The 288,358-nt window shown below is 46.0% G+C and overlaps 7 protein-coding genes and 1 pseudogene across 9 annotated transcripts; 5 read left to right on the forward strand and 3 right to left on the reverse strand.

The window, feature by feature from the left end:
- Window positions 1-11,607: 11,607 nt before the first annotated feature.
- LOC142570532 (uncharacterized) lies at window positions 11,608-13,414 on the forward strand. The gene is made up of 2 exons (XM_075678906.1): window positions 11,608-11,619; window positions 13,064-13,414. Exons 1-2 carry the CDS (start codon window positions 11,608-11,610, stop codon window positions 13,412-13,414), a joined length of 363 nt encoding a protein of 120 aa, XP_075535021.1.
- A 21,214-nt stretch (window positions 13,415-34,628) lies between these two features.
- On the reverse strand, window positions 34,629-36,832 carry LOC142571055 (uncharacterized). Its single transcript, XM_075679352.1, has 2 exons — window positions 36,757-36,832; window positions 34,629-35,813 (listed from the first exon to the last, which is right to left on the reverse strand). The coding sequence occupies exons 1-2, from the start codon at window positions 36,766-36,768 to the stop codon at window positions 34,887-34,889; spliced, it is 939 nt and encodes a 312-aa protein (XP_075535467.1). The 5' UTR covers window positions 36,769-36,832; the 3' UTR covers window positions 34,629-34,886.
- Window positions 36,833-61,750: 24,918 nt separating this feature from the next.
- Window positions 61,751-200,505, forward strand: LOC142572918 (uncharacterized). 3 transcript variants are annotated; one of them, XM_075682373.1, is made up of 6 exons: window positions 61,751-61,954; window positions 67,953-68,012; window positions 196,745-196,873; window positions 197,290-197,695; window positions 197,835-197,935; window positions 198,668-200,505. In XM_075682373.1, the coding sequence occupies exons 4-6, from the start codon at window positions 197,439-197,441 to the stop codon at window positions 198,727-198,729; spliced, it is 420 nt and encodes a 139-aa protein (XP_075538488.1). In that variant the 5' UTR covers window positions 61,751-61,954; window positions 67,953-68,012; window positions 196,745-196,873; window positions 197,290-197,438; the 3' UTR covers window positions 198,730-200,505. The 3 variants fall into 3 exon arrangements, 2 of the variants coding, with proteins under 2 accessions (XP_075538488.1, XP_075538489.1); XR_012826163.1 differs by lacking the exons at window positions 196,745-196,873; window positions 197,290-197,695; window positions 197,835-197,935; window positions 198,668-200,505 and adding exons at window positions 170,257-170,342; window positions 172,270-172,607 and having other exon boundaries at window positions 61,755-61,954; XM_075682374.1 differs by lacking the exons at window positions 196,745-196,873; window positions 197,290-197,695; window positions 197,835-197,935; window positions 198,668-200,505 and adding an exon at window positions 181,944-182,421 and having other exon boundaries at window positions 61,757-61,954.
- Window positions 117,187-119,315, reverse strand: LOC142571056 (uncharacterized; annotated as a pseudogene).
- A 14,960-nt stretch (window positions 200,506-215,465) lies between the features above and the next one.
- LOC142570534 (uncharacterized) lies at window positions 215,466-217,819 on the forward strand. The gene is made up of 3 exons (XM_075678907.1): window positions 215,466-215,939; window positions 216,011-216,218; window positions 217,431-217,819. The coding sequence occupies exons 1-3, from the start codon at window positions 215,466-215,468 to the stop codon at window positions 217,817-217,819; spliced, it is 1,071 nt and encodes a 356-aa protein (XP_075535022.1).
- A 19,080-nt stretch (window positions 217,820-236,899) lies between these two features.
- Window positions 236,900-237,931, reverse strand: LOC142570535 (uncharacterized). Its single transcript, XM_075678908.1, has 2 exons — window positions 237,705-237,931; window positions 236,900-237,385 (listed from the first exon to the last, which is right to left on the reverse strand). Exons 1-2 carry the CDS (start codon window positions 237,879-237,881, stop codon window positions 237,065-237,067), a joined length of 498 nt encoding a protein of 165 aa, XP_075535023.1. The 5' UTR covers window positions 237,882-237,931; the 3' UTR covers window positions 236,900-237,064.
- A 6,312-nt stretch (window positions 237,932-244,243) lies between these two features.
- On the forward strand, window positions 244,244-247,095 carry LOC142570536 (uncharacterized). The gene is made up of 3 exons (XM_075678909.1): window positions 244,244-244,249; window positions 245,291-245,749; window positions 245,811-247,095. Exons 1-3 carry the CDS (start codon window positions 244,244-244,246, stop codon window positions 246,090-246,092), a joined length of 747 nt encoding a protein of 248 aa, XP_075535024.1. The 3' UTR covers window positions 246,093-247,095.
- A 9,181-nt stretch (window positions 247,096-256,276) lies between these two features.
- On the forward strand, window positions 256,277-260,753 carry LOC142571057 (uncharacterized). The gene is made up of 3 exons (XM_075679353.1): window positions 256,277-256,935; window positions 259,466-259,673; window positions 260,273-260,753. Exons 1-3 carry the CDS (start codon window positions 256,477-256,479, stop codon window positions 260,662-260,664), a joined length of 1,059 nt encoding a protein of 352 aa, XP_075535468.1. The 5' UTR covers window positions 256,277-256,476; the 3' UTR covers window positions 260,665-260,753.
- Window positions 260,754-288,358: the final 27,605 nt, after the last annotated feature.

Raw genomic sequence — 288,358 nt, forward strand, 5'->3', positions numbered from 1 at the left:
GCGTCACAGGATGACGCATATGTGTGCTGTAAAAGAAGTCCGGAAACTACTCGTCACTCGTAATGGATTGCCAAGGCATAGTGACTCAGCGAAACCCGCAGGGAGTGTCCAGCTTCCAGAAGCGTTAGGATTCACAGATGGAAGGATTAACGGGTCAGCAGTCGATACAAAATGCAAGTAGAGTGCTGGTGGAAGAAAAAAAAAAGAGATTGATAGAACCGGAATCATTGCAAGTGCAGGTAACAGTACCATATAGTGATAGAAGTTTCATATGGAAATTTCAGATTGATATCAGATGGGAGAAGGGCTAGATAACGATAGATGTACCAAAAGCCGATTAAATCAAGCAGACTAGGGGACCATGTGTCCCAGCCCCGTTTCAAAGGGCATGCCAGTCATCATCATCATCATCATCATCATCATCATCATCATCATCATCATCATCATCGCGAAGGTGTTTGCAGCGTGTACTGAAAACTTTAAATAAATGTTGCGAGCTGCACAGAACAGAAAAAAATTAACCTTAGGTTAGCTCTACGCGTGTCAGTGTGTCTGTTTTTTGCCTTTTTTCTCGTTTGCTATCTACTTACTCGGAAACGTTCAAAGCGGACTACCGCTGACGCTTCCCGCTATAGGTCGTGATAATTAGCTTACCCCATGTTATTGATATGAGATGATTATGCCGGATCACATTTAAGTAGCGAGACGGTGAAAACGTAAACAGGCCGACCACATAGCGTAGCGCAGGAAAGATGCCGAAAGGAAACGTGGCACTCCAGCCACCAACGACAGCGCATTTCAGACGTCTAGTCTAAAAAGACCCCAAACGCTGTCCGAAAGGTATGGTCTTAAAACGAGGTCTCTAAAGACCGCCAAGCCTTCGCCGCATTATCTTTTTTTTTTTTTACACGCAAGCGAACGCGAGCGCGGAGATTGACCGTGATCCGTCTAAAGCGGTGCGGCGCGGCTTTCCCGAACGTTCGTCACGGGCCAGCGCCGCAGCGACAGCGGCTCAACGGACAGCGCAGCTGAAGGCCAGTCAGCGCAGCCAATGTGGCTAGGGGGGGGGGGGGGTGCAGCTGCGTTGGGCTTTTCAGGGCGGCGCTGCGCGAGAGTCCGTTCTCGTCAAAAGCGTGACGATTGATGCGACAAGAGTGAGAAGGCGAAAGACGCTTGTCGTGATACTCTTCTTCTATAAGCGTCCATTCTTGGGGGCGGGGGGGGGGGGGGGGGACGCGCAAGCAAAGCGCGAAAACCGTCTTCTATCTCAGTATTCTCGTGACGGCGCCGCGTCTCCTTTTAGGAAGTGTTCTCTTTCTGCGGGCCGCCCACAGAATATAAGCTGGCCGGCCAACACCGGAGCGGCAAATATGTTTCCCGGTATATTTCTTGGAGGGAGAGCGGCGTGCTGAGCATGGGAACCGGTATATAGGCGCGGCTTAGCTCAACCGCCATCGCCTTTGAAGACGCCACCTGATTCGCTCTCGCACCGCACCCTGCGCCCTCTCGGATAACACACGTCGGCCCCACTCCTCAGGCGGGAACATGAAGACCGTGGTAAGGCTTAACGATAAAGGGGTTCTGTTACGAAACTCTAAGCGAGTGGTTCGAAGGGTATTGTTAGTTCCAAGCGTATAGGATGACCTTTGTGACGTCATCGAAAACAGCATTTTCCTCAACATTAGGTCTGGCTTGTGAAATTTACTTTCTTTTTTCTTTTATGCTTACAAAAACGTAAAATGCTAACAATGTCGCTCCAGTCAGGTTTGGGAGAGGCTCTCATCAAAGCGCGGTGACGTCTACGAAATTTTCGGGGAGCACCGCGGTGCCTTCTCGGTCGCACAGACCTTTCAAAATATGCCTGGTTTCGCAGAGCCCTGTCGATCATTGTGGTCTTGCGAAATCTCGCTTGACGCTAGACACTCCAGCGAAGTTACTGTTAACGTTTGGTCATTAATCTTCGCTGACAATTACACATCCACGAACGCCCAAGGCAATCTTGGACGTCCAGACTGTACGGAATATAAAGAGATACTTCCACGTGCTACGGTTGCCATAAAACAACGTGGCAGTGTTCACCATTATCCCTGGGGGGGGGGGGGGGGCGCTAGTTTGAATGCAAAAGCTGTTCTTGTTGGTCTAAGACAAAATACTTTGTAGCTAAAGGAAACGCGAAATGTAACACTAAAATTAACCAGTTTTGTTGCTTTTGCAGCTTTCTCTGAAAACTTTAAATAAATGTTGAAAGCTATAAATATTTGCGGATACACCTACAGTAGAACAATACTGAGGACGTCACTGCATGCCTGTGCTGGGGCATGACAGAAGAAATTAAACCAACGTAGCGACAGTGGTAGCTCATAGTGCTCTAATGGGGTCAGAGCACCGCGGTGTGCAAGCGTGACAAATTAACGATTGAAATTCGCAGAGCCATTTCTGGGCGTTCGCAGTGGCGTCATCCAGTAAAGCTAATTGCTTTTGGGTCTTTCGGTTGAACGACCAAGTTCTATGTCTGCTATATTTCTATAATAATAAACACCATCGCGTTAAACCGACGTTACAGGCGATGCTAAATCGGGATTGACAGGTATACGCTAGTGTTCTCGCATTTGTTTGTCAGACAAAAAGAAAGCTTGCTCAACTTTTAGCCATGGAAGTAGCACCTCAATATTATTTCGTTTTGTACAGCAACCCATTTCACTATTATAACTTACGCCATAATTTTGGCGTCAAATGTCTTTAATATCAGTCTATGAGGTCACTTGCTATAAGCGCATGTAACGAAGACATGTTATACTAATGTCGCTTATATCATTGCAGCCGAGCTACTAACGCGTCTTACTTTGATATCGTTGTGTAAAGTAAAGAAACCATTACTCAACTGTGCATTTGAGAGAGCTCACTAGCAGGTATAATCCCTCAAACTCAAGCCTTTGCTCATCAGGAGGTATAAGGCCTGCAATTGTGCAATTTTGGTGAACATTCACGCTTGCTCGGTTATGGCCACCCTGCGTTCGACACATAGGGTCCACAAATGGCGGCATGAAGAGAGACAGCTACACAGAGGGGTGCCAATTTGATCCCGTCCCCTTTGACCACGGCGGGCCTACTAAGAACAGGGAGTGAGCACCGTCACAAGCTGTATCATAAGTCAAACATGCAAGCTTTGTAATACGTGAATAAATGCCCTGCGCTTTAATTTGGTGTCGTTGTGTAGAGGAAAGAAACCACTACGCGGTCTCTCACGTGCGTCACGCCACGCCTGACGCAGTCGGAGCTAAATCTAGGCTGGCGGACGGCGTTCAGAGAGGCACGGCTTGGCAGTACGTTTGTCGATCCAAACTGAAGTACCCGTGTTTGAGAGAGCTCACTATGCCGTAGTGGGTATACAAGATGTTTCACGTGCACTGCGGCTGCATCCCTGATACAGCCGGCCCTATTTTATTTCTACGTCACTCGCTGGACAGCCATTACATACCTTCTTCTCAAGCTCCTTAATCTCCGAGTTTCAATCCTGTATGTTAGTATTGGTAGCATGCACTCATTGGTATGCTTTCTTTTTAAAGGTATCGGTACTCTGCCAGTCATTGTTTGCGAATGCCATGTGCTCTTCAACACACTTCCATTCTTTCATGTGGACATTCTCCTGTTTATTTTCGTACAGTCACGCGCCACGGAGCGAAGTGCAGTTGCTGCTTCTGTTCACGAGAGTAGAACTGGCACACATCTACGACTGTTGTGCTCAGAATGGGACCGATTCGTCGGCGCAATCATTTTCGCTGACACCGCAGTGCGCCCTGGTGCACACTGGTGCACCAGTGGGGTGATTCCGGATCCTGGTGGGGTGATTTCCGGATCGTTACTCATTTTTATGCATTCCAATCTGTTTTAACGCGCTAGCGTTAAGAGCCCCATGTTGCAAAATATCCTATGTCGGTGTCGTACGTCGTTCGGCGAAAAATAATTCCGAACCACAACCGCGCAGGCCCTCCGCGTGGCGCAGAGGCGCTACTGAATTAATTGAATTCCTCAAAGTAAAATTCGTAGAAAAAATCGTAAGGTACGACCTGAACACAACCTACAGATATGATAGCACCAAAGTTTAGTTTGAATATTCCAGAAAACATAATTCTGTTACGCAGAAACTCAAACAAAACCCCTTTAGCGAGCGGCGCGGCCCGCTCGATTCCTTGTAACAACACCATCGTGCTTGCCACCACGCATCCGCAAGAAAGTTGCGGTTGCCGGGAAGTGTGACAAGCAGTCAGGGATCATTGAAATTTATCGCGTTTCACTCTTAAAGGCAAAGCTTAAACGTCCTTCAAGTTTTTTCTTTCCTATACTGATGGGTAGCAAACCGGTCTTTTCTTCTGGCTAACATGACTGCATTTCCTCTCTCTCTCTCTCTCTCTCTCTCTCTCTCTCTCTCGCTTGCGCTCTCGGCCAAAAGTGGTCCTTTTGCCGCTTCAACAACTTAACATTATGTAGTATTTTTGTTGCTCGTCATTTTAAGGGATGACGTGTGGTCATCTTGGCGTTTATTCTATTTGTTTATTTTCAGCTGTCCCTGGTCACTTTCTGCTTTGCGGCTGCTGTCCTGCTGGCTGGCTACGGTTACGGATACGGCTTAGGGGCATATAATGGCTATGGAGGATACGGCGGCTACGGAGGTTACGGCGCAAATGGCCTCTACGGCGCATACGGTTTGGCGGGGGGCTTTGGCGGCTACGGGATTGGCGGCTTAGGAGCCCTCGACTACTACTGACGGATCTTCTGCGCTGCATTAAACGGACTGGAAATGTGCTGAAGCCACTTTTCGTGAATTTTTTCTGTCTCTATTCTTCCATTTTTTTTTCCTTTTCGATAAAGCGAATACTAGGACAAGTGTTCCTGACGTTTACTTCTCATCGCTGAGATAGCAGAACGTTGTAAAACGCCCGACGACACTCATGTGAATGATGGAAGCAACTTGCGGCGGTATAGCGCACGGTAGCACTTCAAGATTGCAGGGCTACCGTGTAATTTCTCTTTGGAGAGACACTCAGGAATACAGAAGCTTGTTCATACAGGCTTATACCGGAATACTGTGAGACATATGCATATGTCTCTTCCACCAGCGATTTCATTCGCATACCCTCGAAGCGGTCACCAACTCCGTAAGCTAAGCTATAGTCGCGTTTCCCTCCACAGCCTCACGTCACTTGCAGTTGTTTCTACACCCACATCGTTCTTTCTGCACACAGCTACAGACTGATAGAACGTTCCCAACCACGCTGTTCTGATGCTGATCAATTTCGAAGCCTCTACTACCTTAAACTCGAATACATCGTAAGGTTCCTCACCGTCGAGCTACTAATACGTAATACGGAAATAAATAGCTCAGTCGACATTATGCGACAGTTTATTAAGCAGACTTCCCTCACATCACTTATCTTAACCAAGATGCCCGCGTTCCAGCACTGTTCGAGCTTCGACAAGCGTTTTGACTGCTCGGACGGCGGAGGGGAAAAAACGTCTGCAGGAATTGCGTCACCAGCCAACTTGTTGATACCTTACTTACCATTACAGACAGAGGTCCAAAATCTGGTTAGGTCAACAAAGTTGGGTGGAGAAGCACACGTGCAGGTTTTCCACATATTGACTAAGACGTAAGCGTAAGTTTCGACGTTTCTTTATAAGCTGAAAGATTGGCGTCATTATATTCCAACATTGGGTTGACCGTGCGCATTTGTTTTCAGTTATCTCACTACCACCAAGACATTTCAGAAATGGCAGCATAGCCCGCTGAGTCACGCACCCTATAGCGTTGGCAGAGCAGAGCCTCCGACTTCGTATTTCTGGTTGCAATGGCCACGGCGGCGATGAGGAGACGTCGTAGTCACGGAGGGCGACCAGACATTGATGAAGTCATGACAGGGCTTGAAGCTACTTACGTAAACCGTCTCGTGTTAGCAAGAGCGGGTGCAGGAAGCAGGTGTCAGCGACTCTACGATGTAATTAACAAGCGTCGTGGATTGGAAGACCCGGTAAGGGTCGTATTATCTTGAAACAAGCTTAGAAAACAGGTCTGGAGACTGAGGCAGAATTCAGAGGCGCACTGTGTGAGCCAACTGAGAAGGCCTTAACAGTCTTATCGAAGAGTCTAGTAGATCTTTATGAAGGCCTTGTGTCGCAGAAGCGGATGATCGTGCGAGCGGACTTTCTTCAACGCCCTGAGCGAGTTCCGAGACAGATTGTATTTGGAGATATCCGGACGGAACGGAGACTAGTGTCGAGAGTGCAAGGAGGTCTCGCGTTTCTATAGCAGAAGATAGAATGAAGGAGCCTGTATTAGCTTGTATGGCGTTAACATGAGCATAGGCGACGAATGGTCGAACCAAGTACTGATATGAATGATCGAAGAGAGAGTGCGTGTAGAGCATTCCGCAGAGTGTGCGGTTAAATCATGTCAGGTCTTTAACTCAAGCATGATAGCTATTGATGGCACGGCGAACAGTGCGGCATTCGGTTAGCGGTTCTTGACCTGAGACAGAAAGTCGCTCTCGATCACCAAGTACCTTTCTTTCAGTTACCAGCCAAGTACCCAGCGTGTCACTGCAGATGGCGTGAGATGGCGCCACTACAAGCGAGGAAATTGAAATCTGTGATCAAATTGGGAGAAGTATCGTCATGACTAACATGTGGACGAAACAAAGAATTGCAATCATTTTGAGAAAGCGGAGGGAGGCAACATTAACGTCCTCTTTCATTTATTTGAGAGCAATGTCTCAAAATATTCAGAAGAAGCAAAGAAAAAAAAAGAACAGGGCGCGTCATCATGAGCACTTTCACAATGTCAGTTTATTATTTCCATATCCCGTACTCTTCCGCGAAATGCCGTAATATACTTATGCCTACTGCCTGAATGAAGGTTACGAACCCCTCCCTCATTTGCCTTCACGTGGGCAACTCGAGGCATCCCTCCGTTTGCGTATTGGCACGGCCGTCATGCCGGCGTTCAGAACCCAATACCTTGTTATATTATTGCAGCGAACCTGTGAAACTTACCACGCAGACAGCTCATCATCTACTACGGACGGGTCCTAGCCTATCCGCACTGAGGAATAAATGCCTTACTGAACTACAGAGCTCAGCTGTTACGATAAACGAATGCATCCTGCAAAAGAGAAAACCACCTAAGGCAGTTTGCTGTTATGCCTGCTGAGGGAGTAAAACAATCGACCTATAATCCAGGAACCTCACTTGAAGCACCACAGCGGTTGCCGTTTATATATCAAAAATCCTGTACTTATGTACTTATGCTATTTCTTTTCCCGCTTTTCGCGCTTCGGCAGTGGTCAGAGCGACGATCCACCCACATTATGAACATGATCAGCCGCCCTTGAACGGCCCAATTTTCATACTGGCAAGAGTGACATAAGATCGAGTGGAAGGCATCGCTACGGAAATCGCGGCCATGGTATGCTGCAAAGGAAAGTAGACAGATTTAGCTGACCGTTTATGGTCTGCCCCACTGAAACTCGAATCTTGTAACAACCTGAATATAGCAGTTCGGCGAAAACACTAGTGCGCGTGCGCATAACAGTCATGTCGACAGCGGAATTGGCGCCACTGTGCCGCTTCTTATAATAGTGGGCAAAGCTGAGCCAGGCCAGGCAGACTGCGCGTAGCAATCAAGGGTAGCAGGAAGACACGCTTATCGACAATGTGAAATCAACGCATTTGTCTGCACTGTCTCAGCGCGTGAAATTCAGCGAAGCGTACCTTAAGCGATGCTCGGCTAAGACTAGCTGACAGCTTACATTAATTAGCCAGGTCAGGCAGGCCGCAGAGGCCAGTGGAGCCCTGAAGGGAGGGGCTCCGATCACACCTCTTTAATCTCTTTTTCAGTCTAATAAAGTCTCTCTCTCTCTCTCTCTCTCTCTCTCTCTCTCTATATATATATATATATATATATATATATATATATATATATATATATCATAAGAAGCCAACAAAGATGCCAAGGATAATATAGGGGAATTTACTTGTGATTACTAATTGAATTGAAGAAATTATACTTTAATGAAAACGAAATTGAGTGAAAAGGATAACTGGCCGCAGGTGGGATACGAACCTACCTCTTCGCATTACTTGTGGGTTTATTGACCAGTTGCCGTCACCCAAGTAGATCACGTACTCGTGTAGCCAGCCTGCCGCAGAGAGGATGCTTCATGGCCGCCGCCTAGGTTTGCGAGGGGTGGCGCTGGCTAACACTCCCAGGGTTATTTCTAGCAGTAAAACATAAATACGCCAGGAAGTGAATGGGAAAACGGGGCCGCGGTAGCTCAATTGTTAAGAGCATCGCACGCGTAATGCGAAGACGTGGGGCTCGTATACCATCTGCCGCCGGTTGTTTTTTCATCCACTTTGATTTTCATTAATCTATAATTTATGGCACTTCAATCCAATTAATAAGTACAAGAAAATTTTCTTATGTTGTCCTTGGTAGCATTGTTTATTTGCTTCTGATAACATGATAAATAAAAATTGGGCCCCTCGGTCCCCTTTCTCCTCGTTTTCTCTGTCTCTCTCGATATATATATATATATATATATATATATATATATATATATATATATATATATATATATATATATATATATAGAGAGAGAGAGAGAGAGAGAGAGAGAGAGAGAGAGAGAGATGCGCCTTCTTAACAATGTTCATGCGCCCCATGAAAGAACTAGCGCGCGCTCTGCATCTTTTCCAGGCAGCACAAACTACCTTATGGAACTTATTCGCAATGTATAAGGTTTTGTGCGCTATATTTACATGCATCAGTGTGCATGTGCACACGCGTATGTTTGCTTGTCACTTCGTGCGTCTGTTTGTCTGTCGCGTGCGTGCATGCGTGTGTGTATACGTGCAAGTATCTTCCAACTAAATAGCGCTACAAGCGGGACAACGCGGGCAGCAAACACGCATAGCGCATGCATAAGCATGCGTACTTGTATGGTTGTATTTGTGTGAGTGTATATGTATTTATGCACGTGTGTATGCGTGCGTCTGTGCGACAGTGTGCTCGTATGTTCGTGCATGTATGTGCGCGTGTACATATGTCTGGGCCCGTGTGTGGGAGTACGTGCGTATGTCTATAGAGTTTATGCGTGTGTGTGGTCTTGTGAAAGTGGGTGTGCGTGTATGCATGCGTGTGTGTGTGTGTGTGTGTGTGTGTGTGTGTGTGTGTGTGTGTGTGTGTGTGTGTGTGTGTGTGTGTGTGTGTGTGTGTGTGTGTGTGTGTGTGTGTGTGTGTGTGCGTACTGAAATGCGTGCTTGTGCATGTTTGTCATGTGCTTGTGCGGGTGTCTGTGAGTCCATGCGCGTGAATGTGCAAGTGCATGTTTCTGCGCGTGCATGTTTGTGCATCTATGTGCATGTTCGTGAGTGTCTGTATCTGTGTATGTGTAATGTCTGCGCCTGTGTACATGTGGGCTCCTGTGAGTGCGTATACGCATGTCTTTTCCTGTGCGTGTGCGTACACGTGTCAGCTTGTGCGTGCTTGTGCGTGCTTGTGTGTGCAAGTGTTCAATTATTTGCGCGTGTGCACGTGCGTGTGCGTATGTTTATAGAGTTTATGCGTGTGTGTGGTCTTGTGAAAGTGGGTGTGCGTGTATGCATGCGTGTGTGTGTGTGTGTGTGTGTGTGTGTGTGTGTGTGTGTGTGTGTGTGTGTGTGTGTGTGTGTGTGTGTGTGTGCGTAGGCATATGTGTGCGTACTGAAATGCGTGCTTGTGCATGTTTGTCATGTGCTTGTGCGGGTGTCTGTGAGTCCATGCGCGTGAATGTGCAAGTGCATGTTTCTGCGCGTGCATGTGTGTGCATCTATGTGCATGTTCGTGAGTGTCTGTATGTGTGTATGTGTAATGTCTGCGCCTGTGTACATGTGGGCTCCTGTGAGTGCGTATACGCATGTCTTTTCCTGTGCGTGTGCGTACACGTGTGAGCTTGTGCGTGTTTGTGTGTGCAAGTGTTCAATTATTTGCGCGTGTGCACGTGCGTGTGCGTTAGTGGTAGTGTGTGTGTGTGCACGTCTGTGTCCGTGTATATGTGCGAGTGTGTGCGCATGTCTGTGCGTGGGTGTCGGTTTGTGCAAGGCTCTCTGTTTCGCGGCTTTTAGCTGCAGACCTGTGTTAGTGCATGTGTATGTGTGTGTTTCTTTGAATGTCTGCATATGCCTGTTAACCGATTTCTGTCTATGTGTGTGCTTGTGTAAGCATGTGTGTTTCTGCATGCACGTGTGTGCTGCGCGTGTAAGTCTCCGTATGTGTGTACCCGTGTATGTGTGTGTCTATGTAAGTGCGCTCGTGTGTACGTGTTTGTGTAATTGTGCTGGTAGGTTTGTTCATGCTTGTTCGTCTGCATTTGTGTGTGTGAGTATGCGTATGTCTTTCATACACCCTCGTCCCACTGCCTCCAGCTCTCCTAAGATCTTTCCATATATGAGAGCAACGAGCGCGCGTATACTGTATGCCGTTCACGCACATTGTCACGATAGGTTGATTATCTACTGCACAGAGGAACCTGATTTAGTAAACTGGAGCAAGCATCAGCTGGTCCTCTGGGGAACCCTGCAGGCGGCACCCCGGGCACAATTTCAACAGTCGCCATATCGCAATATCTCGACAGAACTTCACTGAACCGATCAACGTATTTCTGGGAAAACAAGCAGCACATACGTCCTCCGCACATTTATTTGGCAGCTTTGTGCGAAGCGCTTACCAACATCGCCCACCAACAAACTGCGTAGCACCGTGAACGCACGCTACTCACCTTGAAAAAAAAAAAACGGCTGCGTTTTATTCTTTTAATTCCAGTTTCACAGTCCCGGGCGATATATAGGCGATTGAAAATCGGTGGCGGGCGAGCGCGCAAGGCGCGCGCCGAGCAGCCAACGGTGTCCATGATTTGAGAACAATGAGGGCGCGGCCATAGCGGGGCTGCGAATTCTGTAACGGGCCATCGGCCACGGCGCTCAGCTGTGCGGCGCGCCCGACACCGATATCCTGAGAGGCCCCAACAGAACCGGAGAAGGGGCGGACAAGGTTAACGCAACTCGTTCGGTTCCCGGTGTTCGCTTCGAAATGTGAGGGGGCCGCCGTTGTAACAAATGTCATTCTTTATGCTTCTAAGCTACTGCGCAATTACGACTGTCAGTTTTGTGCTGGCTGGGATATGGATACCTTACCACTACTTTTCCTTTTGATATCGTTGGTTTCAGCTTGTCGGCGTGCGAACACCGTGCACTAGGTAGAGAAATAGGACGGACGAGCGAAATGGAAAAGAAAAGAAATCTATTGACGTGGTAGCAAAATGCTTCCGCGCGCATTTTTCCAGTCTAGCCGCAAAAGTGCGGTTATGCCCCTCTCTTTCTCAGGTTCTATGGGAGGTTGTGACGTAAGCTGCCTCGTTTCGACAGGAAAGGGGTGCGCGAGACAGTAGAGCTGGGGACTGGCATATATATATGGGCGCTGCAGGTCCATGTGAACACACCGGCTGATCTTTGCCTGCAGTGCAAAGGACGCTATCGGATAACACGCGCCATCCGCCAGCTATACACGGGAGAAACATGAAGGCCCTGGTAAGATAAAACTCATATAATCGCTCGGGGAGAGTATATATATATAGCGTACTCTACAGACGAGTGCCGAAATCGATGTTTATCAGAATATGGCCTCTAGCACAGCAAACTTGGTTTTCTTTGAGATCAAGGGTTTCGAAATTGAAACCCATCTCTGCATTTCTAACCTCGGATGCATATATTTATGATTTTTAGATCGACATTTACGACTATAGCAAACCAGAAATTAGGTGTTTATTGTTCAGTCATGCATCTGGTGCCGCCAAAGTCACCGACTTCTCGGACAACAGGGGTGAGGCAGAACATGCGGTTGTATACGTATTGAACAGGACCGGAACGAAGCAGTCACTCTTTATTATAATCCACTTGCAGCCTTAACGCGTTCATATGTATCGCAAGTAAAAATTAAAAAAAAGGAAATGAAGTACAGTCCCGGCGCCACGAAGTAAGTCACACATCACCCCTGATTGCGTGAATGACATGGCACGGGAGACATCAATACGCCAACACTTCACTCAGGTGTTGTAGTTAAAGTAGTTTGTAACGAAACCCGAAGCGCGTCAATCAGTACTCTGATTGCTCAGAAACCACGTCTTAATGTTAGTGATTGTGCTCCATTTCGAACGCGTTTCGCGGTGGCTAATGATACCTGCACACATCGCCGCCGTTGTAGTGAATGAAGTGGCTTTTGGATCGTGACTCGACGCTGTGAGAACGTAGAGAACGTCGCTATAAAACGTGGCAATTCTGTTACGACTGGCATGTTTAGCTGAACACCAAGTGGATCAGTGACTTTAGTCATTTGCGTCCCGCTGGCGTTCAGTTCGTATTTCCGTACTGAAATGATTTTACCAACATTGATTAGCTCAGTAAACAAAGCGCTCGCTTCTTTACTTGTATTTATCAAGGACGCTACAAACCTCATAAAACAGCGACGTACATGAGTGGATTAAAAACCGCACGAAGTTATTTTTATTTTTTGACAAAGCAGCAGTTTGAAGAAAGTGTTCCACGGCAGTTTGGGTACTGCCTCCACCTTCATTGCATGGGACTTAGGTCCATCTCCCGATTCTTATTTCTGCTTTTCTTTTTGATATAGCATGTGTTCGATTCCCGCACTTGCATCACTCTGGTGAGCTACATTCTTGGTGAATTTTATCTGTTGCTCTCGCTTGTTCGAGCCCCTGCTTAGTTTACCTCCGAACTGATCATAAATGTTTCTTTGTCTATTTTCTCTCGTCCTCTTGTGTTTTACTGCCGACATTTGCTGTTGTTTTATTTTCGGCGCTACTGTATTACACACAGGCGTAAAACCTGATTTCCGTGCTTTTTATTGTGCGGCAAATTGTGATTGAGGAACTGGCGACGCTAGGCGCCGACACTTCCAGTGCAACCAAATACATGAGTAGATTCAAAATTAAGTGAACATACGGCACCTTTCCAGCTGTCTCTGCTGACCCTCTGCGTTGCATTCGCTGTCGCGATGGCTGGCTACCATGGAGGGTATGGAGGTTACGGCGGCTACGGCGGCTATGGAGGCTATGGCGGTGGTTACGGAGGATACGGCGGCTACGGAGGATACGGTGGCTACGGAGGATACGGCGGATACGGCCATGGTGGTTATGGAGGATACGGAGGTTACGGTGGATACGGCGGATATGGTGGCTACGGTGGCTACGGTGGCTACGGTGGCTACGGCCACGGCGGCTATGGAGGATACGGCCACGGGGGCTACGGTCATGGGTACGGATACAAAGTCATCAGCTACGGCCACGGCCACGGCTACCATGGCTAAGATGTGCCTTCTTGTAGAAATAAATTGTACAGTAGAAAACTTTACATGTGCAAATCATCACTTCTTGAAACGTCCCTCTACGCATTGCGAGAGCACTGTGCGAGCAAACGACTTCCTCTCCCCGCAACACTTTAGCCAAACAGCGCAGAGTTAGTGCGTCTATAAAGAAGCAAACTATGCACGGACATCTAATAGAAGACTGGAAAGAGTTATGTGCTATTACAAGTCCCAGCCAAGGCGTTTGTTAGCTGCCGAAGTTTCTCGCAGCCCTGCTAACTGCTAAGCGTTCGATAAAAGACACTTTGCTTATAACTTACAACTACATTAAGCCAACAGACAACGGCAACAAGGAAATCACAGGCGGAATTACTTGCTTATTCAAATGAAATGTAGAAATTATAAATAAATGAAAACGAAATTGGACAAAAAACCACTGGTCGCAGGTGGGTTACGAACCCACGTCTCCGAATCACGCGTGCGATGCTCTTACCAATTTGCCTATCCATCCATCCATCCTTTCCAAGGAAAGTGGATGGAAAGGCTATCCAGCCTTTCCATCCAGTTTTCGGGGTATTTATTTATGTGTACTGGAGTTAACCTCGGGAGCGTTAGCCAGCTTCACATATACTCACTGTCCTGGCGGCGGATGTAGAACGTCCCTTCTTCCGCATAACTGAAGGCGTCAAAGCTACCGGAGACAAGACCCTCGCTATCTGATGAACGAGAAGAAAAGGGAACAGAACGGCTCCGGTTTCGTAAGTCACAACCGCATAAAGCCAACAGACAATGACTACCGACACGAAACGAATTCATGATAAAACAACTGACCAAAACCCCCGTGCTCAAATGAGAAACGCCATTCCGCACCTCACAAAGATATTGTCATTGTCTGTTGGCTTTATGCGGTTGTGACTCGTGAAAACCGGGCCTCTCTGTTCCCTCTCTTCTCGTTCAATGCTTAGAAGACCATGTCGACATAATCACTCGCGAGTGCACTTATTCATTTCAAAGGCGTGAAGCCTGACCGTGAGTAACGAAGGGTGTAAGTTGATGTGAGTATGACCGCGAGTGAGTACTTGTGAATGAGATTAGGCATGAGTGTGAATAAGTGCATGTTGGTGCGAGTGAGTACGAACATGAGTGACTGCCTGTCAGTGTGTGAGTAGACGCGAGTATGAAAGTGAGTGCGAAGCCTGAAAGAAAATGATGAATGAGTTTCAGTGAGTATTCACATATACTGCCGACTCATGCTTAGAAATATTACAGAATGTTTTATATATTTCGAACCTTGCTTAATTGTGGTTTTTCAATGCTTTCACAAGGTCTTCATCTATCTGTTTGTTTGTTTCAAAGCCCAGCGGGCTGGCGTAACGCAAGCAGGTGTGGAAATATTGAAATATGCTACTTGAACATGTCAAACGTACAGCTCGAATGGACACTGCAGTGGGAAATAAGTTAATATTTAGGCACAACGGCGAGCAATATCAGTATCAAGCACAAGAAAGGAACACATTCTCAATGTTCTGATACCAAGAAAAGTTTGAACATAACCAACTTTTCCAAGATGTCTACAGCAAGATCAACTCATGCAATAATCTACCTCCTAATGCACGGTCAAAATCAGTGGCCTCAAGAATGGTTATCAGAAAATTATTCAGCTTCAAACAGTTTCTGCAGGATGAGTATGTTTAACTGCGTTACATTTTGCAAAACATTGTTTTGCAAGTGTTCTGGCGTCTGTTTAGTGTTTCTTGTAGGTTAGATGAAAGGTGCTGTACAGTTGTATAATTGTCCTGTCAAGATTACACATACTGACTATGCAGCTGTATTTCCTGCACATCTTAAATCTTGTAATTTCACTGAAGCCATAGCTCAGTAGGGTAGCCACGCCTTCCAAATTTTCCAAAATATTTCCAAATATAGCTTCCTTTGTCAGTTTGTATCTACAATATAACGTTCACACTGAAAATCACCGTAGCGTATTTTAAAGAATTCACACATGTACTGTGTTTCAGTACCCTGAGATTATTTAGTCTTGTCATAATTTCCATTTCCATTATTTCAATAAAACTGCATCGCTTTTGAACAGTTTAAAATTTACCACTTTTCATCCATTCAAGCATAAATACTTGGATCAGTCATGTGTGCTGCTTGTATAATTCATGGCGAATAAAAGTGAACTAGCTTCTGAAACCACTCTGATATGTTCACATCTCGTTGGTCCCTGCCACATTTCTTCCCATTTTTAATTAAGAAACATACAGAAGCATGGTAAGCGCTTTGTTTGGCTTTCGCCTTTCTTCCATGCCCGATAGGTTGCATATGCATGTCTTCGCGGCTTTGACGGTGTAAAAAATAAGCAGATTTAAAGACGCGCTCGCGTGTAAACTGGGGCGAGATGTTAGTTCAAATTTAAAAAAATGACAGCCCAAGCACTCCGTACAGATTGTTAACCAGCGAAGCTGAAACGTGCGGCCCCGGTGTTTATCACTGGGTTAATCGCGATGGCTCATTAAACGATGGCTTGGTAGGCTGCCGGATCCTCGGTAAACAGTTTCTGCGTAGACGAGCTCGTTCCCGGTTCTGCTCGCGGAATTGCTGGTCGAAAGCTGCCTGCTCCTGAGACGTACGTATTACGCGTGGCCTACCCATATCGAAGCCGGCGAGAAACTGCTGAGCGCGCTCGGCTGCGACGCAGAGCAACGACGTCACTACTGGCGTAGCTAATCCAACACCACCTAGATTGCACAAAGCTTTTTCACTCCGATCCATGACGCCATGCTACTTGGCCCGACTGCCATATAATCTAATGGGGATGCTCCCAAGTAGGCAACAGTGATTTTGACGTCACCGCTTTGATCATGGCCGCCTTGTCAATGGAAACGTCGTGACAGGTAGCGTGCCGTCATGGATCGGAGTAAACGGGCATTGTACCATCTCGGTAGTGTTGGCTAATAGCGCGCCTTTCTTTCTCTCTTTTTTTTTCCGCGCATGCGCATGGGGTTGCACCGGAGGAGTTTTCGGCGTATAGGCGACCGACGTACAGACGGACGGACGAATCGGCTAGCCATATGAAGCTTCGCTGTAATATAACGCTTTGCATAGCGGTTCAGATGCCGCACCTTGAAATAAGTTTAAACATTCGCGCCAAGGAGCACCAAACATGGGCGTTCTTTCCACTGCCGGACGTGACGTCATGCTTTATTAACATTTTTAATTTACAGAAATTTTTCATCCGACACACCGATGGCGCCGGTTGCAACAGGCCGCCATCTTCTTGATATGCAGACTTTTATGGAAACTTCCCTAGGAGTTTACGTATACCTTAGGATAACTTCAAAAGGCTGAGTGAAGAACAAACATCAATCACATATGCTGGTAGTGAAAAATTTCTAGTGGCAGTAACGCCAACTATTTATGTTTATAATATCATACGATATGTATTCATCCGGATGTGGATGCAGTCTTGTCATCATCATCATCATCATTATTTCTCTCTTCAAAACTCGACATTTAGAAAATACCACTATGTACTGCACAAAATAAATTATTGGCAGACATGCTTCTAACGCCAGGAATATAAAACGACATATTCAATTGTTAAATCATTATGCGGAGTTTTTTTCTCGTTATAACAGCATTACAACCACCTAGCTCAACTTAATAATGTGTGAAATTTCCACTCTAAATATTATATGGTATATATTGGACTTATAACATTCGACGTATCAGTATGCTTTTTGTATACGGTACAAATTAAGTGCATTGTAGCACAAACGGTACTGGAACTGCATTATATTGACAATACGGATTCAGCCTAAATTCACTGAAACGAATAACATATTAGAATGAGCAGCACCTGTTGCAGCCCAGCACATTTCGAGCACAAGTCACGTGTTTTCTGTCTTGGAAAAAGCATATATTTTGCTGTTGCTGCTTATTGTCCTACATGAAATTATTAAAACATACACTTGTATATATATAACATAAATTCAACCTGCGTTATTATGAACTGTATCCTTCATCCTGATGCCACTTTCGGCATTTTATATACAAGATAGTTCGCACAAAGCTGGAAGCTTCAAGTGATGAACAAATGTAGAAAAACGAATGTAAGTGGAGCCAAGGTTTCGAAGAAGAGGCTTAACTTCGTCAGTGTAGCAACCTTTTTGACGAAGACCAGACATGTCATAGTGGTTGCTGTCCAGCCGAAGACCAGTCCCTTTGTCAAAACCTTGGACCCAGGAACATTCCTTGTTCTACCATTGTCCATCACTTCGGAATTTCATGCATTTTTGGTCAATAAGATCTCAAAACCTCTCAAGCTAACGTTGCAATACGAGCACTGCCTCCGATGACGGCTAAAGCGGGTTCTCACCGCAATTTGTGCCGACCTAGGTTATGCACGTAACAGTTTATACGATGTCCTCGCGTAGAACGAAGCGCATACTGCACTTTGCAGTTGTTTGGAGACTGTTTTCGACGTCCTCAGAAGTGTCTTGTCTTCAATGGGGTGACAACAGCGTCGAAGGTAGAAAAGGTACTTTAAAATGTACGATACATACGCGAATGTGTTTCACTTTAGCAACCCACTGACTCAACTCTTTCTATGGAGGTTGTATTCGGGGCGCATAGCGTCAGAGGAGATGTGCTAGCTCTCTTTGATAATTTTGAAGTGGCCGTTAAGAAAAGTGGTTTTATATTTTTCTCATACCGAGATCCGCGATGCTCTTATCGGGTCATTAGAGCGGCGGTGGGTTCTTCCCTTAATAAACGGCTATAGGCCGTGCTCGACGGCTTTTAGCTGAGCGCTCGCATAGCATAGCGGGATCCCATCGAACTTATAGTTTCGACACATTGTTAGTCTTAAAGAGTGGACGCTCGGTAAAATTTTCGTCTACATTATACTGCTTAAGGCGAGAGTAAAATCAATCTATACTCCAAACAAATTTAACGGAATAAATGGACGAAAGGTAACTGAAATTTGTGCAACTGCTAGTTAGGAATATTATCAATGATATGCCATACCTTTACCGGTGAGGGGGGGGGGGGGAAGCGGTGGAGAGGAGTGGTTAAGACAGGGACCCTTTATTGAACGCTTTTCCGTTGAATCTTGCCACGCGCGGTATTTTAGCATGTGACTAAATCAGCCAGTTTTGCACTTGGTCTCCATAGCGTACGTTGCAAGACCTGTAGCCGATAACCGGACCCGCAACTCTCGCAATGCGAAAGGACTCGAACCTGACAACCCTGGATCTCCAGACTTTCACTCAGTAGCGAAATAATCTACCTGCAGTCCTTCAGCGTCACTATGCGCTCCAAGAGGCGTTCATGCTCAAAATAGGCGCACATGGTTTGGCCGTGCCCCGTCAAACGTAGTCACGTCAACAGAAAGATCACTCTTCTTTAGAAATCAAGTCTGTGGAGCAGTGGGAGACTGCGCTGCTCAGCCCCGATCCGGAAGTGCAAGTCGGACTCGTCCGGATGGCTGAGGACGCCGCCGGGGCCCAAGGGCTCCTGGCTGCCGCCTAAAGGGGGAAGAAGACAGAAGAGGATCTCTCACCTCTTCCCCTTCCCTTGACCCCCCATGCCGGGCAAAAAATAAAGTTGTTCTCTGTCTCTCTCTCTCTCTGTCTCTGAAAATAGGCGCAGCTCTTGTCAGTTATCGAAAATCAAGGAAGATAATGGTAATAAACAAAACATTAGATGGATGTAATTTATTTATTTGTTTATTTATTTACTTATTTATTTATTTATTTATTTACGCATTACTGCAGTCAGCAGTGCTGCCCAGGCAGGAGAGGATTACATGAGATGGGTTCGCAACATTTTTTCAAAAGAATCATGTGATTTGCATTGAACAACACTTTCAGGTAGACGATTCCACTCTTCGCTCGCAAGTGGAAGGAATGATTTCTCAAAGGGTTCTGTGCGGGTAAACAATGATTGTACTACTTTGGGATGAAAAATACACAATGACATGTGTGGGGGGGGGGGGGGGGAGCATCTGAAATATATGTGGCATTAGCCAAAGCTGTATGGCTAGGGAACATCAAGTGAAAAAAATTTGAGCCTTACAATTTTACGGACGCGCGTAAAGCGGACCCAATCCGAGTTTTCTTAACGTACCAGAAACACATAATAATCTTGCATAACCTGAGAAGCTAAACTGAGCAGCCAGGAGCTGAATACGCTCCACTTCGGCAATTTTTTTTTTAAACTGTGGGTCTCATACAATGCAAGCGTAGTCTAGGACTGGGAGCGCGATGGACCAATGAGCTTGCAGCCACACAGCTGAAGGCGACGTCATTTTTTTTTTCTAAGTAGAAGGCAAATCTTTTTAGTGCTTTGTTGCATGTGTTATCAATATCGCATAAGCATTTCATACTTACCTTTTCTTTCGTGACCGGCATAGACGTTTTACTTTTGTTTATTTTAGTAACATAACACCAGGCTCGACTGCAACTGTATAACGAAAGTTTGCCAGCGCTCTTGCGAACGCAATCAGCGAGTTTCCGTCTTCTTGGTATCCTTATGGCCGCTTATCTTCTTACCTTACCTGTTAGGTCACAGCTGGGTAGTCAGCCAACAAGTGGCCCTAAACGTCCGTATCACCTGTACGTAATCGCTTGTTTTTAAGGAACAATTCCTCCAAGCTCCAATTATTTACAGTTTATTACGTTCACCTAATTGAAAATCCTACCCGTGGTAGCCGAGCACGGGACCGTGGCCCATGTATCCTGGCATATGTCCCATGAAACCGGGTGCTTGGCCCATGTACCTCATACCGGAGGCGCCGTAGCACGGGTGGTATCCGCAGTTTCCTCCGTAGTCTCCGTAATGGTCGTAGTAATAGTCTGCGTAGTCTCCGTACGCTCCGTAACCCCCGTGTAGGCCATGCATGAGTCCATGGTAGATGTATCCGTCCGTCGCCGGGCTAGTGAACAGGTATAGAACGGCCAGAAAGAGCTGGAACGACACCGCCAAGCCAGGACTGTTTGAAATTTCTAGGTTACAGTAGCGGCTGTTGTACTGCGAACGCCCGGTATATTGCTGTTGTCGTGTAACTAAGTCAGCGTAAACACACATAGAGAATGTGGATAAGGTTTGCTTCAAAGTATAAGAAGCTTGGCAAAAATTCTACACACATACGTCCAGGACGAAAACCATACATTTGGCAACAACACAGGAACTACAGGGTGAGGTTTATGTGTTGTGCATTTTTGTAGCTTGATAAGCAAAGATACGAAAATATTTCGTTTTCTATTAACTATTGACAATGAAACTAATGCTATATTACGTCATTCAAAATTTTTGTTCTTACACTATGCAAAAGAAAACAAGACCAGTGCTGCAATGAAATGAAAGTTCGCTCGACATCTTGAAATGGAAATGAAAAGAGAATGAAATTTCGCATTACAGAGTGCTTCATGCAAAGTGCTATAAACATTAACTGCTAGGAACCGTGAGTGCATAGAGTGAAGAAGAAGCGAACTGCAAAAAAAGTGCTTCTCAGGTGCAACGTTACACATATTTTGAAATTTGGGGCCCGTCATTAGGGCGAAACGACAGATATTACGAAATTTGATGCAGTAGGTTTTGTGGTAAACATGACTTATTTTTCGATAAACGATAGCTCTGTCTGCCACACTTATATATAAACGAAAAGAAAGGGGGTTAACCAAGGGGCTCGATTTTTATTAGTCATATCATAAGAAGCCAACAAACACTGACACCAAGGACAACAAGGGGAAATTACTTATGCTGTATAAATTAAATAAAGAAACGATAAGTTAAAGGTAATTAAAGTGGATGAAAAAGAACTTGCCGCAAGTGGGAACCGAACCCGCAACCTTCGCATGTCGCGTGCGATGCTCTACCAATTGAGCTACCGCGGCGCCGTTTTCCCATCCACTTTCTTGGGTATTTATGTGTCCTAGTAGAACCCTGGGAGTGTTAGCCAGCGCCACCACTCACAGACCTTGGCGGCGGACGTGGAACGTCCTTCTCGCCGCAGGCGTTACGAGAACGTGATCTTTTTGGGTGAAGGCAACTGGTCAATAAATCCACATATGCTACCTGAAGGCGTCAATGTTGCCGGAGTCGAGACCCTCGTTATGTAATAAACGAGAAGAAAGGGGGTTAACCGAGGGGCCCGATTTTTATTAGTCATATCATAAGAAGCCAACAAACACTGACACCAAGGACAACATAGGGGAAATTACTTATGCTTCATAAATGAAATAAAGAAACGATAAGTTAAAGGTAATTAATATATATATATATATATTGGTGTGTGTGTGTGTGCGCGCGGTGTTTTTAGCTGCACCATACTTTAAAAAATGCCTGTGGAAAATAGCGCACTTCTGATTCTTGAGTTAAATTACTCAATGAGGCGGCCCATTACTTCTACGATAAATCAAAATGCTTAATTGAATAGTTCACATAATTAGTCTAATTCCCTCTTTGAGTGATTATTTGATGGTACATATTTCAATCTACGAATTGTAGCTAGTGAGCCTGCAAATCATAACGACTTGGAACGAATTCTGGGGATGGCATCGGTTTCGAGATATGCTCTGTCAAACTGGCGTTAAAAATGCAATGTTGTTCCACTGACTTTTTGAAAGGAAACGCTGTTTTATTCATTGAAGCCGAAAAGTAACTGCAATGCATTTCGTGGGACACTTTGAATGTTGATATCTCAAAACTAGTGTGGCCCTGAGAATTCGTTCCAGATGGATGTGCCTTGCGAACTGACCGGCTACAATTGGTAGATTGAAGCATTTGCCGTAAAGTAACGATTTTAAAAAAAGTTGGGGCAAATGTGGTATGCACAGTCAGGACTCGGAAATGCTTTAGGAAGCTCGCGCTAATTCATACCCAACTCGCACCCAATGGAATATTCTGCCTCCCCTCTTTTGACTGAGTGGCGTAAGTGTCTCCCTAGCGCCCTCCCCCCACCTTTCCCTTCTCGGTAAATGTGCCTATGGCTGTCTCTCATCCAATCGTCTTGGTCCAGCACGACGGGAAATCTATTTCGCCTTCCAAACGAAGGCATTGAGAAAGTGTGGGTTCCGTAATGTCGCCACAACCGCAAAAGTTGCCAGTCAGCTTCCGTCGCAAGGGCCTGGTCATGTTGGAGCCGCGGCTGTGTAGACCGTAAGAGGGCAAGCGATGGTTTGTACGATTACACCTTTGAAGGCATCGGTTTTTTGAAGCCGTATGAGCTTCCAATGCCCAGCGTGACGTATCTTCGCGGCCCATTAAGACGTAGCTTCAACTTTTGACCACTCCAACTTCCCTACTCAAATGCACGTGAAATGCAGAGGTATCTGATGCGTTTAAAACGGAAAGTCCATAGCAACGTACTGTCCCCAGGACTTTTTGCTTTCAAATAGCTTTCTTTTATTAGGTTGACGAAAATTGTGACACATGGAGCACAAAGGCTAACGCTAAGGTAATCAATCCGAGAACAGGGACATAATTCACTAAGCTTCTCATTCGTAAGTGATTTTTGTCATTGACAAGCGGCTTCCGTAATGACCAGCATCAGCATTGACTCGCGTAAAAGATTTTTTGGGATATGGGCCCAGAATTTCTTTACTCACTCTGGGGAAGCTCTGCGTATATTTTTGGGGATGCAGCATTAAAGGCGACAAATTTGATGCATCCCAGGGATGCTAAGATACACTGGTATTTTGTGAGGTTAGCTTTCACAAAAGTTACTTAGCTGAAGCATCACATGGATTTGGGGTGTTGTGTAAGACTACAATATTACGCGGTCTTCAGAAACTCTCCTATATAGGTAGCACGTCACTGCACTGCCATTTCAAAAATCAAATCACGAGATTTTACGCACAATAGCAACACACTGGCTATGCGAGACACCACGGGTGGGTAAGGAGGGCTCCCGGCGGGGCTTCTTTAATGCGTACCTAGTGCAAGTACACGAATGTTCTTGCACTTCGCTCACATAGTAATGTGGCCAGTGCGGTTGGGGATCGAACTCACGACTTCATGCTTCCGCAGTGAGAGATCTATGGAGTTAGAGTTCTTTTCTGGAAGATCTTACGTTTTTGGTTATCCTCTGTATATTTTTCCAGGCCTAACGGAGTATTTTCTGACCGCTAGTCAATGAAAATTCGCGTAACTTTTTGAATGCCACATAACGGAGCGATTGAAATAGATACACCTTGCAATGTCCTTGTTTTCGTAGAGCGTAGTGAGACAAAGGGAACCCAAGTACCTGATGTTATTTTCTCGCACTCCGTCTATTGTATCATGTAGTTCTGCAGACTTTTGGAAGGCCATGCATTGCAGTGCAAAAAGTGCTAATTTTACCTCGGACGTCGCCAAACAGAAACTACTTGCGCAAACGTATTGTGCAAGTGTGAAAAATGAGTTATTTTAAAGAAATTCTACAAGGTTTTTTGAATAGAACAATAGCATCGTTTTCGTGTTCCAACAGTTTACATCATGCGTTAGTAAGCGAAATTGAGAGATAGTTAGTTGCTAAATCTTTTTAACGAGCTTTGTGGAGGGAACCATCTTCCAAACCTTCCATTGATCGGATAAAATGCTTGTATAGAGTGACTGTTGAAAACGTTTGGTTAGCTTGACGGAACTGTAGGCGGAACTGCTGTTCAAGAACTTGGAGCTAATTGTGGTACAGCCAAATTACGAATGGCAATGCAGATTGTCAATACGTTCACTGACAGCAGATGTATCAACTATTACTGAGAAAATAAATAGATAAACATGGTTGCATAACTTTGGAAGTGGCTTATTAAGAACTCCCGAAAACATTTTGACAAAGTCTTCGGTAAGGTAAGTTGCAGAATCACTTTTAGGAACAGTTGGCTCGATGAGTCGTCTAATAATATTAACCTATCACAAACAGGCGTAAATACTTGGGAAAAAATGTAATGCTATATTTAAGAATGAATGGGAAAGTAGCAGTAAAAAAAAACTTTGTTTTGCACATTTAACGCACAAACATAGTCATTTTAAGCCGCCTAGCTGGTATGCCGTGAAATACTTGAAACAATCGCCTCTAAAATGTTGACAAGAATCCCCGAGTGGCTGCTGTGTATACATAAAAACAAATTAATGGGATGCGCACTTGTCAGGCAGGACTGTCGCTGACGGGAAACGCGCAACGTACGTTCAAGTGTTATCAGGTGGCAGGCAAGCACCTGTCCTGTGCACCTTGGCTACAAACTCTGACCTTACTGAAGAGTACGGGTGGCAAGATCTTGAGAAGGCGCACGCGTACAGCGCTGCTGCCTGCGCCTTGCTTCAGCCCAATGTTCCTCAGTTTCGCTTATTGAGTTAACTAGCTGCGAAGGGCCTGTTTTCCTACACTCACCCCCAGAATTTGAACTGCCTCAGACCCCGTCGAGGTGCACCTTTCACAGGTGCAACGCCGCTCCGAAGCCCCCCTCGAAACACCTGCAGGAGTGACAGGCATTCACTGCCGTCTTTCACCTTCATTCTGCGTATATTTTTGGTTAACTTGGTTCTCTCACTTATTATGAATGAAAGAATCAAGCGCAGGTTTTCTCTGTTGCATACATACAGTACAGCCACCACGTTTACCACTAGGATGTGCCTTATATAATTATGATTTCAAGCTTACTTAGTGCCGACTGTAAAGAATTTGTTGAACGGCGTCGAACAATTTTGGCAAGATACATGCCAGTGGAGCACTACAGATCTATATAAGCTCAGTCCAAGCTTACTGACCGTCATATTTTGTTCAAATCAGCTCAGTTGTTGTTTGTGATCTCATTTCGGTGTTTTACAATTGTTTGAGTAAGAAGGACGGCCCGAGCTAAAGCTTCCTTTTATTATTGAAGTCTGAAGCAAATTTCTCAGAACGAACAAAACGTAACTTTTATTTTTTCGCTATTCTTTGAGCGAAAGCGGCTAAGTTAACTATGTTACAGCTATTTGCAACCATTTGCGGGTGCACATTTCAAGTGAATAAGAATGTCAGTGGCCAAGTGCAGGCGGATCTCACCGTTGTCCTCATGCTGCTCTTCCGCTGGCTAGAACGTGAAGGCTGTTATCCGACAGTGCTCGCTCGGCGATGCAGGAAGCGATCAGCAGGGACGTCCATGGCGGTGGGGACAGCGTGACCGGCGAATATATGGCGGTTTTCTGTCGTGAGCCACGGCTGCCCCCTGCCGATTCCTTTGACACGGTTACAACACTCTTCCCGGAAAACGGGACACGGAGACGCAAGTTTTACGGCAAAAGAAGCCTTTCGCGAGAATAGCATTTAAGCACATTAGGCGCTGTCTAACTGCTCACAGCGCCTTTCACACCGTAAGACCCTTTTATGTGGCTCAAAGACCATAAAGGCAGATGAGATGTTACGTAGACAAAGTAGCAACGGGTGAAGGCGGAGAAAGGAGCCTTGCCTGGCGACGTCCGCCGTCTTCGCTTCAATGATATATAAGAAAAGCGCTCGCCCAAAGTGTCGAAACTTTACTCACGTAAGCAGAAGTTGATTCCACCGCGCTGTCTCATACGGGATGTTTTCTAGTTGCTGCGCACGGCACGAAAAGTGTAAACGTTCTTGCGGATCGGTTAACAACATCGGTGTTGATACGTTGAGCCATATTTCCCACTCTGTAATAACTTTCTGTGCCAGATATATGCCAATCTGAGCAACTCACACATAAAAAAACAGCGAAGCTGTATTCAGTGAGTTCTCACGCTCCTCGGAAGTGCTAAGCGCCTTCTGGCTAACGGTTCTTATAAAGATACATTGCCGACGCCTTGGGCATACGGCCGCTCTGGGGTTCCCACGCAGGCTGCGTTGCTGGTCAACGTCACTGGACAACGTCACTTACCTTTCCCCGCCACAGCCGTACAAACTACTAGCTGGCCTCCAACGTGGAGACAGCAAAATGTGCCTTGAGAAATTACAATTACGCATTACTCGCTATAAAAAACCGTGCAACGAAGTTGTATATTTCAGTGAGGTATACGAAACGTAACTGTTACTTTAAAATCAATAATGATTCTGTTTTAAAGGAAGTCCTTAGTGGCAGCCCCCATGTAGGCTGCGTTGCAGAACCCAACTTTTACCTCACTAACTCAAACAAAGCTTCGACTCATTTAGCTCCCAACCCGCGCGGGATCTGCACTATTGTTTCTTATATAGCGACATGCTTGAACGCAGAGCAAGTTCAGTTTGTGCTCGCTATAGGCCACGGACTCACTCTGTCAGTTTTCCAACAAGACGCTAACACATGTGTGTGTGCCTCTATTTATTTGAGATGATGTTCCATTTTCGTAGAAGTCCTAAAGGCGGGCGTCGTGCACAACTACGCACGGACGCTGTCCGATGCGACCTAAGAATGTAATTACCGCAGCTCGTCAACTTTCGCCTATGAAAGCCGATATGACGGCCGATATGATATGAAAGCCGATATGAAAGCCGATATGATATGAATGCCGATATGGCTTTTATATCAATGTATTCACCTGTGCAGATAACGAATGTGCAGGTTCGCCGAGATTTCGCATACTGCTTGAGCACCGTTGGTACTTAAGTTCCTTTCCTTGAGTTAGCATGGTTACTGCAACAAGAAAACCGCACCGTTTACGCTGCGGTTCTTGGAAAACATCGAACCAAGAACAAGCGATGGTAATTATTGCTTGGGCCTGCGTTGAGATGATTCCATGTGCTTGAAGAAGCACGTAAACGCAATTTTGAAGCGAAATCGCCAGCGAAACTTGAGCGATATCAGGACTTTGACGTGCGTAGGAGGCGGCATAAGTCGAGCAGGCAGGCGACAGTCGCCGAATAGCGCCGATGGAAAATGGAATACGTTTACTGCGCTTTCCCAGGCAGTGGTCTCTCGCCGTTCTTTGCACAGCAAATTAGCGTACAGGGGCACATTTCAAGCGATTAAGAACGTCAGCAGCCCACTAGAGGGCCACGGTATAAAATATAAAGCTTACATACTACATTGCTTACGATAAGCTGTCGTGCTTAAAAAATATTTTCGTGGCGTAATCAGAAATGCGGGAAATAATGGGAAAGAGATAGAAATATCAAGAGAAAAACCAAAGAATGGCAAGGACGTCAACTGGGTTTACCAGACGCACATCCGGTTGGCTACCCTGCAATAGGGAGAGGGGATAAAGGATTGAAAGAAGGAAAAAGATCAAAAGTGAGAGGTAGCTCACGTGCACAGTAATTGAGACAGGGTGTCTATATGCGTCTTCTCAGGTCCGTTGATTTTGGCAAAGTCATTAAAGCACGCCTAGCTTTCTAGGCCGATGATAGGTGAGGCCGCGCATCCAAGATCTTTGCCTCTCTAAAGGCTCGGCCGTCCATTTGGCTAAGCGCATTCCGAAGCAACTGACGTTGGACGCCGAAGCGGATGCAGTGGCAGAATGGATGCTTGATGTTCTCATCGCGGTAGCATTGGTCGAATATCGCGTAGCCAGCCATTGCAATGAGAAAGGAGTGTGCGTTTAATTATGAAGGCTACGTGCAGTCGTAGCAACGCCTGATAGATAGCACAAGGCCGGTACACTTCAATCCGTGACGTCATGCTTCTTTGCCCGATTGCCGTGTAATATAATGGGGACGCTCGCGAGTAAGCCGCGGTGGTTTCGACGTCACCGCTTTCGTCACGCCGGGCTCAATTGGCAATGGAAATTTCGGTGCAAGTAACATGACGTCATAAAGCACAGGGCACAGGCCTGCTATCTATAGGTATTGGTCGTAGGCGGCACAACGCTGTAGCATCACACCGGGAGACCGTTGATGGCAATCGCAGCCGCAGCGCCGGACAAACTACGTGAGCAAACGAAGGTAGCAATTCTCCAGAGTCTTCCGAGGAGCCAGCGCGAAGTCACGAGTAATTTGATGATCGTGGAGTGCCCCCTATTGATTTGTACGAGAGAAGCTAAGAGTCGGAAAGTATTTGACTGAGTTGAGGGATAACTATAGTTATCCCTCCACTCAAGTTATCCCTCAACTCAAGTTGAGGGATCATTATAATTTCGTTGTGCACTTCCCGGTGCGTGCAAGTATTTGGCTCCGGATTCACGATAGCATTCTCACGTGTTTAGTATATGCGCTGTTCACAATACTCAAAAAATCGTTGTAGGGCTTCGCTCTTTGAGACTTGGGTAGTTCACGTTTGCGCGTGTTTAAACCTGGAAGATGCAGGAGCATTAGGGGCTATGGTGCGCCGACCAGTAGACGATGTCAGCGAAGAGGACAAGTTCACAGATCGACGCTTCAGAACCGAAGGTGCCCGGCTTGCTTTCGCCTAATGTGACCCGGCGGTGGCCACCTTCCAGTTGCTGGGCGAAAAGTTCCTCCTTATATGAGCACCCCGTGTCATTGAATGAGGCCGCGAAGAGGCAAGCATTAAAACACTTTCATAACACAACAGGACACTTTTACTTGCTCTCTCTCTCTCTCTTTGTCTTGAAATGGCTTCATTCACGCCTGCTCGAGCAGCCGTCCTGCAGTAGAAGGACGTTCCATAGCTTTGAAAACATGTAGTCCACATGCGAAGAACGTGACCGCGCGAACATGAGGCACCCCTCCCATAAAGCAGGCGCAGTATTCGCTCCATTTTGCTATTTGGTGTAATTTGTCTAGTCACCGCGTGCGCGCAAATCTCTTCCTCGAAATTCATCCTTCAGTTTGTCCACCACACGCGTCTTCGCGCAAGCTTTCCTTTGATTCTTTCCCACTTTCTTTCTCTCTCTCTTTTCTTCTTTTACTGGCGACTCAAGTGCGCGTCTGGCTTCTCTGAGCCAAGCCGCGGGCCTTTTATATACCGCGCCTCATGAAGGAAGGCAGGCAGAATGAAGTGAATAAAGAGGCTGCTGAGACAGCTGTGAGCTCGTGATGCACACGGCGCTTCTTTTCAGCTGCAAAGCACAGAAGCGCATGTGCAGGGGGCGGGCTTTCACAAACGAAACGCTCGGCCAACTCGTCTGCATTTAGCCTTGGCTGATATTTTCTGCCTGCCTCAGCCCCTCCCCGTCGTTTACGACACACCTTTTCTGCCAGCGACACCAAGTTTACTGTCTTATGCACTCAACATTGCCTCCGGAAGTTATTTCTTTTCAATGTTAAATTTTAGCTATGCCGATGAAGTGAGCACCCATTCCCAGAAGTATCCCGACACCTCAAAAGTTGGTAATTCTTTGAGTCCAGCGTAGAGATGAAGTTGGCGTGCGTAGCCCGCCGCGTGGCAGGTGAACGTGGTTGAATTGCTTCTTTTCATCTTTATTTTTTCTTTCTTATCGTTAAAAAATACAGGCTCGTTGTAAGCACGCACACTTGTGAACTTTTGAGCTGTGTGGTGTCACCTGTCTCTTTCTTTATTTATTTACTTCAACGGAGTTTTTAAAGAAATTGCCTTTTACGGAAAGCACTGTACCACGTTTTTTGGTTGCTATTTAGGAAGAGATGGATATTACATGAGCGAGAAATTACGAAGGCCAGATCAATAATTAAAAAAAGTAAGCAATTGCTTTTTAGATTATTCTGTTTAGTGAACATGCGTCAGTTTTGAGATTGAAGCTAGCAATTGTGAAGTCATATCGTGCCTGAAAATGCGCTGAAAAATTCCTAATAGTTTCATTTAACAGCTTCTCAAAAAAAAAAAGGTCCCTCTAGCATTGCAGGAAGATCACAGCTGGAACGGCGATGCACTTGTTTTGCAGATTTTAGGGACGGAAAACTCTAAAGTGGTGATAGTCTTAGGATTTCCATTAAGCATGCACAACTTCACTATCCTCGGTTTCAACTTGCCGACTGGAGCATGCGTCCCACAGGCAAAAATTAAATTTAATTCTTGAGCATTTTTATTTAAATTTGTACCTGGCACAGCCCGCGTTTTTCAGGCAACCCATCTAAAATATGCCCAATTACGGTACGTACCACGTATTCTTTTCAATTTGTTCAATAAAGAATATCCACCTGGTATAGAACGTAATCTGAACTTTTAGAGGAATGCATCTCTATTACATTAAGTTTATTAGATGCAAGTGCTCTCAAGGAATAATCCTTAATTATGCAGTTACAGTTCTTGTGAATTGTAATTGTGATCGTGTAACGATTTACTACAGCTTTTATACGCCTATGTGCTGTGCGTGAAATACACTGAATTGCGAGCATAATAGCCAACAATATGCCTTCCGGTATGTATGTTGTGTATTGCATGTTTCGATTCGCTTTATCAAATTCCAACTGCAACGATATCTCGTTCGAGCTCAACATAAAAGTAGATAGCATATGCTGTGTTAGGAAAACTTTATATTTTTTTCTTTTTCTGTGATTGATCGCTGAATCGCTTTGTACGTGCTCAGAGTAGACCCAGCCTCGCAAGAGCCTTCTTGTAAACTCATCAGGCGGCACAGCTGCGTTTAACGATGCACTGTACGGGTTAATTGTTGGAGCATTTAGTTCCAAGTTGCGCGAGAGAGGTGACGGGCGCAAATTTCGAGCAGAGAGCTAAGATTACGTTCAGCGTTAGGCATGGGTGAGTATTTAGCGATACATGGAACGTGATCACGCAATTAAAGGATGACGGAGTGTTATCGAGAAGCAGTGTCTTCAAATGGCACGAAATGTTACGGGACTACAAATATTCGGCGCAAGACGATCGCACGTTCAGACACGCTTCAACATTTCCTATACCGCTGCAAATGTGGAACGTGTGAAGCAGTTACATGCATGACTGTGGGCCTGTTACGGTGCGCATTATATCAGTATACCTGAAATTGAATACAACTATGTGTCGTCAGATCTTAAGCAATGATTTAGCGAAACGGAAACTGAATGCAAGAAATCATCCCTCACACACCGAAACAAACCGGACAAACTATTAGTTCTGAACTTTTGGAAAGGATCAGAAGTGATATTACATTCGTGTTAATTGTCACTGCCGGATCTAAAATAGTTGGTGGTGCCAATAGAATCTTCAAACGACGCGGCAAAGCGCCGAAGGACGAGGTTACGGTTCACCTCCCTCTAAAAAATGTGAAGGAACACCTGCCGAAAACAAAGGCAATGTCAATCCCTTTTCTTTTTTTTTTTCTCGTATCGTGTATAAGTCTGGAAGTGAAGCACAGTCTTTAAGATAAACTGAAATGTGGGGTTCAACGTCCTCAAGCTGCAGACCATATGCAAAAAAGCTGCAAGCGCGCTTCTCCACACACCTAATTTCACGCAATCACGATGGCGGACGTAGTGCTAGAACCGTGATTGAAGTATCAGCATGCTGGTCAATGACGTCATTCGTGCCATCGTTTTTTGTCCGCACCGCCCAGAGTATGAAAAACGCACCCCTCAGCTTTAACAACTTGCCGGAATGCGGTCATCTTGGTTAGGGGAAGTTAGCTCTGTGGGAAAGCCTGCTTACGAACTTTTGCACACTGGAGGTCTCGTGATACACGAGGATACACAAGGAGCTAGATTGAAAGATCAGACTTGTGTAATATCGAATTCATCATTCGTCGCGAGAATCGGTCTACTTTGTAAGCGTGAAAGTGATGAAAAATGAAAAAAAAAAAAGTCGGAGTGGCGCGCCACCTATTTTCGGACTACGTGAAGTCCGGACTGGCTGATTCGTGACGTGAATGCAGTGCAAGGCACCGAAGTGCGGGTAGAGGTACAAACACAAAGTGCTTTTTCCGCTGAACTGAGACCAACTGGACCAAATATCTATCCCGGCTGATTCACAGAAAGCATCAGAGAAGAAGGTAGCGGGAAGCTAGTACATTCATTCATCCGTTCTGGCGCTTGCGAATCAAATTGAGCCCGCCAGCAGTGGCGCTTAATTTTGATTCCGGTGGCAGTTTTTTCTAAGAAAGCACCGTATAGTGGCAGACAGAAAACAACTATACAGTGCTAAAATAATCAGTTGATTTAGCTAGGCTTAACTCTTTTTTTTTTCCTTTAGTGTCCATTTAAGGGGCAGACAGCGACAAGGATGTGTGAGCTAATGTGACAGGTCGCCCGGATCAACTGTTTCATCACTTCCTTATGTTCATCTATGTTTAACGATAACTAACAAAATATAAGTATTACGAGCATAAACAGGTGGCTGGCTGTTAAATGTAAGAGTGCGATTAACGTTAAGGACGTTACGAAGCCATCTCGTAACATACACACTGTTCGGCCGCCCGTTGATGCATCATTGCGAGTGCGTTAGTGGTAGATCACTTGGCCCAATTACTCGCATAATGCTGGCATTCTCGTAACCCTCGCAACCGCGCATTATCAATTATGGGGTTTTACGTGCCAAAACCACTTTCTGATTATGAGGCACGCCGTAGTGGGGGACTCCGGAAATTTCGACCACCTGGGGTTCTTTAACGTGCACCTAAATCTAAGTACACGGGTATTTTCGCATTTCGCCCCCATCGAAATGCGGCCGCCGTGGCCGGGATTCGATCCCGCGACCTCGTGCTCAGCAGCCGAACACCATAGCCACTGAGCAACCACGGCGGGCACCACACATTAACCATCTCAAAAATAAATTTTCTTACATCCAGCAATAATCGCACCCTCTCACGCCTGCATGCCGGCGCGTGTGATTATGCCCACTTCATTTCTTTTGTTTTTCCATTAAGCGGCGAGAAAGTTCTATCGGAAAATTTTCCCTGCGTAATTATCGCAACCGTCGACTTTTCGTCCATTTCCCGCAATAAAATGTGCCAGCGTTACGCGAGTAAATACAGTAGATAGGTTTTGACGCGGTCGAGAGGCTATTCTCGGTTTATCAGTGTAACAGAGAGTAGATGGGCCAATATTAGTACACGCACAATAAACTTGGCGCTCAGCTCACATATTAATCCGAAATTCCAATTTAAAATCGCTGCCTCTAAGACCCCCCTACCGACAGCGACCACCATTTTGACATAGCTTGTGGGAGGTCAGGCAGTCACCGCTGTGTCGTCTGCTCCAAACGATTCTAAAACACGTGCCGTGGCAGAATCTCGCAAGGACGCCGCCATTGCATTGCGCTCACAATTTTTTCGCTCGGGCGAGAAAAAGCAGCACTAACCAGCTAACGCGCACCGAAACCATCTCGGACTGACCGCCGCCTAGACGCGCATTCTAGAACGAAACAATACGTATAACGCGTGCATTAAGCTAGTAACTGCGCAGAACGTACTCCATTACTGTTGGACGCGCACGACCTAATGGGCAATGCATAATTCGAGGTTGAAAATTTGTTGTCACGGCCCCTTAAAAGGGGAAATTATTAATTCATTCCGTAGGATGCCGCCATATGGAAGACGTAATCACTCCTACTGCGACCACTTTCTGACGCCTTCAATGATGGATGTTAGCGGTTTCTAATCGTTCGGTGGTTCAATATATCCGCATCACTGTTTTGCTGTTTGCGGATTGGCGGTGAGAACGCGGTTTAGCGCTGCAGTTTCATAGCCTTCCCACTGAACGCCCACGGTGGCAGCATCTCACAGTTGTCCGCAACTTAGGTACTTTTCTGGGAAAGCTGGAATTGTGGATCCACAGTATCAATGCGAATCCATGCGTTAAAATTTAGCATGAGTTACTATTGCTGTTACGATGCTATCGCCCGACACAAGACGCGCATTCATCGGAATTCTCTCGAATGTTGTCGCCGAACCTTGTGTGATCACGTTTCATGCACGGTGTGAATAGTGTTGCACGTATGCAAACGGGCACCAGCGATTAGGCTGGCATCACGCCGAGTCATCTATATATAGCCGACGCGTCTGAACCGTAAGATTTTTCGACAACTTACTGCGGTCGCCGCTATCGTTGTGCTCTTAGAGCAACTTTTTTTCCTGGGCACAAGTCCGGCAAAGATGAGTTATGACATATCCGAGTGTTCGTTTCAGAGAGCGCTAGCCAGTGTCATAAAGATCTTGTGAAAGAGCAGCTAAGCGTTACTGCTAGTATAAGCGGGCTTCATTGGTGATAAGGAAACGAGACCATCGCTTCCATACCCGGTCGTTCCCCTAATACAGCTTGAACGCTGTCTTTCATCCGCTTCGTAGCACGGCCGGAGCGCTCTCAAACAACCACCCGAATTTATCATTATGGTTTCGTGACTCACTGTTTGCCTAGTGTCTGGTTCTTCACCGTCACTTTCTACGGGACAGTATGAAAGGCCGTGACAATGTACAAATCCACTTCGCTCAATTTTATTCCATTATTTTGAACAAGGATTCAATCTACCAACTAATATATATAGGTGATAACGTGAGCGGAGCGCCGGACGGACCACTGAATAAGTGCGAAAATGCAGGAATAGGTTCGTTGCATTACTCCGGCACGGGATATGCAACGACACATTTACCAAGGTAACTTACTTACATTTTAATAAGCAATGGCTGCCGCTTCGCGCACTTTCTTGTAACTGCATCGCAACCCCCAGCGAAGCAGCCATGTACGTGCTGGGAGTGGCGTACACACGTTTCACAATGCTTGCAGAGGGACACCAGTGTATCCACCTCCACCGTACAAGCCTGGATAGCCGGATCCACCATACATGCCGTAGTTGCCTAGACCACCGTATCCACCGTACATGCCGTAGTTGCCTAGGGCACCGGATCCACCGTACAAGCCGTAGTTGCCCAGACCACCGGATCCGCCGTACAAGCCTGGATAGCCGGATCCACCATAAATGCCGTAGTTGCCTAGGCCACCGGATCCGCCGTACAAGCCTTGATAGCCGGACCCGCCATATATGCCGTAGTTGCCTAGACCACCGGATCCACCATGCATTCCGTAGTTGCCTAGGCCACCGGATCCACCGTACATGCCGTAGTTGCCTAGGCCACCGGATCCGCCGTACAAGCCTGGATAGCCGGACCCGCCATACATTCCGTAGTTGCCTAGGCCGCCGGATCCACCGTACAAGCCTGGATAGCCGGACCCGCCGTACATGCCGTAGTTGCCTAGGCCACTGGATCCGCCGTACAAGCCTGGATAGCCGGATCCGCCATACATGCCGTAGTTACCTAGGCCACCTGATACACCATACATGCCGTAGTTGCCTAGGCCACCGGATCCGCCGTACAAGCCTGGATATCCGGATCCACCATACATGCCGTAGTTACCTAGGCCACCATATCCGCCGAACCAGCCTGGGTTGCCGGAACCACCGTACCAGCCTGGCATGCCGGAACCACCGTACCAACCGTTGTTTCCGTAGCCGCTGAGGTCACCATTCATGCCTGGATTGGCCGAGCCACCATAGAAACCGATGTTTCCGTAGCCGCTGAGGCCACCATGCAAGCCTGGGCTGCCGAAGCTGAAGCTGCCAATGCCATTGTAAATGTTTCCGTATCCATAGTTAGCCTTGCAAACAGCGATTGCCAGGTACGTCGTGAAGAGAGAGAGCTGAAAAGATGCGGTGTGCGTTTTCCGTAAGTGGTTTCAATTGATGGCTGCTCGTCCAACAACTTAGCGTTGTGACACTACTAAAGAAATAAGCCCTGAAGGCAACTCCATGTATGTTTTACGTCTAAAGGAGTGAAATCTTTTAACCAATTGGTCGTTGTCTGAGACACCGTAATAAGAATTGTAAAACAGGTTGTTTAACGGCATAAGGTATAAGAAAAAGCGTTGGCAGAAACCTTGAGGTATTTGTGGCAAAATGTAGGCAACAGAACGCATCCTTAATGAGCGTGGACTGGTAGACTAGTTGCCCTGGTATTCTGTGCAGTACATCGCAACCAGAACACGCAGATGCCATGGCCCCGTCTTTTCGGTCGTCTTCCGCGTTCTGGTTTCGTTTCATTGAACAACATATTGTCTTAACATCAGTTATGCGCCCTCACTTGTAAGACTCTGATTTTTTTTCCTTTTGTTCGCTCATTGTATGCAGCGTGCAATGTCGTCATGTTCCGAACTCTGCGGAATTAATCCACGAGGTGTGCACCGCAAAAAAAAACACACTTACAGCTTGCAATACAAGCGTGTCATAAACCTGGTCGCCACGAAAATTCCAGCTCCTTATTCCCTGCCTAAGCGCGCATGCAGAAACCTAGGCGCGATCTGTGCATACGCAGTAGCGCAAGGAACGCCCATGTTCGAGAAAATGTAGCTGCGAACCGCCGTTGCAACTGGATTTATTTCGCGACTTCCGCACCCCGAAAAAAAAAAAAAGCTTAAATCGCAAAGCATGCGGTGTTAGTATCAGAGAAAAGGAAGTTTCAGAAGCCATGCTATATCATAGAAGAGTTGCTTTAACGCGCGTCTAGAGCGCGGTACATTAGGCCCGCGTCGGTATATAGGTCACCGTGGCAGGCAATCGAACGCGCGACCGTAAGATGGATCTTACCAGAGCCTTCATGTTTCTCTCTTTTTTTTCTGAATGACGCACCGACGTGTCCGCGCCAGAACGAACTCCTTACAGGCGGCGAGGATCGGCTAATTCCGCGAGCACTGATATATATACCCGTGCGCAACGTGGACCTTGTGCACTCCTCCTACACACTCTCTCGCCAAGCACCGTGATTTGCGCGCACCGCAAGACACAGCAGCGGGGTGGGGGTTGGGGGAGGGGGGGGGAGCTGTTCAATACGATGAACGCGCAATTACTGGGGGCTTTTCTTCCCGCCTACTAGGCTCGAGCTTGCTTCCGTCAACAACAACAAAAAGTGTTTGCTGCTTCTACTGGAGACGGGCACCCGAAAGTTCAAAAACACGCCGAGGAACACGTGCAAAGAAAACCTCGAGTGTGCTGAGCAAGAAAACGCACGACAGCGACCCGCGTAAATGGAAAACGTATACCAGGAACTTCGCTCTTCCCTCGCGCCATCTGAAAGCTTCTGTCACTGCGTTGAGCAACGCGTTCCTCCCCGTGCCTCGAGACGCTTCCAGGTAAATTTGAAGCCCCGAATTTAAAAAAAGAAACGCAGTTTCTGGAGGCCTCTGTGTAGTTATAATGGTCCAGTGTAGATGTAATTACTCGACGTCTCATGCCAAAGCCAGAGATTCAGGAAGGAACTTGCGCCTGTCTTTCCAGCCACGAAACCGATTCCCAGCGTCGTCTCCACGTGACGTCAACATAACGGTGTCGTGACTTCTGCAGCTTAAACACCTCGCCATTGTCTCGGAGAAACCTTGCCGGAGCTTCTGGTCCCGCCAGGAACGTGCAACTGTAGTGTTACCAACAGCTGAGGCGAATTGTATGCAGAATAGCTCCGAACACACGGGCATTTTATTGAAGACTTGTCGATGGAAAAAATTGCCCCCTTTCAAAACTTGCATCTAGACTAGACTAGACCAGCTGCTATGAACTTGCCTGGTAACGACTATATTTATAGTCACCAGACAGCTTGGTCAGCGCTCAAGATTAAAACGGATGAAAGGGCTATAAGCCGCAACTAATTTTCGGGAAATGTACTTCCCGAAAATTGAACCTTTTCAAAATCTATGCTCGAGAAGGTGTTCCTCAGACAACGTACCGAAGCTGCGGCAGTTTCGACTGAACGCAACCTGCAGCCAAAATAACCTTCAAGAATCCCGGAAATGGCGGCGACTGTTGTGTGCGTGCACCGAATTTTCTCCAACAAAATTCATCCACCTGTAGATGACTGCATACCAACAAAACGAACTGCAGTGATTCATTTAAAAGAAATGACGCACACTTTACCACCGCAATCACAGCAGATTAGGATTGAACAAATGATTTCGCAATTTGACAGCTACTGAGGTTGTGCTGAAGCGTAACCATCCATCTTTTAACGTTAATAGAATTTTTTAAAATCGCCCGTAGCACATATAGCAAAAATCTACTCATTGATCTAGTTACTCGAAGATGCGGACATTACTTGCGAACGAAATTATTATACTTATTGGACTGATTAGCTAAGTTTACTGAATCTACGTTCATCTGATTACATTACAGCGCAAGTTGTAATGTAGGAATTCAAGCCAGAATTCAAAAAGGTACATCCATTTGCAATAAATTTTTAAAGTAGCTGGAGAAAGCGAGATACTAAATGCTGAAAACTTACGATAAGTACGCACTGGCGTTCCATTTCCTTTTTTTTAACGAAATGTCTTTTTATGCACTGCATCTCAATATCGGCTGATGATTCCGAATGCCCGAGGGGAAATGAAACCTGAGGTGTAGTTACGAATTGCTGTTTTCGATTGGGATATGATAATCTTGTTGCCCGGGATGGAGGTGCCCATGGTGATGGCAGCCTCTTCCGCCTCCACAATGGAAGATGTGCTTACCGTCGCACAGCTGATGGTGTGTCCGTCACCAGCAGTGACGGCTACGGTGTGTCGACCATCACTGGTGCTAGCAGGTTCCACGTATATGGTGGGTTGGTTTTTGTAGCAACAGAACTGCTTGTTGGCCTAGTTGGTGCTTGCTAAAAGACACGTTTTTTCCCGCAATTTAACATACATACTGGAGATTGTATGTTAAATTGCGGCAAAAAGCATGTTTTCTGGTTTTTGTAGCATTGCCAAAGTGCCGTCGCCCTAGCTTTGCGTCTACCGCTGTTTTCAGTGCCCATGTTTTTCGGAAGCGAAGGGATAATGATCTTAGTCCGGATAGTGTTAGGTATCCAGTGTCGTTGCGGGGTGTCTAAGGCTGGGCGATACCCCAAGGTGTCCAGGATCCGCTGTCCCGCGTGTGTGCCGGATAATCGAACTATTTAAGCCCATTTGTGGGCCTCTATGTTTTCCTCATTGTTGTTATGCACCCCTAGACTCAAGAGTGCCTTCGTATCAGTCCATTTTGGTAGCCCAAGAGCCTGTTTGAATAACGTTCGAATGAGACCGTTAATCCATTCCAAGTCCCTCTTCCTGAGATGCAAGTAAGGGCAGACATATGCCACTCGGCTCAGAAAAAAAAGCCTGGATTAGTCTGCAGGCATCTTTCTCCTTAACTCCGTGCCGTCAGTTGGAGACCCTCCTGAGAAGGTTCTGTAATTGCCCAGCTGTAGTTTGGAGTCGTGCTACGGCTTCTTGGTTGTGCGTGTTTTGCTGGATCCACAATCCTAACACTCTGATTTTAGGAACGGGTGGGACCGGTTGACCAGTTACCTGCACCTGAATGTGTGCGGGCATATTGGCAGCCGGATTTGCGGGATTTTTGTTCCGGACTGTAAGCAGTTCTGATTTTTTCGGCGAACAGCTGCGGCCATTGTTGCGAGCGTGTTTCTGCACTGCGTCAGCCGCTGCCTGCAGTGATTCTGAAATTTGTCCATCCGACCCAGTGCACGTCCAGATCATTACGTCATCGGCGTAGATGGCATGCCTGATATGAGGAATCTCTTTGAGCTGCCGGGATAAGCCACTCATGGTGGTATTAAAGAGGAAAGGAGGAAGTAGTGCCCCCTGTGGTACACCTCTAGTGCCGAGCTCTATGGTTTTGCTTTCAATATCTCCTATGTTTACGGTGGCAGTATGCCCCTTGAGGAATGTGGTAATATAGGTATATGTTCTCTTACCTGCGTTCATGTTGAATACGTTTTCTAGAATGGCTCGATGTGAGACATTGTAAAACGCTTTGTGTATGTCTAATACTAACACTGCTCGAGTTGCGCGGATAGGCGCTGGGTTAAGGATATCATTTTGTACCTGCCACAGTATGTCTTGGGTGCACAGTTTGGGTCGAAAGCCTATCATTGTCTCTGGGAAGAGGTGGTTGGTTTCGGCATGGTCAACCAGCCTATTGATAACCACATGCTCCATAGCCTTACCAAGACAAGAGTTAAGGGATATGGGCCTGAGGCTCTCTAGACTGAGTGACTTGCCCAGTTTAGGAATGAAGACCACGCTAGCGTGCTTCCACTCTTCCGGTAGTGTACGGTTTTGCCAGTACTGATTAAAAAGCTTGGTGATCATTGTTATGGTAGGGTCATCTAAATTCCTGAGCGTCTTGTTGGTGAGCTTATCTTTACCGGCTGATGATGTCGTGCGTAGGCAGCTGAGAGCGGCGCGTACTTCGGCCTCGGTGAAGTTTTCGTCTAAGGCTGCGTTTTCGTCTCCTCTGTACTCTATATATGCACCCGGCTCCCGTTCTGTATTAAGGTATTGCTCGGCCAACAGATTGACGAGATTAGAGTCTGTTCTCGGGATACTGTGTACGACTTTCTTAATCCTTTTATGAGCAGCACTTTTATTAGAGTGTTGTGGGTCTAGCATGTGTTTAAGCAGAGTCCAGGGGTTCTTTTTGCTCAACTGGCCATTCATGCTGTCACATAATTGGTTCCATTGCATAATGCTGAGCACCCTAGAGTAGTCCTGAATCTCTTTCTCTAGGGCGGCGAGTTCGTGGCATAGCGTATGGTTGATCGTATTCTTTAGCCATCTCTGCTGAAGGTCTTGATGCTTTTCCCATAGACCTAGGAGTTTTGAGCCCGGCACGGGGCCTCCCTCTTCTATCGGTGCCATGGTTGCTGCATTTTCCACATCCTGGATAAGCTCATTCGTCCACGCAGTGAGGCCTGCTATATCGGTGAGCTGTTTGCGGTTTCTGATGTATTGGAATACATCCCATTTGGTGTGTGGAGTTAGCTTCACTTTCCTTTTATGCCCTTTGGAAGGGGAACTGATAACAACGAGATAGTGATCGCTCCCAAGACTAGTTTCGGTGTTACCCAAAGAGCCCCATTGGCATTTTTCACGAAGCATAAGTCCGGTGTGGTAAACCTGCTTACACTGTTGCCGATACGGGTGGGGCTATCTGGGTCGGTGATGCGTGTAATTTCTAAGTCACTTGTCACTGAATATAGCGCATTGCCTTTCCTAGTGCAGTTTTGGCATGCCCAGACTGTGTGCGGAGTGTTAAAATCTCCTACAACAACGAGTCGTTCCTTCTCCGCGGATTTACATGCTTTCTTCAAGAGTGCAATAACTCTGTTGCTTTTATCTTTCGGGGAGCTGTACAAGTTAAGGATGAATACACATCTGTGTTCCTTTTTTCTAGGCAGCAGCTGTACAAACGTGTAAGGAATTTTGTCTTCCTCCAGATCAATTTGCATTGCCTTAAGGTTGCGTTGTATCGCAACTGCCATAGAAGGTCTGTTGTAATGTAGATTAGACAGCGCTGTATACAGATAACAGGGTCTTGAGAGATACACACATCATCATCATCATCATCAGCCTGGTTACGCCAACTGCAGAGCAAAGGCATCTCCCATACTTCTCCAACAACCCCAGTCATGTACTAATTGTGGCCCTGTCGTCCCTGCAAACTTCTTAATCTCATGCGCCCACCTAACTTTCTGCCGCCCCCTGCTACGCTTCCCTTCCCTTGGGATCCAGTCCGTAACCCTTAATGAGCATCGGTTATCTTCCCTCCTCATTACATGTCCTGCCCACGCCCATTTCTTTTTCTTGATTTCAACTAAGATGTCATTAACTCGCGTTTGTTCCCTCACCCAATCTGCTCTTTTCTTATCCCTTAACGTTACACCTATCATTCAGAATTCTTTCCATAGCTCGTTGCGTCGTCCTCAATTTGAGTAGAACTCTTTTCGTAAGCCTCTAAGTTTCGGCCCCGTAGGTGAGTACTGGTAAGACACAGCTATTATATACTTTTCTCTTGAGGGATAATGGCAACCTGCTGTTCATGATCTGAGAATGCCTGCCAAACGCACCCCATCCCATCCTTATTCTTCTGATTATTTCCGTCTCATGATCCGGATCCGCCGTCACTACCTGTCCTAAGTAGATGTATTCCCTTACGACTTCCAGTGCCTCGCTGCCTATCTTAAATTGCTGTTCTCTTCCGAGACTGCTAAGCATTACTTTAGTTTTCTGCAGATTAATTTTTAGACCCACTCTTCTGCTTTGCCTCTCCAGGTCAGTGAGCATGCATTGCAATTGGTCCCCTGAGTTAAGCAAGGCAATATCATCAGCGAATCGCAAGTTACTAAGGTATTCTCCATTAACTTTTATCCCCAATTCTTCCCTATCCAGGTCTCTGAATACCTCCTGTAAACACGCTGTGAATAGCATTGGAAATATCGTATCTCCCTGCCTGACGCCTTTCTTTATTGGGATTTTGTTGCTTGCTTTATGGAGGACTAAGGTGGCTGTGGAGCCGCTATAGATATCTTTCATTTTACACCTTACTAACACCTTATTAGTTGAAGAATCGAACACGGCGGTACAGCGAACTAGAACATTTTCTTACCTTTTAGAACACTGTAACGACGGAATCATGACGTAGGAAGCTAGATATCTACATACATACACTCAAAACCAGTGTTGCGGAATGGGCCTTCCCATACCATTGCAGTTTCATTCCGGGGAATCAGAACTTGCCGCCACTCCATTCCTTTCATTTCCGCGGGATGAAAAAACAGCCGATTCCCACTTCGGGAATGGCCGGTCAGTTCAAGTCCAGTCCTGTAATTCCTCATCGTAGGAAAGGCATCTTGGTAGTTTTATCGAGTTACCTATGAACGCACCATAAAGCTGATGTTATCAGACGCGTTAAGAACTGCAAAAATACGCAAAGCACGTTACCAAGGTCGGGGGATAGTAGCTCGGTGACAAATGTCGTGCAGTACAACCATCCCACATATTCTCATAGGGGCAGTTCTCCCGCTACCTATAGTATTTGCATGGCGAGCATGCTTCAACGGCTTGTGATGTTTTAATATTGTTTAAGCTTAAATGTATTCATGCTAAAATCACGACATAGATTATTTTTGTTTAGGTGTCCGCGTGATATTTAAATGCTGCAATAAAGGTCGCAAACAGTGCAAAGTGCAAAAAGAAGCTTTATTTTCGTTTTATTCCTCGAGATTTTGCAACAAAATGTCATGAGATAAATGGGCGCTTCGCCGTTTAGTTTTGAAAACACGAAATGTAAAGTACGGTTGCTTCAGCGGTTGGTTCTAAAAACAAAAAAGTGAGATAAAATAATTGCCTTCTACCTTTGTGTTGCGCTTCACAAACATGACCTGCTCGAAAAAGGTACTTTACAACCGATTTCGCTTCGCTGTCATTATCAGGGATGCCGTAGAAAACACGTGTTCCATGTCACCTGATGTCGCATGCACAGTGAAAACTGCCCTTGCGAGGTGGGAAAGCACGGGGAAAGCGACTAGCGTTCGCTTTCCAATAGATCAGGGACTTAACTGTGCCTGCATAAGTTCCCTCTGTAAAGTAAAGAGAAATTTCCCCTGCAATAAATCCGGGCATATCCTCTTGGTGGGCATTTTCATTTTGACAGATGTTTCTAAACATCATATTACTTGGCCCTGCTTCAGAGTCTGCATTCGTGACGGTGCCGGCGCTGTCCTGCTCCAACAAAGGACCCCTCCCCAGCCCAACAGAGCGCATCTGCTCAGTTGTTGCAGCTGAACACCAACAAGTCTTAAACCGTGGGTATAGGAGGGCACCCATAAAAAAAAACCAAAAAAAACACCCAGTCCACCTGCTTGCGAACCGCTTCCCCAGACTAAACTGTAGGCCTTTAGCCGCCTCTTCGCAAAGAAGTGTGCCTTTGCTTAAGATTTCCGCAAGAAAAGCTTATATTTCGCATCATCATCATCATCATCATCATCATCATCATCATCATCATCAGCCTGGTTACGCCCACTGCAGGGCAAAGGCCTTTCCCATACTTCTCCAACAACCCCGGTCATCTACTAATTGTGGCCATGCCATGCCTGCAAACTTCTTAATCTCATCCGCCCACCTAACTTTCTGCCGCCCCCTGCTACGCTTCCCTTCCCTTGGGATCCAGTCCGTAACCCTTAATGACCATCGGTTATCTTCCCTCCTCATTACGTGTCCTGCCCATGCCCATTTCTTTTTCTTGATTTCAACTAACATGTCATTAACTCGCGTTTGTTCCCTCACCCAATCTGCTCTTTTCTTATCCCTTAACGTTACACCTATCATTCTTCTTTCCATAGCTCGTTGCGTCGTCCTCAATTTGAGTAGAACCCTTTTCGTAAGCCTCCAGGTTTCTGCCCCGTAGGTGAGTACTGGTAAGACACAGCTATTATATACTTTTCTCTTGAGGGATAATGGCAACCTGCTGTTCATGATCTGAGAATGCCTGCCAAACGCACCCCAGCCCATTCTTATTCTTCTTATTATTTCCGTCTCATGATCCGGATCCGCCGTCACTACCTGCCCTAAGTAGATGTATTCCCTTACGACTTCCAGTGCCTCGCTGCCTATTGTAAATTGCTGTTCTCTTCCGAGACTGTTAAGCATTACTTTAGTTTTCTGCAGATTAATTTTTAGACCCACCCTCCGGCATTGCCTCTCCAGGTCAGTGAGCATGCATTGCAATTGGTCCCCTGAGTTACTAAGCAAGGCAATATCATCAGCGAATCGCAAGTTACTAAGGTATTCTCCATTAACTTTTATCCCCAATTCTTCCCAAGCCTGAATACCTCCTGTAAACACGCTGTGAATAGCATTGGAGATATCGTATCTCCCTGCCTGACGCCTTTCTTTATTGGGATTTTCTTGCTTGCTTTATGGAGGACTACGGTGGCTGTGGAGCCGCTATAGATATCTTTCAGTATTTTTACATACGGCTCGTCTACACCCTGATTCCGTAATGCCTCTATGACTGCTGAGGTTTCGACAGAATCAAACGCTTTCTCGTAATGAATGAAAGCTATATATAAGGGTTGGTTATATTCCGCACATTTCTCTATCACCTGATTGATAGTGTGAATATGATCTATTGTTGAGTAGCCTTTACGGAATCCTGCCTGGTCCTTTGCTTGACAGAAGTCTAAGGTGTTCCTGATTCTAGTTGTGATTACCTTAGTAAATAGTTTGTAGGCAACGGACAGTAAGCTGATCGGTCTATAATTTTTCAAGTCTTCAAGCCAAAGACTTGAAAAAAAAAGATATTTCGCAACGCGGGAAGCAAAAGCCCGGCTGTCTCGTGCCTTTTCTGCAGCAACTCCGTGTCTTCCTCTACAGAGGAGAGAAGCTCAATCAAGTCTGTCGCCAGCTTCAGTTCACATTTAGACAGTTTAGCCTCCTTGCACGCGTGAAGAGTTTCTGTCAGGCCTGGATGACTCGAAAAGTGGCAACGAGCTTTCTCATCGTTCGCAGCTGCAAGTTCCACCTCGTCGCGTTGTGAGATTCCAAATGCTGACCGGCCACATTCAACATTTCTTCCATGTCGGCGGTGCTTTTGCGTATAGATGAAACGATGGCGCCGCATTTTTGTACGACTTCTTCGGCATTTGGGTCCTAAAATAAAGCGACGACGACAATTAGTCGGTATTGCCACTTCAAGTACAGGTAGCGCAACGGGCAAACATGCAATGCAATAAAATTTCGGAAAGAGAATGATGACATATGTGATCGTATGCTACTGCACTCGACGACACAATGACACTTCAAGGCTGCATGAGACAAAATAAAGTGGGGACATACACAGCCGTGTTCTCCAGCCCTACAACAAATTGAATGCACATTAATGCATAGGCTGCATTTTCCTGTTCTTTAGGCATAAATGTCGTGCGCGTAGTGCCTTGGCTACGGCACTACGGCTGGTATCATCTGAATGAAATGGACTTGGTAATTCAAATAAACATGGTAGCAGCACACTGCCGTCTAACTGACTGGTCTTGTATGCCAGGCAACTGTGTTTACGGGCAGAGCGGAAGGAGTAGGGTACGGAAGAAGTGGCGTACGGAGGATTTCATTTTCCGGCGCGGAGGGGGAGGGGGGTATAATAAAAAAAAAGAAAGGAAAGGAAGATCACGAAAGGAGAAAAATAGCAAGGAGCACAAAATACGATGACACAAAAATGGCTTGAACAAGGGACCAACCAATTCAAATTTTTTAAAAATGTAACTTCGGGACACCATGGCGCGTTCTTTGCATGATGTGCCAGTTTTGTTTTTGTTTGTCTTCAAAGGTATTTCAGAACGGTTGATTGACGTGGCGAGAGCAGACCTCGAAGTCGCGTGAGCTTGGTGCCGGGCCTGCGGCAGAAAAAGGATCCGCAGCCACTATTTGATGGCAAGTAGAGTTCGTAACCTCGGCCATGGCAGCAAATGCACCACGAATCGCCAAGATGAAAAAGCGAAGCACACTGGAAAATTTGGCTAAACATGAGCTGGGGGTATTTGCATAATAAAGATTTAAGGCACCGAAACTGTAAGAAGCACAGTTCGCCCTTACTTTTAAAACTGCAATCATTATTCTCATGCAGTCTTTGTCCATTCATTCATGGCAAATTATTTAAGAAAGCTTGGCCCAAACAGTTGTCCATGAAAACAGTAATAAATGAACGACGTATCAATGAACATAAGATGAAACCAATATGTTAATAGCGCGTACCTGGCGAATGGCGTCTTTTACGGCAAGCTGCAGGCTGTGAGCGGCGCAGCCAAATCGAAATTGTTCCAAGTGACTGAACTTGCTTAAGCCTTCCGGGCAGTCGTCTAAACTGTCATCATCATCGTCCTCTTCAGGCAAATGCAAATGTCTTTATCGTCGATGAAGCGTTATCTGCCATCACGCGAAGGACCTGGAACATGACATACAAACAGTCAACGGAGGCGAAATTGTACGTAAATACACATTTCCTTGTCAGCGATGTTCCACTGCAGCAACGCTCCGTGATCCTCGGACCAGATTCGAGCAGCTGTGTTGCTCCGCGTCAGGCGAGCGAAACTGAGGAGGTACGTACATACGTGTGAGCCGTGAAGTCGCTATGCACGAATGTTGCTTCGACAGCCAGGAAGCCCTCCGCAGACCGCGACGTCCAAGCGGTCTACAGGCGTACTCCGCTCCTGCCAAAGACGATGATATTTTGGTTTGCAGCGCTGATACTTTCCCGGGCAGGAACTTCTCTCTCAGGTCATCCCGCGATGACAACTTATAGCCCGGGACGGCGACCTGAATTTGAAAGAATACAAAGCAGTTACATTGGTGAAAGGTGGCTTATAATATTGTCAAACTTACCGTTACGAATTGGTTGAATCCCTCCCTCTAGACAACACGAATGTGCCCCATGTCAGTGCAAATGATGTTGATTGTCGCGTCGTCAAGGATCAGCCTTTCGATGAACAGGCACAGAGCTGCACCCAGCGGTGAAGACCGACGTTGTCCACGGCTGGCTTGCCAGCCCTTTTCCTTGTTGCCTGTGCTCACGTTCGTGCTTTCTTCTTAGGGGCCGAATGAAATTGTTGCCAATCAGATTAACGAATTTCTAGATAAACATTCAATATGCTGTCTAAATTTCAACACGGATTTAAAAAAGGCTATTCAACAGTCACACAGCTTGTCACCGTAGTTCATTCATTCGCCTCATGCCTTGATAAAAATGGTCAAATTGGTGCTGTATTTCTTGATTTTAGCAAAGCCTTCGATACAGTCCCACATGACAAATTAATACTAAAACTTGGACATATTGAGCTCCCAGGAATATTCATCGCTTGAATAACAACCAGGGGCGTAGCCAGGGGGTGGGGGGCTTATAGGGCTTCAGCCCCCCCCCCCCCCGAAATTTTTTCGCGCTGCCCATGCACCGCCGACCAAAGCAACCCCCGGCGCAGAAAATCATTCTGGATTCTGTCTAGAACGTCTTTTTCACACTCGAAAAGCCATTTCACCGCGAAAATTGCGAACTGGGGCTGGATTTCGCGGCAACGCCCATGCACCGGGAGTCACATAACGCAAGCAGCCCCATCCGAGCACAAAGTTTCAAGGACGTTTTGATGGCGAACGGGCTCGCCGCGGTATCTCGCGGAGGCCGCGGAATCTACACTCTATCATGGAATCTACGGAGCGCGTAGATGTCAATTCCGAAACTTTATGGGTATAAAGTTCTCATAAACTTTTGATGTGAAAGGTGCATTGACATTTCCAAACGTGTGCTTTAGATTTTCAGTTGCGGAACTTTGTAAGTTTAATGTTCCCATAAATATTTGACGCCAAAGGTGCATTAACTTGCAGACAAGCCAAATCAACACACTATCAGACAAGTTGGCAAAGCCCGCAGCGAGGCTCGATGAGACGAAGCGTTGTGGTTCATTCGTGCCGTCATGTCACATAAAAAATATCCATTTTTTTTTTCACCTGCGCCAAAGCATCCAGTAACGACACTAAAGCCAGCCAAGGTAACTACGTTCTTATTTATTTTTTCTACTATGACTTTTAATTGCGAGGACACATTGAGCCTCTTCAATTTTTTGTTCTCGCTCCCCTACCCGGGAGCGGCCAGAGCCAGCCAGAGCGCATGCGTTTTTCTCCTGTTGCCCCGACCACCGCGCGGCGCACTACGGTGCGCGTTCGGTTTTCTCTGACCGAGTGCATTTTCGCCTGGCAGAGTTTTGGACGCTTTCTCGCTAGCAGAAGAGAAAAAGAAACAATGGTCGCTCGCCGCCACTAATGTGGGGACTCGACGGATTGCACCGCGTTCGCTTGAGCGCAACCTCTCCAGAAAGTCTTGTCTCGTCGGCGTAGGATACCGAGCAGTATTCGCATGGTTCTTGGTGGGCCAAGCGTCTCGTGTTTTCTTCGATATTCCTTTAATAGCCACAATAGTTGCCCAAAGTAGGCATTCGATTGTGACCAACATACTTTCCTTTGCGTATTTCTTTTTCATTACGGTTCCCCCGCCCCAGAAAAGGAAAAAAAAAATGTTGCGGCGCAGCGAATTGTCGCATGGTGAAAGTTCTATTTTGTTACTTCTTTTGCAGAAAGTAATGGGCCATGGGACGCTTCAGCTGCCGGATACTCATTATATTATTGCGATAGCAATTATATGGAGACTCTAGGCGCATTCCTGCCGTCGCCGTCGCCCTCATGTTCCGCATAAAGTCCAAGGGCGATAACATCGTGACCGCGTGCCGCATGCTGTATGTGCGAGTGAAAGCGTGTGTGTGTTGGGGGGGGGGGGGGAGAGGGGAATGGGTGAGCCGACGATGGTGGCTCAGTCTTGTGTGCGCAAAGGAGAAAAGCGGGGAGCAAGCGCGCCGCGCCTTCCGTCGCGCGCGATTCATCGGTGGGAGTGGATGGAATTGGGGCGGGATCTAGGATTCTGTGAACCTGTGATTGCGCAACATGTTTATTTGCCTTGTTTGACCCATTATATACCATGACTTTTTCTTAGATACGTATATTTATTGGAGACTTATACGTATGTTTAGATATATTGTTGCGAGGTTTTGCGTATACGTGCAGTGAACTTTGTTTCCAGTGGCAATTTTTTGCCCTTTATCAAGCTGCATCTTAGCATTTGTATATTCCATTGTATCTTCGCATTTCTAATGTACGAGGGCGAGTCAAATGAATAGTGAGCCTACCCACCCCGCGCAATTATGGTTCTGTTCATTATCTGCATAGCCTGCGCGTAGCACGCGGGCATCTCTCATTTACAAAAGTGGCACGCAGGTGTGAGGATAAATGTTCTTTAATGCCCTCATACACTTGGTTGAACATGGTTGCGTTACGTAATGGATGCTCCAGAAGTTGAGCAGGCGTGGTGCCGTGAGCTATTTGACAGCTGAAGGTGTCTTCCGAAAAGAAATTAGTGATCGTATGGCTGCCGCGTAGATTGAACGTTGCATTTCATTGGCCACTGTGAGGCGTTAGAACAAACGGTTCAAAGGACATGAAAGTTGCAAAGACGATCCCAGACTGGGCCAACGCCATCGTGCAATCGCCCCTAACAAAATTGCAAAGGTTGATGAGCTGATGACACAAGAACGGAGGATAAGCGGCAGAGCGTGTGAACATCAGTCACGGTTCGGTTCACCGTCACCGTTCACGCCATAATTCATGAACATCTCGGTTATCGGCTGTTATGTGCGCAATGGATACCCAAGATTTTGAATCACCGCCAGAATACGGAGAAGTTCGGCGCTGCCTTTACACATCTGATCCGGTATTACAATAAGGGTGACGATTTCTTGTCTGCAAGTGTGACTGAAGACGAATCATGGTGCCACTACTACGAGCCTGAAACACAACGGCAAAGCTTACAATGGAAACACTTGAATTCACCACCCCCAAAGAAAGCAAAGGCCACCATTTCCGCCGGAAAGGTGTTGTTGACTTTTATTTTTCGATCGTCAGGGGCCATTACTGATAGAATTTGCTGAATCTTGAGAGACTATCAATTGTTTCCGATATTGTGAAACGCCGGATCCGCTGGGTGTCGCAATCAAGAACAAACTACGTGGAAAATTGACGAATGGGTTCATCTTGTTCCACGACAATGCCCGTCCCCACGTCGCTGATGTGTTTAATATGAAACTGGCGAAGTTCAAGTGGGAAACGCTGCAATATCCGCCATACAACTCAGATATGTCGCCTTGCGACTTCCACATTTTGGGGCAACCGAAAAAACAGCTCATGGGAACCATATTCGTCTCGGACGATGACGTGAAAGTCAGTTGCAGACGTTTTGAAACAGCAACCCAAGGAGCTTTATGAGACGGGAATTACGCGACACGGTAGTCAATGAGACAAATGTCTAAATGCTCATGCAGGCTACTTTTAAATAAAGTACCGCGTTTGTCAGATATTTGCATTGGCTCACTTTCAATTGACTCGCCCTGGTATACTCTGCAGAACTCCTGCTTCTGATACGTGCTCTCTGCTGCCACTATAATTTCTGTGCAATTACTCACGATACACGACCGGTGACAGATGCTCCTGCTTAATACATTGGAACAAATGACAGCGTCGTTGAGATTTAATGACAGTGTCGTTGAGATTTTTCACTGGCAGTTGCATATGTACGAGAATGTAAACAAGGATCTTGAATGACAAAGTTTCATTAACATATTTGTCCTCAACTTGTTCATTTCATGGCCTTTACATTTTTCATATCAGCGACATGCACTGCTTTGCTGGTTTCGAACTGATGTAGTTCTAAAGTACGTGTGATATTTTCTTTATTATTAAATAGGCAAAAAACATGGAAGCATTGACATCAGTTACGTTGGGCACAATTTTTGGCACACACGATCATAATATTTTATCAAAAAAATACATATTTTACTTGTACTGACAGTGCGTAGCGTTCAAGAATTCGTTTGCAGCATCTTTGGCAATGGCAATGAAGTTATTATTCATGTATTTGAACTCTCGACAAATTGCTTAAGAGTAAGCTTAGCTTGGGCGCAACTCCGACGTGGCCTATTCAGATACATGTAAAACGCAGAAACGCTTTTCTGAGATAACTCCTGAATCGCGTTTAATGAAATTTGTTGCATTTGAGAGCGTAAGTTATATTCTAGTGTCTGTTGGAAGCGGTGCCGAGTGGCTGGCTAGAGGAATATACCTCAGGCCGACCTCTCAGCATTTCATATCATTAAACTTCTCTCTCTCTCTGTTGGAAGCGGAATTTCGATTTAGGGCCGGAACTTTGTTTAAAATATTTTGAAAAATTCGAAACTTCGAAAAAATAGGACGAAGTTTACAAATTAATTGCTCTGCATCAAGTACAGATATCGCGGTTCTGTAAACTGCATCCATTGCACCATTCAAAGCGGACAAATTGGTTATGTTATGTACAAGGGTTCTGCAAGAGCCGTATTTCCATAATACTTAATTTTTTGAAACTCATGTGTAACATATCAATTTTGTCCGCTGTAGACGTACTATTATGTGCAATTCACAGAATTGTGATATCAATTTTCATTGCTGATTTACAGATTTTAAACTTCATTGTTTCATTTTCTGAAACTTTTCGATTTGTACCACTTTTCCATAAAATATTGACGACTTAAGTCGAAATTTGAAACAAACAGTCACTAGAATTTAAGTTTTCTTTTATATGCAACAAACCTAAATTGGTTTTTTCGGCAACCACTGCACCAAATTTGGTGCAGTGGTTGCCGAGAAAAAACCAATTTTCCTTCTACATGTATTTAGATAGGAGCATCCGACCTAATTTTTCCTCTTAGGAGGAGGCCGAGCTGCAATGTGAGCCCCCCGCCCCCCCAAGCGAAATTTCTGGCTACGCCACTGATAACAACCTATCTAACAAATCGCCGCCAGTTCGTGGAAATTAATAAGCAACAGTCTGGCTGTCTTCCGGTCAACTCGACAATTCCTCAAGGGAGTGTGCTAGGACCATTGCTCTTTTTACTTTACATAAATGATATTACTACTTCAATCCATTCCAGTGTGCAAATTAGGTTGTTTGCGGACGACTGTGTGCTTTTTAGAGAAATCACTTCAACAAATGATCAAACTGATTTAAATACTTCTCTAGCTGGTATTGATTGTTGCAAAATGTGGGGAAGGCGGCTTAACGCTGAAAAGACGGTCTTTCTTCTCTTCACTCGTCAGAAAGCTCCACTAACCTTTAGTTACACGTTAGGTTCGTTGCCTTTGCAGGAAGAAACAAAATATAAGTATTTGGGTGTTACAAATACTAACAATTTATCATGGAATTTACACATTGGTAATATCTGTTCTTCGTCCTTGCGGAAATTATATCTTTTGCGACGTAAACTTAAAAATTCCCCACCTAACTTAATGCTTGCTTATTATTCATTAATGAGACCGAAACTTGAATATGCATGTGTTGTTTCGGACCCGTTTACTAAACAAAATAATAAATGTCTCTAAAGGGTACAGAAAAAATCCGTGCGATTCATATATTCAAAATTCTCTCGATATGATTCCCCCTCACAAATAAGGCGTGATAATGGCATTGAAGTCCTTGAGCAGCGAAGGCAACACTTAAGAATTTGATTTCTTTCCATGCTTTCTAATGGAGACTTATCAATTAATCCTGCATCCTATCTGTCTAGTACAACGTCTAGGCTTACTCGACACCACCATCCGTATTCACTAACACCTTATTATATAAAATTGCACGGACGGATGTATTCAAGTGTTCTTTTTTCCCCGAACTGTAACAGGCTGGAATAACTCGTTGTTGCTTGTTTCAATTGATTGATTCATTGTACTGCTGTTGTGTTTTACCACCCTGCTTGATTGAATAATGCATTGTATTGTTGTTGGGTTTAACCACCCTGTTTGGACCTGAACTAGGTCTGCAGTATGAAATAAAAAAGAAAAATTGGTGGAACTCCGACTACAGCACGTATAGTTTCGGATATAAGCTTGCCGCTTGTTTGTTTACTTCGCGGGTAAATTTAAAAAAAAATTGGTTCCAATGTGCCATCTCATGCGGGCATCCCATGTGAGACGGCGCGCAAGCTGGTATGCGAAAGCTTGCAGTGAACACCAGCATCGCGCCGGCGTCAATTCGCATCACAACTTAGAGAAGCGCTTTTTCGAATATGCGTCAGCATCGCCGACAGCGACAGAAACAAAGACAGAGAAGTGAAGGACGGGAGACAGCAGGCGGCCGGGGCGAAGACGCCGCCGAGGTAATATATATATATATATATAGATATATATATATATATATATATATATATATATATATATATATATATATATATATATATATATATATATATATATATATCATTTCATTTCATTTTTATTTCCTTAAAGACCCCCTGTAGGGGGTTTTACATAAGGGGTGGGGTTAACGTGAGAAAGTAAAACATTTTTTTTTTCATGATGACAGGTGGGATGTAACTTTTTCTAGGAAGGTTGATGGACAGGTGATAGCTGCAATTTGATGGGGACGGTCGTTCCAGTCGCTTGCTGTTCGGAGGAAGAATGACTTGGAAAATGTAGTCGTACGGGCACGTTGGCGTGAGACTTTCAGCGGATGACCAATTCGGCGAGACGTGCGTGATGGCGGTGCGCAGATGTATGGCTGCTGTTTGAGCTGGGAATAATAAAATTTGTGAAATAGGCACAGGCTAGAAATACGGCGACGGAGGGAAAGACTGCATAATTGGGACTGTAGCTTGAGAGATGAAACACTAATATAGGATGAGTATGAACGGTGAATGAAACGGGCGGCTCTGTTTTGCACAGCTTCTAAGGAGTCGATGAGGTAAGCTTGCTGTGGATTCCAGATGGCGGATGCATACTCAAGTTTTGGCCTGATTAATTATTTATAAGGAAGTAGCTTTACATTTTGAGGGGCGTCGTGAAGATGACGTTTAAGAAAGCCTAGTTTTTTATTCGCAGATGATATTACCTTTGTTACGTGCTCGCGCCATGATAAGTCATTGCTGATAGTGATACCGAGGTAAGTATAGGACGGAACGAGTTCGACAGGAGAATCGGAAATCTTGTAAGTAAATAAATGCGGGTTGTGACGACGATGGAAAGACATGAGTTTGCACTTATTGGGATTAAGCGTCATCAACCAGTGATTGCACCATGATTGAATGCGGTTAAGATTGTCCAGAAGGGATTCTTGATCAGCTGCATTAGTAATTGGGGCATAAATAACGCACTCGTCGGCGAACAGACGGACATGGCATGATAAATTTTGTGGCAGATCATTAATATAAATTAAGAATAACAGGGGGCCAAGGACAGTTCCCTGAGGAACGCCCGATGTTACTGGTAGACGGTTAGAAGAGTAGTTGTTAATAGTAACAGACTGTGAACGATGTGTGAGGAATTCTTTTAACCATGCAATAATTTCTCGATGCAAGTTTAGTCTGGAAAGTTTTAAGAGTAGACGTTGATGAGGTACCTTATCGAATGCTTTGGCAAAGTCTAAAAAGATGGCGTCAGTTTGTAAGTTAGCATCAAGGTTGGAATGAAGATCGTGAAGAAAGATGGCAAGCTGTGTCTCACATGATAAGCCTTTTCTAAATCCATGTTGGGATGGAGTGAAAAAATTTATAGAGTCTAGATGCTGCATTATCTGGGAGTAGATGACGTGTTCCATTAGTTTACAAGGGATGCTAGTTAGGGAAATGGGGCGATAGTTGAGTGGAGAGTCTCTGTTACCTGATTTGAAAACAGGAACGACCTTCCCCATCTTCCAGTCTTCTGGGATGATACCTGTGGCGAGTGACTGAGAAAACAATAAGCATAAAAACTTGGATGAAATGTCCTTAGTGTTTTTGAGAAACTTAGTGTTAATTTCGTCCGTTCCGGCTGACGATGAAATCTTCAATTTGTCGATTGCGCACGAAATGCCATTTGGATGAAAAATTATGGCTGGCATTGCTAGTTCAGTAATGGATGGTAGTGAAAGGAATGTATCTTCAGGTTCTATCGTGAATACTGATGAAAAGGCAGTATTAAATATATCGGCACACTGAACATCACTAACAGAGTCGCCGTTATCATTAGTAAGGGTGATGTCGTGCGATTCCTGGGGATTTATCACGTTCCAAAATTTTCTCGGGTTAGTTGTTATCATTTTGGGTAAGTCGTTGTGAAGAAAGAAACGTTTCGCGCTTTTCACTTCTGCTAAGTACGCGTCTTCAGCGCTGTAGTACTTTTCCCATGCAGAAGAGCTGGGTCTAAGTTTAGCTGCACGGTACAGCCGCTGCTTTTTATTTTTGAGTCTTTTGAGCGTTTTATTGAACCAAGGATTTTGGGAATCAGAGTTTATAGTGCACTTTGGAATGTATCTGCTCGTTAGATCACTAATTTTGCGTTTAAATATTGACCAGTTTTCGTCGACTGTATGCTGATGGAAGTGAAGTTCAAAAGTGCATAAGAGGGAGTTTAGTTCATTATTTATTGCTGCGTAGTCGGCCTTATCGTAAAGCTTTATTGTTTTTTTGGACACTTTCCTTTGAACGGGAGTTATGTTAAATGAGGCGTGAATAACTTTATGGTCACTGATTTCCCTCAGGTAAGTAATAGAAGCTAAGGTTATATATATAAGGATATATATATATATATATATATATATATATATATATATATATATATATATATATATATATATATATATATATATATATAAATGAAATCACAAGGCGTAGGGAGGGGTATGGGGGGGGCATACAAGAGACATTCACGCATTCATGTGAGGGATCGCCAGTCGTTTGTGCGCAGGTGCGAGTAAAAGCGGGCGCGAGAGAGAAGATCTGGGAGCTTTTGCTCCTCGAATATATGACGCTGCCTAGGCACTTACGGAGGAGGTTTCTTAGCGCGTGTTGTATGCGTTTGTCCCCTAGTCATGCTTGCATTGCGGAGTGCGGTCGAGTTTGATGAGGAAGAGGAAGACGACGCTGTTCGATCTGTTGTCACCTCACCTCTGTAATTTTTGCATAGGTTTTGCTATTCATTAAGTAAGTTATTTATATCCTTGGAAGACGGCCGCATCTTTAAGGCGGTACTGTCCCTATGGGAAGGGTACGGCTGCTCCGGAGCCGGCATCTTTAAAGGGTCAGCGCCATCCGAAGGAAGCCTGCGTGGCGGAGGCGGCCATGGCCTCGCAAGGCGTGGAGCTGCCAGACATCAGGGACGATCAGCAGTCCAGTGCGTCATCATCGCTCAGTGGGGACGACTCAACTATCGTCGACCCTGACGAGGAAGTGGCTGATATGGCGGAAGTGGACAGCGATGGCTTCAAGGTGGTGAGTCCCATCGGAAGCAAAGAACCGTTGGAATCCCAGTGGTAGTTTTGCCAACATAGAAAGGTGTTGATTTGAAAGAGCGGAATCCTATCAGGCTCTTCGAAGCCATTAAAGTACTGCTGGGATCTGCTCCGATTCGCAGTCGCGTCACAACGCAAGGTGCTCTTTATCTAGATATCGTAACGGAAGAGCTAGTTGACATTCTTCTCCGGTGCTCTCATTGTTGAAGCCCGGTTGCCCCACTCTTACATGACTAACACATGTGTTATTAGGGGAATACCAGTGTGGTATTTGGAAAGCGACCATCTTGACTACTTGAAACCGCAAGGGGTTCTGCACGTGAAACGTCTGATGCGCCGGGTGGAGACTCAAGAAAAAGAATGGGCAGCGAAACTACTAACTCTCTCGTGCTAACGTTTGCTCCCAACACCGAGCGCCCCGAAAAAAATTGACCTTGGTTCTACCAAGCATGCAGTCAAAGAATTCGTTGAACCTCCTCCCTGATGCTTTAGGCGCCAACGGTTTGGGCATGTAGCCAAAGTTCGCATCAAAGATCAACGTTGTAAACGATGCGGTGGCGCCCACGATTACAAAGCCTGCAAGGCAGATTTTGATTGCGCTAATTGTGGGGGTGACCATCCAGCGAGTCTCGGTGGCTGCCCCTTCCGTGTAAGCGCCTTACACCGTCGAGTGTCCTTCAATAGTGGTCCCAAACCACAACCTGCCGAGAAGCCGATACCTGGAAGTGACGAGCTCCCTGCGTCAGAATCGGAAGTTGAGTTCCCTGCGTTAGAGTCGAAAGTTCGTGGTGTGTTAACAAGCAACGTCAGTGAGCGACCTGACACTAGCAAGACGGCAAAGTCCTCTGTGGGTGAGTCGGTTGTTCGATCTGCTTCAGCAAAAAGTGTCCAAGTTCCTCAGCGACCAGATCATAGCCAGACTCGACGACATGGAGGACATTCCCTTGCCTCAAAAGAGATGAAGAAACCAGCTGCAGTGGCCAAGAGTGGGTCCCAGTCCGCATCTTTTGTTAAAGTTGTCAAGCAGTGCGTACAGCAAAATAAGGAGCTCAAAAATCGGGATCTGTCCGACCTTCTGCGAGTTTTGTTTGAAGTCCTGCGTTCATATGTTCAAGCGATGCAGACTGGCGCCCTGAAGAACTTTCTACAGCTCGTTCTTTCATTTGAGTCCATGATTACCGCCTTCGCAGCGAACTTTACCTTATAATATGGCTAGTTTTCTTCAACCTCGTGCAACTAAAAATCACCGAAATTATAAGTCGATTAGCAGAACTGAAATTATTTTTGAAAGAAACTTGTATTCCAGTATTGACCCTGTCGGAGGCTGGCTTACCAAGCGGGAGATTTTTGACTGGATATGTCGCCTACAAGTGTTGCAGCATAAAGTCACTTCCCGCAGGAAGTGCTGGCCTTTACATACGAAGAGAGATTCCTCATGTGGCTTTGAACGTCATCGATCTTTGCACCGATAGTATTGAGGTAGTGGCTGTGAGGATACGGCTCGGCTTCTGAACTCTTTCTCTTGCATCCGTATACGTGTCTCCGCGGAAGAAGTAGCAATGGATTTGTTTCTCCAGAAGCTTTGTGACCGTTGCCCAGCGCCGCGAATCATCTGCGGTGACTTGAACGCCCATCACTCTGTCTGGGGTGACAGGAACACAGATTCCCGCGGACGCAAACTTGTAGAAGTTATTGACAGTTTGGACCTGTGCGTGGCCAATGACGGAAGTCCCACTGTCTTCCGGCCTCCAGCCTCAGCCACATCTATAGACCTAACCTTGCATTCACCTGACATCCGTGTGAAGTGGTCAACTGCATCTGACCGCATGGGAAGTGATCACTATCCAATTTTAGTGTTTACTGCCGCCTGCCTTACTATAACCTCAGGTGCTCTCCTGAGGACTCCGTTTGCCGGTTGCATGTGCCCTCCTGGAGCAGTGCTTGTAAAAAATCGAATATATCGTCGCGACGAAAAAAGCGACCCGCGGCTTATACAACACCCGTCAGAAACTTGCCCCTTAAGACACAGCGATCACCAAATGGGGTGTCCGTGCCCACTGCCTCACCGCGCGGGCAGCCAGCGGCGGAGCGTAAACAAACTCGACCGCAGTCCGCCATAACGCATGCAACGCGCGCTTAGAAACCTGCACACCGATGGACGCGCCACTGGTGGCGGCCTTGCGCAGAACACGCGGGAGAGGAGCCTGGCGCGCGCCGTAGTTTGTTGTGTCGTTGATCGTACTTCTCTGTGTTATTCATGTTTTCAGAGCAAGATAGACAACACCATTCGCACGTGTGGGGTGGCCAAAGCTTCAGGGAATGTCGAAGAAGAATTGTTGCAGGGTGGGGGGCTCAAATACCGGTGAAAACGTGCCGGCGATGCGGTTCTAATCATTCCGGCAAAGCCTCATCAGCGGGAGCAACGTTAGCAAGAATGGATCGTCGCTTCGAAAGGAAATTTCTTGTTCTCATCCTTTCCTTTGTCTCGTCGGTGTTTTTTTCCACTCGATCATAGTTAGACGCGTAAGCAACGAAGTTCGTCTGCAGTGCAGCATGAGGTTTAAAGGCATTTCGCTAAAGTTCGGAATACTGTTTGCCGCTTATATTGTTTTCCGCTTCTTTACCGCGTTGCGCTAGCTAGGCAGCACGACTGCACGAGCGCATTGTTTTGTATGTTAAAGCTACTGAAGTTTGCAAGAACTGAAATTGTTGGTTTCATGTGGCGCGGTAAATCCGCGCACCAGCTGTCGGGCGCTTCATGTTTTTACATCTATTTTATGCGTGGTTTCGCACATGTTTAACTGTTGCTAGTTGCTCCATGCATAACTCTTGTCGATTCTTTTGAGCTGCGAAGTTTTCACCCTGCCTTGTTTGTAAAGGGTATAAATCACGCTGTGTCTTATCGGAATGATACCAAGGAAGTGCTTCTTTAACAGCTTTATTCTTTTCGCCCGAGGGCATCTTAGATATTGTTTGCGTTTTTGGAAATGTGTTTAGAAAATAGGTAGTTCATGGCGAGAATTGCTAATAGCTGCTGCATATGGTATTTTTGTTCCATTTCCCTCTGAAAAGTTCGCGTCCCGTTTGGGAAGTCATCACACCTCGATGCTGCCTGAGCAAACTGAACACGCCGAGTGATTTGTTTGTTTCACAACGTAGTCCCAAGCTTCTTGCATGTAAGTTTTGTACTCAACTGAATTCTTTCTTATACTTACGCTGCAGACGACTAACCCGGGCCTTGCCGCCAGCGCTCATGTACTTTGACTGGCGCTGCTCTGCCTTTAAATATATCATGTGGCACCTCTCTCTAGTAATATAAAAAAGTACTGAAAAGTTAGTCAGTCTTTAGCATTGTACGTTTCCAAGCAGCTCCCTTGGGGAATTTAAAATTGCACAAACTGCAGCGGGAACGGTAGTTCATCGGCGTATGCAGCAGAATTGCATCGGTGGTACAGCACTAAGACGCGCTTTTATTAACCCGTCTGTTTGGTGACTTCGTTGGCTAGTGTACGCATTTCCATCAATAAATTGGCAATTACTCTTCTTGAGGCGACTTCGACTGCACTTATTCGGCGATGTCACGTGTATTCATCGGCAGAAAAATCACAACGGCATATGCAGAGATTGCACCGTGCGGATTTGTTTGATATAAGTCTGCACTAACCACGGGTGCTTATTATTCAGGTACAGAAGCAGCATTGCGGCACGGGTAGAATAAAAAAAAAACCATCGAGAGATCGCATTACTCAACAAAATTTATCGGCTAGTGAACATGAGCTCTACGTACGTAATATAAATGAGGTTCATGGCGTTTGTCTGCGGGACACACCTTGCACGTATGTGGACCATGTTGTCCCAAACACTGGTAACATCGTGTTCATACCCGCTCGCACAGAGGTCCGCATCTTCCCTACAGCTGTCACCGCAGAAGAAGCAGCCTGGCACCCGAACAAAGGAGAAATCGCAGCCGCGAACTTCAGCCATCCTTGCTGCAAAGGGTTGTCGTCTGCTACTGCTCCCGCGTGTACTATTGGAAGCGTCCGCTAGGTGGCTTTCAGTGGCTCATAGGCGGTGCACGAGGCGTATTGTCTAGGCAGAGTCATATCATGTCATATATTCAAGGAGCAAAAGCCCCCAGATTTTCTCTCTTGCGCCCGCTCTTACTCGCACTTGCGCACAAACGACTGGCGATTACTCAAATGAACTTGGTCTTGCGTTCGACCGCGGTTGCGCTCTGCTCTGCCTTCTAGATTTTCAATATATATCCGGCGCAGGCTCTACTACAGTCGCTACTTCTCCCACAGGAACATCTGTAATGTTATTTACAAGGTACATCGCCGTAAGGCGCGAGAAAGCTACTATCTGCAACGACTGACTTAGCCCGTTGTACTAACGAACTCAAACCCGCTCGAGCAAAAGCTCCCACATTTTCTTTCTCGCACCCTCTCTTACTTGCGCCTGCGCACAAACGACTGGTGATCCCTCAAATGAACGTCTCGTCCCCACCTGCTGCCAGTTATTTTTTCATCCACTTTCATATCAATTAATTATTTCATAATTTCTTTAATTCATTTAGTAAGTAAAAGTAACTTCCCCTATGTTATCCTTGGTGTCATGTTGGTTGGCTTCTTATGATATGCATAATAAAAAGCGGGCCCCTCGGTTAACAAGTTGGTTCTTTATTCTATGGGTTAAAACTATAGATTTCATTTATGGCTGTAGTCACGCTTCAATCGGTGCTCCCACAATATGCAGAAAGGAAGGGGGTTTTTTTTTTTTTGCTTCCTCCGTGTCCCACAACCACCCTTGCCGATGTCTTATCGCCGAAGCGTCGCTACAGTAATTCTAGTGCACTAATAATTCTAGTCATTTTCGCATCAACGGCTGCGAACGCTTCCTCATCGCCACGTGCATCACCTATTCGCGCCGTGACTTGTTGTTGCTGCGTTCCGGTGCGTGGTGCAGGGTGCAGGCATGGTGCCATGTGGGCCGAAACTTTTTTGGTTGTAGTACATATTGGACTAGCGGTTGTACTAAAACAGCAGCTGATAGAAGTATGCTCTATCACCGAGTGACAAGTGACTGCGCAGCCTGTGACAACGTGAGTATAAAAAGCGTAGAAGGGTTTTCAGATGGGCTTGTTGGTGCATCTTACTTTTGGGTGAACTGCGCGTGGACGGGACAAGAAAGGAAATGAACACGAGCGCTCGTGTTTGTTTCCTTGTCCAGTCCTCGTGTAGTAGTTCACCCTAAATTAGGAAGCGTACTACGTGGTACGTAATCTCGGTCGTTCTGTCGCGTTTTTGAATTAAGGGCACATCCAATGCTTTGCAGTGTTTGTTTATATTTGCTTGAAGCTGCAGTGAATGATGAGAACTTCTAGAATTTAGGTTTGCTTTCCGGCCATGGAAGCCAGATTCAAATGGGTAACTTACTGGTACTGTCCGGTTACTGTTCATTTGCTAAACAACGTATCACAAGTTATCAAGACGTGAAATGACAATAAAGCTTTCCAACCAATGCATAAACAAAATGTGTAATAGTAGCTTTGTTCTTGATTTCGTGGTGGAAGCCTGCATGACAACTTGCGATCCTTGCTTGTAGTCTGCAATTCGTTTCTTGCAGATTAGTCATAGCAGTTTTATCTGTTACGCTACAACTAGTGATGTTTTCCTTGCAACGGGCCGTTTTACATGTTCCTACACCACGCAAGTCTTTAAGCAGCTTTTTCAGATTTCTTGTTTTTTACAGCTTCTGATCTTTTTTCTAATAACCATTTATTTTGTGTTTTTGGAAAGATAGTGATACAGGAGCCGTTCATTCTTTGAAAGTTTGCAACCAGGCTCTGAAGAGGTTGAGAGGCTATTCCGACAGTTTTTGTATTGACAGGCAGCGATATTTCATTTAAAACTGATCTTAATTGTCCATTTTAGTTGGCTGTCTTTTTTTTCCACTAGTCAGTACAAGCGTCTTACTTGATTACGCCGAAATAAATATTGCTGCTGTAATATATGCGTCTGCTTTTGAATGTTCATTATTCTATGTTTACTATTTGTATTCGATTCGTATTCGAACATTTTGATATTTGCTCACCTCTAATTTTATTGTAAGTAACGAAGCTCATTGCAACTTTATTAACAGATCATTTATTGCAATGTGAGTCAAGACAAAATTGTGTCCGTGGTGGGCAAATGGTAGTTTCTGTTTAAAGTGGTATGAGAGAGGCTTATGACATTTGCAATCGCAGGGAAACTGATTTTAGAGTTACTGTGAATGTTTCATTGAGTGCTATTTTCATGATTCTTGAAGCGTTGCTAATTAAGCTGGGCAGTGAGATGCATGTGAAGAGAGTTCAGCAAGTTCACTCGCTGGAGAGTGGACATTACAACAAGTGCCACCATAGAGTTTCTAAATAAATACCTTAGAGGGAAATGTGGTGCTAGTGTCTACGGGGGTTCTCCTAAGCGTTGCCTCAACCTGCATGGGAATGATGGGAAGTACAGGCTTCGGATTCACTTTGATCTAAAGACTGGCGGCGTTTGCTTGCGGCGCAGTAAACGAAGCTATACTCAAATATTATCACATAAAGTCTAATTTTATTTCTGCACTGTCTTATATAATGCACAACACGTTACGTAAACTTTGTATGACTGAGAATGAAGGATGGTTTACTATGGTTTACACCAGGACACACCAGGGTATGCATTCTTGTGCAATTCTGTTCCCAATTGAATGCCAGAGAATAATTATTTATTTATTTTTACAACAGCAGTAACAACCATGCATGTACTTAAAAAAAATGCTCATCAAGTATTTATGGAAATAAAGATTTTGTATTGTGAGAAAGTGTTGCGCCCCTGAGAGGTATGCTACAAGTGTCGTCTGCTATGATGCCTGCTCGCTGCGAATGCGAGACTTTTCTCGCAGGCGACAGGCACTTGGGAAATCTCTCACTCTTTCAAAAGGCTGCGTCAGCTGTCACGATTGCTGAACTTCTTCAAGTACTTTTAAGCACATCTGCTGCACTGCTAGCAGGGATGCTTGAGGCCTCGTATGAGTATGCTTTGTTTTATTTTATGTTGACGTACCGCTTCCGAAGCATTATGGCGTGGCTTTGCACTTACCCATTTTGCGACACTAGTCTGCAGCCAGGAAACAGCAACCTTTCCTACCACAAGTAAGTTTGTGTTCTCAAAGTCCTAAAACACTCATTTCAATGAGCACATAAACAAGCAATGCGTAATGAAGCCCTCAGAAAAATTTTATTGTCAAAGCACTAGAAGTACAACTGTCTCTGTCCTGTATCAGTAGTGCCTTCTTTTTCCTATTCTGAGGTTTCATAAAGCACGTAATGCTACAGTGCCAACCTAACACACTTATCAAACCAAGGTCCAAACGGTCAAAACATGTTCTTTCAACGTTTACGTTGCCGTTGCTTTGTCAGGGCTTCGACACCACACCGCAACACAGACGTAATCCCAGCCGCTGGCCCAGCGTGCTATCGCCACTTTGAGCAATAGAGCAAAATCAGGGCGCTTTGCGTTTCACTGTCCCACTGCAGGTTATAGCAATTGCACTGGGAGCGAAACCAAAACTGCCAAAAAGTACTTGTAGACTAGTTTGCCAGTCAACAGAATGCCAATCTGTAGCTTGTACTTCTTATCATTCCCATGATGGTTGAACGATCACAGCGCCAGAATTCCCTCTAGTTATACTAATATGAAACTCTACGAGTGCCACTAACCCTTTGCTTTTGACAGTGTGTGAAGGACACTATACTCCATCTCACAAGTCATCTACAGTAGTGCGGAAGCTGCATAACTGCTTAGTCAATAGGGAGGCTGAATGCCCCTCGAGGTGCTTTCAAGTGCACTGCTTTGTCGGCTGAGCGGCTGCTGAATGAGCTGTATATGACATGCATTGCAAAGGTCCTAACATGTCACGTATTGCTATAACATATGTACCAAGCAAAAACAAAACTCTAATCCTGCCATTATTCAGATAATTACACCCTTAACTGTTTTACACTGCTCAAGGATATTGCCTGCATATGCCTCATACCTCCAGCAGTGCTGCAAATGACTTGCAATTTTTGCATCTGATGGGCAACAGTTTCTGATACTTGCCAGTTATCTCTGCAAATGAGGCATGCCTGCTGTCGCGACTGAACAGCTTTGGTGCTTGGTTGCGAAGCATGAGGTCATGGGTACAGCCTTTGGCTGTTGTAGCCACATTCACATGCGGAAGGAATTGAGACGACTGTGGACCTAAGTTTTGGCATGAGCCCAAGAACACTGGGCATATGCTCAAAACTAATCTACAGCCTCCCCCCTCAATACTCGATGAGCTATGCTCTGTTTCATACTTAACAGGCAATGCTGTGGTAGCTACGCAAGCAGTACTATCATTGAAGCCTTCCTTCATGCATTTCGCAAGGCAGTTCTTAATCTGCAACACTTTCTACAAAGTAACTGCTTCATAAACTACAACTGCAACTTATGGACCTTAGGCTACACCAACTCAAGTGTTGTTTATGCGCATTTGTGCTTTCAGTATGTGACATACTTTACTTTTGTTGTCAGTGCAAGTGATGTACTGTGGCTGCTAGTTGCAGGAAAGTGTCGCTCTGCTGGTTCGGTGGTAAATGGGTTCAGATCTGTGATGTATATTTGGCATTAATTACGTCATATTTTACTACATTAAATGACGAGACCTAATGTTGTATTGAATTGCATGACTCGTACCTATATGTTCCTTTCATGTGGCATTTTTTTTCTTTTTTAATGCAGGCACGGAGGTATCTTTAGCCATTGTAGTATGCACTTCTATGTATGAAACAGAGTTTAGATGTAAAGCTCTGCTGGCTGCCTCACATATGCAATACCTCTTGATAGGAAAAGAATACACATTATCAAGCCTCTTCACAACCATCTCCAACGATTTGTACGCCTCTGCAGAAAGTTGACTTTCATTTTTTTTTTCTTTTTTTATTTTGGGGGGGTTTGTTGTGAGGCATATGGGGGATAAAAGAAAGTCAAGATAAGCTTGTAACCCTGCCTCATGCAGAAACTGTGGCAATGTCTCTGCAAACCTGTCTGTCACCCAACAAGTGTAGTTTTCAGGTACATCAGGCTTCAGTTCAGCCATTCTTAAAGGAGCTGTGAAACAGCTCTCAAACATACCAAGAAAATGTTGCCGAATTTTAGACGAGACCCCAGTGAACATGTGAAGCAAATATTCTTGCACTGCATGCAGCAGGGAATTAACAATCTATTGTCAAGAGAGAGAGAGAAAGAAACGTTTATTATTTGAAACAGTGTCCCAAGCGAGGCCCGGTATCACCCTAAGGTGGGAAGGCTCCTTAGTCCAGGAACCTTCTGGCTTCGACTGCCCTCTTCGCCCTGGCAATGAGTTGTCGTTGGGCTTCCAGGTCCCTGAGGTCGGCGAGCTTGGCCTCCCACGTTTCGAATAGGTGGTCTTCGTTTGCTTCTTGTGCTCGTTTCGCATCCGTTACCGGTTTCATTTCGCTGCCTTCCTGCCACGGACATTCCAGGAGCAAGTGTGCCAGGATGTCGGGTACATTGAAGAGTGGGCAGAGGTAGCTGTGGAGCGTCGAGTAGAGGTGGTGCATTATCGTTTTGTGAGTGTACGTGTTTGTAGGCGTCTAAGGATCATGCTTTCTTCTCTGCCGAGTTTAGGGTGCGATCGAGGGTACACTCAACACTTGAGCCTGTAGTGTATTAATATGGCTGAATAGTTGATGGGTATGGTCTCCGCCTCTTTTGTTGTGGGTCGGAGAGCGTGTGGGGCGAGGGTAGCTCTGCTGACGTGCTCGTAGGCAGCGGCGTGGGCCGCTTCGTTCCCCTCTAGTCCCTCGTATCCGGGCACCCATGTTAAACAGGTGTAAGGGAGCAGAGTGCTTCGTCTTATTAGCATCTTGAGTGCATTGGCCGACATGTGGACCCTCGTGAAGTTTCTACAGGTGGCCTGAGAGTCGATGAATATATATAATGTCAAAAAATGGTCAAAATATATCTTGCTTTCGCTTTCACAATGTCGTCTGCAACTACCTCGTGAGCAGGCAAGGGGACCCAGCAGGTATTGGTGGATTTCGTGGTCGGAGGAACATTCTCCATAATGATATTTTTTGTAATATTGAGTTAAATAAGTGAAAGATATATATTCCCACAATCTAGAAAAGACCAATAAAGTATTTTATATTTGCATTTGCGGTCTACACACAACAGTTGCACATAGCTGTGTCTGCCGTGCGTTGCCTCAGCGATTCCACCGTCGTGCTCCGTAATGTAGATACTGTGGCTGCCACGGGTTGCCGTGATGAGCCCTCTGGCCAGTAAGACACCCTGACAACTGCATGCTCTGATTTGTGTCTGTGCAGGACGTATGTCTAGGGGTGAAGCTATGCAAAGCAGCATGAGCACCCATCTCTCGTTGAGGGAATGGTACGCACACCTAAACCAGAGGTAGTGTCATCAAGAAAAAAAATGCCCAACTTTAGAACGGAAGTGGCCTTGCCCACTTGCCATAGCTTCCGGTGCACAATTGAAGATAAAAGGAGACAGAAAGCTGCAAATTGGTGCAATAACTATCTCTAACTTCACTTGTACTTGAAGGATTAGAAAAACGTTTGCGGCAAGAGATTTGTCAGGTGATGTCCTGTAATTGTGAGGTCATTCTGTGATTAGTTAAAAAAAGTATTTCGGTGTCCTTTATGATCATAGCTTGATTGCCTGCATTCCAAGGAACAGCCATAGCAGTTGTTGAGCATCTGATGTTGCACAGAGGGTGAGCACTTGGTGCATGTTCCTTAGTCAACTTTTGTCTATCCAGTAGCCCAGGTAGCTGCTTAGCACTTCTGTTATGTCTGCTGTACGTATATGTATCACATAAAAATGTGTGTGTGTGTGTGTGTGTGTGTGTGTGTGTGCGTGTGCGTGTGCGTGTGCGTGTGCGTGTGTGTGTGTGTGTGTGTGTGTGTGTGTGTGTGTGTGATGTAGCCCTCCAACTGCTCTTAGCATGGTGATTTCTGGTGACCTCGGGGGACGTTGATGACATTCTTTGTTCCACCGCACATTCAGGTTCCTGGTTGCTTCACCATTCATCGAGGAGCGAGCACCCAACTGTCATGTGCTCGCAAGGTGAGAACGTCTGGGCCAGCACCCCCTTCACATTTTATAGGCCTGCATGTCACTTCACAGGTTCCTATAGTATGCTCTCAAATTTCTCCTCCGATGTACAGCCTTGACTTAAAAACGTGGTAAAGCACAGCCTCTCAACTGGAGTTCTCACTAAGCTTTGTTTAGCTTTAGAGAACCATAACATCAACAAAAATATTGTGTTATATGGGAGCAACGTCATGCATTTCAGTCAAAGTAGGTGTGTGCGCCTGTCAATGATGATGACTGGACGGCGTGCACTGTACCTTTAGTTATGCTTTGACCATGCGCTATGCTGTTCACGTTTCATTTGACGCTAGTAGCACGTCCCCAGCCCATACATAGTGCAGGGCTGCTATCTTGTACACGTTCGAAAAGCCGACGTTCGATTTCGCCTCACGCGATTGGACTAGATTGGCCTAGGCCGCGATATCGGCGTAGCCTGGACAATCGCGCAAGGCGAAATCGAACGTCTGCTTTTCGAACGTCTACAAGATAGTGGCCCATGTAATTAATTACAGCTACATTGGGCTCATGTGAGCAAGGCAACCAGTGGCGTCAGCTATGACAACATTTATTGATGCAAGTAATAAGCAATGAACACCTGCAGATGGGACGTTCATTCTGTAAAAGGCACTAATTAGGCTCGCCTCGTTGCACGTGATTGTGAGGCAAAGAGGTCGCTTGCCGGTTGTGGGCACTTGTCCTTAAATCTAGTAAAAAGTCTCAAGAGCCAGAGAGGGCACGCTTCCTCTGACAACCCTATTTTATATCTTTCTGACTCTGGGAGGGGGCACTCCTCTTCAAGGAGAGACGGAAGCCTTTCTTTTTTATGCAAGTCTGGGGAAAGATAATGCGTGTCATGAGAGCGCCGGGCAAATCTGGGGTACGATTGCACAAGCAGCTCGCTTTCCCATTCGTTCGGTTTCGTCAGTGCCCGCACGTTCCGTCATGGTTGCCATCGTGCTGGGGCGGGACCACAAGGTGCACATATGTCACGCTCTTGTCAATCATTCGAAAACCGAGTGGAGTTGTCTGTTAGCGTGGAATGGTTGATGAGTTCATTCGCTTCGAAGAATAAATAATCGTTGCCATAGTAGTGCTAGTAGCAGACAGGTGCATCTGTTTGCTCGTAATGCCGTCGCTCCCCAAACATGGGTGGCTGGGGCGGGGGTTCCGTTTGTCGAGATTAAAACGCGACCCGCCGTCACAGAATGTTAGCGATGTTAATTATTGAAAGCAACTGTAATCAGGGAAAGTAAATGTGCCTGCTCTGTGATATAAATATAAATATATATGGTGTTCTTTTTTTTTAATTGTTGAATGATACGAGCGCATTTGTCGAGAATGCTCGCCGTTTCACATTGTACTCACGGAACCACGTTCAGTGCTTGGCATTCACAAGCCACGATGGCCGCTCCTATTGTTGCGCTTTTGGCATCTCTTGGGCTGCCTCGGTGACCCATGTTTCGGGATGCATTTGACGTGTTGACAGAGGAAGAGTTCTGCGAGCACTTCAGGCTCTCAAAAAACACTTTGTGGTGGCTCTGCGAACAGTTGGAGGACGCCATCGGTGGCCTTCGGACCGGTGGCATCACGACGCAAGACAAGGTGCTTTGTGCTCTCCGTTTCTTTGCGACGGGGAGCTTCCAAAGATCCATTGGCAGCGAAGAATTCATATCTATAGGGCAGGCTCAATTTACCCTTGTTGCCTTGGGAGAAATGTTTTCGACTTTATTTTTTATGCAGATGCGGAGTACTATCACAATCACCATGTGCAATCAAATGTGTGTGGTGCAATTACAGCATATGTGGCAAATTTGTTTAGTTGATAGTTGAAAGTGTGAGGCCAAGGTTTTAGAGTAAGTTATATGCAGCAGCATATTAAAGTGTGGGATTTAATTACCAACTTGCCATATTTGTGCAACTGCTCGAAAGAAACAGGCTTAGTGGAAACTGAAATGTCTTAAGCTGTTACTGGGTCACTGATGACATGTGCCCTTGTTCTCTAGTCCATTCAGTCATTGCCTGTTCGCAGAACTGCTACTGGCAGTGATGACTGTGTATGAAGGTGTTAGACTGTATGAGTGATGGCGAGTGTCCTTACCTAGTTATCCATGTATGTAATGTACAGCCACGTTCTTGGCTGCATCCTTTACTCATCTACTTTCTTTTTTTCAGTTCAGCTGTTCAAACTTCTGTTAGCCATGTGCGTGTGTTTGTGTCCCTCTGCACAGCCCATAAAATTTCTAAAATATCATTACAGCTGTCTACTGTAGGTCTATTATGCACCACCATATAAGCAGACGAAGACCTATGCACTTCGTTTGTTTCTTCATTTTGTGCCACGCTCCAAGCATAATCGTTGACCAGACATTCTACCAGGACCTCCTGGTGCGAGACCCACCGGGGTCTGTGAGGCCGACATTGTACTCTACGTGGCCAGCCTGGAAAAAAATTAACAATTCATAATGAACTGAGCACTACGTTAACTATATTATGAACTATGTTACATCCAGAGCATTAAAGTCGTGATGTTTCAGGATTTTTCTTCTCACTTACTGGTTCTCATAGGGCTGGGGCCAGCTGTTGGTTGTGCAGCTGGAGGGTGGTGGGGCAATGGCTCTGCTGGAGGGCAGTCTGGCTGCGACAGTGCTCCTACATTGTTTGTAAAGAGTACATTTACGCAATGGTTAGAGTAGTAGTAGTTTGTGCTCCATATAGATGAAACAGTTTCCACAAAAGGAGAGAGGCAACAGGGAAGAAGCTTACTTTCACGTGAAAGGCCGCTCATGCCAGCTGTGATGCCCACCGACTTCGTTGTCAAGGTCACCTCCACGGTGGGCTGCTTTATGTATGAGACACCAAGAAGCAGTTTTCAAAAGTTCGTCTAATGCGCTCCTCCCGATGTACAACTCACAGTGTTATGAATACACAAAAGAAATTCATAAAATTCTAGCAGTAAATTGCCTTGTGCATGCCACCAACGCATGCACATAAAGGGAGAAAAACTTTATCTGTCATACCATTGTCACATGAGCACTTTCGATCAAGATAAAATTTCTCACTTGCAATTGAAAGCACCCTGCATGACTATGGTATAACACTGCTCACGCGAAGCAGTATACACGATGTGATTGCCAAAAAATTTTTGGCACGTTTATGAACAGCTTACCTCGCCGAGTGGCTGAAAGAAGGGTGCACACACGCCCATTACTGTGGACGTGCCGACCAATTGCTGGATATGTCCACGAAGGTCGGGCAGGTGGCCTCCATCTTTGCTGCTGCAATTACGAACAGCATTGTAAAGACCGCGAGCAACAGATCCACTGCTCGCACTCTCACCTTTGGCTTGTTGAAGGTGTGGCGGCATCTCGACGGGAGAGAAAAATCTCCTGCCAAAACACCTGCCACTGCTTGGCAGTCATTGTGGCCGGGCGTTCCGTGTTCAATAGGGTGGAAAGCTTGTTGCATAGATGCCGCTTTCGCTCCACTGTACATTCCGGGCTGAGCTTGCACGATGCTCGCACAAGGTATGGGTGACCCTTTATGAAGGTGACCAATTCGCGTTGGTGCGTCGAAGCATGTGGGTCCAGTCTCGCATTTTTGTGCGAAGACATTATGGTGGAGTGCAAGCGAACAGAACAAAGCTACAATTGCCAACTAAACTGCACACTCCCGCGAATTTGTTTCGGACTGTGCAATATCACCTAGCGAACCAAATCAAAATACAGTGGAACACCGATTATACGACTTTCTTGGGACCACGGAAATGCGTTGTAAAATCCAAACATAAATTATGCCTATAGATATACTGCTTATTTCGCATGATGGGTTTGCGAGATACTTCAATGTAAACTACTAACATGCTCTGCAGGGCTTGGAAACCCAAATTACCAAAAAAGTGAAAAGCTTGTTGGTGTATGGTATAATCACAAAAAGAAAATGATTTAAGGAAAACAAAGAAAGGATTTGAAGCAACAGCTTTATGCATGAAAGTCTTTTAAGAGTTAATTTTTCACAGATTTGTAGTTTGTCCCCTCCAAACTTTTTTTCTTGTCCTCTACTTGTGTGCACCTTTTCTTTTTCTACCTTGTGCAGCACTAGTGCAGTCAGAGAAGGACTTTGGCAAATGCTTTGCGAGATAATTCTTAATTGTGCGAAGGCCACGTTCCAATCCAACTTGTTTCATCATATCTAGTGTGCCTGTACTGCCATTGTTGAAGTGACTGAGTGTCACTAGAGCAAACTTGAGAGTCAGCACGTCTAAGCAAATAATAAAAAATGATACTTTTGTAAGAAATCCGGTATCAAACTTGGCGCCATGCCTTAAAGAGTCCCTAAAAACCCTTGTTACCTAAACAATGTGTTGTTCAACAACAGTGGATCAGCCTCTGCATTGAACACCCAGCCGCAAATATATCCTATTTGTAGCAACCGCCGCGACGTGTAGTGCTGCTGTGCTCATGAAAAATTGTTGTCACAGTATCCTGTGTACAATGCGTGTTTGAAATGTTAAGAGTTGTCTATGGGCCTTTTAAGAAACATTACAGTTTGAGTAGTGCACTGTGTGACATAATGAATGTGGGCCGGGTTGCTGTGTAGAAGTCGCCGCACTTTGTTCACGAGGAAGCAAAAATAAAAGTGAATTACATGGCCCAAAGGTCGCAGCACATGGACTCTGTGTAGTTTATATTGTAAAAGAGTTTATTATGCTCGAAGCTAAACAAAATTTTATTACAGGCTTGGGCGGTACTCTTTATCCACACGTCTTTCGATTTTTTCCAGACGTTCAAAAAGCTGCTCCCTTTCTTCTGCTCGACACTGCACTTCATACCTGTGAAGGCCTGAATTTTTGAAGAATGAATAGATTGCATTTTTTAAACAGGCTGATGGCGCTCATGCATAGACGCCTTGCCAGACAGTGTTGCTAATTGAGCTATTAGGTCCATTCGATTCGCCTGCACTACTCCGAACTAGTTCGCGGCAGTTTACGAACAACGCACCACTTGAAATGATCGCTGAGGCACAGACATGGTGCAGGCCTTATGTTTTGGCTAACTAATGTGCATAGGTTTGACGGTCTCAAACTGCAGTTATGATTGGCTTTTCAGGGTGAATACACTCGGACACTTGCATAGTTACATCAGATGCAATAAGCAGGGCTCTAATATCATTTGCGCCTCTATCCTGCACTGCTGTGTCCCACTTGTACACCTGCACCAAGTTGGCACCAATATTAGAAGGTGCAGGAAAATCTTGAACCAGTCCACCACCATTGCTGTACCGCTCAAGCGAATGTTAGGGCGCAGCACCTCGTGAACTAGTTCAGGTGGTGCAGGCGAATCAAACAGACCTATTGATAGTTTAATGAGAGCAGCATTCCGGGCAAGTTGGTAATCCATTACTTAAATGATATTGCGCGACAAAAAAAAAACGACACGGACATGAGAGAAGACGACACACCAAGTGCTTGGTGTGTCGTCTCCTCTTACATTCGTGCCGTTTTTTGTCGGGCAATATCATTTAAGTATCAACCCTTAAAAGCCCATAGTGCTTCTACTATGAAAAAATTGGCTAAACGTTTCAGAAGCAATCTTTATTAGTCTCTCAAGCCATCTTCAAGCAAAAGAACGCATCAGCTTGTATGCGGTGGGAAACACAGCTATGGGAATATTCTTCCCTGTGGGCTATGAGGGCTGTCCTAGTTATGGTGAAACTTCATGAAGCAGGGAACAACGCAGAGGTGAACCTTGCACGTTGAACAGATGATCTTTGACCTTTTGTCGTTCTTGGCAGTGGAGCAATACCTGCAGCGCTTGTACGATGTTGCCCCTTCTGGGAAGTGGGGTGTGCCGGCAAAGCGAGTTTCATCTGGCACGCCAAGATTTTTTTCAGGCTTTTTGATGGAAGGTCGTCGTGGCGCAAGGGCAGCTGATCTTTTCCTGCTTGTGTAGCCGTTGACAAGCTGCCTTGACAGCCTTATTAGGAAGTGTACGTGGTCATCGCAACCAACATTTGACAGACGGTACAGCACATAGCTGTTTACAAGAGCGCAGTCAAGAATGAAATAAAAGAGACGCATCCACCACTTTCGAGACTTTCTGCTGACCGTGTAGTACTCCCTCAGTTGGTCAAAGCGGTCTACTCCACGCATGTATTTCGTGTACTCGACTATAGCAAGAGGACACTGCAGGTCAATTTTAGTGCCATCCTTTGCTTTCTTAGAGACATTCACTGTGTGCGAGGGATTGTGGGCAGTCATGAGTATGTTCACAAGCCTCTTGTCTTGCCACTGTAGGGCCGCCACATTCCCTTTTACACGGAAGGTGTGATCTCCTTCTTTCATCTTCTTCTTGTTCTTGAGAATCTCGGGAAGCCCTTTCCTTTGCTGTCGTACTGTGGCAACTGAATAGATACCTTCTTCGAAGAGGTTCTGGAGCAGTTCTGGCGACGAAAAGAAGTTGTCGAACACCACAAGGCACTCGGTTTGTGCCAGTTCCTCAGTGAACTTCTTTACCACACGAGTGCCTAAGCCGCTTCCATCACTTTCTTTTCCGGTATAAACGTCAAACTGGATCACAAAACCAGTTGTGGCATCTGCGCGCACCCAGGCTTTGAAGCCGCGCTTGATGGGTTTTAGAGGCATATACTGCTTGAAGGACTTCCTCCCCTTGAAATGAACCATGCTCTCGTCAATTGAGTAGCAGGAAGATGGTTGGTAGCACTCTCCAAATTTGCTCATTACTGACGTCATAAGCAGCCGTATCTTGTGCAATGGGTCATGACCTGGCTCACCTTTTGGCACTGACGTTGTGTTGTCATTAGCATGGAGAACCCGTAAAAGCATAAGAAATCGGGATCTTGGCATGATGCAATTGATCGCAGGTACGGTGAGGTCGCTGTCGGTACACCAGTAATCCCTTCGGTTCTCGAGCTTGTGAAAACCCATCTTTATTATCATACCTAGAAATGCACGCATCTCTTCGATTGTTGTGTCTTTCCACCCTTTTAACTTTTCTTGTTTTGCAAACAAGTTGGTTTCACGCACAAGAATTTCCTCAGCTTCACCAAACAGTGCGTCGAAAATCTGCAGAGGTGTGCGCGTCTCGGGGAGCTTTGACGACGCTGGCGGAAGTGACGAAAATTTCGGAATGCTTTTTTCATGCGGAAGAGAGCGCATGCCCCAATCTTCATCATCACTTTCATGTTCTGCAACGCTATCGCTGCTCGAGTTGGCATCTGAGGAGTTGATGCAAGCTGCAATGCTGTCGTCTAGATCTTTCGATCGGGTAACAACTGCTGCTGGCTCATCAACATCGTCATCTTCTTCACTATCCGTCGAGTGGTCTACATCGTCAGGAAGTGAAAAAAATAGATCTAAAGCCTCTTCTGCAGTCAGACGTCCGGCCATCTAGAGGCAGAGAAAAGATAGGGAAACTGGCCTGAGTTTCCGTGCAAAGCCCGTAGGGAAATATGTTCCCACATGACAGGCCTGATTCACACCACATTTTTCTCACATGACAACTTGAACAAGGCTCTAAAACACTATAATACATTAAAGGAGACTTCAAAATATCGATTGTATATAATTTACTTACTTCACTGGCAGCAGGGGACACAGCATCCGTAATTTGATCTCCTCGTGGCGATCGACGCGTGCCAGAGCACTCGGAACGAAAAAAAGGCGCCAAGTTCCAGAAAACGTGCAGTGGCACTTAGCGGGTCGCAAAAGAAACCATTCTTTATTTAGCTATGTTTCCAAGACCTTACACTAGAGGGCGCCACAATATTGTAAGCGAAGTCACATGCCTTTGGCAAGCATAAGCATTTGAATGAAATGGGAAATATATTCCCTGCGGGCGCTTAAGGGTTAACAGTGCTTCGAAATGCTTGAATATCTGTAAGCATAATTGTTTTAGTTTTCGAGTTGTTAATGAGCACAAAAAAGAAATAAAAATCAGTTTCTCGCTCTACATAAATCAGCCTCACTGAGAATTGACTGCTCCACACCGTAGCTGCGCAGCGACGCGAGGCAGCCCTTGTGCCAATACTTGTGCGGAAGAGATATCAACGCTTCAACGTGCACAAGCTGTCCTGCGCTGTCTGCACATGTGTGGCCTGGTCTTCATGGCTGAGTTCCAATGCTCTAGATTGCGTGCGAATATTTCTACACGTCTTAAGATTAGGATGTCTGGCCAACATGCTCCCTGCTGTCAAATTCCACGTATCCTAATATATACATTCCTGTGTGTCAGGATATCCAAAATTGACTTGTGCAAGACTATACCCGCTCTAGAACATGACACAGTGCACCACTCGAAGGTTGCATTCCCATGCTTAGCAAAGGAAGTTACTGCAGTTGTACATACCATACACAATGAGAAGAATGTGGGTATCCAAAGGGATTGATATTCTTTTCGGCCACATCTGTACACAGAAACATGCAATGAATGAAGCCAGGGAAATCATGGTGTCATCACTATCATCGGCCTATTTCATGTCCACTGCAGGACGAAGACCTCTCCCTGCGATCTCCAATTACCTCTTTCCTGCGCCAACCGATTCCAACTAGCCCCCGCAAATTTCCTAATTTTGTCGCACCACCTAGTCTTCTGCTGCCTCTACTGAATTTCCCTTCTCTTGGTACCCATTCTCTCACCCTAACGGTCCAACAGTTATCTAATCTGTGCATTACATGACCTGCCCAGTGCCATTTTTTTCTCTGAATGTCGATTAAAATGTCGTCTAAACCTGTTTGCTCTCTGATCCAAACCGCTCTCTTTCTGTCTTAAAATTACGCCTAGCATTCTTCGTTCCATCGCTCTCTGCGCAGTCCTTAACTTGTTCTCAAGCTTCTTTGTCAGTCTCCAAGTCTCTGCTCCATATGTCAGTACCAGTAAAATGCACTGATTGTATACCTTCCTTTTCAATGATCACAGTAAGCTTCCAGTCAGGAGCTCATGATGTCTGCCGTACGCGATCCAGCCCATTTTAACGCGATAGCGTTTTTGTTCTTCTGTGAACTTCCTTCTCATGGTCAGGGTACCTGTGATTAGTTGACCTAGATAAACGTACGCCTTCACAGACTCTAGAGGCTGACTGGCAATCCTGAACTCTTGTTCTCTTGTTCGGTTATTCATCATTATCTTTGTCTTCTTCATATTAATCTTCGGCCCCACTCTTACGCTCTCCCTGTAAAGGTCCTCAATCATTTGTTGTAACTCGACTGCAGTGGTGCTAAATAGAACAATTTCATCGGTAAACCGAAGGTTGTTGAGGTATTCACCATCGATCCTTAAGCGTAAACCTTCCCAGTTCAATAGCTCAAATATTTCTTCCAAGCACGCAGTGAATAGCATTAGAGAGATTGTGTCTTCTTGTCTGACTCCTTTCTTTATGATGAATGGGGCTGACTGATGAAATAGCACAGTGTGGTATAAAGGTTATGAACAGGGATAAGTGCCTCAGAAAGGCTGGCCAATGTTTCGATAGGTGGACCTATCTTCGTCAAAGGCGGCCTCGTCATCCTCGGCGTGTTAGTCTTAAAGGGTTAATAGAGTGATGTCACGTGCGGTTGTTGTCGGTGGTGGCTGGTTGTAAAGGGAGAGCCTTCAAAGAGAATGAACGTTGTCGCTTGACATCTGTAAGCATGGTTTTAAGATGATGGGACAAAAGTGGGAGAGTCTGAAGGCAGGGAGAAAAAAAGGAAAAGGAAGGAAAAGAAAAAAATTCCATGAGGGAAGGAAAGGAGCAAAAAAAGAAAAAAGAAAGGCACGCGAAGGTGTTGGGGAAGTGAGAGGTTAGGGAGATTGGGGAGTGTCGTTGGCAGCATGCTCTTGTGGCATTAGAAGAGCCAGGCGGTCAGTGCGCAAGTAACAAAAAAGACAAAAAAATACATCAGTTGAAAGAACGACTGGAGTAGCGTAGCAGTAATGCTCGGGTAATATTGAAGGAGTTAAGGTGGTGGCAAGGAGTCTGGGGGGCAATATATGGGGTAGCTGGAAGGAAGCGATATGCTCTTTCTAGGGATGTTAGCCCCAGTAGCTCAATGTAGGTGTCACGGCAGTATACAGAAGTGGCAACAGTCTGCGTGGCTGAGGCGCCGAGAAAGGCATCCTGGTGTCTGGGACTTTCGAACGTGTTGGTGAGGGTGTTTCAAGAAAATATAACAAAAACAGAAAAAAAGGGGGGAGGACCAAAACCGGAATAACAAATAGGAGGATGAAATGTGTGAAAGCGGGCGGAGGCAGGTGGGCATTGCGAAAAGGGGTCGTACGGTTGATATAAACGTAAAAACATGAAAGAGTATATTAAATTGAGTAATGGGTAGGGAAAAATTGGAAATGGAGGAATAGGTAAGGTTAAGAATTAAGCTTAGCTGGTGCCGCAATGTTTTGTGCCTTTGTTGATATGAGAATTTCAGATTTCAGTTACAGCTTTTAAAGATTCTAAGTTGCCACGTGCCAAATTAATTCCCGTCCGCTGTAGGCATTTAAATTTGTGTATGAGGTATGATTCCGTATATTTCTTCTCGCGAGGTGAACACAAATTTTTTTGTAGTATATAGAGCTTTGCTTTGTCGAGTATATGACCATGTTCATTGAAGTGGCTGGCTACTGGCACGGCCGCTTGATGAAAACACACAGGTGTGGCCTGCCGTATGCGGTGGAGACGGCGTAGCTCACCTAGTGTTCCGGGCCACCGCAGCGGCGCCACCGGTAGGGGAGAGCAGACGGAGATATTTGCAGCAAATCACGGCGTGACAGCGCCGCTCGCGTACTCTCGCCGCTATTTAAAGGGCGGTAATAAATCTTTTGGCGGCCTGTCCGGAACCAGGGATTCTTAGCACCGTCTGCTGTGTTGCAGGTCTGACCGCCGCCGTGGTCAGTTGCTTCACAGCTGCTGGGGACTGAGGGCTGGGGTTTGATTGTTGCATTCATATAGGAGGTTGTGGCCAATTACTGCACCAGGGTGGCCAATGCTGCTCTGGTGAGGGGGTGCATTACCGGTTCTGGTAATGCCCGAATGGCGAGACTTGAAATGAAATAGACTTCATACTCTGCGCTAACCCTGGCATCATACAAGATGTGGACGTGCTCAGCAAGGTGCGCTGCAGTGACCATAGGATGGTAAGAACTTGAATTAGCCTAGACTTGAGGAGGGAACGAAGAAGCCGATCAATGAGTTAATGGTAAGAGGGAAACTAGAGGAATTCCAGATCAAGCTACAGAACAGGTATTCGGCTTTAACTCAGGAAGAGGACCTTAGTGTTGAAGATATGAACGATAATCTTATGGACATCATTAAGGAGTGTGCAATAGAAGTCGGTGGTAACTCCGTTAGACAGGATGCCAGTAAGCTATCGCAGGAGACGAAAGATCTGATCAAGAAACTCCAATGTATGAAAGCCTCTAACCCTACAGCTAGAATAGAACTGGCAGAACTTTCGAAGTTAATAAACAAGCGTAAGACAGCTGAGATAAAGAGGTATAATATGGATAGAATTGAACATGCTCTCAGGAACGGAGGAAGCCTAAAAGCAGTGAAGAAGAAACTAAGAATAGGCAAGAATCATATGTATGCATTAAGAGACTAAGCTGGCAATATCATTACTAATATGGATGAGATAGTTCAAGTGGCTGAGGAGTTCTGCAGAGATTTATACAGTACCAGTGGCACCCACGATGATAATGGAAAAAAGAATAGTCTAGAGGAATTTGAAATCCCACAAGTAGCACCGGGAGAAGTAAAGAAAGCCTTGGGAGCTATGGAAAGAGGGAAGGCAGCTAGGGAGGATTGGGTAACAGCAGATTTGTTGAAGGATGGTGGGCAGATTGTTCCAGAAAAACTGGCCACCCTGTATATGCAATGCCTCATGACTTCAAGCGTACCGGAATCCTGGAAGAACGCTAACGTAATCCTAATCCATAAGAAAGAGGACTCCAAAGACTTGAAAAATTATAGACCGATCAGCTTACTGTCCGTTGCCTACAAAGTATTTACTAAGGTAATCGCAAATAGAATCAGGAACACCTTAGACTTCTGGCAACCAAAGGACTAGGCAGGATTCCGTAAAGGCTACTCAACAATAGACCATATTCACACTATAAATCAGGTAGAGAAATGTGCGGAATATAACCAACCCTTATATATAGCTTTCATTGATTACGAGAAAGCGTTTGATTCATTCGAAACCTCAGCACTCATGGAGGCATTACGGAATCAGGGTGTAGATGAGCCGTCTGTAAAAATACTGAAAGATATCTATAGTGGCTCCACAGCCACCGTAGTCCTCCATAAAGCAAGCAACAAAATCCCAATAAAGAAAGCCGTCAGCAGGGAGATACGATATCTCCAATGCTATTCACAGCGTGTTTACAGGAGGTGTTCAGAGACCAGGATTGGGAAGATTTGGGGATAACAGTTAATGGAGAATACTTTAGTAACTTGCCATTCGCTGATCATATTGCCTTGCTTAGTAACTCAGGGGACCAATTGCAATGCATGCTCACTGACCTGGAGAGGCAAAGCCAAAGGGTGTGTCTAAAAATTAATGTGCAGAAAACTAAAGTAATGTTTAACAGTCTCAGAAGAGAACAGCAGTTTACGGTAGGTAGCGAGGCACTGGAAGTGGTAAGGGAATACATCTACTTAGGACAGGTAGTGACTGCGGATCCGGATCATGAGGCTGAAATAATCAGAAGAATAAGAATGGGCTGGGTGCGTTTGGCAGGCATTCTCAGATCATGAACAGCAGGTTGCCATTATCCCTCAAGAGAAAAGTGTATAACAGCTGTGTCTTACAAGTACTCACGTACGGGGCAGAAACCTGCAGGCTTAGGAAAAGGGTACTACTCAAATAGAGGACGACGCACGAGCTATGGAAAGAAGAATGATATGTGTAACGTTAAGGGATAACAAAAGAGCAGATTGGGTGAGGGAACAAACGCGAGTTAATGGCATCTTAGTTGAAATCAAGAAAGAGAAATGGGGGGGGGGCATGGGCAGGACACGTAATGAGGAGGGAAGATAACCGATGGTCATTAAGGGTTACGGACTGGATTCCAAGGAAAGGGAAGCGTAGCAGGGGGCGGCAGAAAGTTAGGTGGGCAGATGAGATTAAGAAGTTTACAGGGACTACATGGCCACAATTAGTACAGATCGGGGTAGTCCTCCTTTAAAAGTTATGGTAATCTTGGCAACCTGTAGCTTTTTTGGAAAAGTTCCTGAGGAAAATGCCAAGTTTATTATGTATTCTAATATCGGTGCAAGTATGTGGGATGTGTACTTCGCTGGCAATATTTGGAGGTCGTTAGTGTCCTTACTTTTACTATTTTTCAGCGACTGTAGGACCAACAGAACTTCGTTAGTTGTAACAGGTGTTAAAAACGCGGTTTCGCAAACCTTTTGACTCATGCTGTTGAGGTATTGGTTGGGCTGCGTGCCGTCTGCAATGGACACGAAGAAATTATTGAAAGCATCTGCTAGTTGAGAAACGGACAAGTGAGTGCCATGTGTGACTATTTCATCTACTACAGTGTTCTCTCTTAAGTTTGGCAAATTATTGAGCCTCCCCCAAATAATATCGGAGTGCTTTATTACTTCGTCGTTAAATAGGTTACTCATATAGTTTCTTTTGGCTTGCCGATTAATAGTGTTAGCTTTATTTCTCGCAGCCTTAAATTTCTTCAAATCATCAATATCTTTTGTTTTTAGAAAGTGCTTAAAAAGTATGTTTTTAATTCGTATAGCCTTTAGGCATTCCTTAGTTATCCATGGCTTACACGCCTTCGAAGCTCGCACTCTTGTTTTATATGGAAAAGACTCATAATACAGCTGCTTGTAGGTGGAAATAAAAGTACCATAAGCTTCATCAACACTGTTTTCCTCATAGACGCTGCTCCAGTTTACTCGCGACAGTTTATCATAAAGCGTTTGTAAAGTAGTCTGGTGTATGTTTTGAACACGCATAGCAAACCTTTTTCCAGGTTTGTTAGGGGGAACTGTGAGATTTGTAATTAAATAAATTGGTAGGTGAGCGCTAAGATCAGCTGCCAGTGCACCAGACATTGACAATTCATCACATGCATAAGTAATGAAAGTGTCTAGTAACGCTGATATTTTGGGTGTAATGCTTGTTGGTTGATTTATGATATTGAAAAATGCGTTGGGTCTCTAGTATAATGCAGAACTCTTGTTGAAGTGTTGACTTTTCAAGCAAGTTTATGTTCAAGTCCCCGCCTAATATGAGTGTGTATTTATGATCATTTACCCAGCTGAAGTACTTGTCCATAAAATGGAAAAATTTGTTACTGCTTCCCCTGGGTGGGCGGTATGTGACAGTAAAAAGCAAGGAATTAGATCTTAACGTAAGCACCTCGTAGTCATCGGTTACAACACAGAAATTGTCAAGTAATTCACATTTTAAAAACGTTTTCGACAGCATCACAACCCACCCACCTGTCTTAGAGCTCCGGTTAAGGAAAAATGTGGAGTATTCAGGTAGATTAAGAACAGCAGAGTGGCTTTTGTACCATGTCTCAGAGATCATGACAACGTCAAACGTAAAGCTAAAGCTGGAAAGAAAGGCACATATATCATCACTTTTGTTTCGCGCTGATCGAGCATTCAAATGCAGAAACGAAATGTTACCGCTTTTTGTCTGATAACGCGTGCTCAGCTCGTAAGGTGTCAAGAAATCATAACTTGAAGCGTTCACTGATGCCATGATCTTGGGGACACGGTATGTTGCAATCTATTAACGATAGCCATATAAGGAAGCCAAAAGAGTTTAAAAAACGAAGCTTTGAAAAAAAAAAATGCCAATGTAAACTGCAATAGGCATACTTATAGCATGGCACAGAAACAATTTTTTTTTACCACGTCTGTGCACAAGTTGTACATATTACCGGGCACCACATAAAAGTCGGTAAATTTTAAATCTAAATCAAGGAAGAAGGCACTACAGACTCTTAGTACAGCCATCACACAGGTATTTACAAACCTCATTATTGGTTAGTCTTGCATCGCTGGCAGGAAGAAGGGATGAGATGACGAAGCAGTAAATAGCTGTTTTAAATGTCAAAGTGTCAAAATATTTATACCGAAGAACACAAGCAACAGAAGTCATATTCATATGTTTCCAGTTGTTATACTTGTCAAGTAACATTCTATTTTGGTGGTCCATGTGCTGATAAGAAAAACGCTAAAGCATAACAGAAAACGCTTAAGGTAACATGCAGTATTGAAGAGTTCTCACTTTTGCGCATTAAAATCTTTCCTTGTGATACCCACATGTATTTCCAATTTTTCTCCTTTGAGCTTTCGAGCTTTACCCAGCAGCATCTTGTTCTCGACACACAAATGCTCATTTATGTAGACGAGGTTGCTTGTGTCAAATCCATCTATCTGCTTTCAGAGTTTTCTTCCGAGCAGCTGACAGCAACTATTCACAAGCAGTTCTTGAGACGAACTTTACCGCAACATTAGGTTTCTCCTTATTTTTCGAAGGCACACGATGAACTACATCAATGTCGCCGTCAGTAACACTTGTGCCCAGACATTTTCCAATGTCTGCAACAGCCTTGTCTAGGTCCTCATTAGCTGCAACTGGAAGTCCTTGAATTTCAAGGTTCATGCTTCTACTACTTCTACTTCCTTCCCTGTTTAAGCTCCTCCTTCAACTCTTCGATCGGCGCGCGACATTCCGCAGCTTCGGTCTTCATTTCAGCAAGTTCCACACTGTAATGTTTAATATCCCTCTTAAATTCTTCAAAACCATCATTCATAAACCCAATGGAACTACGAATGCCACCAAGTTCAGTGTGGATTTCAGTACTTGAAGCATCAACCTTGGCTACATCTTTTTATTTCTGTGGCGAATGCATCTAGCTTGACTACGAGCTCAGTGAGTACCATCACAACTTCTTTGATAGTGCTAGGTTGCTTTTCCAGAGCCTTTGCAACATCCCCTAGGGCACTCTGCTCAGTTGCCGACATTGCCGAATGGCGAAAACCAACAGCTAAAACAGCACACCGAAGAAAATTCTACGACATCAAAGTGGACACCCGTGGCAGCAGCAGCGACGAGACTGTCAGTGTTGTATCTAGGAAGCTTTATTAGAAAGATTTCAACCAACCTGAAAAATTGCAGGAAGCTAGTTAGGTCCAGTCCGTACGCCGTCGCCACTGCTGCCAAAATGACCAAAATGTTCTGACGAATACACCGCCCCCAGAGGAAGCGGTAACAGTCTGCTGATTGCTTTAAACTTGCGTAGATGGCAGGCATCTCGATTCAGTCATGTTGAAGTCATCGTGCAGAAGGCAAGTCTGCGATGCGTTGATGATAAACGCCCAATCCTCGAGCAGGCAGCAACACGGTCTTGGTAGCTTGCAGCTCACTTGAGAAGCACGATCCTCAAACCTGAAAAATTGCAGGAATCTAGTTAGGTCCAGTCCATACGCCGTCGCCGCTGCTGCCAGAGATGTCTTTCAGAAGTCAAAACTGAAGAAGGTATTATCAAGCAAGTTGTTTGATGTGGAAAAAAAAAGTGATCCATGGAGTGACAGTTGGCCCTGTACTTCTCGCCGATCAAGCTTTCCCACTTCAAAAGGGGCTGCGGGTTCTGCTTCGCAGGTATTTAATTACCATCTGTCTAGTGCAAGAAGGGTTGTGGAAAATGGGTTTGGTCGCCTGATACAAGACTCAGAATTTCGCACAAAGGCCTGGACAATAACATTAGTAACGTGAGACGCATCATCCGTGCATGCTGTGTGCTGCACAACATTTGCAAAGAACTGAGTGATTGATGCGGCCCAAGCTGATTTGAATGTCTGAACTCTGTTGATGCCAGTAGGCCTCAACAACAAAGCAAAACGAACCGGTCAGAACCAGTTGGTGAAGAAGTACGAAATGCTTTAGCAGCGTTCCTTGCTGGCAGCTAAATGAGCACAAGGATTAGCTCTGCAAGTCCACTTCAGTGTGCGTAACTGTGCGGGTGCTTTGGCACCCAGTGTTTTTTATGCTGTGCTTTCTGGTTGCAAATCTGTGACACTCAGAATGGGTGAAGCAGTCAGATGTTCAGTGTACTTTACCATAAAAACTAACAACTGTTAGTCATCTTTTGTGCTACAGCAGTCACCCAAGTTGTAAATGAAAAACAGATCAGCAGCTGTGAGTTGCTTGCGTGGCTGTCATATGCAGCCCCTCAGTGTGATTGAGCGCTGCCTGTATTAATGTTTACATGTGCTTGTTTAGAAAGCCTGGAAGATTAAGCACAGCTTTGCTGTCGTAATCAAAATCAATACTCTGGTATAAAAGCAGTTTTCACTTATGCTTTCCAACTTTTCCTTCACTGATTTCTCACTCAACTTGGCACAACTTGGACGAGTTTACATTTCTCTGAACTGAATCATTGCACCATGACCGACATGAACAACTGGATGTCTGGCACTTATTTACGCTAAATAGTAATAATGGGTCTTCTAAGTTCCTTTTGCCGTCCTTAATGTGGCGCAGGGCAAAGCTGAGAATAAAAACAGCTTTAGTGAAAATCATCGGCATGCGCATGCAATACTAATATGTATTGCACTACTAATATGCATGCCATTATACTTATATTACTATAAATGGTTTGTGCGCCATTCGGGCTTTCGCCGGCAGGTATGGTCCATGTACATCCGCAGTTCCACTGAAGCCAGATGTTAAGGTTGTCATGTGCTCTACACGCGTAATTAAGGATAGTCAGCCAAGCAAGCCAAACCATAAATCGAGAAGACAAAGTTCCATAATGAACGTCAGCTGCCAAAGTGTCCCAAAATGAGAGCCTTCACACAGAATAGGGTCAGCAAAAAGATGCTCCACAATGCCGAATTCGTTGCTAAGGAAAGGAAACAAAGTACAAAGGAGTGCAAAGGAAACATGTCATTACTAACCATGCCTTGAAGAACGTTCCATTTGTTTTCCTTTTTCTTTTACCTTTATGTGCAATAAATTTTACTGCTACAAATGAACTACTGCTAGGCATTAAATGTTAGGTTGTATACCAACTTGCATCAGCACCTGCCCTGAATACCTTTGTAGCTGTTCCAAATTGGCACTTTGCATGCGTCAAGCCTTGCTCTCCAAGTTTAAATGCTGCTCCCATCACTTACAATTACATGCCTCTCCGTGGCTGCTAAGAAATGCTGCAATTAAGTTTCTACTCTTTTATTCTTTAGCAAAATGTTGCTGCATCAGTTGCAGCATGGCTGCTTGCATGTCATTAGACTCTTTTTGCAGTTTTAGCCCTTCCTTCATATGTTATCTTGATTTACTGGCTGCTTTTTTAGCAGTGCTCGATTCTTCTTTGTGTAAATCCAGCAGCTGCTGCATGACTGAAGCTCCTGGCCGTTTCCTCTTTCGGCTGGAGGAGGCGGTGTCATCAACTGCAACAGAGTTGCCTTGTTCATTTGCACTGTTGGGTCTGGTGCTGCTGCTACTTGCAAGAGCAGGGCTGCTGCAGCTGTTTCCGTTTGCAACATTTTCTATATCTGTGCTGGACTCAGTGGGGATGGTGTCATCCCAAGAGGCCAGCAGCTCTGCGTCTTCGGTCATATCTGCGACTACGTCAGCCTGCACAGTTGCGACCTTGGATTATTGTACCACACAATCATGACATCTCAGGTGCATAAACAAGCAAGCACACTTTCAACAGGACAAATGTGAATCGCCTAGCAATGTAGTGCATCGAAGATGGCTGTTACTTGGTGCTCATCATTAGTCTTCATTTGTCACTTGCTAACCAGTGCTACTTTCACAATGAGTAGCATTGTCCAATACTATGCACTAACTATTTGGTGAACAACATTCTTGTGAAAAGTCATGCAATACAAATAATCTTGTACGGCATGATGAATATTCCAACACTAAGGGTGGTAAAACATTCCAAGTTAGTTTATAAACACATTATACCTGGAAACTTTGTTGAACCAGCTGGTCAAAAATTTATGGAGGCTCCAATAATATTCCCATTTGACACCTTTCGAGCCAGTTGTCGTTCCTTCCCTTCTCAGCTTCCTAAAGAAAAAAACATAAACTTGTCACTGTAGAAACAATCTGCTCAAGGTCCTATCGGTGCAATGCTATCAAAAGAAATGTGAAAGCATGCTTGCTGAGCACCAGGCATGAAAGTATGCAGAAATTGAAGCAAAAATTGACGCTGTATGATCACAAAACTGTCCGTATCGGCAATGGCAGAGCGTTACCTTTAATGCCATGGCTCAGTGGTTACGGCAGTCGACTGTCGACCGGAGTACTCGTGTTTGATCCCGGCCGCAGCGGCCGCATTTCGAGCAAAACAAAACACAGAATGCGCCCGTGTGCTGTGCGATGCAAGTGCACATCAGGAAACTCATGATGGTCTCAATTATTTTGGAGCCATTCACTGCGGCGTCCCTCATAGTCCACACATTGTTAAAAGGCGTTAAACTGCTCACGCGTTGCCACTTTGATTGCATGCAATGCAGCAGTAATGAGTTCGCAGCGAGAGGGTTCTGCAAGCGCAATCGGCAGGGTTCCATTTGACGTACAGACTACTTGTATCGTGTCTGGCTCTAACCCGACGAAAGACGAGACGTTCGAGGTAAATATCTAGCCTCGTGCAAAAAAGACCCAACACAACCATCAGGTAGAAGCTTGAACACTTGACAAAGCTGCTCCTGGCACAGCTCCGCGTATACTGAACAGCAACCAGCAAAACATGTAATATGTGCCTCAAAATATACTCTTGTACTTACCAGTACTTTTTGTTGAGGTTATCGATCTTCAGCCGCACTTGCTTTACAGCACGGTGAAGACATAGCTTAGGGGAGTGAACGCCGCCGCCAGCCCTCGGACTATACTATTGTGCTTCCTTCTCGCTCGACAGATGGCGCTTCCAACTTGTGCCCATAGCGGCGCCGTTCATGGCTTTAGCACAGCGTCTCCGTATGCAGCTCCAGGAAAACTTGCGGTCATCAGCTGCTTTTTTTAGGCGTTTGTTATACTGTGAATCATCGCTAACTCTGAAAAAGTTGTCCGCTGATAAGGCCGAGCGTAAAGTCCCTTTATCGACGCCCGTGCAAGACGACAGATAACACTGCAAAGAAGCTTTGGTGAAGCGGGAACCAAGCAAGCCAATATTACATAGTTTGCCACTTTTCTTGGTTATAACATGAACCGAGTTTGCTTCTAACTCAAGAAAGAGATGAAGGGCCCATCAAGTTGCCAGTTGCGTTTGAGAACCCAGCAGCTGCGGCCCACTGATAGGGAAATGAATGTGTGTGTGTGAAAGCGGCTGAACGCATGCCTTAGTTCAGTTACGCGAGAACTGCATGTAATTTCTGTGAGGATGATAGTGGGTGTTTTCCGTAGTCCAGAAAAATTTATAACCCAGGTAGAACCTTATGTGTTTATTTCATTCCTGAAGCAAAAAGTAGTCACTGCAAAACTGGATTACGCACGAAACACCTAAATTCCATTGTTGTGTATACAATCAAAATAACAAACAGTGCACTGAGCTCGGCTCCTTGTGGTCATGCAAGTTTGGACATTTTGCGCAAGTCCTGGCCTTTTTCAACGTGCTTGCATTTCATCTGACGGCAGTACTGACGCATATGAAGGCTTATATAATAATGGAGTAGCTTGGCGAGCATTTCCTCCCTGTGGATAGTACAAGGGAAAGTGAAAGTGAACTTCTGTAGTACAGCATCAATTGCTTTATCGCAGGTATCTCTCAGATTTGCGTATTTAGAGAAATGTTCTTCAGCTTCCATAAAAAACTGATAGAGGTGCATGCTAGGGTGCGTAAGTCTGCCCCTTGTTTTTCAATTAACGAGCTCAGCTTCGGGCGCCTTTGACAAGCCTTTTGACCCTTCAGTGCTTTCTTGCACGTAGTGCAGGAGGTCTGATTAAAAATTTTTTTGGATACAAACCCTGTAACATAATAAATTATACACTCAACAACACTTGCATCGTTATTATCATACTCAAACACTTCATCACACTCCCAGCTCCCTTCTTCGATTTGGCCGTCAAGCTGCTGTTTCAGCTGGTCCAGCTTGTTCAGTTTCTTCAATGCTGAGCTGTTATATGCGTTCTTAAAGTCAGCCAAAATCGCAATGCTGTACTGTTCTTTCTCGGAAGCTGAACAGTTACCAAACCGCGGTGGCTTCAGGAGAGAGTAAAGCGACAGTATACGGTACAGTTGCAAGAACGTTGGGAAAGTTGGATATTTGTTTTGGCCACCTGCTTGTCGAATAACACCGAAAAAACATTCCAACGGGCCCCGATTAATTTTTCGGTCAGGACATACCTGAAATCACACTTTGTCAACAGGTAGATTAACAGCTCGGGTAGAGTAGATTTGTGCGTCACCCTTAATCCTTCCTCAGTTGACCGGCTTAGGAAGAGATCTTGAGGAATTTCTCCTTTTGCAACTTCTTCCACCCATTCGTCAAGCCAATCAGAGGCACTCTCAAGAACTTTAAGATCATTGCGGTCTATAGTCAGGCCTTCAAAAAAAGCGCCTGTTCAGGGCATCAAATAAGTTGTTCATAAAGATTGTGAACTCATCGGTCGGCTCGACATTAAGCAGTCGAGGTGCTCCTCTACGTGCGTAAAACTAAATTCCTTTTGCTACGGAATTACTGAAAATTTGGGTTGCCAATTTCACTCTCATTTTAAGCATGATAGAAGGATTAGCATGGTTGTAAGTCAATTTTGGGCATACTCTCAGCTCAGTTGCGTCCTTGGTGTCTGCTACAAACAGGGCGTTGTAACAAGACGATTTGATGAATTTTCCGCCTTTCTCCAATGCTTCTTTGTCATACAGATGATTGCGTATGCACTTGAAGAGATGAGGTGTATCTGCGAAGACATGCACCTTACGCGACGAATCCAGTGGAAGCTCAAAGGCATTTACAACTTGCCCCAGAGCACCGCTGATTCCAAGCTGTCTCCACATTGCTCTATTGCTCTGTGATGGCGCCTCTATTAGTAGAGGCGCCATCACAAACAACTCCATCATCAAAAAAGCCCGCTTCTTCTAAATGTACATGGCATTGAAGCAGTAGCTGTGCTAGGAGTGTCCCTTTCGTAGGTCCCTTGGAGGCAAACACAGCCACTGGCTGCAAGTATTTTTCCCCGAATGGTGCGAAGGCGAAAACGAGCTCGTGATCAGCCGGCTCATTGCTTTGGCTGTTCTTCTCACCAAAGTCAACAAGCTCGGCATATGTCATTGTTCGTGAGTTCACCTTGATCTCCTTTCTAACTTGAATCTCTTCAAGAATGAGGATCCCTCGTCGTTGAAATGCTTGTTTCGGGGCAACTTTCATTTTAAGGGCCTTAAAATGAAAGTTGCCCCGAAACCAGCATTTCAACAACGAGGGATCCTGGGCCTTAAAAAACACTTCATCAAAACCACACTTCAGCCTGACTAAGCTGGTGTACTTCCTGATAGCGGAAACGCACGGCAGAGGTAATATGGCATTGCTGCGCAGGAAAGAATATGCTGCAGGGCTTCGGATGTTTAACAAAAGGCACAGCAGCAGCCAGTCGTCAGTGTATTTTCTGTTCTGCTTCGTCGTGCATTTAGCTGCAGGAATGCACTCTTTTACAAAAAGCAACTGTGCTGCAGGTAAATCAACACTTCCTAGCTTCTCTGGGAGCCCTTCCTCTTTCACTTTTGCTAATTCTTGCTGACAGTTGTTCAGCTGATTCATGAGCAATTTGTTTTGTGCTAAAAGTCGTGCTCGAGACTGCAGTACAGTGGCTTTTGCATGGCGCAATGCGTTGATTCTTTCAAGTTCGGCAGACGGTACATGTTTCCTCAACGCAGAAAACCTGATCTGTTGAAGTGGTACCTTCTGCTTTGTCCTTGCCATTTGGCGATCAGCATGCAAATGCAATGTTTTGTGGAGGCCACAGCATGGCCGACATATGCCACCTGCAGGCGATAATAGCGGGCATTTGTTATGTGTCCACTTTTTTTTCGTTGTCCGCATAAGCACATTCTGGCAGCACAGACGGAAAGCTTTTTAAACTTAGTCCGCTGCATCAAACGTCCGCATTGTCAAAAGTTCTTACCATTGTTGCAAATGGGTCGCAAGCCCCAAGGGTAGCGTTGGCCTGGCGGCCTGGGGCACAACTGGAAGCATCCGAAGGTCCCGGCAAAGCATGAGTCGACTGCTAACAGAACAACTTGTTTATTCTAGCATCGCAAAAGAGCGGGCGGTCAGGTCGACCGAAGTGGAGAGACGGGAGAGCACGTTACTCGACAGAAGAAATCGGAGCCTCTCTCTTGGCGTCCGGGGGCAGATGCTTTTATACTCTCGGAGTCGAGGGCAAGAAGGAACGCCTCGTCAGAGGCGCACGTGACGGCGGGGCACGGACACGCTGAGAGACACGTTGAGACGAGCGTAGTGACGCATCGCCGGGCCAGCGCTGGTCAGACCTCCTCGCTTCACACTTGGGGAGCTCCTCTCCCCGGCTGCCGCGCTTTGACAAGCGTGGGCACCAACATGCACACACACACGCACACACGAATACACGTGGCATTGAAACATGCCTGGACGCGCTTGGCGGGGAGGCGTTGCGGCAGCGCTGAACGGGCCAAAATGTCCGCCGCTTTGAATGAAGCCCCGGCGTCCGTTGCATCCGCGCCGGCTATACCGCGCGTCGTAGGCGAAACGTAACAGACCGCCCCGCCGGGGGAAGGAGATCCTGATGGTCAGGGGACTGCATCCGCTGTCCGGAGGGATGTCGCTCGATGATGCTCATAACTGAAGTCGGTCGTCCCTCGGCGTTTCTTGAGCGCAGCGCACAGAGAAGGCCTCGTTCTCACGTTCAGGTTCACACAGGACACTGCAAAGTGACTTCGGGAGAGTTGCCATTTTTCTCTCGTTCCCAGCAAGCGTTAGAACTACGCCGAAACTCAACCACTCAGTCAGCAAGCACGACACAATCCTCACTAAGCCATGCCAGGCTCTTTCCCCTTTTATACTACTGCCTAGTTCCTTACAGTAGTCTAGCAGCACAAAGAACGCGTCCACAAATTGGAAAATTGCACTAGAAAGCACGTCATCACTTTGAAACACTAAACAAAAGCAATATGTCAAAAATCCTGCCTCAGGAAGAAAACATCAGTAACAAACAACTTTGAGGCTGATTCCTACGTTAGGGGCCTCGACTTAAGCCATCGGCGTTACCGTTGAGACTCCCCTTTTTGTAACGCACCTCAAAGGAATATTGTTGCAAAGCGAGGCTCCAGCGCAGGAGGCGGCCATTTGTGGAAGAGATGGTCTGCAGCCATTGGAGAGGGCAGTGATCCGTCTCGAAGCATGCAAAGCGGAGATCGCAGCGAGCGACCGTACACCAGCTCAGCTGGCGAAAACCCCGTAGCCGCATGCGGCGCGGTCCTCAATGCAAACATCACGCCAGGCAGACACAGCTCCCAGCCAGTTTGTCGTTCAAACCACAATGCTCTCAACACGCGCTTCATGAAGGAGTGGGGCTTCTCAACGGAATTCGACTGTGGGTGGTACACTGAGCTGTGTAACAGCTTTATCCCGCACCTTTCGAAAAAGGCTGTCGTCAAAGTGCTAGTAAACACTGTGCCCTGATCTGACTGGATTTAAACAGGAAAACCAACTCGCGCAAATACGGACAGTAGTGCATTGACTATCTCAACTGAGCTGAGTTCTTTAAGCGGCACTGCTTCAGGGAACTTTGTCGCTGGGCAGATCACAGTCAAAATGTGTCTGTACCCCGTGGTTGTTACCGGCAGAGGTCTCACTGTATCAATAACGAGCCGTCTAAAAGGCTCCGTAATGATCCCCTGGTTGTCCCCTGGTTTGCCCACCCGCTGACAGGTGTCACATGTCCTCACAAAGTGTTCTGCGTCACGGAAACACCCTGGCCAATAGTATTCTTGCAAGAGACGGTCCTTAGTCTTCTTAACTCCTAGGTGTCCGGACCACGAACCTCCATGCGACAAGCGCAACAGATCCTGACGGTAGCACTGAGACTTGATCAGCTGATCGAACTCCACTCCCCTGCGGTCTAGATACTTCCGGTACAGTACCCCACCTCTTTCCACAAAGCGAGCATTTTTCTTGGCGATACCTTCCTTGACATTGCAGCGTATGTTTTCTAGGCTGCCATCCTTTTTTGCTCGGCTATCAAAGCCGACCGGCTGACTTTTAGCAACCTATTAAGTCCGTCTGACGTAGGCGCGATGAGCAAATCTGCAGATAGCTCTTCTAACTTTCCTGTGTCGGGCATTTCCTTTCCAGTATCTGGTGCCTTCAACGCCACAGGCTCAATTTTATTCAGTTAGGACGAGCTCTGAATATCAGCTTTTTGCGCCTCCGACCCTTTCTCATTGTTCGACGTCGGCCCCGCAACTACCGCCTTTGCAGCGAGCTCCCGAACTTTCGATCTGGTTAAGGCCTGAACGCTAGCCTCACCAAACAAAAGCCCCTTCTCGCGCAGGAGGTGATCGGACCTGTTCGAAAATAGGTACGGGTACTGGGGGGGCAGCATAGATGACACTGCGGCCTCCATCTCAAGCGCTCCGAAAGGTCCTTCAATAAGCACTTTTGCTACGGGTAGACACACGCTATGAGCTTCCACGGCTTGCTTGATCCATGCGCACTCGCCCGTGAACATATCGGGTTCTACGTAAGAGGGGTGAACTACATCCATCGTAGCTGCCGAATCGCGAAGCACTCGGCACTCTTTCCCGTTCACGAGGAGGTCTCGCATGTAAGGCTCGAGAAGCTTCATGTTCTCGTCAGTGCTGCATAATGACAAAAACACAACTTTTGTTTTTGTTTCCGGACACTGCGCCGAAAAGTGACCCGGCTTCTGGCACGTATAACACACGCGCGCTTGCCTCGTCTCGAACCGCTTTCTGTGTTCGGCTTCGGCTGCCGCCGTCTCCTTACGTTCGGTCGGACACTGCACCGAAAAGTGACCTGGCTTCTGGCACGTATAACAAACGCGCTCTTGCCTCGTCTCGAACCGCTTTCTGCGTTCGGCTTCGGCTGCCGCCGTCTCCTTACGTTCGGTCGGACTGCTTTCACTCGCATCCGCACTACGTGTGTCCCCCCTTGCTCTCATGGGTGTGAACTTCGGCCTCTCAAACTTGGAGCCAAATTCACCCTTTTGACCGTTCCTAGCTCCGCGAGCCCGACGCATCACAAACTCCTCGGCTAGCTTGGCGGCTTTAGCCACCGAACCAATGTCTGGCCTATCCAAGACCCAGTACCGCACGTTCTCAGGTAACCGACTATAAAACTGTTCCAGCCTGAAACACTGCAGAACTTTCTCGTGGTCACCAAACGCTTTCTCTTCTTTGAGCCACTCCTGCATGTTTGACATTAGCCTGTAGGCAAACTCTGTATATGACTCACTTCTGCCTTTCTCATTTTCCCGAAACTTCCAACGGAGCGCCTCCGCTGACAGCCTGTACTTTTTTAGCAGACTCGATTTCACTTTGTCGAAATCCTCTGCCTCCTCTATCTTCAAGCGAGCGACTACGTCGACCGCCTCGCCGGGTAACAAAGTGAGCAAGCGCTGTGGCCACGTTTCCCGAGAGAACCCCTGCTTCTCGCACGTTCGCTCAAAGTTAACCAGGAACAAACCAATGTCCTCTCCAAGCTTAAACGGCCGCATCAGGTCGGTCATTTTGAATGATACTCGTTCTCTTGCACCGTGTGCCTGACTTCCATTACGAGCGCGTTCCATCTCTACCTCGAGACGCTTCATTTCCAAAGCGTGTTGACGGTCGCGCTCTTTTTCTTTCTGTTGTTGCTCTCGCTCTTTTTCTTTCTCTTTTTGCTCTCGCTTTTTCTGTTCTTTAAGTTCGCGCTCCTGTTTCTCTTTTTGCTCTTTAAGGTCGCGCTCCTGTCTTTTTGCCCTCTCCTCAATGGTCTCAAGGCATTCCGACAGCTCGTCATCCTCAGCTTCTAACTCAAGAATAGCCCTCAGCAGTTCTGGTTTTCTGAGTTTGTCTGAGACATCCAGACCCAACTCTCTTGCAAGCTCCAGCAATTTCGGTTTGCGCAACGACTTCAAATCCATGGCTGCTCTGAATGCTGCTTTCTCTACTGCCTACTATTGTCTTGCCGCAAACTAACCCGGCAGCAACGACAACCACAATTACCAGCTCTGTTTCTGACACTAACAAAAGCCTGGCAAAACTCGGAAGAAGAAAGTCCCGCACTCATTAAACCTCGCAGCCAAGAATTCAGCGCAGTCGTTCCGCTGCAGGCAACCAGTCATGAAACAGGGCTCGTTGCACTGCTCCCGGATGGGAGCAGTGCAACGAGCCCTGTTAACGCTGCCTGTGTAACAAGGGTACCGTATTTTCCGGTGTATAAGACGCACCCTTGTATAAGACGCACTCGCCATATATGAAGGCTCTCATTGAAAAAGTTGGTATATAAGACGCACCCATGTATAAGACGCACCCCAATTTACCCAGTTAGGCTAGTCAGGGTTAATTAAACACGCTTGATCGACCATCACCACTCAACCACTGAGCCACTGCGGCGGCCTGTGAGAAGTTCTTAAGCAACGCTAAGTGATCGCAAAAGGCAACACTCACGCCATACCCGCCCACGTTTTAGCAAAAAAGAAAGAAAAATACGACGAAAGAACTCTCCCATATGTCCAAACAACATTTTATTTTTACTTAAAACCATCGAAGTCTTCATCTTCGGATGCGCTCTCAAAAAGCTCGCCCATTTCTGGAAGCAACGCAGCTGAAGCATTCTCTTCATACTCAGAACCGCTGGTCTGATTGTCGTCGTGCTCGGTTGGCGATGAAGCTAGCAGGCCAGCCTTCCGGAACCCTGCAGTTATGGTTGCCACTCTAACAGCACTCCAGGCCTCATGGACCCACTTTGCAACTTCGCTGTAAGAAGCGCGCCTCATGCGTCCAGTTGCGGTGTAGCTGTGCTCGCTTTCCGTCATCCACGCCTCCCAAATACGTCGCAAAATAGCTTTAAAGCTGCGGTTGACGGAAATATCCAAAGGCTGTAAAACCTTCGTCAAACCACCGGGTATTATTGTAGGGGTACAGTTCTTCGCCTTGATTTGCCTCAGTGTCAAGTCAGTAATGTGCGCCCGCATGCTATCCATAACCAGAAGGCCTTTCCGGGAGTGAAAAAATCCATCCGGGCGCTTCGAAAAGCACTTTTCGAGCCGAACTCCCATCATTTGCTCATCCATCCAGCCCTTCTGGTTAGTTGTGACAATAACACCAGACGGAAAGCTTTCTTTTGGCATCGTTTTCCTTTTAAAAATTATCATCGGCGGCAGCTTTGTTCCGTCAGCACAGCACGCAAGTACGACAGTGAAGTGAGACTTTTCGTGCCCAGTTGTTCGTACTGTGACAGTCTTATCACCTTTCTGAGCGACACTTTTTGACATAGGGATGTCAAATGTTAGAGGCACTTCGTCCATGTTTACGATGTGGCTGTCGATGATGTTATTCTTTTCGACTTCCTTCTTCACAAATTCATGGAACTTCTCCACTTTCTCTCCGAAATCGTCTGGTAGTTGTTGAGACATTGTCGTTCGCGCTCTTATTGACAAGGCTTTGCGCTGCATAAATCTATAGCACCATGACGGCCCACCAACAAAATCAGCGGCACCGATTTCACTCGCCAAAGTGCGTGCTTTCAAGCGCAACTGCACGGTTGACAGAGCCCTACCTTGAGCCCGTTGTTCAAGAGCCCACTTGAGGAGCCGGTCTTCAAGTTCAGGCCACCGCGCCTTCTTCCCGCGGTCAGCCTTCTTTCCGCTCTTCATCGCCTGCAGTTTGGCGGACGACTGTCGCCACGTGCGAATCATCTTCTCGGTGACGTCGAAATGGCGGCCCGCAGCCCGATTTCCGTTTTCGGTAGCATACTCGACCGCAGATAATTTGAACTTTGCGGTGTAGCTCTTGCGCAACTTCGGTGGCATACTGTAGTAAGACCGAGCACGACAGGTGTAGGTAGTGGAAAACACACGCCGAAGTCACCAACACAGACGTAATACGTACACGGTTGCGAAGTTGCAAAGAATGACTAAAAAAGAACGCCGGCTTGGCTTGTCTTGACAATGTCGAGAAGCGCAACTGTCGCCATCTTTGGGAATTTCACATTACTTTTGCTTGCGCCTCCGAAACGACCGCGTGTTTGCGATTCTGGAAGTCGTCATCCCCGCCGTTTCATGATAAAGTTCACCTAAAAAAAGTTGCGCACGGTGGTCCCCGTATTGAAGTATTAACCGTGCTACTACCACATCATTGGTAGTGATATTTTTTCGGTGAAAAAAGCTTGAGCATGAACCTGAGTAATTTCTGAACCCGCAAAAAAAAAAACGAAAAATTCGCATATAAGACGCACCCTTGTATAGGACGCACCAGCAAGATTTTTGGAAAAAGACCGCGTCTTATACACCGGAAAATACGGTATAAGGCGCCGTCAAGTGCTTTCCACTTAGTCAAGCTAATCGGCTGAGGATTACATTTCTATGGTGCAGCGTCACCCATGTCTATCCTGTGCCTGACTAGCGTTGTGCGGCCCGGACGGTCCATGAAAATCTCGTCTTATTCGTACAACAGCAATGACAGTCATGCCCTTTCTCTCTCCGGCATGTTGTTGACCTCAGACAAAAGCGGATGTGCTACCCCTCGCAGAACCGTGGCGCACTGTTCTGCCACCGTGTCTCTCTCCTCGCCGTCACCGATTACTGTTCACTCGCTTGGCTGTGGCCGGATGTGCCACAGCCAAGCGAGTGAACTGTGGCGGATGTGGCCGCGCCCGGAAACTGGCGTGTCTCCGATGCCACGGGCGCTTTTTCTCTTGGTAACCTCTGTTGCCGATGTCTATTACAATGCCCGACTTGACGAGAAAGTCTCGACCCAAAATAACGGGCACCGATAGATCGGGGAGATGTACAAGCCGTTGTCGCCTGACGCGTTTCTCCCAACAGATCACTAACCTAGCTGCACCACTTGATTGTGCTGTGCCGGAAGCAAGTCGGAAGGTGTTGTCATTCTCTCTCAAGCGGATATTGTTCTCGCGGAGATGATGCAACACCTCATCACCAAATAATGAAGTGCTTGCTCCGGTATCCAATAATGCAGCAAATTTTTTTCGGTCTATTGTTAGCTCGATGAACGGTGCTTGCAAGTCTGCAACACCTCCTACGCGACAAGCCGAAGGTGCAAGTAGCTCGATACCACCAGTTGTGTTCGACATCGCCGCACGGGACCCAAGGTGGATCACCGGCGGCCTCGGCCCGGTGTGTGGCTGCAGTCACGGGCGATGTGCCCTGGTCGGCCGCATTGGTAGCAACGGCCGTCGAAGCCTCGGTGGCCTGGGTGCGCATCGCTCCACTCCGGCCCGCCGTAGCTTAATTGAACTGCGTTCTGCCTGTGCCGCTCCTCCGGTCTCGCATCGGCCTCACGTTCCTGTCGTGGCACGCTGAGTGCGACGTTAGTTGGTACTGTTCTCAGCGCATAGGCGTACGGGTCCAAAGCACGATCTGATAATACCCAACTACGCTGGACGTGCTCCTCAGCGAACGATGCCGACGCGTTGACTCTAGATGAGTACAAAGTGATCGCACCGCCGTTCCACGCGCAGCGAGGCTCGAGTGACAGCACCATGGGTGGAGGCGGATGGTATGCTTGCGCCGTGTGGATGACCCCCTGGATGCGCTTTGCCTCAGTGGTGAGTTCGTCTAGGTCTCTAAACCTACATCCTCTGAAGTAGGCTGTGAAAGTGGGGTGCACATGCCGTGTGATGCACTCAACTTTCTCTGCATCGGTGGCAAGGGGGTTCGCGAGACGATAAAGTTCGTCCATCGCTCGAACATATTCCAGCAGAGACTCGTCCGCGTGCTGGGTATGAAGCTCCAGCTCTCTCCTCAAATGCCACTCATATTTGGCCGGAAGAAATTCCTTGCGGAAGTTCGCGCAGAACTCTTCTGCCGTGCGGCATCAGTGTCCGGTCGGTCGGAACCATCGAGCCTCGCCTGGTCAGTCAGTGAAACTGGGATCACGTGTGCGACTAGTTCAGCATCTGAAAGCCCGGTTGCTTGCTGGTAGTACAACAGACGGTCGAGGTACTCGCTTTAACTTGTGCGATCGTGGTACCCACTGTAGGTAGGCATGTCTACCTTAATTCGTGGTCGCTCGCTCTGCGACGAGGCCTGCATTGTGCCTTGCAGGGCACCAGCTAAGCTCTGCATGATTTGCAACGCATTCTGCAACATTGCCTCGCTTGACAGCAAACTCTCGCCCAAAAGGCCGGATGCCTCCGCCGCCCGAGTCAGGCTACTTAGTGGCATGTGTGCCTGTGTGTCCACGTCGTAAAGCGGCGAGGGGCCCAACGTGGTACGCCTCGCATCAGGGTTAACCTCCGCCCACGTGGCATTTGCGCAATCCTGACTGTTCTGCATGAAACACTCAAAACCGAAGTTGCCAGTTTGTTCAGCAGCTGCCGCCGCCGCGTTAGCAATTCGCAACTTTCACAGACGGTGGCGCCGTCGTGTGGCGGCGGCAAGCGACAATCGAAAGATTATACTCTCCGCTGGCTGCCGTCCGTTCGCGTAGCGTATTGGTGTTTACGCTTTTCCTTCACTTGTGGTTGATGTTTTAACGTGTTCAAAGCTCCCGTGGGATCCTCAAGGACACTTAACGTGCTCAGAATGAGCAAACATAGAAGTAACTGTACTTGCTGTGTGCCGCTATGCAGAAGTTATGCGATAGGTGATGTGAGCCTTCACTCATTCCCACCGGCTTCATCCATGAAGAAGAAATTGATTATTAAGCTGCAGATCGGCAAAGCTGTTACAGAAGCGATGAAGGCTTGCAGTAGGCACTTCATGCCGGAGGTCGTTTTTTGGAATATGGCAGATGAGTGACGATTCCGAGCAATTGAAATCGCGAATAGACGCACTTCCATAAAGATGCAGGCATAGCACTATATTATGTGCAGGGAAAGAAATAATGCGCAATTTTGACTCAAATGTGTTGTAGGATGATTGATGCGTGCGTTTTTGCCACCCATGCCTTTGCAGCTACGTTGGAGCGCAAACATTCTCCGTGAAGCCTTGTACTTGCCTCAACATTTCTTGTCCTCGCTCATGCGTTTGTGCTCTGCAACGCTGGCTTGACATTCCACCATTTTCGAACAGAGATGAGTTTCTCATTTGTGTATGGAAGCAAAGTGACGCAGGCGTAGAGGGACCTGGAACTCGTGCTTGTCGTCATATGCCACTTCGATGCGCGGCTGCAACGTGTACACAGGCGCCCACGACTGTACTCGTAAGTTAACAAATCCTAGTCCAACAAACGTTAAACTACCCTGCAGTGTTCGGGTAGCGAACCCTCAGCTGATTTGCGTGTATATTATTTTATAAAGCTAACTGGAAGAATGAAGCTGCATTGCCGCGGACTGGTAAATATCGGCTATGTATCGCTTGATCTGTCTATAGGTAAGACGCGGTAGGACTGACACAGGCTGTTGAACTATCGCAAGACTGTAGCTTGCACAGCATGTGTAAAGTGCAATAACTAAATTACAGGGGTGCACGGTTTTCGTATTGGCTCGCAAAAGCAGTCATATAAGGGTTTTTGTTTACTTCTCGTGTTCAACATCCAGCTTTGTGAACCCAGGCAGGGACAATGACAAGAAATTTTAGCTCACAAAATGCTGCTTTAAGGCTGCTTTTCACGCTGTCGATGTAAAGAACTTGGGTCGGGCAACACCAGGAAGACTTTTTCTCGGCACCGCGGCTTATTCAAGCGGTCCAAGTAACAACTTGCAGAGAGCACCACACCATATGAAAGGTCATGGTACCCGTTCAGAGCGGGCGAATTCATAGAATAGCAAAGAGAAAGCATGGTCACTTCTCTTATAACACCATCGCGGTAAAACTGAAGCCACAGCTCATGTGGTTTGCTTCGAAGCCACGAAGTTTGCATGCAAAGTCCTTCAACAGTCATGGACGTCGACGTGCACGCTTTTATACCGCAGCACACGAGATTACCAGCGTTTAGGACTTCCTCGCCCTTAAGCAGGCTTCGAATCCTCTGTTCTGCTCGCCCAGTGTGCGCCATTATGCAGGCTAACGACTGTGGGCGGGTAAACTGAAGAGACATTTGAACATGACGATGCGAAACAACATGTCACTGAGCAAGACGACCGCGACACTGCACCGACTGCTCTAGTTCTTAATCTCTCGGACAGCCATGTTGAATTTAAGGTGGCGCCCCCTATAGGCTGTGAAATTTGCGAATAGGTTGCTGACTTTGCGTCGCTACATCTGAAAACATGAACAAATCTGAGAGGTCAGACAAGCCAGCTGGCATTATTCGCTGAAACGTGGATAGTCTTAGCGCCAACACACACACCAGAAGACTCGCCGTGTTGGCATATTTGATCCACATTGGTAGCATCAAATGGGGGGGTTACACTCTGCGTGCGGCTAGGGCTGAAGGCGAGCTCCGGATCTAGCCCAATGCAGTTGCTTTGTGGTATTCCCCAACCTGTAGCGCAGGAATCACAGCTATGTCGGGTTCGAACGAATGAGGCAACCGGCAGCGTCAACTGTAGTAACGTTTATTGCTACCAGCAATAAAGAACACTGGCAGAGGGGCATCCTCTTTGTAATCAGTAATAATAGGCTGGCCTCGTTGCCCGGGATAGTCAGGCAAACGAGGTCACTCACGGGTTGCGGCAGGTACTCCAGTCCGGCGGGTTAGGGGTCTGGCGTCAGAGAGATGAGGTCTTCCCCAGTGGCGCTGTTTTGTACCTTTTTACCTGGGCGAGGGGAATGTCCTCCTCACCCATCAGCTACCTGCCCGCAAGTTGGGGAGGAAGGGTGCACGCACGTCACGAGAGTGAAGAAGCGGGAGAGGGTGTAGTGCGCTCCCGTGTCTACGCCGGCTCTCTATGCAACGACGCAGGGGAAGACGAGCACGTGTGCTCCCCACAAGTTATCGCTAAGCTAAATACAATATTTACTGTTTCTTTATACCAAAGCATACAACACTATTTGGAAATCTCGAGAGAGGCTACACCTCTCACTCCATATTTTTCAGCCACTTACACTGAGCTCTCCCTCCGAAGCAGGTTGGGTAGCTTTCCTTTAGCAGTGTAAATGCAGTGCAGTAACGTTGCGCTGTCTGGGAGTTGTGGATGAGCACTGCAACAAGTACTGCAACAGCATTTGTAGCAGCCAGCAGTACCGTGAGAGTGCTATGTGAAGCATCACAGGATGATGTAGAATCTACAAAGATAATTTCGCTTGCTGCATTCAGCTCCTGTGTGCGTCTCATTATTGGTGTCACAACCAAGACCACCCAGAACTGGCCATCCTCCGAGCGACCCAGCTTGACATTGAGGCCTGCATTGAGGGAAGAAATGTGAAAACATTTAGGAAGATGATGACTTTTGATGCAAAAAAACTAACGTGTTCTGTCCACCAAACTAAAATGTGACTAAGAGCATACATAGACCTGTTATGTGCAGAAGGGTTTGCAATTAATTTCTGAACCGAGGTGTCTACAGGAACTTGAACCAAAAGCTGCATAAGTTTGTTTGTGTCAAATAGAATGAGATGTCACACATATGCTAATTCCAAACAAAACAAATGAATGAAACCCACTTTTGTGACTAAATTCATAGATACAAAGTGCTCAATTTATGATTTGTGAACAGGAATCATTAATGCAGCCGACTTTCATGACAGTTGACAGCTGCATTGGTGTTTCTTCTGTTTATTTAAAGTGCCTGTGAGAACTGGGCACCATGGTGAGAAGCTGAAGGCAGCATCAAACTTCATAGATATGGGGACGAGTACAATGAAAATTTCAGTTTTGTAATTAAGTTCTGAAATTGTGTGCCACTGTCTAATAAGCTCGCAACATTGTTGCGACTAGCGTTGTAAAAGAAATGTCCAATAGGTGGCAAAGCAGTGTAGTTGAACAAATGTCATTACTGTCTCATTGTAAACATGGCCACCTCACTTGAGGTGGCTCAAAATGGTACTTTGAGACACGTAACAAAACAACAACCTTCTGCTATAATTTTCGACAAGTGAAGGAGTAAAGCAAATTAAATATCACTGGAGAATGGAAGCTACGTATGTGTAATGCATTCTTGTGTCCTGTAGAGAGATGAGTTCAATTCACGCTCACTTATGGATTGAACTCAACCACGATGAACAAGATGGCACTCGTCCTTCAGAAGCACTTTGTGTGTGTGTGTGTGTGTGCGCCTATGTGTGCCCTTTAGACGCAGTGCACAAGAAGCAGCAATACTTTGAACAGCAAAGACTGGCAAGCAAAACATTTTCTCCAGATTGTGCGAACTTTTTCAGGGACCTACAGTTGCCATTTTGGCTGCTTCAAGAACTGTACTGAAAAACTTGGTCAAAGGAAATGCCCCCCAATGTATGGCATTTTACAGAGCCATAAAAAGACTGCGCAAGAGCCACCCCAATTTTTTTGCATTGTTGTGTAACCCCATTTTACAATGAAATGGCTGCATTGGCAGGCATACAAGTGCTGCAATGTTTGTCGCCTGCTAATACCATGTGTGCATAGTTAATCTAACCAGCAATATTTATGAAACAGTCCTGTTGAAGTAGTGCAGTAACATAAAACAGCTAACTGCTGTAAGGAGCACTAAGCATTTTAATTTACTCAAGAATGCCTTCCGTGTAAAGAGTGAAATCATGAGAACGATAACCTACTTAAAATGCTTACATTGTTCTGCTGTTGCGCGAGTGCAACAGACTCCGCATAGTGGCTAGCGACAGAGGCCATCAGGTCGTCCTGTCTTTGCTCTGCCCTTCTGCTCTTCCCTGCCTGCCATGGCTCTAAATGTAGAGCAAGAGGGGCACCATTACTCATTTCCTCACATGCAACACAAAACCTGTTTTTGTGTAGTATTGAGTTATTTACCACTGCTCATTGCAACTTCTGTTTGTATCGGAGGTCACATATACCAAAATTTTGTTTCCTTTAGGAAAATCAAGGAAATGCAGTGTTAACGAGTGAGGCATTTCAGAACATGCCACTATTCTTCAAAGCAGTCCCAAGCATTATTGTGCCTTTTGGCACCAAACAAAACCAGACTGTTTACGGCATTGCACAATTTATTTTTTCAAATAACACCACATATGTGATGCTATTTGTTGCCTAGCCAATCTGTTCATTCTCTCACAACCCTTCCTGCATAACGACTGTCACGATCCGCCCGGGTTCGTGAACAAGGGAGGGCTTGAGGCACCCTCCGTTAGAAAGACGCTCCGCAGCGTTGCAATAGCGCAGCGTAGTTGCAATAGGTGATGAACGATGACTGACCGCCGAGCAGCTGTGCTTGTCGGTGTTTATTGCGGTGTGGTGACCAATGTTGCCTACCAAGCCTGGCGGGCCCATGAAGATTATGCCTGAGGGGCGTCACATGCTTGTTACAACGACGAGAAATGCTTTTTCTCTATGTGCAACTTCTTTGTTACGAAAGTTACTTGAAGTACGCAATATACGACGACGAGCCCATTCACTAAACATACAGCAAATACATACACATACTAACACATTCATTGTCCCCTTGTACCATTTGGTGTTGTCCATCAGCAAGCATCATCCAAATTGAGTCCTTGTAGTCAATGCGTTACACAGCTTATTTACATTTTCAATGCAACTTGTGTTTGTGCTCCTAAATCGTTCCTTTTTTATTGTTCTGGGGAATTCTGAATGTGTTTATGTGTTTGTTATTTAGTTTTGTGATTTTAGTGCGCTACTTATGACTAATATTCTACAACCCATGTTCCGTAATGACAATGTTTCTGAAAAGTATGTGTTCACAATAAGCAAGTAAAAAAATGTGAGAGGGTTTGCTGTACACTGACTTGTCTGATTGCTATGGCCACTTGCATCCTCGCGACGCCTCTCCGCTGTTGCAGTCTGGAGTGGTCTCGCTAAGAATAAACACGATGCATAAGGAAAATAAGTACATGTCATACATTTGGAAAAAGAATGCAGAGATGTTTATAACAAATGAACTAAAAAAATGCCGTGCAACTTACCTCTTAAGCCGCTTGTGCCAGGCGCTGTGCCAATAGACACATCAGGTGCACCACTTGCTGTGCCGCCAGCACCGCTGTCAACAGCGCTTTCCCCCTGCACATAGGCAATTGGCATCAATAATGATTACAGTTCTGTTGTCGTGATATTTGTTATTTACAGGAGGTATTGTAGTCGTATTTCAATGGCATCCGAAATGGTTGCATTTCGAAATGACTACACTAATGAAAGCCTGTGCGATGCTCTTTTATATGACGATCAATGATGAATGGTTGGTGCACATGCTGCTCAATAATTGAAGCTCTTTTGTTCCTGTTGCAAACCATTCTAAGTGTTACCCATTAAGTGAAAAGGTGGCATGCTACTGGTGTTTCTACACTCAAAAGTAATCTACTATCTCAGTTTCATAAATCTGCATTGGCTCAACCCCAATTACTTAGAAAACAAAAACAGGATGGCATACCACTGCATGCGGACATGCATAAGCTAACTATAGAACGACTAAACGGGCTACACCAACATGGCTTACATGCCTCATTAAAAAGCACAAAGTATTGCCTTTACATAAGAACACGGGCACTGAGCAAGGGTTTGTGTGCATGTCTGAAAGAGCGAGTAAGTGATAGTAAATAGCTTGACGATTGCCGCTCGAGCTCAGGCCACCTTCTGAGCGGCAACACTAGCACGCGGCCAGTCATCACTCATGCTGGCAGCAGAAGGTGACCGACTGAGCAAATGGTGACAGCGCGTCGACTTGGCTTTGGCCTTTTGAAACCCATGCGCACTGGACGTGTCTCTTGGAGACGCAACAAAAATAATGCGAAATCATAAAGTTCACTACGGTACCTGAGCATCATCTCCTCTATTTTTAGGTGCTGTTAAATGGGAACAGAGCATACAGTAACAGACAGTCACCTAAAATTGCCGCACGGAGGCTTTTCTTTTTTGATACCCTATAGCCATCAATAACAAAATGCTTTTTTCACCTCTTCATCGGGCTCGAAGAACGGCAGGCAGATGCCGATGGCGCTCGCCATTCCAACGAGAGAATGATGCGCCCTTGCGGTGCAGGCAGGCTGCCTACTCTGATTCCTCTGTGATTATGTTCGAATACGGTATGTAAAAGCTCCGTCAACGAGTGTACTTACCTGCTTTCGGCGTTGAAGGCAGCTGCATTGCGGCGGGCATTGTAGACGTCCTTCTTCCTGACGCCTCGCCACTGGGCCTCTTCGATTTTCAAAGTTCTGGCAGTCCCCTGGCAGCCAGCTAGTTCCGGTTCTGATAGGAAGTCACGTGGGCTGGCATCCCAAGACAACCTGAACCTGCCCGAAGTTTGCAAAATCGAACGCCGGGAGAGCTGGCCAAATGTAAACAAGCTACCAGCATGCCAGCGCCCGGCAAGGCTGGCGCACGCTTGGTGTAGTCGGCCCATTTATGCGTTGCCAGCTTGAAAATATACAGTTGCATCCAGGGGTACGATCACTTTCGCACGACTCAACGCAGGACGCTCACTCGGCCAACCTCACCTTGCGCAGCGTTACAGATGGCCTCCGACGAGGCGAATGACAAGACGCAAAATCGCGCATGATTGTATACTCGAATGCGATAGCTCGAGGATCCCTGCTCGCAGCGATCATGTCGCCCACCGCCGACATTGATGAGTTGGCATTGTGGCATCACAAAACATGAAAAAGCAAGTTATCAAGTACGTCTCATACGCATAAAATTTCGTGCCGACCTGCTTGGGCTTCGATTACAGAAAGTTTGTGGTGTCTGATGGTGCTTCTCATTTTGAGCAAGGGATGCGGCTGGTGCGTGAAAATGCACGCCCCCTGTGATTAGCGAAACGTTTCACATGAAAAACAGCATTGGTCGCGATCTTGAGAGCAATAAGCCAATGTACGTGTGTCATATGTACCGAGTACAATCAGTGTATTCTTAGATAATGGCCTGCATTTTGAACACAGTATCGGTTTCGAGCTGCCACCTAAGCATACGACGGAGAGACGGAGCGAACACGGGATTGCTGCAAAGCCTTTGTTAACTGCAGAAAATGGGGATATATACATACGCGAGATATGTGGAAAGGAACGCCACCAGAGAAAGAGAAACCCAAAATGTATCACAATGTGTGAATGAGCATCTACAACTTGCGTGGAACACGATGCAGATAACATGCATGCATGAGAGCACAGCGCACTGATCACCACCGCGAAGAATCCTTCAGGAGACACACATACACACAAAAGCTTCAAACTGTTCACCACTGCTCGTATCACACCGCTTCGCAATGCCGAACGGAGCGTTAGCACCTGAAAAGATAACGCTAGAAGTAAGGAAATCCGAATATGGCCATAGACAGTTGGCTAAGCGAGGTAAATTTAAGTCCTCAAGCGCCCGCATTGCAATCCGTGAAGTCCCCGCAAAGATAGCGGCGAGCGCCCATCGCCTCTTTTAGTCGTCTGCTAGCCAGAGAACTTCCAGAGAGCAGCCAGACAAAAATCGTCCTGGCAGGTTCTGGCAGCCCCCGGGTAGCCAGAGCCGACCAGCTTGAGCAAAACGAACGCCCGGCAGAAGTGCGTAGCGTGGTGGGCGGAGCAACCCGAGAAAAACGAAGACGCTCTGGCTGACTCTGGCAGCCCGCAGGTAGCCAGAAGTGGAAAATCGAAGAAGCCGACTCTGCAGCAGTTTTCACAGCTGCACCTTCCGCGTTGAGTAATGCCACCAGTTGCTGCCGCAGCTCCTCCTTGCGTGCCGCCTTCAGCTGCTGGCTCAACGCTCACGACACTTTTGCCAAGTAGGGGTGGGGTGCTCCTCGAGAAATACAATGAGCATTTCACGCTGCCTCGCTGAAACATGCTGCTCCGGCCCCCGTCCTTATGTGACGACATCATTTTCGGTGCGTAAACAAGCCTAACGCACAAGCAAAGACAGGCAAGTTGTTTGCATAATGGATGGCACACCACCTAGTGATTAAAAAAGAAAACAACTCAAATAAAATTACAACTACAGTGGCCATCTGTACCGCAAGCTCACATTTATTACTGAAAATTATATTTGCAAGTGTTCTACACAAACCAATGTTTTTTAATCAAACCAGCAACATCCTTCAATTGCTATACTGTCCCCAAAGTACAAACAAAAATGATGACGTGACCTTCCGGCAGACTGCCGCTCGTGGATTGGTTCCCTTCACATCTGCGCATTCCACTCTTTATTCAAGTGACGTAATCCAGACATAACAGCCAGACCGAACCGGTTCCAGAGCCAACCGTTGCAGAATACGGCCCTATGGCCGCGGAGCACAGCCACAGCGACATAGTCAGGGCCCAGGAGCTGGAGCTGTCACCAGCCTCTAAGACTCTCAGACGTCCCCTCTCCAGACTGTGCTCCTCGAAGCTGCTGCTTCCCATCTCTAGGGCACAGCTGGAGATGCATCTGCCCTTCTCCTCATCCATGCCAGCAAAGCCAGCTCCTCCATCTTCATCTCCTTTTTCTCATGTGCTTCTCGCATCACATGTGTGTCACCGGCCAGCGCCAGTGTCTTCACGTATTCACACATGCGTTGCCGGTGGCTCATGACAGAATTCAAGCCGAATCGCTTGAAGGTTGCTTACAGTGCCGTGCACCCTGGAGTCGTCAATGAAGATTATCATTTGTTGTTTCTAGCACTCAACCATCTGGTCCAGATGGCGAATGTAATCTGAATAAACATTGCGTAATCCAGGTCTTCATGTACCTGTAGTACCACAGGGACATGTTCTTCACGCTACTAAAGTAACACAGGTTTTGTGACTTCCCTATTACTAGAAGAGGCAACATCTCAGTGCTAACTGCATATGCTCTGACTATGGTCGTTACTCTATCCTTGCTATGCTTCCCGCCAGTGCAGGCCTCAGTGGAAAAAGAAAGTGAATGGTCTGGCAGCATTTTAAGGAATAAACCTGCCTCATTGCAATTGAAAATATCCACAGGAGTGGACTCTTGAATCAGACTTCAGCTTGCTTGTCCTGTAACCCATGACAGTGGACTGATACATAGCTGCGCTCTCCCCACAATCCTTATTGAATGAAATTCCCTGCCTTTTCTTGAAACCTTGAGGTCATTTATGTGTGGACTAAGCTCTTGCGTGTCCATCTTCAATGCGAGCATCTGAGTTTTTTGCTGGATAATGTTACTCGAAACTAGATAGCTCTTTGATAGGTCTCCTTTCACTCAAAGCAGCACGGCAGATGATGCTTTTGTGCAGACATTCTCCTTCTGACACTGCAACGCACGGCATCAGGTGAATGGAGTCTCGTACTCACTGTCCCAGAAGCCGCATATTGGTGTTCGAGCAGGCAAGATGATATTTTTTTTTACATAACCAGGTAATGTCTGCTTGGAGAGGTTAAACTCCTTTGCTATGTCAACTTGCATCTGTCCTTGCTCTGTTAGCTTGATAATGGTGACTTTCTTCTCTAGTGTAATCATCCGATATTTTCTGTGCTTCTTCAGTACACTTGGTGGAGGCGGGGCCATGGTGTCGAAAACACATTGAGCATGGTGCTTACTCGGTTAGTTGAGAGGCATGAGTGGAGGGCTGCAACACAATTGACTAAGGCATGAAGGCAAAAATAACAAACATAAATGGCACTGGTATGGACAAAAAGGCAGGTGAGACTACATGACGCCGAAGCAGAACTGATGATGGTAGGTAGCACTTTTCCTCAGAATTATCTGGTGGATTTAGTAGCTAAACTTTGAATTATATACCAATTCAAGCTAACGTGTTCGATCCGGAGTTAGCTGGGCCAAAATTCTGAATGGTGTTTTTCGTGGAGTCGTAGTGCTTTGATCTTGCAGCAAATTTAGTCCTGAAAATCACTTTTGGCTTCATGTTGTCTGAAATATTATTTGTTCATATTTGTCCATATGATGTCCCCATGGGGCACCTGACGTTCATCGGGGAAGTCCTGAATATCCAACAAGTCCAAATTTTTTTGTTTCGAAAATCAGTCAATTACTGTATTACCAAATACCCTGATAAAGAAAGCAAAGATCATTCACAACAAAATGAAAATTTTATTGCAAAAAAAAAAATAAACCGGAAAGTTTGCATACAAAGAAACGAAGTTCAGTGACAAAAAACATTGATCGGAAAAGCATCATAAGAAGCACATAGAAGAAAAGCCTTCTTTGGAGAATTGACGGTTGCATTCCAAGGGGATTGAAGGGGAATGTAGAAGTTGGAGTTTACTTAGATTTTGTTTAATTGCAACATTCAAGAAGACAGGTACCTAAAATTAGTCCTAATCCCATAAACTCTTCACTTCCTAAACCCAACTTAAACCCCCTAAAAATCAATCAAACCATGATCAATCAGGATCAGAAAAAAGTTGAAAATTTGCACAAAACTGTAACATGTTGAATGTTTTGTTGGTTTGTTGTGGGATTTACGTGGAACATAATGAGGCATGTTACTATTTTTCCTGAGCGTCTATTATAGTTTTGTCCTCCACTACTGTGAGAGTTCGTCACGGATTTGTGATGCTGTTTGATCCAGCATGTACGAGTTGGCACTATCGTGTGCAAGACTCTAATGTGTTCACTGTCTCAACTGGTACTTTGGTACATCTCAATCACAGCAGCAGGAGGGGTGACACATTCTTGCAGACGTTCTTAGGACACTGCGGCGCATTGTGTAAGGTGGGTGGAGCCAACATTGACAGATACTTATTCAGTTTCGCATCTCCTCCTCTCGAGCCGGGTGCAACTTGTTCCTAGGGACTGTGAGGGCGCCGCGGTCAAGCTCTGCGCCAAGTGAGTGGCACTGCTCTGCTGACATGTGCACAATAGTTGCGCGTGTTCACGCTGCTTCTTGTGCTGGTAGCCAATTTTATTTTCTCGCTGTGTGTGCCTTGTCACTGTCCGTATGCACATGGCCAGCTGTCGAAGTCTTTTGTGTCCAGTCCAAGTTCTGTCCTCACAGAAATGCAAGTACCTGTGACATGCGGGTCACCAGGTGTCGATATTGTGCGCACACTTTGGTTTGCAGGCCTACTTTTTTTTTTTTTCATCTCCTGAGATAAACCTTACTCCTGGTGCCATATTTTACGTCATGTTATAGAACTTAACGACAATGCGCAAATGTGTTTCATGTCTGTTTCCATAAGCAGGTACCGGAAAACTCATACAAACGGCACATAATTCCCTCCGCCATCAGATACGCATCGTTACTTTAAAATGCCAGAGAACCATTTCCTGTGCAGAGAAAGGTTTGTAGGAAATTATGCAAGGTATCTGATGTACACTTTCAAGATGGTGACATGATCGTCGCATATTACACGTCCCATGCTGCAAGCAGCAAGGTCATCGAAAGTAAGCACGGTGTATGAGAATGCATAAAGTGCACAGTTCCTTGGTTGTTTCCAAATGTTCCAGTCTGCTTTTGCTCCCACTGAAAAAAAAAATTGAAGGTCGTCAAGACAAAGGGAATTCACACATGAGCAAGTAGTAGACTCATGTTGTTGCCTGTTTGGAAAATATCTGCAAGAGTCAACCCTTCATACGGATGTACGGCTTTAGCTGTGTTGCTTAGAATATTATACTTCACCTTAAACGACAGCAGAAAGAAAAAAAAAGAAAGAAAATGGTCAAACCACCAAAAATGCTGTGCTGTGGCTTCCCTGGAATTCGATGTTGGCGAATTGGAGACCTTTCCCATTTCATAACAAACACGCACATTTCATACAATTGAAATGCCAGGAAGATGACCGTGCAATCAGAGCATAGCGGGAGTGTGAAATGGACAAATTTTAGTCATATATTTGGGATGAGATGCTTACAGTTGTGTGCTCATGACGAGTGCTTTATTTTAATAAAGGTGACATATTTTCCATTCTGAGCACTCCTTGTATGCGAATGGTAAAGGTGGGAAGCATTTCTTTGCAATGTGAACTTTGGAATACTGTTGAACTAAGAGCTTACTACTCAGGCATGTAGCTGGAGCAACAAGGCTATTAATGTGACGTTTAAGGAAATAGAAGCTCATTCGGATCATGGAGTTAACTTTTACCGTATGTTATGATAGGTGGGTGTACAAAAATCTGGCACATGTACAGCCTTCAAATTTCGACATGAAAATGCAAAACTCAACCGCTTGGATGTAGCTAGCCGACGTCTGAACAGGGCAACAGTTCTGTGCGAGTGGGCGTTACTTTCTTTAACTTAGTGTCTTGTTTTGAACAGAAATTGCTGCTTATAGCGTGCATGTAAGTTGAAAAAATTCTGCATTTGTGCGGATATTTAAAAATGGAAGTACATGAGAAATATGCAAGCTTGGAGCTCGAACTGCATTGAAGCCTTTCAACACGTGGGTAGTGATTATGTAATGCTTATGGTGCGGCCAATTATGTGGCAATTAATAATATAGTTAAAGCTTGATCTAACAAAAACCAATTTTATGAAGCTCCCGATCTAACACAGAAATTTCAATTCCCCAGCAAGTACCCATAACCTTCAATGCTGTCATCAACCTGAATTAACAAAACTAGCTTGCATTAAAGCTGATTTATAGGCTTTTCAAGAAATAAATGAGCAAGAAAAGCTGTGATTTCTTTCTAATTTTGATGCAGATGGGTTATTTCTTTTTTTAGTGTGTGCTCCAACGCTATCGCGTTAAAACATTTGAGCACTCTAGTTGTGGCTCTACTTTCATACTGACGACGCAGCACGCCACGCCCATGCACAGAACAACAAACTCTGCAGTCGCTAGCATCCTTATGTACCATGTGGCTCCTGGGCCGGCGGTAGTTGGGTCGCCCTCACAGTACATTTACACTCGCAGGCGTGGGTTAGTGGCAAATACAATGTCACAGTACCTTTTGGCTCTCGCTATATTACAATTGCAGATTTCGAAGGACTGAAAAATCTCTCACTCGATTTTCGGAACTTCCCGATTTAACGAAATCATTCGAGCATGGTCATCACTTCATTAAATCGAGTTTCAACTGTAGTCATGTGTAACTATGGGACTATAAAAGCGAGCCAATTTTAACTACCTTATGGCAAGATGAGGTATTTATCCTCATTACACCATTCATGCGTGGAGCATTGAAGGTATCTCCTGGAAATGGCTTTCACTTAAAACTAAGATGTCTGCAGGACACACTGCTTTTGTTCAGACTTCAACAGGAGATAGCTTATGTGCCTATTCATCCTGTTAAGTTCTTCGCCTATAAGAGAATAAAAATGTGGCCGAGCAAGACAGCTGCTTTATTCATCGAGCACCATGTCAAGAGCAATCAACACCGAGTGTTGATTGCTCCTTCTGCCGCAAAAAAGCTCATGCTGTCGTCTTGGGCGAGTCGGTTACGATATCGGCAGCTAGACGCTCCCTTCTCTAACCACCAACCCATTTTTAATGCGTCTTTCTCGTGCAAAGTGAGATTAAGTGGTCACTTATCTATGAGTAGTAGAGTTTTTATATTTGATGCTGCGCCTATTTTATTAGTCTTAAATAACACATTGTTACACTGTAGTGAATTATATTTTTAATGTTATTTATTAGCTCCAAGACTGGCAAATGCAAGTAGCCAAGCCAGCAGCGGTGCGACCACATTTGTTGGACAGGGGACCCCACCAAGTATACCAGCAGGCCAAAATAGAACACCACAGGATTGCCAACCAGTTGCCAGGGCATCTACTCCACCTCATGGTCAAGGAACACCATTAAGCAGAGCAGCAAGTGCCATGTAATTAGGTTCTAAGACCTGGGAAGATTGTGTTGCATTGCATAGTGTGCCAGCTGAACCTGAAAAGAGCTGTCAGGCGAATAATTTCTCTCTAGAGCATATTATGCTGCTTGAAAGGCAATTACATGCAGAAAGAAAGAAGGTGCAAAAGTTAGAGGTACAGCTAAAAGCTGCTGAGAAACAAACAATGCAGTGGCAGGCACATTACTACGAGCTTAAGGCTACAACACTGTGCCTCGATAACATGCAAGGTGCTGAGGATATGTTCAGGACTGCCTTCTGTGCAAGTGTTTAATGATATACTAAATTTAGTTTTGAACAATAACCCTCGGTTTGCAATAGACATAAACAGCAGGTCACTCAGTGCTGCCGAGCAAACGTATGCAGTACTGGTTCGCTTAACCCATTCGCTTCCACGGCTTCGACGGGTGTTCCCGCGAGCTGTTCCGCGCAACTTTCGGCGCCATGGACTATCGTGTATGGCATCGTAAAGAAACCTCCATAGCGCCGGCTATTGCGTCCCACATGAACATTTTTTTGTTTTATTTTGTTTGGGAATGTTTTCTGGAAGCACTGCTCTCAGAGTACCTTGCGAGTGTGGAAGGTCTTGAAGCAGACGGGCATGTGAAGTGCCACTCCACATTTCTCGCACTCCCATCGGCTCTCGCTCTTCTTCTCTTGAGCTTTACAGACATGACATTGCCTGGATGGATTTTGCTTAATTGCATTCGGTGAGATTTGGCGATGGAAGTGAGCCCACTCACAGGCTTCTAGCCGCATCGGTAAAGCACCAACAGACAATTTGCTTCGTCGCCGGTATCCCGGTAGCACAGCCTCTTCGATCAGCTGTTCTGCCAGGTCGACTTTCCAGTCTGTGTAGCTCACTCGCTTTCCTGTAATCTTGCCCGATAGGATGTAGCTGTTATAAACAGCGATGTCCATGATGTAAAAAAATATCTTCTTGTATCCTTTTGCGTACCTTCGCATTATAGGAAAGGAAGCGAGCTGTTGATCTTCTCAATCCACACCTCCCATTCCACAGTTGTAGTCCTGCACAACCTGTGGCTTCAAAACAGGCAGGCCACTCTGGCGATTTTTCTTGCCGGTGTCAGTCACACTGGCTGTGTTGTGACACGTAGAGAGCATATTGACAGGCTTCTTGTCCTGCCATGTCAAAGCCATGGTGCCTTGCGAGAAGAAGGCCTTGCACTTGCCTTTTTTTTAGCTTCATCTTTTTTAGCTCCTTGGGCATGTTCTTATGGTGCACCCTAACAGTACCCACAGCGTTTGATCCTGCTCGGTTTATGTGAAAGAAAAGGAGTGGTGAAGAATACCAATTGTCTTTGTAGATTGTGTGACCGTCCACGAGACGATCGCCGACAAGGTTGATGACGACGGCCTCGCTACGCAACATTCCAATGGTAGCGGTAGTTTGCTCACATTTTCCTGTATAGACAGAGAAGTTCAGGCAGTAGCAACTAGCAGATTCGCACACCTTGTAGAACTTTACCCCGAAACGGGCTTGTTTTGAGGGGTTGAATTGCACGTATGCGAGACGACCACGAAATTTAATCAAACTCTCGTCCACAGCGGGACCTTCTTCTGGAGAGTAGGCACTACCTATAGTCCAATACAGGTCGTAGCTTCCCCAGCTTGTCATCAGATGCTGCAAGGTTGCTGTCACAGAGATGTAGATATCGGGAGAGCGCCCAGAAACGTTGCCTGGGCATCACCGTTGCAAAATATGGTGTGCAGATCTGGCTCATTAGCACACACAGCGCGAAGTAAACTTTCATCTCTCCTGGTGTCGTTTCATGCCATGTGGGGTCCGGCTTAGAAGCCTGTTTCTGCCTTGCATAAGCGTTGCTGTGCCTTGCAATCATGACCCAAAAATCGTCTCCAAGGAGAGCGTTGAACAAACCCAAAGCTCTAGGACTCTCACCTACTTTGAGCTGGATCGCTCGCTTGACTCCACGATTCCGGTAAAAGACAGTTTCGAGACATTATCTGAATGGTCTTTTTCCTCCCACTGCCAATCTTCATTTCTTGGATTCTTGGAAGGCGGTGGGGAGGAGAGCGGAGTGCCTTCAGATACACACAGATCGCTTTCACAACCACAGCTGTCCTCACTGTCATTCTTATCGTCGCCACTTTCTTGGTTCGAGGTAGCTTCTGGATCGTCACCACAGTCACTTTCGTCATCACTTTGGAACACCAGCTCGAGAATTTCCTCACACATGAGAGCTGTTTTTCTTTGCAACGCCATGCTCGATTCTCGAGACGCAGCGAACGACTCAACAGAAAAAGAGGAAACGCCAACTTCTTTTTTTTTTTCGAACTAAGCTCAAGAATAGTAGACAACTATGTCCATCTGGTGTTAAAAAGACGAAACAACCCAACAAAAGCGTAGAGGGAAGCGCCATCTGTCGGGGCCTTTTAAAAACACATTTCTTCGAGAGGCTGGCGAACCACCGGCTTATCGCAGTTTGGCCTTGGCCGAACCAGCCGGCGGATCGCCGGCTTCGGAAGTGAATGGGTTAAGGACAGGTATGGCCACACGAGAGATTGCTTGCAATTTTTTAATTTCAATGCCATCATTCAGCCGTATATTTTCAGAATGGGTACATATATTGCAGAAGGTTCTCACTGAAATGACTAGCTTCCCCACACTTCCTGAAGTACAACAGCACGTGCCACCTCATTTTAGATTGTACCCAAACACACGTATAATACTTGACACAACAGAAATCCGTATACAAGATCCCTCAAGTTTAAGGAGGTATGGTAGGGTAAACGGTACATGTTACATTTAACGTATTATTTTAGAAACAAGTGCAGATATTTACATCAAATTTCGTACGCTCACAACAGATGCCCCTGCGTACAATATGGAACACTTTTTGTGAGCTTAGATTGTTTACCTGTCATTTGGCCCATTCCCAAAATGTCAGGTGTGTTTAATTATTCAATGTGCCTTTTCTCTGTAACCACTCAAAGGAATGTGGTGATATTAGGCAGTGTTGTTCTACATACCCATAGGTTATATCTGAACTAAAGACATGCCACATTCTTTTAGGAATTTGTTCCCTAAAATATAATACCGCTGCATGCACAGAGGCACAAGGGGGGGTGTCTTGAAGTGTAATTTTTTTCCAGTGTTATCATTCATATCATCTGCAATTTTTTAGTTCCGAATATTTAGGACTGGCTAATGTACATGTGGGCAAAGTTTCACTGAAATCCGATGAATACTTTCTGAGAAAAGGTACATTGAATTTGAGGAACTTGCAAAAAACACAATTTGAGAAAAATGAAGCTTTATGTTTGCATACTTCTCATGCATGCTCAAAATGCCCCAGGAGAATACATTTCACGGCTGACATTCTTGCAGGTGTCTCCAAAACCCTTCTTAGAGTTCCTTTTTACCCGTCGTGTTTCCTTGCTCTTGGCAGAGTCATACAATTCTGCCCTGTCAATCCGCTCTTTGTCCATTCTGTCGAGGGCAACATCACAAAACACACCTGGAACAATTCCAAGAGCCTCTAGAACAGCTTTTCTTGCAGAGTTACCATCATTGTAGTAGGCTACAGCATCGTTAGCTGCTGTCCTCAAGGTGTCAGCACTGACAAATGTTGTCTTAGCGCAACGACACCAGATGAGTTGTTTTCAGCGACTCATTGGTGTTCTGTGTTCGTCCGTGAAGACATTTGCTCAGAAGACCTGGATCTGACAACGCCTTGAACACTGGCTTGATGACGTCCATCACGGCCTCAGGAAGGTAGCTTTTGTGGGAGTAGGTCTCAAGGCTTCCCTCGACAAGGCTGCGCTTATACCCACACCATGAAGAGGGTCCCTTTGGGCAGAGTCCATGGTGGGGCTTGGTATCTGTGGATAACTTATGAAAGTATATTGCCCACACCGCTCGTCTCATATTATCCAGACTGTCTGTATTTCCCCGAATAGCTTTGCCATAGTAAACCTGAAGGGAGTCAATGTCCTTTTCTGTGAGGTGCCCTTTCCCGGAAAGTGGTAGACCATCGGCAAGCTTTTTCCCCTTCTCATTCTTCTTGATGTTCCTGAGCCTTTTGCCCATTCGCTTCTGGACATGTCCTACACGTTCATGTTTTTCTATGGCCTTCTCGTATGGCTGCGAGTCTCTTACCGAAATGTACGCCTTACTGTCTCCATCACCAATGTAACTTGTGTACATTAGTTGGTGCTTTTCAACAGAGTGCCCAAAGATTTTTACTGCTCCAGCAGATTCCATTCCACCAGATGGCCCATCGTAGGTAACTTTACATTCATTCAAGTTGTCATCTGTGTGAAGATTGCGGGCACACATGTGGCAAAACTTGGACTCTACTTCAAAGTCGAGCACTTTTCCAGTGTCGGCCGATATCGCTGCTACGACGCCATGTAGTGAAGAATAACCCCGCTTCATCCACGTCCCATACACTGTGACCGCAGTTTCCAGCTCTCCATCAAAGGCGAAGGCCTCTTTTTTTCAGTTCTTCGGCAGCTTTTGCCATACTATTACTCACAGCGATCGTAGATGCACAAAGAAGCCTTGCGTTGTACGATGCAAACTTTGTTGGCGGTGGCGGTAGATTGAGCACAGCACACATGATGCGACCAGATGCCAAACATTTGCCGCAGGTGCGAAGGGCATAAACGAACCTTTGATTTACTTCAAAGACGTTGCCAGCAATGCGCCTTGATGTCTCAAGCACACTGAGAGCATCGCACTCGCTGCAGGTGAAATTTATGGAAGATGCCAAACCGCTTCGCCTGTTAATAGCTTCTTCCAGTATTATTGCACCCTTGTTGCACTTTTTACACACAGCAACATCTTGCAAGAAACTGCGGAGAAGAGCGAAGTCGATTAGACGGTAGCCAGTCGTACTTGCCCCGTCTACATCAAAGGAATCACAACTGATCCTCTCACCAAGTTTTGTGAAGCTTGCGCTTCGTCGTGCCGGTTTCTCACTGCCCTTCTTGCTAGTGAACCAATTACCTTTGAAAGTTCTCTTTTTGCTCCATTTGCTGGGCGATCGTGCCATCTTCTGGGCAAGCAATACGTTTGAAACACGAAACAGACACGACCGCAACCGTAATGATGCCAACAATAACAAACACGAAACACGCTACAAGAGCACCACTAGCGGAACATCTGCTATCAAAGTAAATATTTTTAATACAATATGATCTTTTAATGCACAACATTTATTTGCCACACATACCCAAGCAAAAAAAACCGCGCCACAATGAAGGAAATTGCGAAAGACAACGATAAACAAACCGGCCTCCGAACTCCGTCCGCCATTTTGAAACACCAGAGCGCGCGGCACATTTTGGCGCGGCATTTAAACCGTTTTGAGCGGGCGCTCGAGGCCGCGCTTCCGCAGGTTTATTCTTCATAGTGCACTCGATTTTTCCGGGCCAAAATTGCAAATTCGATTTTTTGGAGGTTTACCCTACCTTACCTCCTTACTGCCCAGAGACGAACTTTCTCCCACCATAATTTTGCAAACACAATGAAGTGTGTTGTAGGTGCAATACCTGACTGCCATGTTAGCTTTGTGTCGCCATTATATGGGGGAAGTACCAGTGACAGAGCTATTGTGCAACAGTCCGGAGTACTTGATCTATTCGAATTGCGAGATGGCATCATGGTTGACAAGGGATTCAAGGTAGATGACCTTTTGCCACGGGATGTTGTCCTTCATATGCCGCCATTTCGTATTCCTGGAGAAGCGCAGATGAATGCTGAGGATGCTGAAGCCACAAAGCATGTTGCAAGTGTGCAGGTGCACATTGAAAGGGTCATAAGAAGAATCAAGGAGTTACATTCATTGGACAGACCCTTACCTACAAACATGTTAGACATAGCAGACACAATTTTCACATGTGCATTTCTCTCAAGCTTTAGGCGACCACTAATAAATAATGGGAAGTGGAGACAGACACTATGTAATCGGACGCGAAAGCATGCGGTATATTTATTCAGAGCACTTAAAAGGTGTGGTCATGCACCAAAGTTTTATGATGCAAAGGAACAATCTACCACAAAGCATACATCAAATTGTCATAAAATAAAGGCAACTTTTGCGCTTTGTTTCAGCAATGCTTCTTTTGAAACAAAAGAGAAAAATTATTTCCCTCATATTATTAAATATCCTTCTCACGCTACCAAAAAGCGCCACTCTTGGTGCGAGGATATGCTTGGCAAGTGAGAAAGTGTGCATAAGGAAAATGCAGGTGGCTATGCTGCCTTCTGAGTGCTATTGCTCACCTTTGCAATGTAGGTGATTCGCCCTATATTGTCACTATGTGTGCGTTAGCCTTCTGATAGTTATTTTCAAATTGTCCTCGTCACAATGATCAACTACATAAAACCTCAGAGCATACTTGTAGGACACGTAGCCTGCACCTGTAGTATAAAGAAATCCAAGGCGTCGGATACGTCGTGTCATCAGTTCTGGAATTATAGCAGTCTTATAAAAGTACACCAGGCTCTGAAGGATGTCTTGCCAAATTTCTTTGTTGAAATATATACGCTCCACTGATATGGAGTCTTGAAGGTCAGCATGGTCTGGGAAGATTACCAAGTCACACCATGGCTTCTTCGTGACTCCCATCTGTCCTTGTACTTGGTAATAATAATAATGGTTTATTTTCAGGGTGATCTCACCATTGATTACTGCCGAGTAGAAAGCTTTATCAGAGCAGGCATCAGCAACTCTTTGGCCAGCTTTCGAAGTGGGGCACTTCACTTCTAGAAGCCCATCCTCACTGCCACCTCTCACAAGGTGATCGGGCGATGCAGCAATGAAAGAATGTAATTCGTGAATGTGCAATCCTGTTTCCAGGACATGTATATCTTTGTGATATAGTTGAATCAATTCTACATATTTTTCAACCGCTTTTGATTAATTTTGTATACCATAGAGCCTGGGGTCACCATTCTTCATTGTTTCCTTGCAAGGCTAAAGTATTTCTTTAACAAGCCCTTCTGGCTTCAGGCAGTGCAGTATCCTGTGGAACTTTGAAGCAGTTAGCTTTGCAGTTCTTTCTGTGAGCCATGCAGGGTTCTTATTTTGACCTATGGTCTTTGCACGGATCTTCGCCCCCTGGGTAGCTAGTAAGTAGTATCCTTCTTTTTCCCCTAGTACTATGTGTGATACTTAAGCTCTTGTGCAAATAACGATAAGGGCTTGGCGTGTTCAACTCATCCTGCGCTGCAGAGAACTATACATTACAAAGTTTTTATCTGTGATACGTATTTATTGAAAACACCAGTGATATTTGAAGCCTTGTCCAGGACAGTGAAAATGAGGGTTTGTTGTTCTTTGATATAGATGCGTGGTATACAGAACTGCACAGTACAATCTGCCAATTTTAAGATTTGTGTACCAAGTCTGTAGGTGATATAGTTAAGCTTGTCTAAAGTTGTGAAGTAAGTGTTTGGAAAGCTCAGAACTGTGCAGTACATTTAGTACCAAATTTTTATCCTTTTGATATAAATTGTACACTCAGGATCATGGAAAAAAGGGCTAGTCATGCTGTGCACAGAGCTGCACAGCCTAGTATTTGTATCCAGGTTTTCCTTGAAAGCGTTTTTTCTAAGCTGCACTATGCTTTTAATCACAGTACTGTTTGCAATACGCTCACATGTTTACAAGAATTGTTTGTTGCAAATAAAGACCTACTTTCTATCTGGTGGTATTGATGATGCTGTTGTGCCAGGGGACCCTGCCATCATCAGAAATGCAGTACTGGCAAAGCTTGTCCCTCACAGCATAGGCTTGCCTGAACAAAAATAAATAGGCAAGTAGCACAGTTAGACAGCAGAAGTGTGTGCAGAAAATGTACTACAGTATGTTTGTAACACAATACATCGTTTTCTGTCAAGCATTAAAATAAAATGTGATATTTGGGCTTAATCTGCCATTTAAATACTCGGGAGATAATTACAAGGTTTAGAATGCTGGGCCAAAACAAAGTACGTAATATGGCTTGTATACTATATCCGCAATGTATATGTTTCCAGATTGCTTTGTTCAAGATGCTGTACTGCAAAGCCCAAATTTGTTTATAAATTGTTATTGTGAGCTTTATTTTAATGTGTCACAATATGAATGTCTTGGAGAACATAATACTTTTGGCTAAAAGATAGTCTTCCAGCAAAGTAGGTTCGAACTACAAGTAGATAACAGATAAAAACAGCTGTTGCTAGAAAATAATTGCACCTGCATCCAGAAATGCTTTTTAAGCGAATGGGCTATTCAGCTCGCATATTATTTTTCAGTACGAGATATGCTTGTGCACAAATCCATAAAGTAGACAACGCTCTGCAACACAGATGCACGAGATCGTTTGTTAAACTAGAAATACCTGGTTGAGTTAAAGCCTGTAGAGTGCTATGCAGACAAAGCATCTCTGCTGCATTCTTCAGCTCTCCAGCTGCCTTCGGTCACTTGCCAGTCCTCACAATCAGCAGTTCCAGGTGGACAGTATGCAGCTCGAGATGCAGATAATTCATGAAGTAAGAAATTGTGTAGCGCTACGCAAGCACAGTCACACACAATTCTGTTGACATTATCGTCTTTTGCTTTAAATGGCCATTGAAGAATTTGCCATCTCTATGCCATAATGCCAAAAGCATTCTCAACCACTCTTCGAGCCCGGCTAAGTCGGTAGTTAAATATTCTTCTCTGATGTTTCTCTTCAAATGGCTGACTTGCATCAGATGTGTCGGCGAACAGCGGTTGAAGGGCTGTAACAATGTGCAAGATAAACTTGATGTAAAGAAAAATTACAGAAAAGCAATGTGCCACTACAAGAACACACAGCACAAATGGCATAAAAAGACTGTTGTAGCTTACTTTTGCTAGAATAAGGTCTCATCATAAAGGTCTTCAGAGGGAAAGCCTTATCTCCAGCAAAAAAATAGGGCCTCTTGCCAATGCTGCCAATCTCGGAGTCTTCAGGAATTGCAATTTGATTTACAATTTGATGCAAATCATCCGTACCTGTAACTTGCATCACTTATCGCAAGCAATGACTTGCAGAAACTACTTTTCTAGTTCCTGTTTTAAGGTTCCTGATTTGGCGGGGCATTCAATGACCATCAATGAGCATTGCCATCAATGGCTCCAATACAATGAGGCAGGTTCCACTTTTCTTCGAACTCGTTTGCAACCTAATTAAAAAAGCAGAATGAAACACTACTGAGCGAAATCCACATTATAAAATAGTAAAATCTCAGCCATTTGTGCAAAGCCTCAAGCAATGCAATCTGAGGTAAATGTCACTTTATAGTTTTGCTTTTACCTGTGCAACACTGACAGTGCAGAACACACAGCCCACATTGAGTGTTACAATTCACGGTCTGTGATTGAACTATTACATGTTCAAGAACCCAAGGTTGTCCAGGTTAACCTGGAGTCCATTACATCATACCTCATATTGAGAACATGGTTTTGGCACATAAAACGGCACATAAGCATGCAACATATAGTGCTACACTTATTGCTTCTCAGATTCTGACTGCATGTACAGAATCTAAAATATGTACTGATTAACAGTATGTGAAGCTCTTCAAACTTACATTACTGAGCACATGCAAACGTTTGAGTTGCAATGCATTAATACTCAATATCTGTGTCTCTATAAGAAATTGTGTCTTCTAGTTTTGCTTACTGCAGAGACAGAAGCTTTCAGTGCTGTTCCTAATTACTCAGTTATACTAACTGCAGTAGTCTAACCTGCTTTAATACAGTTTGAATTTGATTAAGTAGGAAGCAAAATTAGGAATGTACATACCTGTGTGTTTAACAAGACGCAAAATTTCACTCTATGTGTACTTAGTTCTTTCATTTGGAAAAATGCCACATTCTGAGCTGATGAATGAAGTGTGAATTCAGCTTCGTGATTTCTCCAAAACAGTAGCATCTTCTCTGCTACACTCACATTCCCGAGCGCAGGGTATGAACCTTTGTTGGGAACAGGTGAAACGTTCTCGCTGAAGAGGTGCACAATGTGACATATACACACTGAGAAGGGCAGAAAAGATAAGCACCCATCTTGTCTGCCAACTCGTTTTCTCTAACTCCTGGGTATGTGTGTTAATTTGCTCGACACTTCTAGCAACTAAATTTATAACTTGTGCAAAAATTAACATGCATTTTCATTGCGATTTTGACTTCAACCTTCATTTTCTAAATAATCAAGTAGGAAGCACTAGCCATGGCCAGCATATAGTGACAGATTTTGCCATTTTCATCAGTTATTTGAAATACAAAAAATGCACACTATCATTTGGCATTTAAAGCTGTTTGGTGAGCATGCCGGAATACTGGATCTTTAGTTCGAAGTGAATAGTGATTTAGGACGAATATTTTCGAATCTAACGTATGTTAGATGATGTGATGTCACGTGATGTTACGTGGTCGTGACGTTAAAGAACACAGTAGCAATACTGTGAAAGACAAAACTAGCTTTTATTGGGCGAACTTGTGCCCACAAAACAGGCTACACTTAAAGCACAACGAGAGCGGAGAACACGGTCAGCGATCATTGAAAATCTGATCAGCGGGTCAAGCGCGTCCACTTCTTATACATCAGTTGTCGAATGTTCCAGAGTAATAGCTGGGACCCACGTGCCTTCTACAAAGTTCTACATTATTCACGTCGCGCACACATGCAATCAGATTACACAAGTTTCGGTCACAGACAGCAGATGGAAGCATCAATAACATTCCAGAAACTTCCGATACATGCAGGCGCGTCCTGCGCTGTACGATAACATTTGTTAGGCGGTGAAACGTGTCGCCTGATAAAGACAAATAAGTACACGTGTCAGTATGTTGTGTGAAGCCGCGGCAAACTCCAATGAATTAATAAATTTTTTTATTTACCAAGAGTAATTTGGGAGTTACAAAGTGAAACTGCTGCTTACTACTTCTGTGCAAGAATGAGATCCAAATTTGGCCCAGTAGAACTTATTAAAGAAATGTCGAAAATATAAAGAGGTTAATTTAGCAAGATTCATCTGCGTCTATGCACGTAAGAAGCTATTAAAAAGAACGCAAGAGTAAAACACTGCACAAATTAAAAATGGAAACTTGAAATGACTGGAGGAAGTGTAAACACGAGATAGTGCGGCACAGTGTTTTATTCTGGTTAGACGTCTTGACTGCAATTATTAGACGTCTCTGCCTTTGTGGTGCGACCGTTGACGGCGCATGCCTCGCACGTAAACAAACTCATACCGGGCTCCGTTACAATACTCCTGCCCTTTCTTTATGTGCTTCACTGCACAGCATTATGCTTCGCTGCATGACAAACTGTACTGCGACAAAGGTTAATGAAGGGCGCCGATCATGACACTTTGTAAAACTGAATACTAATGTTTCTTTAGAAGCGAATATCTATTAACACAATATTCGAATATTCGCAAAGTCCAATTGTTTGGATATTCTACTTACCTTGAGCCACTCAGCTGCCGATAACAGACATTTTACATAAACAGGGCCAACGCCCTCCCAGATTGCTTGACAGACCTCGGCAATTATCTTGCAGGCGGTTGACCGTCCAGCCAAGAAATTAAATGACAAGGTCCTTCTTGTCTTGCCAGCTGCCAAAAATCTGACGGAAGAAAAACACACACCTAGCTTTTAGTGAACCCATAACTCTTCCTTCGTATGCAAGAAAACACAGCACAGGTGCATAAATTTGAAACCATCATGCGATCAAAACACGGACATGACAGTGTGCACAGCGAAAGCTAGGCGGTGGTCTGGCGGAATGGCCTTGCGGAACTTGGTATTCGCATTTGTTATCATAGGCCCTACCAGTTCCAAGAGTCTATCAAAACTTCACGGTGGCATCCTTAAATAGCTAGCAAAAAAGAAAGCACAGTGTGAGCATTCAACAAGACGAAACAATGAGCTGTCAACAATACTTACTCGCGGTAGTACTCAACGTCGCGTGACCTGAGGTGCGGCAACAAAGCGTTGGCGTGGTCCAACTTCTCTCGCTTCTGCAAAGCTGGACGAACCCACCATCGCCGCTTCCGAGGTGGCCGCTTTTTCCGTCCTTCATTGTCCATTGCCAGAAAGCAACTGGCCAGAAGTATCATAGTTACTTCCTCTTCCTTGTTCATTGCTGACTAAACTAAAGCTGCAGACGACATGCGCAGTTGCGCGAAATTATAGTTTGTAGTAACTGATGGGCCAATGAATAAAGATGACGCTTGAAATGGTATAATGAACAGCGCCACCACGCGGACAAACGCACGCAAACTAGCTGGATGTGGGCGAAAGCGGCAGTGGTTTCCTCTGCAGTGGTGAAACAAATGTGAGCATCTTGTACATGCGCGGAAAAGATTTTCCGGCCGCTTTGGCTTTTCCGCCAAAGATTTTCCGCCTGCTTGCCATTTCCCAAGTGTGAACGTAGCCTTAGTCTTTTGCAGGGGTGCACGGAACGCGATTTGACATGTTGCTTTCCCTGAACGTCTACTCTCATTTTGTCTTCCATTCCTCTGACAGTTGGTCACGGATTAGTGATGATGTTTCATCCTGCATGTACGAGTTAGCATTGTGTGGCTACAGTTCTGTTCGTGTGTGCGAGAGTGTGAGGTGTTCAACTTCTCAACCAGTACTGCGGTACATTTCGATCATAGCAGAAGAGGTGGCACGTTCTCTCTGGCATTCTCCTTAGGACGTTGCAGCTCATGGTGTGTGGTGGGTGAAGAGACAAGATTGTCTTGAGGACTGCATGTTGGTTGCCCTACGCCTGCAGATGCCCGAGTCAGCTGCCACTTGGAAGGGAAGTAAGACTTGGTATAGACAAACGTATTGTTGGTGACCGATAGCCAGAGCCAGGCATGTGTGACAGAACTGCTTCGGGGTGGCGAGGTGTGCATTGCTGTGCCCCATTCTTGTAGTACACTGTGTATGGGACATGAGCGCTGCGATATGTACGGAGGGCTGTGCTGGTCGTTCCCATCATGCAAGCAGACAAGATGTTGCAGATGTTGGCTTTGAGGTATTTGAGGAGGTTCGTTGATGAGGTGTGGGTTTCAACTCATGTATGATGCCCTTGGAGGAGTAGCAGGGAGGCATGTTGTATATCTTAATACTAATTGATACTTGATTGGATGACAGATAGCTTAGGCAGGATCACCAAGTCTGTGATACAGAGGTTGGCAAGGTTCTTTGGGGTGTGAATTGTAGTGGTAACTCTTAAGGTATCAGTGTCAGCGTCATAAGGTCTCAGCGGGCCGCATAACTCATGACAAAGTGGAGCACACGGGACCAAAAGGTAGCAAGTTGCACACCGGGCGAGGGGCATAGAATTAGGAAAATTAGGTTGGATTACATCTTGTTCCTTGGGGAGAGGCTATAGTCCACACTTCGTTGGCTGTCATGTAGCGTGGAAGCATGGTGAAAAGGCAAGAAGCCAGCGACCACATTTCAGTATGCTCCATCGTTGCCAGCAGCTTGGGGCAGTGGTAGGCTTAGCGGTGCAAACTGAGAGAATTCTTGCATATTCTGTGTTGGCTGGCTCTCCCAGCATGCAGTGCCTTGGAAGTTCACACTGGATGGTTTCAGAGCGTGTGCCGACAGCACATACATTCTCTTCTGGTGGTTGTTGGGGTCTGGAACATGGCAAGGGCACGTCTCTTGACTTGGGGTGGCTGTAGTATTCTTGGGACTAGGGGAGGCTACCTAGTGTGCAGCTGGATGATTAGCTTGCTTGTGGGAGCTCAGTTGAGTGCCGTCTTCCGTCAACAAGTGGCAGTACATCTGGACAGGTTCATCGACTTGTAGATGCATCCGAAATGTATCTGCATTCAAAATAACAAGCACGCTGCAGTCAGCATTGTTAGTCTGTTGCAGGGTGTGTAGAATACAATGGGGCGTGCTACTTTCCGTCAACATCAGTGTCGACTTTTTTCCTTCGCCATCTTTTCAAGAGGTAGTTGTGGATGTGTGAGGCTGTTTTATCCAGGTTCACGTGCCCTCTTAGAGAGTAGTAGTGGAAGGCGTAAGAGTTGGCACTATCAAGTGAGGACAGTGCTCATTTTATAGGAGGGCACCACCAACAAACCAGTTAACAAGAATTCAGTGTTTCCGCATGTTGACGGTGAGGACTATGCAATCCTTTGGGAACAAGTACGGTGCATGCACCTCCTCAAAGGCTCACGACAGAGCATTGCAACTGACAGTTTTGGCATGATGGGTGGCGAAACGCTGAGACCGCCCGTCAAACAAGCATAGAAATGTGGGCCAAAGAGGTGAATAGCCTGGCTCATTTCTTGACTGGGAACTTTCTGAGCACAATACTTGCACACTTGGCTGCGAGCTCGCAGCTGGGCTTGAAGGCCTTGCTTGCTCATGGTGTTCTGTTTTGCAGACATAATTCCCTGAGGTCCTTCACATATTTAAAGGCCAAATATGGGTATCAACATTGTGATTAGCTTTATATCATGAAATCTTTCTGTGCGCTGAAATAATATGGATAAAACTGCAGTTCTCTCGTCTTGCAAAACTACCTTTAATGCACTCTTCTGGTCATCTAGCATATACAAATTGGCACTATGGTGTTGGAACAGTGCTGTTCATGTGTGGAAGGCTGTAATGCACTCGATGTCTCAACTGATACTGTGGCCCATTTTACTGTGGGGCAGCTGGGACGTTTTTAAGCAAAAGATCCCTAGTCACCCCGGGAACACCTCTGGTTGCCAGCTTGCTGCAAAAAAAGAACTTCTTACTCAAGTGCAGATGTTTGAAGAGCTGTACGGCACTTTCATTCAGGACGTCTTGGCACTTTGCCTCAAGCTTGAAAACCACATGTCCGAGTCAAAGTTGTGCACATACTAAACATTGCAAACAATGCTTTCGACATGTTTTTATATGCCAACATCTCCACTGTAGATACCGTATTTAAAGAATATGGTTTTGCACTAGAAAGAACAGATGTCGCCATGGGTTTCAGCAACGTGTGGAGATTCAGACAGCACAGTGTTTGCACAAGATTTGAATTCAGTTTTCAAGATTCTGAGTTGTGAACTTGACATCCTTTAACGTGGATATTGCACCTGAAGGAGATAGGACCACCCTGACTACCTTTCCTAAATTCTTTGACTGGCTACCGTGCTTTCTATACATATCCCAGCTGATTTGGGTGTTGTGAGTACATACATCTTGGACTAGCAACCAACTTTATTACTTCTTTATTTATCCTTGTGCTTTCTGGTCTTGTTTCGTCCGTGTACTGTGCGTTAGGTGCATGTTCAAGAACCCCAGGTGGTCAAAATTAATTCAGAGTCTTACTATGGTGTGCCTCATAATCAAATGGTGGTATTGGCCCATAACATTCCCAGAATATTTCTTTTGTCATACACTTTTCTCATTTTCCTTCCCCATGGCTTTTTCTTTGTTACTGATTTCGGAGCCGTGCGGATGTTGGGAGAGATGGAGTCGGGAGACGCAGGTGAGCACAGTAAACAGACTTTACTAATAACAAACCCAAAATAAAACACTCGAAAAGCAAAAGTCAAAACTCAATTGGCAGAAAATAAAAATCCACCGTTGCTTAGCCAAAACAATGTCCTTATTCTCTCCTACGTGTGTCCTTAGCGTATTTCACACGAAAGTCCGGCAACCCTGGCTTATGGCTGCACGCTAACTAAAAGGAACGCTCTTACAAGGTTCCGTTGTCGCATGTCACTCCAAGTTCGATGTGCGTCGGCTCTTGGTCACCGTCTGTGCTCCCGCTGACTCCGCAAGTTTTGCTTCCTTGGTATCGGCCGGCCAGCTCCTCAGTCTCGGATGTCAGTGTCTCGAACTATGACGGTGACGTGGCACTCCGGTCTGCCTGGCTAGGCCTAACACCGGGCTCCGCCGCTTCTCTGCGTGCTGGCGGGATGCCCCGGGGACTGCCGTCCGTGCTGGTATGCCGAAGAAGGGGGATCCAATTCCTGGAGTGCCCGGCACTGCCATGGGAGGCTGCAGCAGGTCCAGGGAGCCTCGCTCAAACGTCGCCGAGGTCGACGGCCACACCCTGGGTCGCCAGCGTCACGGGCCTGTCCAAACCTCCATGGCTCCTGTCGCCAGTTCGAAGCTGGCGCTCCAACCTGCTTGGCCCAGAGCCACGTCGATCATCCCAGCTCAGCACCGCTTCTCCCCTGATCACAGTTCGGGTCACGCGCCTCGAGGGCTCATGCCATTCGGACCGGTCAGCGCACATCGTCCTGTTCTTTTCTTTTTGTGCCACATGCCTCTTACATATGATACTTTATCTGTCAATATGTCAATTGGACAGGCAAGCCCTTTGGCCGAATATGGTGAGGCATATGCCTCGTTTGTCTGGCTATGACATTGGCATGGATATCTCAAGGGACACTGATTAAATCTTTCACACCCCGGGGGTGAGTTCTATGATAGCATTCAGTATTTTAAAAATTTACTTATTGTGCACATGTGGCACAAAACTGTATATTACTTATCAATATGATCTCTCTCACCCTCAATGCAAGTGGTTACAAAGTGGCTGAATTCCTGTAGAAAAACATTTATTTGGGAGCGTGCGCAACCACTTGTGCACTACATAGTGTACCTCTTCTGCTGCTGGGGTACTGATCTTGCAGACACTGAGAAATCCAAGCACATCATGCACTATGTGGTATACTGAACAGTAGCATAGCCACGGAGTGGCAGACCAGCACAGTGGATTTAATGTCTGACTGCTTTGGTGCCGAGTCTGCCATTGACCACTTGCGTCCTCGCGGAGCCTCTCAGCTGTGGCAGTTTGGAGTGGTCTCCCTAAGAACAAATACGAAGCAGAAGGGAAATGGATACATGCAGTACGTTTGGGAAAAGAATGCAGAGATGTTTATTAAAAATGAGTAAAAAAAAATGCTTTTCCTCTTACTTATTATGCTGCTTGTACCAGACTGTGTGCCGACAGATATGTGGTACAGTGCTTGCCACGCCGCCAGCACCACTACTGACAGCACTTTTCTTCTTCACATAGACAATTGCCCACACTGATTACAGTTGTCGTGATATTTATTATGTACATTAAATATTCACACTTCAATGGCATCCTAAATTGTTGCATTCCGTCTTGGCTATATACTATGGAAAGCCTGTGCAATATTCTTGTTATTGTTACAATGCTCTGCACAACATTAAGGACGAGGAGCATGCGCTTAGGGGCAGAAGGAGACGACGCTTCAGAGACTGGCTTGCTGTCAACTTGTTCTTGTGAATCATGTACATGGTCGTCCACTTCCAATTTGAACACGGCTCCAGGCGGCCGGCGCTCCGCGCAGTGTCGCTTGTGGGCGCCTGGGTAACTAATGCGCAGGTGCACTGGCAGCCATAGGCGTGGCCTCAGCCACGTCATCTGCTACAGCGCGCCAGCACCGCCGGATTGCGCTCGCCGTGCGGTGAAGCTCCCTTTCTCGTTGAGCTGTCAAAGCGCCCAGGGAATTAGTGTTTACTACACAGCTGTTGCGAAGCCAAGCAGCTGCGCGCATTACGTGTTGCAAAGACCGGAAAAATGGCTTTTGTTTCTCCCTTTTTATTGCAATAGACCATGTTAATAAAGGCTGCTAGGGGACAAGCTTTGTCATTGTTTGAGGCTGAAGAGGTTACTCTGAAGTCGCAGCTCCAGTGTTCTAACTGATATGATCGCTTAGTGCCCAGCATCCACAATGAACTGGCGACGAGCGGGTGCTTTCATCCGCTGCAAGAGTGGCGCCGTCTGTGGTACTGCGAAATATTTTAGGGAAGTCCGATACTGATAAAAAAATAGGGTTCTTTAGTTGAGAAGCCAGTTCCTGCGGCACAATATACGAGAGTTTGTGTGCATCACAACAGAGCCGAAAATGTTAGCTATTCGACCGGTTAAATAATTGGTTTTTGCAGCGATAGCTGTTAGGCGCCTGTACCTGGATTCCCCGTTGTAGTAGGCGCTGGCGCAGTCCGCGTAACCGGTGGGTGCATGCTGCTCCCCTGGTATAAACCCACCGTTGGGTGGTATTCATGGCGATCATCTTGGGGTAACCCAGCAACGGCTCGTGACCATGGCAGCCATCCCCATGGCGGCTGCCATTGCAACCATCATGCACCCACTGCTGCATGGGGGTGGTTTCCGTCGTATACACCCACCGAAGAACCATGTCAAACCCCATGCACCCACCGGTAACCACACTCATGCACCGGTGGGTAGGGTACGCACCTACCAAAGGCTGATAACCACGGCAACACCCACATCACGGTTGCCGTGGTGGTGCCATGCCCCACCATGCACTGGTGGGTGCATGGTGTGGTTGCCGTGGTATGCACCCACATAAGGGGGCTAATTATGGCAACCACCGGTACATCCACTGAAGGGTGGAAAGCATGGCTACCATCCACATGGTAATTGCAATGACAACCCTCACGCACCCCACTGAGAACCATCCCCACGCACGGGGGGGGGGGGAGGTATGCACCCATGGAAAGGTGCTAACCATGGCAACCACCCCCATCATGATTGCCATGGTGGTGCTGGACACACATCATGCACCGCTGGGTGCATGGTGTGGTTACCGTCGTTTGCACCCACCGGAGAGCTGTAACCCACCGAAGGTTTGCAATTATACGGAGATTGGTTGCCCTTCAGGTCCCGACTGCGTGATTGGAACGCAGCCTGGGTCTCATAAGCCTCACGGGTGGTTATTGGGAAACAGCCGCCTGCCATGGCAGCCGGGTATCACTTAACCACTGCACGGCAGCGCGATGAGTAGTGTGAGAACTTTCGACACCCTATGAATCTGCCCAGCGCGTTCTGAGGGTATTGCCCAGGGAGGCAGGAAGCAGTGAATTTATCGGGTGCGAGAGGGTGCTCGGTGAGAGCGATACATGGGTATCACGAATGCCACATGTTTGGAGTATAGTATAAAGCTATCGCTGAATTTCGCGTTACACACCGGCACCATACCATGATATATTGCTATGGAACAGCCGCCACAGTGTGGCTGCACTGAGGACAAAGAAGACACGACGTGGCCCCGCTTGATATAGCGTCGCCATCTTTGCCACCGTTCGTCTACGTGTAAATATATAGTAAATAGACTTGTACATCAGCTACACGTAACATTAATTTGGTGGAGGTGGACGTTCCCCGTACCCGTCATGGAGCTTTGCAGCGGTCGCAACGGCGACAGTGCAACTTCGGCTCCTGCTGGCGGCACTTCATCTACGCAACCGTCTCCGCCTGCAGCCCCGACCACGGTGTAAGAATAATTTAGGTGTTGACACTGCGGCCGGCGCACCGTCCTGGTTGTGTTCGCCGCCGGCGCTGTTTCCGTTTCCCGGCGACAGGTGGCGCTAGTAGGTGGAGGCTCTCGGATTTGCGCTGCGTAGGTTATCGATGCTAAGCGTTGCTCGTTTGTCGAGCTCGATATCGGGGTATATAGAAAAGTATGCACAGGCATGAATACACCGGGATTCTGCAGCAACAAGACTGATTATCTAAATGAATGTGCAACTGATTTCTCGACGACGTTTTTATTATAGATCTGGTATCTAGCATACGTTGAAGCCAGTGTATCAATCGTATTTTCTAGTTGCGCCCGCCAATGTTAGCTAATTAAAGCAAAAATAAATAAATTGTAGCCGGATTTTCGGGGAAATAGCGTAAGGACAGCTAGCCAAAATGCCGTTCCGAGCTTCGGTCGTCAACCCAGCAATCTCGCGCTGTGCGCTGGCGGTGCGGCTGCCGCCGCTGCTCATCTTCCTCTTTACAAAATAAACGTCCTCAAAGCACCTTGAACCATTGCACCTCTAGCTTACACATGTACTTGGTTACAAACTTCGCTCGACACGCGACCCCTACGCAGGCTTCTGCTCAGTGTTAAGGCGATGGCGGTTATACTTTGCGCCAGTACTGCAAGCCGTGTGCAGTACAGCTTGATGAAGGGCATGTCACACGGCTAAATCCATCGCAACTCTCAAAGCAGTATATCTTGCGCTAGTTGCCCATGAATGGGCATAATTTTTCTATTCTACTCTGTCATTTCAAGAGAACAATGCGCGCTCTTATATTAGAAAAAAAAATGTCCGACCTGAAGTAGGTCTGGTGGTGTGTACAGTGCTCTTACATTTGTGTAGAATATTAGGATTGGCATGCTGAAAGGGGGGCTGAACATATAATTTATTCTGTTACAAAACTATACATTGCATGGCACAAACTGTTTAATACATACATTCACAAAAAATCTAACAAAATTAGTACATTCTGTAAACTTGGCAACACGATTCAGGATGAACAAAGTTTCGCAAGCTTTTTTTTCTCTTGAGCTTGTTTTTTCAAGTTCATGGTTGCAGCTTTGCAGTGCTGCCTCATTCTCATGGTTAAGAAATAGTGCAGAATTTGTGCAATGACCTCTTCTTTGTGCTGAGCACATGGAAAAGTCAAGGTCTTTGTGTCAAGCACATGCTCCACCGTTTCCCAGTATACAGACTGACTGTCGGCATTTTTTGCAAAGTGCTCCTCAGCTACTCTCAACAGCTCAAAGAGATTCGCGTTGGGGTGCAACATTCCACCCCTGCTCTTTGTGTTGGTCAGGGATGCTTCAGCAGAGCTGTTTTGCGGAATGGTAAAAGCAGACCGGCAACAATCGCACGTGGTGGCTTTCATCAACTTTCGGCTCAAGAATCCAACCACATAGTAAAGTATGCAGTCAACGACTTGCGCTGTATCCTTTCCGTTTACTGTGATAACATCCTCACATTCCCAGTCCTCAACAAGAATCAGTTTATCAAGCTTTTCTTTTAGCTGATCAATGAAGCCAGGCGAAGAGTTGCTTGCACTGCCTAGTTCGATCAGGGCTCTGAAGTCTGATGCGTCTAGTAATGGCTTCTCATCGACCACGCAGCAATTGCCAAACTTGGGAGGCCTCAGAAGGCTGTAAATGGACATTGTATTGTACAGTTGCATAAATGTTGGCATTGAAGGATGGTCATTCTGGCTTCCAGCAAGTCTTATCTTGCCAAAGAATCTTTCGATCGGATCTTGATTCATTTTATTTGTAAGAACGTATCTGAACTCGTACTGATGCAAAAGAACCTCACAAAGCTCTTTAGTTGATCTCAAGGTAACTCGGAGCCCTTCAGAAGTGCTTTTTGTCAGGAACATATCTTTCGTGATATTTCCACTCTGCAGCTCTTTTTCCCAGTTATCCAACCATTCTACCCCACGTGACAGAATGCCTAGGTCAGAGCCCTGCTTTGTGACACCTTCATGAGGAAACCGCCGGTTCAAGGCATCGAAAAGATTATTAAGAAACAATGTGAATTCTTGCGTGGCTTCAGTGTCTCCCAGACTGCGCACACCACGGTTTCTGTAAAATTCAATACCTGCTGCCATCGAGCGACTGAACACTTGCGTGGCAAGCTTTACCCGCATCTTTTCACAGTTGCTTGGATAAATGTGGGAATGTGTTATTTTTGGACACACCTTCAAAGCTCCAACATTCGCTTGGTCTTCTTTATAAACTGCTGCATAGTCCTCCCACCTAATCCAACGTCCCTCCTTTTTCAGGTACCTTTGTTGCAAAAGACGGTTCCTGATGCATTTAAAGAGGTGTGGAGCATCAGAAAATGCAAAAACTTTTCGTGTGGGGTCGCTTGGATGTGTGAAGGAGTTCCGGCAGGCTTCTAGTGACCCACTTATACCCAGTGTTCGCCACATAGTCCTGTTTGTCGAAGCTCCATCACAAACAAACCCATGAATTTTTGCTCCAGCTTCCTCCATAAGTAAAATTGCCTGAAGGAGCAACTGTGCAAGAATAGTACCCCTCGTGGCACCTTTTGCTGCAAAAACACCTATTGGCTGAGCATAACTTTCACCAAAAGGGCAGAACATAAAAACAAGAGCATGGTCTGCAAGCTCGGTACTGTTTTCCGTCTCTGATGCCAGACCGACGTAGGTCATTGTCTTTGAGTTGACAGCCTTACTTTTACGGACTTGCATCTCATCAAAGATGATAATACCGTGCCGCTTGAAGTCATCTTTCTTTTCAAGTTTCTTTTTTAAGGCTATGAAGAACTTACTATCAAAGCCTGTTTTAAAGCCCACCAATGAGATGTAGCGGTGTATTGTTCGTACTGAAGGCAAGGCGAGAATTTCACTCTCCATCAAGAATCTGTATCCTCCAGGTGACCTAATATGGAGGAGAAGGCAGAGCAAGATCCAGTCATCTGAGTATCTTCTACCGTTTTTTGAGCGAGCTTTGCCTGCAGCTACACACTCTTTCAACACCAGCTTTTGCGCTTCAGGAAGGTTTGCTTCTCTGGAAAGGCGTTCGAGTGTTTCATTACTGATTTCTAGTAGTTTTGATTTGCAGTTAGCCAATTCTTGTTCAAGATTATGTTTTTGTTTTTGAAGCCGCACTTTTGACTTGTAGCAGGCAATCCTGGCGCGCCGCAACATTTCAATGCGTGTTTTTTTCGATGGACTGGCCGGAATGCGAATGTGTTTCAGTTGAGAATTCTTTTTCTTTCGTGCAGCATGAATACGAAGTACATCTTTTAACTTAGCACATGCATTGCAACTTGTACTCTCTGTCACTAGTAGGCAACGGTTGTGCCGCCAGGTTCCACATTTGTCAATATATGCGCACTCGGGGCGTATATTATTGTACATTTCACCACTGGGACCACCTGCACACACATGCATTTCATGAAAGACCCGTACTGCACACTCTATATCAGCTAGGGAATTCATGGGCAAACCAGAACTTATGGTCTGTACGTTAACAAAACGGCCATAAACAAAACATTTCACTGACAAGGAGTCATTATGTGATGTGGTTACTTCTAGTACTTTTCTATGAAAAGGCGCCTGGTTACTCTCTTTCGGCAATTCTAGCTCACTGAAAACAACAGATTTAACCCCAAATCTGTCAGAAACTTGGACTGCCCAGGCTTCACTTGGGAGTTTAAGGCTGGAAGCACAGCCTGACAGAGCGGAAATTGTCATTTGCTGTCCTCCGTCCTGGAGGAACAGGGACTCGGTGGGTCGCTGCTCTTGCGTTGGTCCATGACTTCTCTCTTGCTCCGTAGTTTTTTGAGATGAGGAAGAAACTTGTTGCTGAATGAAAAGAAATGATAGAATTAGGAATGTTTCTGCCGTCCGAACTAAGCCAAAGTTTCGTTTACGTCATCTATATTATGTCATTACTTCTCTTAACAAGTCGGTGTTATATGTTTCTTACTATTTTATTATTTCTTATTAATCTAAAATTTTCCTGTTACCAACCTCTTCTTTAACGCCTGAACGGCGCTGAAATTAAATAAATGAATGTGCACTTTCCGGATGGCACCTAATAGTGAGCAAAGCTTATGCGATTACTAGCACACTGTGCTCTTAGATGTCCAATGAGATCCTGGCTAATTAATTATAATCAAATAAATATACTGAAGGGAAGAAAACACGGCTGCAGCAACCGTATCGTATTTACGATAATTTCCGCTCAGTAGGTATTGTAGAACAATATCATGATTTGTTGCGCCTAGTGAGCTTAGGTGAAGCGGCTGGAGGAATGCCACCTGAATTTAAAACAGGAAATTACCTTTTCAGCTGTGTGACTAGGTGCGTCGGCAGTGCATGTGCCACTCAATGTGTCAGTATCGTGTTGAAAAGGATCCTTTTCTTCACGTGGAGGGGGCGCGACGCTGCTGAAATCCAAGCGTGGCCTCTTACAAGGCGCGTCTGTTGATTCGGCATCAGAATATTTTGAACTCGTTGTGTCAACCAGCAATAAACTTGGTGTATTTTCAACGGCCAGGTGTAGCTCTTCAGAAGCATTCGACGCTTCTGGCTGTCCTTGCTTCTTAGGCTTCTGAGAAGTTGGCGGCAGAGCCTGCCGTTTCCGCGGAGGTTTTCTCGTTTTTTGCTGCACAGTCAAGTATCCTGGGCAATTCGGGAAAATGCTAGGCACAGCGTCGGGTGAGAGCACCGGCTTTTTTTGTGCGTGCAGAAGGACGTTCCCCTTGTATTCCGCGTGATATGTTGCAGAGATCACTTCATTCGGGAAGTGCTTCGCGCACACGTGGTCGGTAGGCTGCAAAACTCTGTCTGCTCTCGGAATCGCCCGTCGCCACTTTTCTAAACGTTCGGGTTCACGCGGAGCCTTGAAAAGCGACACACGCTCCGTGCATGTCCGATACCCCGACTTGCAATTCGGTACAAAGCACTTCTTGCCCATTTTGAAGCGCAGCAAGCCTGAGCGCAACTAATTGCACTCGGCGTCACATGACGCGGCGTGGTATACGTTGAGTGAATCCCAGCAGAATACCAATCAGCCGAACAATGCACTCACAGGACTGACAGGCACAACCAAACACTTTTCGAGAATCCGGAGAAGCCTTCACACACACACACACACACACACACGAGTTTCAGCAAGTACACTTCTGCACCTATACCACGTGTATTCACCCCGCGCGTGGCGTGAAAATTTCTGAACGCACCCGAGCGGGCAGCGCGGGCCCCTGGGCTCCCATACTACAGCGCCATCTGTACCCTTGCGGCGAAAACTACCGCCGATTCAAGGTCATCTGCGAACACAATCTGCCCGCGCGTTCTCTCTACGGGGAGCGGCGAGTGTCAGCACCTAAATTATTCCTACACCGTGGCCCCGACCTATGTCGCCGTTTCCCCCCCCTCGGGATCCTGGTGTTTTCAACGGAGTCAGAAGTCCTGATGTTGACGACTGGCTCCGCTTATACGAGCGTGTCAGCACCAGTCACAGGTGGGATCTGACTATTATGCTTGCGAACATTCTTTTCTACCTCGACGGAGCTCCACTTGCATGGTTCCAGACTCACGAAAAGGAGATCTCGAGCTGGGATTTCTTCAAAAAGAAGCTCCACGACCTTTTTGGCAATCCCTTCGGTCGTCAAGTCAATGCCAAGAAAGCCCTTGCCACACGTGTACAGACGTCGACCGAGTCCTATGTGTCCTACATTCTCGACGTCTTGGCCCTTTGTGCCAAGGCTGACCCGACCATGTCTGAGGACGATAAGGTTAGTCACGTCCTCAAAGGAATTGCTGACGACGCCTTCAATTTACTGGTGTTTACGAACGTCGCCAGCATCGATACGATCCTCAAGGATTGCCGCCGTCTTGAGCATGCTAAAAGCCGCCAGGTATCCCAGCACATCACGCGACTTCCCAACACAGTTGCTACGTCATCCTGTGACGACCTCTTCAAGCAGCCGTCGCGATGTGACAACCTGACCCGCATCATTCGTCGTGAGGTCGAAGCGGCACAACCGGCGGCCCCTTCATTCCTCTAACCTGATCATTCTCCGGTGACAATCTCCTTGATCCAGGCCGCGTCCATCAAGAGTTGTCCAATGTCGGCCTGCAATCCATTCGCTCCTTAGGCTCGGAACCTCTTTCTCCACGCACGTCCCCACTGCGCCCTTCTTGCTCCTCTTATGGACAGCGCAACCCCTCCGAATGGCGAACCGTGGACGACAAGCTGATTTGTTTTAACTGCCGACACATAGGACATGTTGCTCGCCACTGCCGCAGCTGCTGGACTTCTCCGGTGCGCTATTCTCCCGATTACCACCCTCGCCCCTCTAGTGCGTCCTTTTCCTTCGCCTCTTCTCTTCTATGCCAGCGCCATCATCTGACCCTGCGACACCTTTGACACGACCCCGCTACTCCCGCTCGCCTTCTCCCTCCCGTCGTCAATCTCGTTCGCTCCCGTCACGCCGTGCTCTTTCTCCGACCTACTCGCCACACCCCCGACCGGAAAACTAGACAGTGCAGCTTCTGGAGGTGAAGCTGCAATGACGAAATTGGCATGAAATCTTCGCTTCACTTTACCCACGAACAATAATCTTTTGGACGTTCTCGTCGACAGTGTTCCTGTGTGCGCGTTGATTGACACCGGGGCGCATGTGTCCATTATGAGTGCTGCTCTTCGCCGTCGGCTCAAGAAAGTTCTGACGCCCGCCCCGGACCGGGTTGTAGAAGTCGCCGACGGAGGGACTGTCGCTATTGTTGGCATGTGCTCTGCCCGCCTCACCATTGCAGAGAGACAAACCATTGTTCTCTTCACTGTCATCAAGCATTGCCCTCACGAACTCACTCTCGGTCTGGATTTCCTTGCCAATCATTCTGCCCTCACTGACTGTTCAGCCGGCTCACTTCGCCTTGACTCGCTTCTTTTTGTCGACCATGTGGACCCGCCTCCAAGTCATTTGAGCTGCAGGGATTTTATTCGCCTACCGCCTCAATCTGTGACACACGTCGACTTGTTGTCCTCACTAGCTGTACCTGACGGTAATTACGTGGTCGCACCAATTCTGGCAGTTATACTTACACATGGTGTTACCGTGTCACACACTGTGCTGACAATTACTGGTAACCGCACCTGCCTTCCCCTTGTCAATTTCGCACTAACCGCGCAGGTTCTGCCTCAGGGGATTTCATTGGTTATAATTAGCGCTTTGCAGGATGGTGAGATCGAGCCATTCACAGTGGAAGATCGTCACAGCTCAGCCCATACCGTGACGTCATCGCACGGTACTGATGTCGACATTGAGAAGATGGTTTCCTCTGACCTTACACCTGTTCAAGCTGAAGCTCTTTGCCGCGTTCTTGAAGGCTATCGCGACATTTTTTACTTTGACCATCGACCCTTAGGCCAAACGTCCGTCGTGACCCATCGCATAAACACTGGCGATGCAAACCCTATTCATCGACGTCCATATCGTGTTTCTGCGTCCGAACGAGCTGTTATCCAACAGGAAGTCAAAAAGATGCTTGCAAAGGACATTATCGAGCCTTCTTGTAGTCCCTGGGCTTCTCCCGTCGTACTTGTCAAAAAGAAGGATGGCACGTGGCGTTTTTGTGTAGATTATCGCCACCTGAACAAAATCACAAAAAAGGACGTGTACCCTGTGCCACGTATTGATGACGCTCTAGACTGCCTGTACGGTGCCACCTATTTTTCTTTATCGACTTACGGTCCGGCTACTGGCAGATATCCGTCGACGACATGGACTGAGAGAAGACTGCATTTATTAACCCTGACGGCCTTTATCAGTTCAAGGTGATGCCTTTCGGTCCCTGTAACGTGCCCGCCACCTTCGAACGAATGATGGACTCTTTGCTTCTGGGGTTCAAGTGGTCCACCTGTTCGTGCTATCTGGACGACGTCATCATTTATTCGCCCACATTTGACACGCATCTAGACCGTCTTTCAGCGATTCTTGACGCGTTCCGCCGCGCCGGTCTCCAGTTGAACTCATCAAAATGTCACTTCGCTCGCCGCCAAATCACCGTCCTTGGACACCTCGTGGACGCCAGAGGCGTGCGACCTGATCCGGACAAAATTCGCGCCGTTACGAACTTTCCTGTTCCGAAGTCTACCAAGGACGTTCTTAGTTTCTTAGGGCTGTGCTCTTATTTCCGACGCTTTGTGAAGGATTTTGCAACCATCGCACGTCCCCTTACCGACCTCTTGAAGAAAGACGCCCCATTTTCTTAAGGAACTGACCATGCCGCATCTTTTTTGCAGCTCACTACTCTCCTTACCACACCTCCAATTCTGGCCCACTTTGACCCTTCTGCCGCAACGGAAGTTCGAACTGATGCCAGTGGTCACGACATAGGAGCAGTGTTAGCACAACACCAGCATGGACATGATCGCGTTATAGCCTTTGCCAGCCGACTTCTATCACCCGCCGAGCGCAATTATTCAATCACAGAGCGCGAGTGCCTCGCTCTTGTGTGGGCTGTTGCGAAGTTTCGTCCATACTTGTACGGACGCCCCTTCTGTGTCATCACTGATCACCACGCGCTCTGCTGGCTAGCCTCGCTTAAGGACTCCATGGGTAGACTCGCTCGCTGGGTGTTACGCCTGCAAGAATATACCTTCTCCGTGGTATATAACACGGGACGCTTGCACCAGGATGCTGATTGTTTGTCCCACTACCCCGTCGACGAACCGGCTGATGCGGACGACATCGCTTGCGTTTTCTCTGTGTCCCAGTTGCTTGAAATCGGCAACTAGCAACGCCGCGATCCTTCATTACGAGCCCTCATCGGCCATCTGGAGTCAATGCCTGGCGACGCCGCTCTCCGTATGTTTCTCCTTAAGGAGGGGACATTATACCACCGCAATCATGATCCACATGGCCTTGACCTTCTGCTCATAATTCCATCGCACCTGCATTCGACTGTCCTCCAACAACTTCACAACGTTCCCTTGGCTGGACACTTGGGCGTCTCGCGCACATACGACCGTGTACGACGTCGATTCTTTTGGCCGGGTCTCGCTCGCTCCGTGCGGCGCTACGTTGCCGTTTGTGAGCCCGGTCAGCCGGAAGAAGCCCTCCATGCCTCCAGCTGGATGTCTCCAGCCTATCGACATCCCACCGGAAGCCTTTTTCCGTGTTGGTCTAGACCTGCTTGGACCGTTTCCCCTCTCGGGCTTCGGAAATAAATGGGTCGCCATCGCTACTGATTATGCTATGCGGTACGCAGTCACCAGAGCCCTCCCGACAAGTTGTGCTACTGACGTCGCTGACTTTTTGCTCTATGACATCATTTTAGTGCACGGTGCTCCGCGCCGATTACTCACTGACCGTGGCTGCAGCTTTCTGTCGGCAGTCGTCGAGGACATCCTCCGCTCCTGCTCGACAAAGCACAATTGCAGCACGTCCTACCCCCCACACACCAACGGCCTCACGGAGTGCCTCAACCGGACCATCACCGACATGCTTTCGAAGTACGCTGCGACCGACCACCACGACTGGGATCTTCACTTACCATATGTGACGTTCGCGTATAATTCATTGCGTCACGATACCGCCGGCTATTCACCATTCTACCTCCTATATGGCCGAGAACCCGCGTTGCCCTCAGACACTTTGTTGCCCTCGGCCACGCGTTCAGCCACTGAATACGCCCGCGACGCGATCCCACACGCGCGAGCTCACCCACACCCATCTCGATGCCTCACAGGAGCATCAGAGACGCCTCTATTATTGCCACCATCGTGACGTGCACTTTACTCTGGGTTCTCTGGTACTTCTCTGGTCACCCATTCGACGTGTGGGCCTTTCCAAGAAGCTGCTGTCGCGCTACACTGGCCCGTACCGCGTGGTGCGACAAGTGACTGATGTCACGTATGAAGTCATCCCCGCCAACCTCTCAGCGTCATCGTCGGCTGCAAGTGACATTGTTCACGTGGCGAGACTAAAGCCATACCACACACCTTTCACCGTGAATTTGTAGATTAAGCACCGGGACGGTGCTTCTACTGCCGGTCGTGATGCTACGGAACAGCCGCCACAGTGTGACTGCACTGAGGAGAAAGAAGACGACGTGGCCCCGCTTGATATAGCGTCACCATCTTTGCCACCGTTGGTCTACGTGTAAATATATTGTAAATAGACTTGTACATCAGCTACACGTAACAATATTTTACCTTTACTGTTAGGCACTATGTTGCAATTAGTTTTTTATCCCGTCGTCAGTAATCTCCTCATAAATTTTCAGTATCTCTAAAACGAGATACGCCTTCTATCTGTGGCTCAAGAAAATCGCTTTTCAACGAGTGACGGTCACTGGAGGGGTCTTTTTTTTTGGCCTGTAGGCTTCTCAACAATGCATATATTTTGCCGCAATGTAGGCAAACTTTACTGCGCCACAGTGCCGCGTGTAATCGTGTTTTCAAACTTACAAAAAACTTGTATGGTGTTTACTCACGGCAAGCTGCAAGTCTCTAATGGCAACTAGGTGCCTAACTGTAACAGTAGCAGTTGAAAAGTTAATTATCAGAAATAAGATAACCGGCTAACTAGTAAAATTATTCATCTGTTTTCAGATGCCCTCCCACGCTGACGATAATGCGGTGCAATAGCTGCCTCCATATCTCAACGAAACGCTATTTTAAAAATAATTGGTGCACTGAAACACATGGTGGTGCCCTGAAGAGAGATTCATAGAACACTAATATGAACACTAGTGCAGCCCCGCAAAAAAAACTTCGAAATAAATGAAAGAGTCAATGAAAAAGATGGACATTTTTTACTCGAGATGTGACAGAAAATTGGGCAAGTTGTACGTAAAAAAAAACAAAAAAACAAAAAATAAAAAGCTGTAAGAAATGAAAGGAGTTTGGGTGATCCTTTTTCCCCACACCTTGGTGAGTTGTTGAAAACTACTCACTGAGTTGTATTCATATGAAGAATATAGGAGAATACCGTAGTAACTTGCGATTCGCTGATGATATTGCCTTGCTTAGTAACTTAGGGGACCACTTGCAATGCATTCTCACTGACCTGGAGAGGCAAAGCAGAAGGGTGGGCCTAAAAGTTCATCTGTAGAAAACTAAAGTAATGTTTAACAGTCTCGGAAGAGAACAGCAGTTCACGATAGGTAGCGAGGCACGGGAAGCGGTAAGGGAATACATCTACTTTGGGCAGGTAGTGACTGCGGATCCAGATCATGAGACTGAAATAATCAGAAGAATAAGAATGGGCTGGGGTGCGTTTGGCAGGCATTCTCAGATCGTGAACAGCAGGTTGCCATTATCCCTCAAGAGAAAAGTGTATAACAGCTGTGTCTTACCAGTACTCACCTTCGGGGCAGAAACCTGAAGGCTTACGAAAAGGGTTCTACTTAAATAGAGGACGACGCAACGAGCTATGGAAAGAAGAATGATGGGTGTAACATTAATGGATAAGGAAACAGCAGATTGGTTGAGGGAACAAACATGAGTTAATGACATCTTAGTTGAAATCAATAAAAAGAAATGGGCATGGGCAGGACATGTAATGAGGAGGGAAGATAACCGATGGTCATTAAGGGTTAAGGGCTGGATTCCAAGGGAAGGGAAGCGTAGCAGGAGGTGGCAGAAAGTTAGATGGGTGGATGAGATTAAGAAGTTTGCAGGGACAACATGGCCACAATTATCACTTGACCGGGGTAGTTGGAGAAGTATGGGAGAGGCCTTTGCCCTGCAGTGGGCATAACCAGGCTGATGATGGTGAATCACTGAGTTATGTGACATTCCTAGTAGTTACTCATTTGTTCCTTGACATCATAGGCTGTATGGTGTGCTAATGCAATGGTATAATCGCTATTTCCGTCCCTGATTGCAGCTTACACACTTCCAAGTGTGAATTTTGTATTATTCTCCCCTTACAAAATGCCGTTTTACAGTTCCGCAATATGTCGCAGTCACATTAAAAATGGTGAAAGGCACAGCTTGCTAGCTTTTAACAATATTGCACTGGCGTCAACCGGTCAGTATGCCAGTGCCTAAAGAAATCGCCATATGTCAGTGATGCAAGGTTCGTGTACTCAAAGGTTTTAACGGTTCTCTTAGGCGGCGCCTCCGAGAACCTAATTGAGGACAAAGCCGTTGGTTTCGAAAACATACATGAACCTTTAATGGAACTAGAAAGAGGCTTAAAATAAATAGAAGGGAATAGAAAGCATAAAATAAACACTCAAATAGACATCACGGCAATAAGAAACACTTGGGGCTAGTATGACGTTAAATAGTGCGCATGTCCGGGCTTGCTACAATGGCAGGGGCACATAACAGTCTCGACGTGGAGACGCGGCGACAAGCTGACGAAAGGAGTTGCGCCGGTTTCACCAAAGGTCGGGGTATAGGATGGTTGACCGGGCAACGGGAGCGCCCTTGCAAGATAGAGGCAGGCGGCTAGGCGGCATGACAGACGGCGGCGGCGTTCTGGCCTGGCAGCTGGGCGTAGAACTAGGGCCCATAGCCCGACTGCTCTAGTCCTGCCCACCGGCACAGAAGCTCGCTGGCCTTGAGCAGCTGGTGGCACGCTCGGGTAGACTGGCGACGCGCAGGAACGGGTTGGCAGGAGGCCCCGGTCGGGTGAAGTCCTGGTGGCTCGGGTCCGGAACCCGACGGCCCGCCTTCAACTTCCGGTCCGGTGGCCGACCTTCTCCTGGCGTCGCTTCCTGGAACTCTCCCCCCTTCTGCCAGTGCACCACGCTTTTTCTTCTGCTCTGGCCGATTAGTCATTTTCCGATTGGCTGCCTGACGCCCCATGGTCTTTCCTAATTGGTTGGCTTTTCTTCTTTTAGTTCCTTTTCTTGTGCTGCGCATTCACGTGCCGGAAGCTCTTCGGCGTTGTCGTTTTCTCCTTCCAGCATGAAATTCGCCTCGGCACGCGCACTCCTTGTCTGCTTCTGTCCGTCCCGACCACCATGTCGCGCACCACACACATCACAGTCAAATACTGGGAAAAGTAAGAAAAGGGGGCGCGGAGCAGCGAAGCCAAGAAGAGTAGGTGCATGCCTAAAAAGCTCAATCGAATGCGACATTGGCTACCTTTGTCATGGTGCTAGCATCTGCTGGTATGCAAGCATGCAATAACTGACAAAAATTGAGTGCCTCCATTCGTTCATAGCTGATAACAGAGTTACCTCATATATTCAGTACGTTATTTCATCACAGCTTTGTAAAGATTGCTACTCATTTTCACGTAAACTCTGTTTTCAATTTGTGTGTGCTCGGCTCGGGGGACACAAGATTACGCGGAAGCGGTCATTATTGTGCTGCAAAATCATTTTGTTTATCGTTATTTTATTTCTCCTTACTTCACATGGATGCAGTTTGTCCTAACTACCCTATTTATCTGAGACTCATAGAATTTAGATAACTTCCCAAAGCGCAACATGTCTTAAAAAATCATCAATGGATTTCATCGTTTCTACCGCCCCATTCCGAAACTGGGAGCCCAGCGTGCGCCACACAGGTGCTCTGTGACTTCAATGGTGACCTTCTCAATAGCTCTTGTCATTTACAAAGTTCTAGAAATTGAATTAGTTCCAGGCAAACAGCTTTAGGGCTATGATCATTGCATACTGCACAGTGAATAATTAAGTTAAACATTTTGAACAATTAGTCGTATAACCAAGGCCTCTATCTGTATATCTTGTGTCCGCTGAGCCCTAGCACAAAGTAAATGATGGCAGTGTCCGCATAGCCATAACCGTCACATTCTATAAATCGCCAAAGGTTTGGTAAAATAGCCCCATATTTTACACAAGGTATCATATAAGGAAACCCACGCACTTTCCTAACGAGGATTCCCATTCTGAGCTGTGTGCCTCTGGCTATGCATGGAGTGATATTTCATTTTTCGAGTTCTACACTTTCTCACGACGCCATTTTTCAGCACTGTGCATGGCTGCGTAATCTTGCTTGGGACGGGCTAGCAGCACGTAGATGCTTACGTTATGTTCTCTGGAAATTCGCCTGTGGCAAACATGCAATGTAAATCTTGCTAGTTATAAACAATCATCGAGAAGTTATTTCAGCAATCACTTAATGGGGCTGAAAACAACGGTTCATCTTTTTTTAAATTTTTTTGCAGTACTCTATCTCATAAATGATTAAAAACATAGCTACGCTAACCGCATGTTGACCGGGGGCCAGACGCGTGTCCATCCATCAACCAGCCAATCCGCGTGCTCTTCAGCAAACTGGAGGCGTTTTGCCTTGTTCTCTAATAGCAGGAGTGGCTTACATGCGGCACTGCGACTCTTCAAACCTGCCTCATAAAGGTAGCGCTTGATAGTAGTAGATGAAACTCGGCTCAGCCCAAGGGTTGCTTGCAGTTCCCGGACGGACGTGGTGAGCTTGTCTGCAGCAGCTGCCACGATCGCCATGTCTGCCTCTCCTGTTGTTACTCTTCGGTGGGGCTGCCGAGGAGCATCTTGAATTCATCCTTCACTTCAATAAGCCTGAATAATACTATTTACAGTAAATAGAGGACTATTTCTCATCCAAGCGATTGCGCGTTGGGAATATTCCCTCAAACACAAGTCTATGATGCGCCTTCTTTCTTCCTTCGAGACTCAAATGTTTCCCTTTCTTTGGCATAGAGGGCCTTAAGCAGACGAACCTGATGGTCTGTTTTTTACTATACAGCACCACTTGAAGCTCTTGCTTAAATTTGCATGCAAAAAATTTACCAGCTTGCTGTCAAATTTTACTTTCATACATTGTAAATTATGTGATGCAACATTGCATAGCAACATGGCTGTGAGAGATGCCATAGATGTGGGATGCTCAGAATTGAGTTAGACTCATGAAGGTTGTAAAAGCTTGCCAAATAGGCCGAGCTTGTACATTGTGGAATGCAAAAGAAAGAGCGCTGATGAAGTTTGTTTTGTAACACAAGTTGTCACATAGTGCACTTATTGTGCAGTATTGGTTCAACTGGATGCATAATCATGACGTGATATTACAGATGGGCCTTTTGTGATTTACCTTGAGGAATGAAATCCAGTGCTATCAATGTCTTTCAATGGCAACCCAGTTTCTTCACTGCTCCATCTTCCTTTTGGTTTAGTTCACTCCCAATCCTCAGTGTCTGCATATCCAGGTGGGCTATATGTTGTTCTCGAGAGAGGAGAGTCCTTAATTACATAATTATGCAATGCAATGCAAGACTTCACTATGTTCTCAGTGCTCTCCTCAGAGGCTCTGAATGGTCTTCGATGGATGTGCCATCTGCTAGCCATGATACCGAACGAATTTTCAATGAGCCTCCTTGCTCGACTCAGGCGGTAATTGAATGTGGCTCGCATAACATAAGCCTCGTTCGTTGTCCCATCAGCTCGGGGCCTTTGGAGATCTAAGAGAAAACAGCAATCATTTAAACTGCGGCGACACCTCATCCATAATCTCAAAGAAAGTGTCTATTTTTGACAATATTTCCCACAAACAACAATACCTAACATTTTATGCTTGGCTTTTCATGACCTTGCAATGGCAGTGGTCATCCATAGTTGGCATCGATACGCCTTGTTAGCTCTCTTTACACTCAAAAGTGGCTACATTAATGGAAAGCAGGAAGACTGTCATGGCCACCCTGAATGATTGCTTATTTATGGCGAGGGTCGTAAAATTGAGCAATAAAAGTAATGTGGCTTTATAGTTACAAAGTGGACAAGACAACTTACCATGTCGAGAATATGGTCTCATGAGAGATGGCTTTAGTGGGAATGCCTCATCTCCAACCATAAGGTAGGGGATCAGGCCTGCCGAACCAACATTTGCAGGGGGTGGTATTCCACATCTGCGCTCGTTAAGTATAGTAGGCAGTGGTGACCTCAAAAATATTCCACCATCACTTTCGCCGCCATAATGCACCAGGTCGACATATAGGAATCTGAAATAAACATGGAATAATGCACCTGCAATGCGCTGAAAAATCTCTCCGTCATAGGCATCAACCAGGTGCACATGTCATCTGCCTAAGTGCTGTTTAGAGGCTGCTAACATGAAATTGTACTAGTATTACAAGCCTTGTGGCTTTCCCAAGATTGCTTAGGTATCGAATTTAGGCAAAGTGAAATTTGGTTGCAGCTGGCTAATAAGTTTCACAGGGACAAATAATTTACAGTTGCCCCTAGAAGTGTATTTGAAGTTTATATGGTCTGCGATATCTAAACTGTGCTCATGCTTGCTTTCACCAAATACCTCATGCAATGTTTAATGTACGCATTATGAATAACAAGGCCACATTTCATAAAATATATCGAAGGCATGTGTGCATTTAGACCACGTCGATTCATGAGGCATTTTTGCATACATTCATAAATTTAGAATAAAAACAGGAACAGCGCAACACAGGACGAGCGAGTAAACAGGACAGAGTGCTGTCCTGTTTACTCGCTCGTCCTGTGTTGCGCTGTTCCTGTTTCTATTCTATAGATGAACCAACCAGCCCCATTGAACACACTGCTAACGTTCATAAATACACTGTGTGCCTATGCATTATCCATGGGCAAAGCTGAATACATATCTAATCATGTCCCCAATTAATCTTGCACTTACTGCCATGTAGTAGAAAGTAAAATAATGTGAACCTGTAGTTTGCATCGCAAGCAGCCATGATAACCACGCTGAATGTCTTTTTGTAGTTGAGGTTCCTAGAGCCGGAGTTGTTGGGGCACTCAATGTGGACATGTTTCCCATCAATACTTCCAATACAGTTTGGAAAATTCCACTTCTCTTCCATTTCATCAGCAATCTGAAGCAGTGACATGCACATAAAAATATTACGCAACACACCACATGTGCATCAGAAACTGCAGAGCTTTGCCAAAGGTTGCTTCCTCAATGAGAAAAAATTGAAGTAGATGTGACATCAACAGCTGTCATGCATTTCATTGCACTGCATGTCATTTAAACTTTTTATTATTTTCCTGGTGAGCTTATTTCCTGTTTCATACTGTGCAACCACAGGATTTAGCTGTCTTGGTCAGCATAATCAAGTGAAATAAGTTATCATAAACACCTGTCCACAGTGCTGTGAAGACTGATTTGACCAGATATGTTGCTTGATATATGATGCCTGATAATAATTTTATTTAGTTGTGGCTAGAAAGCATGTAAATATCAATGTCAATTCATGAACTTTCACCTTCATCCATTCATTGCTGGTTTGTGGAAACCTCACATAACCAGCCTGCAGTAGTACATACCATATTGCACCTGCAGTTTCTTTCACAGTCATGGCTGCAGTTGACCGTCCAGTCAAAAAATTATATGACAAGCTCCTGAAAGTGTCACCATTGGCCAGGAATCTGGAAAACAAGCATATTTTATGTTGTATCTCAACTGATAAATAGCATTCCTGAGACACTGCTTTCATTGATGCAACAATAAATTACAATACACTTTAGATGTAAATACAGGGAATTTTTTTTAGCGCGCCTTCATCTCTCAGTTTTCATTGCATGGTTTGTTTTAGAGCTAGTTTGCTCTGGCGCATCTATGTACTACCTGTTCGCGCACTGGCGTGGGCGGCAGTTTGGGTTTTGTTCCATGGGTGGTTTCGGCTTCTTGCGCTCACAAAACTGATGGCTATCTCGTTACTAATCGCTGAAAGGGCGACCGCCTGTTTCTCACTCGTTTAGTGCTCACAGGGGTGCGCATAGGAAGAATGCTGCCATGAATGCGTTTCCTTTTCTTTATTTTTGAGACTCACGAAAACTAATTGCCTCTACTTGGCGATAAGATGACATTCGCGGTAGTTTGTGACACGTTTTGCTTATAAACAGTACATACATACAAATGCAAAATAATTTTTTCTCACTTTACGGTCGCCCTAGAAAAATTAAGGCAATTTTTTTATGGAAATAGGTCCCTCAGGAGAATTGGAATCTGCAATAAAAAAAATTGACCCTGGGCGGTCGCATGTGGCAAAAAAGATCGACCCTAAAAGGGTTAATAAATAAAGCATAACATTTTATCACACATTATTACGAGTTCAAACATCATTTTTGAATTCCCTGTTTTGTATTTGTTTCTCAGTCTTTACGAAAGTTCTGCAAGTGTTGCTGCATCAAGCACATCTCTACATAATGCAGCGTCATTGAGACACCAAACTCAGTTGGAGATCTGTTAACGAGTGCTTGAAATAATTTTTCAGGCTACTAGCAAATCCTTATACTGTACCAGGGGAAGAAATAAGTAAGCATAACGTTCATGCAACACATTATTTTTCTTGCATAATTAATTAAGTAATCTCTCTCCATTGCAGGAACACTTCCAAGAGCAGCAAATTGCTCGCAATCCAGTCGAAAATATAAAGAAGAATTTAAAAAAACGTGATAATCTAATTACCAGCCCAAATGCAGCACTGTGAGTTAAAGTGCTGCTTCCTTGAACGCTCATGCATTGCTTCCGCATGCCAAAACAAAGGTACAATGCGACATACACACCTAGGAACGAGAATTCTAACAACGCAAGTAAATAAGTGGCAGAGCAAAATTCTTTCACAACAGCACTTTCCCAGCACAACAATGCCTGAACAACTATCAGACTTACCTGATTGTCATAGCAAGCCGATCGTGCGCCAAAATTGGGTCTTGAAACGATGTTGTCTGGTGCTCGATAAGCGGTCGGACTAGTGCGAGCAATGCATCGAAGATGCTCGGTGGCATCCTCAGAAAACCACGATGGACCGAATCGATCGTTACATTTTTAAACAAAGGCTCGCTATAAACGCTAAGAATCCTTACAACTTACTCTTGAAAATAGGCTTCGTCCTTGGCGCGAAGCCGTGGTAGAAGCGCACTCGCTTGTCCCTCGACGTTTCTGTACCTCCAACTTGGTCACACCCAGAACCTTCGCCGCCTTGCGTTTTGAGTGCGCCGATGCCAGAGTAGCAGGGAACACGCCAGAATGATGACATTCAAAGTAACTAAAGTGTCATCTGTTGCAATGCAGCTCTGGAAGTTGGAGAGTTGTTGAGCAGCGCGCCGAGCGCGCGAAATGATACGAAAGGCTCGCAATCTCGTCGGATCACGTTCATGCTGCGAGCATCTGCAAGACTGGGTCGTGTCACGTGGCCGCCGCACTAGCCAAACTGCCATGCAGTTTGGACGACCCTTGCGCGGCCAACGTTCTATGGTGCTGGAAGCCGGCACGCCATTACGGCACGTTTGCCGGTAGCGTGGACGCGCCTTAACAGCACCGCCAACTCTGCTCAGAACACGTGGTACAGCCGCCCACCATCGCCGCATGGACACCAGTCTCGTTCACCGCATACACGTCGCCTATCTTCCCGTTCACCACAGCCACGTCACCTTTCGTCCCCTGTGGCTTTGGCCTCACCCTTTCGGAAAACTAAGAAATGCAGCCCTCGAAGGTGGTGCTGCATTGCCGATAACTGTAGCAAATCCTCTGTCTGTGCCCACAAGAAGTATAATTGACGTTAAAAATAGACGGCTTACCTGTCCAAGCACTCGTCGACACTGAGTCCACTTATCTGTGACGAGTGCTAGCCTACGTAGACGTTTAAAGAAGGCCCTTACCCCAGCAGCTGCCTGAGTGCTTCGTGTGGCCGACGGCGGCGTGCTGGTTGTTCTTGGAATGTGTACTGCGCGTTTAATTATAGCCGGCCGCCCTACTTCTGTTCTTTTTGCTGTGATCGACAACTGCCCTCATGACGTTATCCTTGGATTGAACTTTTCATACACTCATTCTGCTCTCATCGACTGCGCGACCAGCGTTCTTCAGTTAGAACTGCATTCAACTCGCCGATGCTCCGAGTACCGCCCCACCGCGCTTGTGCTCGCTTTGAGATGTGCGTCTGTCACCCGAGGCAGTTACTTACGTCACTTTGACCGCCAAGCCACGGGTTTCCGACGATGAATATGTGGTTCACCCCATCATAGACTTGCTTTTGAACCGGAACGTTGCTGTTCTGCATACGTTGGTCACGGTTACTAATAACGACATCATTCTACTGCTTCTTAATTTCAGCCTGTGCCCTCAAGTGATCCGGCCGGCATGTTCTTGGCCAGCGTTTCTAGTGGTTGCAAATTTGACATTGAGAGTCTGAATGCCGAGAGTGAAGCTTATTAGCGCCAATTGCAGCTGACAGCTCTGGTTCCTTAACGGATGACTTCGCGAAAATGATTGTGCCTGACCTCACCTCTGCTCAGGCCATGGATGTACGACTCCTGCTTGAATCGTACAGTGACATCTTTGATTTCGGTGACAGACCTTTAGGCCAAACATCTGTTGTTCACTACCGTATAAACACTGAAGATACGAATCCTATTTGTCAGCTTACCTATTGTGTATTGCGTGCTGAACGTCGAGTCATCCAATTAGAAGTGGACAAATTGCTCAGCAAAGGGGTCCTCGAGCCATCAGCCAGCCCTTGGCTTCGCCTGTCCTCCTTGTGAAAAAGAAAGATTGTACCTGGCGTTTTTGCACCCATTATTGCCTGCCCAAGCAGGCAAGCAGGCAAGATCATGCGGAAAGATGTCTACCCATTACCACGCAGTGATGACACCTTGAGCTGCTTGCACGGAGCTAAATACTTCTGTCCATTGATCTTCGATTCCACTACTGGCAGATTTCAGTTGATGAAATGGACCGTGAGAAGACGGCCTTCGTCACACCGGATGGCTTATATCAGTTCAAAGTCATGCCCTTTGGCCTATTCAATGCTCCTGCAACATTTGAACGTATGATGGACTCTTCTACGGGGCTACAAATGGACCACCTGTCTTTGTTACTTTGACGACGTTATTGTTTTTTCTCCCACATTTGGCCGCCACCTTACCGACTCGCTGCAATTCTTGCGGTCTTCCGAAAAGCCGGCCTTCAACTGAACTCCATGAAGTGTCTATTCGGGTGCCGTCAGATCACCGTGTTGGGACACCTCGTTGACGCATCCGGCGTCCAACCAAATCCAGAAAAAGTTCGTGCCGTACGCAGTTTCCCTGTGCCGCGTTCTGCCTCTGACATGCGCTGCTTCATCGACTTGTGTTCTTACTTTCACCGTTTCGTCAAAAAAACTTCGCTGACATTGCTCGGCCTTTGACAGATCTTCTAAAGACGAACACGCCATTCTCATGGGGCCCAAAGCAAGCTCACACGTTCGCCACTCTCATCGGGCTTTTGACCACCCCTCCCATACTTGCCCACTTTGATTCGTCTCCACTGACCGATGTCCACACTGACACAAGTGGCTATGGCATCGGCGCTGTTCTTGCCCAACATCGCTGAACAACAACGCGGCGCATCCTTATAGTCCATCATCGCCGGAGTGCAATCTGACAGCACCGACCTCACGTACCGCATGTTTTTGCTGCATGATGGCATCCTCTAGCGCCGCAATATCAACCCTGACGGCCCTGAGTTGCTGCTTGTCCTTCCTCGTCATCTGCGACCCGTCGTTCTTGAACAACTTCGCAATGCTCCGACGGTGGGGCACCTTGGAGTTTTGCGTACATGCAACTGCGTACGACGCCAGTTCTTCTGGCCAGGTCTCTACCACTCTGTGCGTAGTGATGTCGCAACTTGCAAATTGTGTCAGCATCAAAAGAAACCTCCCCTGGCACCTGTCAGACGACTCCATCCCATTGAAGTTCCCTCTGAACCGTTCTTTTGTGTAGACGTTGACCTGCTTGACCCTTTTCCCGACGACGACTAGAGGAAACAAGTGGATCGCCGTCGCTACTGATTACGCAACACACTGCACGATAACAAAGGCGTTGCCGACTAGTTGTGCAACTGACGTTGCCGATTTTATCCTCCACGACGTCATTCTACACCACGGTGCCCCTCGACAGTTACTCACAGACCGCGGCCACTCATTTTTATCTCGAGTTGTCGACGACCTTCTCTGCTCTTGTGCCACTGAGCGCAAGCTGTCCACCGCCAGAGTCCTTCCATGTTTTTCTGGTCACGAAACTCCGCCGTCACGCTATGGGAGAGGTTCATATGCTGCCCAAAGGTGCCGCGACGCGGCGCCACTGTGCCACAGAGGGCATCGTTCGCGTACCGAAACGCGCGCGCAGTGCGAGGCAAGCTGAGTGATCGGGTGCGTTATGTGCATGTGCTGCGCTATTTTTCGGGTGCTGGGCTGTTTGGTTGAAGTGGCGGGGTGGGACAACGATGCCGAACACGTGTTGCGTGCCTGGGTGCCGTTCCGGCTACAAGGGCACGACCGAAAAGGTGTCGTTGTTCTGTTTACCTAATAACAAGGAGCAGCGCGAGAAATGGAAGCGGGCCATACCGCGGCAGGAAAGTGGCGGTTTTAATTTCGAATCGAAGTATACGCGTGTGTGCGCGAAACACTTTGACGCCTCGGACATCGTCACTGCGTACAATTTCAACATCAACGGCAACGACGTGTCCCTGGAGCGTGAGAAGCCGACGCTGAAGACTAACGCCGTTTCAAAGATGCTTTTAACAAACTTCTTGCATTGTGAATGGTGGACCATTTATGACCGGACGCCTCTGTACTATCTGTATTTCGCTCCGCTTGTTTTACATGATAAATAAATGATCGTGCTTGTATTTTGTTTTTGCACCAACACGTTTTATTTCTTTTCTTAATCGAATTATAAAGTTTTTTTTTTTTCATTTTTCGACCATGATAAGAATATCAGGACCGGTGATTGCAACATTTTAACACATTGTAAATAGTTGCGAATTAAGAACCAAAATACCTAGTCTCGTCGTTTCTGCGTCGAAACCACGAGCAGCGTGAATAAGTGCTGGGCTTACTGACGCTTCTAAACGACTGCTTGCTAAGGCAATTGCCTAATTACAGCTAGTTTCAACTGAACCTAACACTTCAGGTTCGCCTTAATCCGTTGTTAAAAGCCGCACCGAAGACATTTAGTAGCGAAGTTCGTCTTGCATTATCTTATTCAGAAATGGCATCGCTTTGCAAGAAATCTTAAGCGCATGGAGCAGCTCAGTTCGCTTTTGTCATGAAGTATTCTACGGTAGCAGCCCTTTGCAATAGCAATTTCATTCTTTTGATCTCGTTATAAGATACTGCCCACAGAGTCCTTCTCTGCCACAGTTTAACAGAAACTGAACAGCTGTGCTCGGCGAACAATCTGGCGCTATGCGCAACGGAGAATTGGCGCTTACTCATCTGGTGATAAGTGCGACCACTGGCGTTTTGTTGCGAATGCGCGGTGTTTAATTTAAGGCAAATATTAAAAAGCGGAGCCCACCGAAGCGTTGAGGCGAACGGCGATGATGAAGAAATCCGGACCGAGACCGCCCGGCCGTGTACAGCGGACGCACTTCGACGGGGGCGAAATGCAAAACACCCGTTTATTTAAATTTAGGCGCATTTTAAAGGATCCCAGGTGATCAAAACTAATCCCGAGTCCCCCACTACGGCGTGCCTCATAATCGTATCGCGGTTCTGGCTCTTAATAATCCAGATCTTTCTTTTTTTTTTTCAGTCTGAGACCACTGCAAGCTCCATGTTATGAGCGGCTTTTTTTTTTCGTCCCGTGCGCTCATATCATCGCAGAAGACACGCTCAGGCAGTAATTTAATTATATTCAATGTTAAAAATAGTTACGTGAAACTAAAGCGATGGTTGAGGAAGTTGAGAAAGCTAGAATACCGAGGCTGCCCCACACACAACCACAGCGGCAGCGGCGTTCGCATGCCCTCTCATGCACGGTTGCGCCTCTAGCGGCGGGCGCTGGCGCTATATGAAACTGAGGCGGCAGTTTCGTGACCAGAAGAAACGTGGAAGGACTCTGCCACCGCCTACCACCCACAAACGGACGGTCTTATGGAACGTCTCAACCGAACAATCACAGAGACGCTGTCGATGTAAGTCTCCAACGATCACTGCGACTGGGACGCCACGCTGGCTTACGTGACATTTGCATATAACTCGTCCCAGCATGACACTGCAGGATATTCACCCTTTTATCTCTTGTATGGTCGCGACCCCACACTGCCATTTGACACCATCCTCCCTTCTGTGCCACGTGTTGCAACTGAGTACGCTCATGGAGTGATCGACTGCACTTGCATGGCGCGTCAAGTTGCCCAATCTCGTTTATTAGCCTCACAGCATATACAGAAAAAGCGTTACGACCGCTGCCATCGCGATGTTAAGTTCGCACCAGGTGCTTGGGTTCTCCTCTGGTCACCATATCGTCGAGTTGGCCTCTCCCAGAAGCTTCTCTTGCACTACGCAGGGCCTTATGAAGTCCTACACCAAGTTAACGACGTCAACTACGAGATTTCGCCGCTACACTTTGATGCATCCTCAAGTCAGACTCCTGCCGACGTCGTGCACGTTTCGCGGCTCAAGCCATACTTCGCTCACAATTCTTCGGCTGCCATGTGCCGAGACAGCGCTTAGCCACTCGGGGGTCCTGTTACGGAAAGGTGAAAGAAGAGAGAAAAAGAAGATTGGATACGCTGGCTGCTGCGTGTTGTTGGCGGTCAGCCATCTTAACTATTCTGACTCATCCTGTATATATATTGTAAATATAGATTTTTATATACTCGCAACATCCCCGTAACAATATTGTGCTACAGACTGCAGGGTAGCATAGACTTAACTGCTCATCCGAGTCATCTGAAGTAGTGTGTCATGAGCTGTATGAAATAATATTAAAGGAAATAAAATAGCAGAACAAGAGATGCCACATCCTGCAGAATAAGAGACATAATTCACAAAACAAGCTACGGAATGGCTTTGAAGCTTTTAGACGGTAAGTGCAGCAGCTCTCTATAGTTCTAAAACTACGGGTACTCTGCTAATAGTGGTGGCTACAGGTTGTAATAAGTCGACACTTGCCTGCCATATAGACAAGTATGGCAGTTGCTTAACATAGTGGCCAATTTATGCATTTGAGAAACCTGCTGCCACAGCAGCTTCTGATCTTTTTTGAAATCCAAGAAGGCAAATACTAGATAGCTTTAGATTAGGGGATGCAAAGTGTTGGGGCCCCTAGCGCTTGGGCGTGTTTGCATTTGTGTATGCAAGCAGAAGCAGGTTATATGTTAGTGGCCCCAAATGCAAGCCGCAGTACCATGAACATGTGATCGTTGCTGTTATCATTCTTAAAAATATGAAATCAAGCATATGAAGTTAAGTGCACTAAACTGTTTTTAATAAAAGCAGTAAATTTGTATAAAAACGGTCTCTGTTTGCACTAGGCAACAGATGGGTAGCTTACAGAATTCTGTAAGCTGCCCATCTGCTTCTTTGTCGAAAAAAGAAATCATGCTGCTATCGCGGTAGCAGCCTGTGGTGGATGATTATGCCAAAAAAGTACTCTATGTTGCGACGGTGGGTTTTTTCTTCCTGTTGTACCATTGTATACATGTATTAACCATGTACAAGAAAGATTCAGTTAGTAGTGCTGTGTCTTCATTCTCATCTGTTGTCCTACGTGCTCTCTTGCGCTTTACCTCAAGTTATGCAGTACCATCTAGCCCACCAGTCTGTTCTTTGGAACTTCATATGTCATGTCTGTACAGGCGAGTGCTTCTGCAAAGAAATGACCCGTATAACAAAGGAATAATTCTGTCCCGGTTCTATTGTGAGCTTTGCGGTGCATGTCCTTCACAACGAATCTTCAGAGGGCTCAAAAACTTCTGAAAGTGTTTGACTACAGTCGAACCCACTTATAACGATAGCGGTTTTAACAATATATTGGTTATAACAATGAGAAGCTGCTGCACCATTAATTTTTTGTATGTTTTCTAAAGTGAAATGACCCACTTACCACAATGCCTCCACGCCACATTATCGGTTATAACGATGAAGTCAGGCTGCTGGGTGTCCATGCCGAAAGGTAATGGATTGCGAAATCCTTGAAAAAAAAAGAAATATGACCTGCTGCACTATCGCCCATGGCCCCAACGACCGCTGTGCGCTCATACAATAGCACCTGTTTTCCAGCATTCTCCGTATTGCCAGTCTCATGTGCCTCTCTCCCGTCACCCTTCTAACTCCAAACACAAACGGGCTGCGTTCATAGCTGTATGCCACGCCACCCTCCAAAACACGAATGGACCGTGCCAACTGCACTGAAAGCGCTGCTCTCAGATTGTTCACTCGCCCCTTGTTCCGATGTCTCGTTAACCTCCACAAGGTTGTTTTGTTGAAGTTCAGCAAGTTGTTGTCTTCGTAGACAGCCTTTTGCACACTGCCCATTGTTGGGACCTCCCTCTTCGCCTACGTGCTGTGCACTTTTACATGGATGGTATGGACTGTGAATCTGTCATGCTTGATATTTCACGAGCTTGAAATCTTCATGTCGTGAGGTCTTTTCTTTGGAGACGCCAAAGGCCCACACAGACGCTTCGCCTTGAATTTGGCAGCGTTTTGGGGAGATACTCCAGTGTCTTCGCTCCAACACGGTACTTCCCGGACACACTTCTCCAGGAAACGCATCCTGGTGCGGGCGTACACATTTGCAATTACTTGCTTGGCGTGCCATGACAACTTCAAGTTGTTTTCATGTCATGTTTTGAAAAGTTTGTAGCACCTACCAAAGCGTGAAGCAGCTCCTCTGTGTGGAGCAACAAGAAACTGTCTGGAACAATAGCTTTGTTCGGCTCTCGAAGGGCTACACATATGCTGATGCTACCATCTTTCTTGTCAACAACAACAATCGGAGGACACCCATTCAGAAGCATCGATGCGTTCGATGATGTCAAGGCTCAGCAACCTCTGAAGCTCATTTGATACTGGTGACTGGAGAAAATATGGCAGACGGCGAAGCTTCGAAGTTACAAGGTCCGTTCGATTTATCTGCACTACCTGAACTAGTTCATGTAGTGCCACACTCGGCCATTCGTTTTGGCAGTGCAACGTGGCACCCTCTAAACTACGGCGTTCGTTTTAAACAAGTGCAGGCGTCGTGCAGGGCTAGCTCAGGCCGACCCTACACCGTGTTGGGAGGTGGCACCGGTCGTGCAACAGCCATGGCAGCAGACGACAGCAGCATTTGCGTTGCAATAGACGGCGTGTCAACGAAGCTGACGCCGATCGTCAATGAAGATGGGAGCCGTGTTTGGCAAGAGAACGGCTATGCATACAGGACAGAAGGTATGTTTGGGCACAGCTCCTGCTCAAGGCGAGCTTCACAAGGAAGCTCGCCTTGCTGCGCTCCTGCTCCTGCCGGCCAGGCCACGCAATAACCTCCTCACTGACAATGTTGAGGAAATCCAACATTCGCATGACACAGCTGTGTACAATCGACATGGCAAGGTCGCAGTGGTCAGCCAAAGAATACATATTGCACTGTCCACCCAAGTAACACAAAACCACCAAGCATGTCTTTTCGGCACTAACCCGTGGACGTCCTCTCCTTGTTGCGCTCGGGAAGAACGGTGACGCCATGTATCCGGTAGCAAGTCTATCAAACGTCTCGTGCGATAGGCGGAAAAGTCTTTTAAATTCAAAATCAAAGTAGCGACTCACGACTTCTTCACAGTACTTAAGAATTCTATTGCGTTGCAACCTAGTTAGCTTCAGCGCTAGAATTGTGACAACATCGTCGAAGTCCTCGTCTTCACTGTCCGAGTCCATCAGCTCAATAACTGTTTGAACGATGGCTGCAGATGATGCGCCGCAATCCATAGCACTTTCCACCATATCAACCAGCCTGTACACCCTTCAAAACACTCGCCTAACCGCGGGCAGGCTGGATCAATCCATGAACAAAAGTCGACGTGCAGCTGGCGAAGCACCAAGACCAGCAGAAGGCCTGCACTACCTGCACTTCAGCATTCGTTTCAGTTTGGCGCTAGTGTCGCGCTATGCCTGCACTGCTGAACTGGCACTGCATGAGTGTGGCACTTTTTCTGAACTGCCAGGAACTAGTTCACGCAGTGCAAGGTAAATCGAACGGACCTAGAGGCTGCATGCTTTGCTGTGTCTTGATGCGATGTGTGAACCCCTTAGCAAGACCCAACTCGGGACTGAAAAGTGAACTGAACTCATGTGCTAAGGCTGACGGAAGATCTTTGTCACGGAGCTGCGCACTTGACGGTGTGGAAATGGAACAGGATAGCGGGTCAACGACAGTCGGCAGCGGAGCAACGGACGTGTATAAGCACCTGAGAGCAGAACCCTCAATGCAAAGATTCAAGGCTTTAATGCCATCAAGACTGATCAGACAAGTTCCTCGGTGAACAACAAAAAAACGTAGTGACACTGTGCAGCCTTTGAACCGAACGTCTGTCTGGAAACTACCTAGCATGGAAATCAGCCATTGAGAGTAGACTAACATGCGGAGCAGGCAGGAGCGGAACGCTCTGAAAATATCGACTGAATTCTTGCTCCAACAGGATTGAAACAGACGACCCTGAATCTACAAGGAATGTCAAGGTGACATTCGCGACTTGAACTTAAATATGAATTCCGCTAAGCGCGGAACGGTGCACAGTCAACACTTACTCAGTACTGCTAGATGACGAAACATCTTCATGAAATTCAACTTCACGGACTCAGCCTTGCATTTGAGTTCGTTTGCAGTTTGCAGTTCGCAAGGGCCCTTTGAAAGTGGCCCTTGCGACCGCAAAACAAGCAAGTCTTGCCATGCCCTGGGCACTGCGGCACTGACTCGATGTGGTCCCGCGAGCCGCATCAGAAACAAATTGGCGAACCGGAGCGGCTACTCTGTTCTCGGTTCCGCTCAGGGGGGCGGTTCCACTGCAGCGCTGTGATGACCCTAATATGGGATAAAGGTTCGTGCACTCAAAAGGTTATGACGGTTCTCTTAGGCGGAGCCTCCGAGAACCCAATTGAGGACAAAGCCGTTGGTTTGAACACACACACAAAGACTTTTAATCCAACTAAAAAGAGGCATAAAGTAAATAGAAGGAAATAGAAAGCATGCCTAAAAATGAACACTCAAGCAGACATTGCGGCAAGGAACACACATAGGGCTTGCGTGCGGTTAACGAGTGCGCGAGTCCGGGCTTGCCATGAGGGCAGGGACGCGTAACAGTCTCGACGCGGCGACGCGGCGACAAGCAGGCAAAAGGAGTGGCGCTGGTCTCACCATAGGTCGCGGTGTAAGCTGACCGACCGGGCGACCGGAGCGCGCCAGCTCTGGCTAGGCGAGGTATAGCGGGCGGCTTGGTGGCAGGAGTAGGCGGTGGCGGCGTTCTGGCCGGGCAGCTGGGTGTAGAGCTCGGGCCCGTAGCCCGACTGCTCTTGTCCGGCCCACGGGCACAGAAGCTCGAACGCCAGCCTCGAGGAGCTGGCGGCACGCTCGGGTAGACGGGCGACGCACAGGAACAGGTTGGCGGAGGCCCCGGTCGGGTGAAGTCCTGGTGGCTCGGGTCCGGAACCCGACGGCCCGTCTTCAACGCCCGCTCCGGTGGTTGACCTCCTCCTGCCGTCTCCTCTGCGTCTCCTTGCGTGTCCTCCCTCCTAGCCTTGCACTTCCTTCTTGTTTAACCATGCCCTCAACTCCGCACCTTCTAGCCCCATGCGTTCGGCTAGCGCTAACAAGTCTCGTGTGTTAGCCATAGTTCCTAGCCGCTAGGAAAAAAGATCCAAACAAATGGCTTTGTCCTGTCGCGGACGCCAATTTGTGATGAATCTAGGCATTTGATGCTGAGGCATACCCTGCGAAGCTCCTCCAGGCGTGCCCTCTCAGCTGCCTGTTCTGCCACTCGGCTTTCGCGCTCTCTCTGAGATTTCTCGCATATTATTGCCCATCTGTCTTGAACCCACCTGTTCAAGTCTGCCCCATGCAAACCCAGTCGTTGGGCCACGGTGGCTAAGTCAAATAAACTAATTTCTGGCTGTTTCTTGCCCAAATATGCGCCCTCCGCCTCTGCGATTTTTAGCCGCAATTGTAAGTTCTTCTCCTCCAATGCAAGTTCCTGCTTTTTAGCCTCGGGAACTTCAATGGTGCTGCCATCCGCCAGGACAAGCTTAGCGGTGGTACCTGTCAGAGCCTTGTCTGGTACGAGGGAACGACGCACAACCAGCGTATTGCTTGCCGTATCTCGCAAGACTGACGCGGTCTGTCCGAAGATGGCACCCTTTAGCACTGGCATCCTGCGTGCTAAAGCCTTTGTGTGGGTCTTCACCGTGCTAGTTATGTCTCGTTCGGCGACTACTGCGTTTGACTCTTCCAGGCGCTCCTCTGGCGACAACAGGCAAGACGTCCTTGGTGGATCGTTTTTCTTGGTGCAGGCTTTGACATCATGCCCGGGCTTACGGCAATATCTGCAGTACGGTTGCCTCGGCTTGGATCGGCAGTCCGACGCCCCATGACCCAGTTTTCCACATACGAAACATCGCATTGGAACTTTCTCGGATGAGCTTCCAGTTTTCTCTGTATGGTTAATGCCTTCCGATTTCTGCCGGAACACTAACAAATTGGGCTGTCTCTGAGCCTCTAAGAAATTATCGGCAGCTTCGGCCATGTCATCTAGCTGGCGGTAGCTCTTCTCGCGCAGGAAGAGTCCTAACCGATGATGACAGTTGTTCAGAAACTGTTCCGTCACCACCAGGTTGCGAAGTGCCAAATACTCCTTTTCAGTTTTGGACATTTCCACCCACCGATCGAAGAAACTCAGTAGCCTAGTTGCGTACTGCTTTCCAGTTTCGCCATCTTGGGGTTTGCTCTGTCGGAACTTCTCCCGGTAGCCTTCCGCCGTAAACCGAAAACGCTGGAGCAACGCCAACTTGGCTTTATCGTAGTCGAGGGAGTCTTCCAGAGACAGACGTCCAAAGATTTTCAGAGCTTCTCCGCTCAAGCATAAACTTAGAGCCGTGGCCTATTTGTCTCTAGGCCATTCTTGTCCGGGAAAAGCCATAAGCGAACCATCGGCTCCTTTAGGTAACCCTTTCCCATATCAACCTAACCATACATTTATCTTCTCGGTCAGAGAACCCTGGGCAGTCCGCGATAGTATTGCTCCAGGCAATAATGTCTCTGCATGGTGTCGACCAAGTCACTGTCTGCATCCTAAGGTAGTCAACATTGTAATGTGTGGTTGCAGCATCAGTGCCAATGGTCGAACCACTCACGAGTGCATGAGAAGACAAAGGATGTACTGAGTCCTTAAAGCCATGAGTTGATGTGGTACCCAGGCCTGAGCCCTCCCACGTGCTCATAGTGTCACAAATAGTTTTTGTCTGATTCGAGGAACGCTGTAAAGACCTCTCAATACTTCTTGTGGAAACCAAACACGGTTCCAGGCGCACGTGAGCCGCCCGTGCTCCTCGTTGAACTCTGCTGAAAGGTGGCTGCCGGTTGTGAATTTTTTTTCGAAGGAATGCGAGGATGGTTGGTTTATGACGCTGCCGCAATGAAATTGCCTCGACCGAGGCAGAAAGGTCCTTTAGCTCTTCAGCCGCTTGCTCAAACTGAAGTGCAATTCGAACTGAACGCTCGAATGAAAGTGTGGAGCCCTCGATCACTAACCGCTCACGTACGCAATTGGGAGCTACGCCGGCAGCAAATTGATCCCGCAGAGCATCATCTTGCGAGGCAAATGAACAATGTGACGCTAGCTCCTGTAGAGCGGCAACAAATTCATGAACGGACTTGCCTGTGTTTTGGCTGCGGCGGTGAAAGCGATGATGCTCGATGATAACGTTGCGCAACGTCGAAAACTGGTGCCGTAATGCGGCGAGTGCAGAGTCGTATTGTCAGGCGGGGGCGCGACAGACTTTTCATCTGCGAGTGCTGCGGCGCTGGTCCCTGCATGTAGCGTCTGATAAATGCACTGGCCCTCTGCCCCCAAACAATGCAAAAGAATAGCCTTGCGTTGCTCTGGCTTGAATGCGGCAGCTCTGGACGCTAGCAAGTACACGTTGAACATCTGCTCCCACTGCTCCCATGGGAATGACGAACGGCCGGGCGTTGGAAGGAAAAACAGTGGCAGAGCAAGCCCGGTGAGCTCATGGTGGGCGGATCCAGATAGCGCAGTGGGGCTGGGGGTACGTTCACAACATCCTCGTCGCCAATGTGCTATTTTCGAAGGTGAAGTCAGGCTCCGGCCGTCCCGATGTAAAAAGCCGTTTATTGAACACATACAACCATATATATAACGAAGAACAGAAGCGCCCCCTGGGAAATAAAGAACTCAAATTAATAACGAAACTGAATACAACAGGTTGCATGTGCCATTTGTGACAAACTGTCAAGATATTTTATCACAGATGGCAGGGTGCCATGACAGGAGAGCCATGTGAAAGACTGCAGATGGTAACAGCCGTGCAAGTAAGTTCATGCTTTATTTGCTGAACCACTGTAACACGAAAATTATTACAACATGGAATAGAGGAATAAAAAAAACAAAGTTTGGTAAACAACATACTAATGAGTTTCATTTCGTTTTTCTCTTGCGTCTTAGATTTTGTGGTGCATCAAGTCCTGCACAGCATGCATTGTGTCAAGCTGCTTGTCAAGTGACAAAGTACGCATCATGCCAGCCATAGTAAATGCAAAATGGTATAGCATGTCTTTTTGATGATGATGATGTCGTGATGCTTTCAGATGGCTGAGGCATTCAGCTGCCATGGCCACGCTGGGAGGAGTGTCCTCAGATGGCCTGAAAGTAGACATAGTTGTTTTTCACTGTGTCCGTCAGAACGCAATGTTTCTTAACTTACATCTTCTGGTTCTTTGATGTTCGCCATGACTTGCGTGGCCTTGGCGCACTGCTGAAATTGAAGGTTTGAAATTACTAAACATACTGTACCTCTATTTGCACAGTGCATATGAAACAACACCCTTGCCTTGCAGTTTGCTCCTCCACAGGTCTATCTTGTAGGTCTTCCTCTGTCGATCTGTGTGAATAAATGCTATAGTTTATGCATTATGCATCTAACAGACATCTGTAAACGTGATTGTTTTTGTTTCATTATTTCATCCCGTAGTAAGATGTGAAATCTTTACGTTTCAAAGGTGTCACTCGGAGTTCGATGACCAATTCTCACAGTGGGGAAAATGTCAGTTGGAGTAGCAAGGACACTTCTGTTGGTTGAGCTGCTGCCACCTTGTTTCAATCTTGCCCCAGCATTTCATCTGATAACAACTGCAGTTCTTCATCCTGGCTAATGTTGCCTCCTTCTGCTGGTGCTTCCATTCTACATCAAGTGCAAACAAAGCCGTTTTTCCATGCTTACACTCAATAAATGTTCTAAATGATCTGGCCTCATTCTTTATGCAGAGTTATTGCTTGTATTGCAGGAGAAAACAGCTGGCTTCTAAAAACCGCTGTGTGCATCAGCAGTAATGCTTTCATACAAGAATGAGATCGCACGTAGCTTCATTTTGCAAAACTTGTTAAGAATAACATAAAAGTCAAATAATTATTACAATATATAAAGGTATTGTAATAGCGTTTTATGCTGAAGTTGTAAAACCGAGTTGATTTCTTACTGGAATGAAGTGCATAGAACTTACCGTTGAGACGCCTGGAATTCCAGGTTGCTCCAAAGGCTGTAAAGGTAGAGTCTGACACAAACTAAGCCATTCAGGAAGTAATGCTGTGCTTTAAAGTTCAGGATACACATTCCACAATACAGGGGTTACTGAGGAATCGGTCTGATAACAGCACTTACATGGGCTCTTCATACACTTTTTCCATAATTGGAACTATAGCTTCAAAGTGTTTCCACTTAATTGTGGGTATATTTTTTGTGCCAGCCCGACTTCTGGTCTTCTGTTTGATTTCTTGCTTCAGTTTCGTAAAATGATCCTTCAGATTCTTGAAATTTTTTTTTGGCACATTGCAGCTGGGTGAGAAAAAGTACATGGTTATATTGCGCTCAGTTTTACAAACACGATATTAAGGAAGGACAGGACGTGGACGGACGAAAAAGTAATTGCTAATTGCAGAAAAAGTAATTGCTACAATGTGCTGAATAGTGCCTGTGCATCTGTACACTAAAACAAGATGCTTCCCTACCGCGTTTCAAGCAATATTTCTACCAATCTATTGCAGCAATGGCAATTTCCACGAGGGGAAACGCTGCAGGCAATTTACAGTGTTTGGTGCTGAGTGGCGCCCTGACGTAAACGACCCAAACCGAAACCAGAAGGCAACACAGGATACCACACACTGCAGATAACACAGACAGGATGGAACAGGTGAAAAATCACGCTGACAGTGCTCACTCGCTTGTGTTCACCTGTCTCATTCATTCTGCACAGTTTTCAATGGCAATGAAAATATTCACACATGCAAAAAGCCTATGTGAATGCTGTAGGCTATAAGCTTATGCTGTACATAATTCATCCGCATTTGAGCAAATGACTGAAGAAAAACTTCATAAAATGGGCAACGACTGCAAAGCATCGATTTCAAATTGGCTACTACTATTGCTCACTGACTCAATGATAAACATCAACCACTGAACATAAATAGCGATAACACAACTACAGATATAACTGCAGAACGTGGGCAAATAAACCATGTAAATGACGTTTTCTGCAGGCATTTTGTTCTAGTCAATCTTGTAAATGCACTCGTACTATTGTATGGTAATGACATGACAATATAATCATACAATCGTTAGCAGTGTCTGGTTACGTGCTTCATTCCACTTCTGCTAGCTGTGTACTGGGAGAAGCGAAATTTACAGGTGAGACATTCTCGTACGCTGAATGCACGCTGGCGTACCCTTCGAACACTGCCCTTGTTGTTCCATGCACTGCAATATAGCACTTCCTCCCTGGAGTGTCTGGTGTCCGGAATGGGGTCATTAGCTATGGCCTACATCGGTATTCACTATCCCCCAACAAAAGGCTAGAGTGCATGCCCCTGTCGAAGCATTTGGCGAGGCTGCTATTGGTGAGCATCTGCGCGCTGTGGGTTCCACCTGGCCATTTTGCGACATCAAGGCAGTTGGTGTCGATGAGCTGAACGTTGATGGAATGGTATAAGTGCCGGTTGACATATGCCTCCTCGGGTGCCTGGATCCTTATGTGCGTGCCGTCTATTGAACCCACCACGCGGGGGAGCCGCCCAGGTCGTAGAAGTTGGTCTGCACCTCAGCCAGCTCGTTCGGTGAGGGCCAGCTGGTAAATAGGGGAGCACAAACCTTTGTTGCATTGTGATGTCATGCGGGATTACACTCGTACACCTGAGGACACATCCCAGCCTTCCTACATGTAGTACTGTACATACAGATCTAGCGCACAGCCCGAAAGCATCGCAGGTGAAAAGTAAGCGTTTGCCGGGATCACGACAAACTGCATAGTTGTCGAAAACATGATTTTCTCAACCGCGCCTCGCGATCGCTACGTTTACAATTGTATGCAGACACATAATAATATTTTGCTGTTGCATCGTGCGGTGCTTGTTTTCTTGCAGTCAAAATCGAAAAAGCGCTTTTTTCTTTTACTTTTATGTGCCACATTTTCCTTGCGACAGCTCCTGCCTGACAACGACGCGCGGAGGCAGCCGCTACATATGGTGCGGTACTAAGTAAGAGTGGGGGATATGCGCGACAGCTGAAATGAAGCTATGAAAATAGCGAAGCGATAAAGCAAGGCTCACCGTATCCAAGTTGAGCAGTGGTGGACGAGAGCAAGAGCAACTCGCCGAACAATGCGGTTGGCTGTCGATTCGTGCAACGTTGATGGTATCGCCGGCCGTGATCAAAAAACCACCAGTAGCGAAGAACTTCAGCGCGAGCACCAATTGTTGCTCAACACTCAAAGCGTGGCTCCGAGTCGGATGTTGAAGGTAGTCATGCAAGAGCTCGGCAAGGTACACGATGCCAGCGCGACCAAACCGGAAATGCCTCTGAAGCTCTTCTTCGTCGCACACTTCGAAGATGTTCGTGTGATCTCGGAACACAGGTTCGTGGCGCATCAGGAGCTCGGCAATCAGTTCCGAGTCAAGCGAGCCGCATGGCAGCCTTGTTGGTACAACACTATAAAGATTGGAATCAGCCTGCGTATGGGCAGACTAGGTTTGCAAAACTTACTTCCCAAGCTCGTCCTAATCTAGCGGGCTGGCTTACGGTTTCATGCAAGCGACTTAACGCCTAGGGAAGCTTAAGACTCCATAAAGACTGAAATCGCTTTGTAGACGGGAATAAGACTGAACTAAAGAGTTTTGTGCAAGCGGACCCAGGTTTGCTTGCAGGTTTGCTTGCTAAGTTGATCAAAACTATTCTGAGCTTCCACCTTCCATTCAAATGATTGACTTTGTCGGAGTCATGGTGTTAAAATAGCTTGGGTGCATGAACGAGTCTCGCCGGCGTGGCGCGCCGCAGCTCATAGTGTGCCTGTCCTCCGGCAGGCGGCGCGTCAAACTTGGGGGCCTTCGAAGCAGTGCCCATGAACAATTGGGTAGGGGGAACGTGCGCACTGCTAGCTCCTTGCAACATATTATGAGGGCCAATTCAGCCTTAGTCATAATAAACCAAACACCTTGCGGTGCTTCATATTAAATACTTGTGAAAATCGCAGGCCACTAAAGAGCTGTTCACTCTCGTTCGCACTGAAAGTTAGAATTGGTGCAAGCTGTAACAGCAGCTATTCTGTGATACGTCTCTGTTCCTAATATTTTGTCCTTATATTAAGTTATGTGAGCAATGTTGCATCAAATTATGCAAAACACGTACTGCCTGTAAAACTGCCGACAGAGGACTTCTGGAAGTTAGTGTCCAGAAACGAGTGTCTTGTGTTTTCATTTGCAGTTGTTATGTGCCCTAGTTCCTGCGTAGGTTTCGGGCGCTGAATGTTGCTTTATGCTTTGAAAAAAAAAAGCACAATGCTGCATCACCATTTATTTCACACACATATTTGCAGTCACAAAAGAGGCCAGCTATTACAGGTTTTGCGTAAAATTTGGGAGAACTTCCGTAGCTGCTTTGTCGCATCAGATATGGCTACACTGCGCTATCTTGTTTAGTTCACACAAAGATATGTGGCACAAGAAATTGAGACAAGTGAAAAATCATGTGTTAAACAAATTTAGCAGGCTTCCGCAGCTGCTGTGTTTTGTTTTTTGCATCAGCTTTTCTTTGCTTGCAGACTTGCCGCATTCTCATTGCTATATAGTGATGCAGAAGACGTGCCATCATTTCTTCTTTGTGTTCCAAACAAGGAAAAGAAAAATGGTAACTTTCTAGCATGCTTTCTACTGTCAATTCGTAGACATTCCTGGGAAAATTGTGCTTCTAAAATTCAGTATCAGCTGCTTGCAGTAGGTGGAAAATGGTCCTACTGGGGTGTAATAGTCCACCTCGAGTTTTGCACTGAACTAGGGCACTCTCCTTTAGAGACTGTGCAGCAGCTTCTCCAGTAAGGCAGTCTATACATTTTGAACAAGTTGTACTCTTCATAAGTTTTCGACACATAAAACCAGCAAGGTAATAAATTATGCAGTCAATAACCTTTGGCTCTGTACATACATGATCAAAAACTTCTTCACACTCAGTTACCATGTCCATAAGCCATCCAGTTTTTGTTTTAGTTGCTGAAGTCTTTTCTTCACTGTCAACCTTAAACACAAGCTTAATATCAGTCAGTGTTAGTGCATGTGTATTATCGGCTGTTTGCACTTCGCAATTGCCAAACTTTGGCGGCGTGAGCAAACTATGCACCGAGAGCATGTTATACAATTGCAAGAAAGTGGGCATAGAGGAGTCATTTCGGCCACCTGCCTGGCGGATAATTCCAAAGAAGCGTTCAAGCACATCCTGATGGAACTTTAGGTGTGTAGGTGTGTAGTTAACAGCCACCAGGCCTGAAGCTTCCTTGCTAAGCTATGGGCCAATATGGTGTACAAAATTTGCTGACACATGTGAATGGCTAAATGCACACCATAAAACTCTAAAAATAAAAGCGCAATTATTTCTCCTTCCATGGCGTTTATTGATACACGCTGCCGCTATTTTGAGTTTCACTTTGTTTCTTTAATAAGTAGATATACATGCTTGCACAAGTATAAAAGACACCGTCAACATTTACCCCTGGATGGCAGCACCAGCTGCATCCATAGTAGCCATTGAACTGAACCGTGTGTTGCATTGCAGCTCTGGCTGTGGAATCAGCACAACAGCAGATGCAGAACACTTGCAAGATAGAAAGTGAAATACCAGTAAATAAATGCATTGACACATGTTGCTCACCTATCTAATCAATAGGCGTTTACCTTTTATTTTACCATGGTGTTGGCAAACATCCATGTCAGTCCAATTTCGTTCAGCTCCTGGAGCTGCCTCACGAAGGCTTGGAGTACAAGTCATGTCGGGGTGCTCTTTGCCATACCACAGTAACAGTGTCATGATGTTCCAGCACAATTGTGGCGGCAGGTCATTCAAAGCAAGCTGAACTGGCCATATGCTGTAATTGGATGAGTTGAAGACAGGGCTTTCATCAGAATTTATGGTCAAAGTTAAATCAGTCCCGTCAAGTTTATGATGCATCTCCTGGTAATGTATACCATTGGTGATGTCGCTCATCGCGCTTTCATTCTGGTGCTTCCGAGTGAGAGCTCATTACAGCAGACCCAACTGTCTTGCTTGATAGGATGGAGGCAAGTTGCTTTTTAATGGGGAGACTGATAAAAATAGCTGCCATCACGCACAAGGCCACTAACACAATTTGGAGGAATTTCCTCTTGTCCAGAGCACCTTTCGTGTCTACAAGGTGCAACCTGCAGTGTGAGCAGTACAAATGAGATACGACATCGTCCATGTCCACACCGCAAACTTTTTTGAAAAGGTACCTGCTTTCAGGAAACCCTTTTTTTTTCAATGAGGTTGTTGAGCAACCTCTGAATTTCCTCAATTGCTGTCCACGATAGGCCAGATTTACCAGCAATATCCAGAAGCATCAAACGAGGTCTGTTAGAAAAGTATCCGAAAAAAAAAAATCTGGCATAACTGAGCGTTTGAAACCTAATCACCCTCAAAGTAGTCTCCTTGGGACTCCACACACTTCTCCCAGTGGTGCTGCCATTGTTGTAAGCATTCCGAGGAGGCCTCTTTCGGAATGGAGTTTAGCTCAGCTGTCGTTGCAGTTGGTTCTTTTTTTTTTCAGATTCATGATTCACTTATGATAACAACACAAAGAATATTTGTGTCCTTCATGTAAAATGACACCAAAGGATCTACGAACCTGGAGCACCTCGTCGCCCTGCTCGAGGCTGTGGGCGCACTGCGACGACATGGTTGTGAGGGTGTCCACCCGTCGCGGTCGCTGTCCACGTGGTGGCCGTGCAGGACGCTGCAACACTGAAAGCATGCAGCATTTTCTACAGTTGCACTGCATTTTATGTTATGCATAAAGGTGGCTATGGCCATGTGATGGCTTATTGGGCTAGTTCAATAAAATACGAGAGCTTATTTTCTCTAACAGCTTCAGGATCAATACCAGGTGCAGCGGCCACCCTTTCCATGACTGATGTGCCACGCGGTGGATCCTCTGCCGCTGTAGACTAAACACATTACAAGCTTACAAACTGCACACACATTTGGCGATAATTAACACTCATTCCTCTGATGCTTACGTGTCGCTGTGTTCCTCACGCCCGCAGCCTCGTCCGTAGCTTTGACGACGTCTTCCATGGCGGCAGTGGGAATGTCAGCCTGCTGGAAAGTGTCGCAAGTGTGTCCACTGTCGGTACACTGTCTTGAAAAGGGGCACTTAATCTCAAGAAGCACAGTTTCGTCACCATCCTTGGAACAGTCCATCAGGCCTGGCACACAGCCGTGTCTGCCTCAAGTTGACTATTAGTCCAACCTGCATTTAGATATCATATGGTAACGCAACGTTCCATGCATACTGGCATTTCATTCTCTGTGCAAAAGCAATAAGCACAAATCAGTCCGAAGAAATTCATGCACAGTTGTAGCACAGCTACTGCTACTTTGTCTTCACTAAAGTGAAATCAGAAAGTAAGGTTATAAAAAATAAAGGAACACTGTAGCACATATATATGTTCTTGCAAGGCACATACTCACTTATTCCTGACATTTCACTGCAACTACACAAGCATTACACTTACTGAGCCTTGAAGAATGAGAGGGCACTGTCTGTAATAATACCTTGATGGTAAATATGTTCTTGTTTATATCACATTGTGATGAAAACTACTAGGAGAACCATTGCTAAGGCTTAAATTTATGGCATTTCAGTTTATCCAGAAAAGAAATGCCCATGTTTTGAGCATGTTGAAATGTACGTACAGCAGTTTTACTTGGATAGTTTTCCAAAGGCACTAAAATGATCGCATAGGATTTTTTAGCATGCAAGCTAGAAAAGTTGACTTGTACCAGTGTGCTCTACCCTGCTGCACCACTTAAATGTGGAGGAAAAGAATGAAATCAGAAAGAAAGGAGTAGATGCTGTGATGTCACGCCGTCTCCCAAAGTAGCGATGTGGAGCACACAGTTACTGGTGAAGCTGAGTCCTGTCTGGTGAAAATTCACACAGCCACTGATGTCAGCATGTCATCAAGAAATTATGTCTGCTGATGTAACACATACTGAATAACTCGGACAACGTCTTACAGCTAGTGCGAAAATGTTCCGAGTCGCCCGCGAACACCTCACTGGACACCAGGATGTCCCACCACCGTTCGTCGAAGAAGATGGCGGCAATCAACAGGTTGCATGTAGTGACATGGTAAAACCCGCGACACAGCTTTAACACGCGAACACCACACTCAAGGATGGACTTGTGGCGCATAAAGCTGAGCATGTCGCCCATGCGCAGGTTACGGATGGCGAGATCTGCCTTGGTGCGGGAGGGGGGTACAGCTGTTGGGCGAGGTCGTCGTTGTAGACGTCTGCTAAAAGTGAGTGCAGCTGAAAATCAGATGGCTCAACCGATTTGGCCTTGCCCACAGGATGTCGCTTCACCACCATCGCGCACAGATCACTCACACTGAGGCCCGGCAACCACTTGTCCGGGAGCAGTGATGTGTTGGCGGAGTACAGCTGTTGCAGGCAGTCCGGTGGCTCCTTGCCAAACACATTTGCCCCACTGAACACACAGGCGAGGAAAGCAGGGTCGTACGCCAAGTTCCGTTGGACACTAGTCACTACTACAGCTGCGAAGTCATCCAGTCTGCCACAGTCTAACACCTCACAGAGCGCTTTGGTCACCATAACTCGTCTTAGCCACTGACTGATCAGCTTTCTGCTCAAAAGCTTTCCTTGCCTCAGCCTCTGTGTTTATCCCTAAAGTATGAAATGCACTCAGGAGCAATGAGCTTGTGCAAACAATAGTGAACATGCTCACTGTTTGTGTCACCCTGCAATACTGCCTTGCCACTAAATGGCTTTCTGTGGAGCAGCTGTTGCCTCAAGTGGGTCTCAAGTGGCAGCCTGCAAGCCACAAATCTGTGGGCAATTGAGCTCGACAAACGTATTCTTCGCTCCTTGTGCCACCTACATAAAAGCACAGGCCTTGAAATTCTAAATAAACAGTGCATGCTGATTGATGGAACATAGACAAAAATAATTGCTAAAATTTGTCAACATAAGAACATGAGGAGGTATACCTTCCATATCCGGCCTGTTTCACGATGCTGATAGTAGTTCCTTCAGCATCTTTCTAGGTGCACATGACATTAGAAGTCTCTCAGCGACTGACATATGGTCCACTTTTCGGCGACGTTATAAGGCTGATTATGGTTGGCGCCTTAAGGTGAGATGTCATTACACTATAAAGGGGCATACCTTTGTCGTCCCATATGCACACTTCTTGTAGGCATGACAGTTCTGCTGCCTTGCACCTTGTAGAGTAAGCTGTCAAGCACACAACTCACCTCTATCAACTCTTGAGAGCAGCAAGCTCTTGCGTCTGGGTGTGTGGCGATTCATTTGCAGAAAATTGTTCCCATGCATATGAAGGTGCTACTATGGCTGGCCTTGCTCCAATTAGGAACACCTCTGTGTCGCCTGGTTCAAAAAGGTTAAACATAAATCTACTAGCAAAGTAGGTAGGGACTGCTGAAGGAATGAAGAAAAAAGTGACTTCTTGAACATAAGTTACAGATTGGACTTACTACCAGATAATTCCTCAATGGACTCCTTGACATCATTGTTCGGCCTTGATAGGTGACCCCACATCTGTGGCTGCTCAGTGCATGAAGGCAGCTGCTGTTCATTTATGTACACAGCTACAGCTGCAGCGTGCTTACTTGTGCCATGGCACCCAGCCTTGCAGGTGTACTTTGCAGTTGCAATGCAATGATCAGAGGTAAGCTGAAATGCAGTGTTTGCAGTTGAGTAAAGGAATGCAACGTGCAAGGCACAATTGATTGCATGCAGGCACATAATAGTATATGTAGTGTACACGCATTGAGACAGTGTGTATGTGTGTTTCAGGTTGCCATATGAGCTACATGCGCTGGCTTTAAAGGGGCCCTGTTACACTTTTGCAACTAATCCTCAAGTTACATTACTAAAGGAACTTGTTGACATTATTGAACAAATGACGTTACTAAAGGAACTAAAAAATCGCCTCTCGCAAAAATTTTTCAAATCCGTTAGGTGAGAGTCAGTGTGCACACTGCATTAAGAATCGTGCTGTGGCGAACAACTACAGGTAAATAATCATACTTCGAGTGATATTCGCGAGTCGCTTCATCGCCGCTGTCAGACTCAAGACGCGCGATAAACATCGCACCCGCGGCCTCCCATAATCCACATAGCATCGCGCACGTACGTTTTGAAGGCCCAACGTTCCGATTTGAACTAGCAAACGCTAACACATGTTTAAACAAATGAATCCCGAATTATTGCTTGTGACCACCTTCAGGTTTCTTTAGCCTTCGGTTGTATCCCGCAAAAGCGGACACGCACGTATACACATTTTGAGCAAATACGAGTGGAAGACAACCGTGAAGAGAACATTCGAAGATGCGCGATGACATGGTCAAACGTACAGGAAGCAAGAGCTACGACGAGATCGCAACTGAAAAAGCGAGAGTTGCCAGGGCCATGCACCCGTGATAAAGCGAGGTTTGTACCACTGACTGTAAGCTGTGTAGCTAACTGAATTAATCGTGTATGTACTTTGTCGCTTTGACATTGTGTATGTACCCAAATTTAACACATTTAGGCGCTAGGGAATAGACATCGGAGTGCTTACCTTGAGCTCGGCTACGTACGATGATCTACTTGCGAGTTGCAGTGCGCCGAAATAACGCCTGAAACTTCTTTTACATGGTATTCGTACTTCGCTCTGCTTAGCCTCCTCCCTTTCCGAAGCCTGGATGGGCAGAAGCTTTCCAGGTCCTTGATTTTTTAGGAAACCATGCCTCAACACAACTGAGAGGGGTCCATTGTGCCCTATGCACCTTCGCTTGCGGACAGCTCTTTTACTACTCGGTTCGTGCCAAGGCTGTGATGGGGGCACTGGTGGTGGGTTTTTTCGGCAGTGCCACCTGGGCAGAGTCTGAGGTCTATAAGAAACATCTGTATGCACTCTAGTTCATTCGTGGGAATCGCTGTGGCACCTCCAGACGGTGACCAACTCTGTTGCCCGACATCGCATTGCTCAAGTCCTCGCTGAATTTGCGCTCGAAAGAAGAGCCGTTGTCGAGGGAGCCGTCGTACGCAATGAGGCTGGCAGCGCGAGCCCTCAGCACCATATCACATTCATCCACTAATAAACAAAGCTTGCACCCATTGGGGCACATCTGGTCCCCAACAATAATAGTAACCTATCTTGCCCGCATATCCCTTCTTCTTTAAAGGGACCCTGAAACGATTTTGTACAAACGTACTGAGTCGTTAGAGTAGGTCCTTCTGATCATTAATTGACGCATGTAAGTGCTCGGCGTAAAGCACGTAATTTATTATAAGGCTTTAAAAATGTACATCGCTGCCGATCACAGTACACTGCTCGGCGGAATTTTCAGCCTCCCCTACCCATATGACGTAAATCACCCAATTGCCGTCATGTGGGCGAGCTATCCGACTGGCTGCCCAGGGCGCGTCATCGATAATATTCCCACCTTTATGGCGAGCAAATGATGTTGCTAATAGTGGAATATTAGTTAATTTGTGTCTATAAAAAGAAAGTAACAGAAAGAGAATGCTCAAGAACAGTTTCTCAGTACGCTAAAGCAATTCCGGCACACAGCAAGCGTCGTCTGCTTGTGTTACAACTTGCTCCGTTTTGATGAGGGCGCCGCCGTCAGAGTCGGTCTCAGTCTTTTCGCGAGCACTACGATTCCACTTTGTTGCGTTGTGTACTGCAAATGTAGCGACTGGCAATATGTCAAGCTGCGACATCGTGTCCCTCCACAAAGCAGCAGACGAGCGGACTGGCTGCAGTGCATCGGACTGCCGTTATCCGATCGGCGCCAGGATTTGTGCATTTACGGCCATCACAATACACCGGAAGATTACTAATGCAATAGCGTTTCGCGAGTCCGATTTTAGGGTAAACGCAAGTGCAAGGGAACAGGGCCTGGCAGACACCGTGCAGACCATTCACATCGTCTGCACAGTACAGCCACGATGGTACAGAGCTCAACCACACACAGTAGCAGTAACGAAATGTATTCTTCTTTGCTGCTGGTGTAAATTTTTTGCAAGAGTTTAATCGTTAACACATTGTTTTTGTAAATGTTTAAGATGTTTTACACTTGGTTAGAGCAATATTAGCTCTTTGCTTTGCTTGTTAAGCTCTGCGCCACGGGTGGCTGGACCATGCAGACCAATCAGGCCGCTCACGTACATCTACGCTAAAGTTGCTTCATCAGCTTATGTTTATGCCTCCACCCATCCGCCGAAATTCCCAGCTTGCCTGTGGTTACCGGAATACCAGACATGTTCCATGCTGTGACAGAATGCTCGCGACGCACGACTGCCAAGCAGGTGGCGCAGAGTTTGGAGAGGCTTCACACGCTCGCTCCTAGAGAACCGGAAGTCGACGACATGACGTGCCATCATGACGCAGAGCCAGTGAAGGCAGAGCTTAGCCCCTATTACTCGGCGAACGTGTTGATGAGAAAATGCATGACTGTGGAGGAGGGTAACTTGTAATCGTCTGTAGCTCTGTTAATATAAAACGTATCATACGAAGTGTTGTGCGAATGATGAACTTTTACTGTACCCACGCGTCTACAAAATTTGTCCGAACCGTTTCAGTTTTATCGTGACATTGCATTGTCGACAGAAAAGTAGCAAGCACACAGTCTTCAAGAATAAAAATGCAAGCAAGGCAGATGACGATTGTTGTAGGACAAGGTAAGCCTCAAAGGGTGCAAACTTTTTCAATTGTTGGAGCTTAAATCACTCAAATCAAGCCCAACATCGCGAGCCAATATGCCGTTGTCGGAGTCCTCAACTAGGTCCACTGAGACCAGCATCGAAGATGGTGTTTACAGTTTGGCTCATGCTTTGCCTTTCACTTTCACACTGCTGCCGGCATTGTTTTGGCTTTGTTCCTGGCCGCGCGATTATAGAGAAATTCAACAAGAGCGGACATTCCCATAAAGCCCAGCGGCTGAATCGACTGCAGTGCTCCAAGCCGCCGGCATTAATACCTGAACCACACTTAGTTTCGGCGCTAGTAGGAACGTGTTACGCCGGCTGTGCTGATTTACGCGGCATTTTTTTTTTGCTTCTACTGCTCAACTTCATGTGGTCTTTGTGCAGAATCGGTTTACTAAGCAAAATCATTGCGAATGATCTTTACAAGCCTCCATCGAATCTGTGCCACATGCAGTTTCATAAAGTAGACGCAAGATAGCTTGTGAAATGAAATTTTTATTTTGCTCTATATAAATGCTCGGTCTTCGCTTTCTCTGCACTCATCTAACGTTGTGGCACGAGGTAAAAAGCAGTAGTTCCTGCATGAACCTCCACCGGAAGACGTCAGCTGAAGAAAGTGAATTACTAGCATGTGTCATTTTGGTATTAACACCTTATATGAATACTGCACGTAGAGACGAAACGTGCGAAAGTGGTGAATGGGCAGCATTAGATATAATAGCAATCCCCTTTTACATACATTGCAAACATACCATACATAAAACATGATGAAAACGTCCGACTTCCAAGCATTCCCCTATTCCCAGACCTTATTTTCTGCACTTTCAGAGCACAAATACATCGGCTACTGTGTGTTTGCTAAACTACTTGGCCTTAGCCGACGTGATGGTACGCTACGTACACAGAGGTGGCCACGACAGAGGCTCTCAACCAGACCATGCTAGACGCTTGCATAATTCCTTCTATTGGCACTCACAACAAATGTTTGAGTGCAAAGCCTGTTTTCAGCTATTCAGAAAACAACTTTTGAGTTAAAAGTGGCTGGTCTTTGAACTTCTTGACCTTAACTTTTGCATCTTTTGCCGGCGCAAGCAGCACACTTCTGTGTTATCACTCTTGGCGAAGCTTGTCGCATTTTTGACAAGTGTGAGCACCGAAAGAAGTATACATTGTTGCGGGGCCACAAAAAGTGTCACAAACGTGTCCCACTAAGATTCAGTACACGCCAGACTAACTTTGTCACCACCGCCGAACTACTTATCACTATCTGTGTCCCAATTCCGCTTCTGACCGCTTTTGACCACGCCACCGCACTTCTGGCTACTGACCAACGCCTCGTTGTTTTGACAGGTTGTTATAGCCGCTGCGTACGTCAAAGACATGCCCGAGAAACTGTTTTACAGCAACAACGAAAAGGACCTAGTAACGGAGCTTGTGCGAAAGTAGAAGTGTTCAATCGAGAACAAGAAATCCGAAACAGTGTCGCTGATGAGAAAGATGAAAGCATGAGATGCATTGACTGCCGAGTTCAACAGCGCTGAAAACGTGCGGCCGTGCACTGTCGCCCAACTACGAAAGCTATGGGACAAACTGATGCAGCGATGGAAGAAAGAAACAGCAAAGCAAATAAGGGATACCATGGCTACAGGTAAGATTGTGCTAGATTTGAGTTCGAGCCGGTGTCTATCGCACGAGGTGGGCCGCCACTGGAACCAATGGACAAGCGGCTGTCGCAGAACGAGGCTGCAGTTCCCCATCTTTCGGAACGAGTCAAGAACCCATATGACAGTGACCAACCACCATCAATGCAACCGGGCGATAGCCTGGCCGACATCGCCGGAATGACCCAGACCAACGCGAAGGACAGTGATGACGGTCAGTGACGACCGACCGCTACACGCACTATTACATGGTGTTTCTGTGACATTGCTAGGTTTGACAAATCGTTGTGCATCGTTCACTGTTGTATACGGTGTGTCGAGACAGCTACAACGCACCTGCACAGAATGCCGCGCAAGCGTGCATTCAATGCTGTTCTACTTCTACTTATGCAACGACCAGTTATTTCACACAAACGGTAAAGCCTCGCTTTCACTAATTCTTACAGTGTGTGGGATCTGTTGTCTTCACGGTGTGGAGTAAATAAAAAAAAGATCACCTAAGCAGAGCAACGGGAGATGCACTGTGCCATGTTTGTTTGCATGGCACTGCTTATTCGTTGTGATGTTAGGATTATTGTGCATACCAGCTAAGCTGAACTATATATATAATTGGTAACCCGTATCTTGGTAACACCCTCAGAATTCAAAAAAATAAGAATACACACATAAATATGCAGAAGTTCTTATTACTTGGTTATTTGTGTGCCCATTATGGTGCATGTTTTCTTATGCTGTGAAACCAATACCAAGCAATGTTATACATGCGAACAGTGAGATCACTCATCACATACTGAAATTTCATCTTTCTTGGGCACTGCCTCAAACACAGTGTACCATATCTTTTTTTTAACTATGAATGGTGTTAAAAAGTGTTCTTGTCTTCTGTGTAACATGCATATTTTTATGGTTATTGTTCCTATTTTTATTGCGGTGTTTTGCTTTTTCCTTTTAAGTTCGCGTGTTGTGTTGTTTTCTGATTTGTTATACATTAATGGTCTGAGTGCTTTCTGTGACCCAGATTACCCTCCATTTTTGTGTGCTTGTGATTCGTGTTCTGTTTTTGTACACTTCTCATTATTATTAGTGCTAACATAATCTTATTGGCCTTGTATTATTAGTTTTTGTGATTAATGTTTATGTTCCCATTTTCTTTCGACTTATTACTCACTTATTACATCTGTAAGCGTTGCTGCCCTCCGCCCCCCTCCCCATGTAATACCCTCCAGCGAGATGGCCTTTAGGCGTATTCTGAATAAACAAACAAATAAATAAAATTAATATCTACACGTAGATGTAGCGGTATAAAAATGTAATTTTTATGGAACAATTAAGCCACAGTGCCATAATAATACTCTTAACCCAAACAAATCCGTGTTTCCTTATTCTGTAGCCTTGCGCACGTCAGTTTTTCTGGGCTCTTGAATGCACGAGTACTATACAAACCACAATGAGAGCGAAGTGCAAGAGGAAATGTGCAGGGTCCGCTATTTTCTTGTGTATAAAGACTATGAAATAAGACACTACCACATCCTCCGTGGCCTACCGCTTAGTTTCTATGAGTACGATATTTATCTTCAAGTGTAAGCACATGAGAAGGCCAAATAAGACACTACCACATTCTCCGTGGCCTACTGCTTAGTTTCTATGAGTACGATATTTATCTTCAACTGTAAGCACATGAGAGGGCCAAATAAAGCACAAACAGCAGGCACTAGTATTCAGGCAATTTTTATTTCACGGTATGACAGAACGCTAGATAGCAGCAGACTAGATAATTGTCTTTGTGTTTTCTACAAATGCATATTTATTTTTGCAGATCGTACCCTGGAACTAAGCAGCACTGATTATTTGTACATGGATTCTGCGAATGCAAGATCTCCATTACCAGCAGACCCTACTGAGGACTCATCTGAGCCTGTGCAATGCACACAGCAAGCATCTCAGCAGACTGAATGCACTGCATCCCAGTTAGCATCTCAAGAAACAGTGATTAGCCGGCGTGCACTTTTGCAGCAGACGGCATCGACTGAACTGGAATCCCGGCTGCAAGCATTGCAGGATGAAAGATGCCAAAGAGCCACAGAGCACAAAGCCAGAATGAGAATGATGGAAGAGGAACATGGATGGAAAGGACTGCAATATGCTGACGAGAAGAAGTTCTTTGCACAGGATGCAATTGCGTCTTCTGAGGGCTAAACTGAATGTCTCCTCAATGAGAGCAGAAGTTCTTGCCAAGCAGCTGGTTGGTCAAGAGGCAAAGAGTAGCTCTCAGTAAACAAGTTGTAACACTTTTTCGCATAATGTTCCATTGGAGCCATTACTCAACAATTACAGATAGGAAACAGGGCATACACATTACATAAGACGATGAATGTTTACATGTCCTGTAATAACACACTAGTGGTGTCATCAAGTTATAATGGTCTGTGGTTTGCTCAGTCTATGTCTCTGTTCTGGTGAGCTGCAGTGCTCGAAAAGGGTCTCAATGAGCCGCCTTCGCAGCTGGTTGCCACAAGGAGTGTCAGCTGGTGCAGGCCCTGGTTCACTTGCATCCTCTTCTTTATTGCCATTCAACCAGAAATCACGAAATTTAGACACGACATTGTGAAGTAATGCACATGCTGTTATTGCACATATCTTCTCCTTTTTTGTTTCGCAGCTTCCCCGCAGGGGCGTCTGCGTCAGCAGACGTTTGGTGTGTTGCGACATTACATACCCGAGCACACGAGGGTTGGACCCTCCCGCGTTTAATCGTGCGCTGCTTAGCCGTGTCAGGGGAAAGGGGGATCCTGGGGGTTGAGCTTATGCCGGGTGTTCAGACCTTTAAGGCCCCCCGGCGGAGGCAACACACCTCTTTGGCCTCTGCTTCACGTAGACGGTACACCCGCACTGACCCACCCGGGGGAAATCGGTAGTTGCCTTTTCCTGTCTCTCTCGCCCTCCAGCCTTCGTCTTTCACTTTTCATCTTTCCTGTCTTCTCCTAGCTTCCGCTTACTTCCAATTTTTCCAGAGAGCAAAGGTTAACCTCGTGTGAATAGCCAACCTAGGTTATCTCATATTTGGTTGTAGTGATAACGTACAGCTGGCTCTTACAGGACCTGTTTTTTACAGTCCCTGTAGCGCCCCCTTGTAGGGCTCCACGGTGGGTGGCTGGCGTTATTGCCGAAAATTAAATTCTCCTATGGCAAAGTCCTTCCCATCCCTCCTTGATCACTCTCAGAAAAGAGGGCGCACCGAAGATGTATTCAAGTTCTTTCCCAACTTCCCACGATTTCACGTCATTCATACGGAAAAGTCAGATACACAAGTACGCACAAATTCCCCATTTCTAGTTTCAATGTCTGTAACTGAGGTTATTGGTCTAACTTACAAGGCAACCAGGATAGCAAGTGGAGATCTCCTCTTGGAGCTCAAGGATCTGAAACAATTTCAAAAGTTATCCAGTCTCGTGTTATTTGGGGACGTTCAAGTGACAGTGACTCCTCACCGAACTATGAACACTACCCGCGGTGTTGTCTCAGACGATGATTTGCTTCACCTGACAGACGCAGAGCTCTTGGAGGGCTTTAGAGAGCAGAATGTTGTCAATGTGAAAAGAATAAAGACGAGGCGGAATGGTAAAGAGATTGCAACCAAACACGTAATGCTCACATTCAATTCAAGTGTCCTACCCGAGTCAATCGAGGTCGGGTACATAAAGCTCCATGTTAGGCCGTACGTGCCAAATCCACTGCGATGTTTCAAATCCCAGCACTTCGGCCACAGTTCGCAGAGCTGCCGGGGCCTGACGTGCGAAATGCAGTGCCCACGAACACACCACTGAAGCTTGTGCGAACACTCTCCACTGGGTCAACTGTGATGGGGAGCACGCCGCGTACTCGCGGTCGTGCCCTTCATGGAAAAAAGAAAAGGAAATTGTTACAATCAAAATCAAGGAAAACATAACTTTCAAGGAGGCACGCAGGCGGGTATCATACCTGCCCAAGAGAACCTTTGCCGATGTGGTGCGTCAGGGAGCAGCGTCACAACGGCCTCCGGCGGCTGTCCGACCCACAAGCAGTGATTCGGCAGTTATGCCATCTGCCCCCGAGGTGGTTGCAGCTGACGCTGCTCCGCCAACCCAGCAGAAGGACCCATCGAGCCCGAAGGTGGGCGCAGTCGAGGCTGCCCCAACCTCCCCGGCCCCTTCCAGCACTGGCAAGAGCCAGCGCAGCCAAATCCCCCAGGCAGCCCTATCGACCTCCGGGCTGGTGGGCGCAGGGGTCTTGCCCTCGAAGGCGGGACTCTCCCTGGTAACTTCTCGCTCGCAAGAGCACGTGTCCGGCGCCTCACAAGGGGCAATAGACACTACACCTATCCTCAAGGGGCGCCAAGCGCCTAAGGAGCGGCGAGGCTCCCTCGAACGCTCCAGAAAGGGCAAGACTCCGATTACAGGGCCTCGAAAGAGCTCTGTAATTTAATCTCTGTAATTAATACTTCTGTTTCCGTACACACAGCACCTATTTACTGCAAATATGGATACACAGATAATACAACGGAACGTCAGAGGTCTTCTTAGAAACCTTGATGATGTGCAGGAACTCAGCCACAAACACAATCCAAAAGTGCTGTGTCTACAGGAAACACACTTAAAATCAAAACACACAAATTTTCTCCTACAGTATGTTACGTTTCGCAGAGATCGCGATGATGCTCTCACATCATCGGGCGGTGTTGCCATTGTTATTCAGAAAGGCATAGCGTGTCAACGTTTGCAGCTACAAATGTCCCTTGAAGCAGTGGTGGTTCGTGCTGTTCTCCTAAACAAACCTATCACTGTGTGCTCGCTCTACATACCCCCACATTACAAATTAACTAAACATGAATTTCAGTCCTTCATAGATAATTTGCCACAACCTTATATTGTTCTTGGCGATTTCAATGCACACCACTACCTAGGCGAGCCTCGTATAGATGCGCGAGGACGACTTGTTGAACAATTCTTTTTCTCTTCTGGTGCGTGCATTCTGAATAAGAAAGAACCCACATATTACTGTCTTGCCAACAAACCTTTTCTTCAATTGACCTCAGCATAGTTTCTCCTTCTATTCTGCCTGAATTCGAATCAGAAGTTACAAACAATCTTTACGGAAGTGACCACTTCCCCAAACTGCTACGAGCACCTAAAGAAAATGAATATCTACCACAGGCTCCTAAGTGGAAGATTGATACAGCTGAATGGGAGAAATTCCGAACTCTCAGTAGTGTTCCATGGGACGACATGTCCTCGTTAGGAATTGATGCTGCTGTGGAATATTTTAAAGCCTTCATAATAGATGCCGCAACTAAATGTATATCACAAGTAAATGGCTTGGAATGCAAACGGCGTGTCCCGTGATGGAACGACGACTGTAGGATCGCTCGTAAGAAACAACAAAGCGTGGGGGTTGCTACACGCCTCTTCAACTGCGGAGAATCTGTTTAACTTTAAGAAAGTGAAATCACAAGGCAGGCGAACACGCCGACAGGCTAGAAGAGAGAGTTGGCAGAAGTTTTTATCCGGTATCAACTCGTATACAGATGAGGCCAAAGTCTGGAACAGGGTTAATAGGATAAAAGGGCGACAAACATATTCACTTCCTTTGGTAAACACACAAGGTGAAACACTGAAAGATCCCCCGCAGGGGCGTCTGCGTCAGCAGGCGTTTGGTGTGTTGCGACACCACGTACCCGAGCACACGAGGGTTGGACCCTCCCGCGTGTAGCCGTGCGCGGCTTAGCCGTGTCCGGGGAAAGGGGGATCCTGGCGGTTGAGCCGATGCCGGGTGTCTGGACCTTTAAGGCCCCCCGGCGGAGGCAACACACCTCTTTGGCCTCTGCTTCACGTAGACGGCACCCCCGGACTGACCCACCCGGGGGAAATCGGTAGTTGCCTTTTCCTGTCTCTCTCTCCCTCCAACCTTCGTCTTTCTCTCGCTTTCCACCTTTCCTGTCTTCTCCTAGCTTCCGTTTACTTCCAATTTTTCCAGGCAGCAAGGGTTAACCTTGTGTGAATAACCAACCTAGGTTATCTCATATTTGGTTATAGTGATAACGTACAGCTGGCGTTTGCAGGACCTGTTTTTTACAGTCCTTGTAACGTCCCCTTGTAGGGCTCCACGGTGGGTGGTTGGCGTTATCGCCGAAAATTACATTATTCTATGGCTAGTTCCTTCCCTTCCCTTCTTGATCGCCCTCAGAAAAGAGGGCGCACCGAAGATGTATTCAAGTTCTTTGGTCGTGAAAGACCCAACTTCCCACGATTCCATGTGATTCACTCGGAAAAGTCAGAAACACAAGTGCGTGCAATCTCCCCATTTCTAGTATCAAAGTCTTTAACTGAGGCCCTTGGACCAGGTTACAAGGCGACAAGGATGGCAAGTGGTGATCTCCTTTTAGAACTTCATAATCAGAAACAATATGAAAAATTGCCCAGTTTAGTGTCATTTGGGGATGTTCCCGTGACAGTAATTCCACACCGTACTCTGAACACCACCCGCGGCGTTGTCTCGGATGATGATCTGCTCCAGCTGACAGAGGCTGAGCTCCTGGACGGCTTCAGTGAACAGAATGTTGTCAATGTCAAGAGAATTAAGCTGAGGCGGGATGGCAAAGAAATTGCGACCAAGCACCTAATACTCACATTCGGTTCAAGTATTTTGCCCGAGTCTGTAGAGGCCGGGTACATCAAGCTCCGTGTCAGACCATATGTACCGAATCCCCTAAGATGTTTCAAATGCCAGCGTTTTGGCCACAGTTCGCAGAGCTGCCGGGGCCGCCAAACATGTGCGAAATGCAGTGCCCTTGAACACGCCACTGAAGCTTGTAAGAACTCTCTCCACTGTGTGAACTGTGACGGGGATCACGCCGCGTACTCGCGCTCGTGCCCCTCCTGGAAGAAGGAAAAAGAAATTGTAACCATAAAAGTAAAAGAGAATATATCGTTCAAAGAGGCACGAAGGCGGGTAGCAAACCCGCCAAGGAAAAGCTTTGCCGATGTGGCGCGTCAGGGGGCAGCGCCACAACGGCCTCCGGCGGCTGTCCGACCCACAAGCAGTGAGTCGGCAGTTACGCCATCTGCCCCCATGGTGGTCGCAGCTAGCGCTGCCCCACCACCCGAGCAGAAGGGACCATCAACCCCGAAGGTGGGCGCAGCCGAGGCTGCCCCAACCTCCCCGGCCTCTTCCAGCGCTAGCAACAGCCGGCGCAGCCAAATCCCTCAGGGAGCCCCATCGACCTCCGGGCTGGTGGGCACAGGGGTCTTGCCCCCCAAGGCGGGACCTTCCCTGGTAACTTCTCGCTCACAAGAGCACGTGTCCGGCGCCTCACAAGAGGCAATGGACACTACACCTATCCCCACGGCGCGCCAAGCGCCTAAGGAGCGGCGAGGCTCCCTCGAACGCTCCAGAAAGGGCAGAACTCCCGTTACAGGGCCTCGAAAGAGCCCTGTAACCTAAAGCATCACCTCCATTTCCATACACACAGCACATATTTACTTTCAATATGGATACACAAATTATTCAATGGAACGTCAGAGGTCTGCTTAGGAACCTTGATGACGTGCAAGAGCTCATTCAAAAACACAATCCAAAAGTGCTGTGTCTACAGGAAACACACTTAAAACCAAAACACACAAATTTTCTTCGACAGCACATAACTTTCCGCAAAGATCGCAATGATGCTATGGCATCATCTGGCGGTGTTGCCATTGTAATTCAAAAAAGCATAGCGTGTCAATGTTTACAGCTACGAACGGCCCTCGAAGCAGTAGCGGTTCGAGTTGTCCTACTGAACAAACTCATCACTATTTGTTCGATTTACGTACCCCCGCATTACCAACTAAACAAACATGAATTTCAGTCCTTGATAGATCAATTGCCAGAACCTTATCTTGTTCTTGGCGATTTCAATGCACACAGCAGCTTGTGGGGAGACTCTCGTATTGATGCGCGAGGTCGTCTCGTTGAGCAGTTCCTTTTTTCTTCTGGAGCGTGCCTTCTCAATAAGAAAGAACCCACATATTACTCTCTTGCAAACAGAACCTTTTCGTCAATAGATCTTAGTATAGTCTCCGCGTCTATACTGCCCGAACTCGAATGGGAAGTTACGAGCAATCCTTACGGGAGCGATCACTTCCCCGTACTGCTAAGAACATCCAAAGAAAATGAATTTCCTCCACAAGCTCCTAGGTGGAAGATACATACAGCTGACTGGGAGAAATTTCGAACTCTTACTAACATCTCGCTGGCTGATATGTCTTCTTTAGAAATCGATGCAGCTGTGGCGTACTTTACAGCCTTCATCATAGATGCCGCAACTAAATGTATATCACAAATAAATGGATTAGCAGGCAAACGGCGTGTCCCCTGGTGGAACGACGATTGTAGGATCGCTCGTAAGAAGCAAAATAAAGCGTGGGGGTTGCTACGCGCCTCCCCCACTGCGGAGAATCTTATCAATTTTAAAAAAGCGAAATCTCAAGGCAGGCGAACCCGCCGACAGGCCAGAAGAGAGAGCTGGCAGAACTTTTTAACAGGTATCAACTCGTATACAGATGAGGCCAAGGTCTGGAACAGGGTTAGTAGAATAAGAGGGCGACAAACATACTCCCTCCCTTTAGTAAACAAACAAGGCGAAACCCTGCAGGACCAGGCAGATTCACTCGGGGAGCACTTTGAGCGTGTGTCAAGCTCAATCAATTATTCCCAGTCCTTTCTTAAACATAAAGAAATAATAGAACGTAAGCCAATCATACGAAAATCCAGGCAGAATGAACCGTATAACCGGCCTTTCGGTATTGCCGAGTTGAGAGCTGCCTTGAACACATGTAAAAGCACTGCACCGGGACCAGACAGAGTCATGTATGACATGATCAGACACTTACATACTGACGCACAAGTTACACTTCTTACACTATACAATACTATTTGGGCTTCGGGATACCTCCCGTCCACATGGAAAGAAGCGATTGTGGTTCCTGTCCTAAAGCAGGGAAAAGACCCTTCCTTGGCGGCTAGTTACCGTCCGATAGCTCTAACTAATTGTCTGTGTAAGCTTTTTGAAAAAATGATAAATCGCAGACTTATACATTTCCTTGAGCTCAACAATATACTCGATCCTTATCAGTGTGGATTCCGAGAAGGGCGGTCCACAACCGATCACCTTGTGCGCATGGAAGGAAATATCCGCGATGCCTTTATACATAAACAGTTTTTTCTATCGATATTCCTCGATATGGAGAAGGCATATGACACGGCATGGCGTTACGGGATCTTGCGAGACCTGTCGGAAATTGGCATCCGTGGAAATATGCTGAACACAATTGAAAGCTATTTGTCAAATCGTACCTTCCGAGTAAAAGTCGGCAATGAACTCTCACGTCCCTTTACGCAGGAAACTGGTGTACCCCAGGGAGGCGTGCTCAGCTGCACTCTCTTTATCGTCAAGATGAACACGCTACGTGCTTCACTACCACCTGCCATTTTTTATTCCGTATACGTAGATGATATACAAATAGGCTTCAAATCCTGCAACCTCACAGTGTGCGAAAGACAGGTACAGCAGGGCTTGAACAAGGTTTCCAAGTGGGCAGACGAAAACGGATTTAAGGTCAACCCCCACAAAAGTTCTTGTGTTCTCTTCACAAGAAAGAGAGGCCTGGTCCCAGATCCTTGTGTAGAACTGGGCGGACACCAAATTCCTGTCAGCAAAGAACACAAATTCCTTGGTGTTATTCTTGACTCTAGGCTCACATTCATTCCTCACATAAAACATCTTAAAGAAAAATGTCTAAAAACAATGAACCTACTTAAAATCCTATCCCACACAACATGGGGTAGCGACAGGAAGTGCCTGTTAAATCTTTACAGGAGCCTAGTTCGGTCGCGAATAGACTATGGAGCCGCAGTATATCACTCTGCCGCACCGAGCGCACTTAAGATGTTAGACCCCGTTCACCATCTGGGAATCCGTCTGGCCACTGGCGCATTTAGAACAAGCCCTGTTGAAAGTTTGTATGTTGAGTCCGATGAGTGGTCTCTCCATTTTCGGAGAACTTACATCAGCTTCAACTATTTTCTCAAAGTGCGCTCTAATAAGGAACATCCGTGTTTCACAACCGTTAACGACTTGACATGTGAAACACTTTTTCATAACAGACCCTCTATGAGACTTCCTTTCTCACTGCGTGCAAGAGAACTTAGCACGGAAATGGATGTCCCAGTTCTCGACCAACGCCTAATGCCTCCAGCTAAGATAGTACCACCCTGGGAGTGGCAGCTGATAGAGTGTGACACATCCTTTGTACAGGTCACTAAACATGCGTCAGAGACACATATCAAAATGCACTTCTTGGAGCTCCAGTACAAGTACTCGTGCACAGAGTTTTATACAGACGCTTCTAAGTCGCATGCCGGGGTGTCCTACGCAGCCATTGGGCCATCCTTCTCGGAATCCGGTGTACTGCACCCTGAAACAAGCATATTTACGGCTGAGGCCCATGCACTATTGTCGGCTGTGAAACATATCAGAAAATCAAATATTCAAAAAACAATTTTATTTACAGACTCCTTAAGCGTCGTAAAAGCCTTGAAGTCACACTGTAAACACAGAAACCCCGTAATTACTGAGCTCTATTCCGTCCTCTGTAGAGCGTATATGTCTAACCAGCATGTCATTATATGCTGGGTGCCTGGACATAGGGGCATCGAGGGTAACGTTCTAGCAGACCAGATGGCCACATCAATTTCATTGCATACAGTCAGTCCTACTGCTTCGGTCCCTGTCACGGATCTGATGCCTTTTTTAAGAAGGAAACTGCGAAACCACTGGCAACGTAAGTGGGACGCAGAAGTAAATAACAAACTGCACGTGATAAAGCCACAGTTAGGTTCTTGGCCCTCCGTAACAAAATCACGGCGAACAGATGTCCTATTCTGTCGCCTCAGAATAGGACACACATTTGGCACACACAACTTCTTACTCACTGAAAATGATCCTCCAACCTGTGGTAGATGCGGGGAGAGGCTAACCGTCCTCCACGTCCTCCTGGAGTGTCGGAAAGCCGAATCTGATAGAAAGAAACATTTTCCGTTAGCATACCGGCAGCATATTCCCCTTCATCCTGTAATGTTACTCGGCCCAGAACCGCTCTTCGACACTAACGCAGTCCTAAGTTATCTGAAAGATGTTGTGTTGCATGTTGTTAGCCCCACATGTTCGTAGCGTCTCCTCTCTTCAGAGGATGGCGCTGTGATAGTTCTTTCGTATAGCACGTGCCTCTAGGCCCTTGTGTCTCAAGGGCTCTGGTGAGGCAACAGTGCTCCAGGCATTTTTACTATCTCATATATTTTCTATTCTGCATCATCCTTTTACGATGGATTTTAATGTTCATAGTATTCGTCATTTGTCATCGCCATAATTTTATAGCAAGTAGATTTTACGCACTCTACAGCGACTATTTTTAGGCCACTTTACAGCCAAATCACATCTTCCACAATACATCGTCAACGTCACTACTTGTCATGGCGCTCTTTGGCCAAGCCTGGCCCTTGCGCCAGAAAACACCACACATCATCAAACACTGAAAGATCAGGCAGACTCACTTGGGGAACACTTTGAGAGCGTGTCGAGTTCAAACCATTAGTTGCAATCCTTTTTGAAATACAAATAGAAGAATGTAAGCCAATAATACGAAAATCCAGACAGAATGAACCTTATAACCGGCCTTTCAGTATTGCTGAGTTGAGAGCTGCCTTGAACACATCCAAAATCACTGCACCGGGACCTGATAGAGTCATACATGACACGATCAGAAACTTACATACTGACACCAAACTTACACTACTCACACTTTTCAACGCTATTTGGGCTAAGGGATACCTCCCATCCACATGGAAAGAAGTGATTGTGGTCCCTGTTCTTAAGCAGGGTAAAGACCCTTCCTTGGCGGCAAGTTACCGTCCGATAGCTCTTACAAATGGTCTTTGTAAGCTTTTTGAAAAAATGGTTAACCGCAGACTTGTACGTTTCCTTGAACTCAGCAATATGCTCGATCCCTTTTAGTGTAGCTTCGGAGAAGAGCGGTCCACAACCGATCACCTTGTGCGCATTAAGGGAAACATTCGCGACACCTTTCTACATAAGCAATATTTCCTATCGGTATTCCTCGATATGGAGAAGGCGTACGACACTACGTCGCCCTGTGGAATCTTGAGAGACTTGTCGGGAATTGGCATCCGTGGCAATATGCTCGTCCTAATAGAAAGCTATTTGTCCAACCGTACATTCCGCGTGAAAGTCGGCTATGTATTGTCACGACCTTTTATACAGGAAACTGGTATACCTCAAGGAGGTGTACTTAGCTGCACGCTCTTCATCGTGAAAATGAACACCCTTCGTGCTTCATTACCGCCAGCCATTTTTTATTCTGTTTACGTAGGCGACATACAGATAGGTTTCAAATCCTGCAACCTTACAGTATGTGAGAGGCAAGTACAACAGGGCTTGAACAAAGTGTCCAAATGGGCAGAAGAAAACGGATTTAAAGTGTGCTTTAAACAAAAACAAAAACAAAAGTTATTGTGTGCTTTTCACAAGAAAGAGAGGGCTCATTGCAGAACCCAGTATCGAAATGTATGGTCAGCCGATTCCTGTGAACAAAGAACACAAGTTCTTAGGCATCATACTTGATTCTAAATTAACTTTTATTCCACACATAAAGTACCTCAAGGTCAAATGCACAAAAACAATGGACTTAAACATTTCCTGTCGCTGCCCCATGTTGTGTGGGATAACACTTTAATTAATCTTTACAAAAGCCTCAGTCAATCACGGTTGGACTACGGTGCCGTGATCTATCATTCTGCAGCCCCGAGCGCGCTAAAGATGCTAGATCCGGTCCACCATCTAGGAATCCTACTGGCCACTGAAGCTTTCAGAAGTCCTATTGAAAGTTTATAAGCAGAATCAAATGAGTGGTCACTTCATCTGCAGAGAACATACATCAGCCAAACATATTTTCTGAAAGTCCACTCTGATCCTCAACATCCGTTTTTTAATACCATTAACGATATGACATATGCTACACTATTTCATAATCGTTCCTCCGTAAGACAGCCTTTCTCGCTGCGTGCGAGGGAGCTTAGTGATGAAATGCATGTCCCACTCCTCGAGCTCCGCCTAATGCATCCAGCCAAGCTGCTACCTCCTTGGGAGTGGCAGCTGATACAATGCGATATATCTTTCGTGCAAGTCACAAAGCATGCTCCAGAAATTGAAATCCAAATGCATTTCCGGGAACTCCAGTACAAATACTCCTGCACGGAGTTCTACACAGATGCATCGAAGTCACGCGACGGGGTGTCCTATGCAGCCGTCGGTCCATCCTTCTCGGAATCCGATGTACTACATCCGGAAACCAGTATCTTTACGGCTGTAAAGCATATAAGGAATTCAAATCTCCAAAAAGCCGTAATATATACAGACTCCTTAAGTGTGGTGAAGGCCTTAATGTCACCCTACAAACAGAAAAATCCTATACTTACTGAGGTCTATTCCGACCTGTGCAAAGCTTATCTATCTAGCCAGCATATCATCATAATGCTGGGTACCTGGCCATAGGGGAATCGAAGGTAACGTTCTGGCAGACCAGATGGCTACGTCAATGGCACCCTCTGCTGTTAATAATACTACTTTGGTGCCTCTCACAGACCTGAAACCTTACATACGAAAAAAAAACTACGAAACCACTGGCAACGCATGTGGGACGCAGAAATAAATAATAAACTGCACATTACTAAGCCACAGTTAGGTTTTTGGCCCTCCCCAACAAAATCTTGGCGAACAGATGTCCTATTCTGTCGCCTCAGAATAGGATGCACATTTGCGACCCATCATTTTTGACTTACTGGAAGTGCACCTCCAACCTGTGGTAGATGAGGTGAGAGGCTGACCGTCCTCCATGTCCTTTTGGAGTGTCGGAAAGTCGAACCTGAAAGAAAGAAACATTTTCCGCTTGCATACCGTTATTACATCCCTCTACACCCGGCTATGTTTCTTGGTAAGGAACCGCTTTTTAACACAGAGGCAGTCCTCGACTTCTTAAAGGATGTAGTTGTACACGTTATAAGCCCATTAAATTCGTAGAGCATCCTCGCTCCAGAGGATGCCGCTGCGATAATTGTTTAGAACAGCACATGCCTCCAGGCCCTTGTGTTTCAAGGGCTCTAAGGAGGCAGTAGTGCTCTAGCATATCTTATATAACCTGATATATTTTAGACATCATATCATTCTTTTTAAATGCGTGTTATCGTTCTTAGTACACGTCATAAGTCATCGCCATAATCTTATTATGTATACAGATTTTACGCACTTTAGCGCGACCATTTTTAAGGTCCCTCTACAGCCACGTCACACCAACTTCATAGAACTCATGATTTCACTGCAAACTCATTAACACGGACATGGCGCTCTTTGGCCATACTTGGCCCTTGCCCATAAGACATCAAACATTCATTCATTTGTTTTGCAGCTTTGTCTTCAGGCAGCCAAACCACCTCTTCCAAACTACAAATGCTTTCTCTACTGAGTTCCTCGTTTTGATTTGGCTCTTGTTGTATCTTCACAAAAGTACACAAAGTTACAGCAGAATTAGTTCAAATAAATCAGTCGGCCTGTCAGGCCACAGATGAGCTTAAATGTTCGAACTTTTTGTATACACACATCCGGCGTACATTACCATCAAAACTGAATGTTAAGTAGTGCGTTAAAGCACTACATAAAGTGCATGGCAGCTCTTGAGCAACATGTAACAAAGGGTACTTTCCAGCTGCACTGTTTCATGCACAAAGCACTTTCTTTAACTTTATATCCTTAAATCCAAGTGGTGCATGTTCTCTATGGCAATCACCGTAAGGTACATGTACACTGCTAAACCGCACAGAATCAATAAAGGTGATGAATTTAAATATGCATCCTGCCTTTTTTCTGCAGCTGTTGGGGTATTTCAGGGGTGGCATGAGGTATGGCAGGCAAGCGTATCCCTGGTCTCCCAGAAGCATGCCAGACACAGTTCTCTGCTCAAATGATGTCATCACACGACTGTTTTCAAAAGTTCGGCTGTCGGGAACAGAACCAGGCCAACCTGCAACAACATCAAAGAACTGAAGCTCGGGTCCTGTCACAGCCTGGAACAGCAAAGAAAAAGTGATTTTAGAAATACTGCGTTCCTCTGCACACAATAAAACTTCAACGCAGAATGAAGAAAACGTTTGTGACATGCATTCATCATCATCAGCCTATGTTTATGTCCACTGCCCCCTCCCCCCCCCACATGAGCGTTTGTCTGGCGCTAGCTGACTCAAAGTTATGCCTACAAATTTCCTAACTTTATCACCCCACCTAGTTTTCTGCCATCTCTGTCATGATTGGCAGTGTCTGCCGTTTGCACTCTAACCCAATTCTTCTGTAAATTTTCTTATCAGTGAAATGCATTACTTGAGCTATAAACAGCTTCCACGTTAAAATGACACGGATACACGACAGGAAATTAATACACAGGACAGACTCGTCTGCAATGTTTCTTGTGTTCTGGATCAACTTACTCAGAAAAACGTATTATATCGTTCAATTAAACTTGTGATATACACAGTACGCACAGCTACTCATTGTGCAATAGTATTTTAGGTACGTCGACATGTCACTAACGCACAGAAGTTCGCGGGCGTCAATCAACGAAGTATTCCTTGAAAACAAGTAAAAGATAAAACGGCCACAATTTACCTGCACATTTATCGAGAACACGCCTTTTCTGTTCCTGTACACTTCTGCGTTGTCTCCTCCAGGACTGATGAATTGCACGTGCTTGCAGTCGATGCAGCTAGTGACATTATAAAATCTTGTCTTGACGGATTTCACTTCTGCACTTGTCGGTAGGCGCATTTACTTGCGGAACAGTCCCAGGCAGATTGCTTGTGTCGCCTCCCAGATGCTCCTGCTCACGGATGGCTACGACACGTTCATGAGGGCGCCAACAACAGTCTGCATCGCGCCGGTTGCGTAGAATCTGAGTGTGATGAGGAGCTTTAACACAGGCGGAAAAGGCTCTCCTCTTTTATCATCAATTCTGTTGAGCCACAGCTTTTTCAGTATCAGTACAACAGACTGCTTGGAGAAGCGACATCTTGACCAAAATTCTTCATCGCTGTACAGTTACAGAGGGTTCAAGCGATCTCTCAGGTTTCTCGCTGAAGGTGACTGATAGCGGTACACTTCACCGTACACGAAGTCAGTTGCTCATAGTGCAAATTCCACAAAATTTTCAACATTGCTGTCAATGAACGAGCCACACACTCATTTTTTTTTCAACTGGCCGCGGCACTGTAGCCGCATAGTAGGATGGGTGCGACTGTTTTCACAACAAATCCGTGCAGGGGCGGAGCCTCTCCTCGATGACGTATCACCATTTTCTTTTTTTTCCTCTGTTTGGCGGCGTGGTCGGTGTGCGGCGCTTCAGTTCGGATCAGCTCACTCCACGTGAGCGAGAAGTCGGCGCGTATCATATTCGTGGCGCGCGTTTTGTTTTGCTTGTGAATGCGCAGAATGCAACGGTGAGCGAGCCCCCCTCCCGTGGCTACTTGAAGTCAGTGAGCTTTTTGAGAGGTCCTTGGCTGCCGTCAACGAGAGGTATGCTGTGCGGACATGAAGAGACCTGAACAAGCCGTCTAAATGTAAGGATGTATCGACTGCGTCTTAATGTTTCGCTCTGCGTGTAGATTTATCATTGTAAAACGCATTAGTAATTCTAACCAGGGACTCAACCTGGCAGAACGACTTGTTTTCAGTTGCGGTTAGTGCGCAACACTGGACAATTGATTCATCTTGATTCGCCTTTTGAAGATCAGGTTATTTATCGTTCTGGTTACCGGTTCAGAGTTCCCCTAGCACCAATTTAATTCGGTTTGAGTGGAGTATTGTTCTGGTTACCAGTAGTACAGATACAATACAATACAGTAGTACAATACAGTAGTACAAAAGCAAGTAACGATGCACATACTGCTCTTCCGCCTTGTTGCTTGGACATTGTCACTGCTGTTACAGAAAATTTTGTTTTTGCAGCTCAATATGTGCCTAACTTGTCATGCAGGTCTTCACCCATTTTTGCCTGCTAGCACAGAGGAGCAGCCATTAGAAGGTGATTCTTCATCAAGCCACTTTGTCGAGACCTACAAAAGAAGGATCTTCAACTACCGTCTTAGCAGAGCCCGTCGGGTCATAGAGAATGCCTTTGGCATAATGGCACAGGGGTGGCGCATCCTGCGCCGCCCGTTCAAAGCTAAGGACGAGAATGTGAGAAGGATTAACTCTGCTTGTGTAGTCCTGCACAACTTCCTGCTCAAGGAGTCCCCCACTTCCCGATCTGCATACTGCCCTCCTGGAACAGCTGACCATGTAGACTGGCAGGGAAACATCAGTGAAGGGAGCTGGAGGGCCGAGGACAGCAGCAACAATGCACTGCCACCTCTGCGTAGCACATGCTGTCACTCAACCAGGTAACGAAGTTTTCATGTGGCACGTTACATAATCATGGAGAACTTCCCAGGAAGCATGCAAAATCATGACTTTGGGTAGTCCACTGCTTGCTACTGCTACTCCTGCATATGCATAATTGTGTGATACTTCTTTCTTAAGAGCTGCCTACAAAATGCGGGACGACCTTGCCAAGTACTTCGTCACTGATGGCCAGATCCCTTGGCAAGAGTCCATGATCATGGACAGAACACTGTACAGTGGTGAGTAAAAAGTTTATTGGACACTGAGGGTCCTTGTATTAGGCAAAATTCAGCAACGAAGCTAATTTTGACACGTCCCTTTCCAGCTTTGCTTCCATCACTTTGTCATGCATGACCTTTTGTAGCGCCGTTATTGCATCTATTTGCTGATGCGTATTCAGTAGACGCAGTTGTTGGGCAATTGTCATACTGAAGAAGTATGGTAGGTCGTGTGCTTCTTTCGATGACTGCGATGATTTTACTGCACGCAGTTGCTTAGACACTCTGACGCAATGTCGACATGCGACACTGATTGTGCAGATCTGAAAAAAAAAAAGAAAAATGGTGTATACTTGAGCAACATAATCCTCACACTGTGTGTGCCCTGATCTTACCTGGAATCAGTGGATGACAGTCTGGGGATCTTACGTGGCCTGTTCACCCAGAGGAGAAAATTTAAGTTTACATTGTCAATCACAAGCTGTGCTACAAATTCACATAATATCTGTGGATAGAATAGCACGCATGCATGCGGACTTTTTAAATGATCCTAATGCTACTACTTGCCTTTCAGTATGAAATGCTGCCTCTTAGTCGGTATCCCTGCTGTACCTTGACCTGCAGAAAAAAATGCTGTTGCCACATATAGATTGCACTGAACCTAAACAAAAGAATGAAGTCAAGCTTATTTTTGGGGATTTTCAGGTCAACACTCTTAACATTACTCTCACCTATCTGGTTCTATGACTGCAGGTGTCACGCAACGTGGCGACGATCCTGCTCCGGAAAGCTTGTCTACGGAGCTTGCATCGTAAATGGTATCCTCCAGCTGGCTTTGGCGAAGCACAACTGGTGTTCTGTGTTATGCGTCATTCACCAAAAAAAGCACGCGAAACACTTTTGAGCTTCAGATATTCCTCACAGCTTTGTAGAATATTGTTTGCATGAAATGAACATGGACAGTTGCTTTATTAAAGCAACGCAAAATTATGTAGGGCAACTTGAGAAATAAGATCTTTCAGTGGAATTTTCCAAATGTGTGCCATGCAGTGATGAAAATACCTACTGAAGCCACAATACATTGAACTCAGTGCAATTTCAGTGCAGTTATTTGGTTCTGTTGACATACGAGTCCATTTACCCTTTCAGGAGGGAAGATGAGCTGAGCTCGTGGAGCGCATAATTGCAAAGGAAGATAAATCACGAGACTAGCTCGTTAAGTGCTTCTTTGTTATCCGTGCAGATTTGCAGACTATTTGAGCTCCTGTAATGGTCTGCACTTCTTCCAGAAGGTATGCATGCGTTTTATGCTTCTATGTAACTGCACATATTGCGAGGACCTGCTGAAGAGTAATGTTCACAGTGCAGACTCCATTTTGTTGCTTTCCGTCTCCATGAAAATGGGATCTTATGTGGTACAAGTGCGCGCTTCAAGTCGAGATGAGAAGGAAATAAAATGTGTGGAATGTTTGAGTTTAGCCTCTTCTAGCCAGAGAGATTGAATTGGCCTTGGGCAACAAGGTTTGCCTTGTTAAACTTTAAAAATTGTCCTTTTAGAGTAGCCTACACCTTGCTAACAAACCTTTTGTGCTGAAAAGTAAATGTGTTATTGTTAGACATTGTACTCTTCAGCTGCAGGCGATTTTGAACTGGCATCAGACAACACGGGTGTGCAGTAAAATCCCCTTTCAGTTGAGTGGATAATATTTTATGTTTAAGTAAGCTAAACCGTTCTGACGAAAAGTTCCTGCACATCGTTGCTTTTTATGACCACTAAAATTGTTTGCCCGGATAGAAAAAATTCGGGCTTCATTGCAAGCTTTCTCTATTTCTTTTGTCCAAGTGCTGTGAGAGGTGCCTTCCAACTTACCCTTCACGGCTCGGGAAATCAATGTTTGTGCAGATGCTGAAAAAATAAAAAAATGTGATACTTATGTTTACCACGCCGTAGGTTACGCAAGTCATTTCATAGCCAACTTCGAAAATATGTTACTGTTATTATTCATCATGCAAAAATCATCTAGTAGTACTTCGCTATTCATTAGTGATTGTTCCTGCACATGTAGTTCAGAGCAGTTACTCGTTAAGTGTTATGTTTATATTATGCAAAAGTGAGGATGTGGCCAACATACCAATACTTACGAAATATTTAGCTTTGCCATCGCATCATGTGTGCGTGTTGCTCTGAGTGTAACTGCATGACTATTGACACGTTCACATTGCCACTTATATAAAGGTTATTCATCAATCTTTGCACAGTTATTGACAATTCTTCCCTTTACATGGACACAGTGTTTATTCTCTATGCACACTGCGCCATCACTTGTGTACTACTGTTGTACCTTGACGCCAAGCCATTCATTTCCCTCCGTTGCAGTGCATTCAATGTACATTTTGCTTGCAAATTAGTTGACCAACTGTGTGTATGTAAAATAAAGAGCATTTTGTGTCTATAGGATGTATGAGTGTTTTTTCCTTTGTAATTATTTTGTTCATATCCTGCTTGTAATTGACTGAAATTGAAGTAATAAAAGTAGACCAAAACAGTCATGCTGAGCTTACATCGGTTCTTGCATCACCGGGCCCATTAAAGACAACATCGCTTCGAAATGAACCCATTTCACTGTCGGCACGTCAGCCGCACCTGCTCCACTTCTCATAGAGTCCTTTATTTTGTTCCGATACTTCTGGAACGTGTCCTTTAAGTTTTTAAATTTGTTTTGTACTGCCATTCCTGCAAAGATTTCACTTTTTATTGACACATACATGCAGAGGTTTAGCATGCGGTCAAAGATGTAATTAGCCATTCACAAGTGAAATCTTAGCCATTCACTTCCTTATATCGGTATGATTGACGTTTACTGCATGCACTGTTATGCCGATTAATAATGTAGCAGTGGAATACTATGTGTGCAATGCTAGCCTACACATTCACTGAAAAGTATTTTCCTTGGAGAATATATATATATATATAAAAACAGATTAAATCAAAATACCATAGTGCGCAATGTATTTATATTGCCCTATGACTCGCCTGCCAAATGTCTCGTTCGACGCGCCGAAAGGCATTAGCATCGGGCAAAGGCATCGCTACAATATCCGTGGCCCTGTGCTGTTTAGATTCAGAGAATGTTTAACTGTTTTAAATGTTAACGCCCGGAGCGTTGTGAACAAGTCTGATGACCTTGAGAGCCTACTTCTTAGTTACAATCCTGACATCACGCTTCTAACAGAAACATGGCTTCATGATGCTATCCCTGATTCTGACATAATACCCAGCTCGTACAACATAATTCGCCACGACCGTGGCTCGAGAGGGGGTGGTGTCGCGACCATAATTAAAAATGGCTTCCCATTCACATCCATTCCACACAATACTTCTGCTGAAATGGTTTGGATTGTAGTACCGTCTTTCAAATGTAAGGTTCTTATTGGCGTAATATACAGGCCTCCGAATGCAGATATCTCAATTTTGGAATCGCTGCATGATTTTCTTTACGTCCACAGTAAACACTATACTCATATCATCTTATGCGGGGACTTTAATCTACCAATGATAAACTGGGACGATCTCTGTGTTCGGCATTCTTGTCAACATGCTGAAATGCTGCTCGATTTGGCGTTTTCTTTTAATCTAAAACAAGTAGTAGGAACACCTACACGTGTTACTTCAAGCTCAAAAACTATCCTCGACCTTGTTCTTATATCTTAAGCAGTCAGTGAAACAGGATTTACTGTAGAAGTTTTACCAGGCATATCAGATCATGAAGCGATTCTGCTTAAAAGCAATCTACAGCAAAATATTATCCGTTGTCCAGACAAAGAAGTCTTGGATTTTGGGAGAGCTGCTGATGAAAGTCTAATCGACTACTTAGAGCAAGATTTCGACATTTTTCTTAAAAAATCAAATCAAGGTGTAACCTGTGTCAACGATTTATGGATGCATTTTAAGGACGCTGTGCGGGAATGTATGTACAGGTACATTCCAACAAAACGCAAGAGAATGGCCCGCAATAACCCTTGGATCACTCGGGACATACTGCAGCTAAAGCGCCGCTTAAAACGCTTGTCACGCCCCAATAGTTGTGTCGATCGTTCTGTGCTACCGTCAATGCGTACCGAACTTAGGAAAAAAATAAAAGACTCAAAGTACCATTTTTTCAATGTTAAACTACCCTATTTTTTATCTAACGCCCCAAGACAGTTTTGGATGCACATAACCGAGAAAAAGAACCCGGTCACCAAAATCAGATTGAATGATACCGAGACCAGTGACAACGAGAATATTGCGGAAGCGTTCAACGAGTACTTTGCTTCGGTATTTCTACGCGGTACTGAAGACGATAGCCTAGAATTTTCAGGTTCTGGCTGCGAACTTCCAGACCTTTTTATTTCCGAAGAAGGTATCCTTTCGTCCCTATTAAACATAGAGATAAAGAAATCTGCTGGTCCTGATGACATACCAAATAATTTTCTTTTTAGATATGCGGAGTGGTGCGCAAAGTATCTGTACATAATATTTAATGAAAGTCTAAAGCAAGGTGTCCTTCCTAACGATTGGAAAGCAGCAAAGATAATTCCCATCCATAAGTCCGGAGATAAACTCAGTATTACTAATTACAGACCCGTCTCGCTTCTCTGCACCGCTAGTAAGGTGATGGAGCACTATGTTTTTAAGCACCTGAGCACCTTTCTGGAAAACAATAATTTCTTTTCGGAAAAACAGCATGGATTTCGGCGTGGCCTATCTACAGTTACTCAGCTTCTACATATTACCAATGAAGTCATGGCAGCGCTGGACTGCGGCGGGCAAATAGATGTGCTTTTCCTTGATTTTCAGAAAGCATTTGACCGTGTTTGTCACCAAAGGCTAAAGCTCAAGCTACAATGTGCGCTGAAAAATGAACAAATTCTTCGCTGGCTTGACTCTTATTTAACTAATCGAACACAATATGTCCGTATAGGAAACTCATTTTCTTCACCTGCTCCCGTACTTTCCGGTGTACCGCAAGGTTCAGTACTTGGACCTCTTCTCTTTTTGATTTATCTGAATGACTTGTCCTTTGATTCCCCGGTACGATGCCGGTTCTTCGCTGATGATTGTATTGTGTACCACAACATTCAATCACCCCATGATCAGACTGCTATACAGGATTACCTTAATGCAATCGATAATTGGTGTCAATCCTGGCGTATGAACTTAAATGCCTCAAAATGTACTCAAATGATGATTACAAGAAAGAAAGCACCATCAATTTGTACATATAAAATCAATAATGTAGCAATTAGGACGGTTGACAAATTTAAGTATCTGGGTGTAGTTATTGACTCGAAGTTAACCTGGAACGCTCATGTCCAATACGTCGTTTCGGCGTCGCTAAGGAAGCTATGGCTAATTAAACACCGGCTCAAACATTGCACTAGTAGGACTAAACTCGCTGCCTACACGACACTCATTAGACCACTGCTTGAATATGCCGATGCTGTCTGGGATCCCCACACAAAGACCGGTGTCAACAACATTGAAAGCGTGCAAAAGAAAGCCCTTAGATTTATTTATAATATTTATAATAGACAAGTCTCGATCACTGATCTCAGAACACGGTCTGGCCTCCCATCGCTAGAATTTCGGCGTAGACTGCATCGCCTACAAACTTTGTTTAATATCGTCAATAAACAAACAAAAATGGATCCCGACATATACATCAATTTTAATAAAACAAGAGAAACCAGACGCAAGCACAGCAAAACGATTGTGATGCCACCGACTAAAACTACTGCTTATCGCTTCTCGTTTTTTCCTCGAACTATAGCAGAGTGGAATGCTCTACCGCAAGAAGTCGCTTGTATGTCCTCGGTTGAATCATTTGTGTCTGCCGTACAATCTTTGCAATGAAGCGTGTCCGTTTTAGAATCACCATTTTCCTATTTATGTAAATTTTGTACATGCTGCCTTTCCCGATGCAATAGTCTGTATATTTAAGCATTTTTTTTTTATGGTTCCTTGTAACCCATGTTTTTGTTATTTTGACTTGCAGTGCCGACTTTGTATACACTCACTCCTGCCTGGACTGCCAAGAGGCAGTTGGCAGTATCTAATAAATAAATAAATAAATAAATAAATAAATGTAAACAGCGCACTCGGCGCACGTGTGCACTCGGCTGGCAGGCCGTAGAACAAAAACAAACGCGTGCGCTAGCCGAGCAACAAGCGTTGCGACTTTTTTATGGACGACTTCAGAACTTTTTTGATACCCTAGCGCGAAGCTCTAGCATCGCAATGCGCAGCTGGTACATGTAAATGATCAAGAAACAAAGATCGCAGAACACGCACTTACCACTCAACCCAAGCTCGCGACCGATCTCGTGCCACAAGTCGTCCTTTAGCACGTTGTCTTTGTGCTTCAAGTGGCGCTTATCGTAGAGGACTGGGTGGTTGCGCACCAGTTCGATGAGCATTTGGGATGTGGATGTCGCGGCGGACTTCGACGACTGCGACATGACGTGAGACTCTGCCGCCATCTTTGGAAGTTCTGTTTCGCGCTCCCCGATTGGTCAGCGCCGCGCGGCGGCGAGGCAATCCGGCGGCAGCTGCCGCAAAAATCGGTCCGGGAGCGATCGGCGCGGAAGGGGCTATTCCGGCGGATTTCGCCGCCGCCGAACTGGGCGCCGCTCCAGACGCCGAATGTCTCAGTGTGAACGGGGCATGAGGCGGCAGTGACGCCATCTGCCCCCCCCCCCCCCCCCCGGCGGATGCAGCTAGCACTGCTACGCCAACCTAGAGTTACTGTATGTGCTACCGCAGGTAGCAGAGTTGCGCGTCTGTTTTATCACGCCGCTAGCGCCTCTATTGGCAGAGCGTCATCACGTGGTAGCCAAGCAACCGTGCATTGCGGAGAAGCAGATGTTCGGGCCAATTTTTGTATTTCCCGACGCCGCCGCTGCAGCGAACTGGATTGACACAAGTTATCGCCAGTCAAATTGAAATCCAATCCGGCCGATGTTGCCGTTCGCTCTCCACGTGCGTGCTAGCTGCGTAGCAACAACGCAACGTGCGCAGCGCATCTCACGTTTGTTTCGTCGGCCTGCCTCGTGACACCTTACTGCAGTAATTGTTTTTCTTCTTTTGTAAAACTAGTGAAGGATGTTCAGGTAAAGACACCTGAACAAACAAATTTTCAGCCAACTGCCTATTGCGTCAAGTACGTATGAGATGAAATTGCTTGACTAACAGCTACATGCTTTTTGGGCTGTGCTAAAAGAATTCACAGCTGGAATATTAAAAGCTACTGCAAGTCTGTATTTTTTTAAATAATGGAAGCACGTAGAGTTATACAGAAGATTTAGCTGGAATTATCACTTTTCTGCGTGTGATGCACCACACTGCTTTCACAGAAGTGTCGTAAAAAAGCCAGCTCACATTTTCATGATTGTGCACTGCTTGGGTTGTTTCTGAATATGAAAGAGGTTACTACTAAGTAAATATATTTAATCTACTACAGCTTATGTGAAGCAGGATGCAAGAGGAATGAATGTCGTCATTTAACATACGGTAAGGGCCTAACTGTGTTTTGAATTATTCCCTTTAATGTAGCTATGTCAATCCTGTGAGAAAAACTTTCGCTACACTCCCACAGAAGGCTACTTTTGGAATCCCTGCAGTGAAAAGGCACATAATGAAATCACACTTGCAGGTGTAGCTGATATCCATTGCTTGCTGGTAGATGGATATGTTCCTACACAAGATCTAATGGGGTACCAGAGTCGAAATAGCAATGGTTCGTCATTGATTCACCAGTAATATTTTAGACTGGCTACATGTTGAGAGCTATGGCACATAAGCAAGTATGAGCCTCATTATATTTAGTACAGTTCCCTTTGTAAAAGAGCGCCACTTGATAAAGCTCACTATATCAAAATATTTGCACGCGCATATACTAGTGTTTGTTTTTTTCTCTGAAATTCGCATTGTGATTTTATTGCCAAAAAAAGAGGTAGTTGCGGCTCGGTGCTTTTTGTTACTGTTTACATGCTAAACGAGCACTGCTCTGCTCTTAGTAGCGTATTTATCTCTGTTGAAACAAAACCTGAGTGCCAAGCAGTATTCAAGCGAAGGAAAGTCATTAAAGTATCTGATTGTTTACCTCAATTACTAAAGTTTGTCCAGTTTTAATACGCTATCTTATTTCGAACCTTATACTGCCTTGTGAAGTAGCTTTTTCGCACGAAAATTTTCTAGGATTTCCGGAATCTATAAAATAACATCACCATATTCCCTAAGTTTATTCGGTGCGATCTAATCGTTACCGTCGCGGTTCACGAATGCTGCATCTGATCGGCGTATATAGAATACACAATCTATTCTAGATACGCGAGTGCCCATACGTTATTAGGGCGGAGAAAGTGCACAGGTGAATGCAACTCAAAAAAAAAAAAAAACTGATATACGCGCTGCATCTTACGCCCCGCGCTAAAAAAGGGCAGCGCCTTTTTCTTCACAATCTAATCCAGTCAGCTGTTTCGATGCGCTTTGTTTGCGATTAGGCGGAAAAGCGGTGCACAGCGGTGCAAAAGCGCCCACGGTCGATCGACGATACGCTAGGCATGTCGCCTGCAAAAACGGAGCGCGGCTTCGCCGCATAGACTTGGTTGCTTCTCAGGCAAGATGGCGGACCTACGCGCAACTCTGCTACCTACGGTAGCATATACAGCAACTCTACGCCAACCCAGCAGACGGCGCCATCTACCTCCGTGCAGGTGCCCCCAAATGCCTCATCCAACGTGCTGGGGCCTTCACGCCAAACAAAGCGCTCGGAAGAGCACGTGTCCAGCGCCTCGCAAGAGGCGATGGACACAACTAGGGCCTAGACACAACCACAAGCCAGACGGCGCCACCAGCGCCTAAGGAGCGGCGAGGCACTTCGATCTCTCCAAAAGAGATAAAACTCCCGTCACGGCGCCTTTAAAGCGCCTGTCAACTAATCTGTTTCTTAAACACACACCAATCAAATATATTTATCAAAATGGAAACACAAATACTACAGTGGAATGTACGAGGACTTCTACATAACATCGACGGCATTAGAGAAATAATACACAAGCATAATCCGAAGCTGCTGTGAGTTCAAGAGACACATCTCAAACCAACCAATAGAAATTTTCTTCGAAACTACACCATCTTCCACAAAGACCGTGAGGAGGCTAATGCCTCCGGTGGTGTAGCAATAATTGCCGACAAGGCGGTAGCTTGCCGGCCCATCGCCCTTAACACGCCCCTTGAGGCACTGTCAGTTCGGGCCATTCTTTTTAATAAAATAGTACTGTGTGCTCGATTTATATACCGCCGAACCAGCGTCTCAAAAAAACAGTTTTATAACCTCATTGACCAGTTTCCCGAGCCCTATATAATCGTGGGGAATTTTAACGCTCATAACACAATGTGGGGAGACTCGCGATGTGAGGCGAGGTCGACTCATTGAAAATTTCCTTTTAACCACCAGTTCCTGTCTCTTCAATAAGACAGAAGCAACGTATTATAATCCACATCATAACTCGTACTCATCAATAGACCTGGCGATCGGATCCGCTTCCATCTTTCCTGATTTAGAATGGCATGTAATTAAAAACCCATTCAGAAGTGAACACTTCCCAGTAACGCTGAACTTCGTAAACAAACATGACTTGCATCCACACTTCCCTCGCTGGAAACTGGCCTCGGCTGACTGGGAACGTTTTAGGGAATCCACCCACATATCACAGGATTTTATAGATAATTTTACTACAGATCGTGCGGTTTCATACTTCTCCGCTTTTATCATTGACGCCGCTGAAAACTTCATTCCTCAAACAAGAGGTACTTCATCCAAAAGACGGGTCCCCTGGTGGAATGACGATTGTAGAGAGGCGAGGAAGAGACAAAACAAAGCTTGGAGCAAACTACGTGAATGTCCTACAGCGGAAAATCTTCTAAAATTTAAACAGGTTAAATCACACGGAAGAAGGACACGACGACTGGCAAAGAGGGCAAGCTGGCAGGGGTTTCTTTCTGGTATAAATTCATATACTAAAGTATGGGATGGGCTGAAAAGGCTTAAGGGGCAAGAAATTAATCCGTTACCCCTAGTAAACGGTGAAGCAAACCGATTGGAAGACCAAGCTGACGTCCTTGGCGAACACTTCCAATACGTTTCCAGTTCTAACCATTACTCCAACGCGTTTCTAAAACACAAACAAGTAGCAGAACGCAAGGCTATCGACCGGAAATGCAGACAGAACGGACCCTTCAACGCGCCTTTTAACATCATTGAGTTGAGAGCCTCCCTGATCGCATGTCAGAGCTCCGCACCTGGACCGGGCAGGATCATGTACGACATGATTAAACACCTTCCCAGTGATACTCAAATTAGTCTGCTAGCACTTTACTATGCAATATGGGCTGCGGGACGCCTCCCTACTGCATGGAAGGAAGCCCTGGTCGTTCCCATTCTTAAACATGGCAAAGACCCCACATTAGTAACAAGTTACCGCCCAATTGCACTCACGAGTTGTATATGCAAACTTTTTGAAAAAATGATAAACCATCGACTTTTACACTTCCTTGAATTAAATAATTTTCTTGATTCATATCAGTGTGGTTTTAGAGTAGGACGATCTACAACCGACCATCTAGTGCACATGGAAGCAAACATTCGCGACGCCTTCGTGCATAAACAGACCTTCTTATCCGTGTTTCTCGACATGGAAAAGGCGTACGATACAACCTGGCGCTACGGCATCCTGCGTGACCTATCGACGCTGGGGATCCGCGGCACTATGTTAAACATTATAGAAAGCTACCTACACAACTGTACATTCCGAGCGAAAATAGGTAATGCGGTGTCGCGTGTATTCATACAGGAAACTGGGATACCCCAGGGAGGCGTACTGAGCTGCACGCTCTTTGTAGTTAAAATGAACACGCTTGGTAAAACATTACCCCCATCTATTTTTTTATTCCGTCTACGTAGACGACATACAAGTAGGTTTCAAATCCTGCAACCTAACAGTCTGTGAGAGGAAGGTTCAACAGTGCTTAAACAATGTTTCCGAGTGGGCAGACGAAAACGGGTTCAAAGTGAACACCAACAAAAGTTCTTGCGTTTCACCAGGAAAAAAGGGCTTGCTGCAGATGCCACTGTTGAAATATATGGGCAACGAATACACGCAAACAAGGAACACAAATTCCTAGGTGTTATACTTGACTCCAGGCTTACATTCATCCCACACATAAAATATCCTAAAGCAATGAACTTACTTAAAATCCTATCCCACACAACATGGGGTAGCGACAGAAAGTTTTTATTGAATCTTTATAGGAGCCTAGTTCGATCACGACTGGACTATGGCCGCCATGGCCGCCCCGAGCGCGCTAAAAATGTTAGACTCCGTCCACCACCTGGGTATCCGCCTGGCCACTGGCGCCTTTTAAACAAGCCCTGTCGAAAGCCTATACGTAGAGTCAAATGAGTGGTCACTCCACTATCAGAGAACATACATCAACTTCACCTACTTTCTTAAAGTGCGCTCTAATAGGGAACATCCGTGTTTCACGACAGTAAACGACTTGACGTGTGAAACACTTTTCCGTAACAGACCATTTATGAGACTTCCTTTGTCACTGCGTGTAAGAGAACTTAGTGAAGAAATGGATGTCCCAATAGTCGAACATCACCTAATGGCTCCTGCTAATCTATTACCGTCCTGGGAGTGGCACGTGATAGAATCTGACATCCTTTGTAGAAGTCTCGAAGCACGCTCCTGCGCTTGAGATTGCTATGCATTTTCGAGAGCTTCAATCGAAGTATGTAACATCTACTTATCACATAGACGTAGTAATATGCTGGGTTCCTGGCCATAGAGGAATCGAGGGAAATGTGCTTGCTGACAAGATGGCCAAATCAATGACATCGCAGGGTATTCGTTCTGCTGCAGTCCCTGTCACAGAAATGAAGCCTTTTCTCAGAAACAAACTGCGAAGCCACTGGCAACGCTTCTGGGACGCAGAAACGAGTAATAAGCTTCACGTAATTAAGCCTAAGTTAGTTTTCTGGCACCCAACAACGAAAACACGAAGAACAGACGTCCTGTTCACTAGACTAAGAATAGGACACACATTCGGCACCCATAACTTTCTCCTGACCGGTAACGACCCTCAAACCTGTGGTAGATGCGGCGACAGGCTTTCCGTCCTCCACGTCTTCCTGGAGTGCCGGGAAGCCGAAAAAGACGGGAGGAAACATTTCCCGTTTGCATACAGCCATCATGTCCCTCTGCATCCGGCCATGTTTCTTGGTGTAGAACCGCTTTTTAAGACCAAAGCAGTCCTCGCTTACTTGAAAGATGTGCTACACGTGACAAGCCCATTCATTCCGTAGTGCATCCTCTTTCCAGAGGATACCTCTACGATAGTTTTCTTTGTACAGCACATGCCCCTAGGTCCTTGGCTTTGAAGACCTCTAGTGAGGCAGAAGTGGTCTAGACAATTTTAGCATCTCACGTATTCTATATATTGCATCATTCTTTATCAGTGCATTCTAATGTTCATAGTACACGTCAATAGTCATTCCCATAATTTTGTTACTCGTACATTTTATGGAATTTGCATAAACTCTTTTAGGCCCCTTTACAGCCACGGCACATTAAGATCACAGAACCCATCAGTCCACTGCGAACTCATTAACATTAGCATGGCGCTCTTTGGCCACACCTGGCCCTTGCGCCATTAAACATCAATCAATCAGACTATCCACAAACACAATCAAAAGTGCTTTGTCTACAGGAAACACACCTAAAATCACAACATAAAACTTTCTCCGACAGCATGTTACTTTTCACAAAGATCGCAATGATGAAATCGCATCATCGGGCGGTGTTGCAATTGTAATTAAAAAAAGCATAGCGTGTCAACGTTTACAACTACGAACCGCCCTCGAAGCAGTGGCGGTTTGTGTTGTTCTACTAAACAAACTTATCACTATTTGCTCGCTTTATATACCCGCACACTACAAACTAAGCAAACATGAATTTCAGTCCTTCATAGATGAATTGCCAGAACCTTATGTTGTTCTTGGGGATTTCAATGCACACAACTGCCTGTGGGGCGACTCTCGAATAGATGCGCGAGGTCGTCTTGTTGAACAGTTCCTTTTCTCTTCTGGTGCTTGTGTTCTGAATAAGAAGGAACCCACATATCCTCTTGCAAACAGAACATTTTCTTCAATTGACCTCAGCATAGTTTCGCCGTCTATACTGCCTGAACTTGAATGGGTAGTTACCAGCAATCCTTACGGGAGCGACCACTTCCTCATACTGCTAAGAACATTAAAAGAAAACGAATACCCCCCACAGGCTCCTAGGTGGAAGGCTGATACAGCCGACTGGGAGAAATTTCGAAATCTCACTAGTATCTCATGGAATGAAATGTCTTCTTTAGAAATTCATGCTGCCGTGCAGTATTTTACAGCCTTCATTATAGATGCCGCATCTAAATGCATATCTGAAGTAAGTGGCTTGGCATGCAGACGACGTGTCCCGTGGTGGAACGACGTATGTGGGATCGCCCGTAAGAAACAGAACAAAGGGAAGTATTACGTCGGACAGTCGGGCAGATGCATTAATGATAGGCTGCGTGAACACAAAAGTAATGTCGACAAACTTGTATCAGATGGGTTTCTCTCCCTACACTGTAAGCAACATAAGTGCTCCCCTCTCTTCGAATCAACAATCACCGGTAGAAATAAGTGCGAACTCACTAGACTTATAATAGAAGCCGGGCAGATTGATGCCCTAGGGGATTCATGTATCAGCAAACCATCGTTGGCTCTCTCTGAAAAAAACTGAAATTTTTGCGCATGCCTTATATCACAAAATGTATCGCTTTTGTCCGTCTTTTAATCGCGCTACCGTACTCCCCTAGCAGATGCATTACCAACAAGCCCACATTGCAACCCTCGTAATCAATGAGCACAACAAAGAGTGCTGCCAACCGCTCCAAAATTAAGAAAGGGTAGACAGTCCAGTTAGAACTACACTACAAGGAAAGGTAAAGTAATGACTAGAACAGAACTTAATGGACTGCTACCAATCAATGTAAAAATAAAAACGATGTCAACAATCTAGTAAGAGCTACAATTGAGCAATTGGTTAAGGAGACAGTGGCAGAAGGCATGAAATAGGAAAAGTTAAGGTAATGCCTAGAAAAGGCAACACAAATAGATTTATCAACCATTCGTTCCATTTATCATTTATCAACCATTTATCAACCAACGTGTTCGTTTTAAACTGGAAACACGGAGAAACGTAAAGCACATACGTTACCTTGCTGATTTACATACCCGAGAAGCGACCTACAAGACAAGACATACGCAGAATTGGTTAGTGCCAACCCCTCGAATAAATTCCGGTAGAGAACGCCTGCAATTCACTCTTCCTTCCCTCTTAAATGCTTATGTACATAATAATTTTGATCTTTTCAGTGCGTCAAAAAGTGCTTTGCATACTATGTATGTTACCATGTAGGTTCTGTTTTTCTTTGTGGTGAATATTGTCTAAATATTGTAATGTTTTCGTTTGTATTTGTTCATTATGTATAAGTGTTATTAGACTGCAATTGCCTTTATTATAAGAGCCTTGCTCTGAAGCCACTGCCAAAAAGGGGGCTGCGGCTTTGTCGAGCTGTTTCTGACAGCTTTTTCTGCGCCTCCGCTGTGTGTATTTGTACAAGGCAGAAAATAAAGAATTTGAATTTTTAAAAATCTAGATAGCATCTGAACATTGTAAACAAAGGCTTCTTCACGGCGTTCTCTGCTTTTTCGCGGCTTTCTGGAAAATTTACGATCGAGAAGCTTTGTAACAAAGACAGCAACAAAAATAGCAACACCAGGCAGCAACAGCGATAACCTGCGCAGCCCCGTGCAAGCCTAGCAGCAAAAGCACAGAAAGCAGATTTGACAAAAAAATGGATGGAGTCAAAGATAAAACACTGTTGTGTTGCAAAAGACGCATGCAGAAGCCGCGGCCGAGCGCGGTCTTCCGGTTTTGTGAAGAACCACAACTTGGCCGTCTCTACTTTAGAAGTGACAATCTGCAACAATATGCAGAAAATAATAAAGCCCAAGTGCGCACAAGAGCGACTTCGCCATTCACAGTTTAAAATATCAAAACATTATATGGAGCACGTGCACTGCCGGAGACAATGCCTGCTGATAGGCGCACATAAAGCTAGCAGAACGTTAATCTGTCGGCGGCAAAAGGTATTTGAGCGCAGTTCACATTCACAATCCATGGTCCAAAACATGGAAACTCGGGACCGCGGTGCCTGCGATAGCGCTACGCACGAGAGCGAGGCCCATTACAAGGACCGATAAATTATACATGCTAGCAACGAGAAAACTTGAAAAGCAGCTAGGATATGTTATGTAACGTTATCTCAATCGCACTTACCAAACAGTTTCAAAATTTGGGCCCGGCCCAAAATATCCTTCCTGAACGTTGTCCGTCCACTTGACGTGATATAGCTTCCCCGGCGTGAAGGCCTTAACCGGAGATGGGTGAAAGCAAGAAATGTCTTCAACTGGAACGATGTGCCGCTCGTTGTCTGAGAACTTCACATAAGCGTACACGACCTTGCTAGCAGCCATACGAAAAAAAAAAAAAGAAAAGCTACAAAGCCGCACCATACAAAAAAAAAAAAAATGCCACATCCACCGCACATCTCAATTCCGAAAGTACTGAACATCCAGGAACTAATTGTGTGGTCCCTAAATTGGTGCCACAAAGCCAATGCGCAGCATGCGCAGTTTCAGATCTGTCGTTTCAAGAGCGACTTTCACCGCCAATAATTCCTTATGTTAAAATGTAAAAAAAAAACATGTCTAAACAAAAACGCAAAAGTAAATAATAATTTGACTGCAGCAAATTATTTTAGTCGCATCATAAAACTGCTCCGCCATAAACAGCACATGTTTGGCACAAGCGAAGCCGCCGCTGGAAACACGAGAGCGAGGACGAGCTTGGCGCGCATTATGGCGCGCATGGACAAAAAAGGTTGACGTGCACTTAGCGCAGTGTGAATTCTTTCCGAAGCCGCACCACGCTGCTAGCAGCTCCTGCTGTATCGCCCACTGCTTAAAAAAGAACCGGCACTTTCGTCGGGATCTGCAGAGAGCAACCAAAAATGCATCGCACAGTACTGCCGTTATGAACGCCCGTCTCCAGCTAGCCGCCGACACACACAAAAAATTGCAGGTGATTAAGATTTGTTTCGCTTCTGCTCGTGTGCTACATCAGCGCTGCAATCGCCACTCAGCAATGTGCTAGTAGTAATACGTCTGCCGTTCTGTCGAAAATACGGAAGCTGTACCTCGAGCCTGACGCAGAATTCAGTATGCCGCGGTCGACGAAATGGCGAATGAACTCGCGACCGCCCCTCGTGTCACAGCCTGGTGGAAACGCAGCAACTGCAATTCCTGCAACTCCTACGGCATCAACCGCGGATTGCCACTCCCATGAGACATGCAATTTTTCCAATGAGGACACCCTCGACCAAACGTGCTGCAGCTACCCGTACGATGAGCCGACGACCGGTACGTACGATCTTGTTCGGAGCCATGTTTTTGTTATTTATGGGGCAGAAGGTAGTTTTCTTAAGGCACAGTCGAGAGCGGAGGCGCATGAGACCCCAGATATAGAAAAAGGATGTACCAACTACCGAAATTACTTAATTCTGCTGCTGTTCCGTCACTCGGGTACGCATTTAGTCACAATTTGCAAATGTTTAGCGTAGTGTTAAGCAGCACCTAAATTTTTGTTTTGGTGTAACTGTACAGGCGCCGAAAAAAGTGGTATACTCCACGCAGTCCACACAGCGGGAGCCGGAGCAGCGGCACACTAGGGTTCCTCGATGTCCTCCTCGCCCGCCGCTCCGTTCAGGGTGGAGACATCAGACTGTTTTAGCATAGCCTCCTATATTTATGAGGCTATGGTCAGAGGTGAACAGAGATGAACACGTTTGTCACTTGTGTGCACGTTTGTTTATGCGGACCATGTGACCACGTTTTAGGTGTACTGAAAGAGCAAAAGACCTTGCCTTGGCTACAACAGTGTAACGGCTTTGTTAATGTAAGGATTATCTATATATATATATATATATATATATATATATATATATATATAAAGAAATGAAAATGCAATGTATTGCGTGAAATGCCTTCAGACATTTGGGTAATTCCAAATATATTATTTTATTGCGGCAATTCTTACAACTTGAGTATTATGTTTATAGCGGTTTTACTTTCTCCGGCAAGGTGGCGCGTCAGGCGAGCACATGCCCATACATGCCTTTCAGACGCAGCCGGGCGCTCCGCTAACTGTGAGCGGGAACGGGAGAGCGGAGCGGACCGTCAAATACGTTCTGCTAAAACCATAGCCTCCTATAATATAGGAGGCTATGCTCTGACACGTCCGCTGTTCTCCCAGAGTTTCGGTGTATTGCACTGCTAGAGCACTGCAAGACATGACAACACGGCAGAGCATCTTGCAAGACCCGGTGCTACTCAATCAATTGAAATGGAAGGAACTAGAAGACATTTTGCTGTGTGAAGTTTTTGGTAGCACACGAAGAGACCCGCTTTCGGCCAACGGACTTCTGAACATGGATACCATGGACGCTGGTGTTTTCAGGTCGTATTTCCAGTTTGAAAAAAATGATATATCAAGGCTTCATAATGCCTTAAGGATGCCAGCTGTCATCACAACAGCTCAACGAGTGACTGTGCCAGGAGAGGAGAGTTTGTATATTACGCTACGCGGGCTCTCGTACCCCAACAGGCTGTGCGATGTGGAGCACCTTTTTGGGAGACATTATTCAGTTATATCATCAGTGACAAATATCGTTCTTTCGCACATCGAAAGTAACTTCAAACACCTTTTGAAGGACGTGAACAGTCACTCCTGGCTTGACATCCCTACCTTGGAGGAATTTTCACAGGTTGGTATCAGACATTTTGGTTCGTGCCCGTCATTATTTATTTATATTTTTTTCACACCTAAACTTTGCAGGCCGTGCATTCCAAAGGTGCACCCCTGGATAACTGTTGGGGCTTCATCGACAGCACCTCGAGGGCTATCTGCCGCCCGTCGACAAATCAGAAGATGTTTTTTTCCGGGCACAAGCGCACCCATGCTGTAAAATACCAGTCGATCATGTGTCCAAACGGCATAATCTGCCAATTAAATGGACTGTACTTCGGCAGCCGACATGATGCAGGTGAGTTGATCCAACAGAGACGAGAGTTCATATTCGCAAGTTGTTACTAGATGTGATCGACGCAGCCGTCATGTTCAGTTACATGCTCATTGGCATAAATGCATTCACAATATGTAGATCAAGGACGGTACATTTTCAGTAAGCAGCAACTAACGAAGGTTAGCAAAATAATACGTGTGGTAAAGTACATAAGCAAGAACATCAACTTGTCGTGCAGCCTTGAAAAACCTTGTATTGCTCTTTCTGAAAAAGTTTCTGTAAAATATTTTTCTCGTGCCAGGAATGAGAATGTCCTGGATTACCTTGAGCTAAAATTCAACAGCTTTCAAGGCTCATATGTTTGTAACACATGTATTTCAAGAAGGTAATAATTATGCTAAGTAGGCAGACAAAAACAAGTACGTTTTCAAGAAATATCAAACTACTGTACAGCAACATTTTAAAATATAACTCTAAACTGTTTACAAGGAAAGGGCACTGAAACAAATAATTTTTCATAATTTGTAGCAACTTGTGGCAGGGCAATGTTATTTGATAAGGCAAATGCAGCTATACAATGAGTGTGTATGAATGAATGTGTGATAAAATGAGAAAATTGTAGCAATGCTGAATACTGAACGAAATTTAATTAGGGCTCTCATGAGAAAACCAGTTTATTTCCTAACGACTGAAGCAATATGAAAATAAAAATTTTTATTAAGACCTGCGACGACTCCTGAGAACATTCTATGGTTAACTTTTTTATTTCAATCTTGCTTATCAGTAATCGTAAATTCAAAGCAAATACATTCTACAGGGTGTGCGACTGTCACATTTGTGAGGAGTAATTAGTTTTGTTAAACAAAATTCTGAAAAGGTGCAAGCAGTGCAGGTTGTCTGCCGCGTTGCACACGCTGCAAGGTTCAAGGGTGCACTGCACCATGTCAGCACCTTGCCTTGCACCCCATGCAATCGAGGACCCAATTGCAGGCGGCACAGCTGTACTGCAGAGTATAGGGACCTATGTGCAGAGAAACTTGGCTGAATAGGGATAGACCTGTAGGTTGGTTTACCTTGTGTACTTTGAGACGGCACAGATAATAACATGCAACATATAAAGGTAGGTGATGCAACTGATAAAACAGTCTACTATTGCCTATTTTGTCTTGGTTGCAGCGGTTTTGGGAGATTGCATCATATTCTGAGTGCAAAAACCACTTTGTGATCTTGCAGGTGTACTCCGGATAAGTAAGACCTATGAAAAACTAGAAAAGCTTGTCCAGGGCCACAGCTATTGCATCTATGGTGATCCTGCATATCCTCTGAGGCCACTGTTGCTGAAGCCCTACAGCGGAACATCTTCTAGTGGGCACCAGTTGCTGTTCAACAAGGAAATGAGCAAAGTGCGCCAAGCTGTTGAATGGGGTTTTGGCAAGATTGCAGGCTTATTTGCATTTGTTGACTTTCGCAAAAATCAAAAACTGTACCGCCAGAATTTGCCGCAAATGTACAAAGTAAGTGCTCTTCTGGCCAACTGTCACACCTGCGTCTATGGCTCACAGGTGTCCACTTACTTTGGTCTTGAGCCACCGGCCTTGGAAATTTACCTGAATTTGCGGTGAAATCACCTAGCCGAAAGGTGAGATGATGGGGTACGTGCTCGAATTCTGACTGACGTGCCCAGTCAAAATGCTCTGCTAGCAGCGTCGACTGCCGAGGATCTGAGGATTACATTCAGGCACCAGTTATATTCAGACTGGGATACATAGCGCAACAAAATATGACACAGAGACAAGCAAAACACGGGATGAGCGCTGAGCGCTCGTCCTGTGTTCTGCTTGTCTCTGTGTCAAGTTGCAACATAATTTTCCCGTTTTGCGTGTTTGTATTTGCTTTGAAAAAAAAATGAGTGCTCTATTTTGTCACATTTCTCCTTTTCTTTTTGTTCTGCAAGGGGGGAGAGTTGGGAGTTACTTTGGCATTGTATAATGTACACCATTAACGAATGTATAATGATGTTCCTTCCCCTCACTTACTTTCAAAAAAGAGGGAGATGGTGTTTTATCGGGGCTTCGGTTTCAGAACTGAAACACAGACTATGCTTTGCTATAGAAAAGCTTACTACTTTTGTTGTTCATTGCTCAACCATGTAAAAAATGAATGTATGTCACTAGAACGTGTTTCCTCGAAAAATTTGTGCTTGTTGATGTATGATAGAATTGCAAAAAAATGGTTAAAGGAACAAAAAAGGGATTTTAAACATCAGCTTTATGCACGAAAGTGTTTCAAGGGTTCGTTTTGCACAGATTTTTAGTTTGTCCCCTCCAAACTTTTGTTCTTGTCTTCTTGTGTGCACCTTTTCTTTTTCTACCTTGTGCAGCACTAGTGCAGTCAGAGAAGGACTTTGGCAAATGCTTTGCGAGATAATTTTTTAATTGTGCGAAGGCCACATTCCAATCCAACTTGTGTCATCTGTAAACAAAAAGGGGTTCTCTAACGCGGACTCAGCTAGCTAACCGCGCACTTGGCTAAAATACTAGCTCAGGCCGACAGTGGCCCGCGAATATGCCACTGTGGGCCAGAAAACGCGACGCAAAGTAAGGCTCACGCGTAGACTTGCCCCAAGCGGCTCCCACGCAACAAGGGCGCCTCGCGAACTTGGGGGAGCAAGCAGACACACAACCTTTCTCTTTGAAATGCAACTTTACTCTCTCCGACACAGGCTACTGTACACCGCCAGGGTCGTAAAACGCGGGACTCGAGGCGGAGGGAGATGCCTGCAGTCAGCGAAAGGGGGTCGAACCAGGGGTGGCGGCGAGGCTGCAGGCATGCAGCCCGCCGCTTGTGGGACTATCTCCTCAATGTCTTCCAGGCACCTCGATTTCTTAGAAAAACAGGGTCTTGTAGTGAAGGCGCAGTGTTCGTTGCTTACACATCATATCTCGTGTGCCTGTACTGCCATTGTTGAAGTGACTGAGTGTCACTAGAGCAAACACGTCTAAGCAAATAATAAAAAGTGATACTTTTGTAAGAAATCCAGTATCGAACTTGGCGTCATGCCTTAAAGAGCCCCTAAACCCATGTTACCTCAAAAATTTGTTGTTCAACAGTGTATCAACAACAGCAAAGTGTATTGCTGCTGTGTTCATAAAAAATTTTTGGCACAGTATCCTGTGTACAATGTGCACTTGAAATGTTAAGAGTGGTCTAAGGTCCTTTTAAGAAACATTACAGTTTGAGTAGTGCACTGTATGACAATGAATGTGTACCGGGTTGCTGTGTAGAAGTCGCCACACTTTGTTCACAAGGAAGCAAAAATAAAAGTGAATTATATGACCCAAAGGTCACAACACATGGACTCTGTGTACTTTATATTGTAAAACAATTTATTGTGCTCAAAGCTGAACAAACTTATATCACAGGCTCGGGCGATTTTCTTTATCGACACGTCTCTCGAGGTTTTCCAGTCGTTTCAAAAGCTGCTCTCTTTCTTCAGCTCGACGCTGCACTTCATACCTGTAAAGGTGTGAATTTTTGAAGGATGAATGGGTTGCATTTTTCAAACAGGCTGATGGCGCTCACGCATAGATGCCTTGCCAGACAGTGTTGCTAATTGAGCTATTAGGTCCATTCGATTCGCCTGCACCATTCCGAACCAGTTCACGGCAGTTTACGAACAACACAACACTCGGACAGCAAAGACTTGTTGCAGGCCTTATGTTTTGGCTAACTAATGTGCACAGTGCATAAGTTTGACGGTCTGCTGTTATGATCGGCTTTTCAGGGTAAATACACGCCACATTCGCATAGTTGCATCAGACGCAAGTAAGCAGGGCTCTAACAGTACTTGCACCTCTGTCCTGCACTACTGTGACCCACTTGCACACCTTCACCAAGTTGGCATCAACATAAGAGGGTGCAGGAAAATGTTGAACCAATCCTGCAACATTGCTGTACAGCTCAAGTGAATGTTAGGATGCAGCACCTCGTAACTAGTTCAGGTAGTGCAGGCGAATCAAACGGACCTACTGACAGTGCTTCGAAATGCTTGAATATCTGTAAACATAATTTTTACTATTCAAGTTGTTAATGAGCACACAAAAGAATCAGTTTCTTGCTCCACATAAATCAGCTTCACTGAGAATTGACTGCTCCACACCGTAGCTGCGCAGCGACGCGAGGCAGCCCTTGTGCCAATATTTGAGTGGAAGAGATCAACGCTTCAACGTGCACAAGCTGTCCTGCACTGTGTACATGTGTGGCCTGGTCTTCATGGCCGAGTTTCAATGCTCTAGATTGTGTGCGCATATTGCTACACATCTTAGAATTAGGTTGTCTGGCAAACATGCTCTCTGCTGTCATATTCCACGTATCCTAATATATACATTCCTGTGTGTCAGGATATGCAAAATGGGCTTGTGCAAGAGTATGCCCACTCTTGAACATGACAGTGCACCACCACCGAAAGGTTGCATTCCCATGCTTAGGAAAATAAGGTACTGCAGTTGTACATACCGTACACAATGAGAAGAATATGGGTATCCAAAGGGATAGACATTTTTTTGGCCACATCTGTACATAGAAACATACAATGAATGAAGACAGAAGTCATGGTGTCATCATCATCATCAGCCTATTTCATGTCCACTGCAGGACAAAGACTTCTCCCTGCGATCTCCAATTACCTCTGTCCTGCGCCAACAGATTCCAAATAGCACCCGCAAAGCTCCTAATTTTGTCGCACCATCTAGTTTTCTGCCGCTTCCAATGCGCTTCCCTTCTCTTTGTACCCATTCTGTCACCCTAATGGTCCAACGGTTATCTAATCTTCGCATTACATGACCTGCCAAGCGCCATTTTTTTTCTCTTAATGTCAAATGGAATATCGTCTACACCCATTTGCTCTCTGATCCAAACCGCTCTTTCTGTCGGTTAAAGTTATGCTTAGCATTCTTCGTTCCATCGCTCTCTGTGCAGTCCTTAACTTGTTCTCAAGTTACTTTGTCAGTCCCCAAGTCTCTGCCCCATATGTCAGCACCGGTAAAATTCACTGATTGCATACCTTTCTTTTCAATGATAACGGTAAGCTTTCAGTCAGGAGCTCATGATGTCTACCCTACGTGATCCAGCCCATTTTTGTTCTGCGAACTTATTTCTCATGGTCAGGGTTCCCTGTGATTAGTTGATCTAGGTAAATGTATGCCTTCACGGACTCTAGAGGCTGACTGGCAATCCTGAACACTTGCTCCCTTGCCCGGTTACTCATCATTATCTTTGTCTTCTGCTTATTAATCTTCGGCCCCATTCTTACTCTCTCTCTGTTAAGGCCCCCAATAATTTGTTGTAACTCGTCTGAATTGTAGCTGGATAGAACAGTGCCTTCGACAAACCGAAGGTTGCAGAGATATTTGCCGTCGATCCTTACTCCTAAGCCTTCCCAGTTTAATAGCTTGAATACTTCTTCCAAGCACGCAGTGAATAGCCTTGGAGATATTGTGTCTCCTTGTCTGACTCTTTTTCTTTATAATCAACGGGACTGACTGATGGAATAGCACAGTGTGGTATAAAGGTTATGAACAGGGATAAGTGCCTCAGAAAGGCTGGCCAACGTTTCGATAGGTGGACCCATCTCCATCAAAGGCAGCCTCGTCATCCTCGGCGTGTTAGTTTTAAACTGTTAGTAGAGTGACATCACAAGCGGTTGTTGTCGGTGGTGGCTGGTTGTAAAGGGAGACTTCAAATCGAATGAGCGTTGTCACTTGACATCTGTAAACGTGGTTTCTAAGACGAGCGGACTACAGTGAGAGAGTCGGAAGGCGGGGAGAAAAAAAAAAGAAAGAAAAAACCGACACCAAGAGGGAAATGGAGCAAGAAAGGCATGGGAGTGCATTGGGGAAGCAAGAGGTTAGGGAGATTCAGGGTGTCGTTGGCTGCATGTTTTTGTGGCACCAGCCAGCCAGCTACCACCTACAACAACCGCACGTGACGTCACTCTAGTAACCCTTCAAAACTAACACGCCGAGGATGACGAGGCCACCTTTGACGAAGATAGGTCCACTTATCGAAACGTTGGCCAGTCTCTCTGGGGCACTTATCCCTGTTCATAACCTTTACACCACAGTGTTTTTGTTGGTATCTTCTTACTTCTGTCGAATTAAGGTGGCCGTGGACTCTCTGTAGATATTTTGCATGGTATTTATGTGAGCCGTCTGTACTCCTTGATTATGCAATGCCTCTAAGACTACTGGTATTTCTACTGAATCTATGCTTTTTTGTAATCTATGAAAGCCATATAGAGGGGCTTATTGCACACTGCAGATTTCTCGATAACATTATTAATGACATGGATGTTATCCATTGTAGAGAATCCCTTCCTTAAGCCCGCCTGTTCCCTTGGTTGACTAAAGTCCAGTGTGGCCTTTATTCTGTTGGAGATTATTTTGGTAAACATTTTATACAATACTGGGAGTAAGCTAATGGGCCTATAATTTTTCACATCTTTAACCTTTCCCTTTTTGTGGATTAATATAATGTTTGCATTATTCCAGTTTTCTGGGACACTTCCAGTAGATAAACATTTCATATAGAGAGCCGCCATTTTTTCAAGCATTACGTCTCCTCCATCTTTGATTAAGTAGAGTGTTATTTCATCTTCTCCTGCCGCTTTTCCCAGTTTCGTCTCGCAAGGGTCTTGTGACCTCATCTCTAGTCTAGCGTAATGGGCACCAAAAGGAATGCAGAGAGGGAGGAGATGGACAACCAACCTAGGTTATTCATCACTACTCCAGATGAAGATACCTGTGCAATATATACCACATGTACCTGTGCTTTTCTTCTTCGAAAGCGAGCTTCCTTTCGTCATACTCTAGCCTACGCTGTGCCAGGGCCAGTTCTTCTTTGCGGACAGAAAACTCGTGCTCCTCCCGTCTGGCCAGGAGCTCCAATCCAAGCTCTTGTAATGCTCGGATTCCTGTGGAGGCGGCAAAAGAAAACTGAAAACTGTTGCTGAGGTTCTAAGCAGTATGAAGATGGGCAAAACTATACGGATATTATATTAACTCTGTAACTCTTTATATTAACTATATTAACTCCTTAACCCCTAATCCCAGGCTGTACTCGTCATGGGAGGTTGTATCAATATCGCTAATGACAAGTCAAACTCGTTCAGCTCGATGTTGTGCTGCTCCCACTGCCAAAGACGAGTTACAATCGGCATTGAAGGAAACCTGCCCTTAAGAGCAGTTTCTTTTTTTTGTTAATTATAACGACAAATAAATCAAGTAACACATTTTCAGAGTGAGCATATTTAACAACCTTTTCATTTCTTTAGCGACGCATTTACCTATGCAGCGACTGGCAACTTCATTTAGCGCCGCTGACTTGCCCAGACAACAACATTCTGTCATGTGAACACCAACAAAACAATGTATATGCAAAAATAAGCTTTGGAACACGTTTTTCAAGTTCGCTTGTGGTAGCTCTTTTAAAACGGCAAGCCAACGGGAACCTCACTGATGGCTATTGCTCTCCTGTGCCATATGTCGCAGAAAGCAGTTCATGTTGGCCAGTCTTCTATCTCGTGTGGAGGTCTGTTCATGTACCTCTCATATTCTTCCTCTCACTCATCCTCCTGTACCTCTCAATCATCCAATGAGAAACAAGTTTCTTCAAAGATGTGAGAAAACTGACAATGCAGCGCAGTAGTCGGAAGTCTTTCACAGGTACCTGAACATCTCTCAAGCCTCTATAGGATTTTTTCGTAGGCAGTGGCTTGACAAGCTTCTCTTAAATAGTACTTTACATTATAAATTCTCCTATGATCCCATGGCCTGTTTATGACTATGTTCTCATACTTTTATAACCTTGTATACTCCTATGATCCCATGGCCTGTTTATGCCTGTGTTCTCGTACTTTTATAACCTTGTAGACTTTGGCAGTGTTTTGCTATTTGATTACCTTTTTTCTTTCCTTAGCTACAATTCTGGGATAGCTGGCCCTTTCTGTGGTGAAACTCCCCATGTTCCATATGAAGAGGCAATGCACTACATTAACAGTAAAAAAATACAGTATGACCATTCTCTGACTGAAGATACCTTAAAAAGAATGATGCATAAGAAACCATGCCATATGTGGAAAAAAATGCATGTAGCACTATTGATATACTCTGATGAGTAATAACAGGGTAAATGATTGTCATCACCTCGTGCAGTTCCTGGAACGCACTGTCGCTTGCGTTGAGGTTGCTGCTCAGGTGTTCCGATATTGCCGTCATCCGAGGCATCCTCCACTGGCCTGGCGTCCGGAGGTGCAGGGGAATTCGGCATAGGGCATTCGTATACTGGAGAGTGCGACTCGACAGTATAGATGCCGCAGAGCAGCTCTGCAGCTGGCGACTCGATTTCTACAGAAGCAAAAGAGTAAAAAAAAAATCACTAGCAATGTAATGGCAGATAATGCATTCTGATCTGCTCAAAAAAAAAAAAAAGAAAAATGTGCAATACCACACTTTTTTCGCAGTAGTAAAATGTGGTGTAGAAATTATTATTACTATCTTGCGGTACTGTGTGCTTTGTCCTCCTCTTGATGTTATGGAAGCAGTTGATGCAATATGCTTGAGACTAGAGCGATCACCTGTTCTTTCACACGAACACCATCATGCACACAAAACGGCAGCATCTCAAAAAAAGTTGTATTGACTGTTCAACGTGAGCTGCTTCTATACAGAAGTTCCAGAAGCAGATGGCACATGAGAAATATTTTATCCAGGCTTTCCGTTCTTTCAATGTGCTGTACTGTGTGGTTGCCAAGATACTCAGTGAAATTAATGTATCATAAAACCTGCTTGGCGATTACACTTACGAGCCTGTAACATGTCTTTATGTCATACATAACGTCCAAGATTGTGCCTGCTTTATTATGTACTGCAATATGCTACCCACTACATATGCATTCATGAACGTGTCAAAATTGCGGCTTTCCGCATGCGTCAAGCAAATGCGACACGAAGCAATGGCCTCTCGTACTGCACTCTTTTTAACAAATGCCTCACGATCCATATAAGCAATGCAAGCTACGTTGTCCTACCTTCGCGAATAATGTACGTTGGAAGACCATGTATGTACTAATCGGCAAATGAACCTGTTTACGCGCGACAATTACCGTTCAACTCTCTGTCCACGACATGGCTGGACTGCGATGCGAGGGTCTCGGCAGCGGCGTCTCTCATACGCTGGGCACTGGTAGTTGCCTTGGCAGCAGCTGACGGTCCCTGCTGCCGTCGCACCTCCGCCACCCCTTTTCGTTTCCTCGGTTTCATTTTCATTACATAACTGAATTCCCGCGCCAAGTCAGACACTTCTTGCAGCAGCCGCTGCAGCTCATCGTACTGTGCCTCGGTGCCGGACCTAAAAACAAATAGTAGGCAGAGCGTGGACGGTTTTTTTTCTGCTAGAATCAACAGCAGAATCAACAGCAATCTACGCACAAATAAGAAAAGTCACTTATGTTGAATTCCAATGGTAGATCGCGAGCGCTCGGCCGGATCACGAACGGAGCGCGTCGCTCCGACTGAGATCGCTCTCATCTGCTCGCACCATATCTGCGAATGGAACGCGTGCGCTCCCGCGGGAGCACTTAGTACAGGAAAATCATGTGAGAGGGCGCTAGTATAGAGAGAGGAACAAGCGCTTGGAAGCGCAACCCACCACCCCATTTCACTGTGCGTGTCAGAAGAATCATCACTCGACTTGGAAATTGTACTGTGTGAGTCGGAGCTGTCTTGGAGCGCGAACAAAATCGCACGGCGCGAAGCGTCGTCCACGTTTCCAGTGTCCGCGACCGGAAACAGGCGACCGTGACAGGAAGCAGAGGCGGGTGAAGGAAATACGTCACGAGGATTTCCGGTCAAATCTGCCGATTTCGGCGGAGCAAATATTTTTGCTCCACGGAGCAATCCGGGATCAGCGGCTGGTCTCAATCTGCCATTGGAACACACAGTTCACGCTCCCATTCTGCCATTGGAACAGGATTGCTCCATGCAGAGCAGAAAAACTTGATCTGGATCTGCCATTGGAATTCAACATTACTTCCGCAGGGTCTCTCGGTCGTCCTGTCTGAAGTAGCCGACCAGCAGCTCCACGCGATCTTTGATCGCACGAAGCGAGACGTCCCTGCGCAGGGCTGCGATCACGTTCGTGAGAAGTGTTTCCCACATGGCAGGGTTCTGAAATGGATTTATCGCCACAACCTCCCGAAGTAGTAGAAGATCCTCGTGTCTCCTAAAGTGTACTCTAGGTTTGCGTTTTGCACCTCGCGATTCCAACGAGCTCGTTGACGGGCCAGCAGCACTGGGGGCAGCCATTTTGCTTCGCTAGACCCGCTTGACGCGCTCGCCGCGCTCCGCTGAGAAAGCTTTCCAGCGGAGAGGGGGCTCCCGTCCGCTCGCCCGCTCACGGCTGAACGCGTCGCGCATGCGCACTTGCGCTTCCGCTAGCCCGCTGAGCGGAGCGGACCGTCAAAAACGTTCTGCTAAAACTGTTTATTCTTTGACGGCGCCGGTGCCGCCAAAACCGGTTCGTTCTAGCAACCGCCGCCATGTTCATGCCCGCCGCGCGCGCTGCACGGTGCAGCTGGTAGGACGTCGCTGCGACGAGTTCGCTGGGTGTCGTCGGCACAAAATGCCCGGCTGCTGCGTGCCGTTGTGCAGTAATCACTAAAGGTGTTTGTGTCAGCCAATTCTTCCACACACCGTCAACGACTAGCTACGATGTCGATAACGCACAGTACCTGATCGACCTGCTGTCGGCAGGTATGCAAGAAGCGGAAGCCGAGATTGAAGCTATCGACGACGCGGACATTCCGTTTGTCGAAGAGCGAACATCAGCTGAGTGCGAGATTTTGTTTCATATCGGTGGGTTTCTTATAAAAGGGATCCTCAAATCTATTGGCCACTGGGAGCAGTGCAAGCCTGCATTGTTAGGCTCAAGCAGCAATGAGCATGAGTACTTGACGTCCCACAAGGAATACGTCTCTGAAGGCAGCAACCTTCACTATCCAAGCGATGCAGTCATGCTAGTTCTCAAATCTTGCGAGAAACATTTTAATGGTATCACCAGCTGGACGGAAAGCGTTTTCACCATGAAATCTCCTTTGAAGGCTGTAGCCGCATACTCGACAAAGTTGTTGCGGTGGGGCGTAACGGCCGCCTGTCAGGAACACAAAAGAAACAGTGGAAAAGCTCCTTATGTCAAACTACGCGAGTCTGAGGCTGCGTGTGCACCTGCGTCAAGCCGCGGCAACGGGACTTGACGGGCATCTAAGCAAGACGTGTGCAGGAGTGAGCCTACAGTGAACACTGAAATTAAATTTAAATGCATATCGCCAGAATTCAAAAACTTTCGTTTCATTGTGTTACTCTTTTAATATAGTTTTCGTTCATGTGTTTATTTTTACTTTGCTGTGCATGCTGATTTTTCACCTTGTGTCTGTACAAGTTGTCCGCTTTTTTTTTTCCAACTTATCGAGCTGAGCTGCAAGCTGACATTCTAATTTATTTTGTTCAAGTTAATTCAAGGTTTCTTTGTAGTTTCTGGTCGTTTGTCTGAGATCTACGAAAGACCTGTGGCAATTGACACCTCCTGACAGCCCACACCCCGCAGGGGCGTCTGCGTCAGCAGGCGTTTGGTGTGTGGCGACACCACGTACCCGAGCACACGAGGGTTGGACCCTCCCGCGTGTAGCCGTGCGTGGCTTTGCCGTGTCCGGGGAAAGGGGGATCCTGGGGGTTGAGCCGATGCCGGGTGTTTGGACCTTTAAGGCCCCCCGGCGGAGGCAACACACCTCTTTGGCCTCTGCTTCACGTAGACGGCACCCCCGGACTGACCCACCCGGGGGAAATCGGCAGTCGCCTCTTCCTGTCTCTCTCTTTCCTCAAACCTTCGTCTTTATCTCTCACTTTTTGATCTTTCCTGTCTTCTTCTCTCTTCCAGTTACTTCCTGTCTCCACGGCGGCAAGGGTTAACCTTGTGTGAATAGCCAACCCAGGTTATTTCATATTTGGTTATAGTGGTAATGTACAGCTGGCGTTTGCAGGCCGTCAGGCCCTGCAGCGTCCCCTTGTAGGACTCCACGGTGGGTGGCTGGCGTTACTGCCGAAATTACAATCTCTTATGGCTTCTTCTTTCCCCCCACTACCTGATCGCTCCCTGAAGAGGGGGCGCACCGATGATGTCTTAGAATTTTTTGCCCGTCAAAAAGAAATTTTTTCCTCGATTCCATGTAGTCCACTCTGAAACACCAAACAAACCCGTTCGAACAATCTCACCATTCCTCGTGTCCAAGTCTCTGACCCAAGTTTTTGGTACCGGTTACAAAGCATCCAGAATGGCAAGCGGTGATCTCCTCTTGGAGCTCCGCAACCTGAAGCAATATGAAAAGCTACCCAATCTAGTATCATTTGGCGACGCCAAAGTAACAGTAACACCGCATCGTACAATGAATACCAGCCGTGGCGTAGTCTCCGATGATGATCTCTTGGAGCTGACTGAGGCTGAGCTCTTGGAGGGCTTCAGCGAGCAGAACGTCATCCATGTTAAGCGAATTAATATGAGGCGTGATAATAAGGAAATTCAGACCAAACACCTGATACTTACTTTTGGCACAAGTGTTCTGCCCGAGTCCATCGAGGCCGGCTATATCAAGCTCCGTGTTCGCCCATATGTTCCAAATACCCTGCGCTGCTTCAAATGCCAGCGTTTCGGTCACAGTTCACAGAGCTGTCGAGGCCGCCAAACCTGCGCGAAATGCAGTGCTCATGAGCACACCTCTGAAACTTGTGAAAACTCTCTCCATTGTGTTAACTGTGAAGGGGAGCACGCTGCATACTCGCGGTCGTGCCCATCGTGGAAGAAAGAAAAGGAAATAGTTACAATTAAAGTAAAAGAAAACATAAGTTTCAAAGAGGCACGCCGGCGTGTATCCTTTCTGCCAAAGCACACCTTTGCCGATGTGGCGCGTCGGGGGCAGCGCCACAACGGTCTCCGGCGGCTGTCCGACCCACACCCAGTGAGGCGGCAGTGACGCCATCCGCCCCCCCGGCGGCTGCGGCTAACGCTGCTACGCCAACCCAGGAGAAGGGGCCATCTACCTCCGGGCAGGTGACCTCAAAGGCCTCGTCCAACGTGCCGAGGCCTTCACGTCTAACAAAGCGCTCGGAAGAGCGCCTGTCCAGCGCCTCGCAAGAGGCGATGGACAGGCGCTCTTGGCGCTGTGGCAAGACGGTGCCACCAGCGCCTAAGGAGCGGCGAGGCACTCTCGACCGCTCCAAAAGAGACAAAACGCCCGTCACGGTGCCTGAAAAACGCCCGTGAGCTAACTCTTCTCTCTTAAACACACAGCACCCAACACACTTATTATAATGGAAACACAAATACTACAGTGGAATGTGCGAGGACTTTTACGTAACCTCGACGACATTAACGAACTGTTACACAAACATAATCCAAGGTTGCTGTGTGTTCAAGAGACACATCTGAAACCTACAAACACTAATTTCCTTCGTAATTACTCTATTTTTCGGAATGACCGCGACGAGGCTACCGCCTCTGGCGGTGTAGCAATAGTAGCCCACAGATCTGTCGCTTGCCGACCCGTCGCCCTTAACACGCCCCTCGAGGCAGTGTCAGTTCGGGCCATTCTTTTTCACAAATTAATAACAGTGTGCTCCATTTATATACCGCCAAACCAACGTCTCGAAAAAACAGGCTTTTATAACCTCATTGACCAGCTTCCCGAGCCTTACATACTCGTGGGAGATTTTAACGCCCATAACCCGATGTGGGGAGACTCACGATGCGACGCGAGAGGTCGACTCATTGAAAATTTCCTTTTAAACTCCAGCTCGTGCCTCTTTAATAAGAAAGAACCGACCTACTACAATCCACAGCATAATTCATACTCCTCAATAGACCTGTCTATCTTCCCTGATTTAGAGTGGTCTGTAATTAAAAATCCATTTGGAAGTGATCACTTCCCATTAACTCTAAACCTAGTAACACAACATGACTCCCCTCCGCCTGTTCCTCGCTGGAAACGAGCGGAGGCTAATTGGGAATGCTTTAAAAAATCCACCTACATATTACCAGATTTTATAAGTGATTTTAGCATAGATCATGCCGTGTCATATTTTACCGCTTTTATCGTTGATGCAGCAGAGAAATTCATCCCTCAGACAAACGGCACTTCATTGAAAAGACGGGTCCCCTGGTGGAATAACGATTGCAGAAAGGCACGGAGGAGACAGAATAAAGCCTGGGGCAAACTACGCGAATGCCCTACCGCCGAAAATTTAGTAGAATTTAAACAGATTAAATCCCAGGGAAGACGAACGCGAAGACAGGCAAAGAGGGCAAGCTGGCAGAGGTTCCTTTCAGATATAAATTCATACACTCAAGAGGCTAAAGTGTGGGACGGGCTTAGAAGGCTAAAGGGACAAGAAATTCATCCGTTGCCCCTAGTAAACGATGAAGGCAATAGCTTAGAAGATCGAGCTGACGCACTCGGGGAACATTTTGAGCGGATTTCCAGCTCAAATAATTATTCCAAGGCATTCCTAAAGCACAAACAAATAGCAGAACGTGAGGCCATCAACCGCAAATGCAGACAGAACGAATTATATAACCAGCCTTTTAACATTGCCGAATTGACAGCTGCTTTGACTGCATGTCAGAGCTCCGCACCCGGCCCTGACAGGATCATGTACGATATGCTTAAACATCTCCACAATGATACTCAAACAACGCTACTCGCACTTTTCAATGCTATATGGGCTGCCGGGTACCTCCCATCTAAATGGAAAGAAGCTATTGTTATCCCTGTTTTGAAGCACGGTAAAGATGCATCACTGCTGACCAGCTACCGTCCTATAGCGCTTACGAGCTGTCTTTGCAAGCTTTTTGAGAAAATGATCAATCGCCGCCTCGTACATTTTCTAGAGTCTACCAATATGCTTGACCCACTTCAATGTGGCTTCAGGGAAGGGCGATCTACAACCGACCATCTCATGCGCATTGAATCAAACATTCGCGATGCTTTCGTACATAAACAATCCTTCCTATCCGTATTTCTTGACATGGAAAAGGCGTACGATACAACTTGGCGGTACGGAATATTGCGCGAGCTGTCGGCGCTGGGCAGCCGCGGCAATATGTTAAACATTATCGAAAGCTACCTACAAAACCGTACATTTCGGGTGAAAATAGGTAATGCATTGTCGCGTACATTCACACAGGAAACTGGTGTACCCCAGGGAGGCGTACTCAGTTGCACTCTCTTTGTCATTAAGATGAACACGCTCGCTCTGCATTACCGCCAGCCATTTTCTATTCTGTTTACGTAGATGACATACAAATAGGTTTTAAATCCTGTAACCTTGCAGTGTGCGAAAGACAAATACAGCAGGGATTGAACAAGATATCTAAGTGGGCAGACGAAAACGGGTTTAAAGTGAATCCGAACAAAAGTTCTTGTGTGCTTTTCACAAGAAAGAGAGGGCTCGTTGCAGATCCCAATATCGAAATGTATGGCCAGCAAATCCCTGTGAACAAAGAGCACAAGTTCTTAGGTATTATACTTGACTCTAAACTAACATTTATTCCACACATAAAGTATCTCAAGGTGAAATGCTTAAAAACAATGAACTTACTGAAAATTTTATCCCATACAACATGGGGCAGCGACAGAAAATGTTTGATGAATCTTCACAAAAGCCTCATTCGATCACGATTGGACTATGGTGCCGTGATTTATCATTCCGCAGCCCCGAGCGCGCTAAAGATGCTAGATCCGGTTCACCATTTAGGAATCCGCTTGGCCACTGGCGCTTTCAGAACAAGTCCCATTGAAAGTTTGTATGTAGAATCAAATGAGTGGTCACTCCATCTTCAAAGAACATACATCAGCCAAACATATTTCCTGAAAATCCACTCCAATCCTCAACATCCATGTTTCAATACCGTTAATGATATGACATATGATACACTCTTTCGTAATCGTTCCTCTGTAAGACAGCCCTTTTCACTTCGTGTGAGGGAGCTTAGTGTTGAAATGGATGTCCCAATCCTCAAACTTCGCCTAATGCCTCCAGCTAAGCTGCTACCTCCTTGGGAGTGGCAAATGATACAATGCGATATATCCTTTCTACAAGTTACAAAGGAAGCCCCAGATATCGAAATCCGAATGCATTTCCTGGAACTCCAGTGCAAGTACTCCTGCACGGAGTTCTACACAGACGCATCGAAATCACGCGACGGGGTGTCCTATGCAGCTGTCGGTCCATCCTTCTCGGAATCCGATGTACTGCATCCGGAAACTAGTATCTTTACGGCTGAGGCCTACGCACTGTTGTCGACTGTAAAGCATATAAAGAAATCAAAACTCCAGAAATCAGTTATATATACGGACTGCCTAAGTACTGTGAAGGCCTTAATATCATTTTCTAAGCACAAAAATCCAGTAATCAATGAACTATATTCCGTCCTATGTAAAGCGCATATATGTAACCAGCATGTCATCATATGCTGGGTGCCGGGTCATAGGAGCATCGAAGGTAACGTTCTGGCGGACCAGATCGCCACATCAATTGCATCGTATTCTGTTAATCCTACCGCTGCAGTCCCTGTAACAGATCTGAGGCCCTTCTTGCGCAGGAAACTGCGAAACTACTGGCAACGCTCGTGGTACATGGAAACAAATAATAAGCTGCACGTAATAAAGCCACAATTAGGGTTCTGGCCTTCTGCAACAAAATCACGCCGAACAGATGTCCTATTCTGTCGTCTAAGAATAGGACACACATTTGGTACCCATAATTTTCTACTTACTGGAGGTGAACCTCCAACCTGTGGTAGATGCGGTGAGAGGCTGACCGTCCTCCATGTCCTCTTGGAGTGTCGGAAAGCCGAACCTGAAAGAAAGAAACATTTTCCACTTGCATACCGTTATAACATCCCTCTACACCCGGCTATGTTTATTGGTAAGGAACCGCTTTTTAACACCAAGGCAGTTCTCGACTTCTTAAAGGATGTAGTTCTACGCGTTATAAGCCCATTAAATTCGTAGAGCATCCTCGCTCCAGAGGATGCCGCTGCGATAATTGTTTTGAATGGCACATGCCTCCAGGCCCTTGTGTTTCAAGGGCTCTTAGGAGGCAGTAGTGCTCTAGGATATCTTATATAACCTGATATATTTTTTAGACATCATATCATTCTTTTTAAATGCGTCTTATTGTTCATAGTACACTTCATAAGTCATCGCCATAATTTTATTACACGTACATTTTACGCACTTTAGAGTGACTATATTTTTAGGCCCCTTTACAGCCACGTCACATCAACTTCACAGAATTCATAACTCCACTGCGAAATCACTAACACTTGCATGGCGCTCTTTGGCCATACCTGGCCCTTGCGCCAATAAAAACTACACATTCATTCATTCATTGACAGCCCACATAATAAAAACCTGCATGGCGACCCAAACGTCGTGACCGAAATCACGTATCTACTCGTCACTTATTGACCTCTTTTCTTTATCACCGGCATCTTCTTATGCAATGGGAATTTCCAGGGCTGCATACCAACATGCTCACAAGCAACACAGGTTCACGGCGTAACTCTTCTTGAACAGAAATGTTGGTAGCGTAGCAATTTTTGAATTCCTCTATGAACGCTTGTGTTAAACGCATCATTTCCCACTGTGAAACAAAGTGATTGCCTCGCAACTTATCTTCTGTATTTACAGTTCGTAAACAAAACACGCCAGGCCGCCGATCAGTGGCTGCAACGCGTTTTACGAGGGTACTTCCAGACGACAGCGTTAAAACGACACTAAATTGAAACAGGAAGTTGAGCTGGCATAAAAGAGGGGCCTTAGGGAATGTGCACATATTTTTTCGGTGCAAAAATATTTCTTAATAGTAGAGAAATTCGTAATCGAAGTAATCAAAAAAGAGCATTGCTTTCGTCAAACCGCTCATCCACACGCGCGCCAAAAACGCGCCGCTCGAAGCGGGCAATAACATGGCGGACGCCGTAGCAGACGACGCACTTGTCTCCACCCTGAACGGAGCGGCGGGCGAGGAGGACATCAAGACACCCTACGGCACACTGCATCGCGACGCCATCCACAGGCGGCATCTGGGATGGAGACAGCCAATGGGTGCCCTTTATTATCGGCAAACATGATCCCATATGCTGCCTGTAGGTGGCGCTGCGATGCAGTTTGCCGTTGCTCGGGCTCCCGCTGCGTGGCCTGCGTGGAGTACACTTTTGTCGGCGCCTGTACATGTCTTGGGCAGCTCTTGAAGGGCCCACATTGAAGAGCACTCAAGGGGAGTCGCATTTTTTGGCCTTGGTTTATAAATAGGGCCAAGCTTTTGTTATTGTTGATTAGTGCGTCTATATATGTATGCATATTTTTACGAGTTAAATACCTCGAACGTGTGGTTTTTTGCAGGTGACGAAAAGAGGCCAACTGTGGGTGACAGTACAGCTGTGGACAGCACAACTGATGACACCTTAAACGATGACAGCCCAGTTATTGATGCTGGCAGTGACCTTTCCTTTGAAGATGGATGGAGCACAGCTTCTCAAGAAAGACTTCCTAATTCACCCCGCAGGGGCGTCTGCGTCAGCAGGCAGATTTTTACGAGATCGCCCACGGCCTGCATCGACGGCACACATGTACGCATAAAGAGTCCCGGAGGCGATGACGCAGAAGTTTACCGCAACCGCAAAGAAGTGTTTTCTGTTAACGTTCAGGTAAGCCCTTTCTCACCATGTGTAGGGATCGTACGTAAGCGATTAGTTTTGCAGAAACGTATAAGCAGCGGTAAAACTCATATTACAATTCTCGCATGCTGTTTTAAGTAACTATGTTACGCGCGTCATATTCATTCACGCGCTATATTTGACGGAGAGATGGTACGAGTGCCGCTTTTTAGTCGAATGTGTGGTCTCAACTGTAGCGCTGCGGCAAGGACGAGCTTCGCTTGCTGATCACGAAGCAACTGATACGTTGTGAAATAAAAATATGTGTGCGCGCAAATCATAAGAAATGGGCTATCACACTTCTGTCCATCGTGACCACTACAAGCTGTGCAACAAATTCCGTATTTACATGTGCCGTGGCAAAAACAGGGCGGTGAATTATGGGCCACATGAAATTTTTAGTTCGTCGAAAATTTCTGCGAGATAGCCTTCAGCTGTTTTCAGATTTTTATCTTCCGTCTTGCTGGGAGGTAAAATGTACTTATAGTTGTTGCAACGACAACATGCCGTTCCTGCACTCATACTCTAGTTTTTTTTGCAGGCGGTTGCCGGGTCAATGCTACAATTCTTCAACGTTGTAGCGAGCTGGCCGGGGTCTGCCCATGACAGTCGCATATTCGACACTTCTAGAGTACGGGTTATGTATGAACAGCACCGTGTGCCTGGTCTGCTGCTTGGGAACATGGGCTATGCCTGCTCTCCTTTCTTGATGACACCCCTTGCTAAGCCAGGTCCAGTCAACTCACCAGAAGGCAGGCAAGTAATGCCTAATCCTTTCAGAGGTGTATATGATAGGTAACACGTCTCTCCATAATAGCATACTATGTTTTTGTAAAGCTATGCAATACACCTGAGGTGTATTACAGTGAGTAGCTGTAATGCATAAGCAACACGTTCCTCTGTTATCTGTTGCTGTACGAAGAGCACACAGATGGTGTCGCCTATATAGCGCGAGATTGTTACAGTTCCCTTTAATATAATGGTGGGTAATGAAATATGGCTGGGCAGAACGAATGCAAATCTAGGAAGGTGCAGCATCGTTTGCAGGAAATGGAATGTATTTGTAACCATTCAATGTAGATCTGTGCTAACTACACAGATTAAAAGCTTTGGAACAATATAATGTACAGTGTGTATTCGAAAACTAATTGCATTGTATTGTCATTCTATCAGGTACAACAAGGCGCACATCAAGACCCGCAACTCCATAGAAAGGGCCTTTGGAGTGTGGCAAAGGCGCTTTCCATGTTTGGAGATGAAGCTGCAGCACAAGCCTCGTAATGCAGCTCGCATTACGAGGCCATTTGAGCATTACCACCGTATTCAGAAATGCGCCTTGATTTGAAGCTGCGCCTTCACTTGAACAAGTCCTGCTCAAGACTACACCCGACTTCAACACGCTGAAGGCAGCGATCACGTTTCATAAACGTTCCTTCGTCAAGTCAAGCCCAAGCCCAAGTGCAGGGCAGCTTGCGCTGCCCTGCACAACGTGGCCCTTCTACGACGAGAACCCGAGCCACTAGGTCTCCATGTTCCCACCAGCCGATGCAGACGCACAGGAAGAAATACTTGCCAAGAGCACCTGTCAACTGTTAATGGTCTGGGGGACAATCTACCTGGCGTGCGTGCACGGCAATTTCTTATCCAGAGAAGTTTCTCTTAAGATTGTTGTTTGAAATCCACCTCAGTGTGTCTGAATAATAGGGGTGTGTGAACAGTGGATTGTCTATGCCTATACTATGCCCGAGGGGTAAAAACTTACCGTGCTTTTGCTCCAATTTTGTTTAATTGGGCGCAGTTGATGTTTTGAAATATTCAAAAAGTTTCGAATATTCACACACCCCTAATGAATAGTTGGGTAATGGGTTCTATGTGTCGTGTGGCGTCTGTATGGCACTACAGACAGACGAAATGTAAAAAGACCATGTGTGTTAAAAACTCAGTTACTGATAAGACATGCAGCCTCAGGGTGTCATGCAGCTTTTATTTATCGTATTCAATTTTGCGAGCTCAACTTGCTTTTGAAGATTCAATATTTCTGTTTAGAGCTTATGCTCTTCATTCCTTTTTTTCAAGTTGTCTGCGTGCTCTTCTTGAATGAGACGCATTCGCAACTTGTGCTGCTCCCTGAGCAAAGTAATCCTGACTTCATTTTCAGAAGCCAAAGTTTTCTCGAGGAGTGCCATCCTGCTTCTGGGTGGCCTCTGGCTTGTAGCTTCTCTGGCTAGTTCTGGCTCATTCTCCTTGTTTGAGTCAAGAAGCTCTGGTGCAGCTGCAGTGTCATCCACAATGGGTGAACTTGTAGCATTCGTCATTACCCATTGATTGGTCGTTTCGTAGATGGCCTGGGCTCCTGTGCTCCTCTGAAATGATCATTAGTTCAAAATTATACTCATCATGCAGCACACTTTGCATCACTGAATGTAAATGCCACAACAAATTGCTTTCGACATATTCAGCTGAGGGTTTTGAAAAAGCCTAAATGCCTTCTAAAGACATATGTAACTTCTCCGCACTGTACAACAAACAGGCTGAAGGTACCAATTGCACAGATATGTATACAGCATCAAAGCCTCGGAAAACACGATAAACTGGGAAGTGGTTCCTCCCACTTTCCTCACAGCTGATTGCTTTCAAGTTTCATGCCACAAAAACTTTGCAATGTGTTTCATGAAATAGTACTATACCATAATAGTCATATGTTGGTTCCACTTCTCCTGTTATCATCGGCTGCAGGAGCCGAACAGGCTCATTGTCAACTGGGGGGAGGTAGATTGCGCCATCCGAGTCTTCTTCATTTGGTATTCCGGTGGCCATGTGGCCTGCCACAGCCCCAACCAAAGCCGACAGCGGTGTCATGCCTGCTGCAGCAGGTCCTCCTCCTATAGAAATGCGCAACAGTTGTAACATTCTATGAAGTACATTTATGAAGTGCTTTGAGTGGGCCCGTGCACAATGCACATTGAATAAAAATGTTCAACATATTTGATCTCAAGCAGGTTGCTGAAACTGCTGTGACCCACTTTTTTACTCACATCCTTTCCAGTATTGCATGCAAGGTATATTACAGTATTACATTGTGCCACATTTCAGTCTTTGTATAAATGTGTTAATATGTTCCTAGTACATGTATTTTTGTTACCTGCATTGCCTTTCAGCGTGTGTTTAGAAGACAATGTGGTATTGCAGAAAATGTCACTGCTGTATTGTGGATGCAATACACAATGCTCATTGAGGCTGTTCTGAGTCTCGCCGAAGAAGGGTGCAGCAAACTTCTATGCACATACAAACAAGTAGGCAGGCTGTTATAGTAATAGGGCATTTCAGGAGTTACAAAATGTGATTCAGTGCCAAATTTTGTGAACTGGAGCTTGTGTATCTGATCATACTGAAATAAAGTACCCTGAGCGTGTCAAACTACTGCTAAGCTGTTTTTGCCAGCATACAATTGTGTCGGGGTACCATTAAAAAGACGTAACTTTTCAGAGCAGTAGAATGAGCATAATATGCTGTTTGAACAGCTCGCTTGTTGCCTAACTACTTCTAGCCTAATGCCTGCGTTTAGCAAACCTAAGCTGTGTCTGCTCGTGCGTTACCCTACGCCCCATGTGACCCCCATCATGTGTTCCAGCACATGCACCACGCGAGAAGTGCTTGCGCATCACGTTCATCACTTTGAGGAAAAATCTTTTGTACCGTGCACCATTTCGGCCAGCTGCAAATCTCAACTCTACACGAAGCACACGTGTAAGCAGTGCAGTACAAACGCGCGAAAAAGTGGCAATGTTAATTTTCGTGACAACGTCGAAACGCGGAGACATAAATAACACGAACATACAGTACGATGCGCTGTTCGTGTCACTTATACGTAGCGGTGTGTTGTTGTTTTCGCAGTCAATGACGCGAGTCTCGGCAAGCATGCAATCACCGAAGCCAATATACTGTCGACACCACACACACGCAGTTTGACAACACAATTCCAATGACCTACACAATAGTGCTAGTCTTCTACGTTCCATCATCAATAAAAGATCGCTTACCCGTCTTGTGAATTTTTCTTTTTTCTTCATAATTCTCCTCTTTCCATTTCTGCTTCATGTTTCCCCAACATTTCTTCCGCTGCTTGGGGTCGCGAGGCGTGACACCATGCTGTGCGTTGTACTCCACAGCGAGCTTCTTCCACGCCGCAGTTTTCGCGCTCAGTGATGCCACGTCCGTCTTTTTACATTCTAGAACTTTTTTATGATTGTTAACTAAGCTCAAAAGAAGCGACTTCTCCTCGGATGTGAAGTGCGGTGCCGGTTTTCTAGAGCCACACGGTGCTGTCGTCTCCTCCGACGCCATTTTAAAAGTGACCGTCGAGCGGCAGTGGATCGACTTGGATGGTTATGGCTGTTTTAGTGCGGTTTTCTTTTATTTATTTCTTTTTTCTGCCAATGCCTGTCTGCAAACGGGCACCTAGCTTAACCTTTCAGGAAATCGTCGGTTCTACAGATATATGAGATATTATTACTGTCATTCAATCTGGTAGCCTCGCTCCCAGACACACCGCGGCGTAGCTTGGGCTTGACTTGACGAAGGAAGGCAGGGAGAACGTTTATGAAACGTGATCGCTGCCTTCAGCGTGTTGAAGTCGGGTGTAGTCTTGAGCAGGACTTGTTCAAGTCAAGGCGCAGCTTCAAGTTAAGGCGCATTTCTGAATACGGTGGTAATGCTCAAATGGCTCTGCTGTGCCTCTTTAACACTATTTGGACTACTGGGTTCCTTCCACCGGTATGGAGAAAAGCCATCGTAGTACCAATTCTAAAACAAGGTAAAGATGCATCCTCAGTGGAAAGTTACCGTCCAATAGCTTTAACAAGTTGTCTTTGCAAACTTTATGAAAAAATGATAAACCGCAGGCTCTTACATTTCCTTGAAGAAAACAAACTGTCTGTTGTAGAACGGCCTTCTCTAAAGCCGCACTGATAAGGATCGAGCACTCTTGTTCGCATAGAAGCAACTATCCGCATGGCTTTTATAAACAAACAGTTTTTTCTGTCTGTCTTCCTCGACATGGAAAAAGCATATGATACAACATGGTGGTTTGGAATATTACGAGATCTCTCAGAAATTGGTATCCGCGGGAATATGCTTAACATAATTGAAAGCTACCTATCAAATCGCACGTTCCGCGTTAGAGTTGGGAATGCTCTGTCCAAACCATATACACAGGAAACTGGGGTGCCGCAGGGAGGCGTACTCAGCTGTACGCTTTTCATCATAAAAATGAACTTCCGTTCAGCAATACCGCACGGCGTGTTCTACTCCCTATATGTAGATGATATACAGATCGGTTTGAAGTCATGTAACCTCGCAATCTGTGAACGACACATCCAAATTGGACTGAACAGAGTGTGTAAATTGGCCAGAGAAAATGGCTTTAAAATCAATCCCAATAAAAGTTCATGTGTGTTATTCACACCAAAGAGAGGACTGACCGCAGATCCCAATATAGACTTAAATGGACAGCGCATACCTGTAAACACAGAACACAAATTCCTGGGCATTATTCTGGATAAAAAATTAACTTTCATTCCGCACCTAAGATATCTTAAGCACAAGTGCCTAAAAGCAATGAACATTCTGAAAATCTTGTCGCACGCAACATGGGGCAGTGACAGGAAATGCCTCATGAATGCCCACAAAAGCCTTATACGTACACGCCTAGACTACGGGGCAGTGGTTTACCAGTCTGCCACTCCAAGCGCCTTGAAGATTCTTGACCCTATTGATCACTTAGGTATCCGCCTGGCTACCGGTGCCTTCAGGACGAGTCCTGTAGAGAGTCTCTATGTTGAAGCCAACGAGTGGTCGCTTCATCTTCAGAAGTCGTACTGCAGTTTCCTTAACTTTCTGAAAGTCGACGCGACCATCCGTGTTACGAAACCATAAACGACCTGGCATCTGCAACGCTGTTTGTTAATCAGCCTGCAGCTAGAGAACCATTTTCTCTGCGCGTTAGAAAACTTTCTGAGGAAATGGAAGTTCTGGCTCTTGAGCAAAACCTTATGGTCCCAGCAAAGCCACTGCCGCTGTGGCAATGGCAGCATATAGAATGCGACACATCCTTCGTAGACGTTACAAAACACGCTCCAGAGGCACACATAAGAATGCATTTCCTAGAACTCCAGCACAAGTACCCGTACACAGAATTTTACACTGACGCTTCGAAGTCGCACGCTGGCGTTGCCTATGCAGTTGTCGGCCCATCGTTCTCCGAATCCAACGTTATGCACCCGGAAACGAGAATCTTCACCGCAGAGGCTTACGCAATACTGTCTGCTGTTCAACAAATCAAGAAAACAAAGCTACAGAAGGCCATTGTAATTACAGACTCCCTATCTGTCGTAAAATCTCTGATGTTACTCAAGAACCTCAAGAATCCCATACTCATTAATCTATATTCACTCCTGTGCAAATTATATTCTTGTAATAAACACGTCATAGTATTTTGGGTGCCTGGGCACAGGGGCATCGAGGGCAATACGCTCGCTGATGAAATTGCCAAATCCATTACAAAAAAAGCTAGCAACTCTCCCATAGGTATCGCACCTTCAGACCTAAAACTATTTCTGCGCAAAAAGCTTAGAAGGCATTGGCAACAGATGTGGGATACTGAAACTTCCAATAAACTCCATTTAATTAAGCCACACTTAGGAAACTACGCACCAATAACAAAAACACGGCGAACTGAAGTCATTTTCTGCCGCCTTAGGATAGGCCATGCCTATGGCACACACTCTTATCTATTGACCGGTAGCGAAGCTCCAACCTGTTGTAAATGTGGAGAGACACTGACCGTCCTCCATGTCCTGCTGGAGTGTCGGGAAGCGGAATCTCAAAGGAAAAAGCACTTCCCTCTAGCGTACCGACGGCACATCCCTTTACACCCATGTATGTTTCTTGGTGCTGACCCGCTTTATAACCCAAAAACAGTTTTTAACTTTTTACAGGATGTTGACGCATTACAAATACTAGGCCCACAAGTTTCGTAGCACGACCTCTAATCAGAGGCTCCTGCTGCGAAAACAGCGCTCTGTATAGCACTTGCCTCCGGGCCCTTTCCCTTAAGGACCTCGTCGAGGCAGTAGTGCTACTGACACATACATTTTAGTACCTCACACCTGCATGGTATAACTTGTAGGTAAACAGCACACCTCAAAAGCCATTGTCATTATGTTAACATGTTCATATCGTGCGTCTTGTCTTATACCTCTGTACAGCCACACTATCTCGTCATAGACAGCCACCATACCGTTTGTTGTTATTTCTCTCACCGAGTACACAACACCATTGCTTGGCGCTCTTTGGCCATGACTGGCCCTTGCGCCACAAAACCCTATACATCATCATCACTTCCTAATTCAACCCTGACGGTGGCTGAAGCATTTCTAGGTACTCTCAGCTATAGTGTAACTGCAGGCTCGAATTGGACGCAATTTGGAGGACTCGTAAAACTAGTGAACTTTCTACTTGGGGGCAGAATCATTCCGTCTTCACAATATGCTCTACGAAAGTTGTGGGCCAGTTTTGTTGCAGACATGGTACATCATCATGTTTTGTGTTCGTCGTGCCAAAGCCATGTTGACAAGCCAACAGAAAAGCAGGCTGCCTGCTGCAAATGTGGCAGCATTGTTTCTTTGTCTAACTTCAACAATGGTAACTTTTTTTCAACTTTGAATACCAAAAAACAACTGGAAGACCTTCTCCTGAATGAGACTATCGCAAAAGCTTTGCTTCAGGCTCTGGAATGTCGTAATGAAACAGCAGACTTTCATGACATCACTGAGGGATCACTAATCAAGAGGCTTCGGAAGAAGTCCAACTGGTGTGATATTACTATTACTCTCAATACAGATGGCGCACGTGTATTCAACAGCAGCAAAAACTCACTCTGGCCAATTCAGTTTGTAGTCAATGAACACCCCGCTTTTCTCAGATGGAGTAATGTGATCTTGGGCGGCCTATGGTTTGGCCGTGGCCATTCGGATATGCAGCAGTTTTTGGGCACATTTATAAGTGAACTTATGGAGATGGGTCCAGTTGTGTGGAAGCATGCTACGTGTGTGGAAGCAAGCATGTGTGGAAGCTATTGCTATGCGGTCCTTTCAAACATTACACCAGATGTTGTCAGCATGTACCCAAAAGGACATAAAAGTCGCATTTCACGTACTGAAGAACACAAGCCACTGTCGCGCAGCACGAAAACACAGAACCTGAGCTGACATCACGAGCCAGTGAGCAGCTTCGAGGTATACCTAAGCCTTTTTCCACACTTGAGAACGTTGCTCTTGCATTCATCGTTGTCAGCAAAGTGATCAGAGCTAACGTACTTGAAGCTGAGATTAAGTGAGCTTCAGGTACGCCTATAACACTTCCTGGGAGGAAATACGGGAAACTATTTGACGAAACGCTGTCACGGAACAACACTTTACATATGTAAACAAACTGTCAGCTATGAGCACTGCCGACTCCGCCGAACGCGCCCGGTCGCTCGCGAGGCGTACAGCCTCATGGGAAGCGCCACGTGGCCAACCTGTTTCGGCGAAGGAGAGTTTTTTAAAACTCCCTGTCGGAGTTTTCACAGAACAAGATTTTGAAGCGGAGTAAAATCGCGTCATGTCACCTTAATACTCCCGCAGCTAGCCAACTGAGTGAAACGACGGAATGGCGCTGTTTTGCTCCCATACATCGGAGTAAATAGTTGAGGAGGGGAGGTTTTAGGGAACGTCACCTGTTAAAAACTCCCAGGTGAGTTTATTTTCGTTTACAGTGAGTGGCCAAATTTTCGCTGTTCACCACTACGCCCTTCTCATTTTGCAAGGTTTCCTCTCCATGCTTCAATGTGAAAAATGCCACGCACTCAGCATCGCTGCTGTCGCCATGAGCCAGCGTCATGTGCCAGCCCGGACTGAACTCTGCAGGTTTGATGTCAGCTATAGTTAATTGCTGAGTGTCGAGAGCTTGTTCGCCTGCAGGCTGATCAAGCTAATTGCACTGTGAATTTTGGCGCTGTTCACATGCACGAGTGGGTCGTTTCGTGCTCTCGCACCTTGGCCTGCGCTTTTTCTCCAGTGGTTTTGACAATACGCAGGAACGTTCGGAAACACTTTTGGAACTGCATCCTTCGCTAGGCTCCACTTTCCTCGAGGGATCACGACGGTTTTCCCGTTGATGACATGGACGTAAGTGTTCAAAATGTCCTGCTCATGGAAATGGAGGTCGCACACTCTTGACTTAGCTGTTAGTTCCATGTCCGCACGTGGAATTGCCTTGTTCCACACTGAGCGAAGTACCCGCAGGGGCGTCTGCGCAAGCAGGCGTTTGGTGTGTTGCGGCACCACGTACCCGAGCACACGAGGGTTGGACCCTCCCGTGTTTACCCGTGCGCGGCTTAGCCGTGTACGGGGAAAGGGGGATCCTGGGGGTTCAGCCGATGCCAAGTGTTCGGATCTTTAAGGCCCCCCGGCGGAGGCAACACACTTCTTTGGCCTCTGCTTCACGTAGACGGCACCCCCGGACTGACCCACCCGGGGGAAATCGGTAGTTGTCTTTTCCTGTCTCTCTCTCCCTCTAGCCTTCGTCTTTCTCTCACTTTTCATCTTTCCTGTCTTCTCCTAGCTTCCGCTTACTTCCAATTTTTCAAGGCAGCAAGGGTTAACCTTGTGTGAATAGCCAACCTAGGTGATCTAATATTTGGTTATAGTGATAACCTACAGCTGGCGCTTACTGGACCTGTTTCTTGCAGTCCCTGTAGCGTCCCCTTGTAGGGCTCCACGGTGGGTGGCTGGCGTTATTGCCGAAAATTAAATTCTATGGCAAAGTCCTTCCCACCCCTCCTTGATCGCCCTCAGAAAAGAGGGCGCATCGAAGATGTATTCAAGTTCTCTGGTCGTGAAAGACCCAACTTCCCACGATTTCACGTCATTGATTCGGAAAAGTCAGATACACAAGTACGCACAATCTCCCCATTTCTAGTTTCAAAGTCTTTAACTGAGGCTCTTGGTCTAGGTTACAAGGCAACAAGGATGGCAAGTGGAGATCTCTTGGAGCTCCAGGATCTGAAACAATTTGAAAAGTTATCCAGTCTCGTGTCATTTGGGGACGTTCAAGTGACAGTAGAGAGGTTTAGCTTGTCCGGAAAGCCGCCCCGTGGGCGTATTAGAGTGTTTTAGTTGAGCGTCTTTACGGTACGCTCCGCTCCGGGTGGCCCCGCTAAGCCATAGCGGAGCGGCGGGCGATTTTCACGTTTTAGTTATACGTTTAGCGTAGCGGAGCGGACCTTTCGTAGTTTCGGACCTTTCCAGTACACGCGCCGAGACCTACTGTCACTGCATGGCTACCTCGACATCGATGGCATGGACAGCGGGCAATTCCGCACGTACTTTCGCTTCGAGCAACATGATGTGCGAAGGCTGCAGCGTGCATTGCTACTGCCTGAAGTTGTGTCGACGCCGCAGTGTGTCAACATTCCAGGAGTTGAGAGCCTCTGCCTAACGCTGCGGCGGTTGGCATATCCGAACAGGCTGCGAGAATTGGAGCCGCTCTTCGGGCGGCATTATTCAGTGATTTCTTCAGCCACTAATGCTGTGCTCGCACACATTGAGAGCACGTTCGGCCACCTTCTGCGAGATATGAACAATCATTTCTGGCTCGACCTTGCTCAACTTGAAGCTTTTTCCCAGGTATGCAATCAGCTACTTGCCAGGGTGTGCTCGTGCTCAGCTGTATCACGTTTACTCGCAGGCCGTGAATTCCAAAGGGGCGCCGCTCCGCAATTGCTGGGGCTTCATCGACGGGACAGCGCGGGCCATTTGCCGTCCATCGAAAGACCAGAAGGTCTTCTTTTCGGGGCACAAACGTTTTCATGCCCTTAAGTACCAGTCCATCATGTGCCCCAATGGGATTATCTGCCAATTGAACGGCCCATACGTGGGCAGTCGACATGATGCTGGCAAGTTAACGATTTTGATTGTTTGTATTATGCACAGCCAATCGCTACATGCTGTGAGTCAAGCACATGCATGATACTCAAACACATGCATAATGCAGTCACATCCGTGCGAGACAAGGCACAGACTTGATGACTAGTTCCTTTGTTGAAACTGCTTCAGCGGCACTTGTTCAACTGCTACTCATCTTACGAGTGACCTCGTGAGACAAATGCCCCATGTGGTGATACAATTGTCAACGTGGTTGTGAAAAGGCATGGTAAAATTTAATAAGGTTGAAATTGTGAAACAGTGACGTGTCGCAATTAACATTCTAATGCTGTAAGCCAGTTTTGTTTGTTATTAAGCAACATGTTTTCAATTTAAATTTACAACAGAAATAATACCTATTTAAGATAGCATCATTACTAGAAGCAATGGAAATACCTGTTTGATTGTCAAGTACTTATCAAGGAACCTTGTTCTTTAATAGAGTATCATGAACTAGCCTTGTAGCATGAAGGAAGTGTGCATCTGAAAAATCACACTAGGCAGCTTTCTCAACAAGTGTACTATATCGTTATTGGCAAGCCAGCTACTGTGCGCAGGTTGCAATATGCTCATCAGTGATATCCTGTAGTAAAATGTGCTTCTATATTTTCAGGTATCCTCCGAAAGAGCAAGACATACCAGAAGCTTGAAAAGCTTGTCAGAGGGCGCAGCTTTTGTCTTTATGGTGATCCCGCTTATCCCTTGCGACCTCTGCTGCTGAAACCGTATGGCGAGACTAGCATAACCTTGCCACAGTATGCTTTTAACAAGAAAATGAGCACCGTGAGGCAATCAGTCGAATGGGGTTTTGGAAAAATAGCAGGTCTGTTTGCATTCCTGGATTTTCGAAAGAATCAGAAGCTGAACCGACAAAATGTTTCTCGGATGTACAAAGTTGGTGCTATACTTGCAAATTGTCACACCTGTATGTACAGTTCACAGGTCTCGCAGTATTTTGGGGTTGAACCACCACAGCTGGAGGCTTATTTGAGGCCACAGAACTCAGTCACACAATGAAAGCACTTTATTTAAAAAGGCTCGCAATTTCTTTCTGCTGTTCCTCGAGAGCAGTTTTAATGCTGGAAAGCATTTTTATATTTTCATCGTGCCTCTGGGCATCGAGTTTTTGCCGTGCTTCTTCTGCCGCCTGCTTTCGTTCCTCAAGGGCCAGACACCTTTCATCATAATCAAGCCGTCTCTGTTGGATGTCTATTTCCTTTTGGCGGAGAATAAACTCTGTCTCTTCTCTCCTTCGTAGGAGCTCAAGTCCCATAGCCTGGAGGCCTCTGATTCCTGTAAACGGAAAAAAAATCAGAAACAAATTGCGCTCATGTTAATAGACTTCAATTACTTTCTGTCACAACACATACACTGCGACAGCAGCAGGTTATCACATCGTTCACCACCGTCTTACATTTCTCTAATGAAAGTTAAGCATCTACTCAAATTAAAAATAAGAACGAAAACGGACGCAGTGTCTTATGCAAACAGAGCTAGGCGTCAGAAGACACCTTAACAAATCATGCAAGCTTGATTTGCTGTACCTGTTGGGACAGCTTGCACATGTCGTCGTCTTGTGCGCATGTGGATGGGCGCTTGAGCCTGCTGGTCCGCATCGCTGTCTCCAGTGGCCTCCTCGGCTTGTGTGTTGTCCAGTGCTGCAAGGGCATTAATGATTCATTGCAAACTGAACATGTGTATTAGTTGGTGTTTTTTCACACTTTGGTGTTTTTCATTTGATATTGAATTAAATTGTGTTGCACCTTGGTAATTTTTTATGCACATGCACAAACACTGGTATGCGAGAAGCCCATCCTGTAGTAATACTACCTCCTTCATGAATATAAGTAAGCACAGTAGTAAGATTGCACTTGCTTCTCATGTGTGTTTGTCCCCTGCCCATAGAAAAAAACACCCTCTTTAACAGGGCCTGTTCCATGCATTGTGAATGATTGAATAAAATGTGTTTTGAGCGCACTTTGCACATACGTGACTGAATGGCTGCCCCTTCCTGAGTCGGCCTGCTCACACAGCAGTCGTCTGGAGTTGGGTCCCTAGCCATTTCTGCGACTGGTGGCTCTGTACACTCGTTGTACATTGAGAGCAGCAAATACGAGGCAGAGCTCTCATCTGCACACAAGAAAACAAGGTAAAGGTATGAGAACACTGTTAGTATAAAATTACCTTTAAGTACAAATTCATTTTGTGCACCTTGTCTCTTAAAGTAGCACAGCAAATTAAGCTAGTGTTCAATTATGTTCAAACCATATCCTATATTTTTTTTACGCAGATTACCAAATGACTGATCCAAGCTGAACCCCCGCAGGGGCGTCTGCGTCAGCAGGCGTTTGGTGTGTTGCGACACCACGTACCCGAGCACACGAGGGTTGGACCCTCCCGCGTGTAGCCGTGCGCGGCTTAGTCGTGTCCGGGGAAAGGGGGATCCTGGAGGTTGAGCCGATGCCGGGTGTTAGGACCTTTAAGGCCCCCCGGCGGAGGCAACACACCTCTTCGGCCTCTGCTTCACGTAGACGGCACCCCCGGACTGACCCACCCGGGGGAAATCGGCAGTCGCCTCTTCCTGTCTCTCTCTCCCCAAACCTTCGCCTTTATCCCTCACTTTTCGATCTTTCCTGTCTTCTTCTCTCTTCCATTTACTTCCTTTCTCCACGGTGGCAAGGGTTAACCTTGTGTGGATATCCTACCTTGGGTACACCATATTTGGTTATAGCGACGGCGTACGGCTGGCGTCGTGCAGGCTTGTACACAAGCTCTGCCGCGTCCCCTCGTTGGGCTCCGTGGTGGGCGGTCGGCGCTGTTGCCGAACATACTCATTTTCTATGGCAGCACAAACCTCTCTCGTCTATGATCGGCGTCTGAAAAGATGCCGCACCGAAGTACCATTCCATTTCTCCTTTCGGGGCAACGCTCCATCCTTCCCCAAGTACTATGCAGTACATAGCGAAAGCAACATGCCAGTAAGAAAACTCTCACCATTCCTTGTAGCCAAATGCTTGAAAGAAAAAATCGGACTGACGTACAAAGCCTCCAAAATGTCTAGTGGGGACCTCCTCCTAGAACTGTATGATAAAGACCAAGTAGAGAAGCTCACTGACCTTACCAGTATTGGCGACGCCACAGTGACAATTTCACCACATAGAACACTGAACACAAGCCGGGGAGTGATATCTGAAGAAGACTTTATTGGACTGAGCGATGAGGAACTCCTTGAGGGTTTCCAAGAACAAAATGTAACAAAAGTACAAAGAATAGTAATCCGTAGAAACGATCAAGAAATTCCCACTAAACACGTTATACTCACCTTCGGAACAAGCGTAATGCCTACCTCTCTCGATGCCGGATATGTCAAAGTCAATGTGAGACCATATATCCCAAACCCCAGACGATGCTTCAAATGCCAAAGATTCGGACATGCTTCACATGCATGCCGAGGACAAACAACTTGTGCTAAATGCAGCTCAACTGATCATCAATCTGAAAACTGCACTTCTTCCCCACATTGTACTAACTGCAAAGGAGACCATCCAGCCTACTCGCGGTCTTGCCCATGCTGGAAAAAAGAAAAAGAAGTAATAGCACTAACTGTCAAAGAAAAAATATCGTTCTTTGAAGCCCGAAAACGACTGTCGTACCTTCCGCGACGCAGTTATGCCGATGTGACGCAGGCGGGGGCAGCGTCACAGAGGCTTCCGGAGTCCTGCGAGCCCACGCGCAGTGGTGCCGCAGTGACTCCTCCCGCCCCCGTGGTGGAAGCAGTCAGCACTGCTCCGCCCTCTTCAACGGCCCTGCAGACACCAGTCCCGCAGGGTCCTAAGATCAAGCGAACTCCAAGGCCCGACACACGTGTCTCGGCGCCAAACTCTCGGTCCTCCAGCGCCTCAGAGAGAGCAATGGAGGTCGAAACAAAAACCCCGGTGCCCTTGACACCGAAGGACAAGCGCTCCCTCGAGCGCGGTAAGAGGGACAAAATCCCAATAACAACTCAAAATAAGAAGGCGATAACCTAAGGGTTATCGCTCTGTTTGTATCTGCCTTCTTCAGATCCATGTCACCTAACATCTTTCTTATCTCCCATTCACTCGTTAATATCATTTTTTACCTTTCAATTTCATAATGGCTTTCATGATCCATTGGAATTGTAGAGGTCTCATTCATAACTTAGGTGACATAAAAGACCTGTTAATAAACTTCTCTCCTGTGGCCCTGTGCTTACAGGAAACCAACTTAGGCGAAAAACAAAAGAACTTTTTAAAAGGTTTCACTGTTGTACGGCGCGACCGTAGTCAGGCGAACCGGCTGTCAGGTGGTGTAGCCATTGTTCTGCCAGTTGGTATAGCAGCCAGAGAAATTCCCATTAACACTCACATCGAAGCCGTTGCTGTCACCGTTTTAGCTCACAAAACCATCACCATTTGTTCAGTATACATTCCGCCGCATTCAGATTTTACCGTAAGAGACCTAGAGTTAATTTTAAACCAGCTACCTGAACCATTTTTAATAGGCGGTGATTTTAATTCGCATAACACGTTATGGGGTAGTAAAACTACTGACAACAGGGGTCAAACGCTTGAAGATTTTATCCTAACAAATGACATATGCCTTTTAAACACAGGTGCGTCTACTTACTACTCCCCAAGCACAGGAGCTATGAGTTGCTTAGATCTAGCACTGTGCTCTCCATCTCTTTTTTGCGATTTTCAGTGGAATGTTATTCAGAACCCCTATGGTAGTGACCATATGCCCGCTATCATTGAAAGAACATCTACTTTTCCTACCATCCCACTGAGGCCACCCCGTTGGAAACTCCATCTAGCAGACTGGCCCCTCTTTACCGAAAAGGCCACTCTGGATAACATATCAGATGAGCTAACCATAGATGAAATGAACGATCAGATCACCGCCTGTATACTTGCTGCAGCAGCAGAAACAATCCCACAATCGTCAGGCTTCCTAAGAAAAAACCTAAAACCCTGGTGGACGAAAGAATGTACGCAAACAAAAAAACTACAAAACAAAGCGTGGGGTATCTTTCGGCGATACCCATCACAAGATAATCTACTCTCTTTCAAAAAAGCAAAAGCGAAAGCCAGATACACACGCAGACAAGCAGAAAGACAGTCATGGAAAAATTATGTATCGTCTGTAAATAGTTCAATAACATCCAAACAAATGTGGGATCAGCTTCGCAAGTTTAGAGGCGATTACGCTTCTTACACTATCCCCATACTGTCACCTCCAGGCACACAAACAAATATAGAAGAACAAGCAGACATATTAGGGCAACATTTCCATGATATATCAAGCTCGAAAAACTACTCTGCTGCATTCCTGAAACATAAACAATTAGCAGAAAAACTAAAGCTTCCGACCACAGGAAGTTCAGAAAGACTGTATAATGGCCCTCTAACACTTCCAGAAATCAACAGAGTCCTTACTAGTGGCAAAAAAACAGCACCCGGTCCGGACAGGGTACACTATGCAATGCTAGCTCACCTATCCCCTAAAGCAGTTGAGACCCTGCTTCATTTCTTCAACATAATCTGGAAAACGGGGAAAATGCCCAAAGAGTGGAAGAAAGCTATCATAATCCCGTTCTTGAAAGCCGGAAAGTCTCCCACAACAGCAACCAGTTATAGACCCATAGCACTCACAAGTTGTCTTGCAAAGTCCTATGAGGCCATCAGCAACATAAGATTGACATACGTCCTTGACACAGAAAACATGCTAGATAACCATCAGTGGGGATACAAGAAAGGTTGCTCCACAACAGATCACCTAGTCCGGCTAGAAGACGAGATACGTGCGGCCTTCCTACACAAACAATATTGTCTCACTGTTTTCTTTGACTTAGAAAAGGCGTACGACACAACATGGAGGTTTGGTATATTAAGGGACTTAGCAGATTTAGGAATCCGAGGTAGAATGCTGAAATGTCTAGCCGATTTCATGTCGGACCGAACATTCCAGGTGCGTTTAGGAACGGTGCTGTCACGTGTATTCATTCAGGAAAATGGTGTGCCACAAGGATGCGTACTAAGCACAACACTCTTTATAGTAAAAATGAACTCTGTTAACAAAGTCATTCCCCCCTCTATCATGCATTCCATATACGTCGATGATCTGCAAATAGCGTGCCGCGCCTCAAACTTACGTACATGTGAAAGGCAGCTCCAGATAACAATTAATAAACTAATGGAGTGGGCTGAAAAAAATGGCTTCCGTTTCTCTACTCAAAAAACCGTTACAGTGCTATTCTCGCAAAAACGAGGATTGTACTTAGACCCGCTTCTAAAATTGAATGATGTCGCACTGCCGGCAAAACAAGAATGTAAATTCTTGGGAGTAATGTTTGATAAAAAACTAAACTTCCTAGCACACATTAAAACACTAAAAATTAAGGCAAATAAAGCATTGAATATCCTAAAAGTATTGTCTCATAAGCACTGGGGTTCCGACCGAACCTGTCTTTTACGTATTTACCGGTCTCTTGTGCGTAGCCTTTTAGACTACGGCTCCGTGGTTTATGGTTCAGCCAGGCAGTCCTACATCCAACTACTTGATCCAGTACATAACCTTGGATTGCGACTGGCAAGTGGTGCCTACAGAACGTCACCCATCCAAAGTTTATATGTTGAGTGTAATGAACCCTCCTTACAGCAGCGCAGAGCATTACTCACTTTTTCCTACGTACTCAGAATTCTGTCATCACCTCAACACATATGCTACAACATCCTTACGCAGTGCAACTCACGCTTACACTACACAAATAAACCGAATATGATTAGGCCACTTGTCCTGCGGTATGAGCAGTACTGTCGGGATTATGACATTCCCCACGAAGTCCTCCAGGTTGCCAAGAAACCACAACGGCTGGCCCCATGGTACCATTTCACACAGTTGTGTGACTGGACACTAACACATTTAAAGAAAAGAGACACTCCACACGAACACATCATACAAGAATTCCGTGCTCTTCAGGAGAAGTATCAAAATCACATGGAATTCTACACGGATGGCTCCAAAACAAAAGAACACGTGGGCGTAGGGGCCGTAACAGACAATTGGGAAACAAGTATTCGTCTACCAAAACATGCTTCGGTTTTCACTGCTGAAGTTTATGCTGTATGGGTAGTAGTTAAAAAGATTATCACTGGCAAGCACAAAAACACAGTCATATACACTGATTCCTTAAGTACACTGAAAGCTCTAAATCTGAAATCTGAGTGTGAACCCCTGTTAGGGGATATACTAAACATGGTCGCGCTTAATAAATATGGGAGATCAATCCGCTTCTGCTGGGTACCAAGTCATGTTGGGATACCGGGGAACGAAGCAGCCGATAGATGTGCATCGATGGCAGCGAACAAAGATATAACAAACACAACACTTCCATACAAAGATAGCATCCGTGCGATTAGAAAAGCCTTAACGGCGAAATGGCAACGCGAATGGGACCGTTGTGCTGACAACAAACTACATCTCACGAAACCCATAGTTGGCGAGTGGAAGTCATGCTATCATCAGGAGCGGTTCATCGAAGTGGTTTTATGCCGACTACGCATTGGGCACACACACCTCACACACAATTACTTACTTACGAAAGAAGACACACCAACATGCGAGAAATGTCAACAGCCACTAACAATTATACACATATTACTAACATGTACCCAGACTGAAACACACAGACGAACACTTTTGCACAAACTATATCAACTACACATACCTCCACACCCTTCTCTAATTTTAGGTGATGATCCACTAGTGACATTATGTGACATCCGTAAATTTCTAGACGACACTGGATTTCTATATAAAATATAGATTATTAACAAAGCATTTTCCTTCATTCACTGGATTTTAAAACACCTCGTGTTTGGCGCAGCATAGCCTTAGCCGCTTTTGCGCCATTAAACCCCATTTAACTAACTAACTAACTGATCCAAGCTGAACAGTTTCTATAGGACATAATAATGGGGGTTCAAGATTTTGACCGGAAGGGTTCCTACGGCACATAAAGAAGCACAGCTGCCAACATGCGACCAAAAAACGTAATACTTGCAAAGGAAATTCCTCGGCTAAATAAGTAGTCATAATACCCGGCCAGCAATACGCCACTCCGTAAGCACTAGGCAAAACTTGCACGGCGTCGATCACAATCCGGAAATCGGTACGTAATTAGAAATTGCATTTGTGGAAGGTGAGAAAATTTTCCGGACTACAAAATACAAAAACATATCCGTTAATGCCAGTGCCCACTTCAGATCACTTGCCATTTGGCTGCTCATCCTCGGCTGTGTGAAGTACGGCCATTGAAGCCGTGGCCGAGTCTCTAAGCTCGCGCGCCATGCGCTGCCGAGCTGTTGACGACGGCATCGACGTGACAGGTCGCCGTGGTCCTATGCAGCTTGCTCTTCGCGGCACGGTCCTCGGCACATGCCCGGCGTTCCGCATCAAATCTGAGACTTCTTGGAGCAGATGTTCGCGTTCTCCATACTGCTCCTCTGTGCCGGATCTACAGAGAGAACGAGCAGGTTATGCTACGACTATTCGTTTCGGCGCAAACAGTACTACGAGAAGCAGAGCACTCACTTTCTCAGGTTGACTGTGTCTTGTTGTCTAAAATAACCGACGAGCAGGTCCACCCGCTCCTTGATTGCACGAATGGTCAGCTCGCGCTGCACAGCGCGCACCACGTTGCGTAGTATATCTTCCCACGCTGCAGGGTTTTCAAATGGGTCGGCGCTAGTTATCTCTCGTAAGAGACACAAATCCTCATCAATCCTAAATCGCTTACGTGCTTTGCGCTGCGCAGGCGAACATCGCGCGGTTGAAGTGGACGGCATGGGCAACATCTCTCTTGAAGGAGCCATCTTTGAAAAAACACCACGACGCACGCGTGAGAGAGGGCGCGCGCACCGACCACCCTCGCCAGCGGAAGACGGCAGCGACGCTCCGCGCTCCGCTTAGGCAGCTCGTAAGCGGACCGTGTTTCTCGCTCCGCTAGCCCGCTTACCGGTTAAGCGGACGGCGCATGCGCATTCGTGCTTCCGCTCCGCTTAGCTGCTTAGCGGAGCGTAAACACGCTTAACTAAAACTTTCTACTACCGGATACCCGGTTACCGTTTTACCGGGTTGCCGGATGAAAGCGAGCAATCGAGTTTTAGCATGCTTTCCGTACGCCCGCACGCCCCCAACGCCCGCGTAGCTACGTTCCTAGCTCAGATTTACTGCCAAAAACTGACACTCAATGAGCCATGCTAAGTCGTGTTTTTTAACGCGATAGCGTTAAGGAGCTCGTGTCGCAGAAAAGCCGGTGTCGTCGGCGTCGGTGTCGGGTGTCGGCGTCGGCGTCCGCGGCGTTGGCCGTGAGCGATAAATCATGGCAGGCACTTCATAAATAAAAAGCAACTTCCAAGATGGGCTGGGTGGGAATCGAACCAGGGTCTCCGGAGTGTGAGACTGAGACGCTACCACTCAGCCACGAGTTCGATGCTTGAAATCGGTACAAACGCGCTTTTAGTGAACGCGATGTTGCCTTAAAAACGTGCCGTAGAATGTTATACTGCGGTGTATATCGGCAATTATGAGCACGTAACTTACAGAAGTCGCATTTACACGAATAGCGAAGTACGTTTCCGCTACATTTCTTCTGCGCTTACCGCACACGCAGAGCCATCTTGCGGCAAACACAGAAGACCCGTCCTCTCAATGTACGGCGCTGCCCCGACAGGTGGCGCGCCATGCGCGCATTGGGGCTGTGCTGTGCGCGGACCGGTGCCAGGCGCGTTGCGGCCCCGACTCCCTCTCCCCTGGCGACGCTTCGCCGTGCTCCCACGCGGGTTGCAGAATCAAGCGCCGTTCCTTTCTTTAGATTACTATCTGTCTATCTCTCTGCCCGTGCCGATCACGACGTTTGGCTGGCGTAGATCGTTTCCCCCTCCGAGACACCGAGTTCTTTGGTTCGTTCCGTTTGCTCAGGCGCACGTTTCGTTGCTGCGCAGAACGCTGCGTTTCCCGACGCTCTCCGTGTGATAGGTGGGCGCAAAGTCCGATGCGGGGCGCCTCGTAAGTGATCCCTGCGCCGTAGCGCTTTGTCTTACACCCCTTGGCAGGTCGATGGGAACGCTGTCGCGTTCCACTCTTGAAGGCGAAGCTTAAGCGTCCTCCAATTTTTTTTCTTTATGAAGTAAGTAATTTGCTTGCTTTATTAGTTGAACGAAGCAATAAACAAACATTTGTCTTGCGTTTGCTACGCGCCAAAGTAGCCAACATGAAGCCTTGCCAAGACAAGCCTGAGCCACGTCTGGACGCTGATCGCTTCTTTGTGACTTACCCAGGCTATAAGCAAGCACTCTCAGTAATTTGCCTTTGAATTGTGCGCACAATTGTGTCTGCGTTCATCAGCGATGCCGTATAGCGTGCTTCACGACGAACTGCTGCTGCGATCTCTGCACTGGGACGAATTAGAAGATGTGCACTTGCTCCCAGTGGAACCACGGCGGGATCTTCGGAAGCATGGCCTGCTTAATTTGGATGCCATGGACAGCACGTTGTTCTACCGGTCGTTCAGGTTCGAGAAATCGGACCTGGACGATCTTCTGACCGGCCTCCTGATTCCAGAAGAGGTAGAGAGCGCTCAACGGGTTCGAGTTCCAGGCCGCGAGGCGCTGTGCATGACGCTGCGGCGTCTCGCCTATCCGAACCGCTTGTGTGATCTTGAGGTGTTCTTCAGCCGCCACAGTTCGGTGATATCGAGTGTGGTGTTTAAAGTTTTATCTCACATTGAATACTACTTTGGACACCTCCTAGCGGACCTCACGGAGCACAGGTGGCTCAACCTACAAAACCTGGAGCTGTTTTCCCAGGTAAGAGCACGCTTTCAGCAGAAGTGTAAAATACACATCCATCCTGTTCCCCCACCCCCACTTTCCTTTGTGCGTACTTTTTCTTTTCATTTAAGCGAAACCACCTTTGCTCTTCCTTCGACATTCCCGCGGGGATAGCCGAGAGCGTGCAGACTACACATGAGCAGCAGGCTAGAGGGGCAAAGGCGACGCCAGGAAGCATGCCCTGTTTGGGGTCTCTTCAGTTAAAGGGGGAAATAAATGCATGTTCAGTTAAGCCAGCGACGCATTTTTTTTTACTCTCTGAAAACGGGTAACGAAACGACCTAATGAACAACATTGGAAAATGCAACGCGGTAGCTTCTCGAAGCAAGCAACTCGGGGACATATGGCTGAAGGCTTTAGGGTTTGACGAATTCGCTGTCGACGAGCAGAAGTATGCCTGCATACATCGCGAGTCGACGTCGTCGTGCCAATGCACAATGCGGCTTGTCCACATGCCATATAGAACTAGAAAAATTACAGCTTCATAAGGTATGCCATGTTCTTTCTCAGCAAAGGAACCTGATAGCTTATAGATGTAAAGGAAAGCCTTGTTCTAAATTTCGCTGTAGTAATCCCAAAGAACATTGCACTACAGCTTTTGCCTCCATACAGGATTTAACCAGCCGTATGAGACCGCTGCAGGTGAACAGTGTGTGTCTTACGCTTGTCCTGTCACCGTTGCTAACACGTGTCGTACTATGGCGCGAACAGGCACACCACGTAATCAGTGTGGTCCTCACTTTCAACTATGTAGTAATGAAATGAGTGAACAGCCTCTTTGCTCTTTGCTCATGGCAGTTTGCAAGGCGAAACTACAAATGTATGAATGCTTCAAAGCAAGTGAATGTGGGTGTCATCTGGAGGTGCTTTATGGACTTTCAGAATTCGACGCAGCTCTCATTTCATCGGAAATGAGAGCTGTGAGAGTATTAATCTTAAGATGCGCACTGGGCAGTGCTAACTTAATGGACGGCAAGGAAATTGTATTTAAGGAAAGCCTAAATGTCCTGGCTGCCGAATTTTATGGACGAGGCCATTGGTGTAAACATTGTGCGCTGACACTTGAACACACCTTTGCCTAAATTCAGAGCTAGTGGTGGTAACGATCATTGTTTTCACAAAGGGTACTTAAATGCTAAACCTCACACAGTATGTTCCATACTTTTCCATTACACAGCCCTTGCTCACAACCAGACCGTGACATCAAGGTGACTCTAATGTGCAAGGTGCAGTCCAGCACATAAACAGTTGTGCCACGATGCAGTGCGCTGTGTGAGGTGGTGGCAGTACACAACTTCCCACTGAATACAAATTGTGTGCAGGGCAAACCGTAATAAAACATCTCACTGTGTATTCTTTCTACTGCGTAGACAAACACATTTTGCACCCAAGATAATGGTTAATATCATTTCAACACTGTCATACTTCCCAAAACTGTGAACATAAAAATTCGGCACTAATTAATGGTCAGGCAGTGCCAGAATCAAAGGAAGCCTTGCTTCAACTGATTGCCATAGCATGTGGGATATGCATGCTTTTTCACCTATGTTGTGTGCTTGTATGGGTTTGTGTTTAAGAGAGCGAAAGAGAACCTTGCTTTATTCTGTTGTAGTGGTGCTAGAGCTTCAAGTCATGTCAAAAGTGCAGGCAGTGAGGTATGCTTGTTGCATCTTGAGCAGCAGTGCTGGCTGAGCAATGAAGTCTAATCCATGCTGTAAGGCATATGTACACTCTTTAGGTGTGTGCACATGACAAGGAATGTAGTCACGAGCGCTCCCAGCTAATGTACCTTCATGTTGCGCTTGTGCATACCGGTCAAAGCATGATCCGGTGAGAAACCGGTACATTGCACGAGCAAAAAGAAGAATGAAAGGAAATGGTTTTGTTGCCATGGTAACTGGTACACAGTCCGCTCTCTTATCATGCACAGGACCAACGTGGATATTTCTGCCTGGTCAGTGGCAGGGTGGTATTCATTACTTGTGGAAAACAAAATAGTGAGCCAAGAAGATATTCACGTGTTTAAATGCAACAAACTTTTAGTTGTGAGTCAGCGCTCGTGTTTGTCTATTCTTCATCCGTGTTTTTTAGTGCACGCTGTGTGTAATAGTTATGAAGAAGTGTGTCGTTTCATTACCTTCTAAAATAGTTCTTTTTGTACTTCGCACGTAACCATGTGCAGATGACGAAGATTTGGCAAAAGAACAGTCAAGTAAATTTGTTTGTTGCACACAAGTGCATGCATGAAACGACGCCACAACAGCGGACATTTCTACTATACAAGAATTGCCACCTCCGACGTGACACACGTACAGTCAGAGATACATCTTCTGGCACGATTTCGAAACAGGGACATAATTAGCTCTTCCTGCAAGGCACGATGTCCACACCTAAAGAGTGTATCTTACACTATAGTCTAATCCTATTATGATCTTTTTCTCAATACGTTAAGAGTTTCTTGCTATAGATAGCTGTTTACCGCTGTTTCTTTTTCTTTTTTTATCAGGCCATTCACAGGAAAGGCGCTCCACTGAAGAAATGCTGGGGTTTCGTTGATGGCACAGCGCGACGAATTCGCAGGCCATCAGTTGGACAGCAGGATCACTTCTCTGGCCACAAACGGTATCACGTGCAAAATTATCAAGCCGTGATGTGCCCCAATGGCTTGATATGCCAAATGGATGGACCATTTCATGGTCGGCGCCACGATGCTGGTGCGTGAGGTTGCCTCTAAATGCTTCTCTAATGCGCCATGGCGATTAGCTTCAATAACTCAAATACCTAATCTAGTAGGGTAATATTCAATGTTATAATTGCTACCAAGCTGCCTATGCATGTCCTGCCCTGGCGTGTTCCATATTTTCAGAACCACTTTACACTTACAGGACGACTTCCACCAAATATCAAACTATACATGTTTGTGTTGTTTGATTTTCTTGCTTACTTAGGTATGTCTGACCGAGAATTAAAGAGGTCGTGAACCACCCCTCGCGCATTGTAAAAAAGAACACATTCAGCGGATAGCATACACTCCTCTGAACATTTCAGCTAAATTTTTCAGTCACGGACGACGCATGAAGTTCACAAGGTTGCAAGGTTACCTTTTTCACAAACAAATTGTTTTCGAACAGAGGCCTTCTGCTCACCCATTTCAAAGCTACCAGCACGTTGCATGCTTAATGGTGAAAATGTATACCCTAATAAGGTCCCTTAACTTTTCTTTAGCTCACGCACTGCTTCTGTTTGTGCAAAACAACTGCATTTGCATGAGTCTTTTTCTTCTACTCTCACAAGATCTGTAACTTTATTTCAGGAATTTTGAAGAAGACGGCCCTCTACCGGAACCTGGAGAAAGTCGCCCAAGGCCATGAATATGTTATCTATGGCGACCCAGCCTATCCACTCCGGCCCCTGCTCCTTAAGCCTTTTGGAGGTGCATCATTGCAGCCCTACGAGGCTCATTTCAACAAGCGCATGAGCACTGTGCGGCAGGCTGTGGAATGGGGGTGTGGCAAGGTGGCAGCGGACTTCGCATTCGTTGATTTCCACAAAAATCAAAAAATGTCTCAGCAGAGGGTGGGGCGGATGTATAAAGTTGCAACACTGCTGTCCAACTGCCGTACTTGCATGTATGGCAGTCAAGTGTCTACATACTTTGGCATTGCACCACCCTCTTTCAGAGAATATCTGGTACCTTCCGAATAAGTTGCCCGAGATAGTGTATTACAGGTTCGATTGCGCAACATTTTGACGGCACACACAGAAGAGAAACACACTACAGAGCGCTATTTGCACCTGTCGTTTTATTCCCTTGTCAATGGAATAAATGGGGCAAGATACTGGGGGGAGGTGGGGTAGCGACTAAAAACAAATAAACAAAAAATTTTACAAACATGGCCATCTACGAATGCCAAGCCGGCTTTGTCATGTGATAATTTTTTCTGCAATCAACATCCCAATAAAGGAACCAGGATACAAAATTTCAGATTAGCGCGTGAGGAAATCTATTTCCTTTGCACTAAGGGAGGCTGATGGCATGCTCACGCACATACTTCCCAAACGCACAATCTCAGCAGCTTTGATTATCTCTTGCGTCATTTGGCTGCGATCTTTGCTCACAATCTGGCATTTCTTAAAGAATGGCCGACATCCGCAGTCTCTACAATGTATCCCAAGGTGTCTGGCGACTGCTTTTGAACGAAAGATTAAAAGAGCATGATTATAACTTTTCAAAAGCAGTCGCCAGACACCTTGGGATACATTGTAGAGACTGCGGATGTCGGCCATTCTTTGAGAAATGCAAGATTGTGAGCAAAGATGGCAGCCAAATGACGCAAGAGATAATCAAAGCTGCTGAGATTGTGCGTTTGGGAAGTATGTGCGTGAGCATGCCATCAGCCTCCCTTAGTGCAAAGGAAATAGATTTCCTCACTCACTAATCTGAAATTTTGTATCCTGGTTCCTTTATTGGGATGTTGACTGCAGAAAAAATTATCACATGACAAAGCCAGCTTGGCATTGGTAGATGGCCATGTTTGTAAAATTTTTTTGTTTATTTGTTTTTAGTCGCTACCCCCCCCTCCCCCCAGTATCTTCCTGCATTTATTCTATTGACGGGGGAATAAAACAATAGTTACAAGTAGCGCTCTGTAGTGTGTGTCATCCTTTGCGCTGATGGTCTGTTTGCTTTATGTGGAGCGGTCCTGCAAAGTCTAGTCTAGTTAACACGTTGAGTCATAGAGAGCTAAGACAGGTTGTGAAGTCAAGGCTTTCTTAATTTGTTGAAAAGCCTGCTTTTGAGTGGCATCCCAAATGAATTGCGAGTTGGATTTATGCAAGCGCTCCATCAGCGGGTGTGCGGTGTCACAGAAGTTTGGAATGAACCAATACGAAGTCGGTCCTCCTCTGGAAGTGCTTGAGCTCTATCATTTCATGTCATTTTAGCGATGGCTTCTATGTCCACGGAGTTGTTGCGCCGTCTGTGATCGCTCCCAGGAAGCTTGTACTTTCCGGAGATGTGCTTAAAGGGACACTAAAGGTTACCAGAAAGTCAAGTTAAAGTGGTAGAGCAATGTTCTAGAACGTCTTAGGCATCACTATAATGGCGAACAGAGCTTTAGTAACCGAGAAATTGAGGTAAATGCATGACACGATTTGAGACCCCCAGCGACATTCCGGTACTAGCCCGATGACGAAAGCACTCCTCATAATTTGTGTTCCTAATACTCCACTACTCGTATTAAAAATATTTCATTCGATTATAAGACGGAAGAAAATGCTACTTGTCTACGTCTATTCGATTCTAAGAAAAAATAACATTTTGACGCCCTTCAGTAGTATGGGTGGTCGAGAGGTTTCGTTTTCGATCGACTCTACGCCGCGCACGCTTTGGAGTTTCAGTAGTTATCGCGTCGTGCTGTGCGGGTTCTGCTGGCTCGCGAAACTTTCATTTGGAACAAGCAGCGAGAATGCCACGTCCATGTGATGTCGTGGGAAGCCCTCGTTAATTTCCCGCTCCGGAGAGCCGGTGTCGAGGCCGCCGTCGTAGTACGCAACGACGCCGGCAGCGCGAGCCCTCAGCAGCAGGTCGCGCTCGTCTGTGCTCAAATCGCTGAAGTTGAGCCCAGCATCGCGAGACAATCTGTCGTTGTCAGGGTCCATTGCGACGAGCGTCGAAGTTTGCGTCATAGAATGAAGTACCAGCTTATGGTCGCGCGTTTCTCCTTCCGCCAGCCACCATACTCCCGCTTTTGCTCTGCTGTCGGCTCTGTCTTGGCTCTGTTTCTGGCCGCGCGTTTGCGTTTTCCGCAGAAAAGCCGTAGCACCGTCTGTGGACGCCGTTCTACTCACCGACGGCGCAACGTCACTAAGAGACCATGATGTCAGTACTCCTCGATCGGAGGGCGGGCGACTTGAACTGCGCTAGAGGTACGCGGACGCTTCAGAACGTATTTTCTCTTAAAATAAGTTTCTCCTTGGCACGAAACAAGCGTTTCGAGGTTTCTGAGATGGTATTTCAACAGTCCACGTTGACTTAATAGTAACCTTTAGTGTCCCTTTAATTGCAGATGATGAAGCATGCGTGATGATCATCATACAGTGGTGAAACGTCCCTTTTTGCAGCACTTTTGATGCTGGACTCTTATTTGGGGTGTGTTCCTTGTCTACCGCACCAGTGACAGGAATGCTTTGTCTGAGGTTGCTCCACTGTTTTGCGTTTCCTGTCGACACGTCGCGTTGGGCGAGTTGTATGCAGAGATCGATGGTTTCCGATGAGCCGGCAGCATGAATGTGCGGTTGCTGCTTAAGGACTTCCTCAAACTGCTTGCCGCAAAGTGCTGCTTTCTTCAATGTGAGGTCTTCTTCAAGCTGTAGTAGTGTCACGTTGCGTTAGCATTTTAACCAGCTTACTAAGGCAAGTGAGAGCTGTATCACAGTTATCTCTGAATAAATGCTTGCCCTCTTCCCACAGTAGCGCGACAATACATTTGCCATTAGATTTGCTGCTAGTCTCGTCAAATCGCTCTAGATACTTGTAAGTGATTGAGTCGCTTTGCTGAGCGCTACCCATTGCTTTGAGTCAGTCACCAAAAGGGCTGCAAAATCTGTAACATTTCGTGATCAGAAAAACTTGCCACTTACAGTGCACAGACCGTCAAGTTCGTATTGCGTTCGATGAATGCTTTGCTTTGACTTGGTCCTTGGAGTGTCCATCCAATGATGGAATTTACTGCGACTAATCCTTAGATATCTGTGCTCCATTCAAGTTCTCCAGTCAATACCTTCCAGAGATGTTCTGATCCGATGACCAAACAAAGTCCGTATTTGGTATTTGCTTCAAAGAAACGCCACTTATCTGCAATAAATTTGCCTTTAAGTCTTACTTGTCCCACAAAGTTGTTGTCGATGGATGGTGCAGAAACGTAGCGGCATATGGCACCATGATTGCTTGCACTGTGAAGACTTGGGCATTGTACTAGTTATGCAAAGCAACTTTCACGATTCTACGCCTTTCAGTGCCTGATGGAGTGCTGAAACGCACGGACCTGTGTTGAAAGCGATTCTTGTCTCACCAACAACCTTCGGTCGTAACCTTATTGCGAGACTAAGTGAGCTTTACATGACAAGATCTTGACTGGTGAACTCGTGACATACATCTGAAGCAACAATTGTCCTAATCTAGCTGTTCCTTTTTCTCAGCCAGAGAGAGCTTAGCATCACAGGTTCGTGTGGAATGGTTCTTTGATTAGCAGAAGAAATGCACTTCTCACCAAAGGCGCATTATGCAAAAGTGGTGCTGTGGTCCCGTGACTTTTCGATGTATGTACACCTTCCGAACGCATGCCGCTTATGTGAAGCACTTCACCTGGCTTTCTAATTCTACCCTGGTAAAGTTGAGCAGCTCTTTCAACTTGGCTGCTACCATTTGTCCCGAAACATTTCCCAGAGGGTTGGCAATGCTAAGTCCCCTTAGCGCCTCTCTGCACTTCTCTTGCACAAGATCAAGTACATGTTACATGACAAGGCGTTCCGCATGACGTCTGCCAGCATTCCCGAAAAACTAAGGGCTGGTAGGTTCGATGCAGTAAGGCAATGAATATGCAGTTACGTGGCATCATACAACTTCTGGAGACCTTGCATCGTGTTCCCGACATGACATGCGGAAAGTTTCTTGGGTTGACAAGTGACACTGTTCAGTCTTCTTTTGGTCACCGAACCTTTACGTAAGAAACTCGACGGCATCCACATAACATTCTGTGGTCAGTAAACCAGCAATCGACGCTGCTGCCTTATCTACAAGGCAATTCCTCAAGTAGTGGAACTTGGTCTTGTGCAATAGTATCGCACTGCGTTGGACAGTTTTCTTCAGACTGTTCCCGAAATTCTGCTAATTGGGGAATGTCGCCTCTAAAAATTGGAATGCTAAGCTTAAGCAGTCATAATCCTAAATGCGACAATGCCATGTTAGTTGCGGCCAGATAAGGTTGAGCAGAAACTGCACTGCGGGTCGCATTCAAGTCTTTCCAAAGTGGCGGTCTGGCAGAGCAATTCGGCCAGCGTGCCATGACCCGATTGTCATAATCTGCTGCAGTGCTGTATTCTGCCTCAAGCTCGTCGTCAGGAACGTGCCCTTGAATACTGGCATTAAGACTTGAATTTCAGATTGCTGCAACTCAGGCAGTCAAGACTACGTGTGAGATTGGCAATGTCAGTGTTGCAGTTGTTGAGCAGCACTTGGACCCCCCTGCAGCTGCTTGCTGTTCTGGGCATGTCAAGCTGCCCGCTTGTTCTTTAGATGGTCCATCAGTGAAACTCTTCAGCTGTGAGTACACAGGCGTCCGGCTTCCTTGGTGATGCTTGGGAGTGTTCGTCGGTCTCTTGATCCTCTCACCCACAGCGTGAAGTGGTCGAGTGTAAGGTCCCTTGAATCGTGTGAAGGAACGTAGTGTCGTGCATGGGGTATTCGGCCGCGAAAATATAAGGAAACTGAGCTGACACAAGAAGTCAGACACCGAGCCATTTTCCCTTGCGTTTACAACGCCCTTTCTTTTTTTACCCACATGTTTAGTCGGTGCACAATTATTCTTTTTCTACATAAATAGAACAGTGATATTATTAGAGAGGTTTAACTTGCCTGGTATTCGGGTAAACGCAGGTGGACGGAGTGTTGGCGAGGAGGCGGAAACGGGAGTGGCCTACATGGTGTAGCCACCTGGTAGCGTAGAGCTCGAACAGACGAAAATGGTTAATATTGCAGCAACCAAGTGTATTTTACATTGTTGCGGGTGTAAATTTTTGGCAGCAACACGGTTATGCCAGTGCCCAAAATTTACACCAGCAGCAAAGTGGAATACACTTGGTTAAGGCAATATTAGCTGTTTTGTCTGTTTGAGCTCTACACCGTCCAGGCCGCTCACGTTTACGCCTCCGCCCCAACGCCCACCTGCATTTACCCAAATACCGGACAAGCTAAACCTCTCTATTCTCGTATTGTGCGAACTTTTTCTTTTGCGACTCAAATTTATAAAATTCCTAGCTTCCATATTGAATTTAACATCACAGCAGTAAATTGTGCACACATAAACAAGGAACGTGTTTCGTTCCCCACTTTCGAATTAGTTGCAAATTTCAGTCACTACAACATAATATTCCTTTATTCTGACTGGGTATGATCACACAATAGTTTTCACAAATGAATGACTGCTGCAGTATATTTGTAAATTTGAAAACGTAACGTGCCTGCCATTGTTGCATTGCTCGCATGTTAAATGATACGACTTTCCTTTATTGACCCTTTTCATGGCAGTCCCGTGGCCGCTGCCATGTTTTGATCATGTGGCGACGCATCCATTGCTTGCCTCAACTGCATCCGTTGCCTCCGCGTTTACAGTGGGTGTGTATGACGCTGGTGTGGCTTAGCAAACCTCTTTTTTGGAAGGTGTCGTAGATGGTGACTGGGTGGATGACACGAAGCTTTGACTCCAGTTTCGGAGAACATGCAAAAGTGCTTTGGAAGTTGATTATGCTATGTCCAAACAGCGTATATGGGGCTTGTTTTAAAAGCAAGGCTAAATACATATTCCAAGCTATCCAAAGTTTCCGTTCATGAATTGAATCAGGATTAGTGTTTTGCTCTTCGTTCTTTATATGGCAAATTTTTGAAGCAGCGGCTTGTCACATTTCTGACTCAAATTTCTTTGGTGCGGTCCACCATCTGATTATTTCTGCCTAAACACTTGTGGGTGTGCTCACTTGCGATAAATTTGTTCTTGCTGCGCGCGAGGCTTGAAACGTGGCCGTTTTGTACATTGTAATATCTTGTAGCAAAGGTGTCTTATTGCTAGCAGCTCGCTTACTCTTGTGGACCGTCACAAAGCATTCGGCTTCGACCATTCGTGTGTTATAATTGCAGTCCCTTATTTATTGTGCGTATATGGCATGCATATTCAAGTGTGTGCCCATTCACTTATTAACACGTTGGTAATAGAGTGGGTGTAAGATTGCGTGCCAGTTGGGGTAGATGTTTGTAGATACTGTGCAGGAACGTAATATGACACGAAGCGGCGCTACTCTCTTTGTCTGTGTTTAACGAGCGATACTGACTCTTGCCGTCATCCCGGGGCTGAAGCACTTTCTTTGAAGGTTAACGATACAACGCTGGTGGATGAGCAAATTTCTGTATCCTCGAAGAAAGCCGTACATCTTGAAGTGCCGGTAACATGTGCGGACAATTGCAGAAACAGTCCACTAATTTTGCTGCACAGATTCATTCCATTCCTTAGTATGCCAGCCACCACTTTTGCAGCCAACTACTGTACGTCTTCAATCCACATGATTGGAGCACAGTGCACTAGCGAAAACTCAGTTCTATTTCCAACAGCTGATTGTACAGAAGCAAGGTGGAAACGGTAATGGTTTCATATTCGTGTGATGTCACTGAGGAGACGTGCGGTGCGCCATCTCATTTCTCTACAACAAACTGCTCCATGAAAAGTGTCAATACGTTCGTTTACCATACATATTGTGACATGCTGACGAAGATGATGATGTCAGCTTGGTCGGAAGACGATGCTCTGGACTTCGCGCGCTGTCTACCGTCTTGTCAGCCGCTGCGATTATCGTAAATATCCTGTAAATATACGTCTGACTACTTTTAACCTTGTAACAATATGTACAATTTTTTCTTTGTTGTTTGTGCATGATGTACTTCGGCATGTATAGCACGAGACCCTTTGCGTATTATGTTTTTTTGTGTTACTCTGTTTGCTGTGTGGCTTTTCTGTGGACGTTTGTGTTGTGCATTGCCTGTGTTTCTGGACCTAGTGAAGCTGCTAAAAAGCAGCTTTTAGTCCAGAAACCTTTGTCTCAAATGAAAATAAAGCTAAATTGAATTTAGGTGAGTGAATGTCGGCAAGTTACTGAAACATTCATAATCTGCAACACAAAAGTAGCAAGAAAATTCTGAATGCCGTATGTTGCTTGTATTGTGTCCACAGAAATTGATTAGAATTAAGGTTCACAGGCGTGTTAACACAGAGAAGGCTGCACAGTAACATGTTAATCTGCAGAGGAAAATATAACGACTGATTCCAACATGACTTTCGCTAATGAGCTACTTCGTTTGTGCCCCACATGTTGGTAACATCTGTGACATGCAAGGACTACAAGTTAGAGTGTTTTACATTTAGTTGTACAAACTAAAAATAAAGGGAAAAACCAGAGAACAAGAGATGGACTTCGCATATCATGAAATTTAAGCCTCCTGGCAACATGGCAGCACGACAACGGACAAGAATACTCAGACAAATATTTTGATAGAGATGTAATTAACAGTGAAAATATTGCACTTCAAACTGCAATGCAGTGTACACTTCACTGCCCTGCCTTCTAAAGAATTGCACCATGATTTGCATGGACAAAGCACTGAACACACGGCACAATAAACAATTCTTAAATAAACAGAACTAGAATAACAGTTGATGAACATGAAATTGACCATAAAATGTGACTATTCATTCTCATGGCTTGAAAAAAATCACAGCAAAGATATTGCACTTCAACCTGTGCAACACATTGTGCACTTAACTGCCATAACATTCTAACGCAGTGCACCATGATCTGCGTGAACTGAGATTACAAAAAGAGAGGGGAAAAAATAAGCAGAGAATGAAAAATTGATGCATCGTGCATTCCGAAGACTAGGCATCCTCAACACGTGAGCAAAGAACTGAACACTTGCGATGACTCATAAATAATCTTTAAATAAGCAGAATTACAATAGCGTGGTCAACGAGGAACACGTGAATTAAACATAAAATGTGGCTATTGATTCTCATGGCTTGAAAACATCACAGCAATGATAGTGTACCTCAACCTGTGCAAGGTAGTGCACACTTTGCTGCCCTGTCCATGCATTCTGAAAGTGTGCATAATGATCTGTATGAATTGAGACTCAGAAAAAAATTGAACAAGAAATTGGGGCATCGTGCATTCTGAAGACTAGGCATCCTTAACAACACGTGAGCATCCAACAAATTCATTCCGAAATTTATTTTCTATGAAAACCACCAAAAGCTACGGTACACTAATGCACTAAAGAGATAAGAAGGCAGAAAAACAGCGCTTGTTTTGTGCTGCTAAGCTGAGAGCCTTGTCTAATGCGTGGCAGTGATATTATACTGCTGAGAATTCCTGCCTGATTGCCCTGCGCAATGATAAGCACAAATTTTCGACTGCGATTTGACAAAATTGTTAAATGATAAACTGAGGAAATTTTGGAAGGTCGTCAACCCTATTGAATCACGTTGTCACTCTAACGAATTCGGAGAAACCACTGGAGATCTCGAATGTGATAATACCTTTAACATCGTTTTTAGCACATATTTGCCAACGCCACCGGCCAGAACTCCGTCTACTATGCCTGCTATCACAATATTTCATGATGGAAATTTATCTTTGTTATATAACACTAAGCTTTCTTCATCGACAAGCGCCATTGATATTAATTCCAAGCTGTTAAAGGACACCAGACATACCATTACTACATATCTGTGTACTTTCTTTTATCATTCACTCTCTGTAGGTTACATGCCAAACGATTGGAAAGTGCAGTAGGTCGATCCTATCTTCAAATCTGGCAAAAGAAGATTGCCCACTAAAGTACTGCCCTATATCATTAGAAGTTAAAAAGGCCTTTGCAAGACATAAAACAGGGAAAAGCGGCAGCAGATGGACTACCAGTCGATTTAATCAACGATAAAGGAGACATAATGCTTGAAAAACTAGCGGCCCTTTATCTGACTGTCTATGGACTTCAAGAGTCCCAGAGAACTGGAGGAATGGCAATATTATACTAATCCAAAAACAAGACATTAAAGAATTGAAAAATTATAGGCCCATTAGCTTACTTCCAGTATTTTGTAATCACCAAGATAATCTCCAATTGAATAAGGGCAACACTGGACTTCAGTCAACCAAGGGAACAGGCAGGTTCCATGAAAGGATACTCTACATTGGATCGTATCCATGCCATCAATCAGGTTAAATCCGCAGAGCACAATCAGCTTCTCTATATGGCTTTCATAGATTAAGAAAAGGCGTTTGATCCCATAGAGATACCAGCAGTCGTAGAGGCATTACGTAATCAAGGAGTACAGACCGCTTATGTAAATATCTTGGAAAACATCTACCGAGATTCCACAGCTACCTTATCCTACACAAGTAGGAAGATACCTATAAAGAGTGGGGTCACACAAGGAGACACAATCTCTCCATTGCTATTTTCTGCGTGCTTGGAAGAAGTATTCAAGCTATTAAAGTAGGAAGGCTTAGAAGCAAGGATCAATGGTAAATATCTCGGCAACCTTCGATTTGCAGATGACATTGTCCCGTTCAGCAACACTGGGGACGAGTTATAAGAAATGATTTAGGACCTCAACAGAGAAAGTATAAGAGTGGGGCTGAAGATTAATATGCAGAAGACAAAGATGATCATAAATAGTTGGGCAAGGGAACAAGAGTTCAGGATCGCCGGTCAGCCTCTCGAGTCTGTGAAGGAGTATGGTCACCTAGGTCAATTACTCAGGGGACACTGATCATGAGAAGGAAATTCATAGAAGAATAAAAATAGGCTGGAGCGCATTCAGCACGCATTGTCAGATACTGACTGGAAGCTTACCATTATCACTAAAAAGAAAGGTGTACAATCAGTGCATTCTGCCAGTGCTGAGATATGAGGCAGAAACTTGAGACTGACAGACAAGCTCAAAAACAAGTTAAGGACCGCACAAAGAGCTATGGAATGAAGAATGTTAGGTGTAACGTTAAGAGACAGGAAGAGAGCAAACGGGTAGCCAATACTCTAATTGGCATTAAGAGAAAAAATGGAGCTGGGCAGGCCATATAATGAGTTGGTTAGGTAATCAGTGGACCATTAGGGTCCACTGGGCACCAAGAGAAAGAAAGCGCAGCCGAGGCCGGCAGAAGACTATGTGGGGTGATGAAAAGAAATTCGCAGGTGATAGCTGGAATCTATTGGCACAGGACAGGGGTCATTGGAGATCACAGGAAGAAGCCTTTGTCCTGTATTGGACATCAAATAGGCTGATTGATGGTGGTGATTGTCATTAAGTGTCCCGTGCAAAATCATTCAGCATGTCATTTACTCTAATATCGTGGCATTTCTCGATAAAAATACTTTTCATTCATCCCAGCGTGGCTTTCAAAAGGGGTTTCTTATGCGAGACAACTGTCTATTTTCATTCATGATTTGCATGTTAACTTTGACACCAACATACAAACTGATGCCATTTTCTTAGATTATGCAAAAGTGTCTGACAAAGTGGCGCATCAACGATTTTTATTAAAACTAAACCAGTTAAAGCAGTGCACCATGATCTGTACGAACTGACTAACAAAAGAAAAAGAAAATAAATATTGAATAAAAATTGGGGCATCGTGCATTCTGAAGACAAGGCATCCTCTATGCGTGAGCAAAACATTGAACACTTATGGCAACTCAATAAATCATCGCTAAATAAGCAGAATTAGTGTCGCTGATGAGGAACACATGAATTAAACACAAAACCCGAGCATTCATTCTCATGGCTTAAAAACTTCACAGCAAAGATACACCTCAACTTGTGCAAGGTAGTGTACCCTTCACTACCCCATCAGAGCATGCTAAAACAGTGCGCTAAATGTGAAAACACTGTGTACTTAAATTTAGGTACACATTAAAAAATCCCAGGTGGTGCAAATTTCCGGAGTCTCACACTACGGCGTGCCTCACTATCAAATATTGGTTCTGGTACGTAAAACCCCCTAATTTAATTGTTTTAAAATAGTGCACCATGATCTGTATGTACCGAGATTAAGAAAAGAAAGAAAAACAGCAGTGAACAAGAAATGGGAGCGTCATGCATGTGAATTGAGAGTAAGAAAATAGAGAAAAAAGAGCACTGAACAAGAAACTGGAGCATCAGGTACAATTAACACTATTTTTGGAGCTTTTCCGTTAAAGCTTTGATCAGCTCCAGCGGGGCAGTCTGGTACACTTGGCTGCTCCGCCTTTCCTCAAGAAGTGCGGCCAACTCAGTTTTTCGCAGCTCAAGCTCCTGCTTCCTCAGCCTCACGTTGTCGTCATGCTGGCGGATGTGGAGCTGCATCTTGTCGTCGTGCTGGCGTATCTGGAGGGCCAGTCTCTCCCGGTCAAGTTCATGACCGAGCATGCGCATCTGCATTTCTTGGTCTGACCGGGCCTCCAGATACGCCAGGGTGGCTTCATTATGCCCTCGTGTGCCTGCACAAATCAAACAAGGAACATAAGAAATGTTATGAAGCGTTTCTGAACTTCATGCTTTGAAGCACAAGCAGTGCCTTTTTGAAGGCGACAAACGCAGCATTGAGTACAAGGACACACACGTGTGTCTTGTACTCAGGGACAATACAGTAAAAGCTCATTAATGCGACACCCGTTAATTTGGAAATTTGGGTAATTCGGATGGCTCTATTGGTCCCGGCCAAAGTGCATGGTAGTCTATGGGCCCAAACCTTCGTTAATTTGTCAGAATTCGGCCCCACACCGCTTAATTCAGACAAATGCTGACGGTTGCCGCTACACGAAAGTGGTAAAGCAGCGCAGCGTCGCCGAACGTCAGTGTCTTCTTTCTTTGCTCCACTGCGCCTTCGATGCTATTTTTCCTTGTGTTGTCGAGTCGGCATCATCTCTTCTTGCGGAGTTGTCTCTTTTCGTTGTGACCATGTTTTGCATGCCACCACCATCCTGTGCTACGGTGATGGCAACGCCGGCAAAGCGGGAGAAGTACGAAGCCAACAACTTGGCGACTAAGGTGGAAATTTTGCAGGCTTTGAAGAATGGCGAATTGCGACAGCACATGATGACCAAGCACGACGTGAAGCAGAGCCCGTTGGGAACGTACGTGAAAATGAACAGATTCTTCAAGCATCAAGAAAGCGGTTGCGAACCGCAGCTTATCCCCAGCTCAAAGAAGCTTTGCTCTAGTAGGTTACTGACTGCTGCAACGTGCATCTGTCAGTCTGGCAGGCCCTAACTGTCAGTCTGGACCTGCAGAGAACGCTACAATGGATTTTCATAGTAGCCGACGTGAAATTCGCCATTCTCAGGGCGGATTTTCTGCGCCACTTCGGACTGTTAGTCGACGTGCATAACCGGAAGTTACAGGATCCTGTGTCACAAAGCGATGTAAAAGGCAAGCCTTCAAGACATACGCCGCTCAGCCCTATGCTGATCAAGCCAGCAGGCCCTCTTCGTTTCACTTCCATACTGAGCCAATTTTCTGACCAGACACACCAGCGCCAAGTGGGATCCCCAGTAATACACGACGTGTTTCACCACATCACCACTACTGGACCACCGGTTTACGCTCGACTATGTCGATTGTCGCCCGAGAAACTGGTGGTGGCACGACAGGAATTCGACCATATGTTGGAGTTGGGTGTCATCCAACCATCTTCCAGTCCTTGGGCATCTCCCCTTCACATGGTTCCTAGCAATCATCCGGTGACTGGCGTCCTTGCGGGTACTATCGAGCACTGAACAGTGTCACTATGCCCGGCAGGTACCCCGTGCCACATATTCACGACATACTGACACCTGCCCAACAGATGCATTGATGCCTCGTGTACAGTTCGTTAAGGGGTCAACGTGCAACATTGTTGAAGGTACCATTAAAAAATAAATGGCCGTATCGAAAAAAATAATAGAACAGCCTGATCTGGGTGTACAAACGCCCACCACCCTCCTTCTGTCGCATGCTAAATACAACACCCCTTTCTGAATGCATCAGAAGCCACAACGGGCCAGTAACCACTGTTTAGCTCACCCAAAAATGTAACGTAGAAGTTTTAGCGTGGTCGCAGAACGCAGAAACGCTTATTGAAACCATGTATTACAATCGGCAACTAGGCCAATTTTTATGAAATTTGTTGCACTTGAGAGAAAAAGTGTAGTGACTTTTGGAAGCGAAACTATGATTTAAGGCCTGAATCTTTTTTTTTCGAGAACTTCGTAAGTTTGCAAAAAAATAAAAGCACGAAGTTTACAACTTTGTAGCTCTGCACCAAGAACAGATGCGCAGTTCTGTAAGCTACGCCCATTACAGCACTCAAAACAAATTCGACATCAATTTATATTGTGCGTGGATATGCTACACTGTTTATAAGAGTATTGCGAAAGTCTTACTCACATGTTAGTGGTCTATTTCAGAACCATGCATACTATGTCAACTATGTCCGCTTTAAATCTACAGTTAGATGCAATACAGAGTTATATTATTTTTCCTTACTGTGCTACATCGCTGTAAACTTCACAGTAACCTTTTCAGAAAATTTTGGATTTTAGGCCATTTTTATTTTTAAAATTGACAGCGTAAATAAAAAATTTACTACCAACAGTCATTAGATTTAATCTTTTTCTTTTGAGATGCAACAAATTTCAAATTCGGTGCAATGGTTGCTAATAAAAATGATATCTCATTTTCTGTGGATTTAGAGTGAAGCTCCTGAGCTAAACCTTCCTCTTAAGGTCGCAAAAGTTAACTACGTGATAATTCTATGTTCCTTGCTTGCTGCATGGCTCGGTCCTGCTCTCCTTCCCAATTTTTTTGGTGACAGCTCCTTTCACAGCATGCAGAAAACCAAACAGTCATGTCATGGAACTGGCCCAATCCTCAATCCATTGACACTAATTTTCAGAATTGTCCACTCATACATGAATAACACTTCACGCTTGCTACAATGAAAGCAAAAGAAAGCACCACGCAGTTCGCATCCGGTGTAACACTGCAGAACCACAAGCTCGACCATGGTCGAAATATGCAACTATCTGCAAACAAGTGCCGAACTGCGCAATTCACGAGCCTATGCTATGCGCCAATCCAACTGACGAGTTTGCAGTGGCCACCGGAACCGAAGACTGTGGTAACAACAGTGCGCAAAACATACATGAGCGTAACACATAGCACTCCACTGCATTCCACTGCACCCTACTGCCAGACTTGGTCAGTAAGGCAGACAAGCGCTTGTGACACCAGGTTCTTTGTGAAGAAAGTTATTTACCTCTCAGTGGTGTCCTTCGTACACGAGGGGTCGCTTGTACAGGGGCAGCAGGTGGCAATGGTCTGTTGCTGCTGCTGCTGCTGTTGCCATGCACGGTCCCATGGCAGGTGCCCGTTGCATTTGCAGGAAGCTCTTAAAATGCAAAATTTAATATTGCCTGAGTGTGCATTTAGGAATTCTGTAACATCAGGCAGTACTGGCACTAACTGCAGTAAAGCAGTGCAGAAAATTGGCTTTTCACTTGAATTTCAGACATGCAGTATTCACTGGACTAATGCAGCTTTGCTGAATTGTACATACTACAAACAGTATGACCATATAGGTGTGACAATACTTTTATAGGCAAGGGGACAGTTATATGACATACACCAATAGTGTGTTTAAAAACTACCATCATTACCAATGTGGCCTCACTTGATGATTATTATTTATGCAAGTGCTGACAGAAAGCATACGGAATGTGTTAAGTAGGCAGTTGGCAGCATCCAATCAGTTATATTATTGAAGCACAAAATACTGGTCTTACTATTACTGGCTGCACTGCTAGTACCACAATGTATACAGCGTGTCTGTGGTGCCAGAGGGAAATGAATGAATGAATGTGTGGTTTTTATTGGCGCAAGAGCCAGGTATGGCCAAAGAGTGCCATGCCAGCGTTAGTGATTTCGCAGTGGAGTGATACATTCTATTAAGTTGATGTGACGTGGCTGTAAAGGGGCCTAAAAATAGTCGCTCTAAAGGCTGTAAAATCTACATGTAGTAAGGTTATGGCGATGGCTAACGACGTGTACTATCAGCCTTAAAGTACATTACGAAAATGATGATATACAAAGCATGTCAGAATCAAAGACTGGCCACAGCACTATGGCCTCACCAGAGCCCTTGAGACATAAGGTCCTGGAGGCATGTGTTATGCAATGCTGCTATCACAGCGGCATCCTCTGAAGAGAGGGAGCGCTACGAATGTATGGGACTAATAACATGTAGGACAACATCATTGAAGAAACTGAGGACTGCTTTGGCGTTAAAATGCGGTTCTTTGCCAAGAAACATAGCCGGGTGAAGCGGGATACAATAGCGCTATGCCAGAGGAAAATGTTTCTTTCTCTCAGCTTCGGCTTCCCGACACTCAAGTAAGATGTGGAGGACGGTCACCCTCTTCCAGCATCTACAACAGGTTGAAGGTTCATTTCTAGAAAGTATAAAATTATGGGGGTCCCAAATGTGGGTCCTATTCTGAGATGACAAAATAGGAAATCTGTTCGAATAGGAAATCTGTTTTTGTTGCAGAGGGCCAAGAACCTAATTGTGGCTTTATCACCTGCAGTTTATTATTTGTTTCTATGTTCCACATGCATTGCCAGTGGTTTCGCAGTTTCCTTCGTAAGAAAGGCTTCGGATCTGTGACAGGGACAGCAGCGGTAGGATTAACAGCATGTGATGCAATTGATGTGGCCATCTGGTCCGCCAGAATGTTACCCTTGATTCCCCTATGGCTAGGTACACAGCATATAATGATATGATAGTTAGCAAGATAAGCTTTACACAGCTCGGAATAGAGCTAAATAAGTACGGGATTTTTATGCTTACAGATTGACAACAAGGCTTTCACGACACTTAGGGAGTCTGTATACACAACTGCTTGTATATACATACAAGCAGTTGTATATACAGTATATATATACTGTATATACCTTATTTATGGTGCAAGAGGGAGTGAAACGAATTAGTTACCTTGCAATGGCAAACGGGCGTCATTACCACCTGTGCCCACTGGTGACCTCTGTGTGGGGTTTTCGCGTGTGAAGTCACTGGGACTTAGCGGCTGCCCTTGAGGTGTAAAAAAATGGAGTATAAGATTTGCACATGAATCAGGTCATTGACAAATCTGCAGAGTACAATCAAACTCTCTATGTGACTTCCATAGATTCAGGAATATAATCGATGTTATTTGTTTCTATTGTTTAGTGTTTTAACATTTTAATGTTATCTGCATGTTTAAGGGTATAAAAAAATTGTTCCCCGATATTTCAGAAGTCCTAAATCTGCCACTCACATCAGCAGTTTTATGTTACTGACTGACAGCTAATAATTGCAGTGTCTGGCAATATTTTCTCATTTATGCAGGACTACCGTATTTATTTCAATATAGATCACCCTTTATTTTCTGGAATGGTATGCAAAATGACCTATTGCCTCATACTCATTGCAAAAAATTTTGATCTACATTCGTGAAAAAGCTAACAATATTTATGAGCTAATGGAGTTCCTTCGACGCGCAGGCCATAAAGTCAGTCTGGAGATTATCCAGACTAGCTTCAAGAAATGCTGCTATCCAACGAACTCGGAACACAGTATGAGCAAATGCACTGTTCTGTGGAAATCAGCAATGTGGGGGAAGTTTCATGAAAGGAAAGAATTGTGTTATCCATCTGAAAGTAGCCTACAGCGACTAGGAAACCCCTCCCCCTCCTTTTTTTTCTTTAAAGAAAGCTGCACAGTTCCAACAAAATTCATCCTGGCCTTGGGATTCAATCTTGGACTAATGCCTTTCCAGGAGAGTTCCTCCACCGACTGAGCTAACCAGAAGACAAGATGAGGAAGAATTAATTGACAATTCAAAGCACCAGGATACTGATAGAGTAAACGAGTTCTGCGGAAACCCCCGAAGTGGCGCCTATTATATGAGCACATTAACAATGTCTTCCTCAAGACGACAGGTAACAGATTACTTGAAGAATCGAGTACAAGCGGCACTATTTTACTGAGCTTTCATCATATGCACTGAGAATAAGGTACTTTTACATACGACAACATGGCTCAGGCGATGCAGGCCATCCACTTGAGGCCCACCTGCCTAGGTCGTCAGGCTCCTCTTCTGGCTCCGGTACGAATACGTGCACGTCGCTGTTCTCCCCTACAGATAGAAAAGAGCATAAAATTTCATGAAATTTAAAACAAAACCAGTAGCTTTGCTAACACTTAGGGCAGGTTCCTTGTACTGGTTCCCAACAGTTCAATCATAGGGAGGCGCGCGTGGTGAAATGTTTGCCTAAAGAATTTGTGGGAGAAAACTGCACTTTGAAGAGGAAGCAGCAGCACAGTTCTACATAATTTACACATTTTAAAACGCGGTCCCATAAAAATTGCAGGCTTGAGGCATTTAGATTATGGTAATTACAGTAATTACTTGGCTCTCATGATTCAAAACTGCAACTACACGGCTAAATAAAATGAACATGGTATGCATACATGAATGCAAGCTTTCAGGAAGCCACATAGCGACCAATCTTAGGTGTGACATGAATAATGATAGCAATGCATATGGTATGGCACAAGGGCATGCAGCATTGTATTTAGCAATCGAGTTGAGTGCTAACATCTCAACTCATGCACGTCACCCCCCCCTCCCCCCAAAGAAGAATAAAAGAAAAAGTGAAGTATTAAGTCTCCTACCACAATCAGTAGACGAGGCAGCTAAGCACTCCATGGCAGCTGTCTTGCGGGTGCTGGGCTGGCGCTGCTTTGCCCCTGCGGCGCTCGCAGCAGCGCAGACAGGCCTACCCTTATTAGTGCCGCGGTGGCTCCGCACCGCTGATCTTGGTGGTCGGTAGCTGCACTCACGTGCCAGGTCTGCTACCTGCTGTAGCAGCCTGTGCACCACCTCGTAATCTTCCTCCGTCCCTGATCTAGAAAAGCAAACAGGCGCATTTAGAAAACTTGGCCGAAACGTGTTAGCTTAGGATATCGACGAGTAATAAACGTCTGGAACACTTACTTTTTCCTGTTTTTTATGTCGTCCCGCAAGAACTGCGCCAGGAGGAGGTCCAGCCGTTCTCTCACGCTACGGAGATTGCGAACCACTCGCGTGAGTTCGCAAAGTTTCTCGGCGATCTTCACCCACATCGTTGGATCGTCGAACGGGTTATGTGTTAGCACTTCTTGTAATATAATAATATCGTCGCTCGGCATGAATCGCCTGCGCGAACGAACGACAGGAGGGACAGCCATTTTGTAGTTCTTTGTTTTGTTTTTTTGGCTTGTCTTGACTCGGCTTATTTGGTCGTCGGTGTAGACGCGGTAATCTGGCCACCTGGGTCGAAGCGGACGGTACCGGGAACTGGCAATCCGGTAACGCAATACGGTATCCGGTAAAGTCATGCGCATGCGCAGTTCGCACACGGTAAAACGCCCCAACGCTAACGGGGCGGCTTTCCGGACAAGCTAAACCTCTCTAGTGACTCTGCACCGAACTATGAACACTACCCGCGGCGTTGTCTCAGACGATGATTTGCTTCACCTGACAGAAAGAGCTCTTGGAGGGCTTTAGTGAGCAGAATTTTGTCAATGTGAAAAGAATAAAGATGAGGCGGGATGGTAAAGAGATTGAAACTAAGCACCTAATACTCACATTCAATTCAAGTTTCCTACCCGAGTCAATCGAGGCCGGGTACATAAAGTTCCGTGTTAAGCCGTACGTGCCAAATCCACTGCGATGTTTCAAATGCCAGCGCTTCGGCCACAGTTCGCAGAGCTGCCGGGGCCGCCAAACATGTGCGAAATGCAGTGCCCACGAACACACCACTGAAGCTTGTGCGAACGCTCTCCATTGTGTAAACTGTGATGGGGAGCACGCCGCGTACTCGCGGTCGTGCCCTTCATGGAAAAAAGGAAAGGAAATTGTTACAATCAAAGTCAAGGAAAACATAACTTTCAAGGAGGCACGCAGGCGGGTATCATACCTGCCCAAGAAAACCTTTGCCGATGTGGCGCGTCAGGGGGCAGCGTCACAACGGCCTCCGGCGGCTGTCCGACCCACAAGCAGTGAGTCGGCAGTTACGCCATCTGCCCCCACGGCGGTTGCAGCTAGCGCTGCTCCGTCAACCCAGAATGAGGGATCATCGACCCCGAAGGTGGGCGCAGCCGAGGCTGCCTCAACCTCCCAGGTCCCTTCCAGCGCTGGCAACGGCCGACGCAGCCAAATCCCCCAGGAAGCCCCATAGACTTCCGTGCTGGTGGGCGCAGGGCTCTTGGCCTCGAAGGCGGGACTCTCCTTGGATAACTTCTCGATCGCAAGAGCACGTGTCCGGCGCCTCACAAGAGGCAATGGACACCACCTATCCTCAAGGACCGCCAAGCGCCTAAGGAGCGGCGAGGCTCCCTCGAATGCTCCAGAAAGGGCAAGACTCCGATTACAGGGCCTCGAAAGAGCTATGTAATTTAATCTCTGTAATTAATACTTCTGTTTCCGTACACACAGCACCTATTTACTTCAAATATGGATACACAGATAATACAATGGAACGTCAGAGGTCTTAGAAACCTTGATGATGTGCAGGAACTCATCCACAAACACAATCCAAAAGTGCTGTGTCTACAGGAAACACACATAAAATCGAAACGCACAAATTTCCTCCTACAGTATGTTACGTTTCGCAGAGATCGCGATGATGCTCTCGCATCATCGGGCGGTGTTGCCATTGTTATTCAGAAAGGCATAACGTGTTAATGTTTGCAGCTACAAACGCCCCTTGAAGCACTGGCGGTTCGTGCTTTTCTCCTAAACAAACTTATCACTGTGTACTCGCTCTACATACCCCCACATTACAATTTAACTAAACATGAATTTCAGCCCTTATATTGTTCTTGGCAATTTCAATGCACACAACTACCTGTCGGGCGACCCTCGTATAGATGCGCGAGGACGACTTGTTGAACAATTCCTTTTCTCTTCTGGTGCGTGCAGTCTGAATAAGAAAGAACCCACATATTACTGTCTTGCCAACAAAACCTTTTCTTCAATTGACCTCAGTATAGTTTCTCTTTCTATTCTGCCTGAACTCGAATGGGAAGTTACAAACAATCCTTACGGAAGCGACCACTTCCCCATACTGCTACGAACACCTAAAGAAAACGAATATCCACCACAGGCTCCTAAGCGGAAGATTGATACAGCTGACTGGGAGAAATTCCGAACTCTCTGTGGTGTTTCATGGGATGACATGTCCTCGTTAGGAATTGATGCTGCTGTGGAATATTTTACAGCCTTCATAATAGATGCCGCAACTAAATGTATATCACAAGTAAATGGCTTGGCATGCAAACGGCATGTCCCGCGGTGGAACGACGACAGTAGGATCGCTCGTAAGAAACAGAACAAAGCGTGGGGGTTGCTACGCGCCTCTCCCACTGCGGAGAATCTGTTTAACTTTAAGAAAGTGAAATCGCAAGGCAGGCGAACACGCCGACAGGCTAGAAGAGAGAGTTGGCAGAAATTTTTATCCGGTATCAACTCTTATGCAGATAAGGCCAAAGTCTGGAACAGGGTTAATAGGATAAAAGGGCGACAAACATATTCACTTCCTTTGGTAAACACACAAGGTGAAACACTGAAAGATCAGGCAGACTCACTTGGGGAACAATTTGTGAGCGTGTCGAGTTCAAACCATTAGTCGCAATCCTTTTTGAAATACAAATAGAAGAATGTAAGCCAATAATACGAAAATCCAGACAGAATGAACCTTATAACCGGCCTTTCAGTATTGCTGAGTTGAGAGGTGCCTTGAACGCACCCAAAAGCACTGCACCGGGACCTGATAGAGTCATACATGACACGATCAGAAACTTACATACTGACACCAAACTTACACTACTCACACTTTTCAACGCTATTAGGGCTAAGGGATACCTCCCATCCACATGGAAAGAAGTGATTGTGGTCCCTGTTCTTAAGCAGGGTAAAGACCCTTCCTTGAGGTTAAGTTACCGTCCGATAGCTCTTACAAATGGTCTTTGTAAGCTTTTTGAAAGAATGGTTAACCGCAGACTTGTACGTTTCCTTGAACTCAGCAATATGCTCGATCCCTTTTAGTGTGGCTTCGGAGAAGAGCGGTCCACAACCGATCACCTTGTGCGCATTAAGGGAAACATTCGCGACACCTTTCAACATAAACAATATTTCCTATCCGTATTCCTCGATATGGAGAAGGCGTACGAAACAACGTCGCGCTATGGAATCTTGAGAGACTTGTCGGGAATTGGCATCCGTGGCAATATACTCCTCCTAATAGAAAGCTATTTGTCCAACCGTACATTCCGCGTGAAAGTCGGCAATGTATTGTCGCGACCTTTTATACAGGAAACTGGTGTACCTCAAGGAGATGTATTTAGCTGCACGCTCTTCATCGTGAAAATGAACACCCTTCGTGCTTCATTACCGCCAGCCATTTTTTATTCTGTTTACGTAGACGACATATAGATAGGTTTCAAATCCTGCAACCTTACAGTATGTGAGAGGCAAGTACAACAGGGCTTGAACAAAGTGTCCAAATGGGCAGAAGAAAACGGATTTAAAGTGAACCCCAACAAAAGTTATTGTGTGCTTTTCACAAGAAAGAGAGGGCTCATTGCAGAACCCAGTATCGAAATGTATGGTCAGCCAATTCCTGTGAACAAAGAACACAAGTTCTTAGGCATCATACTTTATGTGTGGAATAAAAGTTAATTTAGAATAAAGTACCTCAAGGTCAAATTCATAATAACAATGAACTTAAAGTGTTATCCCACACAACGTGGGGCAGCGACAGGAAATGCTTAATGAATCTTTACAAGAGCCTCATTCGATCACGGTTGGACTACGGTGCTGTGATCTATCATTCTGCAGCCCCGAGCGCGCTAAAGATGCTAGATCCGGTCCACCATCTAGGAATCCGACTGGCCACTGGAGCTTTCAGAACAAGTCCCATTGAAAGTTTATATGCAGAATCAAATGAGTGGTCACTTCATCTGCAGAGCACATACATCAGCCAAACATATTTTCTGAAAGTCCACTCTAATCCTCAACATCCGTGTTTTAATACCATTACCGATATGACATATGGTACACTCTTTCATAATCGTCCCTCCGTAAGACAGCCTTTCTCGCTGCGTGTGAGGGAGCTTAGTGATAAAATGCATGTCCCACTCCTCGAGCTCCGCCTAATGCATCCAGCCAAGCTGCTACCTCCTTGGGAGTGGCAGCTGATACAATGCGATATATCTTACGTGCAAGTCACAAAGCATGCTGCAGATATTGAAATCCAAATGCATTTCCGGGAACTCCAGTACAAATACTCCGGCACGGAATTCTACTCAGATGCATCGAAGTCACGCGACGGGGTGTCCTATGCAGCCGTCGGTCCATCCTTCTCGGAATCCGATGTACTACATCCGGAAACCAGTATCTTTACGGCTGAGGCCTACGCATTATGGTGGGCTTAAAGCATATAAGGAAATCAAATCTCCAAAAAGCTGTAATATATACAGACTCCCTAAGTGTGGTGAAGACCTTAATGTCACCCTACAAACAGAAAAATCCTGTACTTACTGAGGTCCATTCCGACCTGTGCAAAGCTTATCTATCTAGCCAGCATATCATCATATGCTGGGTACCTGGCCACAGGGGAAACGAAGGTAAAGTTCTGGCAGACGAGATGGCTACGTCAATGGCACCCTCTGCTGTTAATAATACTACTTTGATGCCTCTCACAGACCTGAAACCTTACATACGAAAAAAAAACTGCGAAACCACTGGCAACGCATGTGGGACGCAAAAATAAATAATAAACTGTACGTTATAAAGCCACAGTTAGGTTTTTGGCCCTCCCACCAAAATCTCGGCGAACAGATGTCATATTCTGTCGCCTCAGAATAGGACACACATTTGGGACCCATCATTTTCTACTTACTGGAAGTGAACCTCCAACCTGTAGTAGATGCGGTGAGAGGCTGACCATCCTCCATGTCCTGTTGGAGTGTCAGAAAGCCGAACCTGAAAGAAAAACATTTTCCGCTTGCATACCGTTATTACATCCCTCTACACCCGGCTATGTTTCTTGGTAAGGAACCGCTTTTTAACAAGACAGTCCTTGACTTCTTAAAGGATGTAGTTCTGCACGTTATAAGCCCATTAAATTCGTAGAGCATCCTCGCTCCAGAGGATGCCGCTGCGATAATTGTTTTGAACAGCACATGCCTCCAGGCCCTTGTGTTTCAAGGCGCTCTAAGGAGGGAAAAGTGCTCAAGCATATCTTATATAACCTGATATATTTTTAGACATCATATCATTGTTTTTAAATGCGTCTTATCATAGTACACGTCATAGGTCATCGCCATAATCTTACTATACAGATTTTACGCACTTTAGCGCGATCATTTTTAAGGCGCCTCTACAGCCACGTCACACCAACTTCATAGAACTCATGATTTCACTGCAAACTCATTAACACGGACATGGCGCTCTTTGGCCATACTTGGCCCTTGCGCCATAAAACATCAAACATTCACTCATTCACACTGAGCGAAGTCGCACGGAGCATAAAAGAATTGCCGGTCCGAGCTGCTTGCATCTTTGTGGTAGCCGCTCTTGCACCCCGGCACGGAACAGATTGGCATGGTTCACATCAGTTACACATCAGTAGATAGACGATACACGATAACACGGGACCGAACGGCGCCACGAAAGCCGCGAGGGGCGGTAGGGCTACCACACTACTGGCAGAGAACGCCAACGCTTCTTTCACAGTGCTTGCGGCGCATTTTTGAGCCTGTTGCGACTGCAGTGCCATCAGCTAGCAATTCGGGTGCGTTTCCACGTAATACAAACGAGTTTGGAAACCGAATCTATTCTAGTAACGTTGTTGCGACCTAGCGGCCATAGTGCCAAGGTCTCCTCTAAATACTATGTGTGGAACGGGAGTCGCAAACCAACAGTAATGAGCCGCAAACCAAGTATTCCTGTCGGTTCCGGCGCCACGCAATGGGACCGCCGCTGACGCCTCGGTTCACGTGCCGCTCGCAACATGGCACTGCTAGCTGCCACTACGCCGCCGCTCAAAATGTTGCTGGAACATACGTGCCGCGCCCGACTTGCGCTGCTCACGTCGGTTATCGAGTTGCATATTTGCGCTATATTTTCTTTAGTTCATCGAGTATATTAACAAAACACTGCTCAGGTGTTTATATTGTAAATATTTAATGTGATACAAGCGATTCTATTGCGTGATATAGCCGCCGCGTTAGTCGCGAGCAGTTTCGCTTGTTCGTTCAGGTATTCCGATGTCGACTAGCCAAACACTTCCGATTGTCACTCACTGAGCTCGGCAAAAACGTAAGGCGTAATAGCCAGAAACTGTCCTTGCCTTTCATTTTGGGGTTTGCCCTGCTTTTTCAAAAGCTTTCGTTCCCACGGCCCAAATTTTCTCACAAGTCAACCGCATAGGACATTTAACAAGCGAACATTTATTTCCAGTAGTTATATCAACATGGGGGGGTCAAGAATGCAACAGTTCAGATGGCATGCTACAATTTTAGCAGCTTCCGCGACAATGGCTCTTTTGCATAAAATTTGGCAACAGAATTCTTATCTGTAATATTAAAAGCATGTTAGACAGCAGTGGTTTGATGAACTTGCGGTACAAGAGTTCAAGGAACATCTTCCTGTGGCCAGGCTCTTTGTTCTTGCACATCAAAATGGGGACGTCCACAAGCCCATCAACCAGCATGTTCCACACTGGTTTCGAGTGGTTTGGAAATGGACTTCCTGTGAAACAGCAGCATATCGACAAACCGCTTGAGACCTATCAAGACGGATACCAACTCTGGTTGGATACTTCAGTCTATCACGGTCGTCTTGGTATGCAATCAGCCCATCGACAGGGGCATTGCCCTTTGGTTTTTCTACAAGTTGAATATAACTATCGCAGTTCACCCTTTCTGACAAGACTCTGGATAGATATCGACCAATCAGGGCATTACAAGCCGCTTCGGGATTGGGGAGCCATAGTCTAGTGCAGAGGTCCCGCAATCTGTTCTTTGCTGCTGTGGGGGAAAAAACCCTTGCTTGTACGGCTGCGCTTTTGAGTGTCTCCATTGTAAACTGCTGCATCAGTAAGGAATGAGGTTGAGCTGTTCACATTGCTTCGAACTCGAACTGATGCAGATTCAATACCAGTCTAACATCTTCTCAAGTCCGCAAGGTACAGTTTTCACGTCCATGGCATCATTGCAACCTGCTGTCCTTCGAAGGAATCCGAACAATGCCTCATTTAGATCACTTGAGAACTTTCGAGTCAAAACAAATATGAACTTCTTTTCCTTCAGAAGAAAACGAATGCACGCTACATTCGATGTTGTCGTGAGGACCAGTGCTCGGTATGTCTTATTGGTAAAGAAATTGTCAGGGCGGCTGTCCTTTCTCAGCCTTTCGATATAGTCAAGGAAATTGGTCTCTAGCGACTGCAACCTCATTCTCACTGAACATCACTGAAATTCCAGCTTTCAGGGTCATTCCTGTGGATGTGCTGCTCTGTATTGCTGACATCCATCAGCGACATAAATTCCACAGTTGGGCCCACTGACCTGAACTTCAAGTCACAGATTTGGCCAGCCTGCTCTTTCGGATACTGGAGTGCTGCAGTAACTGGCAGAGAGAAAATTTGCACTGCGTGTCACACTCATCTTAATATTTGATGGATAGAGGGGTTTCCATGTTAAGTATCTTATTGGCTTCACAGTTGGGCCTCGCTGCTTCTGTACATTTCTTTCAAAGGCCCCGCCGGGCCGTCTGCGTCAGCAGGCGTTTGGTGTGTTGCGACACCACGTACCCGAGCACACCAGGGTTGGACTCTCCCGCATCTAACCGTGTGCGGCTTAGCCGTGTCTGGGGAAAGGGGGATCCTGGGGGTTGAGCTGATGCTGCGAGTTTGGACCTTTAAGGCCCCCGGCGGAGGCAACACACCCCTTTGGCCTCTGCTTCACATAGACGGCACCCCCGGACTGACCCACCCGGGGGAAATCGGTAGTTGCCTCTTCCTGCCCTCTTCTCCAGTCTTTGTCTTTTTCTCCCACTTTAAATCTTTCCTGTCTTCTACTCACTTCATTTTACTTCTCATTTTCCAGGCAGCAAGGGTTAACCGTGTGTATCTACCCAACGTTGGGTACATATATTAGGTTATAGCGGCGTCGTATAGCTGACGTATACAGGTACGTTCCTAACCTCGTAGCGTCCCCTTGTTGGGCTCGGTGGTGGGTGGCTACCATCGTCGCTGAATATTCTAAAAATGACATGGCAAATGCACTCCCCCCTTCCAGATCGTCCTAACAAAAGAGGGTGCACCGAAGCAATTTTTTATTTCACTTTAAAAACCAACGTAGAAACATTCCCACGCTACCATGTGATCCACAGTGAAGGACCTCTGCCAATGATAAAAATATCCCCATTCCTAGCAGCAAAATGCCTAGCAGAAAAAATTTTAAAACAAGACAAGGCTTCAAAGATGTCAAGTGGGGACGTCCTCATTCAACTCAAAACCAAAGACCAAGTAGAAAAGCTCGCTGATCTCGCCATTGTCGGTGACATAAAACTCACAATCTCAGCACACCGTTCTCTCAACACAAGCAGGGGTGTAATATCCAAAGATTTCTTAAACCTAAGCGATGAAGAGCTCCTGGAAGGTTTCCAAGAGCAAAATGTTATCAAAGTTCAAAGAATAACTCTCCGAAGAAATGACGAACAAATCCCGACCAAACAGGTTATACTTTGGTACCAGTATTGTACCTACTACACTTGATGCAGGCTATCTTAAGATCAACGTAAGACCGTATATCCCAAACCGGAGGCGCTGTTTCAAGTGCCAGAGGTTCGGACATGCATCGCAATCATGCAGAGGTAAATCGACATGTGCAAAGTGTAGCGCCAATGACCATCAGTCGGAGAACTGCAGTGCTTCTCCGCACTGTACAGACTGCAAAGAAGATCATCCAGCGTATTCAAGATCTTGCCCTTGCTGGAAGAAAGAAAAAGAGATAATTGCACTTACGGTGAACGAGATTTCCTTCTATGAAGCAAGAAAGAAACTAGCACACTTACCTCAAACAACCTACGCCAGTGCGGTGCGGCAGGGGACAGCACCGCAGTGGTCTCAGGAGTCTACAGGGGCCGCAGACAATGGCCCAGTATTGTAACTCCATCCGCCCCCTTGGTGGAAGCAGCCAGTGCTGTTCCATCATCATAATCATCATCATCAAAGACGGGCCTGCAGACCCCGGTTCCACAGGGCCCCAGGCTAAATCGAACTCCCAGGCCTGAGACGCGCGTCTCAGCACCTGGTTCTCGACCATCCAGCGCCTCGGACAAGGCTATGGAGGTCGACACAAAAACTCCGGCGTCAGCGACGCCAGAAGATCAGCGCTCTCTGAAGCGCACTAAGATAGACAAGATAACAATTTCAATTTCAATTTATTTTCCCATCTTACAGTACAG

This window comes from Dermacentor variabilis, chromosome 2 (assembly GCF_050947875.1).
Source record: "Dermacentor variabilis isolate Ectoservices chromosome 2, ASM5094787v1, whole genome shotgun sequence".
Lineage (NCBI taxonomy): Eukaryota > Metazoa > Arthropoda > Arachnida > Ixodida > Ixodidae > Dermacentor > Dermacentor variabilis.

What these genes read in the sequence shown, in the direction of transcription:
- LOC142570535 (XM_075678908.1), bottom strand. Translation starts at nt 237,881, where the DNA reads ATGACACCGCTGTCGGCTTTGGTTGGGGCTGTGGCAGGCCACATGGCC. An exon ending in CATATGACTATTATGGTATA is followed by an intron (nt 237,386 to 237,704) that starts GTACTATTTCAT and finishes TGATCATTTCAG; the next exon opens with AGGAGCACAGGAGCCCAGGC.
- LOC142570534 (XM_075678907.1), top strand. Translation starts at nt 215,466, where the DNA reads ATGACAACACGGCAGAGCATCTTGCAAGACCCGGTGCTACTCAATCAA. An exon ending in CCTTGGAGGAATTTTCACAG is followed by an intron (nt 215,940 to 216,010) that starts GTTGGTATCAGA and finishes TAAACTTTGCAG; the next exon opens with GCCGTGCATTCCAAAGGTGC. An exon ending in CGGCAGCCGACATGATGCAG is followed by an intron (nt 216,219 to 217,430) that starts GTGAGTTGATCC and finishes GTGATCTTGCAG; the next exon opens with GTGTACTCCGGATAAGTAAG.
- LOC142572918 (XM_075682373.1), top strand. Translation starts at nt 197,439, where the DNA reads ATGGCACAGGGGTGGCGCATCCTGCGCCGCCCGTTCAAAGCTAAGGAC. An exon ending in ACATGCTGTCACTCAACCAG is followed by an intron (nt 197,696 to 197,834) that starts GTAACGAAGTTT and finishes TTCTTTCTTAAG; the next exon opens with AGCTGCCTACAAAATGCGGG. An exon ending in GGACAGAACACTGTACAGTG is followed by an intron (nt 197,936 to 198,667) that starts GTGAGTAAAAAG and finishes CTATGACTGCAG; the next exon opens with GTGTCACGCAACGTGGCGAC.
- LOC142571057 (XM_075679353.1), top strand. Translation starts at nt 256,477, where the DNA reads ATGCCGTATAGCGTGCTTCACGACGAACTGCTGCTGCGATCTCTGCAC. An exon ending in ACCTGGAGCTGTTTTCCCAG is followed by an intron (nt 256,936 to 259,465) that starts GTAAGAGCACGC and finishes TTTTTTTATCAG; the next exon opens with GCCATTCACAGGAAAGGCGC. An exon ending in TGGTCGGCGCCACGATGCTG is followed by an intron (nt 259,674 to 260,272) that starts GTGCGTGAGGTT and finishes ACTTTATTTCAG; the next exon opens with GAATTTTGAAGAAGACGGCC.
- LOC142570536 (XM_075678909.1), top strand. An exon ending in AACTTGAAGCTTTTTCCCAG is followed by an intron (nt 245,750 to 245,810) that starts GTATGCAATCAG and finishes GTTTACTCGCAG; the next exon opens with GCCGTGAATTCCAAAGGGGC.